General features: G+C 42.2%; 8 protein-coding genes, 1 long non-coding RNA gene and 1 pseudogene across 21 annotated transcripts in view; 9 read left to right on the top strand and 1 right to left on the bottom strand.

Annotated features, from left to right (window-relative positions):
• The first annotated feature begins 19,455 nt into the window (after positions 1–19,455).
• On the top strand, positions 19,456–37,314 carry LOC129811718 (mitochondrial outer membrane protein SLC25A46-like). Its single transcript, XM_055863257.1, has 8 exons — positions 19,456–19,964; positions 23,157–23,199; positions 29,397–29,454; positions 29,700–29,777; positions 29,928–30,028; positions 32,561–32,617; positions 32,877–32,934; positions 33,317–37,314. Exons 1-8 carry the CDS (start codon positions 19,715–19,717, stop codon positions 33,890–33,892), a joined length of 1,221 nt encoding a protein of 406 aa, XP_055719232.1. The 5' UTR covers positions 19,456–19,714; the 3' UTR covers positions 33,893–37,314.
• Positions 37,315–41,798: 4,484 nt separating this feature from the next.
• LOC129811724 (uncharacterized) lies at positions 41,799–43,875 on the top strand. Its single transcript, XR_008752934.1, has 3 exons — positions 41,799–43,141; positions 43,262–43,309; positions 43,420–43,875. It is a non-coding gene; the product is annotated as an uncharacterized LOC129811724 (long non-coding RNA).
• Positions 43,876–58,781: 14,906 nt separating this feature from the next.
• Positions 58,782–75,815, top strand: LOC129833576 (WD repeat-containing protein 36-like; annotated as a pseudogene).
• Positions 75,816–76,104: 289 nt separating this feature from the next.
• Positions 76,105–118,709, top strand: LOC129811707 (calcium/calmodulin-dependent protein kinase type IV-like). 2 transcript variants are annotated; one of them, XM_055863237.1, is made up of 12 exons: positions 76,105–76,514; positions 102,062–102,136; positions 106,710–106,788; positions 106,894–106,956; positions 107,061–107,143; positions 108,849–108,921; positions 111,996–112,086; positions 112,362–112,436; positions 112,807–112,882; positions 113,496–113,622; positions 115,000–115,152; positions 116,773–118,709. In XM_055863237.1, exons 1-12 carry the CDS (start codon positions 76,393–76,395, stop codon positions 116,941–116,943), a joined length of 1,188 nt encoding a protein of 395 aa, XP_055719212.1. In that variant the 5' UTR covers positions 76,105–76,392; the 3' UTR covers positions 116,944–118,709. The 2 variants fall into 2 exon arrangements, with proteins under 2 accessions (XP_055719212.1, XP_055719220.1); XM_055863245.1 differs by lacking the exon at positions 102,062–102,136 and having other exon boundaries at positions 76,106–76,514.
• A 5,852-nt stretch (positions 118,710–124,561) lies between these two features.
• On the top strand, positions 124,562–135,054 carry LOC129811661 (E3 ubiquitin-protein ligase KCMF1-like). The gene is made up of 7 exons (XM_055863145.1): positions 124,562–124,766; positions 127,342–127,509; positions 128,049–128,188; positions 128,498–128,599; positions 128,786–128,963; positions 129,314–129,602; positions 133,404–135,054. Exons 1-7 carry the CDS (start codon positions 124,751–124,753, stop codon positions 133,690–133,692), a joined length of 1,182 nt encoding a protein of 393 aa, XP_055719120.1. The 5' UTR covers positions 124,562–124,750; the 3' UTR covers positions 133,693–135,054.
• A 3,197-nt stretch (positions 135,055–138,251) lies between these two features.
• On the bottom strand, positions 138,252–173,461 carry LOC129811701 (BDNF/NT-3 growth factors receptor-like). Its single transcript, XM_055863224.1, has 18 exons — positions 173,194–173,461; positions 170,025–170,099; positions 168,253–168,324; positions 165,388–165,456; positions 165,097–165,257; positions 159,849–159,985; positions 159,310–159,442; positions 158,592–158,906; positions 158,075–158,092; positions 157,846–157,854; positions 157,610–157,644; positions 157,397–157,496; positions 156,965–157,156; positions 155,962–156,092; positions 155,504–155,676; positions 149,589–149,829; positions 147,775–147,933; positions 138,252–145,891 (listed from the first exon to the last, which is right to left on the bottom strand). Exons 1-18 carry the CDS (start codon positions 173,397–173,399, stop codon positions 145,706–145,708), a joined length of 2,412 nt encoding a protein of 803 aa, XP_055719199.1. The 5' UTR covers positions 173,400–173,461; the 3' UTR covers positions 138,252–145,705.
• Positions 173,462–182,558: 9,097 nt separating this feature from the next.
• On the top strand, positions 182,559–194,737 carry LOC129811609 (heterogeneous nuclear ribonucleoprotein K-like). Of its 8 annotated transcripts, none has more exons than XM_055863086.1 (16): positions 182,559–182,741; positions 184,064–184,173; positions 184,885–184,982; positions 185,227–185,283; positions 186,520–186,563; positions 187,685–187,757; positions 187,882–187,989; positions 188,269–188,397; positions 189,898–190,202; positions 190,411–190,464; positions 190,919–190,961; positions 192,765–192,780; positions 192,977–193,009; positions 193,124–193,191; positions 193,461–193,708; positions 193,825–194,737. In XM_055863086.1, exons 2-15 carry the CDS (start codon positions 184,113–184,115, stop codon positions 193,662–193,664), a joined length of 1,293 nt encoding a protein of 430 aa, XP_055719061.1. In that variant the 5' UTR covers positions 182,559–182,741; positions 184,064–184,112; the 3' UTR covers positions 193,665–193,708; positions 193,825–194,737. The 8 variants fall into 8 exon arrangements, with proteins under 8 accessions (XP_055719061.1, XP_055719077.1, XP_055719037.1 ...); XM_055863062.1 differs by having other exon boundaries at positions 182,560–182,741; positions 184,067–184,173; positions 187,876–187,989; XM_055863077.1 differs by having other exon boundaries at positions 182,560–182,741; positions 187,876–187,989; positions 190,922–190,961.
• Positions 194,738–197,057: 2,320 nt separating this feature from the next.
• On the top strand, positions 197,058–218,007 carry LOC129811651 (guanine nucleotide-binding protein G(q) subunit alpha-like). Of its 3 annotated transcripts, none has more exons than XM_055863133.1 (8): positions 197,058–197,333; positions 197,707–197,884; positions 198,873–199,057; positions 199,795–199,949; positions 200,275–200,403; positions 200,668–200,797; positions 211,034–211,085; positions 211,240–211,485. In XM_055863133.1, the coding sequence occupies exons 1-7, from the start codon at positions 197,271–197,273 to the stop codon at positions 211,058–211,060; spliced, it is 867 nt and encodes a 288-aa protein (XP_055719108.1). In that variant the 5' UTR covers positions 197,058–197,270; the 3' UTR covers positions 211,061–211,085; positions 211,240–211,485. The 3 variants fall into 3 exon arrangements, with proteins under 3 accessions (XP_055719108.1, XP_055719099.1, XP_055719097.1); XM_055863122.1 differs by lacking the exons at positions 211,034–211,085; positions 211,240–211,485 and adding exons at positions 211,492–211,645; positions 215,969–218,007 and having other exon boundaries at positions 197,059–197,333; XM_055863124.1 differs by having other exon boundaries at positions 211,034–211,485.
• Positions 218,008–219,356: 1,349 nt separating this feature from the next.
• LOC129811667 (guanine nucleotide-binding protein subunit alpha-14-like) lies at positions 219,357–238,054 on the top strand. The gene is made up of 7 exons (XM_055863158.1): positions 219,357–219,662; positions 234,112–234,296; positions 234,435–234,589; positions 234,809–234,937; positions 235,300–235,429; positions 235,684–235,837; positions 236,164–238,054. The coding sequence occupies exons 1-7, from the start codon at positions 219,542–219,544 to the stop codon at positions 236,355–236,357; spliced, it is 1,068 nt and encodes a 355-aa protein (XP_055719133.1). The 5' UTR covers positions 219,357–219,541; the 3' UTR covers positions 236,358–238,054.
• Positions 238,055–238,781: 727 nt separating this feature from the next.
• LOC129811678 (protein prune homolog 2-like) overlaps positions 238,782–240,043 on the top strand; it is a 15,716-nt gene continuing 14,454 nt past the window's right edge. The window contains exon 1 of one of the 3 annotated variants that reach the window (XM_055863190.1): positions 238,782–238,871. The gene's annotated coding sequence lies outside the window, so the exon portion shown is untranslated. Of the gene's footprint in view, positions 238,872–239,618; positions 239,873–240,043 lie in introns of those variants that run through there. The other 2 variants (XM_055863201.1, XM_055863181.1) reach the window with 2 other exon arrangements.

The following is a 240,043-nucleotide window of genomic DNA, read 5'->3' as shown; positions in this document are numbered from 1 at the left end:
TGGTAACGTCAAAAAAAATTGGCGTAAAATCCGACTTGAATAAAGTACACACTGGAACACAAATCCAGACTGTGGAAAACCCCAACATAACATGAACAACCTCATACAAAACAGAGAGACAAGCCCGCACAAACAGAAACGGGCTAAACGAACTTAAATAACACCACCCTAACAACCAAACAATAAACAGGTGAAATCAATTAGTCAAAACCAAACGAAAAGGAAAAAGGGATCGGTGGCAGCTAGTAGACCGGCGACGACAACCGCCGAGCGCCACTCGAACAGGAAGGAGAGCCACCTTCGGTAATACTCGTTACAGTATGTAAACCTTCGACTTCAACTGTACTATGTAAACACATCGCTCTGGATGCATCATTGTTCCTAAATGTATTCATGTTTATTTTATACCAGTTTCAAGTTATAAAGACTTACTTAGTCATCCAAATCAACGTGATTTGTTTTAAATCAATGAGTTTTTTAATTAATGTATTTAATTTTAAATATCTATTTTAAATTCGGGGTGGACTGTACTGTAGGACTAATGGTTCTGCTTCTGCAAAGTCTTGCTTGCTGTGCCTTCAGATGTTTATGAGTCTCTGCATCAACCCAAAGACAGAGCAGGATGGGATTCTAGATATACTGTATTATGGGCTGGTTACCCAGACCAAGATTAAGCATAGTTCTGGACTGAAAATCACTTTCACTGGAGATTCTAAATTGAGCATGTTTTTGTAGTTTAGGCTTCATTTGGGCGTGTCAAAAACTGGCCCATAAATAATCTACACAATAAATTAACTTGTGTCTCTCTCTCTTTTCATTTATTTCATTATCACTAAAAGTATGTCATCCTCTTTTCCAAGAAGGGATGCATCAGAGGGGTTGTTGGCCATGGCAAATGGCAATCCATGTAAATCATGGAGAAAAAGGAGTGGGAAACCAAGCAAACATTGAAATGAGCAAAAATATAACCACATCTATTTCCGTTTTGGTAATTCCTTTTTCAACATCTTTAGATATTAGGCCTATATGACTCTACATTGCAGACATTGCAGTTTAAAGTAAGAGTATATTCCAATGAAACAGCTTGGGTTATCCATTATATTTACACTAAAAGTCTAATCTAAAGCAGTAATTCCCTATCCTGGTCTGCAGTTTGTCAGGGTTTTCACTGAGTTTGGTGTCATCTGTTCATTCGCTAGCTGGCACCGGCACCTGGCAGCTGCGCTACAGTGCTGTTCAGGCTTTGGTGTAAGTATGCTGAGGGCTCAGCGGAGCCGTGTTGCAGAAGGGGCTGAGGAATGTGGCCTGGATCGCTCTGCAGGAACACCTGAGCCAAGAAACAGACCAGAGAGTCAGAGACGCCCCCCAGGGTTCTAGAGGTACTAAATTGTACATACTGAGTGTGTGTTGTCTAAGGTTTTCCTGGTCATGTCACATGGTCAAGAATTACTCTGGGCCTTATCTCAAATGTCAACTTACTCTCAAAGAAAAGAGATGTCTGACTTTTCATATCCAACCGCTGTGTCGTCACAACAACTGCCTTTCCCTTTACAAAGCATTGGCTAAAGCACAAACACATCTGGTCACCAGATTAGAGCTGAATCAAGTCATTAGGAAAGTCATAATTTGTCACAGTCTGTAGTACGGCAGATTCTGGAAACAAATATATAGCCTACATTGTCATGGTGTTGCACTAATAAAAAGTTTAAATATTGAGGAACAAGATTACAATAGACAGCTCAAACCAACCAGTTGTCTTTTTGCAGCTCGTCTCTCAGCAGGAAGAGGTGGTGTTACACCTGGGACTGCTGGCTGACATTGTTTTATACGCAGTACCAACTGGGAAGACAATGCCAGAGCCCCTGGTACATGTCATACTCCTGACAGTCTGCCTGAGCCTACAGTACACAACAGATTACATGTTGAAAGCATCAGGATGTAACTACGGGATATTCAAACATTAAACACCTGCCCAGATGGCATGATGCCCTTATATTAGTCTCCTCGATAAGCAATGTGTTATGGCATAGTGCAATGCTACAGATGTGAACTTCAGTGAACTTGAATACACTTTGCTGATGTTAAGGTTAAACTAATCGTAAACCAAATGCATTTTTGGGATAGAATTCATATTATTCCACTTAGCAGACACCTATCCAAAGCAACTGACAGTCCAGTTAGTGTATACCTTTTTTGTATGTATGTGAATCCATGACCTTGGCGCATTCGTGCAAACGGATCAACACATGACCGAAATAAATAGTTTAGGTTTGTTAGAATTGTCATGGAACTCTTACTGGTGCTGAATCATCTTGAAAAGGTCCCAGTCCACAAATAACCTACTCTGGATGTAACATGAAGTGCACTGAGACCAGTATGTTAGGATACGGTTGTTAGCATGACTCACACTGAGACAAAGCTAAAAGAGAAACAGAAGTTTACAGACGTTATTCATGTTTTTCAACAACAACACAGTTTACACCCATTAGTTGCATGTACGTGCACACACACACCCAAGAACACATGTATTTTTCTTCAATCCGGTTTGAAATTGAGGTCAGTTTCTTTGAGTAGAAAAAACAATTAGTCATGTTAAAAATATAATAAATGGCTATGTTTATTTTTTACATATAGTACAATGCCTTTAAAAGAATCATGAAGATTGGATTTGCTTCTTTGGTATCCACTCATGTTTCCAGAGATGTGAAATAAGAAGAAATAACGCAGCCAAAAGATCCCAATACTGTATGCTATTTAGAAGATGCTTTTATCCAAAACGACCTACAGTCATGCATGCATTCGGTTTACGTATCGGCGGCTCCCAGAATTGAACCCACAACCCTGGTGGTGTAAGGGCCATGCTCTACCAACTGAGCCTTACAGGATCACTATGAAGTTGCAAAGGTGAACGACACATAATACAATTCAAGTTCTTGCCGTTTTACAAGTAGGCTAATCTGTAAACTTGGTACATAGGTTATTTTTACACACACATTGATATGTACTAAAAAAGGAACCAAGATCTGTCCCCTCTGATTCAGAGGGGTCAAGTTAAATGTGGAAGACACATTTTGGTTGAATGCTTTTCAGTTGTGCAACTGACTAGGTATCCTCTTCCCAGTCTACCTTGAGTATCTTCAAATTGGGCTTCGGAGACGTATCAGTACAGACCCAGTACAATACTGACTCTCCCAGGTAAAAGAGGGCAGGAATCTGTTCTGTGTATACCGGAGCATTGTCCAATGACATCAGAAGGGAATCCAGGGAATCTAAAGAGAAAACACAGTGTTTGTCTTTATTTACTCAAAAACAATATATGTTAAGAGCTAAGACATATTATTCATAATCATTATAATTACCAAGGCCCTAAATCTTTCTTGACCATGTAAATAACTCAGGGCTTGGCCCAATCATTACAGTACAAACGGCACTCTCTTTCCAAGTTGACAAAAATAACAGCTAGGCCCATTAGGGTTTATAATAGGCACTATTAAGGCCTCATTAATAACCCACCATTTAGAATTTTGCCATGGCACAAACCAAGCAAGAGCAGCTCTGTACAGGCCAGAGGAAGCTCAATGTGGTCTCCCTCTCCCATGCATTTCAGTTCAGCTCTGTGCTGTTGAGGGAACATCTGAATACTTGAGGTGTACAGCAGGGTTGGGGTCAATTCCGTTTCAATTCCAGAGAATTGGAGAATTGGAATTTCAGTGTATACACTGAAATTCCAATTCTCCAATTCTCTGGAATTAATACACTGAAATTCCAATTCTCCAATTCTCTGGAATTGTGAATTGACTGCACTTTAAATGAAATTGACCCCAAACCTAGCGTCCAGTGAAATAGCCACACATATTAGATGTTGTCACCATCTGCTGGGCATTCTGTGAACTGTAACAGAAAACGGTTGGGGATGGAAAGCGGGACATTGACAGCAGAATTATGATCATATGGGCACGTTTTAAAATGTTTTGCAACGGGAAATGAACATATGAGCTAGTGGTGCGCAGGTCAGCTGTTTGTTCACCCGCAACCGCCGCAATTGCTAACAACCCATCCGCAACCACCGACTATAGCCAATGAGATAACGTGAAAATCTGAGCCCGCACCCAACCCTAACCATCTTCAGGCTACAGTAAGAGACAGCATAACTCGTTTTTGGTAGAGGGTGCAGTATTTTTTTGTTGTTGCCTTAATTTAAATATGTTTTGTTTATAATTTCTAACATTTTGGTAGGTTATTTCGAGAGTTTGGGACTATAAGGTTCTATCTGCATTTTTGTCAAAAATGAATTATTGACATAGCCTTGTTCTGTTCAATGGTTTCTACCAATATAGTACTCTAAATAACCCAATCCATGTTGATAAGTTCAAAAGAATACAATATAAAAATTGCTGACACCATTCAAACCAAAGATTGTTCAGGACTTTAAAGCCAATTATCTCAGAATCATATTTTTGCAGAGAACCTTATAACCCCAAGCTCTCGATTTGTTAGTCAACTGTGTGTAATTAGATACATGTAGCTTCTCTTCTGTCATCATATGTTGCCCTAGAATACCAAATAAATCCTTGCTCACCAGAATGTCATAAATCAATAGAATTAATACACTATATATATAAACTATGTGGACACTCCTTCAAATTAGTGGATTTGGCAATTTCAGCCACAACCATTGCTGACAAAATGGAGCACACAGCCATGCAATCTCCATAGACAAACATTGACAGTAGAACGGCCTTACCGAAGAGCTCAGTGACTATCAACGTGGATAGGATGCCACCTTTCCAACAAGTCAATTTGTCAAATTTCTGACAAGCTAGAGCTGCCCAGTCAACTGTAAGTGCTGTTATTGTGAAGTGGAAACGTCTAGGAGCAACAAAGGCTCAGCCGCAAAGTGGTAAGTCACACAAGCTCACAGAATGGGACTTCACAGAACGGGACCGTCAAGTGCTGAAGTGCACAGCAAGTAAAAATTGTCTGTCCTCAGTTGCAACACTCACTACCAAGTTCCAAACTGCCTCTGGAAGCAACTTCAGCACAAGAACGGTTCATCAGGTGCTTCATGAAATGGTTTTCCATAGCCGAGCAGCAGCACACAAGCCTAAGTTCACCATGTGCAATGTCAAGCGTCAGCTGAAGTGGTGTAAAGCTTGCCACCATTGGACTCTGGAGCAGTGGAAACATGTTCTGTGGAGTGATGAATCATGCTTCACCATCTGGCAGTCTGATGGACAAATCTGGGTTTGGCAGATGCCAGGAGAACGCTACCATAGTGCTAACTGTAAAGTTTGGTGTAGGATGAATAAGGGTCTGGGGCTGTTTTTCATGGTTCAGGCTAGGCCCCTTTGTTCCAGTGAAGGAAAATCTTAACACTACAGCATAAAATGACATTTTAGACGTTTCTGTGGTTCCAACTTTTTGGCAAAAGTTTGGGGAAGGCCCTTTCCTGTTTCAGCATGACAATGCCCCTGTGCACAAAGCGAGGTCCATACAGAAATCGTTTGTCGAGAATGGTGTGGAAGAACTTTATTGGCCTGCAGAGCCCTGACTTCTACCCCATCAAACACCTTTGGGATTAATTGGAACGCCAACTGTGAGCCAGGCCTAATATCAGTGCCCGACCACACTAATGCTCTTTTGGCTGAATGGAAGCAAGTCCCCGTAGCAAAGTCCCCGCAGCAATGTTACAACTTCTAGTGGAAAACCTTCCCATCCTTCCTGGCTGTTACAGCAGCAAAGGGGGGAACAACTTCATATTAATGCCCATGATTTTGGAATGAGGTGTTCGATGAGCAGGTGTCCACATACTTTTGGTCATATAGTGTACTTCAATCTAGTTGACATTGTAAAGATGTATCTGTCATCTCTACTTCTTTTGCAACACCAGTGAGAAAATACAATACAAAAAGAAGAAAAATCAGGGGAAAGATTATTTTCAGTTTGACCGGTTGTAAGGAAAGAGAGCTGTGAAAATGACCCAACATGTTCCTTATAGTATTTCAGCTAGGCTTGGATGCATATTTTATGTGTTTGAAATATCAGCTTTTATGAGGCTGACAAACATTTTTTTGTTTAACTAGGCAAGTCAGTTAAGAACAAATTCTTGTTTTACAATGACGGCCAACAAACATAACAATGACAAAAACAGAACAACATACAATAAACGTAAGTACCTGATGATAGACACAAGAAAGCACATTAGCACATGTTAATGTCTGTATATTCTTGATTCATCTGTTAGCATGGAAATAAGTGGGCATTACTGTGACCGTTACAATTAGAGCGTGCGAGCTAATTCACTCCCTCTTACAGCAATAACACAAAAGCACATCCTAGTTTGCCCCCAATATATAACAGGTACCGTACACACATATACAGTGCATTCGGAAAGTATTCAGACCCCTTGACTTTTCCCACATTTTGTTAGCCTTGTTCTAAAATTGATTATTAAAAAACAATCTTCATCTAAAATCCTCCTCAATCCACACACAATATCCCATTTTGACAAAGCAAAAATAGTTATTCTTTTTGCAAATGTATAAAAAAAAAATAACTACAGAAATATCACATTTACATAAGTATTTAGACTCTTTACTCAGTACTTGTTGAAGCACCTTTGGCAGCGATTACAGCCTCAAGTTTTCTTGGGTAATTTCCAAGCTTGGCACACTTATTTGGGGAGCTTCTCCCATTCTTCTATGCAGATCCTCTCAAGGTCTGTCAGGTTGGATGGGGAGCGTTGCTGCACAGCTATTTTCAGGTCTCTCCAAAAATGTTCGATTGGGTTCAAGTCTGGGCTCTGTCTCGGCCACTCAAGGACATTCAGAGTTTGTCCTGAAGCGACTACTGAGTTTTCTGTGAACCTTCGTCCCAGTCTGAGGTACTGAGAGCTCTGGAGCAGGTTTTCATCAAGGTTTCTCTCTGTACTTTGCTCCGTTCATCTTTCCCTCGATCCTGACTAGTCTCCCAGTCCTGGCCGCTGAAAAACATCCCCACAGCACGATGTTGCCACCATCTTGCTTCACCGTAGGGATGGTGCCAGGTTTCCTCCAGACGTGACACTTGGCATTCAGGCCAGATTTAAATCATGGTTTCATCAGACCAGAAAATCTTGTTTCTCATGGTCTGAGAGTCCTTTAGGTGCCTTTTGGCAAACTCCAAGCGGGTTGTCCTATGCCTTTTACTGAGGAGTGGCTTCCATTTGGCCACTCTACCATAAAGGACTGATTGGTGGAGTCCTGCTAAGATGGTTGGCCTTCTGGAAGGTTCTCCCATCTCCACAGAGGAACTCTGGAGCTCCCTGACCAAGGCCCTTCTCCCCCGATTTCTCAGTTTGTCTGGGAGGCCACCTCTAGGAAGAGCCTTGGTGGTTCCAAACTTCTTCCATTTAAGAATGAGTGAGGCCACTATGTTCTTGGGGACCTTCAATGCTGCATACATTTTTTAGAACCCTTCCCCAGATCTGTGCCTTGACACAATCCTGTCTCGGAGCTCTACAGACAATTCCTTCGACCTCAAGGCTTGATTTTTGCTCTGACATGCACTGTCAACTGTGGGATCTTATATAGACAGCTGTGTGCCTTTCCAAATCATGTTCAATCAATTGAATTTACCACAGGTGGACTCCAATCAAGTTGTAGAAACATCTCAAGGATGATCAATGGAAACAGGATGCACCTGAGCTCAATTTCCAGTCTCATAGCAAAGGGTCTGAATTCTTATGTAAATAAGGTATTTCTGTTTTTTAGTTTTAATCCATTTGTAAAATAAAATGTCTTTGTCATTATGGGGTATTGTGTGTAGATTGATGAGGAAAAAAATGTAATTGTCACGCCCTGGCCTTAGTATTATTTGTTTTATTTATTATTTTAGTTAGGTCAGGGTGTGACATGGGGTATGTTTGTATTTTGGGGTATTATATGGTAGAGGGGGTGTTTGTTGTAGTTTATGGTTTTGTGTTGAGTGTATGTGTCTAGCTGTGTCTATGTTGGGTGTAGTTCTAGGAAAGTCTATGGTGGCCGGAATGGGTTCTCAATTAGAGACAGCTGATTTCGGTTGTCTCTAATTGGGAGCCATATTTAAGGCTGCCATAGGCTTTAGCTGTTTGTGGGTCATTGTTTGTGTATATGTATAAGTCGACGTAAGTAGTTTGTGTGTGCACTTACGTTTGAAGTTTTTCACGATCGTTTGTTGTTTTCGTTAGTGTTGTATAAGTGTGTCGCGTTCATCTTCGTCGTTGTTATTAAAAGAAGATGTATTCAAATCATGTTGCGCCTTGGTCCTCTCGTTCATGTCAACGCGATCGTGACAGTAATTCAATCAATTTTAGAATAAGGCTGTAACATAACAAAATGTGGAAAAAGTCAAGGGGTAGGAATACTTTCCAAAGGCACTGAACAAAAATATGAACGCAACATGCAACAATTTAAAAGATTTTACTGACTCCCAGTTCATGTAAGGAAATTAGTCAATTAAAATAAATAAATTAGACCCTAATCTATGGATTTCACATGACAGGGAAGGGGTGCAGTCATGGGTGGGCCTTGGAGGGAATAGGCCCACCCACTGGGAGCCAGGCCCAGCCAATTAGAATTAATTTTGCCCCACAAAGGTATTTATTACAGAAAGAAATACTCATGAGAGAAAAAAACTTTGTGTGCTTATGTAACATTTCTGGGATTTTGTATTTCAGCTCATGAAACATGGGACCAACACTTTACGTGCTGCGTTTATATTTTGTTCAGTGTAGTATATAGAGTACCAGTCAAAAGTTTGGACACATCTACAGTACTCATTTCAGGGTTTTTCTATATTTTTACTATTTTCTACATTGTAGAATTAATAGTGAAGACATCAAAACTATGAAATAACACATATGGAATCATGTATTAACCAAAAAAAGAGTTAAACAAATCAAAATATACTTTATATTTGACATTCTTCAAAGTTCCCACATTTGCTGAGCACTTGTTGGCTGCTTTTCCTTCACTCAGCGGTCCAACTCATTCCAAACCATCTCAATTGGGTTGATGTCGGCTCATCTGATGCAACACTCCATCACTTTCATTCTTGGTTAAATAGCCCTTACACAGCCTGGAGGTGTGTTTTGGGTCATTGTTCTGTTGAAAAACAAATGATAGTCCCACTAAGTGCAAACCAGATGGGATGGCGTATCGCTGCAGAATGCTGTGGTAGCCATGCTGGTTAAGTGTGGCTGGAATTCTAAATAAACCACAGACAGTGTCACCAGCAAAGCACCCCCATACCATCACACCCCCTACTCCATACTTCACGGTAGGAACCACACATGCAGAGATAATCCATTCACCTACTCTGCGTCTCACAAAGACACAGAGTTTGGAACCAAAAAAGTTGACAGATTTTCACCAGTCTAATGTCCATTGCTTGTGTTTCTTGGCCCAAGCAAGTCTCTTCTTCTTATTGGTGTCCTTTAGTAGTGGTTTCTTTGCAATAATTCAACCATGAAGGCCTGATTCACGTAGTCTCCTCTGAACAGTTGATGTTGAGATGTGTCTGTTACCTGAACTCCGTGAGGTGCGACCTGAGGTGCAGTTAATTGCGACTTCTGAGGCTTGTAACTCTAATGAACTTATCTTCTGCAGCAGAGGTAACGCTGGGTCTTCATTTCCTGTGGCGGGCCTCATGAGAGCCAGTTTCATCATAGTGCTTGATGGTATTTGCGACTGGACTTTTTCTGGATTGACTGACCTTCATGTCTTAAAGTAATGATGAACTGTTGTTTCTCTTTGCTCATTTGAGCTGTTCTTACCATAATATGGACTTGGTCTTTTACCAAATAGGGCTACCTTCTGTTTACCACCCCTACCTTGTCACAACGCAACTGATTGGCTCAAACGCATTAAGAAGGAAAGAAATTCCACAAATTAACTTTTAACAAGGCACACCTGTTAATTGAAATGCATTCCAGGTGACTACCTCATGAAGCTGGTTGAGAGAATGCCAAGAGTGTGCAAAGCTGTCATCAAGGCAAAGGGTGGCTACTTTGAAGAATCTCAAATATATTTTGATTTGTTTTGCACTTTTTTGGTTACTACATGATTCCATATGTGTTGTTTCTTTGTTTTGATGTCTTCACTATTATTCTAAAATGTAGAAAATAGTAAAAATATAGAAAAACCCTTGAATGAGTAGGTGTGTCCAAACTTTTTACTGGTACTGTACATCAGGGACATGTACATAGTGAACTTGTCCACATTGTAAATATGAAAATAGAATATAGTGTGTGATGGAAATGTTTATGTTCGTGCTTTTCTATTAACTAATTTCTGTGTTCTCTTTTTGCTTTTCTATAAACCAATTTCTGTGTTCATGCAAGTGACTGATTGAACAAATCCTCACAATCAGTGTCTGCGATTTGGCAGTATACCCAGAACCTTGTTTAGAGAAAGGATAACTCAGTTTCAAGGTCACAGCTTAGAGAGAAGAAGCCTCGTGAGGTATTGGTCTGTCACATGCATGACCCAGTAGTGGTCGGTCACATGAATGAAGCAAACGTTAATGATGAATTAATTATGAATGAACAAGCTATATAACTGCAAGTATAACTTGTCTGTATATAAGGGAACTAACAGGACTGCCCCGATAGAGCTCCTGACATATGTTCACTATGGTGCATCAAGTTTGTTGGAACCTCTCTAGCAAGCTGATAATAAACAATTATTAATTTAAGATTGACTTCGAGTGTCCATGTGTTGTATTTCCACAACAAGTGTTTAAGAACGTGACCTACCGTCAATATCAAACTGAGAAGAATTTACATTCACGATCTCCCCCTATCTGCAAGTGCAACCAATGGCATAACACCTTGATATGTAAATTCAACCAGCCAATAGGAATACAGAAACATTGAATACATATCTCTGCAGTGGCAAATGGAAACATAACCAATCCTGTTACATATAGATATAAATTGCACAATAATTATACATTTATTTTTTATGTATTGTTTTCTCTTTATTCAACCCACCAACCACACACCCTCCCTTCATCCACATACTATTTTATGACCCTAAACCCTGATTTTGTGTAGGGATAATGTTCTACACAATGATCTTTACAGGAAACCTACTGATCGTAACAGTTTGTTGAGGGCTGATAGATGTCACCCGCTTCCCTTGAAAAACAGTTTGCCCTACAGCTAATTCTGTCGAATCAAAATAATTTGCAAAAAACAATCAGGTTTCAACAGAAATATGGCTGAGACGCAAAGAAAATTCAAGAAGAGGGGGTACAAAATTGGTCAAATTAATACTGCAACTGAGAAAATACAAAACAAATCGAGACATGATCTCTTTCAAGGACAGTCTCGCAAAAAAGCATTCTTGCGTTCTTACTACCCGATTTTCAAAGTGCTCTGAACAAATTAAGGGAATCATTCACAAACATAGGCACATTCTAATTCTGATGACAGTATAGGTAATGTGTTTTCGGACACTCCCTTTGTCGTATTCTCGTGGGGCAGAAATCTCAGAAATTAATTGGTAACCTATGATTTACCTTCTATTTGCGCCTCTACTGGATGGAAACTACTAGTGTAATAGCTGTGCTCAATGCAATGGCACTTATAAATGTAGATCCTTCAAACACCCCCAAACAGGGAAACAGATCCCAATCAAAGGCGTTATCACGTGCTCCACTAAGGCAGTTATTTATCTTATATCTTGTCCTTGTGGTAGAAATTATGTGGGTAAAACGAACCGCAAATTAAAAGTAGGAATCTCGGAGCATCATAGCACCATTAGGTGCAAAAACTCCACGTACCCAGTTTTGGCCCATGTTTTAGAAGCGAACCACTCGATTCCGTCCCTACAGTTATATTTGCATCAAACACGTCACCCTCCCTTCTGTCTAAAAGTAGACTTTGATCTGAAGCCATTGTTGTGATTATTGTGATTTTGCCAATCCTGGTAAATGTTTGTAGCCAAACATTGTATCTATGAACTTATGCTATGAAGAAATTTGGCTTGTCACCTAAAACCGTCACAAACTTTTACAGATGCACAATTGAGAGCATCCTGTCGGGCTGTATCACCGCCTGGTACGGCAACTGCACTGCCATCAACCGCAAGGCTCTCCAGTGGGTAGTGCGGTCTGCACAACACATCACTGGGGGCAAACTATGTGTACTCCACGACAGCTACAGGACCCGATGTCACAGGAAGGCCAAAAAGATCATCAAGGACAACAACTACCCGAGCCACTGCCTGTTCACCCTGCTACCATCAAGAAGGCGAGATCAGTACAGGTGCATCAAAGCTGGGACCGAGAGACCGAAAAACAGCTTCTATCTCAAGGCTATCAGACTGTTAAACAGCCATCACTAACACATAGAGGCTACTGCCTACATACAGACTCAATCATTGGCCACTTTAATAAATGGATCACTAGTCACTTTAATAATGCCACTTTAATAATGTTTAGATATCTTACATTACTCATATCATATGTATATACTGTATTTTATACCATCTATTGCATCTTGCCTTTGCCGCTCGGCCATCGCTCATCCATATATTTACATGTACATATTCTTATTCCATCCCTTTACATTGTGTGTATAAGAGAGTTGTTGTGAAATTGTTAGATTACTTGTTAGATATTACTGCACTGTCGGAACTAGAAGCACAAGCATTTCGCTACACTCGCATTAACATCTGCGAACCATGTGTATGTGACCAATAAAATGTGATTTGATTTATCCATTTATGTTTTTAATATGGTCTATTTTATATGTTCTCTATATATCTGTAAATTAACCAATGATATCAAGCCACACCCCACCATGATTACAGACACCTGTGTGTGTCCTTTGACACTATTTAAACTTGTGACCCGTAGTGTTTGTCATTATACCCTGATGAAGACACCTTGTCTGTCCAAACTTTGATTATTAGGTTATTCAATTATTGCATCTGAGCTTCTAGAGTGTGCAGCTCTCCTTTTTCAAGTGTTCTACTCTGCTAGCCAGAACCTCTTCTAAACAGGTGTTCTACTCTGCTAGCCAGCACCTTGCCTTAACAGGTGTTCTACTCTGCTAGCCAGCACCTAAACTCAGCAAAAAAAGAAATGTCCCTTTTTCAGGACCCAGTCTTTCAAAGATAATTTGTAAAAATCCAAATAATTTCACAGATCTTCATTGTAAAGGGTTTAAAAACTGTTTCCCATGCTTGTTCAATGAACCATAAACAATTAATGAACATGCACATGTGGAACGGTCGTTAAGACACTAACAGCTTACAGACGGTAGGCAATTAAGGTCACAGTTCTGAAAACTTAGGACTGAGGGCTTGTAGGGCTGTTGTAAGGCAGGACCTCACCAGACATCACCGACAACAATGTCGCCTATGGGCACAAACCCACCGTCGCTGGACCAGACAGGACTGGCAAAAAGTGCTCATCACAGACAAGTCACAGTTTTATCTCATTCGTCGAAGGAATGAGCGTTATACCAAGGCCTGTACTCTGGAGCGGTATCAATTTGGAGGTGGAGGGTCCATCATGGTCTGGGGCGGTGTGTCACAGCATCATCGGACTGAGCTTGTTGTCATTGCAGGCAATCTCAATGCTGTGAGTTACAGGGAAGACATCCTCCTCCATCATGTGGTACCCTTCCTGCAAGCTCATCCTGACATGACCCTCTAGTATGACAATGCCACCGGCCATACTGCTCTTTCTGTGTGTGATTTCCTGCAAGACAGGAATGTCAGTGTTCTGCCATGGCCAGCGACGTGCCCGGATCTCAATCCCATTGAGCACGTCTGGGACCTGTTGGATCGGAGGGTGAGGGCTAGCGCCATTCCCCCCAGAAATGTCCGGGAACTTGCAGGTGCCTTGGTGGAAGAGTGGGGTAACATCTCACAGCAAGAACTGGCCAATCTGGTGCAGTCTATGAGGAGGACATGCACTGCAGTACTTAATGCAGCTGGTGGCCACACCAGATACTGACTGTTACTTTTGATTTTGACCTCCCCCTTTGTTCTGGGACACATTGTTCCATTTTTGTTAGTCACATAGCTGTGGAACTTGTTCAGTTTATGTCTGTTGTTGAATCTTGTTATGTTCATACAAATATTTACACATGTTAAATTTGCTGAGAATAAACGCAGTTGACAGTGAGATGATGTTTATTTTAATGCTGAGTGTATTGTCACGTTCCTGACCTATTTCTGTTAGTTTGTTATGTGTGTTAGTTGGTCATGACGTGAGGTTGGGTGGGCATTCTATGTTTTCTGTTTCTATGTTGGTTTATGGGTTGCCTGGTATGGCTCTTAATTAGAGGCAGGTGTTTGGCGTTCCTCTAATTAAGAGTCATATTTAGGTAGGCGTTTTCACAGTGTTCGTTGTGGGTGATTGTCTTCCGTGTCTGTGTCTGTACACCACGCGGGACTGTTTTCGGTTTGTTTGTTCCTCGTTCATTTGTGTAGCCTATGTTTCCTATTCGTGCGTTCTTCTTGTGTTATGTAAGTTCGTCGTCTAGGTCTGTCTACACCGTTTGTTGTTTTTGTTAGTTTAGTCAAGTTCGTGTTTCATTACAATAAATTATGTCATTTCACTACGCTGCGCCTTGGTTCCCTCAATACTCCTCCTCATCGGATGAAGAGGAGGAGGACCGCCGTTACAGAATCACCCACCAAATCTCCAGAACCAAGCAGCGGAAACGGAGTAAGGGACAGAAAAAGAAGGAGGAATGGACTTGGGACGATGTATTGGACGGAAAAGGTTGCTACACATGGGAGGAGATCCTGGCTGGTAGGGATCGCCTCCCATGGGAACAGCTGGAGGCACTGAGGAGAGCAGAGGCAACCGGATAAGGGAACCGGAGTTATGAGGGGACGCATCTTGCACAGAAGCCCAAAAAGCCCGTGAGTAACACCCAAAAATTTCTTGGGGGGGGGGTTAAGAGGTAGTGGGCCAAGGGCAGGTAGGAGACCTGCGCCCACTTCCCAGGCTTACCTGGAGAGCGGGAGTACGGGCAGGCGCCGTGTTACGCAGTAGAGCGCATGGTGTCTCCTGTACGAGTGCATAGCCCAGTGCGGGTTATTCCACCTCCCCGCACTGGTAGGGCTAGATTGGGCATTGAGCCAGGTGTCATGAGGCCGGCTCAACGCGTCTGGTCTCCAGTGCGTCTCCTCGGGCCGGCATACATGGCACCTGCCTTACGCATGGTTTCCCCGGTTCGCCTACATAGCCCGGTGCGGGTTATTCCACCTCCCCGCACTGGTCGGGCGACCGGGAGCATTCAACCAGGTAAGGTTGGGCAGGCTCAATGCTCAAGAGAGCCAGTATGCCTGCACGGTCCGGTATTTCCGGCGCCACCTCCCCGCCCCAGCCTAGTACCTACAGTGCATACACTACGCACTAGGCTACCAGTGCGTTTCCAGAGCCCTGTTCCTCCTCCATGCACTCTCCCTGTAGTGCGTGTATCCAGTTCGGTGCCTCCAGTTCCGGCACCACGCACTAAGCCACATGTGCGTCTCCAGAGCCCTGTACACACTGTTTCTTCTCCCCCTACTAATCCTGATGTGCTTGCCCTCAGCCCGGTGCCACCAGTGCCGGTACCACGCACCAGGTATAGAGTAGGCTTTGAGAGTCCAGTGTGCCCTGTCCCTGCTCCCCGCACTAGCATGAAGGTGCGTGTCCTTAGGCCGGTGCCTCCAGTTCCGGCACCACGCACCAGGTCTACAGTGCGCCTTATCCGGCCAGAGCCATCCGTCTCCCCAGCGCCATCTGAGCCATCCCCAGCGCCATCTGAGCCATCCGTCTCCCCAGCGCCATCTGAGCCATCCGTCTCCACAGCGCCATCTGAGCCATCCGTCTCCCCAGCGCCGTCTGAGCCATCCGTCTGCAATGAGCCTGCAAAGCCGCCCGTCTGCCATGAGCCTGCAAAGCCGCCCGTCTGCCATGAGCCTACAGAGCCGTCCGCCAGACAGGAGCCGCTAGAGCCGCCCGCCAGACAGGAGCCGCTAGAGCCGCCCGCCAGACAGGATCTGCCAGAGCCGCCCGCCAGACAGGATCTGCCAGAGCCGTCCGTCAGACAGGATCTGCCAGAGCCGCCAACCAGACAGGATCTGCCAGAGCCGCCAACCAGACAGGATCTGCCAGAGCCGCCAACCAGACAGGATCTGCCAGAGCCGCCAACCAGACAGGATCTGCCAGAGCCGCCAGCCAGACAGGATCTACCAGAGCCGTCAGTGAGCCATGAGCGTCCAGAGCCTTCAGCCAGCCATGAGCGTCCAGAGCCTTCAGCCAGCCATGAGCGTCGAGAGCCGTCAGCCAGCCATGAGCGTCGAGAGCCGTCAGTGAGCCATGAGCGTCCAGAGCCTTCAGCCAGCCATGAGCGTCGAGAGCCGTCAGCCAGCCATGAGCGTCGAGAGCCGTCAGCCTGCCATGAGCGTCCAGATCCGTCAGTCAGCCATGAGCTGCCCTTCAGCCAGAAACGGCTATATACCCAGAACTGCCCCTCAGTCCAGAGCTGTCTCTCTGTCCGGAGCTGCCTTTCAGTCTGGAGTTGCCCCTCTATCCTGATCTCCCTCTCTATCCTGAGCTACCTCTATATTCTGATCTATCCCTCTGTCTTGTGCTATCCCTCTGTCTTGATCTATCTCTCTGTCCCGGTGCTGTCCCTGCCATTGATGTTACTAAGAGGATTTTGTGGGGGTAAAATGAGGGTGGACATTCTTAGGGGGAGATGGAGGCTAGGATTGATTATGGTGGGGTGGGGACCTCGCCCGGAGCCTGAGCCACCACCGTGGTCAGATGCCCACCCAGACCCTCCCCTAGACTTTGTGCTGGTGCGCCCGGAGTTCGCACCTTATGGGGGGGGTTATGTCACGTTCCTGACCTATTTCTGTTAGTTTGTTATGTGTGTTAGTTGGCCAGGATGTGAGGTTGGGTGGGCATTCTATGTTTTCTGTTTCTATGTTGGTTTATGGGTTGCCTGGTATGGCTCTTAATTAGAGGCAGGTGTTTGGCGTTCCTCTAATTAAGAGTCATATTTAGGTAGGCGTTTTCACAGTGTTCGTTGTGGGTGATTGTCTTCCGTGTCTGTGTCTGTACACCACGCGGGACTGTTTTCGGTTTGTTTGTTCCTCGTTCATTTGTGTAGCCTATGTTTCCTATTCGTGCGTTCTTCTTGTGTTATGTAAGTTCGTCGTCTAGGTCTGTCTACACCGTTTGTTGTTTTTGTTAGTTTAGTCAAGTTCGTGTTTCATTACAATAAATTATGTCATTTCACTACGCTGCGCCTTGGTTCCCTCAATACTCCTCCTCATCGGATGAAGAGGAGGAGGACCGCCGTTACATGTATATACAGTATTTATATTAAAATTACATACATTTTAAAGGAGAATAATTAAAATGCGATACAAAAATCCGTCTTAAAAATGTAACACAAAACATAAAACAAAAAGACATTTAAGGGTTTTACTAAATGAAAAGCTTCATAGCATCAATAGATTGCATAGCCTTCTTACAGCCCACTGGGCACACACTGGTTGAATCAACACTGTTTCCACGTTTTTCAACGAAATTACATCAAACCACGTAGAAAAGACATTGAATGAATGACTGTGCTCAGCGGGAGAGCATATTTTAATGTGTCAATAGCCTAACTTGAGTTCCCTGAGTCTATCTTATTTGCAATGTTGCACACCACTGATCCAATAGTCTAGCAATCGATGAGAAACAGACAGAACAGATATTGAACCAGCAACCCTGACGTTATTGGGCAAGAGCACTACCACCTGTACCATGAAGGTCCAGATCTCTACACACATATAGGTTATACTTTACTTGAATGTACTAGATTAAAAAGAAGGGACAGTGCAGCGAACTCAGTCCTTACCAGGTAGCATTTGAATGGATTGAGATAGTTATTTCTTGATCTTTTTTTGCAAATCCTCTTTGTGTGAGTGTGAAATTATACCCACAATATGGACAACTGGAACTTTAATTATAGGCATCTTGCACAGCTTTGTAAATATAAAATTATCACATTGGCAGCTTTCATAATTGTATAGACACCTGTTTCCCTCGCCTCCATTTAACATCTATGGATTGTTCACCCTCATTTCTTGCACACCAGTCTCGTTTGTTTGCTGTTCCCATGGACGCACGGCGGCTAGTTCATATAAGTACATCAAGAAACAACATGTCCCACAATGCAGTTTGGATGCGGAAAAGAAGGAAACAACTTCCAGTTGATCGGCATTAGCGTCACGGCAGCAGCGTTAGTGTCCCGGGAGCAACATTAAGACTTCCGGTTATCTGATTGTGCCTTCAAAATATAAGTAAAACGCCATGTCAATGAGACAAAAAATGTTTTTTTGCAGCTTTGCATAGGGCATAATGTTAAAATAATGTTACAAAATTATAACTACATCGGGGAAATATCTAAACTATAGATAATTACTACTTTTAATTACTAACTAAAGATAATTACAACTATAAGATACATTATATTATAAGGTGGAGCACATTGAGAAATGGCTTGAGCTTAAGTAAATGAATATAAAGAAAATAATATTCTACAGACCTTACTGATCTTGCATTGGAATCTATATATGGTGTTATTTCTTGGATGACTGTGGTCTACACAGTAGCCCTTTCTACTCCACCCATTCCATTGGTCCCAATGCAGGGCTCCTGAGTGGTGCAGCATTCTAAGTCACTGTAACTCAGTGCAAGAGGCATCACTACAGTCCCTGGTTCAATTCCAGGCTGAATCACATCTGGCTGTGAATGTGAGACCCATAGGGAACCACATAACTGCCCTAGCATCGTCCGGGGTAGGCCATCATTGTAAATAAGAATTTGTTCTTAACTGACTTGCCTAGTTAAATAAAATGTAAAGATTGCACTGTAGACCTATAAATTACATATTGTCTTATATAGAAAAAACGTTTCTATGTGCCGATGTAAAAGTGTTGTTGGGAATACTAGTAGGGTTTGTAGAATCTATATGTGGTGTCATTTCATGGGGCTTTGAATAATGCAGAGTGTTGCTGGCCTTTTACTCCATCCATTCCATTGGCCACAATATTAATCACTGTATATGAAATACTCTGTATTATTGAGAGCCCCATGAAATGACACCATATATACATTCTACAAACCCTACTGAGTATTCCCTACAACACCTTTACTGTGGCACCCAGAATAGTTTTTGCTGTATAAGCCAATATGTATCCCATATACAGTGATTCGCGTTGTGGCCATTCATTTGACCTTGGAACATGTTTTAAAACCGACATTTAATGCAAATGTCACTTAAATATGAATAAATAAGATACATTGTTAATGTTTAGCTAATTATATTTCATATATCATGAATAAATACAGGTTATTGACACGGTTCTACTATTACGTGGGGAACTTTTATTTTGACAAACTTCAAAATTCCATGACCAGGATGTACCTTTTTAGTGTTTCTGAGGAGCCGAATGATCGGCTAACAGTTCATTCGTGTTGTTATTTTGCTCGTTATCTAGCGTATCTAACGAAGTAATTTAGGGTGGCTAGCTTGCTAGCGGTCTAAATTGGTGTTATACTGTGGTTCATTTAAATTTTCAATGTGTTTCTCGTAGATTTAAAAAGTGGTATAGTTACACATTTTTATTTGACTAGTCGTGATATCAAAGGAGCTGTCACTCCTATTTAGCTCTCGTGCAGGATGACTTCTCGGCGACCGGACAATTTTGATGGTTTAGGTTACAGAGGTATTGAGGATCCTGCTTACAGTGGAGGCTACAGTGGAAGGTCATTTAATAATTCCTCTAGTGTGGACCTGCAGAATTGGGTAACAACACCGCCAGATATTCCAGGTAGCCGAAATTTACATTTTGGTGAACGCACGCCCCAATTTGAGGCGCCCCCTGGGGCACCTGGTGCTGAAGATACTCTGCCCACGGCTCCTCCATCCGGTAGGGGACATCATTTCAACAACGCTGACCATTTTCATTCACAACAATGACGACGACACGAAATCGTCACTGTGTCATGAGTGTTTGAATGTGAAATCACTCAACTTTCAACTAGCTAGCTAGCTAGGCCTGAGAATAGAGTCAGTGTCAACAATTTGGACTTTACATTACTGACAGTAACTTATGCGACATACTTAAACTTTAGCGTAACGTTACGTGTCTTGGTACCACAAAAATACGTTTAACTTTCTTTGACTTCGCCCTGAAGTCCACGTTTACGATCAATTACCATTCATATAAATGATTCCTGTGCAGGATAGCTATTCAATGACATTAACTTAAAGTACAAAAACACTGAAGAGAGCACAAACTGCTGTAGGCCTAGCCTAGATCTCTGTCTTTAAACTGTTTTATGAGGCACTGTTCTTGATTGCATGTACTATTGCGCTGATATAATTCAACCAACTCATATCCAAACAAGTACAGAATTACCTACACGAAGTAAAAATAAAATATTGACATGACTGCCTTTCAAAGCATCAATGATGAAATAACACATAAACAGAAACATGGCATTTCAACAGACTGACCACCATTTATGGGTTCAGACAATACCCTACAGAGAGAGAGGGAGTGTAGTGTAGACCTACAGTAGGCACATTTCTCTAGTAGGCGGTTGAGTAATACTGTATATTATAAAGTAGCTTTCCTGGTTATTTGCGCTTTTAGGTGCATTTGTGAACATTGATTGATGTCAATCACACTACAGGGTAAATCCACTTGAATTAAATCCCTTTTCGACAGCATTCCTTTTTTGATTCAAAACTTTCCATTGATGTTTGCCCATGGAAGAAGTGGTCAGAAAGTGACTTTTTGGACATGAATGCCAAAACATTAAGGAGATAAACGTGCTGAAAATTGACCTATTTTGCATACCATACCATGAGACATCCATGTCTTCTTCAATGGAAAATATAAACAGTTGAGTTTGATGTCATTTGAAAGCTTACAAACAGTTTTGTCAAAAACCTTAAACCGTTAACATCAATTATCTAACAACGTGTAAACTAAAAACATTTTCATGTTCACATATCTTGTAGCTTAGACCCTATTTCACATCATGAGATTTTTCTGTTGTGCCCACCATCGGTTGAGACACAAGATGCTCTTCCAGTGATGAAGACATGGATGGATTACCAACAACGATGGTGTTGTTGGGAGGAGGAAAATAACCTGTCCCTCAAAAAAACAAAAGAGTTGATTGTGGACTACAGGAGACAGCAGAGAGAGCATCAACAAGTCTGCAGTGGATTGGGTCAACGTCAACAGTGAAGAGGCAACTCCGGGATGCTGGCCTTTTAGGCAGAGTTCCTCTTTCCAATGTCTGTGTTCTTTTGCCCATCTTAATCTTTTTTTTTTTCATCCCTTTTTCATGGTATCCTATTGGTAGTAGTTACAGTCTTGTCTCTTCGCTTCAACTCCCGTACGGACTCGGGAGAGGCAAAGATCGAGAGCCATGCGTCCTCCGTAACGCAACCCAACCAAGCCGCACTGCTTCTTGACACAATGCCCATCCAACCCGGAAGCCAGCCGCACCAACGTGTCGGAGGAAACACCGTACACCTGGCGACCTGGTCAGCGTGCAATGCGCCCGGCCTGCCACAGGAGTCGCTAGTGCGCGATGAGACAAGGATATCCCTGCCGGCCAAACCCTCCCTAACCCGGACAACTCTGGGCCAATTGTGCGCCACCCCACGGGCGTCCTGGACGCGACCGGCTGCGACAGAGCCTGGGTACGAACCCAGAATCTCTAGTGGCACAGCTAGCACTGCAATGCAGTGCCTTAGACCACTGCGCCACTCGGGAGGCCTTAATCTTTTCATTTCTTTTTATTGGCCAGTCTGAGATATGGCTTTTTCTTTGCACCTCTGCCTAGAAGAGTCGCCTCTTCACTGTTGACGTTGAGACTGTTGTTTTGCAGGTACTATTTAATTAAGCTGCCAGTTGAGGAATTGTGAGGCGTCTGTTTCTCAAACTAGACACTCTAATGTACTTGTCCTCTTGCTCAGTTGTGCACCGGGGCCTCCCACTCCTCTTTCTATTCTGGTTAGAGCCAGTTTGCTGTGTTCTGTGAAGGGAGTAGTACACAGCGCTGTACCAGATCTTCAGTTTCTTGTCAATTTCTCGCATGGAATAGCCTTAATTTCTCAGAAGAAGAATAGACTGACGAGTTTCAGAAGAAAGGCCTTTGTTTCTGGCCATGTTGAACCTGTAATCGAATCCTGACGAGTTAAAGAAGAAAGGTCTTTGTTCCTGGCCATTTTGAGCCTGTAATCGAACCACAAATGCTGATGCTCCAGATACTCAACTAGTCTAAAGAAGGCCAGTTCTATTGCTTCTTTAATCAGAACAACAGTTTTCAGCTGTGCTAATATAATTGCAGAACGGTTTTCTAATAATCAGTTAGCCTTTTAAAATGATAAACTTGGATTAGCTAACACAACGTGCCATTGGAACACAGGAGTGATGGTTGCTGATAATGGGCCTATGGTATTATTATTATATTATATTATATTACATAAAAAAATCTGCCGATTCCTGCTACAATAGTCATTTACAACATTAACAATGTCTACACTGTATTTATGATCAATTTGATGTTATTTTATTGGACCAAAAAAGTGCAAAAAGTGAACCCAAACTTTTGAACGGTAGTATGTGTATATTTATACTTTTGAACGGTAGTATGTGTATATTTATATATTCCAGTCTCTAACATTGCTCGTTCTGATATTTCCGATAATTTTGTGTGTATTGTTTTTTATTTTATTGCTAAGTATTACTGCACTGTTGGAACTAGAAACACAAGCATTTCGCTGCACCTGCAAATGTGTGTACACGACTAATAACATTTGAGGGGGGTTTGCGTGTTTTGGTGACTTTACACCTCCGACTAATACGTGTGCTTCCCCCAGTGAGGCTGTGACCCTTGCAGGATACTTGATGCTCTGCTTGTTTGTTAACAATAAGCACAATTCGAAGAGTCTATTTCTCAGCTACTTAGCCTATGATGCTCAAAATATTGAGTGACTTGCATGACTATGACTTATTAATGTATAACAATAAATAAGGTTTTCCATTAAATGTTGCTGTTAGATATTCATTCACATGTATATGTTCTTTCTCTTTCAGAGCAGTTGAACAGATTTGCTGGATTTGGTATCGGGCTTGCAAGGTAATTCGATGTTTCAGTAATACAGTGGTAGTTCAGTAGTAAAGAGATGACTATGATCCATCTTGACTTCTAAAGGAAAGTAAACATTTACATTAAACATTTCCGTCATTAAACATTATATATACAGTCAAAGTGTTTGGGAAAAGGAAAGCAGTAAGCCAATACAGTGCATTCGGAAAGTATTCAGACCCCTTGACTTTTTCCACATTTTGTTACGTTACAGGCTTATTCTAAAATAGATTTTTTTTTAAATCCCTCTCATCAATCTACACACAATACCCCATAATGACAAAGAAAATTAAGAAATGTTTGCTAATAAAAAAAAATGAAAAAAAAATGAAATAGCACATTTGCATAAGTATTCAGACCCTTTACTCAGCACTTTGTTGAAGCACCTTTGGCATGGATTACAGCCTCAATTCTTCTTGTGTATGACGCTACAAGCTTGGCACACCTGTATTTGGGGAGTTTCTCGCATTCTTCTCTGCAGATCCTCTCAAGCTCTGCCAGGTTGGATGTGGTGTGTCGCTGCACAGATATTTTCAGGTCTCTCCAGAGATGTTCGATGGGGTTCAAGTCCGGGCTCTGGCTCGGCCACTCAAGGACATTAGGATGCTTGTCCCGAAGCCACTTCTGCGTTGTCTTGGCTGTGTGCTTAGGGTCGTTGTCCTGTTGGAAGGTGAACCCAGTCTGAGGTCACCCCAGTCTGAGGTCCTGAGCACTCTGGAGCATGTTTTCATCAAGGATCTCTCTACTTTGCTCCATTCATCTTTCCCTCGATCCCATTCCCTGCTGCTGAAAAACATCCCCACAGCATGAGGCTGCCACCACCATGCTTCACCGTAGGGATGGTGCCAGGTTTCCTTCAGATGTGACGCTTGGAATTCAGGCCAGAGAATCTTGTTTCTCATGGTCTGAGAGTCCTTTAGTTGCCTTTTGGCAAACTCCAAGCAGGTTGTCCTGTGCCTTTTACTGAGGAGTGGTTTCCGTCTGGCCACTCTACCATAATGGCCTGATTGGTGGAGTGCTGCACAGATGGTTGTCCCTCTGAAAGGTTATCCCATCTCCACAGAGGAACTCTGGAGCTCCCTGACCAAGGCCCTTCTCCCCCGATTTCTCAGTTTGGCCTGGCGGCCAGCTCTAGGAAGAGTCTTGGTGGTGCCAAACTTATTCCATTTAAGAATTATTGAGGCCACTTTGTCCTTGGGACCTTCAATGCTGCAGACATGTTGTGGTAACCTTCGCCAGATCTGTGCTTCGACACAATCCTGTCTCGGAGCTCTACGGACAATTATTTTGACCTGATGGCTTGGTTTTTGCTCTGACAGGTGTGTGCCTTTTCAAATCATGTCCAATCAATTGAATTTACCACAGGTGGACTCCAATCAGGTTGTACAAATATCTCAAAGAGGATCAATTGAAACAAGATGCACCTGAGCTCAATTTTGAGTCTAATAACAAAGGGTCTGAATACTTGTGTCAATAATTATTTTCTGTTTTTTTTATTTTTATTATTATTATTATTTTTCTTCCTAAATAATCTATAAACCTGTTTTCGCTTTGTCATTATGGGATATTGTGTGTAGATTGATGAGCTTCTTTTTATTTAATCAATTTTCGAATAAGGCTGTGATGTAACAAAATGTGCAACAAGTCAAGGAGTCTTAATACTTTCCGAATGCACCGTATGTACAGTGCATGGTTGGCTGAGAGAAATTGATGATAAAATTATTGTGGGGGCTGTCTTGTTAGACTTCAGTGCTGCTTTTGACATTATCGATCGTAGTCTGCTGCTGGAAAAACTTATGTGTTATGGCTTTACACCCCCTGCTCTATTGTGGATAAAGAGTTACTTGTCTAACAGAACACAGAGGCTGTTCTTTAATGGAAGCCTCTCAAATATAATCCAGTTAGAATCAGGAATTCCCCAGGGTAGTTGTTTAGGCCACTTGCTTTTTTCAATTTTTACTAATGACATGCCACTGACTTTGAGTAAAGCCAGAGTGTCTTTGTATGCGGATGACTCAACGCTATACATGTTAGCTACTACAGCGACTGAAATGACTGCAACACTCAACAAAGAGCTGCAGTTAGTTTCAAAGTGGGTGGCAAGGAATAAGTTAGCCCTAAATATTTCTAAAACTAAAAGCATTGTATTTGGAACAAAACACTCACTTAACCCTAAACCTCAACTAAATCTTGTAATAAATAATGTGAAAATTGAGATGACTAAACTGCTTGGAGAAACCCTAGATTGTAAACTGTCATGGTCAAAACATATTGATGCACTAGTAGCTAAGATGGGGAGAAGTCTGTCTATAATAAAGCGATGCTCTGCCTTCTTAACAACACTATCACAAGGCAGGTTCTACAGGCCCTAGTTTTGTCGCACCTTGACTACTGTTCAGTCATGTGATCAGGTGCCACAAAAAAGGAAAATTGCAATTGGCTCAGAACAAGGCAGCACGGCTGGCCCTTGGATCTACACAGAGCTAATATTAATCATATGCATGTCAATCTCTCCTGGCTGAAAGTGAAAGGAGAGATTGACTTCATTACTACTTGTATTTATGAGAAGTATTGACATGTTGAATGCACCGAGCTGTCTGTCTAAACTACTGGCACACAGCTCGGACACCCATGCATACCCCACAAGACATGCCACAAGAGGTCTCTTCACAGTCCCCAAGTCCAGAACAGACTATGGGAGAGGCACAGTACTACATAGAGCCATGACTACATGGAACTCCATTCCACATCAAGTAACTGACGCAAGCAGTAAAATTAGATTTAAAAAACAGATAATAAAAAAACACTTTATGGAACAGCGGGGACTGTGAAGCAACACAAACATTGGCACAGACACATGCATACACACACACACACACACACACACACACACACACACACACACACACACGATAACATACACACTATACATACACATGGATTTAGTACTATAGATATGTAGTAGTGGTGGAGTAGGGGCCTGGGGGCACACAGTGTGTTGTGAAATCTGTGAATGTATTGTAATGTTTTTAAAATTGTATAAACTGCCTTAATTTTGCTGGACCCCAGGAAGAGTAGATGCTGCTTTGGCAGCAGCTAATGGGGATCCATAATAAATACAAATACAAATGTACAGTGCCTTCAGAAAGTATTCATAACCCTCAACTTATTCCACAATTTGTTTTGTTACAGCCTGAATTCAAAATGGATGTGAAAACAATCGGATTTAATCCATCTACACACATTATGCCATAATGACGAAGTAAAAACATGTTTTTAGAAATGTTTGCTAATTTATTGAAAATCAAATACAGAAATATCACGTTTACAAAGTGAAAAGAAGAGAACCTGTACAGAACAAAAATATTTCAAAACATGAATGTTTGCACAAGGCACTACAGTAATACTACAAAAAGGAATTCACTTTTTGTGCTGAAAACAAAGTGTTATGATTGAGGTAAATCCAATACGACACATTACTGAGTACCATTCTCTATATTTTCAAACATACTGTTGGCTGCATCATGTTATGGGAATGCTTGTAATCGTTAAGGACTAGGGATTTTTTCAGTTTAAAAATATTAACAGACTGGAGCTAAGCACAGGCAAAATCTTAGAGGAAAACCTGGTTCAATCTGCTTTCCACTAGACACTGGGAGATGAATTCACCTTTCAGCAGGACAATAACCTGAAACACAAGGCCAAATCTACACTGGAATTGCTTAGCAAGAAGACAGTGAATATTCCCGAGTTACAGTTTTGACTTTAACCTCTAACGAGCCTCTACCCCGGATCCGGGAGCACCCCCCACCCCACACTGATTAGCATCGCTAGCATAGCGTCACAATTAAATAGTAGCATCTAAATATCATTAAATCACAAGTCCAAGACACCTAATGAAAGATACAGATCTTGTGAATAAAGCCACCATTTCAGATTTTTAAAATGTTTTACAGGGAAGACACAATATGTAAATCTATTAGCTAAACACGTTAGCAAAAATCACCATTTTTCTTTGTCCACCATTTTCTCTCAACACCAGTAGCTATCACCAATTCGGCTAAACTAAGATATTGATAGCCACTAACCAAGAAAAAACCTCATCAGATGACAGTCTGATAACATATTTATGGTATAGGATAGGTTTTGTTAGAAAAATGTGCATATTTCAGGTATAAATCATAGTTTGCCATTGCAGCCAGCATCACAAATCTCACCAAAGCTCCTAGAATTACTACAGACAGCAACGTGTATTACCAATTTACTCATCATAAAACATTTCTTAAAAATACACAGCACATAGCAATGGACAGACACAGATCTTGTGAATTCAGACAACATTTCAGATTTTCTAAGTGTTTTACGGCGAAAACACAATAAATCGTTATATTAGCATACCACATACGCAAACGTTACCCGAGCACTGATTCTAGCCAAAGAGAGCGATATCGTATCATCGCCAAAATATATTAATTTTTTCACTAACCTTCTCAGAATTCTTCAGATGACACTCCTGTAACACCATATTACAACATACATATACAGTTTGTTCGAAAATGTGCATATTTAGCCACCAAAATCATGGTTAGACAATGACAAAAGTAGCTCAGCTGGTCAGAAAATGTCGTGCACCATATTAGACAGTGATCTAGTCTTATACATAAATACTCATAAACTTGACTAAAAAATACAGGGTGGACAGCGATTGATAGACAATTTAATTCTTAATACAATCGCGGAATTACATTTTTTAAATTATCCTTACTTTTCAATACAGGTTGCGCCAAGTGAAGCTATAGCAAACAAGATGGCGGCATAAACGTTTAACATTTATCGACAGAAACACGATTTATCATCATAAATTGTTCTTACTATGAGCTGTTCTCCCATCAGAATCTTGGACAATGAATCCTTTCTTGGGTCTAATCTTCTTTTGGTCGAAAGATGTCCACTTGTCCGTCGAAATGCCCACTAACGTACGACCGGGACCCCGAAACGTGCCCGGAGCTTCAAAGTCTATTACAAAGCAATGCCTCAAAATCGCACTAAACGGATATAAATTGCTATAAAACGGTTTAAATTAACTACATTATGATGTTTCTAACACCTATAACAAGTAAAAAGATGACCGACGCTATATTACTGGCTAAACCAATGCTTGGAAAAAGGCCAGTCAGATATCCTTCTCGCGTTGAGCGCAGTGTCCAAAGGAAGGCTTACTTCCGGTATTTTGTCATTTATAGAGCCAATGATTGCGCAATCGACTCCATTCAAATTGTCACCACTTACTGACATCTAGAGGAAGGCGTGGGCAGTGTTTGTATCTCATAGGATTAACAGAGACTTTAAAAACTGATCTGGAACCAGAGGCCAAGATGTCTAAATCTCACACACTGGGAGGAAAAGTGCTGTAGAATGAGTTCTGTTTCACTCAGAGACATAATTCAAACGACTATAGAAACTAGAGAGTGTTTTCTATCCAATAATAACAATAATATGCATATTGTACGAGCAAGAATTGAGTACTAGGCAGTTTAATCTGTAGAGACAATTATGCTAATTTGAAACAGCACCCCCTATAGTTGCAAGAAGTTAATCTACTTGCAAATCTATGCAAGACCTGAAAATGTTTTTGTCTAGCAATGATCAACAACCAATTTAACAGAGCTTGAAGAATTTTGAAAATAATAATGGGAAAATGTTGCACAATCCAGGTGTGGAAAGCTCTTAAGAGACTTACCCTGAAAGACTCACAGCTATAAAAGCTGCAGAACGTGCTGTGCTTCTACAAAATATTGTGTCAGGTGTGAATACTTATGTCAAATAGTTATATTGTGGAGTAACTACAATGTTGTTGATCTATCCTCAATTTTTTCCTGTCATAGCCATTAAACTCTGTGACTGTTTTAAAGTCACCATTGTCCTCATGGTGAAATTCCTGAGCGGTTTCCTTCCTCTCTGGCAACTGAGTTAGATACGCCTGTATCTTTGTATTGACGGGGTGTTTTGATACACCATCCAAAGTGTTTTTAATAAATTCACCATGTTCAAAGGGATATTCAATGTCTGTTGAATCTCAATTTAATCAATTTTAAAATCAGGTCGTAACACAACAAAATGTGGAAAAATACAAAGGGTGTGAATACTTTCTGAAGGCACTGTGTTCACTCCATGTCTTCTTCTTCCAGTCTCTTTACTGAAAATGTCCTAGCTCACCCTTGCATTGTGTTTCGTCGTCAGTGCCAGGTAAGCCTACGGTCAGCCATGCAGTATATTCCACAATTCACATGTTCAGAGTCTGCATGTGTACCATCCTTAGGCTTTCGTGTACTCTGTTGACTCAAATCTTTCTACAATACAGTAAATAAATCTTCATGGGTGTATCACAGTTGCCCATTATAATGCTACTTAAGGTTTTACTTCAAGTGTGCTTGAAGTAAGTAGTAATAATAAATAAATAATTCCTAATTCTGTTTGTTTGTGGCTTCCAGGTCAATTATCACGCCAGCTGCTATCATCTGTCCCCATTGACTGCTGTCCGTGTGATGTATAATGTCACCAAGAGTCAGGTAATAAATGCTTTTCACAAACCCAAAACCCAACATTCACAAATAGGCCTAACAAATATCACAACAAAAAATGTTCAAAAGATGTTGAAATGTGAATTTGGGCTAACATGTTTTAATGCCGGTATATTGTTGTGAATTGTCTGCTTGCAGGGTCCTAAGGCGTTATGGAAAGGAATGGGCAGCACCTTTGTGGTACAGGGAGTCACATTGGGAACAGAAGGCATCATAAGTGAATGCACTCCACTAACACGGTATGCGTTTACTGTTGGAGGAAGAAAACTAGCCAATGGGAATATTGCCTATATTAGTCATTGCCTTTTGTCATCGCCTGATCGCCCACCATATCTTTGACAAGACTTCAACAAACAAAAATAAAATGTATTGCTGTTGATAAAAATCGAGCACAACATCAATAGCGAGTCATCCTTTTGAATGGCGTTAGGTGTCAAACTTACACTCACAATGTGGCCTCTAGCCACTACCAGGACATGATGGAGGTGGGTGATTATACTCAGAGAGGCCATATCTACCAGGACATGATGGAGGTGGGTGATTATACTCAGAGAGGCCATATCTATCAGAACATGCTGGAGGTGGGTGATTATACTCAGAGGCCATATCTACCAGGACCTGATGGAGGTGGGTGATTATACTCAGAGGCCATATCTACCAGGACCTGATGGAGGTGGGTGATTATACTCAGAGGCCATATCTACCAGGACCTGATGGAGGTGGGTGATTATACTCAGAGGCCATATCTACCAGGACCTGATGGAGGTGGGTGATTATACTCAGAGGCCATATCTACCAGGACATGATGGAGGTGGGTGATTATACTCAGAGGCCATATCTACCAGGACATGATGGAGGTGGGTGATTATACTCAGAGGCCATATCTACCAGGACCTGATGGAGGTGGGTGATTATACTCAGAGGCCATATCTACCAGGACCTGATGGAGGTGGGTGATTATACTCAGAGGCCATATCTACCAGGACATGATGGAGGTGGGTGATTATACTCAGAGGCCATATCTACCAGGACATGATGGAGGTGGGTGATTATACTCAGAGGCCATATCTACCAGGACATGATGGAGGTGGGTGATTATACTCAGAGAGGCCATATCTACCAGGACCTGATGGAGGTGGGTGATTATACTCAGAGGCCATATCTACCAGGACATGATGGAGGTGGGTGATTATACTCAGAGGCCATATCTACCAGGACATGATGGAGGTGGGTGATTATACTCAGAGGCCATATCTACCAGGACATGATGGAGGTGGGTGATTATACTCAGAGGCCATATCTACCAGGACATGATGGAGGTGGGTGATTATACTCAGAGGCCATATCTACCAGGACATGCTGGAGGTGGGTGATTATACTCAGAGGCCATATCTACCAGGACATGATGGAGGTGGGTGATTATACTCAGAGGCCATATCTACCAGGACATGATGGAGGTGGGTGATTATACTCAGAGGCCATATCTACCAGGACCTGATGGAGGTGGGTGATTATACTCAGAGGCCATATCTATCAGAACATGCTGGAGGTGGGTGATTATACTCAGAGGCCATATCTACCAGGACATGATGGAGGTGGGTGATTATACTCAGAGGCCATATCTACCAGGACCTGATGGAGGTGGGTGATTATACTCAGAGGCCATATCTACCAGGACATGATGGAGGTGGGTGATTATACTCAGAGGCCATATCTACCAGGACCTGATGGAGGTGGGTGATTATACTCAGAGGCCATATCTACCAGGACATGATGGAGGTGGGTGATTATACTCAGAGAGGCCATATCTACCAGGACCTGATGGAGGTGGGTGATTATACTCAGAGGCCATATCTACCAGGACATGATGGAGGTGGGTGATTATACTCAGAGAGGCCATATCTACCAGGACATGATGGAGGTGGGTGATTATACTCAGAGGCCATATCTACCAGGACATGATGGAGGTGGGTGATTATACTCAGAGGCCATATCTACCAGGACATGATGGAGGTGGGTGATTATACTCAGAGGCCATATCTACCAGGACATGATGGAGGTGGGTGATTATACTCAGAGGCCATATCTACCAGGACCTGATGGAGGTGGGTGATTATACTCAGAGGCCATATCTACCAGGACATGATGGAGGTGGGTGATTATACTCAGAGGCCATATCTACCAGGACCTGATGGAGGTGGGTGATTATACTCAGAGGCCATATCTACCAGGACATGATGGAGGTGGGTGATTATACTCAGAGGCCATATCGTTCAGAACATGCTGGAGGTGGGTGATTATACTCAGAGAGGCCATATCGTTCAGAACATGATGGAGGTGGGTGATTATACTCAGAGAGGCCATATCTATCAGAACATGCTGGAGGTGGGTGATTATACTCAGAGAGGCCATATCTATCAGAACATGCTGGAGGTGGGTGATTATACTCAGAGAGGCCATATCTATCAGCTCCCAAGGGTTCCAGTGAGATGATCACAACGTTCCAGTAGCAAAATCAAAGACCACTAACAGCTTTAAATGAATGGGGAAAAACAGCATGAGTATACTTCTATAGAGTATAAAAAATATAGAGTATACTTCAACAATATGTGTTCAAACAAGACAATAACTAGTTTAAACCAGCCATTTTTTATTCTTAAAAATCAGAATCATGTTAAATCACCTTGTTTGAACATATTAAATAAATGAACACTGTTACTTACCTGGTACCTTGGATAGAGGACTGACTATGCTTGTTTGTTTGTTCTCAGAGAACTCTCCCACAAATGGAACCCCAAGCAAGTTATTGGGCATTTGGTTCTGAAAGGGTAATAACATTTATTTTCTTTCCTGAATAATGAATGGTTTTTATACTGTAAAAAGTAGTGACTTACAAGTATCAGTATGGTAAGTGATAATTTAATTGCATAACTATTGAGTGCATATTCATATGTATAACAAAGTGCAGGGTAATAGAGAAGGGACTTTACATTTAGTAGATGCTGTTATCAGATGGTGCTGATATCTTTATTTCATTAGAATGCTTTGATCTTATGACCAGTCATTGTGTATCTCTCCTTTTTACAGTTTGACCTGTGTGGTTGCCATGCCATTTTACTCAGCAAGCCTTATTGAAACTGTGCAGGTGAGTGTGTCCACACTTCATACTTACTGTATATGGATGATGATCCCTTTCTGGTCTGTTGTATTTTGGCTGTCCTTATCTTGTTCATCTTCTATAAATCCCCTTCACTTTCTAACTGACTTTGGGTGAGTTTCCCAACAACATAAAGATCATCTTGAGTGTGAAGATCATCGTTCGTCCATTGTCTAATAAAGATAAATATGACTTCATGTTTTTACGAAACTCAACCTTTAACAGTATCAAAGAATCAGTAAATGTATCCATTCCTTCACAGAGCTGGTCTTTTCAATCCAAACACACATGCAGAGATAATTTCAGATGATTCTGTATTAACCATGAAATATGCGCCACACTCATAGTGTCCCTTTTTGTGTGTCCCCAGAGTGAGATCATCCGGGACAACCCTGGCATCCTGGACTGTGTGAAGGAGGGTGTGGGCCGGGTCATGGGAATGGGCGTCCCCAACAGCAAGCGCCTGCTGCCCCTGTGGGGGCTCATGCTCCCCACCGTGCTCCACGGGGTCCTCCACTATGTGGTGAGCTCCACCGTGCAGAGGCTGGTTCTCTTCCTCCTGCGCCGGAAGAGTCCGGCCAAGCAGCCCGTGGACGGCTCGGAGACGGTCCAGACCATGCTGGATGCTTACTTCCCAGAACTCATGGCTAGTTTTGTGGCCAGTCTGTGTGCCGATGTCCTCCTCTATCCGCTGGAGACGGTGATGCACAGGCTCCACATCCAGGGCACGCGCACCATCATCGACAACACAGACCTGGGCTTTGAGGTCCTGCCCATCAACACGCAGTATGAAGGCATCCGGGACTGTGTAAATGTGATCCGGCGAGAGGAGGGAGCCCTGGGATTCTACAAAGGCTTCGGCTTCATCATGGTGCAGTACTCTCTACACGCCGCCGTGCTGCAGATCACCAAGGTGATCTATTCCACCTTGCTGCAAAACGCTTAAAGAAAAACAATGCAAAATATTACTAAATGTTAGTTTGACTTGGTGGTTGCCCCTTTGAAACCCTGTTTTTCATGCCAGTCTGGGTTGTGCTCATTCTGGAAAATGTTGTCATTTTCGAAAAACTAAAATACCAAAAGATGGCTTGATTATTTTTTCTGTACAGAAGCACATTTCGAGTGTTTTGCCGAGAATGGTGTCCCTAATTTTCAGCACTTCCACTGTGTCACAAAGCACTGAATAATAATATGTACTATGACGCATGGAATCAATAAATATCCCCAATGGTCATAGAAGGAAATACACTTAACTTGCATCTGTCAAACTAACTCATCCTGGCATCATTTATGTGAATTATCAGTCAGTAGTCTTCTCTGCAAATCACACGTTTTTTCTAGTGTATCTCATCTGAAAAGATCTCATTTCTACATGGTATGAATGTGACAATTTGTTGCTTTTGTGTTTGTGTTAGCACTAGCAGAGGATGGGCTGTGCCAATTTATCCAGAAATGTATGTACAGAAAGTCTTTCAATTATTATTTGCTTTACGAGTGATAATATATGTGTGTAGGTAGCGGTGTGTGGGTAAAATCACTGGAGAAGCCAGAACAAAATCCATATTACAACCTATGTGTTGCTATGTAACCTGTTAGTTCATATGCCTTGCGACAGTGATATATAGGCCTAAAGGCCGAGACAAGAAGAAGACCGAGTGGCAGAATAAATTCAACCACACCTTTTTTTTCATCACAACCGGAGAGCACCATTCACAGTTGAGCTTGCTCAGTTTAGCTCAACGCTGATTGGCTATTATTTTATACTTTTCTTTTATCAAGGGAGGCCAAATGCTTGTTGGCTTCCCTTGCATTCAATGTTAAGGGCGGCAACAATGTCATACTCTTTTGGACTAGACAGCATCAGATAGATGGCCTACACATACAGAGACAGAGGGGTGCTGTTTCGTTCGCTCGGTTTGCATTGAGATACTTTTGTATAGTGGATGTGGACACACCTTCAAATTAGTGAATTCGGCTATTTCAGCCACACCCATTACTGACAGGTATATACAATCGAGCACACTGCCATGCAATCTCCATAGACAAACATTGACAGTAGAATGGCCTTACTGAAGAGCTCAGTGACTTCCAACGTGGCACCGTCATAGGATGCCACCTTTCCAACAAGTCAGTTAGTCAAATATCTGCCCTGCTAGAGCTGCTCTGGTCAACTGTAAGTGTTGTTATTGTGAAGTGGAAACGTCTAGGGGCAACAACGGCTCAGCAGCAAAGTGGTAGCCCACACAAGCTCACAGAACGGGACCGCCGAGTGCTGAAGCACATAGCACGTAGAAATTGTCTGTCCTCGGTTGCATCTCTCACTACCAAGTTCAAAACTGCCTCTGGAAGCACAAGAACTGTTTGTGGGGAGCTTCATGAAATGGGTTTCCATGGCCGAGCAGCCGCACAAAAGCGTAAGTTCACCATGTGCAATACCAAGCGTCGGCTGGAGTGGTGTAAAGCTCGCCGCCATTGGACTTTTGAGCAGTGGAAATGCATTCTCTGGAGTGATAATCACACTTCACCATCTGGCAGTCCGACGGACAAATCTGGGTTTGGCAAATGCCAGCAGAACACTACCTGCCCCAATGCATATTGCCAACTAAAGTTTGGTGGGGGAGGAATAATGGTCTGGGGCTGTTTTTCATGGTTTGGGCTAGGCCCCTTGGTTCCAGTGAATGGAAATCTTAATGTTACAGCATACACTGACATTCTAGATGATTCTGTGCCTCCAACTTTGTGGCAACATTTTGAGGAAGGCCCTTTCCTGTTTCAGCATGACAATACCCCCGTGCACAAAGCGAGGTCCATACAGAAATGGTTTGTCGAGATCGGTGTGGAAGAACTTGACTGGCCTGCACAGAGCCCTGACCTCAACCCCATCGAACACCTTTGGGATGAATTGTAACGCTGACTGCGAGCCATGCCTAATCGTCCAACATCAGTGCCCGACCTCACTAATGGTTTTGTGGCTGAATGGAAGCAAGTCCCTGCAGCAGAGTCCCCGCAGCAATGTCCAACATCTATGTGGAAAGCCTTCCCAGAAGTGGAGGCTGTTATAGCAGCAAAGGGGGGACCAACTCCATATTAATGCCTATGATTTTGGAATGAGATGTTCAACAAGCATGTGTCCACATACTTTTGGTCATGTGTGCATTCAACCTCTTGCGAATTAAAAAGAGCATTATGAAACACAGACCAAAGAAAAAAGACACCAAAGAAAAAAATCTATTTTTTTGGGAAGCCTGGCTTACTTTGGCATCCATCAATACACGCCACTGATAGGTATGTAGTATCAAGTTGTTCACATGTTGGTATCCACAGAGTACATTACATTACAAATGAACAGTACATTTATGAACAATTCAAAGGTATGTAGTGCGAGAGTAGGAACATTAACAGATTTATGAGAATGGGTGATTGAGTTTAGGGTTTATAAAATATTGTACTGCCTCTTGTAAATGTTTTAGGACCTTACGGAGCTCAGAGTAGGGAAATGTATAAGATAATTTGTTAATCGCTTGAGAACCTTGCTGAAGATAAATGTCGGACATATTCTTTGCTTTTGTGTATTTGAACAATGAGTTCTCCAATGCAAAGGATGGCGGCAGCGAGAAGTAGCCGGTTTCCAACTGAACCCCAAATTCAGTGGGAAACCAATCACCATTCAGATAATTTACAGTGTCTTCAGAAAGTATTCATACCCCTTGACTTATTCCACATTGTATGTGTTACAGCCTTAATTCAACATTTACTAAATATATTTTGTTTCACCCATCCACACCTAATACCCCATAATGACAAAGTGAAAACATATTTTTAGAAATACAGAAATATCTCATTTACATAAGTATTCACAGCCCTGGGTCAATCAATACATGTTAGAATCACCTTTTGGCGGTGATTACAGATGTGAGTCTTCCTGGGCAAGTCTCTAAGAGCTTTGCACACCTGTATTGCACAATATTTTAAGCTCTGTCAAGTTGGTTGTTGATCATTGCTGCTGTAGACAACCATTTTCAAGTTTTGCCATAGATTTTCAAGCCGAATTAAGTCCAATCTAAATAGGCCACTTGGGTATATTTGGCCTTGTGTTTTAGGTTATTGTCCTGCTGAAAGATTAATTTGTCTGTTGGAAAGCAGACTGAACTAGGTTTTCCTCTAGGATTTTGCCTGTGCTTAGCTCTATTCCATTTCTTTTTAGCCTAAAATACTCCATAGTCTTTGCCGATGACAAGCATACTCATAACATGATGCAACCACCACCTTTGAAAATATGAAGAGTTGATACTCAGTGATGTGTTGTGTTGGATTTGTCCCAAACATAACTTTTTGTATTCAGGACATAAAGATAATTTCTTTGCCACATTTTTGCAGTTTTACTTTAGTGCCTTATTGCAAACAGGATGCATGTTTTGGAATATTTTTATTCTGTACAGGCTTGCTTCTCTTCACTCTGTCATTTAGGTTAGTATTGTGGAGTAACTACACCATTGTTTTTTTTTTTTTTTTTTTTTTTATCCCATTTTCTCCCCAATTTTCGTGGTATCCAATCGCTAGTAATTACTACCTTGTCTCATCGCTACAACTCCCGTACGGGCTCGGGAGAGACGAAGGTCGAAAGCCATGCGTCCTCCGAAGCACAACCCAACCAGCCGTACTGCTTCTTAACACAGCGCGCCTCCAACCCGGAAGCCAGCCGCACCAATGTGTCGGAGGAAACGCCGTGTACCTGGCCCCCTTGGTTGGCGCGCACTGCGCCCGGCCCGCCACAGGAGTCGCTGGAGCGCGATGAGACAAGGATATCCCTACCGGCCAAACCCTCCCTACCCCGGACGACGCTATGCCAATTGTGCGTCGCCCCACGGACCTCCCGGTCGCGGCCGGCTGCGACAGAGCCTGGGCGCGAACCCAGAGACTCTGGTGGCGCAGTTAGCACTGCGATGCAGTGCCCTAGACCACTGCGCCACCCGGGAGGCCTAACTACACCATTGTTGATCCATCCTCAGTTTTCTACTATCACAGCCATTAAACTCTGTAACTGTTTTAGTCAACATTGGCCTCATGGTGAAATTCCTGAGCGGTTTCCTTCCTCTCAGGCAACTGAGTTAGTAAAAGAAGCCTGCATCTTTGTAGTGACTGGGTGTTTTGATACACCATCCAAAGTGTAATTAATAACTTCACCATGTTCAAAGGGATATTCAATGTCTGCTTTTTTATAAAAATTATTTTATTTACCAATAGGTGCCCTTCTTTGTGAGGCATTGGAAAACCTCCCTGGTCTTTGTGGCTGAATCTGTGTTTGAAATTCACTGCTCGCCTGAGGGACCTTACAGATCATTTGTATGTGCATGGAACAGAGATGAGGTAGTCATTCAAAAATCATGTTAAACACTTATTGTCCATGCAACTTATTAAGTGACTTGCTAAGCACATTTTTACTCCCTAACTTTAGGCTTGCCGTAGCAAAGGGGTTGAATACTTATTGACTTAAGACATTTTAGCTTTTCATTTTTAATTCATTTGTAAACATTTCTAAAAACATAATTCCACTTTGACATTATGGGGTATTGCGTGTAGGCCAGTGACACGAAGTCTCAATTTAATCAATTTTAAATTCAGGCTGTAACACAACAAAATGTGAAAAAAGTCAAAAGGTTTGAATACTTTCTGAATGCACTGTACCTCAGAGCCATACAGTGCATTCGGAAAGTATTCAGAACCCTTCACTTTTTCCATATTTTGTTATGTTACAGCCTGTAACGCTCGGACGAGGAGGAGGAGTAAGGGTCGGTCCAAAATGCAGCGTTGTATGCAGACGTAACGATATTTATTTAAACAAGACGAAACACGAAGAACACTTGAAATGATTACAAAACAACAAAACGACGTAGACAGACGTGAACATGTGAACTTACATAAACCACGAAGAGCGCACGAACAGGAACAGACTACATACACGAACGACAACGAAACAGTCCCGTGTGGTGCGACAGACACGGAAGACAATCACCCACAAACAAACAGTGTGAACAGCCTACCTTTATATGGTTCTCAATCAGAGAAACCGTCAAACACCTGTCCCTGATTGAGAACCATATAAAGCTAATACCAATGAACCTAAACATAGAAACACATAACATAGAATGCCCACCCCAACTCACGCCCTGACCAACTAAACACATACAAAAACAACAGAAAACAGGTCAGGAACGTGACACAGCCTTATTCTAAAATTGATTAAATTGTTTATTTCCCATATCAATCTCTCTTTGACTTCCCTATTTAAATAAATGTTAAATAACAATAAATAAATACAAATCAATCTACACACAATACCCCATAATGACAAAGCACAAACAGATTTTTTGGAATGTTTGCAAATGTATAAAAAAATAATGAACTGAAATAGCACATTTACATAAGTATTCAGACCCTTTACTCAGTACTTTGGCAGGGATTACAGCCTCGACTCTTCTTGGCTATGACGCTACAAGCTTGGCGCACCTGTATTTGGGGAGTTTCACGCATTCTTCTCTGCAAATCCTCTCAATCTCTGTCAGGTTGAATGGGGACCGTCACTGCATAGCTATTTTCAGGTCTCTACAGAGATGTTCGATTGGGTTCAAGCCTGGGCTCTGGCTGGGCCACTCAAGGACATTCAGAGACTTATCCTGAAGCCACTCCTGCGTTGTTTTGGCTGTATGCTTAGGGTCGTTGTCCAGTTGGAAGGTGAACCTTTGCCCCAGTCTGAGGTCCTGAGCGCTCTGGAGCAGGTTTTCATCAAGGATCTCTCTGTACTTTACTCCGGTCATCTTTCCCTCAATCTTGACTAGTCTCCCAGTCCCTGCCGCTGAAAAACATTTCCACAGCATGATGCTGCCATGCTTCACCGTAGGGATGGTATTGGCCAGGTGATGAGTGGTGCCTGGTTTCCTCCAGAGGTGACACTTAGCACTCGGGCCAAAGAGTTTAATCTTCGTTTCATCAGACCAGAGAGTCTTGTTTCTCATGGTCCGAGAGTCCTTTAGGAGCCTTTTGGCAAACTCCCAAGTGGACTGTCATGTGCCTTTTACTGAGGAGTGGCTTCTGTCTGGCCACTCTACCATAAAGGCCTGATTGGTGGAGTGCTGCAAGGATGGTTGTCCTTCTGGAAGGTTCTCCCATCTCCACAGAGGAACTCTAGAGCTCTGTCAGAGTGACCATCGGGTTTTTGGTCACCCCCCTGACCAAGGCCCTTCTCCCCCGACTGGTAAGTTTGGCCGGGCAACCAGCTCTAGGAAGAGTCTTGGTGGTTCCAAACTTCTTCCATTTAAGAATGATGGAGGCCACTGTGTTCTTGGGTACCTTCAATGCTGCAGATATGTTTTGGTACCATTCCCCAGATCTGTGCCTCGACACAATCCTGTCTCGGAGCTCTACGGATAATTCCTTCGACCTCATGCCTTGGTTTTTGCTCTTTAAAAAAATATATATATTACACCTTTATTTAACCAGGTAGACCAGTTGAGAACAAGTTCTCATTTACAACTGTGACCTGGCCAAAATAAAGCAAAGCAGTGCGACAAAAACAACAACACAGAGTTACACATGGGATAAACAAACGTACAGTCACAATAGAAAACTCTGTATACAGTGTGTGCAAATTAAGTAAAGTGGTAATGCAATAAATAGGCCAATAGTGGCGAAGTAATTACAATTTAGCAATTTACACTGGAGTGATATATGTGCAGATGAGGATGTGCAAGTAGAAATACTGGTGTGCAAAAGAGCAGAAAAACAAGCAAATATGGGGATGAGGTAGGTAGTTGGTTGGATATTTACAGATGGGCTGTGTACAGCTGCAGCGATCGGTAAGCTGCTCTGACAGCTGATGCTTAAAGTTAGTGAGCGAGATATAAGCTTGGGGGCGCCAGGGTGCCCTGCATCACGCACTCCTATCATCCATTACGCTCACCTGCCTTCCCTCATCACGCGCATCAGCGATATTGGACTCACCTGGACTCACTCATCACCAGTTATTACCTCCCCTATTTTTGTCAGTTACCCAGCTCTGTTCCCCGCTTCTGCATTGATTGTCTTTTGTTTGTGTTACCTGTTTGCTGACGCTGTTCCTGTCTCATTCCATGTTTGTCATTTATTAAATGTTTTACTTCCCCGTACCTGCTTCGTCTCTCCAGCGTCATTCCATGTGACAATAAGTCTCCAGCTTCAGTGATTTTCGCAATTCGTTCCAGTCATTGGCAGCAGAGAACTGGAATGAAAGGTGGCCAAAGGAGGTGTTGGCTTTGGGGATGACCAGTGAAATATACCTGCTGGAGCGCGTGCTATGGGTGGGTGTTGCTATGGTGACCAGTGAGCTGTGATAAGGCGGAGCTTTAGCTAGCAAAGACTTATAGATGACCTGGAGCCAGTGGGTTTGATGACGAATATGTAGCGAGGACCAGCCAACGAGAGCATACAGGTTGCTGTGGTGGGTAGTATATGGGGCTTTGGTGACAAAACGGATGGCACTGTGATAGACTGCATCCAATTTGCTGAGTAGAGTGTTGGAGGCTATTTGGTAAATGACATCACCGAAGTCAAGGATCGGTAGGATAGTCAGTTTTACAAGGGTATGCTTGGCAGCATGAGTGAAGGAGGCTTTGTTGCGAAATAGGAAGCTGATTCTAGATTTCATTTTGGATTGTAGATGCTTAATTTGAGTCTGGAAGGAGAGTTTACAGTCTAGCCAGACACCTAGGTATTTATAGGTGTCCACATATTCTAAGTCAGAACCGTCCAGAGTAGTGATGCTAGTCGGGCGGGCGGGTGCGGGCAGCGATCGGTTGAAGAGCATGCATTTAGTTTTACTAGCGTTTCAGAGCAGTTGGGGGCCACGGAATGAGTGTTGTATGGCGTTGAAGCTCGATTTGGAGGTTTTTTAACAGTGTCCGAAGGAAGGCCAGATGTATACAGAATGCGTAGAGGTGGATCAAAGAATCACCTGCAGCAAGAGCGACATCATTGATATATACAGAGAAAATAGTCGGTCTGAGAATTGAACCCTGTGGCACACCCATAGAGACTGCCAGAGGTCCGGACATCAGGCACTCCGATTTGACAGACTGAACTCTATCTGAGAGGTAGCACATTAAGAAAAAATGTGCTATCTAGAAATTAAAAGGGTTCGTCAGCTGTCCTCATAGGAGAACCCTTTGAAGAACCTTTGTTGGTTCCACGTAGAACCCTTTTTCTAAGGGAGCCATGAAGTATAGTGTGCTCTAGATACCAAGGGATTTACCTGGGGCAGCTAGATGTCAGGTGAGCCGAAGAGCAGCTCTCTCTCCAGGGGCGGCTAGATGAGAGAGGACTGTATGCTGGTCAAAGAGATGTTAGGGGTGCTTCAGGCTTCATGTGTTAGTCTGCCCAGTGCAGAATATGGCCAGATACACTAGACAGATCTCTTCATTGAGATAAAGTGATTTGGCTAAACTTATTAATAAGAAGGAAACCCTCAAATGTCATTAATGAGCACAGTGTAGGCACTGCATTTTTTGGAAAAGTGAAATAATCTATTAGATTTGATCAGTTTGTATGATAATGCTTCGGTCTGATTTCCGTCAGAGCTGTAACACTTGGCCACAGAGCACTCTACACTTGAATCACCAATGTGGACAGTGCAGACTTTAAATAAAATGAGTAGGTCATGTGGTTACTCTGAGATTCCATGAAATGGGGTGAATGGGCTAAGAGATTTCTTCTTTGTTCGATGTAGTCTACTATGTTAGATGAAGTTACGATTAGTTTACAGTATATGCAACTGTGATTCATACTGTGAGTCAGAGTTTATTTTGTTAATGTATAATTCCCTTTTTTGTGATTTGACATTAAGGGTATCTTAGAGAGTATAAAAGAAGCCTGATCACCGAAAGGTTCAAAGGCCCCAAATTAACACAAAGATGAGCAAGGCACATTTGATTGGTAACTTGATTCAATTTTACAATTGATTGGTGACTGATCTGATTTGACAATTGATTGGTAACTGATCAAGTTTTAGATATTGGTCTGTGTATTGATTTCCTTCTTTGCAGGTTCTGTCACATTGGCTTTTGCGGTACACCTTGTTCAGAGCATTTCAGCAAGGGATAAGGGATGTCTCTTAAAGATGCAGGATGTGGCATGGAATGATATCAGACCAAAATATGGCATGGATGTAAGTCAGATTTCTAAAATAATATTTTTCGATTTTATTCATTATCTTGTTGATACTGTATATGGTCTGCACTCTGCATGCACCCTGAGGTTTGAAACACCTAAGTGCTCTCTTTCACAGGCAATGTGGGCAACTCACTGTAGTTGGAAACCGATGCAAAATAACAAGGTAAGCACTTAATACATTCTATTTGACTTGATTTAGACTAAAACATGTTGTTTGTTCAATGATAAACAGCACCATATTATACATTTCATTTCACTCTGCAACGAATCCAGACTGAGTGCATTTTCAAATTCCTGAAATGGTCTCGTTGCCCGAGCGATGAAAAAGATGTTATGGAGGAATTGAGGGGAAACGTTACGGAGAAATTGAGGATGATACAATGTAGATTGGCATATTCTGCAAAGGCAAGTATTTTGATATTCTATCTGTCATATTTTCCACATGTGTCTATCATTGTTGTTATTGTGACAGACAGTAATAGTAAGGTGTTTGCTGTCAATTGAAGTGTTGTTTGATTGTGTGCTTGATTTTCACAGGTTCCAGAGTGTGAACATCTGGAGGACAATCAGAGGCAGCCAGTTCAAAATGGCAGATATCTGTGCAAGTTCTTGCAATGCTGGCAAATTTTTATATCTGCAAACCTAATTGATTGATTTTTTATGGCCATATTTAAAACCAACTACAGAAGAGCTGTTTGGTATTGTTTTTAAATAAAATATGAATGAACACTCTAATAGTTTATCATGCATTTTCTGTAAAATTACTTGTCAGAATACTTCAATTTCACCAAAGAAGGCTATGTGATTGCTTATTTTCAGATTCAATTTTTCAGATTCCATTTGTGCTTTTAAATGTCTTATTTATGTTTTTTTAAACACTTTATTAATACACTTGCATTTGAGAAACACTGCAATACAGTCTTTTGATTTAGCTACACAAGAAAATATGGGGTGGGGGGATTTATTAATTCATTCATGTATTCCCAATTGACACACAAGGCCATATTTTGTACTATACCAATCATTTAAAAGACATTTTTCAATATTTTGTTGATTCATTTCTTTGCAATATAATAGAGACTGAGAGGGGTAACTATATTGAGAGAAGTACTGTAATTATCTCAGGGAACTGTAATCCCACGGAACAAACAATTCCCTTATATCCGGTCTATCGGACATATTGCAGTGTAACAATATGCGTTCATGCTTTGAAAACATTGAAGAATTACTACAGGAATACTCGGCTTCTCGTTTCAAATTCAGTCTACGATAAGGGTATCTACATTTTATAGAAAGCATTACTTGATGTACGCCATAGTCTAAAACATGCCTGTGGGTAGTAAAAAGGGAAGCGTTATATTTTCAGGTTGTAGAGCATTGGGACTGAATTCGAATCACATCCCACACGTGTTTCGGTAAGAAACACCGAGAACTCTACGCTGTGAAATTGTTTCCACACTTACAATGTAAGTGCCTATTATGTTGGTAAATGTAAAGCTAAAGCTAGCTATTTATTTGTCACATATACTTCACGTCAGTGGCACTCATAATACATTTCCTTTGCATGATGCAGGTTCGGCGTTATGGATGGGCCCGGTCCGTCCTACCACACCAGCTTCTTGCCCTTTCAAATAAAATATTGATAATTTATTTGACCGAGAAGCGCGCCGACAGACAGACGCATCAATCTCAGTTAAAGCTTCAGTGCGAGCGAAATAGCGTCCCTCTTGTCTCAGTAAGACCATGCATTTGATGCTGCCTGGACCAAAATAGTATTGAATGTCATACTATTTCTGGCCAGACAGCATCAGCTCCTTGGCATACAAATCAAACTTTATTTGTCACCTGCGCTGAATGTGTGGACCTTACCGTGAAATGCTTACTTACAAGCCCTTAACCAACAGTGCAGTTCAAGAAAGTTAAGAGAATATTTACCAAATAAACTAAAGTAAAAACGAATAAAATGAAACACAATAAAGTACCAATACAGGGCATGTTTCGTGTTTAGCCACGCAGTCGTGGGAGAACAGGGAATACAAGAGGGGACTAAGCACACACCCCTGAGTGGCCCCAGTAGTGAGGATCAGTGTAGCCGACGTGTTGTTGCCTACCCTTACCACCATGCTGTTGTGAGCCATGACCAGCCTTTCAAAGCACTTCATCGCTACCGACGTGAGTGCTAGGGGGGTAATCATTTTTTTATTTATTTTACCGTTATTTTACCAGGTAAGTTGACTGAGAACACGTTCTCATTTGCAGCAACGACCTGGGGAATAGTTACAGGGGAAAGGAGGGGGATGAATTAGCCAATTGTAAACTGGGGATTTAGGCAGGTTACCTTCACTTCCTTGGGCACAGGGACTATCATGGTCTGCTTGAAACATGTAGGTATTACAGACTCGGTCAGGGACAGGTTGAAAATGTCAGTGAAGATACTTGCCAGTTGGTCGCACATGCTTTGAGTACACGTCTTGGTAATCCGTCTGGCCCTGCGGCTTTGTGAATGTTGATCTTGCTCACATTGGCTACCCGAAAATGTTATCACATGGTCATCCAGAACAGCTGGTGCTCTCATGCATGTGCCAGTGTTGCTTGCCTCGAAGCGAGCATAGATGGCATTTAGCTCACCTGGTAGGCTCCCGTCACTCGGCAACTCGCGGCTGGGTTTTGCTTTGTAGTCCGTAATAGTTTAAGCCCTAACCCATCCGACGAGCGCCAGAGCCGGTGTAGTAGGATTCAATCTTAATCCTGTATTGACTCTTTGCTTGTTTGATGGTTCGTCTGAGGGCATAGTGGGATTTCTTATAAGTGTCTGAATTAGTGTCTCGCTCCTTGAAAGCGGCAGCTTCAGCCTTTAGCTCGATGCAGATGTAGCCTGATGTAACCAGATGTAACTAGTCCTTGTGCACTCCACAAGGAGACTGCTTGTTACGCGAATGCAGTAAGCCAAGGTAAGTTGCTAGCTAGCATTAAACTTATAAAAAACAATCAATCATAATCACTAGTTAACTACACATGGTTGATGATATTACTAGATATTATCTAGCGTGTCCTGCGTTGCATATAATCTGACTGAGCATAACAGTATTTAAGTATCTGACTGAAAGGTGGTAGGCAGAAGCAGGCACGTAAACATTCATTCAAACAGCACTTTCGTGCGTTTTGCCAGCAGCTCTTCGTGTGCATCAAGCATTGCGCTGTTTTTGACTTCAAGCCTATCAACTCCCGAGATGAGGCTGGTGTCACCGAAGTGAAATGGCTAGCTAGTTAGCGCGCGCTAATAGCGTTTCAAACGTCACTCGCTCTGAGCCTTGGAGTGGTTGTTCCCCTTGCTCTGCATGGGTAACGCTGCTTCGAGGGTGGCTGTTGTCGTTGTGTTCCTGGTTCGAGCCCAGGGAGGAGCGAGGAGAGGGACGGAAGCTATACTGTTACACTGGCAATACTAAAGTGCCTATAAGAACATCCAATAGTCAAAGGTTAATGAAATACAAATGGTATAGAGAGAAATAGTCCTATAATTTCTATAATAACTACAACCTAAAACTTCTTACCTGGGAATATTGAAGACTCATGTTAAAAGGAACAACCAGCTTTCATATGTTCTCATGTTCTGAGCAAGGAACTTAAACGTTAGCTTTCTTACATGGCACATATTGCACTTTTACTTTCTTCTCCAACACTTTGTTTTTGCATTATTTAAACCAAATTGAACATGTTTCATTATTTACTTGACACTAAATTGATGTTATTGATGTATTATATTAAGTTAAAATAAGTGTTCATTCAGTATTGTTGTAATTGTCATTATTACAAATAAATAAATAAAAATCAACCGATTAATCGGTATCTGCTTTTTTGGTCCGCCAATAATCGGTATCTGCTTTTTTGGTCGGCGTTGAAAAGTCTTAATCGGTCGACCTCTAGTGTGCACAGTGGATGCTGAATTCAGTATTCATCTAAAGTAAATTGTTTCGCCAAAATTATGTAATTACACCTGTCTAAATAAAAATAATTCTAAATACTTCACCAGGGAGCATGACTTAGCCACAGAGGATCATTAATAGCTGTGATTTTAAACAATCCACAAGTGTGGAGGCCTATGCCTCTTTGGGAAGCATAGGGTTTAGTTTTGGGAAGCATAGGGGTTTAGTTGACTGAGTTGCGGCTGTCAGTAATAAGCATCTAAAATATGTGTGAAGATAATGTGTCTTGAGTATAAAATGTTGCAACTTTAGTGGGAAGGGTGTGTGACAAAGATATGGCGCTTATCTCTCCAGAAAGCATGAACTCAGCGCTCAAGAATGCACTCCATGTCTCCTGCCAATTGTTGTGCATTGGTTGTTTTATTGTGTGAATTGTTTGCCTTTTTTACACATTTGCAAAAAATTCTAAACCTGTTTTTGCTTTGTCATTATGGGGTATTGTGTGTAGATTGATGAGGGAAAAAACAATTTAATTTTAGAATAAGGCTGTAACGTAACATAATGTGGAAATAGTCAAGTGGTGTGAATACTTTCCTAATGCACTGTATAGACACACCGATGTGTTTTAATCAAATCAACTATATGCACTGAGCTTGTCTGATGCTTTAAGCGCACTATTTGATTATATACAGTTGATGTCGGAAGTTTACATACACTTAGGTTGGAGTCATTAAAACTCGTTTTTCAACCACTCCACAAATTTCTTGTTAACAAACTATAGTTTTGGCAAGTCGGTTAGGACATCTACTTTGTGCATGACATAAGTAATTTTTCCAACAATTGTTTACAGACAGATTATTTCACTTATAATTCACTGTATCAGTGGGTCAGAAGTTTACATACACTAAATTGACTGTGCCTTTGTTAAACAGCTTGGGAAATTCCAGAAAATGATGTCATGGCTTTAGAAGCTTCTGATTTGAGTCAATTGGAGGTGTACCTGTGGATGTATTTCAAGGCCTACCTTCAAACTCAGTGCCTCTTTGCTTGACATCAAGGGAAAATCAAAAGAAATCAGCCAAGACTTCAGAAAAAAATTGTGGACCTCCACAAGTCTGGTTCATCCTTGGGAGCTATTTCCTAACGCCTGCAGATACCGCGTTCATCTGTACAAACAATAGTACACAAGTATAAACACCATGGGACCACGCAGCCGTCATACCGCTCAGGAAAAAGATACATTCTGTCAGTGTAGGAGTACAACACTGAAACAGGAGCAGATGAACAGCAAAGATATGCCTTCATTCAGATGACTTGTTTTGTTGGTTTAGAAAAGCTTGAAGGTTTATTTGAGTTTCATTCAATCGGTATAACTTCTACAGTTGTAGTTACATAGTCATATTGTTGAGTAGCATTAATAATATTAATCTCTTTTGGGGGTTTACGCCCTGTTTGCTGTAATGCACTTTACGACAAATTAATTTTGTTCAAGCTCTACATGAGTTAAATTCAAATAACTATGATTGAAAAGAACCAGTCGTTTTTTAAATTGAAGTTAATTTGTTGTTTTCATTCATACTGTGTAAAGCCACATGACAGGCACTAATCCTGTACAGTCCTGGTGAGGACGACAACCATCAGTTGTGTAAAATATTAATGAGACATTTATTTTAAACAATGGGCATCTGAAATAAGGTTGTCTATCTTAAGTTGTGAGTGACATTTGCAGTCATCATATTCCACTTGTCCGACATTTGTCTCACTTCATAATGGTGATATAAATGGGAGTGGATTCTGCATGTCACTTATTAATTGAAGAGGGTGAGGTCAGTGTGGTTTCCAGGGGGATCGTATTATGCCATTCAGATTGCAGATGCTTTATTATTATTATCCTAATGCGTAGGTAACAAAAGGTTAAATAAAATAAATAAATGACAATCCTCTTGTCTGTGTCATCCTCTTCATAGACAGTTCTTATCTTAACTCATCTCATTTGTACCATATTAAGATTTTTGTAGAGAATTAAATGAAGATGCTTTAAAATAAAGGAGTATGACAAACATTCACATTTCAAACAATTGAGCCCACTTTTATTTAGTCTCCCTTGGCATACTTGTTGCCTCCCACAATGTATCAATGTCACTGCTTTTGCCTAGGGTCAGGTTTTCTTTTATTCCCTCCTAAATGCAATATTGTCCCACCTAAAGTACTGTTGCATTTTGAGTTCATGGGATTAGCAATTGGAGCTTGTTGATGGGATTAGCTATATAAACTTGTTTATGGGATTAGCTATATGACTTTATGGGATTAGCTATTTGAGCTTGTTTATGGGATTTGCAATATAAATTTGTTTATGGGATTAGCTATTTGAGCTTGTTTATGGGATATGCTATATACATTTGTTTATGGGATTAGCTATTTGAGCTTGTTTATGGGATTTGGTATATACATTTGTTTATGGGATTAGCTATTTGAGCTTGTTTATGGGATTTGCTATATACATTTGTTTATGGGATTAGCTATTTCCGCTTGTTTATCAGAGATGCTTTATAAATTTGTTTATGGGATTAGCTATTTGAGTTTGTTAATGGGATTTGCTATATACATTTGTTTATGGGATTAGCTATTTGTGTTTGTTTATGGGATTAGCTATATGAGTTTGTCTTGTTCATTGCTACTAAATGTCCTACTTTCAGTGTGACTTACTTTTGCAGATTTCCCCCCAATAAACCCATTCTGATGTTATCTTGGTGCTGTAGATGGAAATGGCCATTCCAGAATGATGAATATGATCCATTAGTCGATTACTGGAACTCATCACTGATGATCTGGAGCGCTCTGGCCTTGATGTAGAAGAACAATCTGACAGTTACAGTTGAAGTCGGAAGTTTACATACACTTAGGTTGGAGTCATTAAAACTTGTTTTTCAACCACTCCACAAATGTCTTGTTAACAAACTATAGTTTTGGCAAGTCGGTTAGGACATCTACTTTGTGCATGACACAAGTAATTTTTCCAACTGTTGTTTACAGACAGATTACTTCACGTTTAAGTCACTGTATCACAATTCCAGTAGGTCAGAAGTTTACATACACTAAGTTGACTGTGCCTTTAAACAGCTTGGAAAATTCCAGAAAATGATGTCATGGCTTTAGAAGCTTCTGATAGGCTTTTCAAGGCCTAAATTCAAACTCGGTGCCTCTTTGCTTGACATCATGGTAAAATCAAAAGAAATCAGCCAAGACCTCAGAAAAATGTGTAGACCTCCACAAGTCTGGTTCATCCTTGGGAGCAATTTCCAAACGTATGAACGTACCACGTACATCTGTACAAATAATAGTATGCAAGTGTAAACACCATGGGACCACGCAGCCGTTATACCGCTCAGGAAGGAGACGCGTTCTGTCTCCTAGATATGAACGTACTTTGGTGCGAAAAGTGCAAATCAATCCCAGAACAACAGCAAAGGACCTTGTGAAGATGCTGGAGGAAACAGGTACAAAAGTATCTAAATCCACAGTAAAACGATTCCTATATCGTCATAACCTGAAAGGCCGCTCAGCAAGAAAGAAGCCACTGCTCCAAAACCGGCATAAAAAAAGCCAGACTACGGTTTGCAACGGCACATGGGGACAAATATCGCACTTTTTGGAGAAATGTCCTCTAGTCTGATGAAACAAAAATAGAACTGTTTGGTTATAATAACCATCGTCATGTTTGGAGGAAAAAGGTGGAGGCTTGCAAGCCGAAGAACACCATCCCAACTGTGAAGCACGGGGGGGGGGGGGGGGGGCAGCATCATGTTGTGGGGGTGCTTTGCTGCAGGAGGGACTGGTGCACTTCACAAAATAGATGGCATCATGAGGGAGGAAAATTAGGGAGACATATTGGAGCAACATCTCAAGGCATCAGTGAGGAAGTTAAAGCTTGGTTGCAAATGGGTTTTCCAAAGTTGTGGCAAAATGGCTTAAGGACGACAAAGTCAAGGTATTGGAGTGGCCATCACAAGGCCCTGACGTCAATCCTGTAGAAAATGTGTGGGCAGAACTGAAAAGGCGTGTGCGAGCAAGGAGGCCTACAAACCTGACTCAGTTACACCAGCTCTGTCAGGGGGAATGGGCCAACATTCACCCAACTTATTGTGGGAAGCTTGTGGAAGGCTACCCAAAATGTTTGACCCAAGTTAAACAATTTAAAGGCAATGCTACCAAATACTAATTGAGTGTATGTAAACTTCTAACCCACTGGGAATGTGATGAAATAAATACAAGCTGAAATAAATAATTCTCTCTACTATTATTCTGACATTTTACATTCTTAAAATAAAGTGGTGATCCTAACTGACTTAAGACGGAATTTTTACTAGGATTAAATGTCAGGAATTGTGAAAACTGAGTTTAAATGTATTTGGCTATGGTGTATGTAAACTTCCGACTTGAACTGTAATTAGGACACACACATGACTAGATGCAGTCTGACCACAATTGATTTGATTGTGGCAGCCTCAGACTTGCTGTGTTTAAAATGAAATAAAATAATAATAATTGACAGCGAGTCACTATGACTAGCACCCGCTTTCTTTCTCTCCTCCGTGCTGCAGCGACCACCACGGAACATTAAGTGTTTTATGCGCTGTCCGTGATGCTGATGCTGCAACATAAAATATATAAAAAAGTGGTCAGATGGTCAGTTGAAGCAGATGCTAAACTACAGGACTGTTTTGCTATCACAGACTTGAACATGTTCCGGGATTCTTCCGATGGCATTGAGGAGTACACCACATCAGTCACTGGCTTTATCAATAAGTGCATCGAGGATGTCATCCCCACAGTGACTGTACGTACATACCGCAACCAGAAGCCATGGATTACAGGCAACATTTGCACTGAGCTAAATGGCAGAGCTGCCGCTTTCAAGGTGCGGGACTCTAACCCGGAAGCTTCCAAGAAATCCTGCTATACCCTGCGATGAACCATCAAACAGGCAAAGTGCCAATACAGGGCTAAGATTCAATCATACTACACTGGCTCCGACACTCGTCTTATGTGGCAGGGCTTGCAAACTATTACAGACTACAAAGGGAAGCACAGCCACGAGGTGCCCAGTGACACAAGCCTACCAGACGAGCAAAATCACTTCTATGCTCGCTTTGAGGCAAGCAACACTGAGGCATGCATGAGAGCATCAGCTGTTTCGGATGACTGTGTGATCACGCTCTCCGTAGCCGACGTGAGTAAGACCTTTAAACAGGTCAACATACACAAGGCTGCAGGGCCAGACAGATTACCAGGACGTGTGCTCCGGGCATGTGATGACCAACTGTCAGGTGTCTTCACTGACATTTTCAACATGTCCCTAATTGAATCTGTAATACCAACATGTTTCAAGCAGACCACCATAGACCCTGTGCCCAAGAACACAAAGGCAACCTGCCTAAATGACTACAGACCCGTAGCACTCACGTCCGTAGCCATGAAGTGCATTGAAAGGCTGGTAATGGCTCACACCATTATTCCAGAAACCCTAGACCCACTCCAATTTGCATACCGCCCAAACAGATCCACAGATGATGCAATCTCTATTGCGCTCCACACTGCCCTTTCCCACCTGGACAAAAGGAAGACTTATGTGAGAATGCTGTTCATTGACTACAGCTCAGCGTTCAGACACCATAGAACCCTCAAAGCTCATCACTAAGCTAAGGATCCTGGGACTAAACACCTCCCTCCACAACTGGATGCTGGACTTCGTGACGGACCGCCCCCAGGTGGTGAGGGTAGGTAGCAACACATCTGCCACGCTGATCCTCAACACTGGAGACCCCCAGGGGTGCGTGCTCAGTCCCCTCCTGTACTCCCTGTTCACCTACAACTGCATGGCCAGGCACGACTCCAACACCATCAATAAGTTTGCAGACGACACAACAGTGGTAGGCCTGATCACAGACAACGACGAGACAGCCTATAGGGAGGAGGTCAGAGAGCTGGCCGGGTGGTGCCAGAACAACAACCTATCCCTCAACGTAACCAAGATTAAGCAGATGATTGTGGACTACAGGAAAAGGAGGACCGAGCACGCCCCCATTCTCATCGACGGGGCTGTAGTGGAGCAGGTTGAGAGCTTCAAGTTACTTGGTGTCCACATCACCAACAAACTAGAATGGTCCAAACACACCAAGACAGTTGTGAAGAGGGCACGACAAAGCCTATTCCCACTCAGGAAACTAAAAATATTTGGCATGGGTCTTGAGCTCCTCAAACGGTTCTACAGCTGCAACATCGAGAGCATCCTGATTGGTTGCATCCCTGCCTGGTACGGCAATTGCTCGTCCTCCGACCACAAGGCATTGCAGAGGGTAGTGCGTACTGCCCAGTACATCACTGGGGCCAAGCTGCCTGCCATCCAGGACCTCTACACCATGCGGTGTCAGAGGAAGGCACTAAAAATTGTCAAAGACCCCAGCCACCCCAGTCATAGACTGTTCTCTCTACTACCACATGGCAAGCGGTACCGGAGATCCAAGTTTAGGACAAAAAGGCTTCTCAACAGTTTTTATCCCCAAGCCATAAGACTCCTGAACAGGTAATCAAATGGCTACCCGGGCTATTTGCATTCTGTGCCTCCCCCAACTCCTCTTTTTACGCTGCTGCTACTCTCTGTGTATCATATATGCACAGTCACTTTATTGATTTGACATAATTACAGCCATTTCTGTCTGAAAAGTTTTGTTTCCGAAATCCCTCATTTGTTTAGGGACAATATTCCCTCAACCCTTGCTCTCTTTACGTGACACATGTATGCATTGCATGCGCGTGACCAATAGGGCCAGACCTATATCATATCATAATGTTTACTGGATGCTCAGGAGGTTAAGGGGCAATTTTGAATACATTTGACAAGTTGTGGAAAATACTGGAGATCCAGAAAAAGAAGGTAAGGAGAAATGCATGCATATTATGTGTGCCAAACAGGTACTGTTAGATTACAACAGGGGTGCAACTTTGGTTTTAGAAGTGGGGGACAATTATTATTATTTTTAATATTCAGTTGGATAACAGCCTACCCGATAGCTCGGAGGCGTCCGCATAGTCCTAAAGCACACCCCTGACCAGACAAATTTGTGAAATTGTTTATCTGACATTGTCACGTTTGTCCTCCTCTTCAACCGAAAAGGAGGAGTAGTGATTGAACCAAGGCGCAGCGGGTTGTGAATACATAATTTAATAAAGACACGACAAAACAATGAAGACAGAAAACGACCTATACTTGAATAAACTACAAAATAACAAAACCGAAATGTATAGACAGACCTGAACAAATACGAACTTACAAATAACGCGAAGAACGCACAAACAGGGAAAATAGACTACACAAAAGAACGATGAACAAACAAACCAAACAGTCCCGTATGGTGCGACAAACACTGACACAGGAGACAACCACCCACAACGAACACTGTGAAACAACCTACCTAAATATGACTCTCAATTAGAGGAAAACGCAAAACACCTGCCTCTAATTAAGAGCCATACCAGGCAACCCTTAAACCATCATAGAAACAGAAAACATAGAATGCCCACCCAACCTCACGTCCTGACCAACTAACACATACAACAGACTAACAGAAATAGGCCAGGAACGTGACAGACATGTTGTGGTTGTGTGAGGCTTGGTGCTCACGGAATCAGTAGGCTATTAAACAAACACTCAAACAGACATCAGAAGCAGGATCTGAATTGCAATTTGTACAATATGTTACAAATTACAATTTGTTGTAGCTAATGTTAGGAACTAAGGGGTTAGGGATTAAGGTTAGGGGATGGGGATGGGTTTGCTAACGTGCTAAGTAGTTGCAAAGTAGCTAAAAAGTACTAAGTAGTTGCTATAATGCTAAAGTTGTATGTAATGAGATTTGAAAATGCATCCTTTAGGTTGCTAGAAGTTTTTTTGTATTTTGCCTTATTATATGTAACCATACCAAACTTAACATATCATATTCATTTGAGTGTCCCGGATTTACTTTTACTATGTCAGGTCTGAGACCAGTCTGCTAATTCTAATCTCTAAATCAAAGTGGTTATTTAGTGGTCCTAGTGGTGATCATCATTGTGCCTTGTTATCAGTAACCATAGAAATGACTAAAAAGAGTAAGTTATCAGTTCACCTTTTTGCACAATACATTGGCCATTGTTTTGTTTGGTGACGTCCATTGTTTTGTTTGGTGATGTCCATTCAATTGTTTTGTTTAGTGATGTTGTCAACTATTTGTCATATTGCAAGTCAAGAAACTTGGAATCGTTGCTGTCAGTAAGTAGGACGCACGCACATTTCGTGATTTGACATTACCATTCACAGCAGGACTTCCTGCCTACAGAAATCTACAACATAATACATAGCTATCTCACAAATCTGCCACTGTTTGCTCTTCCCAATGTGGACATGTGTCAAGGAAGGGCATACATCAGAAAGATTTGATTCGGTTGATGTATGTCAGAAGGTTTCCCCACTGTGTATGATGTCATGTCACTGAGTCAAGCTACCTTTTTATTAATTCAGCATTTTTACAATTTCTAATATATAGCTATCAATGTTACCATTTGACAATAGATTTACGGAATGTGTGATATTTTCTAAAGGTAATGCACTTCCAGAGGACATATCATGCCTAGCAGCTGATCGCATACTGGTCTATGTTGCAAATAAGAGAAAAGTAACAGCATTTGCTAGGAACAAAGAGATAAAGTAGCCATTCCTTCACTTATGATGAATAAACACTACATGTCCAAAAGTTTGTGGACACCTGCTCGTCGAACATCTCATTACAAAATCATGGGCATTAATATGGACGGTGCCATGTTGAAAGTCACTGAGCTCTTTAGTAAGGCCATTCTACTGCCAATGTTTGTCTATGGAGATTGCATGGCGGTGTGCTCGACGTTATACACCTTTCAGCAACGGGTGTGGCTGAAATAGCCGAATCCACTAATTTGAGGGGGTGTCCACATACCTTTGTGTGTATAAATATTATATTGAATAGTTTATTTTACTGAAAATTATATTTGAAACTGGTCACTTTTTGCCCTGCTGGAGGTCATTTTGCAGGGCTCTGGCAGTGCACCTCCTTGCACAAAGGCGGAGGTACCGGTCCTGCTGCTTGGTTGTTGCCCTCCTACGGCCTCCTCCACGTCTCCTGATGTACCGGCCTGTCTCCTGGTAGCGCCTGCATGCTCTGGACACTACGCTGACAGACACAGCAAACCTTTTTGCCACAGTTCGCATTGATGTGCCATCCTGGATGAACTGCACTACCTGAGCCACTTGTGTGGGTTGTAGACTCCGTCTCATGCTACCACTAGAGTGAGAGCACCGCCAGCATTCAAAAGTGACCAAAACATCAGCCAGGAAGCATAGGAACTGAGAAGTGGTCTGTGGTCACCACCTGCAGAATCACTCCTGTTTTGGGGGGTGTCTTGCTAATTGCCTATAATTTCCACCTTTTGTCTATTCCATTTGCACAACAGCATGTGAAATTTATTGTCAATCAGTGTTGCTTCCTAAGTGGACAGTTTGATTTCACAGAAGTGTGATTGACTTGGAGTTACATTGTGTTGTTTAAGTGTTCCCTTTATTTTTTTGAGCAGTGTATTTGAAACCCTACTATGCTTAATCCACTAAAATATGTCACATTCAACGTAAAAGTTCTTAACAGCCCGATTAAAAGGAAGAGAGTCTATACATACCTTAAGAAATTAAAGGCTGACATTGTGTTTTTACAAGAACACATCTTACAGCCAGTGAACACAAGAACTTGAAGAGGGAATGGGTAGGACAAGTTTTTGCGTCCTCTTTTAACTCCAAAGCAAGAGGAACTGCCATTTTGATAAGTAGACACATCCCCTTCTGCGTCAGCAACACCATCTCTGATCCCTCTGGCAGGTTTGTTTTGGTGCAGGGGCATATGTTTTCAGAGTCTTGGACCCTATTGAATATCTATGCTCCTAACTTCGATGACCATATGTTTATTCAGAATGTCTTCCTTCAGGTCGCTCAAGCACCACCAGGATGGTTACTGGTTGGAGGAGATTTTAATTTTTGTTTAGATACAGTTCTTGATAGGTCCTCTGATAAACCCTCACTTCTTACCAAAGCCAGCAAGCTCACCATGTCATTCATGAAAGATCTCAATTTACTAGACATCTGGAGACAGTTGCACCCACAGGATAGGGACTACTCTTTTTATTCACACCCACACAAGACACACACACGCATAGATAACTTTTTACTGTCGACACAACTGTTTCATAGAGTGTTAGATGTCGAGTATCTTCCCAGATTGCTTAGTGACCATTCTCCCCTGGTATTATCAATCTCCATTCCTACCAAGGTAAATGGAGCATATAGATGGAGACTAAATTCTACACTCCTAAAGCAACCTGAATTTTGTGCATTCATCAAAGAGCAGATCAATATTTTCACTTTGACAAACAAACCCTCCGCTCCTGACAGTTTCATTCTTTGGGACACATTGAAGGCCTATCTGAGGGGACAGATCATTTCCTATACTAAAGGGCTGAAGAGAAAACACGGTGCGAAACTGAGTGCCCTTGAATCTGAAATCTCAGAGCTAGAGAAAACCTACCAAAGAGGCCCAACTAAAGATCTAAACAGGCTTTTGGTAAATAAAAAACTGAAATATAATATTCGGAACACATATCAAGCTGAGAGGGCCATCACTAAATCAAAACAGCGTTATTACGAGCTTGGAGAGAAAGCACACAAAGTATTGGCATGGCAACTGAAAGCAGAGGAAAGTAAGAGGACAATGAATGCTATAGAAACTCTTACTAATGAGATATCTTTCGACCCTACTGAAATTAATAATACTTTTAAGAAATACTATGAAGACCTCTACACTTCCCAATCAAGCGATGATCTATCAGAGATCGACTCCTTTCTCTCCTCTCTCAACCTCCCATGCCTGTCAGGGGAAGACAGCGAGCGCCTGAGTGAACACTTCTCAGTTCCTGAATTGTTGGAGGCCATTAAATCATTACCTTCTAATAAATCTCCTGGGGAGGATGGCTTCCCTCCAGAGTTCTATAAAGAATTTAGGGAGCTGTTGGTCCCCTACCTTATGGAGGTACTTAAAAAAGCCAGGGAAGACAACTGCTTTCCAGAGTCTTTCTCTCAAGCAGTGATTACTGTAATCCACAAGAAAGGGAAAAATCCACTAAAGTGCGCCTCATATAGACCAATCTCTCTCCTTAACACAGATTGTAAACTGGTCACCAAGATGCTATCTAAGAGACTGGAGTCATGTCTTCCCCTGTTGGTCAACCCAGATCAGACTGGCTTCATAATTAATAGATTGTCCTCCAATAATCTCAGAAGGTTCTTTGATATAATTCACCTTGCTAACAAAAACAAAATACCTAGTGTCGCAGTCTCCCTCGAAGCTGAAAAGGCCTTTGATAGGGTTGAATGGCCATACCTCTTTCGCGTCTTGGAAAAGTTTGGTTTAGGTACCGGGATTGTAAATTTGATAAAATCACTCTACAAATCTCCTAAAGCTAGTATTGCTACCAACGGGATTACTTCCTCCTCTTTCCCTCTCTATAGGGGGAACAGACAAGGTTGCCCAATTAGCCCCCACCTCTTTGCCCTCGCCATCGAACCGTTGGCTGAGGCTATTAGAACGTGCCCTGACATACATGGCTTTGAGGTGGGCCCCCATACCCATAAGTTATCACTCTTTGTGGACGACCTTATCTTATTTCTAACAAACCCAGAACACTCCCTCTCTCACTTGCAGATCCTACTACAGTGTTATAGTTCTTTCTTTGGATATAAGGTCAATTTAGATAAAAGCGAAATCTTACCGTTGTCTGTCTTTGACCATCATACCATCAAGCACAAGTTTCCTTTTAGATGGTCGCCTATGGGCTTCACATATTTGGGCATAATGGTGGATGGTAACCTGAACAACCTCTATAAACTCAATCTGGCCAATTTGTTGCAAAAGGTGGAGGGTGACCTTTGTAAATGGATGGACTTACCTCTCACTCTACTGGGTAGAATCAATGTAATTAAAATGAATGTCCTGCCCAGATTTCTATATCTGTTTCAATCTCTCCCTATCCCTGTTCCCGCAGCATTCTTTTCCTCTCTCGACAAGATGACCAGACGGTTTATCTGGCACAGCAAAACCCCTAGGGTTGGCCTGGATAAACTGACCCTGGATTACAGTCAAGGGGGCTTAAACCTCCCCAATTTTAGAATGTACTACTGGGCAGCACAGTCTAGGTTTCTGGCTCAGAGGTTTGACAAGGGTCCCTCTCCCTCATGGTTGAACATTGAAAAGCTTGAGGTAAATGATGACACTGGGGCAGAATTGTTTTACAAATGGGACAGAAAATCTATAAAAACCATCACAGACAACCCTTTAATCATACATTCTGTCCTGGCATGGTGCAAACTGCATGAGCTGTTCGGACGAGGGGGATTCCTTTCCCCTAAAACCCATTTATGGAACAATAGATTGATTCCTATGTTTTTCCAGAATAGTAACTTTAGACCATGGTCTGATAAGGGGATCACTCTTCTGGAACATTGTTACGAGGAGGGAGTTCTTATGTCTTTTGATCAGCTGAAACAGAAATACTACTTGCCTAACAGGGACTTCTTTAGCTACCTACAACTACAAAACTTTTTTAGGGTGTCTCTCAAGGGACAATGGAACCTACCTAAGATGTCACCTATTGAACAACTCTGCCACGCAGACCAACCACTGTTCAAGACCATTTCCCGTGTTTACGATGCTCTTATGTCAGGACTAACACTGCCTGGGCTAGATAAACCCCGACTTAGATGGGAAAAAGATCTGGGTATTGATCTTGATGAGGGTCTATGGAGTGACCTATGCAGGGATGGTATTACATCCACATTGAACTCCAGATACAGACTGATCCAGTTTAATTTCCTCCATCAGCTCTATATCACCCCATCTAGACTGCACAAGTTCAACCCTGATATCGCCTCCCTATGTTTTAGATGTGGCTCAGATGAAGGAACATTCCTCCATTCCACTTGGCAGTGTTCCAAACTACACGGTTTCTGGCAGGGGGTATGCGATACCATATCCTCAATTCATGGGGTTGCATTCCCTCTAGACCCGGAGGTCTGTCTACTGGGCAACTTTACTAACACCAATCTTAGGCAAAGCCATACTATAAAGCTAACAGAAATATTGCTAGCGATTGCCAAGAAATGTATCGCCTTGAAATGGAAAATGGATTCCCCCCTGCCAGTTGCAATGTGGCTATCAGAAGTTAATAGTTGTATCCCACTGGAGAAAATTACTTACCGCTTGAGGAATAAGTTAAATACATTTTACAGAATTTGGCAACCTTTTATTGACTATATGGAGAATCTCCCCCCACATCACATTGAATGAATCTCTATATTATCCTTATATAATGTTTCACACGTAACGTATAATATGTAGCCTACGGCAGTGTCTCATTATAATTTTTTTTTTATTGTATGTCTGTATATATAATTATAATGTTTTCTTTTTTCTTTCTTTGTTATGCTCATCTGTTATTGTCACTCTGTCATATTGTTGTCTAATATCTTTTCACGTTTGTCTTGAATGTTGTTAATTGGAAAATGCAAAAATAAAATTAAAATTTAAAAAAAGAACCGTGCTCTCAACGTCCACGCTACGGTAGCTAAATACATTACTGGTCATGTACAGTTTGTTTTGGTGTAAAATTAACCCAAATCATTTGGTAAAGATCGTTTATTACACAGAAACAAACATAATATACATGCTAGTTATGTTGTTAAAAGCTGTGTTTTCTCCCCTCAGTCAGTAGGTATCACATCATATGGTAACTTTGTAGTGGTAGGACTCTCATCTGGACACATTGACGTTTACAACATGCAGTCCGGCATGCATAGAGGTCAATATGGAGAGGACAAGGGTAATTACCCCCGTAAAGACAATTGCTTGTGTATATTTAGCTCATGATTTCTGATATAGATTCAGCTTAATTTGTCCTATCTCTGACTCTGTAGCTCACAAGGGGCCGGTGCGCGGCGTTTCCGTGGATGGACTTAATCAGCTGATCGTCAGTGCCGGGGCTGACAAACTGGTCAAGATCTGGAAGTTCAAATCTAGGAAGCTGGTCCACTCCATTGACCTTGGCACCTCGCCCGCCTCCACACACCTGCACCGGTACAGGTAATGGTCAGATAACACCACAGGAGAAAAATAGCACTTATTTGACTGCATTGCTTCCAACTTCAAGGGATAGTGTAGGATTTGGCAGTCAAGCCCATTTTCTAATTTCCCAGAGTCAGACGAACCCATGGAGACCTTCTTTAACCTGGTAACCTACCTAAATGATTACCGCCCCGTGGCACTCACGTCGGTAGCCATGAAGTGCTTTGAAATGCTGGTCATGGCTCACATCAACAGCATCCTCCCGGACACCCTAGACCCACTCCAATTCGCATACCACCCCAACAGATTCACAGATGACGCCATCTCAATCGCACTCCACACTGCCCTTTCTCACCAGGACAAAAGGAGCACCTTTGTGAGAATACAGCTCAGCGTTCAACACCATAGCTTAGTGATGAGCTTCGAGGACACTAAGGACTCTGGGACTAAACACCTACCTCTGCAACTGGATCCTGCACCTTCTGACGGGCTGCCCCCAGGTGGTAAGAGGAGAAGGCAACAACACGTCTGCCACGCTGATCCTTAACACTGGGGCCCCTCAGGGGTGTGTACTTAGTCCCCTCCTGTATTCCCTGTTCACCCACGACTGCATGGCCAAACACGACTCCAACACAATCATTAAGTTTGCTGACGACACAACAGTGGTAGGCCTGATCACTGACAACGTGTGGTGCCAGAACTGTCAGTGTGGTGCCAGGACAACAACCTCTCCCTCAATATGAGCAAGACAAAGGAGCTGATCGTGGACTATGGGAAAAGGTGGGCCGAACAGGCCCCCATTAATATCGACAGGGCTGTAGTGGAGCGTGTCGAGAGTTTCAAGTTCCTTGGTGTCCACATCATCAACAAACTACTATGGTCCAAACACACCAAGACAGTCGTGAAGAGGGCACGACAAAACCTTTTCCCCCTCAGGAGACTGAAAAGATTTGGCATGGCGCATGTGAACATTTTTATTTGATTTATGTCTGTGTGTCCAGTATGAAGGAAGCTAGCGGTAGTTTTGCAAGCCTTTTCTAACTAGTGTTAGCGCATGACTTCTGGTTAGCGTTGGCTCACGAAACTACATCGAACTTCCTTCATAATGGACTCAGAGACAGAAAAATTGTATTAATCTGTTGCTGGGGAAGGAGATAAAGGGATTAATTGACAGCACTATTCCTTTAACTTTATACACTGATTTGTTTCACTTGGTTATCACATAGCAGTAGACTAGTGTCTGATTGCAGTCTTTCCTTGCCCTGGTATAGTAGTATGCTGGCCATCGCTCTGGATGACTTCACGCTGAATGTTCTGGACGTGGAGACCAAGAGGATTGTTCGCAAGCACCCTGGCCATCGAGGACAGGTCAATGACATGGTGAGTCCTTATCTCCATCTCTTTTGAGGGTAGCGGGTAGAGGGTTGAGGGTAGCGGGTTGAGGGTAGCGGGTTGAGGGTAGGGGGTTGAGGGTAGGGGGTTGAGGGTAGCGGGTTGAGGGTAGGGGGTTGAGGGTAGCGGGTTGAGGGTAGGGGGTTGAGGGTAGCGGGTTGAGGGTAGCGGGTTGAGGGTAGCGGGTTGAGGGTAGGGGGTTGAGGGTAGGGGGTTGAGGGTAGAGGGTTGAGGGTAGCGGGTTGAGGGTAGCGGGTTGAGGGTAGCGGGTTGAGGGTAGCGGGTTGAGGGTAGGGGGTTGAGGGTAGTTGAGGGTAGAGGGTTGAGGGTAGCGGGTTGAGGGTAGCGGGTTGAGGGTAGGGGGTTGAGGGTAGCGGGTTGAGGATAGAGGGTTGAGGATAGAGGGTTGAGGATAGAGGGTTAAGGGTAGGGAATAGGGTTTGTTTCTGGTCCGGGCCCTTACACTTTACTGATGTAAAGTGATGTCACCAGCCCTGCTTTGTCATTTCCTCTCCCCACAAACTGAGATCGATGAGATGACCTTTGTCCAAAGATTTCTCAGGCCATCTTCGTTTCACTTTATCATAAATTGAGTGTATCAATTAATGTAATCGCTTTCAAGTGCTTTCCAGTGGAAACTCCCTCTCAGCCTTCAGTCATTGACTTGATTTCTCTTCTTTTTCTTAGCCTGGTGGACTGCTTCTTGGTAGACTCGGCTGCAGTCAGTCTCACCATGTCACCAACTGGGGACTTTCTGTCCTCCTCCCATGTCGACAGCTTGAGGATATACTTATGGTAAGAGTCACCGCCACATCAAGGAAAGATGGGGTGTGGGAGTCAAAATCATTCTCAGGTTATGTCATTATTAGGGAACGGGCAGATTTAATGTTCACACTCATATAGGCACTCATCTTATCACATCTCGACTTATTTAAACTGCAAACAAGAATTAGCTGATACAGGAAAAATCTTGATTAGCAAAGTCTTTTGAACAAATGTGACTCAGCAAATTAGTGTTAATATTGTCAATTTGATATCTCAAAAGATATGTGTTGGAGTACATGCTGTAGCAGTATGAGAAGTTATTGGTAGTATTCAGTAGTACAATTCAGTGTTATGAAAATCAAGTAGGTTAGTAATATTTACTATTATTCTTGAGTATTCTATGTTGTGTGTTTCCAGGTCCAACAACACGCTGTGCAGTATGGTATCACTGCGCCCTCTGCCTTCAGACTACGAGCCCACTGTGATCATGCTGTCAGGAACCTGTCCCAACCAAGGTAACTACTGAACAGCCACTGTGAGCCCATGGAGCACTTACTCTGTACCCAGCACAGGGGCCAGAAAGCCCCCACACCATCTGGACTGGCACATGTAACAGTGGTATCAGCCAATTATTCAAGCATTGATAATGAAAGATATTCAATATGGAGGAAGTGTGTCCTTGATTTTATAGGTACTTGTAACGGTCCTTTTGACTAGATATTGTGGTAGCAGTATTACAAGAGGATGTTATATTTACGCACCAAATGGTTGTTTTATTTAATAGAGTAAGGTTCTTAGGACTCTCTTCTTTCTGAGCTAACTGAGAGAAGTCTTTATGGAGCTTGGGTTGGCAACTGATTAAGCGATGGCTTGGTGATAAAAAAAAACTACAGCTGGCGTTCCATAGATCAGATGTGGTGGGTGTCACCGAGATAGCATGGAGGAACAGAACAAAGGCCACAGTATTCCTAATTATCCTGTCATCTGGGAGACAACAGCAGAGGCAGATGACCAGACGATGAACCCAAAGTGGCTTATGGTGCACCCAATCTATATGGGTCGGGGGGTTGAACCAGCTATGACTGAGCAATCTTGGTATCAGGTATATAAGGAACAGTATGGTCTGTAAAAGGGTAGGCTCTCGGCCCAACAGTCAAGACAGTTGAATCGATATTGAATAAAGATGATTGTTTGAAGAAATGACCAAGTCTCTCTCACTTGAATAGAATGTTCCACCACAATATTTATGGAGGAAAACAATACTGTGCCATAATCAGTGTGCCAAAGTACATTCAAACACAATTTTTGAAATGACCTCTCAAGAACTTGAACAATATTTCATGGCATTTGATGGTATCAGGTTGTATTTTTAGGTTGCGTTTTGTTTTTCTGCAGATGGAGAGGAAGATGATGATCTCAACTCTGAGGTGATACAGAGCAACTGGACCAGCAGCTGGTCACTCTCTCTCTGCTGCCCGACTCTCTCTGGAAGAACCTGTACCACCTCGACATCATCAAGATGAGCATGCCACTTGTGGTTGTCTGTGGAGAAAAACGTGTCACTGACTGGGTATTAAGTCCTGTTTGTCTGTGGAGAAAAATGTGTCACTGACTGGGTATTAAGTCCTGTTTGTCTGTGGAGAAAAACGTGTCACTGACTGGGTATTAAGTCCTGTTTGTCTGTGGAGAAAAACGTGTCACTGACTGGGTATTAAGTCCTGTTTGTCTGTGGAGAAAAATGTATCACTGACTGGGTATTAAGTCCTGTTTGTCTGTGGAGAAAAACGTGTCACTGACTGGGTATTAAGTCCTGTTTGTCTGTGCGACTCACGGCTGTCTTAGCTTTCTGAGCTAAATCCAAGGCATCGTCTCCTTACACATGCACAATGACAGACGACACGTCTTCATAACCACTCTACTCGTCTTTTCTTTATTTTTTTGGACTAAAATTAGATTGTTGTTTTCCCTGTTCTTATATAGAAAAGGAACAAACCCAATGAGCCCCCCAAGGTTCTGAAGGCTGCCCCCTTCTTCATGCACACCATTCCAGGATTGATACCACAGTTTGCCCCTTCTGAAGGCTCCAAACAGCAAGAACAGGTGAGAGATGTTGGCTACTGATAATTAACAGAACTCTATGAAAAGACCCTAAAATCACAATACTGTGTATGGAAATAAAATATTATAACACTGTATAAGTTAAGAAAGATTGTTTGCTCTTCATATTACTGTATGTTTAAAAAAAAAATCATTGAATATTCGAAACATACAATATACTTGCAGTGAAGCCACTCAACAACTACATCATACCAGTCATCCAACAGATTCCCATTCAGAGCGACACACAGAAGCATCCAGGGTCAATGCCCTGCTCAAGGGCATGTTGACCGATCTACCACCAGGCCAAAAAACGTGAACCCGAACCCTCCAAGAAGCCCCCCGAGCCCCCCACCCCGACACACACAGTTCCCCAATAGCTGTCCCTGAACCATTCGAGACCCCTCCCACAGTCCCCCCCAGGAAGAAAAATTTAAAATACAATTAATTCCATACCCACCCCCAAGAACCCCCCCCCAATGCACCAACAACCAAGAGAATGAACTAAAGAGATAAAAGACAGAAGAAAACAGCAAACAACAATGCAAACATTTTTTTGAAAAATAATAATACATTTAAAACAAAGGACATGCAATGTATGCCCTAGGACCATACGTCAGTACTACCGGGCATGTTGACTCCTTGCTGTCCCCAGTCCACCTGGCCTTGCTGCTATTCCAGTTTCAACTGTTCTGCCTGCGGTTATGGAACCGCCACCTGTCCCAGACCTGCTGTTTTCAACTCTTAATGATCGGCTATGAAAAGCCAACTGAAAATTATTCATGATTATTATTTGACCATGCTTGTCACTTGTGAACATTTTGAACATCTTGGCATTGTTCTGTTATAATCTCCACCTGGCACAGCCAGAAGAGGACTGGCCACCCCTCATAGCCTGGTTCCTCCCTAGGTTTCTTCCTAGGTTTTGGCCTTTCTATGGAGTTTTTCCTAGCCACCGTGCTTCTACACCTGCATTGCTTGCTGTTTGGGGGTTTAGGCTGGGTTTCTGTACAGCACTTCGAGATATTAGCTGATGTACGAAGGGCTATATAAAATAAACTTGATTGATTGATTGATTGACATCAAGGACAACTAAAATCCTAACAGCAATGCCAACTGTATATGTTTGTGTGCATGTCTGGCACTATTACATATATTTGTGTGTTCTTGTATGTGTTTATTTGAATGAGAGTGTGTGTATATGCGTGTACAAACACCTGCACGGCATCAGCCTCAGGCAAACCGGCATTAGTTGTAAAAACACTGCCACTTAGTGACATTCAAATGTACTTTTTAATGTTTTTTAAAAACTTTTTTTTTGTTAACCTATCTTTGACCATCATTCTATCTCTCACACAGCAACTCCACTCTCACTTGTCTCCAATTCCACATCCCAACCCTCAGCTTACCTCAGCCCATCCCATCTATCTCTGCTGGCCACCCTCAGCTTCCCTCAGCCCATCCCATCTATCTCTGCTGGCCACCCACTTCGTGTTTCTACGCAACACATATCTTTCAACTATGCTGTGATGTTTAACGTACAATTTCAATCTATCTAATTCAATAGAATCCACAGATTGCGAGTTGAAGATAAATTATTTTACTAAGACTATTAGTAATTGACTGACCGTGCTTCTACACCTGCATTGCTTGCTGTTTGGGGTTTTAGGCTGGGTTTCTGTACAGCACTTCGAGATATTAGCTGATGTACGAAGGGCTATATAAAATAAACTTGATTGATTGACCCGATCTCTCCAGATCTCCTAACAGTACTATTTCTAGGGTCAATTTTAGATCAATGCTATGCATTTTCAGCCATTCCTGAACCTGAGAGCAGAAACAGGCTACCTGAGGGCAATACCAAAATAAATGGTCTATTGATTCTGTATCCTCACAACAAAATCTGCAGCTTCGATGATTTTATGCCCCAAATATTCAACATTTCAACATTTTGTTGGTGGCAAGAATTCTATATAATAATTTTAGCTGAAAAGCACGAAGTCTTGAATCTTGCGTTGTTTTATATGTCAACTCATACCATGGAATCAGTACATAAAATCTCTAACCAACTATTTTGCAATCTGTATGGCACAGCTGTCAACATCCTGGTCCTCAAATGAAACTGGTATACTTTCCTATTTATGCCATTTTTATTCCTCTGACAGTTTAGATCCTTTATATTGGGCAGACAGACCAGTTCCCTACCTCCTCCCGCTGCCACCCGCCTCCTCCATTTTCGGGGCAATGCTGTAATCAATTGGTTGTACTCTTGGATTGAGCAGGCCTTTCCGTACAATTCTGATAACTCCATGAAGGACATAACTCTACCATGCCAATTTACAATATAATTTAAGAACAAAATACCCGTTTCAAACATCTTTCCCATAAATACAGGTATTTTATCAACCAGCACATTTGAGTTCAGCCATAATATTTGTTCTAATATTTGTTCTATCTTTTCAGGGGGATGAAATTGAAATTGTAGCTCTGCAATGCTTGTTTGAAAAAGAGAGATACTTTTTTCAAAGTATCATTTTCAATTAATCGAAAATGAGACATGGCAATCTGCACAAAGGCAAGAAGGCCATTTTTAAACAATGGATGAGCTTTTCTTAGTAATCTACTTGCGAACCATTTAGGGTTCAAATAAAACTTTTGAATGAGTGAAGCTTTTAGAGGTTTAGTACTTTTATATTTAATAATTTCAACCCACCCAATTCATATTCATTATAGAGATAGGCACGTTTTATTTTGTCTGGTTTAGCGTGCCGGATAAAGCGAGATATTTTTTGCTCATATGATTTGAAAAACGAATCATCAGGAGTAGGCAGCGCCATAAGTAAGTGAGTAAACTTGAGATATGACCAAGGAGTTAATCAGGGCATATACAGTGAGGAGAACAAGTATTTGATACACTGCCGATTTTGCAGGTTTTCCTACTTACGAAGCATGTAGAGGTCTGTAATTTTTATCATAGGTACACTTCAAATGTGAGAGACGGAATCTAAAACAAAATCCAGAAAATCAAATTGTATGATTTTTAAGTAATTTATTTGCATTTTATTGCATGACATAAGTATTTGATACATCCGAAAAGCAGAACTTAATATTTGGTACAGAAACCTTTGTTTGGAATTACAGAGATCATACGTTTCCGGTAGTTCTTGACCAGGTTTGCACACACTGCAGCAGGGATTTTGGCCCACTCCTCCATACAGACCTTCTCCAGATCCTTCAGGTTTCGGGGCTGTCGCTGGGCAATACGGACTTTCAGCTCCCTCCAAAGATTTTCTATTGGGTTCAGGTCTGGAGACTGGCTAGGCCACGCCAGGACCTTGAGATGCTTCTTACGGAGCCACTCCTTAGTTTCCCTGGCTGTGTGTTTCGGGTCGTTGTCATGCTGGAAGACTCAGCCACGACCCATCTTCAATGCTCTTACTGAGGGAAGGAGGTTGTTGGCCAAGATCTCGCGATACATGGCCCCATCCATCCTCTCCTCAATACTGTGCAGTCATCCTGTCCCCTTTGCAGAAAAGCATCCCCAAAGAATGATGTTTCCACCTCCATGCTTCACGGTTGGGATGGTGTTCTTGGGGTTGTACTCATCCTTCTTCTTCCTCCAAACACGGCGAGTGGAGTTTAGACCAAAAAGCTCTATTTTTGTCTCATCAGACCACATGACCTTCTCCCATTCCTCCTCTGGATCATCCAGATGGTCATTGGCAAACTTCAGACGGGCCTGGTCATGGCTTGAGCAGGGGGACCTTGCGTGCGCTGCAGGATTTTAATCCTTGACGGCGTAGTGTGTTACTAATGGTTTTCTTTGAGACTGTGGTCCCAGCTCTCTTCAGGTCATTGACCAGGTCCTGTCGTGTAGTTCTGGGCTGATCCCTCACCTTCCTCATGATAATTTATGCCCCACGAGGTGAGATCTTGCATGGAGCCCCAGACCGAGGGTGATTGACCGTGATCTTGAACTTCTTCCATTTTCTAATAATTGCGCCAACAGTTGTTGCCTTCTCACCAAGCTGCTTGCCTATTGTTCTGTAGCCCATCCCAGCCTTGTGCAGGTCTACAATTTTATCCCTGATGTCCTTACACAGCTCTCTGGTCTTGGCCATTGTGGAGAGGTTGGAGTCTGTTTGATTGAGTGTGTGGACAGGTGTCTTTTATACAGGTAACGAGTTCAAACAGGTGCAGTTAATACAGGTAATGAGTGGAAAACAGGAGGGCTTCTAAAAGAAAAACTAACAGGTCTGTGAGAGCCGGAATTGTTACTGGTTGGTAGGTGATCAAATACTTATGTCATGCAATAAAATGCAAATTAATTACTTAAAAATTATACAATGTGATTTTCTGGATGTTTCTTTTAGATTCCGTCTCTCACAGTTGAAGCGTACCTATGATAAAAAATTACAGACCTCTACATGCTTTGTAAGTAGGAAAACCTGCAAACCGGCAGTGTATCAAATACTTGTTCTCCCCACTGTACCTCTACTGGTATGCCATCAAACCTTGGGGTTTTTCCAGACTGAAAGGATTTAATAGCCTTAAAAAGTTCTTCCTCTGTAATTTAGCCTTCGCACTGATCTTTCTGTACATTTGTTAATTTTCAATTTTTTTATATTATTTGGAAAGAATTCCTTATCATAAATCTTCATTCAGTGGGAATGAATGAGACGGAAAAGAGAACATCTGCCTAAAAATAATTAGCTTCCTCTTTTAAAATATAATTTGGAGAATCATAGATGACTCCGTCTTCAGTAACGAGTTTCTGCAAATTATTTTTGTTAGTGTTCCTATATTGGAGATTCAGGAAGAATTTTTGTGCATTTTTCTCCATATTCCATCCAGTTTGCTTTATTTTTGTAATAGATTGCATTAGATTGTTCTTGAATAAGTTCCTCAAGTTCTTTTTGTTTTTCCTCTAACTTATTTTGTATCTCTGTAGTATCGATTTTATTGCTATCTACCAGTACTATTAGTTCATGGATTTCCCTTGTTAGTCTTCTCTTTAGCCAGAAACTGCTTTTTAATTATTGATGAATATTGAATTGAATGACCACTGAAGGTACATTTAAAGGTATCCCAAACAGTAAGGGGATTTACTGAACCTATATTATACTGGAAAAATTCAGTTATAAATTATTTTGTCTTAGTTAAAAATAAGTTGTCCTCCGGTAAACTTTGATTAAATTTCCAATATCCCCGTCCACGTGGAAAATCTATAAAAGAGTTATGTGAAAGCCAATTAGATGATGATCCGATCGCATTCTGTCTCCTATTAAAACTTTTTTAACCTTTGATGCAAGAGAGACAAGAAAGTAGTCAAGACGACTAGCTTGATTAAGTCTCCTCCATGTATATCTCACTAGGTTGGGGTTTTTTAGTCTTGAAATATCCACTATTTCTAATGTGTCCATAATATTTGTGATTTCCTTAAGGGCATGGTGATGATAGTTTGTAGAGTGATTACCTTTATGGCCCATTGAGGTACTTAACACTGTGTTGTAGTCTCCTACCATAGTGATTAGATCATGTGTTGCCTGTAAGTTCAATAAATTGGTATAAATGTTTTCGAAGAAGTGTGGATCAGCCTGATTTGGACCATATAGATTAATGAGCCAAATCTCTTTTTCGTTCGCTTTCATTTTCAAAAGGATCCACCTTCCTTGCGAATCCTTCCTGACTATTTGCACCTTCAGATCAACATTTTTGTTAATTAATATCATCACACCCTTTGAGTTCCTTTGTCCATGACAGAATATTATTTCACCACCCCATTCCTTTTTCCACACAACTTCATCTAAGGATGTAGAGTGAGATTCCTGTAAAAAGTATATGTTATTCCCTTTCTCTTAGCCATGTAAAGACTGGTCTTCTTTTTTTATAATCTGCTAAACCGTTACAATTATAAGTGGCTGTACTTATTTCATCCCTTACCATAACTAGATACTATTCTCAGTCTAAATTGACCATAATTAGTGCTTGTAAAGTTACTGACATCAGAGCTATAATGACGGTCAAAATTAGAGCTTTCAAATGTCTGATATTTAGAATTCAAGAAATAGGTTCTAGCGATATTTGTTTTATTCCCTTGCCTGTTTGCCTGTGAGCCAATGTCACAGATGTTAGAAAATTGAGACAAGATATTATGTGTGTAGCAAATCTGAGTACTGTATGTTATTTGGGTTCAATAATGTGTATTTTGTTTACTTTTTGCACAGTCAAAGATTGTGAATTTTGGAGTCCTGGCACAGAAGTCTGCTTTCTACCAACAGCTAGAATCTGCCACACTCTGCAACAAATGTACGTTTGAATCTCACTTAGCTAGCAATTACTCACAGTAGTTGTATATGTATTTATGTAAAAAAAAAGAAATAGGGACCACAATGGAAATAAGTCCCCGACTTTATTGTGCAATCCTGGTCACGTTTTAGAAAATCTTTATTCAGTGTCTATATATGTATTTATTTATTTTGTGTTGACAAAATCAATCAAACGTCTTGCAAGTCTGAATATCACTTTGTGAAGATTTATTCACAGCACCTCTTGCAAGCATAGAAATTCCTCTCACCCCAAATCACTTCTAAGGCCATAAAAACTGAAGAATGTCTTTTAGAATCTCAATACTTGAACCTACTGCTAAATCCGATGTCAAGTTATTAGCATGTGTAGTAACTAGAGGATGTTTTGGCACACTTTTACTCTGCTGATACCTCAGGTCAATACAAATACAACGAGTCATAATCCATCCTCATTGTTTCTTCCAGATGATGGCCCTGTGGGGATGCTGAAAGAGATGGGTCCGTCTGGTATTGATGCTGAGCTCCGAGGTCTGGACCCTGATGAAGTCGGATGTCTCCAACTTTCTGAAGATGGTGGCCAGCATGCTGAACTCCAAGAGGGACTTTGATCTGGCACAGGCCTACCTGGCACTCTTCCTGAAGGTAACCATATCAATATTCTAGTCACCAACACTGTAGCTATGTTAATAAGCTGCTGTTATCTGTGTTATAACACTGTTATTATTGATTTAATTGACATGTTGAGCTTTTATTGTTACACATGAGTTCAATGATGTTATTACTCTAGTAATTATAGCGTCACTACACAGGAATAATAGCAGCTTAATGTTAAATGATATCAACGATGTCACTAGAGGAAGAGGGAAATCTATTTTCTGTTGCATTGACTGTCACCAACTTACATCTGCAACCAGCAGATGGAGTCAGAACATTGGAAATAAATTAAATAAAAAAATTGTGATACACAATTCAATCAAAACCAATGACCACATTTCTAGAAGTCAAATAAAAAGTAAATGTTTTATTAAGAAAACATGTTTGACTTGATATGTAGTTCTGTTTCACTCTTAAACTGAGCTCAGTTTTGTTGAGTACCTGAATTCAAATTGTATCTTTACAGAACATGAACAATGTGTTTTTGACTTCACAGCACCACAGACACACTTTGTTTCAAAGGTTCATAACGTGTTTGTCTATGTAGGTATGTGTATGTATATATGTGTATATGTATGCATACGTGAATGGATATATATATTTACCCCAAAAAATATGGGGGATTGGAAATGATGCAGACAATTACATTGGAAGCAACATTCTTTCCGCAATATTAAGCTGATCCACCCCCCCAAGAAAAAAAAAAGAAAAGAAAAAGAAAAAAAAGGTTCATAACGTGTGTATTTCCTGTATGGTTTGTCTTACTTCTGAGTTTCCTTCACCAACTCCGTATAGTTTCTCTCTCGCTCTCTCTCTAGCTGCATCTCAGACTGATCACCCAGGAACCAGAGCTCACGGAGGAGGCATCTAGAGTATCTGAGAAACTGGAGGAGATGTGGACATCCATGCAGACACTTTTCAATCAGAGCCTGTGTTTGCTGTCATACACCAAGAGTGCACTGCTTTGAAGTGTGCCTCTCCCAACCAACCCTCTTTCATTTTTCTTTTATTTATGTCGTTTTTCACACCGATCTATGTATAGATCTCTATACAGCATTGTGGACTATAGTTTCACTCTTGATGCAAGAGAAGTTGGCCACATTTTATATGATATATTATGTGCTCTAATGCTTTTGTAATGGTCTAGAATATGATGTTCAATGAAATCGTGATTGACCAAAACCTGATGTAACTACCTTTTTTAAAATAGACATGATTGTTATCATTGTATTACTCCAGATTGTTTTCACTTTACGTTATTACCCTAATACAATTTGATGTTCATTGGTTCAGCATGAGTTACAACATTTTAAGATGTTCCCTGCTGTCTCGATGGTACACAGCATAGTAATGAGGATTATACAGAGGACAAAATAGATGTGTACATGTACTGTACTCCATAGACAAATCGGATACATCAATATATTTTCACAGTCCTGTTGGGGATTATAGTTTTTATCTCACAACGACAGAGCAGGTAGTGGATCAGATGGTGTCTGTGAGTCCCCGTCTGTAGCTAGGCTTTGCTGGAGTCCTAGAGGATGACCAGCTATGCCGGGTTTGGGCTTGGGACAGAGGGTTAGACAAGCCCTTCATTTGAATGTGTTTCGATGGTAAGGAAGATAAAACAGTTAACTATTTTATGTATTACATTACATTTTCAACATTTTGTTTTGTTACAGCCTGAACATTGTGTCTCTGCCCTACACACAATACCCCATAATGTGGAATTATGTTTTTAGACGTTTTTACAAATTAATAAAAAATGAAAAGCTGAAATGTCTTGAGTCAATAAGTGTTCAACCCCTTTGTTATGGCAAGCCTAAATATGTTCAGGAGTAAAAATGTAATTAACAAGTCACAAGTTGCATCGATTTCTCTGTGTGCAATAATGGTACTTTTTGAATCACTACCTAATTTCTATACCACACACACAATTATCTGAAAGGTCCCTCATTTGAGCAGTGAATTTTAAACACCGGTTCAACCACAAAGACCAGCAAGGTTTTCCAATGCCTTGCAAGGAAGGGCACCTATTGGCAGATGGGTAAAAATGAAGAAAGCATTCATTAATAATGGCCGGAACAGAGCAAATGGAATGTCATCAAACACCTGGGAACTGTGTTTGATGTATTTGATACCATTCCGCTCCACTCATTACCACGAGCCCATTCTCCCCAATTAAGGTACCACCAACCTCCTGTGGTATCAATACACCCATTCACTACAAAGATGGGTGTCCTTCCTAACTCAGTTCCCGAAGAGGAAGGAAACAGCTCAGGAATTTCACGAAGACGCCAATGATGACTTTAAAACAGTTAGAGTTGAATTGCTGTGATATGAGAAAACAGGATGGATCAGCAACTTTGTAGTTACTCCACAATACTAACCAAAATGACAGAGTGAAAATAAGTAAGCCTGTACAAAATATCAATATTCCAAAACATGCATCCTGTTTGCAGTTAGGCACTAAGTAAAACTGCAAAGAAATTTACTTTATGTCCTTGAATACAAAACCTTCTATTTGTGGCAAATCCAACATCACTGATTACCAGTCTTAATTTTTTTCAAGCGTGGTGGTGGCTGCATCATGTTATGGGTATGCTTGCTATCGGCAAGGACTACAGAGTTTTTTTAGGATAAAAATAAACAATGGAGCTAAGCACAGGCAAAATCCTATAAAACTTGGTTCTGTTTGCTTTCCAAAAGACAGACAAATTCACCTTTCAGCAGGACAATAACCTAAAACACAAGGCGAAATAGTAGCTTGCCAAGACTACATTAAATGTTCCTGAGTGGCCTAGTTAGTTTGGACTTAAATCAGCTTGAAAATCTATGGCAAGACTCGAAAATGGCTATCTAGCAACGATCAACAACCAACTTGACAGAGATTGAAGAATTGTAGAAGAATAATGTGAACATGTTGTACAAACCAGATGTGCAAAGCTCTTAGAGACTTACCCAGAAAGACTCACAGTTGTAGGTGATTCTAACATGTATTGAATCGGGTGTGAATACTTATGTAAATTAGATATATTTAATTTTCAATAAATATGCAAACATTTCAAAAACATGTTTTCACTTTTCCATTATGAGGTATTGTGTGTAGATGAGTGAGATGTTTTTATTTGTATTAATCTATTTTAAATTCAGGCTGTAACATGTGGAATAAGTCTAGGTGTATGAATACTTTCTGAAGGCACTGTACCTACATCTTACTCAGATGTCTTGCATCTTCAACAAATATGAAAGTGATATCATTGAAAGATAAGAATGTTATTTACTGAGCATCAATTGCATTCCTGTTATTTGTCAGTATTAATTCTTTTAAAAAGACAAATAAAAATATTTCCTGTTTATTGTAGGGCTGGAAAATCTGTATTTGATTTTTTTTATTTGGCCCTCAATATACAAATTTTTGTGGAAATAATTACGGTATAATTAAATAATTCAAATAGTATTTATGTGTCATAAAAAGCACCACAATGATTATGGTAACAAACATTACGTACTTGATTGTGACCTCAGGTAAAGATAACTACAATGTTTTCGGATGTTACCGCGGCGGCAGTAAGACCCGGTGGAAACTTCTAACGCAGACTCCTCTGTATACTTGCCTTTCCAATACACTTGCATTATGGTAGCGAAGCGGACTGGCGGCTTTGAATAATATGCATTTAGGACCAATTTCATTCACTACGTTACCCAGTCCTTCAAATAGTATTGTAACTGATGTTTATATTCTTCCATGTTTATATTCTTCCGTTCGTTTTGGAAGGTTTCAAACTCGCTTTTCTTCACACCACTGTGAGTCAAGCCTTGAATCGCAGCAGGGGAGAAGAGCTGTCAAGATACTTGAATCCGTCTGGCTAGCTGGTGATGCGTAAAGTCACTATACCCTCGTCCAGAGCAGGGGCATCCCCAGCTCCAGACTACTGGATAGATGGATCGAAGAAGGAGACCCTGGCTGACTACTATGAGTTGGAGTCCGAATTGGGACGGTGAGCATATCTCTGTACGGGTACTGTACTCAGGGTTCTCATGTTTTGACTGCTAGTGTTTTATGGTCTAATCTATAGTTCTAAAAATGTATTGAGCTACTTAGTAAACGTGATGGAAGGATACAGTAAATGGTATTGCATCTAATGAATTACCTCTATTTTGTTGTTTTCAATGGAAATATCATCTACACACTGACTCTCTCCCTCTCTCTCACATACACACACACATAGACATACGCACCGGAGAACGAGAGTGCAGTGGGTTACCACAATTTCCTGCTTATCCCCTGATGCTTTGGCTAAATGAAACTATTATTCTACAGCAACAATCTAGCAATGCATGCAATTGTCATATAAATAATGGATTGACAAATAGTTGTCAAAGTTATTAAAGGTACAGTTGAAGTTGGAAGTTTACATACACCTTAGCCAAATACATTTAAACTCAGTTTTTCACAATTTCTGACATTTAATCATAGTACAAATTCTGTCTTAGGTCAGTTAGGATCACCACTTTATTTTAAGAATGTGAAATGTCAGAATAATAGTAGAGAGAATGATTTATTTCAGCTTTCATTTCTTTCATCACTTTCCCAGTGGGTCAGAAGTTTACATACACTCAATTAGTATTTGGTAGCATTGCCTTTAAATTGTTTAACTTGGGTCAAACGTTTCGGGTAGCTCTCCACAAGCTTCCCACAATAAGTTGGGTGAATTGTGGCCCATTCCTCCTGACAGCTGGTGTAACTGAGTCAGGTTTGTAGGCCTCCTTGCTCGCACAGGCTTTTTCAGTTCTGCCCACAAATTTTCTACAGGATTGAGGTCAGGGCCTTGTGATGGCCACTCCCAATACCTTGACTTTGTTGTCCTTAAGCCATTTTGCCACAACTTTGGAAGACCCATTTGCGACCAAGCTTTAACTTCCTGACTGATGTCTTGAGTTGTTGCTTCAATATATCTACATAATTTTGCTCCTTCATGATGCCATCTATTTTGTGAAGTGCACCAGTCCCTCCTGCAGCAAAGGACCCCAACAACATGATGCTTCCACCCCCATGCTTCACGGTTGGGATGGTGTTCTTCGGCTTGCAAGCCTCCACCCTTTTCCTCCAAACATAACGATGGTCATTATGGCATAACAGTTCTATTTTTGTTTCATCAGACCAGAGGACATTTCTCCAAAAAGTATGATCTTTGTCCCCATGTGCAGTTGCAAACCGTAGTCTGGCTTTTTTATGGCGTTTTGGAGCAGTGGCTTCTTCCTTGCTGATCGGCCTTTCAGGTTCTATTGATATTGGACGTTTTACTGTTGATATAGATACTTTTGTACCTGTTTCCTCCAGCATCTTCACAAGGTCCTTTGCTGTTGTTGTGGGATTGATTTGCACTTTTCGCACCAAAGTACATTAATCTCTAGGAGACAGAACTTCCTGAGCAGTATGACGGCTGCGTGGTCCCATGGTGTTTATATTTGCATACTATTGTTTGTACAGATGAACGCGGTACCTTCAGGCATTTGGAAATTGCTCCCAATGATGAACCAGACTTGTGGAGGTCTGCAATTTTTTTCTGAGGTCTTGGCTGATTTGTTTTGATTTTCCCATGATGTCAAGCAAAGAGGCACTGAGTTTGAAGGTAGGCCTTGAAATACATCCACAGGTACACCTCCAATTGACTCAAATGATGTCAATTAGCCTATCAGAAGCTTCTAAAGCCATGCCATTATTTTCTGGAATCTCCCAAGCTGTTTAAAGCCACACTCAACTTAGTGTATGTACACCTCTGACCCACTGGAATTGTGATACAGTGAATTATAAGTGAAATAATCTGTCTGTAAACAATTGCTGGAAAAATTACTTGTGTCATGCCAAAACTAGACTTGCCAAAACTATAACAAGAAATTTGTGGAGTGGTTGAAAAACTAGTTTTAATGACTCCAACCTAAGTGTATGTAAACTTCCGACTTCAACTGTATGTAATGTTTATACAGTGTCTTCAGAAAGTATGCACACACCTTGACTTTTCCCAGATGTTATTGTGTTAGTGGGAATTTAAAACGTATTACCCCATAATGTCAACATGGAATTATGATTTTAGACATTTGTACAAATTCATTAAAAATTAGAAGAGAGTGAATAAGTATTCAACCCCTTTGTTATAGTGCCGTCTTTCGGATGGGACGTTAAACGGGTGTCCTGACTCTCTGAGCTCATTAAAGATCCCATGGCACTTATCGTAAGAGTAGGGGTGTTAATCCCGGTGTCCTGGCTAAATTCCCAATCTGGCCCTCAAACCATCATGGTCACCTAATAATCCCCAGTTTACAATTGGCTCATTCATCCCCCTCCTCTCCCCTGTAACTACTCCCCAGGTCGTTGCTGCAAATGAGAACGTGTTCTCAGTCAACTTACCTGGTAAAATAACGGTAAAATAAAAAAATAAAAAAATAGCAAGCCTAAATCCGTTCAAGAGTAAAAATGTGCTTAACAGGTCATATAAGTTGCATGGACTCACTCTGTGTGCAATAATAGTGTTTAAAAATATTTTTTAATGACCACCTCGTCTCTGTACACCACACATACAATGATCTGTAAGGTCCCTCAGTCGAGCAGTGAATTTCAAACACAGATTTAACCACAATGACATGGGAGGTTTTCCAATGCCTCACAAAGAAGGGCACCTACTGGTAGATGATTTTAAAAAGAAGACATTGACTATCCCTTTGAACTTAATAAAGTTATTAATTACACTATGGATGGTGTATCAATACACCCAGTCACTACAAAGACACAGGCGTCCTTTTTATCTCCGTTGCCGGAGAGGAAGGAAACCGGTCAGGGATTTCACCATTAGGCTGCTGGTGACAGAGTGAAAAGAATGAAGCCTGTACAGAATAACAATATTCCAAAACTTGCATCCTGTTTGCAATAAGGCACTAAAGTAAAAATATGCAAAATATGGCAAAGAAATTAACTTTATGTACTGATTACAAATAGTTATGTTTGAGGCAAATCCAACACATCAGTAAGTACCACTCTTCATATTTTCAAGCATAGTGGTGGCTGCATCATGTTATGGGTATTATTGTCATTTGCGAGGACTCGGGTGTTCTTTAGGATAAAAATAAATGGAAAAGAGCTATGCACAGGCAAAATCCCAGAGGAAAACTTGGTTCTGTCTGCTTTCCAACAGACACTGTGAGACAATAACCAAATTCACCTTTCAGCAGGATGAGGGAGAGCTCGGTTTGTTGTTTTGGAAAGTTTTGAAAGTTTCTTGAAAAGTTTCTTAGTTGCTAGTTACCTTATGAGTTTGGATCCCGCGATGCGCTTGGCATCCGTTTCTGGGACTGCTACTATCTGTCCAGTGATCCTGCCAATCAAGGCCAGGTCTGAGGAGTTGTTTGGCGTAGCAGCTAGCCTAGTTGCTAGCTAGCAGCCTATCAAGCTAGCAGGGTTTTCTTCAGGGCAACGCAGCCTGCAAACAGGTTAGCCTTTGTAGCTGGGACCGCGGATTGTCCGGGGCTTGTGGCTGTCTAGACCCCTGCTGTTTGTTGTTGTATGGAACTGCGAAGGGTAACAGAGTAACCTACATTGCTAACATGACAAAGACTAAAGCCGGTGGGAGTACCGTTGAGGACAGTGTTGTCTGTTGTCGTGTTTTTGGCTATGCCGGATTAAGTGATATGACATGCTATTCTATAAAATCCTTTCTCTGTAATTAATATTACCTGATTTATCTAATCATGTAAATGTAATTAACTAGGAAGTCGGGGCACCACAAAATAATATTTATAGAGCAGTTATCTTCCGAATAAACTCTTAAAGACCTAGTAATATTTTACATCAATAGCAGTCAATATTGATCGTCACCTTATTTCAGTCTCATCTGAAAGTTGTAAATTCTTGGTTCTTCAGGAACCCTGGCTAACATAAACCTTACGCACAGGCCAACGTCATGACACTGTCTATCACAAGTGAAGGATATTTTAAGCTAACCTGAAGAACAGTTTGCAGTTCTCACAGGGTCAGCTCGATGAGTTTAAACAGTGACAATGACAGAGAAATCTGATTATCTCGAGGGACAATCAAGGCGAAAAAACATGGTTGTGGACGGAATTGCAGAGTCTCCACATGAGACCTGGATTGAGTCTGAGGACAAAGTGAGGGAAATGATCTCGGACAAACTGAAGATGGATCACAGGAAGATTGTGATGGAGTGCGTCCTCAGAACTGGAAAACCCACCACCGGCCCAGGTGACAGGCCCAGGTTGATAGTGGTCAAGTTCCTGAAGTTCAAGGACAAGGTAGCTGTTCTGGAAAGAGCAAAGAACTGGAGAGGAATGTATATCTTCCTCAATGAGGACTATCCTGAAGCTGTGCGCCAGAACAGGAAATAACTTATCCCAGCCATGAACGCTGCCAGAGCGTGTTGGGACATTGCTTACATCCACTATGACAGGCTCATTGTCCACCCTCCCTCCCAAAAGCCTGGAAGGGATGAGAGAGCCAAGCTTATGGGTTTGTAGCTTCAACCCCGCAGCACACAAACACACCAACTGATTAATGGACTTCTGAATGTATAAATTTTTTTCTTGCTTTGTTTTCTCTTTTCCATATTATGTCTATCTCTGATAAGCTACCCAGGAACGGGTAGCCCATATTAATATATGTAGCCTTAAAAATAAGGTTCACACAGTCAATAACTTGCTAACATCAGATAACATTCACGTATGATCAATTTCTGAGACTCACTTAGATAATTCATTTGATCTGACTGGCTGACTTACTGCAAATGGAGAAATTATGTGATTAAACTCAACAAAAAGAAGAATAAACTGTATTATGAAGCCAAGATCAATGATATTTGTGTGCAGTCTTTGATATTATTGACCATAACCTGTTGTTGAGAAAACGTATGTGTTATAGCTTTTCAACCTCTGCCATATTGTGGGTTCAGGCTATCTATCTAATAGAACGTAGAGGGTTTTCTTTAATGGAAGCTTCTCTAATGTCAAGCATGTAAATTGTGGTGTACCGCAGGGCTGCTCTCTAGGCCCACTACTCTTTTCTATTTTTACCAATGACCTGCAATTGACATTAAACAAAGCATGTGTGTCCATAAATGCTAATGATTCAACCATATACACATCAGCAACCACAGCTAATGAAGTCACTGAAACCCTTAACAAAGAGTAGCAGTCTGTTTTGGAATGGGTGGCCAGTAATAAACTAAAACTAAGAGCATTGTATTTGGTACAAATCATTCCCTAAGTTCTAGACCTCAGATGAATCTGGTAATGAATGGTGTTGCTGTTGAACAAGTTGAGGAGACTAAATTACTTGGTGTTACCTTAGATTGTAAATTATCATGGTCGAAACATATAGATTCAATGGTTTTAAAGATAGGGAGAGGTCTGTCTGTAATAAAGAGATGCTCTGCTTTTTTGACATCACATTCCAGAAAGCAAGTTCTGCAGGCTATAGTTTTGTCTTATCTGATTATTGTCCAGTCGTGTGGTCGAGTGCTGCAAGGAAAGACCTAGTTAACCTGTCTAGCCCCGGGGTGCCGCTAGCGGCACATACCCCCCACACCCCCACTGAAAAGGCAGAGCCGCGAAATTCAAAAAAAATATATTTTTTAAATATTTAACTTTCACACATTAAAGTCCAATACAGCTAATGAAAGACACAGATCTTGTGAATCCAGCCAACATGTCCGATTTTTAAAATGTTTTACAGGGAAGACACAATATGTAAAGATGTAAATCTATTAGCTAAATACATTAGCATAATCCACCATCTTTTCTTTGTCCACCAACACCAGTAGCTATCACCAATTCGGCTAAACTAAGATATTGATAGCCACCAACCAAGAAAAAACCTCCTCAGATGACAGTCTGATAACATATTTATGGTATAGGATAGGTTTTGTTAGAAAAATGTGCATATTTCAGGTAGATGTCATAGTTTACAATTGCACCCACCGTCACAAATGGACTAGAATAATTACAATGAGCAACGTGTTTACCTAACTACTAATCATCAAACATTTCGTAAAAATACACAGCATACACTAATCGAAAGACACAGATCCTGTGAATACAGACAATATTTCAGATTTTCTAAGTGTCTTACAGCGAAAACACAATAAATCGTTATATTAGCATAGCACATGTGCAAACATTACCCCAGCATTGATTTTAGCCAAAGAGAGCGATAACGTAAACATCGCCGAAATATATGAATTTTTTCACTAACCTTCTCAGAATTCTTCAGATGACACTCCTGTAACATCACATTACAACATACATATACAGTTTGTTCGAAAATGTGCATATTTAGCCACCAAAATCATGGTTAGACAATGAGAAAAGTAGCCCAGCTGGTCAGAAAATGTTTGTGCGCCATATTAGACAGTGATCTAGTCGTATACATAAATACTCATAAACGTGACTAAAAAATATAGGGTGGACAGCGATTGATAGACAATTTCATTCTTAATACAATCGCGGAATTACATTTTTTAAATTATCCTTACTTTTCAATACAGTTTGCGCCAAGCGAAGCTACGTCAAAAAGATGGCGTCCTAAGCCACTAACATTTTTCGACAGAAACACGATTTATCATAATAAAAATGTCCTACTTTGAGCTGTTCTTCCATCAGAATCTTGGTCAAAGAATCCTTTCTTGGGTCTAATCGTCTTTTGGTCGAAAGCTGTCCTCTTGCCATGCAGAAATGCACATTGCGTTCGGCATGAACTGGAACGGTGCCCAGAGATTCACAGTGGCTCAGAAATAAATGTCCCAAAATCGCACTAAACGGATATAAATTGCTATAAAACGCTTTAAATTAACTACCTTATGATGTTTTTAACTCCTATAACGAGTAAAAATATGACCGGAGAAATATAACTGGCTACACTAATGCTTGGAAAAACAGTAGGTCGGTGTCCTCCGCGCGCCTGACGCACCTAGAAAAGAGTTCCTACCTACAGGATTTTTTCATTTATAGTGGCTGTGATTGGGCAATCGATACCATTCAAAGCGTCATCACGTAAAGGCATCCAGGGGAAGACGTAAGCAGTGTCCGTATACTCATAGGAATAACAGTGGCCTTAAAACTGACTCCAGAACAGGGGCCAAAATGTGTGAAATCTGACTCCATGTCAGGGAAATTGCTGTAGAATGAGTTCTGTTCCACTTAGAGACAAAATTTCAACGGCTATAGAAACTATAGACTGTTTTCTATCCAATAATAATAATACTATGCATATTGTACGATCAAGAATTTTGTAGGAAGCCGTTTCAAAAATTACACGATTTCCATAAATAGTGACAACAGCACCCCCTAGCCTTAAGCTGCAGCTGGCCCAGAACAAAGCGACACGTCTTGCTCTTCATTGTAATTAGAGGGCTGATATAAATACTATGCATGGCAGTCTCTCTTGGCTAAGAGGTGAGGAGAGACTGACTGCATCACTTATTTTTATAAGAAACATTAATGTGTTGAAAATCCCAATTTCTTTGCATAGTCAATTTACACAGAGCTCTGACACACACACCCACCAGACATGCCACCAGAGGTCTTTTCACAGTCCCCAAATCCAGAACAAATTCAGGAAAGTGTACAGTATTATATAGAGCCATTATTGCATGAAACTCCCTTCCATCTCATATTGCTCAAATGAACAGCAAACCTGGTTAAAAAAAAGGACATAAAGCAACACCTCACGGCACAACGCCACTCCCCTATTTGACCTAGATAGTTTGTGTGTATGCATTGATATGTAGGCTACGTGTGCCTTTTTTAAATTGATGTAGAGCTGTCCTTGAGCTGTTCTTGTCTATACAGTGGGGCAAAAAAAGTATTTAGTCAGCCACCAATTGTGCAAGTTCTCCCACTTAAAAAGATGAGAGAGGCCTGTAATTTTCATCATAGGTACACTTCAACTATGACAGACAAAATGAGAAAAAAAATCCAGAAAATCACATTGTAGGATTTTTAATGAATTTATTTGCAAATTATGGTGGAAAATAAGTATTTGGTCACCTACAAACAAGCAAGATTTCTGGCTCTCACAGACCTGTAACTTCTTCTTTAAGAGGCTCCTCCTCCACTCGTTACCTGTATTAATGGCAACTGTTTGAACTTGTTATCAGTATAAAAGACACCTGTCCACAACCTCAAACAGTCACACTCCAAACTCCATTATGGCCAAGACTAAAGAGCTGTCAAAGGACACCAGAAACAACATTGTAGAACTGCACCAGGCTGGGAAGACTGATTCTGCAATAGGTAAGCAGCTTGGTTTGAAGAAATCAACTGTGGGAGCAATTATTAGGAAATGGAAGACATACAAGACCACTGATAATCTCCCTCGATCTGGGGCTCCACGCAAGATCTTACCCCGTGGGGTCAAAATGATCACAAGAACGGTGAGCAAAAATCCCAGAACCACACGGGGGGACCTAGTGAATGACCTGCAGAGAGCTGGGACCAAAGTAACAAAGCCTACCATCAGTAACACACTACGCCACCAGGGACTCAAATCCTGCAGTGCCAGACGTGTCCCCCTGCTTAAGCCAGTACATGTCCAGGCCCGTCTGAAGTTTGCTAGAGAGCATTTGGATGATCCAGAAGAAGATTGGGAGAATGTCATATGGTCAGATGAAACCAAAATATAACTTTTTGGTAAAAACTCAACTCGTCGTGTTTGGAGGACAAAGAATGCTGAGTTGCATCCAAAGAACACCATACCTACTGTGAAGCATGGGGGTGGAAACATCATGCTTTGGGGCTGTTTTTCTGCAAAGGGACCAGGACGACTGATCCGTGTAAAGGAAAGAATGAATGGGGCCAAGTATCGTGAGATTTTGAGTGAAAACCTCCTTCCATCAGCAAGGGCATTGAAGATGAAACGTGGCTGGGTCTTTCAGCATGACAATGATCCCAAACACACCGCCCGGGCAACGAAGGAGTGGCTTCGTAAGAAGCATTTCAAGGTCCTGGAGTGGCCTAGCCAGTCTCCAGATCTCAACCCCATAGAAAATCTTTGGAGGGAGTTGAAAGTCCGTGTTGCCGAGCAACAGCCCCAAAACATCCCTGCTCTAGAGGAGATCTGCATGGAGGAATGGGCCAAAATACCAGCAACAGTGTGTGAAAACTTGTGAAGACTTACAGAAAACGTTTGACCTCTGTCATTGCCAACAAAGGGTATATAACAAAGTATTGAGATAAACTTTTGTTATTGACCAAATAAATACTTATTTTCCACCATAATTTGCAAATACATTCATTAAAAATCCTACAATGTGATTTTCTGGAGAAAAAAAATCTCATTTTGTCTGTCATAGTTGAAGTGTACCTATGATGAAAATTACAGGCCTCTCTCATCTTTTTAAGTGGGAGAACTTGCACAATTGGTGGCTGACTAAATACTTTTTTGCCCCACTGTACATGTTCTGTATTATGTCATATTTAATGTTTTGTGTGGACCCCAAGAAGAGTAGCTTCTGCTTTCGCAACAGCTAATGGGGATCCTAATAAAATACCAAATACCAAACCTAAAACACAAGGCCAAATACACACTGGAGTTGCTTACCAAGACGACATTAAATGTTCCTGGGCCTAGTGTCAGCTTTGACTTAAATCGGCTTGGCAAACGATGGAAAGACTTGCAAATGGCTGTCTAGCAATGATCAATAACTGACAGAGCTTGAAGAATTTTTTAAAGAATAATGTGGAAATATTGTACAATCCAGGTGTGTAAAACGCTTTGAGATTTGAAAGAGACCCAGCTGTAATAGCTGCCAAAGGTGATTCTAACACATATTGACTCACGGGGTTGAATACTTATGTAATCAAGATATGTTTTATTTTTCTTAAATGTTTTACAAATGTTATAATTTTCCTTCCACTTTGACATTAGAGTATTTTGTGTAGATCGTTGACAAAAAAATGTATTTTTATCCCACTTTGTAATGTAGAAAGGTGTGTGAAGGCACTGTATATATACTGTCCATTTCCATTTTTATTATACCGATAATTGTTATTTATGACCGTGGTCCATTTGGAAAATGTTTAACTTCATAGCACTTTGCTGTAGAACTGTCAACACTTTCAAAGCAATAGAACAATAGATACAAATAATTCCCTCATCACTTTTGCTCGTGAGTCATAGCGGCAAAATTAACATATTGTCCTCATTTGAGATACTCTGTGGATTTCATAAGAGCAATGTGGATGTCACCTACTACCGAAACAGTCTCTAGACTATGACACTGTGAGACACCAGCAGCAGCACATGTTTATGATTTCATAGCAGATTATAACAGATACATTTTGGTGGTCTGGTGACAGCATATATTGAGAGTATGTGGATTGGTGCATGTGTTATTTTATTTGCTTTTGTTTACCCCTAACTTTCGGAGAGAGGGTGAGATATAGAAACATACAATAGGGTAGGCTGTGTTTCAATGAAGTATATTCAATATTATCATATAGTATCGTAATATGAGGTGTGCTGCTTGAGGTTTAGGACTACAGTCTAAACCAAAGGTGCATTATTGACCGTTCAGCTGCACTGCTTTATATGTCTCAGTCTCTGCTGCAGGATCTATAAGAGCCCCATTCCGTATTCATAATGAATTGTAATATACAAGGCAGTCTGATAGCATCGGGATAACAGCTGTGCTTAAGGATCTGCCACTGAGCCCTAATCAGGGATTTGGAATAGAGAGAGAGGGGATCTAATGCATAGGATCAGGGGAAATTAGAGCCATCTACAGAAGACCCATATGGAGCTGCTGCTGCTTCCCATGCTGTCGAAATGGGATGAAGCTGTCTGCTGTCTGTTGTGAGCAGAGAGATGGTGCCCTGTGGAGTTAGAATTCATTAAAGTTGGTAATTAATTTAGCTGACAGGAAATAGGGGATATAGGGCTATATTTTAACAAAACTAACGCAATGGTAAATTTAAGCGCTGGCAGTAGCGCTATAGATTCGGGGAGTGTATTTTTTGCTAAATATTTTTTGCTATTTTCACAATCAGAATTATCGGCGCAGTTGCTGGCAGCGGGAAAGGGCTGAGCTTTGACGAATAAACAAGTTGTTGGTGTGTTGAGGCTTGGCTCCTCACTGGCCAATCAGAAAGTGCTCCATGGCTAAATATGTGGTTCCTTACCGTCTTTTATGCATGGCCTTGGAATCAACTCCATTTCCAATGTTAGTCCTTTATAGTTTGTTAAACAGCTTACAGAAACAAAATAACACAATGTAGACTATCTTTGCTAAATATGTTAATTTGAACCATCTGCAGTCCACATTGTGGCTTCAATAGCATTCACACTGATATAGGGGCTAGGTCTTGTCATGTTCCTGACCTTGTTTTCCTTTTGTATAGTTGTGTTTAGTGGGTCAGGATGTGAGCTGGGTGGGAAGTCTGTGTTGTTTGTTCTATGTTAAGTGTCAGTGTTAATTGACCTTGTATGGCTCTCAGAGGCAGGTGGTTTACGTTTTCCTCTGATTGAGAACCATATATAGGTAAGTTGTTTCACATTGTTTGTTGTGGGTGGTTGTCTTCCATGTCTGTGTATGTTGCACCACACGGGACTGTTTCGGTTTGTTCGTTCATTTATGTAGTCTGTACCTGTTTCATGCGTTCTTCGTGTTTATGTAAGTTCGTTTGTTCAGGTCTGTTGACTTCGTTTGTTATTTTGTAGTTTGTTGAAGTGTTTGTGTCTTCGTCTTTTTCTTTAATAAACGTTATTATGGATTCAACATATGCTGCGCTTTGGTCCAATCCCTACTCCTCCTCTTCGGACAAAGAGGAGGAGGACAACCGTTACAGGTCTACTGTAAATTACATTATGGCTGAGCATGGACATGACAAACGTTGTCAATAAGCAAGATTTCATTCATTATTGATGAAGGCCTAAAAAGAGAGCAAATAATTTTAATCAAATTCTTAAAACAACTTATTTTAAATAGGCTGTCTAAATACACTTTCAGGCACCATTTCTTCCTGTGGGCATATACAATTAAATATGTTTTACAGACATCCAAACTTTTCACAGTAGCTGAACAAAGATCCAATATAAAGAGAAAGGGAGAATGTCCACTCACTGTTATACTCAAATATGAATATATGTGGAACCGTCTTACAGATCGTATTCACACTTCTCCAGAAGTTGCATTGTATGCGTGCCACAGACATTCTCACCATAAAACCAGGACAGTGAAAGATTATAATAAGTTTGGTTTTAATCAAATTAAACAAAAAACAAGCTGTTTGTTTTTTCAACAACAATAAATACATGTAAAAGGTAATGACAAAATCGGCAGCATAAAAAAAGACACATGCATTGCTGTTAATGTCACGATCGTCCATGGGTGAGAGAGAGGACCAAGGCGCAGCGTGTGGAAAATACATCTTCTTTTATTTGGAAGAGAGAAAACACGAAACTAACACTATACATAAACTGAAAACAAAACAACAAACGTTAGTGCACACACAAGCTACAAATGTTCAACATAGACAATTACCCACAAACACCTAAAGCCTATGGCTGCCTTAAATATGGCTCCCAATCAGAGACAACAATAAACAGCTGTCTCTGATTGAGAACCAAATCAGGCAACCATAGACTTTCCTAAACACCTACACTGAACACTACCCCATACCTACTACAAAACCCCCTAAACAATACACACACCCTAAACTAGACAAAACCCACAAACATTCCCCATGTCACACCCTGACCTAACTAAAATAATAAAGAAAAATAAAGAATACTAAGGCCAAGGTGTGACAGTACCCCCCCCCCCCCCCCCCCAAAGGTGCGGACTCCGACCGCACAACCTGACATAGAAGGGGAGGATCCGGGGTGGGCCCTATTATGGCGGCGGCTCGGGTGCGGGACGTGGCCCCCACTCCACCATTGTCAATACCCACTTTGGTGGCGCCTCTGGAGCGGCGACCCTTGTAGCAAGTCCCGGACTGAAAACCTTCCCAGATGGCGCCACCGGACGGATGGGTAGCTCCGGACTGAGGGGTAGCTCCGGACTGAGGGACGGCAGCTCCGGACTGAGGGACGGCAGCTCCGGACTGAGGGACGGCAGCTCCGGACTGAGGGGTAGCTCCGGACAAAGGGACGGCAGCTCATGGCTGGCTGACGGATCTGGCTGCTCATGGCTGGCTGGCGGATCTGGCTGCTCGTGGCTGGCTGGCGGATCTGGCTGCTCGTGGCTGGCTGGCGGATCTGGCTGCTCGTGGCTGGCTGGCGGATCTGGCTGCTCGTGGCTGGCTGGCGGATCTGGCTGCTCGTGGCTATCTGGCGGCTCTGGCTGCTCGTGGCTGGCTGGCGGCTCTGGCTGCTCGTGGCTGGCTGGCGGCTCTGGCTGCTCATGGCTGGCTTCCGGCTCTGGCTGCTCATGGCTGACTGGCGGCTCTGGCTGCTCATGGCTGACTGGCGGCTCTGGCTGCTCATGGCTGACTGGCGGCTCTGGCAGATCCTGGCTGGCTGGCGGCTCTGGCAGATCCTGGCTCGCTGACGGCTCTGGCAGGTCCTGGCTCGCTGACGGCTCTGGCTGGTCCTGGCTCGCTGACGGCTCTGGCTGGTCCTGTCTGGCGGAAGGCTCTGGCTGATCCTGTCTGGCGGAAGGCTCTGGCTGATCCTGTCTGGCGGAAGGCTCTGGCTGATCCTGTCTGGCGGAAGGCTCTGGCTGATCCTGTCTGGCGGAAGGCTCTGGCTGATCCTGTCTGGCGGAAGGCTCTGGCTGATCCTGTCTGGCGGAAGGCTCTGGCTGATCCTGTCTGGCGGAAGGCCCTGGCTGATCCTGTCTGGTGGAAGGCTTTGGCGGCTCCTGTCTGGCGCAAGGCTCTGGCGGCTCCTGTCTGGCGGACGGCCCTGAAGGCTCATGGCAGACGGGCGGCTTTGCAGGCTCAGTACAGACGGGCGGCTTTGCAGGCTCAGTACAGACGGGCAGTTCATGCGGCGCTTGGTAGACGGACAGTTCAGACGGCGTTGGGCAGACGGGCAGTTCAGGCGCCGTTGGGCAGACGGGCAGTTCAGACGGTGCTTGGCAGTCGGGCAGCTCAGACGGTGCTTGGCAGACGGGCAGCTCAGACGGTGCTTGGCAGACGGGCAGCTCAGACGGTGCTTGGCAGACGGGCAGCTCAGACGGTGCTTGGCAGATGGGCAGTTCAGACGGTGCTTGGCAGACGGGCAGTTCAGACGGTGCTTGGCAGACGGGCAGTTCAGGCGCCGTAGGGCAGACGGGCAGTTCAGGCGCCGCTGGGCAGACGGCAGACTCTGGCCGGCTGAGACACACTGTAGGCCTAGTGCGTGGTGCCGGAACTGGAGGTACCGGGCTAATGACACGCACCATCAGGCTAGTGCGGGGAACAACAACAGGGCACACTGGACTCTCAAAGCGTACTATAGGCCTGGTGCGTGGTACCGGCACTGGTGGTACCGGGCTGAGGGCACGCACATCAGGGCGAGTACGGGGAGAAGGAACAGTGCGTGCAGGGCTCTGGAGACGCACAGGAGGCTTTATGCGTGGTGCCTTAAATGGAGGCACTGGGCTGGAGACACGCACCACAGGGAGAGTGCGTGGAGGAAGAACAGGGCTCTGAAGACGCACAGGAGGCTTTGTGCGTGGTGTAGGCACTGTTTCAACCAGACGGCTAGCACGCACCTCAGGACGAGTATGGAGAGCTGCTCCAGGTGACATTAACTCACCAACACGTTCAATCGGACGAATGCCGTGCCTCATGCACCAAACCAGTACATCCCTCATAACTCTCTCCTCCAATTTCTCCATTAACTCCTTTACTGTCTCTGCCTCACTCACCTCCAAATCCGCCCTCACCAGCTCCTTACGGTAAGCAGGAGGAGTTGGCTCACGTCTCCTGACTGACCCAACTACACTACCCGAGAGCCCCAAGAAATTTTTGGGTTTGACTTACGGGTTTCCAGCCTTGTTTCCGTGCTGCCTCCTCATATCGCCGCCTCTCAGCTTTTGCTGCCTCCAGCTCTTCACGAGGAAGGTGATATTCTCCCGGTTGTGCCCAAGGTCTCTTTCCATCCAATATCTCCTCCCATGTCCATGAATCCTTTATGCGCTGCTCCCGTTGTTGTTTTTCACGCCGCTTGGTCCGATTCTGGTGGGTAATTCTGTCTGGATCGTCCATGGGTGAGAGAGAGGACCAAGGCACAGCGTGTGGAAAATACATCTTCTTTTATTTAGAAGAGAGAAAACACGAAACGAGCACTATACATAAACTGAAAACAAAACAACAAACGACCGTGAAGCTACAAACGTTAGTGCACACACAAGCTACAAACGTTCAACATAGACAATTACCCACAAACACCTAAAGCCGATGGCTGCCTTAAATATGGCTCCCAATCAGAGACAACAATAAACAGCTGTCTCTGATTGAGAACCAAATCAGGCAACCATAGACTTTCCTAAACACCTACAATGAACACTACCCCATACCTACTACAAAACCCCCTAAACAATACACACACCCTAAACTAGACAAAACCCACAAACATTCCCCATGTCACACCTTGACCTAACTAAAATAATAAAGAAAAATAAAGAATACTAAGGCCAGGGTGTGACAGTTGAACCAGCCTTCGGTATTGTAGGCCTAGGGTAAGGGTAGCCTACGGAGGGCTTGGTTTAAAAAAATATGGAAAACTGTTACAGGAAAATAACTTCTAAATACAAGGTTCACCGATATTCACCGAGGTTCTCATCTTTCCTTTCATGGTGGCATTAACACATGTAGGGGGTTTTAAGCACCTCCAACGCATTGTAATGAACACCAGGGGAGACAGAGAGCTGGTTTCAAGCGCAGGGTGCAGCAGGTGTTTATTTGCAAAGGACCACAGGGGCAGGCACAAGGTCATACACAGGGGTCCAAAAGGGCAACAGTACAGGCAGGGAAAAGGCTAGTAACGTCGTCTGGGAGATCAGGCAATAGTTAGATAACAGGAAACCGATAGGCCAAAGTACAGGCAGGGAATAGACAAAAGGCGTCGTTAGTGAGGCAAGCAAAAACTATCATACACGGGAGGAGTAATTCACGGGAAACCCAGCGCTCTGAAAGCCATGTGTCACAAACAAACAATACCACACAGTGATGCGGTGCAAAAAACTCAAAAAACCCTCTACGTGATAATGACATACAGGTGTGTGAACAGGTGATTAGAATTCAGATGATTGGGATCTGGAGAGTGAGTTGCATTCAGTGGATCTACATGTTTGAGGGTGTGAGTTGGAAGCAGATGTTACAAGCATTGCTAAAATAGTGTAGGTCTGCCTACAATACATAGAGTAGATAAAAATGGAATGTCAGCTCACGATTTTAATCCTCTCAAACTTGATATTTTAATAATGCTTTGGTGATTAAGATTTATTTCCAAGTGGTCTCAGGAGCCAAACCCTTTATTGACGGTCTTGACTAGCCTACTTGATTATATTGGGCAGGACAAAAAGAAAACAGACTTAATTGAGAGTAGGGGAGGCTATGCTTGGTTTTTAATCAAATAAAATGAAATGGGAAAGAAGCATGAGTGTTTGATGTTTATAAATTCGAAGTATACAGGCCCCATATCACATATTGTTCCATGTGCATATGGGCAGTGTGCGTCACGGCTGAATAGGCTGTGTTTCCACTGTCAAAATTCATGCCATAACCAACTATGTTACCGCTAAAACTAGCTTTTGGTTGGTCTTAAATATCCCTACAAGCGCTGCCTGAAAATAGCACTTTGGATCATGTTTTTAAGGGCACGCCTCAAATATTTCCACACTGTAAATTGTAAATTGCCAGTTTTTTATTTTTATTTTATTTTATTTAACCTTTATTTAACTAGGTAAGTCAGTTAAGAACAAATTCTTATTTACAATGACGGCCTACCAAAAGGCAAAAGGCCTCCTGTGGGGACAGAGGCTAGGATTAAAAATAAAAATAATAAAAATATAGGACAAAACACACATCACGACAAGAGACAACACTATATAAAGAGAGACCTAAGACCACAACATAGCATGACAGCAACAACACAGCATGGTAGCAACACAAAATGGCAGCAGCACAACATGGTAGCAGCATAAAACATGGTACAAACATTATTGGGCACAGACAACAGCACAAAGGGCAAGAAGGGAGAGACAACAATACATCACGCAAAGCAGCCACAACTGTCAGTAACAGTGTTCATGGTTGAGTCTTTGAATGAAGAGATTGAGATAAAACTGTCCAGTTTGAGTGTTTGTTACAGCTCGTTCCAGTCGCTAGATGCAGCGAACTGAAAATATGAGCGACCCAGGGATGTGTGTGCTTTGGGGACCTTTAACAGAATGTGACTGGCAGAACGGGTGTTGTATGTGGAGGATGAGGCCTGCAGCTATCTCAGATAGGCCTCACTACCCTCTAAGAGGGTTTTATAAATAATCATCAACCAGTGGGTCTTGCAACGGGTATACAGAGATGACCAGTTTACAGCAGAGTATAGAGTGCAGTGATGTGTCCTATAAGGAGCATTGGTGGCAAATCTGATGGCCGAATGGTAAAGAACATCTAGCCACTCGAGAGCACCCTTACCTGCCGATCTATAAATTACGTTGCCGTAATCTTTCATGGGTAGGATGGTCATCTGAATCAAGGTTAGTTTGGCTGCTGGAGTGAAAGAGGAGCGATTACGATAGAGGAAACCAAGTCTAGATTTAACTTTAGCCTGCAGCTTTGCTATGTGTTGAGAGACGGACGGTGCGTACCGTTTTGCCATACTCCCAAGTACTTGTATGAGGTGACTACCTCAAGCTCTAAACCATCAGAGGTAGTAATCACACCTGTGTGAAGAGGGGCATTCTTCTTACCAAACCACATGACCTTTGTTTTGGAGGTCATGTGGTTTGGTAGGAAGAATGCCCCTCTCCCCACAGGTGAGACGAAATTTCAAAGTAACGTGCGTGTGACACTAGTGCCTCCTTAACGCCAGCCGAAAAAAGAGCCCATTGCATTATACTTAAAGTTGAATATAGGCTATCCATGTTGGCTCAGATGGGTTTAGCCTACAGGAGTTAACAGTACCAAAAACCGGATTGTTACTATAGGGGGTCTTATACTTTGTAAGGTGAGGCCGATGTGTTAATGTCGGGTGTATGATCAGACTAACTATATGCCTGCAAGCTTGACAAGTGACAAAATATCTCTTAGCGCTGGCGAGTTCAATGTTGAACATATACAGTTGAAGTCGGAAGTTTACATACACTTAGGTTGAAGTCATTAAAACTAGTTTTTCAACCACTCCACAAATTTCTTGTTAACAAACTATAGTTTTGGCAAGTCGGTTAGGACATCTACTTTGTGCATGACACAAGTAATTTTCCAACAATTGTTTACAGACAGATTATTTCACTTATAATTCATTGTATCACAATTCCAGTGGGTCAGAAGTTTACATACACTAAGTTGTCTGTGCCTTTAAACAGCTTGGGAAATTCCAGAAAATTATGTCATGGCTTTAGAAGCTTCTGATAGGCTAATTTACATCCTTTGAGTCAATTGGAGGTGTACCTGTGGATGTATTTCAAGGCCTACCTTCAACTCAGTTTCCCTTTGCTTGACATCATGGGAAAATCAAAAGAAATCAGCCAAGACCTCAGAAAAAAATTTGTAGACCTCCACAAGTCTGGTTTATCCTTGGGAGCAATTTCCAAATGCCTGAAGGTACCACGTTCATCTGTACAAACAATAGCACGCAAGCATAAACACCATGGGACCACGCAGCCGTCATACCGCTCAGGAAGGAGACGCGTTCTGTCTCCTAGAGATGAATGTACTTTGGTGTGAAAAGTGCAAATTAATCCCAGAACAACAGCAAAGGACCTTGTGAAGCTGTTGGAGGAAACAGGTACGAAAGTATCTATATCAACAGTAAAACGAATCCTATATCGACATAACCTGAAAGGCCGCTCAGCTCCAAAACCGCCATAAAAAAGCCAGACTACGGTTTGTAACTGCATATGGGGACAAAGATCGTACTTTTTGAAGAAATGTCCTCTGGTCTAATGAAACAAAAATAGAACTGTTTGGCCATAATGACCACCGTTATGTTTGGAGGAAAAAGGGGGATGCTTGCAAGCCTAAGAACACCATCCCAACCGTGAAGCACGGGGGTGACAGCATCATGTTGTGGGGGTGCTTTGCTGTAGGAGAGACTGGTTCACTTAACAAAATAGATTGCATCATGAGGATGGAAAATTATGTAGATATATTGAAGAAACATCTCAAGACATCAGTCAGGAAGTTAAAGCTTGGTGGCAAATGGGTCTTCCAAATGGACAATGACCCCAAGCATACTTCCAAAGTCGTGGCAAAATGGCTTAAGGACAACAAAGTCAAATTATTGGAGTGGCCATTGTATGTAAACTTCCGACTTCAATTGTAGCTTGACATGTCTCTGGGTAGAGCACTTATACCAACACTAGGGCCAGGTGTTTACTCTGATCAGGAATCATTATGGGCTACCTACCTAGGGCTCAAGTTTTTCCATGCTCAAATCACGTGGTCTGGAATAATTCCTAGCCCCAGTTATACCATCACACAAGGTTAAAGTTTTGGACTTTGAGCATTCTGAATCGGAGTCCAGAGGGAAGCTATTTGGCTCTGTGTCTGAGCAGACAAGCAGTGGCCCCAGCTGAATGCATGAATGTAGCTCGTCTTGCTCCTGAGAGGAGCAGCAGCATCTCTTCTGTCTGGGATTACATAATGCTGTGTGAGTACAACACTGAAACAGGAGCAGCTTGTGTTATTTAAAGGCAGACAGCAATGAGCTGCAACAGCAAAGATATGCCTTCATTCAGATTACTTGTTTTGTTGGTTTAGAAAAGCTTGAGGGTTTATTTGAGTTTCATTCAATCGGTATAACTTCTACAGTTGTAGTTACATAGTCATATTGTTGAGTAGCATTAATAATATTAATCTCTTTTTGGGGGGTTTAGGCCCTGTTTGCTGTAATGCACTTTACGACATATTAATTTTATTAAAGCTCTACATGTGTTAAATTCAAATAACTATGATTGAAAAGAACCAGTCGTTTTTTAAATTGAAGTTAATTTGTTATTTTCATTCATGCTGTGTAAAGCCACATGACAGGCACTAATCCTGTACAGTCCTGGTGAGGACGACAACCATCAATTGTGTAAAAGATTAATGAGACATTTATTTTAAACAATGGGCATCTGAAATAAGGTTGTCTATCTTAAGTTGTGAGTGACATTTGCAGTCATCATATTCCACTTGTCCGACATTTGTCTCACTTCATAATGGTGATATAAATGGGAGTGGATTCTGCATGTCACTTATTAATTGAAGAGGGTGAGATCAGTGTGGTTTCCAGGGGGATCGTATTATGCCATTCAGATTGCAGATGCTTTATTATTATTATCCTAATGCGTAGGTAACTAAAGGTTAAATAAAATAAATAAATAACAATCCTCTTGTCTGTGTCATCCTCTTCATAGACAGTTCTTATCTTAACTCATCTAATTTGTACCATATTAAGATTTTTGTAGAGAATTAAATGAAGATGCTTTAAAATAAAGGAGTATGACAAACGTTCACATTTCAAACAATTGAGCCCACTTTTATTTAGTCTCCCTTGGCATACTTGTTGCCTCCCACAATGTATCAATGTCACTGCTTTTGCCTAGGGTCGGGTTTTCTTTTATTCCCTCCTAAATGCAATATTGTCCCACCTAAAGTACTGTTGCATTTTGAGTTCATGGGATTAGCAATTGGAGTTTGTTGATGGGATTAGCTATATAAACTTGTTTATGGGATTAGCTATATTACTTTGTTTATGGGATTAGTTTAAGGACCTTGTTTATGGGATTTGCTATATAAATTTGTTTATGTGATTAGCTATATGAGTTTGTCTTGTTCATTGCTACTAAATGTCCTACTTTCAGTGTGACTTACTTTTGCAGATTTCCCCCCAATAAACCCATTCTGATGTTATCTTGGTGCTGTAGATGGATATGGCCATTCCAGAATGATGAATATGATCCATTAGTCGATTACTGGAACTCATCACTGATGATCTGGGATGGAGCGCTCTGGCCTTGATGTAGAAGAACAATCTGATAGTTACAGTTGAAGTCGGAAGTTTACATACACTTAGGTTGGAGTCATTAACTTGTTTTTCAACCACTCCACAAATGTCTTGTTAACAAACTATAGTTTTGGCAAGTCGGTTAGGACATCTACTTTGTGCATGACACAAGTAATTTTTCAAACTGTTGTTTACTGACAGATTATTTCACCTATAAGTCACTGTATACAATTCCAGTGGGTCAGAAGTTTACATACACTGAGGTGACTGTGCCTTTAAACAGCTTGGAAAATTCCAGAAAATAATGTCATGGCTTTAGAAGCTTCTGATAGGCTAATTTACATAATTTGAGTCAATTGGAGGTGTACATGTGGATGTATTTCAAGGCCTACCTTCAAACTCAGTGCCTCTTTGCTTGACATCATGGGAAAATCAAGACAAATCAGCCAAGACCTCAGAAAAAAATGTGTAGACCTCCGCAAGTCTGGTTCATCCTTGGGAGAAATTTCCAAATGCCTGAAGGAACCACATTCATCTGTACAAACAATAGTACACAAGTATAAACACCATGGGACAACGCAGCCGTCATACCGCTCAGGAAAAATATACATTCTGTCTCCTAGAGATGAACGTACTTTGGTGCGAAAAGTGCAAATCAATCCCAGAACAACAGCAAAGGCCCTTGTGAAGATGCTGGAGGAAACAGGTACAAATGTATCTATATCCACAGTAAAACGAGTCTTATATCGACATAACCTGAGCAAGGAAGAAGCCACCGCTCCAAAACCGCCATAAAAAAAGCCAGACTACGGTTTGCAACTGCACATGGGGACAAAGATCGTACTTTTTGAAGAAATGTCCTCTGGTCTAATGAAACAAAAATAGAACTGTTTGGCCATAATGACCACCGTTATGTTTGGAGGAAAAAGGGGGATGCTTGCAAGCCTAAGAACACCATCCCAACCGTGAAGCACGGGGGCGGCAGCATCATGTTGTGGGGGTGCTTTGCTGCAGGAGAGACTGGTGCACTTAGCAAAATAGATGGCATCATGAGGATGGAAAATTATGTAGATATATTGAAGAAACATCTCAAGACATCAGTCAGGAAGTTAAAGCTTGGTCACAAATGGGTCTTCCAAATGGACAATGACCCCAAGCATACTTCCAAAGTTGTGGAAAAATGGCTTAAGGACAACAAAGTCAAGGTATTGGAGTGGCCATAACAAAGCCCTGACCTCAATCCCATAGAAAAATTGCTGGCAGAACTGAAAAAGCGTGTGCGAGCAAGGAGGCCTACAAACCTGACTCAGTTACACCAGCTCTGTCAGGAGGAATGGGCCACAATTCACCCAACTTATTGTGGGAAGCTTGTGGAAGGCTAATCAAAACGTTTGACCAAAGTTAAACAATTTAAAAGGCAATGCTACCAAATACTAATTGAGTGTATGTAAACTTCTGACCCACTGGGAATGTGATGAAAAATTACAAGCTGAAATAAATCATTCTCTCTACTATTACTCTTACATTTCACGTTCTTAAAATAAAGTGGTGATCCTAGCTAAACTAAGAAAGAGAATTTTTACTAGGATTAAATGTCAGGAATTGTGAAAAACTGAGTTTAAATGTATTTGGCTAAGGTGTATGTATGTATATTGAATCCCTTATCAGATAAAAGCATTTCTGAATCTGATGATAGCAGAAGCTAATTTCTCTGTGTGAGTGTGCGTGTTCCTGCATGGATGTGTAGATCTCTGTTCAGTTTAGTGGATATGTAGATCTCTGTTCAGTTTAGTGGATGTGTAGATCTCTGTTCAGTTTAGTTGATATGTAGATCTCTGTCCAGTTTAGTGGATATGTAGATCTCTGTTCAGTTTAGTGGATATGTAGATCTCTGTTCAGTTTAGTGGATATGTAGATCTCTGTTCAGTTTAGTGGATGTGTAGATCTCTGTTCAGTTTAGTGGATATGTAGATCTCTGTTCAGTTTAGTGGATATGTAGATCTCTGTTCAGTTTAGTGGATATGTAGATCTCTGTTCAGTTTAGTGGATGTGTAGATCTCTGTTCAGTTTAGTTGATATGTAGATCTCTGTCCAGTTTAGTGGATATGTAGATCTCTGTTCAGTTTAGTGGATATGTAGATCTCTGTTCAGTTTAGTGGATATGTAGATCTCTGTTCAGTTTAGTGGATGTGTAGATCTCTGTTCAGTTTAGTGGATATGTAGATCTCTGTTCAGTTTAGTGGATATGTAGATCTCTGTTCAGTTTAGTGGATGTGTAGATCTCTGTTCAGTTTAGTGGATATGTAGATCTCTGTCCAGTTTAGTGGATATGTAGATCTCTGTTCAGTTTAGTGGATATGTAGATCTCTGTTCAGTTTAGTGGATGTGTAGATCTCTGTTCAGTTTAGTGGATATGTAGATCTCTGTTCAGTTTAGTGGATATGTAGATCTCTGTTCAGTTTAGTGGATGTGTAGATCTCTGTTCAGTTTAGTGGATATGTAGATCTCTGTCCAGTTTAGTGGATATGTAGATCTCTGTTCAGTTTAGTGGATATGTAGATCTCTGTTCAGTTTAGTGGATGTGTAGATCTCTGTTCAGTTTAGTGGATATGTAGATCTCTGTTCAGTTTAGTGGATGTGTAGATCTCTGTTCAGTTTAGTGGATGTGTAGATCTCTGTCCAGTTTAGTGGATATGTAGATCTCTGTTCAGTTTAGTGGATATGTAGATCTCTGTCCAGTTTAGTGGATATGTAGATCTCTGTTCAGTTTAGTGGATATGTAGATCTCTGTTCAGTTTAGTGGATATGTAGATCTCTGTCCAGTTTAGTGGATGTGTAGATCTCTGTTCAGTTTAGTGGATATGTAGATCTCTGTTCAGTTTAGTTGATATGTAGATCTCTGTTCAGTTTAGTGGATATGTAGATCTCTGTTCAGTTTAGTGGATATGTAGATCTCTGTTCAGTTTAGTGGATGTGAAGATCTCTGTCCAGTTTAGTGGATATGTAGATCTCTGTCCAGTTTAGTGGATATGTAGATCTCTGTTCAGTTTAGTGGATGTGTAGATCTCTGTCCAGTTTAGTGGATGTGCAGATCTCTGTCCAGTTTAGTGGATGTGCAGATCTCTGTTCAGTTTAGTGGATATGTAGATCTCTGTCCAGTTTAGTGGATATGTAGATCTCTGTTCAGTTTAGTGGATGTGTAGATCTCTGTCCAGTTTAGTGGATATTTAGATCTCTGTTCAGTTTAGTGGATATGTAGATCTCTGTTCAGTTTAGTGGATATGTAGATCTCTGTCCAGTTTAGTGGATATGTAGATCTCTGTTCATTTTAGTGGATGTGTAGATCTCTGTCCAGTTTAGTGGATATGTAGATCTCTGTTCATTTTAGTGGATGTGTAGATCTCTGTCCAGTTTAGTGGATATGTAGATCTCTGTTCATTTTAGTGGATGTGTAGATCTCTGTTGCCAGTCTGTACAGTTTAGCACTAGAACTGACAGCAACAATAAGCTTCATTCTCAGGGTGTCATCTTTCCAAGCGAAATGAACCAGCATCTTCACTCATCTGCTGTCTGTACAATGACTTCAGGATGAAATAATGCTTATCTCTGCTAAGGTTGAGAGGTTCAACACAATGTTAAATAATTTATGAAAATCATGGAATAAGGATGACAGAAACAATCCTTGAAGAAGTTGAATTAGGAGGTGGATTTATAAAGTGGATTAAGGCATGCATCGATTAAAATGAATGAGTAAATTAATGGAATAAATGGGTTGTTTATTCAAGAACTGACTCAGACATTTAGACATATTTTGTCGGATGATAACATAAGGAAAATGGAGGATATGATAATACAAGACGTCCCTTTGTTCAGGTCAAATCAGCTTTCAATGTTCTTTTTTTTTGGAAGGAGTGTGTACACAGGCCTAGACTGCACTAAGTGTTGATTGATATTACCTCTTCACTTCTTCATTGTTTATTTCAAACTCTTACTCCTTTGCCAATGAAAGGTCTTTTCAACGTCGTGCAGAAAAGTGGTCTCATACAAGCAGGGTAAAACCATGAATATAGATCCCTCTGTTCTGTACGACATTAACATTTCATGATTTAACAAAATGAGGCATTGTAGACGTTACAGGGAGGGATCCTAGGAGGGAGGAGGGTGCGCTAGGATGAGGTCATCTAGTCAGCCTGATGACAATTTGATGATGTTTTGCAATGATTGTTTATTTGATTTGCGTCATCTGCTCAGACAGGCCTAGCTTTTGCCCCTGAGCTCCATTACACAATGATAGAGTACAGTCCAAGTCTAGCTTTCCTCCTCAGACTCTTGTATGTTGTTGTGCTTGAATTGAAGCTGTGATCTGGCTGTCATGCCTGCCTTATGTCTGTTCACATGGACCAGCCGTGATGGTATTCCCCACTGGCCGAGAGAGAGAAGAGAAGAGAAGAGAGAGAGCGAGACAGAGAGAGAGAGAAGGTGTGGAACAATACCCCATAATGACAAAGCAAAAGCTGGTTTTTCGAAAATGTAGCAAATTTATTTTAAATTAAAAAATATATATATCACATTTACATAAGTATTCAGATCCTACACTCAGTACTTTGTTGAAGCACCTTTGGCAGCGATTACAGCCTTGAGTCTTCTTGGGTATGACGCTACAAACTTGGCACAACTGTATTTGGGGAGTTTCTGTCACGTTCTGACCATAGTTCTTGTGTGTTTTGCTTGTTTTAGTGTTGGTCAGGACGTGAGCTGGGTGGGCATTCTATGTTGTGTGTCTTGTTTGTCCGTTTCTATGTTTGGCCTAATATGGTTCTCGATCAGAGGCAGATGTTTTGAGTTGTCTCTGATTGGGAATCATATATAGGTGGCTTGTTTTGTGTTGGGGATTGTGGGTGGTTGTTTCCTGTCTCTGTGTTTTCTAAGCACCAGATAGGGCTGTTTCGGTTTGCCACGTTTTGCTATTTTGTAATTGTTGTAAGTGTTCACAGTTTTGTTTGTAATTAAACATGTTGAACACGAGCTACGCTGCGTCTTGGTCCGATCCCTGTTTATTCAGACGAAGAGGAGGAAGGCTGCCGTTACAGTTTCTTCCATTCTTCTCTGCAGATCCTCTCAAGCTCTGTCAGGTGGGATGGGGAGCATTGCTGCACAGCTATTTTCAGGTCTCTCAGAGATGTTCGATCGGGTTCAAGTCCGAGCTCTGGCTGGGCCACTCAAGGACATTCAGAAACTTGTCGTGAAGCCACTCCTGCGTTGTCTTGGCTGTGTGCTTAGGGTTGTTGTCCTGTTGGAATGTGAACCTTCACCCCAGTCTGAGGTCCTGAGGGCTATGGAGCAGGTTTTCATAAAGGATCTCTCTGTACTTTGCTCCGTTCATCTTTTCCTCGATCCTGACTCGTATCTCAGTCCCTGCCACTAAATAACATACCCACAGCATGATTCTGCCACCACCATGCTTCACTGTAGGGATGGTTGCAGGTTTCCTCCAGATGTGACGCTTGGCATTTAGGCCAAACAGTTCAATCTTGGTTTCATCTGACCAGAGAATCTTGTTTCTCATGGTCTGAGAGTCCTTTAGGTGCCTTTTGGCAAACTCCATGCGGGCTGTCATGTGCCGTTTACTGAGGAGTGGCTTCCGTCTGGCCACACTACCATAAAGGCCTGATTGGTGGAGTGCTGCAGAGATGGTTGTCCTTCTGGAAGGAAGGACCACCATTTAAGAATGATGGAGGCTTCTTTCATTTAAGAATGGAGGCCACTGTGTTCTTGGGGACCTTCAATGCTGCAGAAATGTTTTGGTACCCTTTCCCAGATCTGTACCTCGACACAATCCTGTCTTGGGGCTCTACAGACAATTCCTTCGACCTCATGGCTTTGTTTTTGCTCTGACATGCACTGTCAACTGTGGGACCTTATATAGACAGGTGTGTGCCTTTCCAAATCATGTCTAATCAATTGAATTTACTATAGGTGGACTCCAATCAAGTTGTAGAAACATCTCAAGGATGATCAATGGAAACAGGATGTATCTGAGCTCAATTTCCATTCTCATAGCAAAGGATCTGAATTCTTATGTAAATAAGGTATTTCAGTTTTTTATTTTTAATACTTTTTTAAACATTTCCAAAAACCCGTTTTCGCTTTGTCATTATGGTGTGTAGATTTTCTTTAATCTATTTTAGAATAAGGCTGTAACGTAACAAAATGTGGAAAAAGGGCAGAGGTCTGAATACTTTCCGAATGCACTGTATATTGAAATAGAGAGAGAATGTGTGGGAGAGAGGCAGGAGAAGGAGAGAGAGTGAATGTGTGGGAGAGGGAGAGAAAGAGAGAGGCAGAGTGGAGGTGTGTGGGAGTAAGAGAGGGGGAGAGAGAGAAAGAGAGGGGGAGAGAGAGTGTTCTGTAGTAATGGTGAATATTGGGGTCTGGACACCTGAGAGCCCAGATGCTTTCCTCTGAACACAAAAGCTGCCTATCTCTCACTTTCTCGCTTTCTGCCTCTTCCCTCTTCCTGTTAATTGTAAGCTGTGCAGCCAAATTAGATGTATTTGCACATTGGAATTTAGCCTACCTTTTTATATACATCCATACTGCAGCACAGTGTGTATTCCTCTTGCATTCTTGGACCCATTAAAGTAATCTTCTCTTTAAACTCTCATTATCAACTCCTCTGACACTAGCAGGATCAGGTTGTACCTGTAAAAGATGATATGTGCAAAGTGGAATTATATTCAGAATTAACAGTACTACTTGTTATGTTTGAATACATTTAAAGTAGATCTTAGTTAGCTTTGTCTTAGGGTAGGAGTGCTGATATAGGATCAAGTCCTCCCTGTCCATATAATCGATAAAAGACATTACTGTGCAGCCGTCTTCATCGACCTGGCCAAGGCTTTCGACTCTGTCAATCACCATATTCTTATCGGCAGACTCAGTAGCCTCGGTTTTTCTAATGACTGCCTTGCCTGGTTCACCAACTACTTTACCGACAGAGTTCAGTGTGTCAAATCGGAGGGCATGTTGTTCGGTCCTCTGGTAGTCTCTATGGGGGTACCACAGGGTTCAATTCTCGGGCCGACTCTTTTCTCTGTATATATCAATGATGTTGCTCTTGCTGCGGGCGATTCCCTGATCCACCTCTACGCAGACGACACCATTCTGTATACTTCTTGCCCTTCCTTGGACACTGTGCTGTCTAACCTCCAAACAAGCTTCAATGCCATACAACACTCCTTCCGTGGCCTCAAACTGCTCTTAAACGCTAGTAAAACCAAATGCATGCTTTTCAACCGTTCGCTGCCTGCACCCGCACGCCCGACTAGCATCACCACCCTGGACGGTTCCGACCTAGAATATGTGGACATCTATAAGTACCTAGGTGTCTGGCTAGACTGCAAACTCTCCTTCCAGACTCATATCAAACATCTCCAATCCAAAATCAAATCTAGAGTCGGCTTTCTATTTCGCAACAAAGCCTCCTTCACTCACGCCGCCAAACTTACCCTAGTAAAACTGACTATCCTACCGATCCTGGACTTCGGCGATGTCATCTACAAAATAGCTTCCAATACTCTACTCAGCAAACTGGATGCAGTTTATCACAGTGCCATCCGTTTTGTTACTAAAGCACCTTATACGACCCACCACTGCGACCTGTATGCCCTAGTCGGCTGGCCCTCGCTACATGTTCGTCGTCAGTCCCACTGGCTCCAGGTCATCTACAAGGCTATGCTAGGTAAAGTGCCGCCTTATCTCAGTTCACTGGTCACGATGGCTACACCCACCCGTAGCACGCGCTCCAGCAGGTGTATCTCACTGATCATCCCTAAAGCCAAAACCTCATTTGGACGCCTTTCCTTACAGTTCTCTGCTGCCTGCGACTGGAACGAATTGCAAAAAATCTCTGAAGTTGGAGACTTTTATCTCCCTCAACAACTTTAAACATCTGCTATCCGAGCAGCTAACCGATCGCTGCAGCTGTACATATGATCGCTGCAGCTGTACATAGTCCATCGGTGTGTATATAGCCCACCCAATTTATCTACCTCACCCCCCATACTGCTTTTATTTATTTACTTTTCCGCTCTTTTGCACACCAGTATCTCTACTTGCACATGATCATCTGATGATTTATCACTCCAGTGTTAATCTGCTAAATTGTAATTATTCGATTTATTGCCTACCTCCTCATGCCTTTTGCACACATTGTATATAGATTCTCTTTTTTCTACCATGTTATTGACTTGTCTATTGTTTACTCCATGTGTAACTCTGTGTTGTTGTCTGTTCACACTGCTATGCTTTATCTTGGCCAGGTCGCAGTTGCAAATGAGAACTTGTTCTCAACTAGCCTACCTGGTTAAATAAAGGTGAAATAAAAAATTAAAAAATAAAAATCATATTCATTATGATCTAAAAGGCCAAACAGATCCTAGATCAGCACTCCTACTCTGAGAGGCCCAGGGATTTTCATTTCCCAGAGCTAGTGGCTCAGGTGAACGAACTGCTGACCCATTTCAACTGAACACATGGCAATGTTTAAACCTGAAGGAATATAGGCCTAATCTCCATGTCTGCCTACTACTGTTGTACTGCATAGGTCTATGGAATTTGCCTAGTTTATTTTGGAGAATTGTACTAACCAGCCATCATGGAAGTACAATTCAAACAACCTAAAAAAAAATTTGGGCTGTCCATAGGATAACCCTTTGAATAACTCTTTTTGGTTCCAGGTACAACCCTTTTCAGTTCCACGTGGAACCCTTTCCACAGAGAGTTCTACATGGAACCCAAAAGGGTTCTACCTTGAACCTAAAAGGGTTCTCCTATGGGGACAGCCAAAGAACCCTTTTGGAACTCTTTTTTTTCTAAGATTGTAGCCACTGTAGGCTACCCAGCCATAATGGAAGTACAGAAGAACTACATCAAAGCCTATTCACCATTTTCAAGGAGTTAGTATCTTGGGTGTTGTGCACAATGTGTTGCTACTCCCTACCCACTTGACAGTTGTTCTTGTAGCTTAACTGTGTATTCCCTCTGCATTTAGGGGAGCGACGTCGGTGGTGTGCAGATGTCGACAGAAGGGAACACTGAAGCCGTACGCAGTGAAAACACTAAAGAAAACAGTGAGTTCTCACTGGATGTTCATCATATTCTTAGTGTAATATTTTTACCCAGGGTACAACAGGTACATGTTTCTTCCTTAACCCAGTTCTGTTTTGTTTCTGCAGGTGGATAAGAAGATAGTAAGGACAGAGATAGGTGTTCTACTTCGACTCTCTCACCCAAACATTGTAAGGGTTCTACACACTTTTGTGCTGTCCTTGCATAGAATTAACGATTGGTATTATGTTTTTTATTGATACTGAATTTGTTTGTTTTGTTTTATTTCTCTCAGATCAAACTAAAAGAGATCTTCGAGACCCCTTCAGAGATCAGTCTGGTCTTGGAGCTTGTGACTGGAGGAGAGCTATTTGAAAGGTTAGTTATCTGCCTTAATGGTCACAGGCACCCACACACCCACACACCCACACACCCACACACCCACACACCCACACACCCACGCACCCACACACCCACACACACACACACCCACACACCCACACACCCACACACCCACACACCCACACACCCACACACCCACGCACCCACGCACCCACACACCCACACACCCACACACCCACGCACCCACACACCCACGCACCCACGCACCCACGCACCCACGCACCCACACACCCACACACCCACGCACCCACGCACCCACGCACCCACACACACACACACACACCCACACACCCACACACCCACACACCCACGCACCCACGCACCCACACACCCACACACACACACACCCACACACCCACACACCCACACACCCACGCACCCACGCACCCACGCACCCACACACCCACACACCCACACACCCACACACACACACACCCACACACCCACACACCCACGCACCCACGCACCCACGCACCCACGCACCCACGCACCCACACACCCACACACACACACACCCACACACCCACACACCCACGCACCCACGCACCCACGCACCCACGCACCCACACACCCACACACACACACACCCACACACCCACACACCCACACACCCACGCACCCACGCACCCACGCACCCACACACACACACACCCACACACCCACACACACACACACCCACGCACCCACACACCCACGCACCCACGCACCCACGCACCCACACACCCACACACCCACACACCCACACACACACACACCCACACACCCACACACCCACGCACCCACGCACCCACACACCCACACACCCACACACACACACACCCACACACCCACGCACCCACGCACCCACGCACCCACGCACCCACACACACACACACCCACACACCCACGCACCCACGCACCCACGCACCCACGCACCCACACACACCCACACACCCACACACCCACACACACACACACCCACGCACCCACACACCCACACACCCACGCACCCACACACCCACACACCCACACACACACACACCCACACACCCACGCACCCACGCACCCACGCACCCACACACCCACACACCCACGCACCCACGCACCCACGCACCCACACACCCACGCACCCACGCACCCACACACCCACACACCCACACACCCACACACCCACACACCCACGCACCCACACACCCACACACCCACACACCCACACACCCACACACCCACACACCCACACACCCACACACCCACACACCCACACACACACACACCCACGCACCCACGCACCCACGCACCCACGCACCCACACACACACACACCCACACACCCACACACCCACGCACCCACGCACCCACACACACCCACACACCCACACACCCACACACACACGCACCCACGCACCCACGCACCCACGCACACACACACCCACACACCCACGCACCCACGCACCCACGCACCCACGCACCCACACACCCACACACCCACGCACCCACGCACCCACGCACCCACACACCCACACACCCACGCACCCACACACCCACACACCCACACACCCACACACCCACACACCCACACACCCACACACACACACACCCACACACCCACACACCCACACACCCACACACCCACACACACACACACCCACACACACACTGTACCATTCCTTTGTTACAACAATCACAACATGTTTTTCTCTCAGGGTTGTGGAGAAGGGCTTCTACACTGAGCGGGATGCTGCTGATGCTGTCATACAAGTATTAGAAGCTGTTGCAGTAAGTTGACTTCCTTCCTCTGACACCTGTCAGAAAGTAGGCTAATAAATGTCTAGCAAACTCTTGACATACTGTAATGCTTTTGACCTGCATAGCTGGGGGACACCATCACACATTCACTCAGCCTGTCCCCTTATCTATACATTGTAAAGAACAAAATGGCACCAATAGAAAACTTTTTCCATAATCAAATCCTAAATGTACTATCATTTGAACCAGCATTGTTGGACCAACAGTTTAAATGGATCAAGTATGCTGGATTTCATTGAGTCATCACATAACCATGTGTCTGTCTCTCACTGCGCTATCTTTGACATCTCATCAACATGGACCAAGGCATATGTCTGTCTTCCTCATGTTAGGAGTCCTCACCCAAACATTGTAAGGGTTCTACTGTTGAACAGGCATTCCCATGTTAGTGTATTCCATGATCCTTTGTTAGATTGCTGTTGCTAAGGAGATTAAATAGTTAAACAACGATTTTTTTAACACATAGATCCTTTTCCTTTGGGCGTTAGGTAGACTAGTGGTTAGAGAGTTGGGCTAGTAACCAAAAGGTTACTGGATTGAATCCCTGAGCTGACAAGGTAAAAATCTGTCGTTCCGCCACTGAACAAGGCAGTTAACCCACTGTTCCCCGGAAGGCTGTCATTGTAAATAAGAATTTGTTCTTAACCTACTTGTCTAGTTAAATAAAGGTACAATTTTCCAGTACGCAACACAATGATGTCACGCACACATGCGCGCGGCAGTAAGAAAGCCATCGCCAACTGCGCCCATTCCAACATAGCCTAGATGTATTTTTATTACTTCTAAACAGAATACATGTTTTGGGTTCTCATAGGCTTACAATTATGTTTTGATTCTTGCTTGAACAGTCACTAAGATTATATTTGGTTGTGATCTTTGCAAAATAACTATTTTGGATGCAGCAGTTGTTAGCTAGAATGCTAACACTCATTGATATTGGCTAGCCAAAGAGCCATTTTACTGGTTGAAGTGTTTTTTAAGTATAATGCAGTTGATTTGCGATGATGACACAAACATTATATTAAGCAGGACATTCATACGAGCCTTAAAATCCAATTATAATCCAAAAGTAGTGTAAGCAACATGTAAACAAATGATTTCTATAAGAACTCCCCCTTGTTCAGTCACCAACAAAAAAACGGGATTTCTGAAGCCTCCAGATATGTTTTAAGTTTCCTTGTGTTGTCGAGGAAGTCTCTGTTCCATGTTGATTGGGAGTGATGTATTTACAGTGCACACGGCCACTTCGGAAACGGCGGAGAGGTTCTGCAGTCTGTCTGTTACATGATCAAAGCCATCTGGATATCTAGCTAACGTCCCAGTGGAGCATCTTGGTAGCCTCATGTCCGGCCAATCTCACTGGCACGTCTACACTCAAATCCCCACTCTGTTAGTGACAGATTTGAGTCCTTTATTATAGGCATCTCATTTGGTGTTATCTTAGTATCCCAATGTGTCTTAGTATCCTTAGTATCCCAATGTGTTTATTATTTTGGACACGGAGAATCTGGAACCACGTTTTAGATCCGTTAAGTTGTTTACTGTAAAAGGTGATATTAGGCTAGGTAAGGTTCTTGATGTTGAGACTTAAGATTGAGAGGTAATATTTTCCTCATTGGCCAAATACATCGCCTCGCCCACCTCTCATGTACTTCTCTTTCTCTGGCAGAAGAGAACTACTGTCAATGAGAACACAGAGCTGTGTCGTTGGCCTATTGGCCAGAAAATCTTATTTTGAGTGGTGCTATGGCAGCCGTGGGAGACCTGAGATATCTGTGGTGGTATGTGTGGTTGGGGCTACTGTATTCCCTCCTGCCTTCTCTTCATTCCTCCATCCCACACTATACTTGTCAGATGAGAGAGGACACCTTATCTGTGTCAGCTCCATAGAGCTTTGTGCAGGAGAGGAGAATTCCCCTCTGACATCACAGAGCCATTACACCGAGGGGTTGTCACAATACATAGTGTAGGGAGAAAATGATGCCTTCATTCACTGTGAACGAGGTCTATTCAACCTAGCCATTCCCAATGAGAAAATATTAGTTTTGTTGCATAATAAGGATAGCTCATTCAGTACTAACCTTGATGCTTAGCATTTTCATTCCAGTGGAATGGAATGTGGTTCTTTAACAGCTTAATGTTACATAAGAAACTAGGGATTTGCATAACCACTAACCCACCCACAGTGTACAGAAGATAAGTTATACAATAGGTTGCTTTACAAACAGATGTCATTATAAAGACAGTGAGCTGTAGAGTAGGTCTATACTCTATACCTTATCCAGCTTATCAATGTAGCTGCTTATCAAGGTAGCTGCTTATCAAGGTAGCTGCTTATCAAGGTAGCTGCCTTGTGCTGCTGTTTTCTGTAACTGGGTAGACTTCTATGTCCCACAGTAACTGTTTGATGAGTTACTGTGTTAACACTGGTGAAAGTACTCGCTAAACCCAAGAATAGTTTAAAACATACTTTAAATCATGTGTACGTCCAGTACACAGTATCATAGCACAGTGTACAGGAAACTGCCAAAATAAAGGAAACGCCAACATAAAGTGTGTTAATAGGGTGTTGAGCTGCCAGAACAGCTTCAATGCCCCTTGGTATAGATTCTACATGTCTCTGGAACTCTATTGGAGGGAGGTGACTTTATTCTTCCACCAAAACAAATTGTTGGTGGTGGAAAACGCTTACTCAGGTGTCACTCCAGCAGTGTTCAATTGGGTTGGCATCTGGTGACTGATACACACACACACACACACACAGTGTAATACACAGCTCAGAATAGGCAATGATAAGATAATTCAACTTTGCATTTTGTTTATCCATAGACCATTTTCAACAGTGCACTATAAAGCAGGAATGTTATGGTTCTCTGTAGAAAATGAATTGTGGGAGCGGGCACCGATTCATTCGGCGGTGCTAAATCCCCAAACAGTCCAGCTCCATACACACCAGCAGACAAATCAATAGCACAAGACGTGTGTAGGAGTCATACAGCCACCTGGGTGCTATGGTGTTGCCTTGTGTCTTTGTCTTTATCCAGTACCTGCATGAGAACGGCGTGGTGCACCGGGACCTGAAACCTGAGAACCTCCTATACGCTACCGCAGCACCAGATGCTCCCCTCAAAATAGGTTGGTGGGGTTACTCAATACACTGTGGGATTCACTACGATTATCAAAGACACAAGAACATCCATTGACTCTGTTGTGCTATCAGAGACAGAACTGACTTGATCAGACATAATTAGGAAATCAATGCCAACGATTATATTCTATTGGAATGATCTATTACTATTTTCTATTCTACTGGTATTCTATTCTACTATTTTATTCTAAATACCAGATATTAGGACTTCCATAAAGAGGCATACTTTTTAATATAGCTCTGTCTCTCTTTCATTTTGCAGCTGATTTTGGTTTGTCGAAGGTCATCGATGATCAGGTCACAATGAAGACTGTTTGTGGTACACCAGGATACTGTGGTAAGTTGTAACCCATTATTGTGATGCTTTTTCATTCACTTGCAACATAATATTTGCTAGCTACAGGACTAGAGATTGCCATTTCAGACCAAGAAGATTTTTCTTGTTTTGGTTGCATGCTTAACTTGCCAAGATTTGAGCAGAGAAGGTTACCATGAGGACAGGGTGTATATTGTAATGTTTATCCACATACTACATAGTACATTTTTCCTTGGATAAATAATTACTGAGTAAGATTTCCCTACTCTGTTTTCACCACTGTCTCTCTCCTTCCCCCTTGTGCTGCCTCTCCCTCCCTCCCGCCCTCCATCCTGCTCTTCTCTTTTTCATCTCCCCCTCCCCCCATCTATCCTTCCTCCCCTCCCTCCAGCCCCAGAGATTCTGCGAGGAAGTGCTTATGGACCTGAGGTTGACGTGTGGTCGGTGGGAGTTATCACGTATATCTTGTAAGAGATACCAGCCCCTCAAAAGTTTACTTGAACCCTGAATCACATCATTCAAAGACATTGGTTATTTTGACACTCAACAGTTTTGTTAATTTGTTAGCAGCAAAAAAAAATACATCAAGAATTTGTGTGTTCTTTCTTTGAGGAATTACAGACCCTTTTTAGTTGTATTTTTCGGCCATTTTGGTTTCTGAACCAAGGGTGTTGGTGCATTCTGTTGTATAGCTTCTGAGTGATTTTGTTTCTTTCACATACTGATTGGTATACATATTTGATTTGATTCAGTATGTGGTTGTGAGTTCCCCATTATACAGCAAGCCAGGAAACGGTAGTGCAACTGCTAGCAACAGCATTCAGAAGAATCGCTGGTATACAGACTCACTACTAGTTAATGAATATTCAACTGTAAAAATAACATATTTTGAAGGCACATCAATCTGGGAGAATAAGAGTGACTAGAAAGTCTTAGTGCAAGGAGGATTGCACCTCTAATAGAGTTGTAGCTTAGGCCCCTGCGGCTATCAGATCCTGTCAGACTGTAGCCAGCTATTGAATCAATAGACAGGAGCTGTCTGTGGTTGATGTATGCCTCGTATTTCATCCTCCCTGAAAGGCTATGTGGCTTTGAACCGTTCTTCGATGAAAGAGGAGACCAGTACATGTTCAAGAGGATCCTCAACTGTGAATATGAGTTTGTCTCCCCCTGGTGGGACAATGTGTCTTTCAACGCCAAGGACCTGGTGAGTTTTATTGACTTTCACCAGGCGTGTATTCATGATGCCAATTCAGTCGCACAACGTTTTGTCTGTTGCAAAATGTTATTCAATGAAAACTAGAGTTTCTATTGGACAAATTCAGGCTGGTCCCATCCCGTTTTGTTCCGCTTGCTTCCGTTTGTTTCTGTTTGGTTCTTAGTTAAGACACTTCTGGGGTCCTGAGGTTACCCTGGGGTTACCACAGTCACGCTGGCAAAAATGTTCCCCTGGTACTTAGGAGTAATTGATAAATCCGTAATTGGTGAAGAATGAAAACCTAGTTCCGTGGGAGACCTGCTGGCTGCATTGTAGAAGAGAGGAAGTGGCAAGCGAGAGGCATAACTGGACCCACAATCTGTCTTCTCCAGCAAGTGGTGCTTTTCGGGGTTTTTTGCTCACCAAGAGATGAGTTTTGTATGGAGGTTAATGAGAGTGTTGAATTTAAATCTATTTGTTTTTTTAAAATGTTACCTTTATTTAACTAGGCAAGTCAAAGTCTTATTTACAATGACTGCCTAGCCCGGCCAAACCCTAACCCGGACGACCCTGGGCCAATTGTGCGCCACCCTATGGGACTCCCAATCACTGCCGGTTGTGATACAGCCTGGATTCGAACCAGGGTGTCTGTAGTGACGCCTCAAGCACAGAGATGCAGTGCCTTATTTGATCGAATAGAAGTTTCGTAATGCTTAGGTTTTTACGAGTTTACTGATATAAATAGGACATGTGACATCCCGGCAACTTTGGGAAAAAAACACTTTCTATCAGAGTTGTGCCATTGGCTAGAATGGTCCCACCTGATCTTGCCTCCTTCTGACTGCCTTCCATTTTTGCAGACGTTTCTTTTCATTGTTAGAGCGGTCAATATAATGGATCATCTGTAATTGTACCATTGGGTCAGGTGAAATGTTTCCCAGGTGAAATGTGAGTGTGTCCATGTTGGGGGCGGCAGGTAGACTAGTAGTTAGAGCGTTGGACTAGTAAACAAAAGGTTGCAAGATCGAATCCCCAAGCTGACAAGGTAAAAATATGTCGTTCTGCTCCTGAACAAGGCAGTTAACCCACTGTTCCTAGGCTGTCATTGTAAATAAGAATTTGTTCTTAACTGACTTGCCTAGTTAAATAAAATAAATATTGGTGTGTCTGATTATCAAAGAATGTAAAAAAGGAGGGTAACTAGAAATGCAGGGCAAACAGACTACATCCATCTCTTACTGTACATTCTGAATTTTATCTCCACATTATGAACTGGGCCGACTTGTTATGTGGACAGAAACCTGCATAAACAGCATCCAAGAAAATAATAAATTCAGTCTCAGTGACCCAGTTACTAACCATATATTATGTACTGCTGTCCTGTAGGTGAGAAAGCTAATTGTCCAGGATCCAAATAAACGGCTGACGACCTTGCAAGCGCTGGAACACCCCTGGGTGACTGGGAAGGCAGTTAACTCAGCCCATATGGACACTGCTCAGAAGAAACTGCAGGAGTTCAATGCACGCCGAAAACTCAAGGTAGATGCAAAACAATGTTTCTCAATAGGATTTTGTACAGTGATTGAGGGCAAGTAGTACCTTGTCTAATTTATTGGTGTCATGATTGTGTAGTTGTGTCAAGATCCTTTGAATGTATTTTGAATGCAAGCATAGACAAACATAAACTCAGCAAAAAAAGAACCGTCCTCTCACTGTCAACTGTGTTTATTTTCAGCAAACTTAACGTGTAAATATTTGTATGAACATAACATGTTTCAACAACTGAAACATAAACTGAACAAGTTCCACAGACATGGAATAACGCGTCCCTGATCAAAGGGGGGGGGGGGGGTCAAAATCAAAAGTAACAGTCAGTATCTGGTGTGGCCACCAGCTGCATTAAGTACTGCAGTGCATTTCCTCCTCATGGACTGCACCAGATTTGCCAGTTCTTGCTGTGAGATGTTACCCCACTCTTCCACCAAGGCACCTGCAAGTTCCCGGACATTTCTGGGGGGAATGGCCCTAGCCCTCACCCTCCGATCCAACAGGTCCCAGACGTGCTCAATGGGATTGAGATCCGGGCTCTTCGCTGGCCATGGCAGAACACTGACATTCCTGTCTTGCAGGAAATCACGCACAGAACGAGCAGTATGGCTGGTGGCATTGTCATGCTGGAGGGTCATGTCAGGATGAGCTTGCAGGAATGGTACCACATGAGGGAGGAGGATGTCTTCCCTGTAACGCACAGCGTTGAGATTGCCTGCAATGACAACAAGCTCAGTCCGATGATGCTGTGACAATGCCCCAGACCATGATGGACCCTCCACCTCCATCACCCCTGGTGAGACAAAACCGCGACTCGTCAGTAAAGAGCACTTTTTGCCAGTCCGGTCTGGTCCAGTGACGGTGGGTTTGTGCCCATAGGCGACGTTGTTGCCGGTGATGTCTGGTGAGGACCTGCCTTACAACACGCCTAAATTTACAAGCCCTCAGTCCAGCCTCTCTCAGCCTATTGTGGACAGTCTGAGCACTGTTGGAGGGATTGCGCGTTCCTGGTGTAACTCGGGCAGTTGTTGTTGCCATCCTGTATCTATCCCGCAGGTGTGATGTTCAGATGTACCGATCCTGTGCAGGTGTTGTTACACAAGGTCTGCCACTGCGAGGACGATCAGCTGTCCGCTCCCTGTAGCGCTGTCTTAAGGGTCTCACAGTATGGACATTGCAATTTATTGCTCTGGCCACATCTGCAGTCCTCATGCCTCCTTGCAGCATGCCTAAGGCACGTTCACGCAGATGAGCAGGGACCCTGGGCATCTTTCTTTTGTTTTTTTCCAGAGTCAGTAGAAAGGCCTCATTAGTGTCCTAGGTTTTCATAACTGTGACCTTAATTGCCTACAATCAGTAAACTGTTAGTATCTTAGCAACTGTTCCACAGGTGCAGTGTTTAAACCCTTTACAATGAAGATCTGTGAAGTTATTTGGATTTTTACAAATTATCTTTGAAAGACAGGGTCCTGAAAAAGGGACGTTTCTTTTTTTGCTGAGTTTACATGATCGCTATAATACCTAGATTCATCAGCATAGTCAGTGGGCCTACATATGAATCCTAAACTGTGTCAATGAATGATATACTGTGTACTGTGTGTTCGTTGACAGGCTGCAGTAAAGGCCGTGGTGGCTTCGTCACGATTGGGCAGCGCTGGCAGTCACGGCAATGCTGACAACAGCAAGAACAGCAACTGCAACAACTCCGCCAATCAGAATGAGGCACAAGAGGAGCAGCCACGCAACGACCAATCACAGTCAAAGATCCAGGAAGGATCCTAACTGTGAATCTCCTCTGTCGTTGTGACCCTGTGCAGGCATTCTACCCTCCTGTTGGACTGTGAAATTGCTGAGAGGAGCTATGTGGTCTCACCTTCTGTACTGGAGATACTCTGCCTGGCTTTATTGCATGTGACTGATTTATTAAACGATGTACAACCATATTGACTCGGTACATTGGAACAACATGCCTACAAGTATTTAAAGTACATGTAAAATCAGAGTTTACTACTGCACATTCCCATTTCATAACTCACACAAGTAGCTTCATTGGATGGTTCATCTCTTCCATTATACCATGTTATAACTGCAAAATGGCCTCCAAGTGTTCCCAGTATTCATTTGCCAGTTTGTAAATGAATTCATAACAATTGGCTGATTAAGGATAGTAGGTCATTATGTGTTCTGGTAATCATCATGCTGCTTTGGTGGCAGAATATAGACTGAAGAATTGATCTAGGTTGATTTTCAGTACTGGTTGAGTAAGTCTACAGTATCTGGAGAACGGGTTGGACACATTTTCCAGGCGGTCATAAATGTAACCTTTATTATAACTTCTAAGGAGAATGCCTTATTGTATCTTATTAACTGGATTTTACACTCCCTTTGTAAGAAATATTTCATATCTTAAGAAATAGAAACAATGAAATAGAAACATGTTAAAATCAATCAATTGCACAATAATTGTATTCAAATTGACTTTCAAGGAACATAAGGTTATTTCATAGTGTAGAGTTGTTTTAGCATAAGAACTTTTCACTCTTGTATACCAAAATATGTTGTGTACAACTGAAAAGGCACCCCAGTTTTTATTGCCAAATACACCATTTGCAGGGATATGGATAAGTAGATAACATTTGATTTGATTTAGCTATTCAGTGCCAAAATTGGTTGAGGCTGCTGCTTTATTTGATAAAAATATCCCACCTCTGTCATATACAATTGAAGAGGCCGTAATCTTAGTGCAAATATTTATCTCTCATTATAAACTGGGTGGTTCGAGCCCTGAATGCTGATTGGCTGACATCAGTGGTATATCAGACCGTATACCACGGGTATGACAAAACATTATTTTTACTGCTCTAATTACATTGGTAACCAGTTTATAACAGCAATAAGGAACATTGGGGGTTTGTGGTATATGGCCAATATGCCACGGCTAAGGTCTGTATCCAGGCACCGCGTTGTGTAAGAACAGCCCTCAGACGTGGTATATTGGCCATATACCACACCTCCTCGTGCCTTATTGCTTAATTAACCCATTAACTGACATGCCGTGTTATGGAATGATTTTTTAAATCTACATAGAAAAAGCTGTATATTGAATTTTAGCATGCTTTTGCCTTCAGTATAAAGGAATGATGTGGATAATAATGCATGTAGGAATGTGGAATTGAACTGCTGCGGTTGTCTAGAAATGCACTATAGTTGGCTGACATCACATGACGGACGTAATCTGGCATAGCGTCGTCCGGGTTAGGGAGGGTTTGGCCGGTAGGGATATCCTTGTCTCAGTATGTAAAAATGTAATAAAATGTATGCACTCTACTGTAAGTCGCTCTGGATAAGAGCGTCTGCTAAATGACTAAAATGTAAATGTAAATGTTAAACAATGAAGTATTAGAGGGCTCTAAGACATTAACTTGATATTCCTTTTATATCCTCAAGGAAACATTAAATAATTCAATGTTGTCTTAAAATGGTTACCATTAACATTGATTTGGTAAGGACTGCAGGATTTAAAAAAAATAATAAACCATATGAAGTTACATATGTTTGGGCAGTTTTGTATATCAGACGGCTTATGTACTTTTTGAACTTGTATACAAATGTTTTTAATTATTTTAGTGACCTACCATTTCCAGTGTTTCCGCTACATTGTAGATGAATTAGGTGGGGTGGTCTCCATCGCTGAGTACTGGAAGATGCCCCTTTACTGACCAATGTCTATGGAATAATGTATGTAACAGGTCAGCGTGGAGAGAGAGTGAAATGTAAGGGGCATCTATGGATCCTGTGGTGCAAAGGTGAGAGCACTACCCTGGGCATAGGCAGTAGTATTCTCACATACACTATGTTACAGAATTACCCCTCTCTCTCAAACTATATACACTGCTCAAAAAAATAAAGGGAACACTTAAACAACACAATGTAACTCCAAGTCAATCACACTTCTGTGAAATCAAATTGTCCATTTAGGAAGCAACACTGATTGACAAAACATTTCACATGATGTGGTGCAAATGGAATAGACAAAAGGTGGAAATTATAGGCAATTAGCAAGACACCCCCAATAAAGGAATGGTTTGCAGGTGGTGACCACAGACCACTTCTCAGTTCCTATGCTTCCTGGCTGATGTTTTGGTCACTTTTGAATGCTGGCGGTGCTTTCACTCTAGTGGTAGCATGAGACGGAGTCTACAACCCACACAAGTGGCTCAGGTAGTGCAGCTCATCCAGGATGGCACATCAATGCAAGCTGTGGCAAGAAGGTGTGATGTGTCTGTCAGCGTAGTGTCCAGAGCATGGAGGCGCTACCAGGAGACAGGCCAGTACATCAGGAGATGTGGAGGAGGCCATAGGAGGGCAACAACCCAGCAGCAGGACCGCTACCTCCGCCTTTGTGCAAGGAGGAGCACTGCCAGAGCCCTGCAAAATGACCTCCAGCAGGCCACAAATGTGCATGTGTCCGCATATGGTCTCATAAGGGGTCTGAGGATCTCATCTCGGTACCTAATGGCAGTCAGGCTACCTCTGGCGAGCACATGGAGGGCTGTGCGGCCCCACAAAGAAATGCCACCCCACACCATGACTGACCCACCGCCAAACCGGTCATGCTGGAGGATGTTGCAGGCAGCAGAACGTTCTCCACGGCGTCTCCAGACTCTGCCACGTCTGTCACATGTGCTCATGTGCTCAGTGTGAACCTGCTTTCATCTGTGAAGAGTACAGGGCGCCAGTGGCGAATTTGCCAATCTTGGTGTTCTCTGGCAAATGCCAAACGTCCTGCACGGTGTTGGGCTGTAAGCACAACCCCCACCTGTGGACGTCGGGCCCTCATACCACCCTCATGGAGTCTGTTTCTGACCGTTTGAGCAGACACATGCACATTTGTGGCCTGCTGGAGGTCATTTTATGCCAGCAGCATACCACCCTGCATACCACTGCTGGCTTGCTTCTGAAGCTAAGCAGGGTTGGTCCTGGTCAGACCCTGGATGGGAGACCAGATGCTGCTGGAAGTGGTGTTGGAGGGCCAGTAGGAGGCACTCTTTCCTCTGGTCTAAAAAATATCCCAATGCCCCAGGGCAGTGATTGGGGACACTGTCCTGTATAGGGTGCCGTCTTTCGGATGGGACGTTAAACGGGTGTCCTGACTCTCTGAGGTCATTAAAGGTCCCATGGCACTTATCGTAAGAGTAGGGGTGTTAACCCCGGTGTCCTGGATAAATTCCCAATCTGGCCCTCAAACCATCATGGTCACCTAATAATCCCCAGTTTACAATTGGCTCATTCACCCCCCTCCTCTCCCCTGTAACTATTCCCCAGGTCGTTGCTGCAAATGAGAACGTGTTCTCAGTCAACTTACCTGGTAAAATAACGGTTAAATAAAATAAATAAAATAAAAATTTTGCAGGGCTCTGGCAGTGCTCCTCCTTGCACAAAGGCGGAGGTAGCGGTCCTGCTGCTGGGGGTGTCTTGCTAATTGCCTATAATTTCCACCTTTTGTCTATTCCATTTGCACCACATCATGTGAAATTGTTGTTGCTTCCTAAGTGGACAGTTTGATTTCACAGAAGTGTGATTGACTTGGAGTTACATTGTGTTGTTTAAGTGTTCCCTTTATTTTTTTGAGCAGTGTATTTATATGTAGTACATACATAGATGGCGGCAGGTAGCCTAGTGTCATTGCCTGCTCCCGCTCTTCCTCCCGCTGGCGCTCGGATACCCAGCATTACGCACTCAAGCCACCATCAATACGCACACCTGCCTTCCCCCCATCACACGCATTAGCGATCATTGGTCTCACTTGGACTCAATTACTATCTGTCTGTTCCCTGCTTCTGGATTGTCATGTGTCCGTGTTACCCGTGTTCTGACGCTGTTCCTGTCTTGTTCTATGTCTGTTCCCTATTAAATGTTTGACTCCCCGTATCTGCTCCACTTCTTATGTAACCGATGTTACACCTAGAGGTTAAGCACGTTGGGCCAGTAAACGAAAGGTCGCTGATTTGAATCCCTGAGCCGACTAGGTGACAAATCTGCCAATGTGCCCGCTTACCCTAATTGCATCTGCAAGTTGCTCTGGATAAGAGCATCTGCTAAATGATGTGAATATATATACTACCTCAATCAACCTGACTAACCGGTGTCTGTATGTAGCCTTGCTACTTTTATAGCCTCGCTACTGTATATAGCCTCGCTACTGTTTTTCACTGTCTTTTTACTGTTGTTTTTATTTCTTTACTTACCTATTGTTCACCTAATACCTTTTTTTGCACTATTGGTTAGAGGCTGTAAGTAAGCATTTCACTGTAAGGTCTACTACACCTGTTGTTTTCGGCGCACGTGACAAATAAACTTTGATTTGATGGTAGAGAAATTAACATTACATTTTTTGGCAACAACTCTGGTGGATTTTCCTGCTTTCAGCATGCCAATTGCACGCTCCTTCAAAACGTGAAGCATCTGTGGTATTGTGTTGTGTGACAAAACTGTACATTTTAGAGTGGCCTTTTATTGTCTCCAGCATAAAGTGCACTTGTGTAATGATCATGCTGTTTAATCAACTGTCAGGTGGATGGATTATCTTGGCAAAGGAGAAATGCTCACTAACAGGGATGTCCATGCCTTTGTAAAATATGTTAGTGTAACGGATGTGAAATGGCTAGCTAGTTAGCGGTGGTGCGTGCTAGCAGCCTTTCAGTCGGTTACGTCACTTGCTCTGAAACCTAGAAGTAGTGGTTCCCCTTGCTCTGAAAGGGCCGTGGCTTTTGTGGAGCGATGGGTAACGACGCTTCGTGGGTGACTGTTGTTGATGTGTGCAGAGGGTCCCTGGTTCACTGGTTGCTGCGGAAAAGGAGGAGGTCGAAAGGGGGGTGAGTGTAACGGATGTGAAATGGCTAGCTAGTTAGCGGTGGTGCGCGCTAGCAGCCTTTCAGTCGGTTACGTTACTTGCTCTGAAACCTAGAAGTAGTGGTTCCCCTTGCTCTGCAAGAGCCGCGGTCTTTGTGGAGCGATGGGTAACGACGCTTCGTGGGTGACTGTTGTTGATGTGTGCAGAGGGTCCCTGGTTCACGTCGGGGCGAGGGGACGGTCTAAAGTTATACTGTTACATTAGGTTACACCCTTATTCTAAAATTGATTAAATAGTTTTTCCCTCATCAATCTACACCCAATACCCCATAATGACAAAGCAAAAACAGGTTTTTAGAAAAAACTGAAATTTCACATTTACATAAGTATTCAGACCCTGCACTCAGTACTTTGTTGAAGAACATTTTACAGCGATTACAGCCTCGAGTCTTCTTGGGTATGATGCTACAAGCTTGGCACAACTGTATTTGGGGAGTTTCTCCCATTCTTCTCTGCAGATCCTCTCAAGTTCTGTCAGGTTGGATGGGGAGCGTTGCTACACAGCTATTTTCAGGTCTCTCCAGAGATGTTCGATGGGGTTCAAGTCATGGCTCTGGCTGGGCCACTCAAGGACATTCGGAGACTGGTCCCAAAGCCACTCCTGAGTTGTCTTGGCTGTGTGCTTAGGGTCGTTGTTCTGTTGGAAGGTGAACCCTTGCCCCAGTCAGGTCTACATTGTAGAATAATAGTGAAGACATCAAAACTATGTAATAACACATATGGAATCATGTAGTAGCCAAAAAAGTGTTTATTTGAGATTCTTCAAAGTAGCCACCCTTTGCCTTGATGACAGCTTTGCGCACTCTTGGCATTCTCTCAACCAGATTCATGAGGTTGTCACCTGGAATGCATTTCAATTACCAGGTGTGCCTTGTTAAAAGTTAATTTGTGGAATTTCTTTACTTCTTAATGCGTTTGAGCCAATCAGTTGTGTTGTGACAAAGTAGGGGTGGTATACAGAAGATGGTTCTATTTGGTATAAGGTAGCTGTTGTGAATTTGTTAGAATACTTGTTAGATTTTACTGCAGGAACTAGAAGCACAAGCATTTCGCTACACTCGCATTAACATCTGCTAACCATGCGTATGTGACCATTACAATTTGATTTGATTTGAAATAAGCAAAGAGAAACGACAGTCTGTCATTACTTTAAGACATGAAGGTCAGTCAATCCGGAACGTTTCAAGAACTTTGAAAGTTTCTTCAAGTGCAGTCGCAAAAACCATCAAGCGCTATGACGAAACTGGCTCCCATGAGGACCACCACAGGAAAGGAAGACCCAGAGTTACCTCTGCTGCACAGGATAAGTTCATTAGAGTTAACTGCACCTCAGATTCCAGCCCAAATAATTTTTTTACAGAGTTCAAGTAACAGACAGATCTCAATATCAACTGTTCAGAGGAGACTGCGTGAATCAGACCTTTTTTTAAATGTAACCTTTATTTAACTAGGCAAGTCAGTTAAGAACAAATTCTTATTTACAATAATGGCCTACCCCGGCCAAACCCGGACGACGCTGGGCCAATTGTGCGCCGCCCTATGGGACTCCCAATAATTTCCTTATGGTCGAATTGCAGCAAAGAACCACTGCTAAAGGACACCAATAAGAAGAAGAGACTTGCTTGGGCCAAGAAACACGACCAATGGTCATTAGACCGGTGGAAATCTGTCCTTTGGTCTGATGAGTCCAAATTTGACCGGCGTGTCTTTGTGAGACGCAGAGTAGGAGTAAGGATGATCTACGCACCCATGGTTCCCACCTTGAACTATGTAGGAGGAGATGTCAGATGTGATGGTGTGGGGATGCTGTGCTCGTGACATTGTCTGTAATTTATTTACAATTCAAGGCACACTTCACCAGTATGGCTACCACAGCATTCTGCAGAGATATGCCATCCCATCTGGTTTGTGCCTAGTGGGACTATCATTTGTTTTTCAACAGGATAATGACCCAAAACACACCTCCAGGCTGTGTAAGGGCTATTTGACCAAGAAGGAGAGTGATGGAGTGCTGCCTCAGATGACCTGGCCTCTACAATCACCTGACCTCAACCCAATTGAGATGGTTTGGGATGAGTTGGATAGCAGATTGAGGGAAAAGCAGCCAAACAAGTGCTCAGTATATGTGGGAACTCCTTCAAGACTGTTGGAAAAGCATTCCAGGCGAAGCTGGTTGAGAGAATGCCAAGATTGTGCAATGCTGTCATCAAGGCAAAGGGGGGCTACTTTGATGTCTTCAAAATAGAAAAAATCCCTTAAATGAGTAGGTGTGTCCAAACTTTTGACTGGTACTGTATGTATTATTATTTTTTACATCAAACTAGTCAGGGATTGCATCGAGAAAATAGCTTTCTTGTCTCACATTCAGTGGCTGAATCATAAAATGGATTCTATTTCTATAGGCTGATATATTTTTTTTTACCCTCTTCAGTTGAACAACCACATTATTGTGAAGGGCACCCCCTAGTGTTTCTTCAGCAGACTGCGAATTCCCTGTCTCAGTACTTCTTCGTGACAGCCAGGGAGGGGGAAGCACAGAACTGTAAGCTCAGGATCCATCTTAAAGAGAAAATACGGAATAGAAATCGCGTCCCAGGTTTATCTCTTAAAAGCTGTATATTTTCCGCGTGATCCGTGCTAGGGAGGCCGAGAAGGGGGCTGTGTCATCGTCTGTAGGATGTCCCGACATGAGGGTAAGTGAAAAATAGACGTCCATAGCTAACATTAGCTTCCTGGGGTTGGTCCAGTGGGTTGCCATGTTTTGTATTGCAATGCATTGGACAGGGCTCATGATGGCGGCCACCATGAATTTTCTCAACCTCCTGATTGCTGAGTAGATTGCTGAGTAGAACCAGGCTGATTCTTGATAACGACAGTCTCCGTATTTATGAACAGTCATGTTTCAAAGAAGTAATACTTCTAGTGAGCGGCCGTTTCTTATTCAAGCGAATTAGCTAATGCTAGGTAGCTTGCTAACTAACGTAGCTAAAGTGATGGTCCGACAGTCAGTTGCTATAGCTAGGACGTTGGCTAGCTATCTTTCTTCAATGACAACGTCGTTAGCCAAGTAGTTAAGTTTCCAGACTGGCCTTTTTTAGGAAGGGTGAATGCGTGGTGTGTGTTGGTATGGCCACATTGTTTTCGTAGGTAGTTTGAATAAGTGCTGAAATACTCCATGCCACCCAAGAAGGGTTTGGTCACTGAATGCACTGTCATCAAGGTAGTTTGAGGCCTCAATCACAGTGGCCCAAACCGAACCAGGCAGCAGGCTAGCTGCTACCTAGTTTACAAACTAGTTCGCCTGTCTTCTACCTTCACTTAATTAACGTTATCTAGCTACTGGTGTTATGGTTAAATTCTTTAGCTAATTAGTTAACTTATTGGATCAGTAGAGTATGCTAGCTAACTGCAAACAGAGTGAATAGACTAACTAATATAAGCAAGAATCAAAGTGCTGAAACTGAAAAAGGTTAGGCTATGCTGCTGTTCATTGCTCACATTTAGGGTACGTTTGTAAATTCACTCTGGAGTGCCAGAGTAAACTCAGAGTGCGCTCTGGGCGTTCGTAAATTCAGAGAGTTGTCATATTGTCCAGTTTGTAAATTCAGAGCGGGTGGCTCTTGGAGCACACACTGGATGCTCTGGCTGAGGAATAGGGTTGATCCGAGTGTTCTGACCTAAGAACGGCAGTCAAGCACCAAAGCTAACTTGCTAAAGTTGGCTAGCTTGCCAGCTACTTCCAGACACAAATGAGAGAACACCTCACTGACAATTTTACTCGCCCCAGTTAGGCTGTTTTCATGTCATCTAGAGCAAGGGTTCCTCCAGACGAGAGCGCTCTGAAATCAGAGTAGGGATCCCGAGTGGTGCAGCGGTCTAAGGCACTGCATCTCAGTGCTAGAGGCGTTACTACAGACCCTGGTTCGATTCCAGGTTGCATTACAACCGGCCGTGATTGGGACTCCCGTCAATGTAACTAAGAATTTGTTCTTAACTGACTTGCCTTGTTAAATAAAGGTTAAATAAAATAAAAAATAGCCAGAATTAATTAACGAACGCAGACATTTCGGAGAACTTATGTACTGATATATCATTAAATTGTCTGGATTCTCCAAATAGAGAATTTGCCCTTGCTCTGATGACAACAGCCCTTGACTTCCCATCCTTGATGACAATAAAGCACTCATGTGAAAAAATGACACCAAATCAATTAGTTACACCCCTTGCTACACTACTCAAATGGTTTTCAGAGGCCTGGTGTCTGTCACACCTATGGGTGTCTATGCAATGCTTGTCTGGACTCTGGATAAAGGTGTGCTGCTTAGGAAAACATCCTATTTGGAACTGTATGTCATTTTGATATAGCTATGGAGGGACAGAGACTGAGAACACTTTCACCATACACTGACAGGCCTTCCTTCATAAGTGCACAGATCCTTAGTTGGCTAACGTTATAGGAGAGAAAGAAATCCAGACCTGGCTATTCATCCAGACCTAATATGACGTAGTCCAACAAGTGTAGCAAGCCAGACAGATGTCTAAGTAGCTATCAAGTAGGTTGAGGCCGGGTGTTCTCCAAAACCGTGCTCTAACAGGTTCAATTTAGCAAACTAACTTTGTCAGTTACCTAAGGAGGGACATGTGTCAAATGCCTTGGCTTTATGACAGCGGTGAAATGGTCTCATTTCAGCAGCAGTAACAAAGTGGAGGTGGTGGTTATAGCAGTTTACATAGTGCCTGTTGGAAGGAGGAAACTACAGTATGTGCATCAGTACAGTATCACAGCAATCACCATGGGATATGATAGAGAAAAACCACAAAGGGACAGCTAGATGACAGTTTGGTGTCTTGTGTTTCTTTTAATTTTCACTCTGTCTATACACTCTGTTTCTTTTCTCCTGATCATCTCTTGTCTGTCCATCTGCAGTTTAGGCCTGCTTAATTTACTGCATTGTGATATAAAGGCCTGTTTTGCATTTGCAACAACAAATGCAAAAGAATACGTACAAATGCATGAGAACCGGACAAGACGGTTCCCTATTATTCTGTTCTAGCCAGGTACACACACACACTGGCATTCATTAATGACCTGCTATTGATGTTCGGTGGATTTGAAAAATTCCTCTCCATTCACATTTGAGGGTTAGTGCCAGTGCCAATGTCATCCAGCCTCTCTTTCTGACTGTCTGCACACAGTGTCCTACTGCACCACGTTAATGGGCTATTAGCCTGTACATTTTGACATTGAATCCCTCCCTTGTTTTGCAGGTGTGAGCTGTGACGCGTGTTTAAAAGGGAACTTCAGAGGGCGCCGGTACAAGTGTTTAATTTGCTACGACTACGACCTGTGCGCATCGTGCTACGAGAGCGGAGCTACAACAACGAGACACACGTCGGAGCACGCCATGCAGTGTATATTAACCAGGGTAGACTTTGGTAAGGACATTTGCAGTGTAGATTAAACATGTTACATTATGAGAAGGGACAGGAGTTTTTTTTTCTGCCCACGTGACCAAGCAGGACTATCTTGTAGTTCTTCCTGGTCAGGTGACCCAGCAGGGCTATCTTGTAGTTCTTCCTGGTCAGGTGGCCCAGCAGGGCTATCTTGTAGTTCTTCCTGGTCAGGTGGCCCAGCAGGGCTATCTTGTAGTTCTTCCTGGTCAGGTGGCCCAGCAGGGCTATCTTGTAGTTCTTCCTGGTCAGGTGGCCCAGTAGGGCTATCTTGTATTTCTTCCTGGTCAGGTCATGTGGTCTGGAAAACTCTTCGCCCTTAATGTTATTATTAATTTGATTTTTGTTGATACTTCTGCTTTCAGTGAATTTTAAATGTATTTTTGTCTTTGTTTTCTACCTTATGCGCGTTGAGCATGTGAAATGTGCACAAGAAATTCAATATGATTATTATTTGATATGAGGTTTGTTGTATTATGGTGATTATTAATGTGACTCTAAAGATGGATGGTTTTGCTTTTTAGACCTGTATTACGGCGGCGAGGCGTTCTCAGTAGAGCAGCCCCAGAGCTTTTCCTGTCCTTACTGTGGTAAAATGGGCTACACAGAGACATCCCTACAGGAGCATGTCACCTCAGACCATGCAGAGACTTCCACAGAGGTGGTAAGTGGGGGATATCATCTTAGTGTATCATCTAGCATCACTAAGACAGGACAGACTGGTCCCTCAGTCTAGCTCTGTTGCTCTTCTGCCTGAAAAAATGTGGCCTCCATTTCTTTCAATAGAATGCTTTGGTGTTTACCACCTCTAAAAATCTAGGAGAAACATTGCATCCAATGACATCTCATACATCCAAATTGGATTCCAGGGCTCATGGAAGCATTAACACAATTCTCAAATAATTATTTGACAACTGATGCTTGTGAATGGTCAGTTGAATATATCCAGAGGGTGCTTAATGCTTCATTTCAGATCTGTCCAATATGTGCTGCGTTGCCGGGCGGGGACCCCAATCACGTGACTGACGACTTTGCTGCTCATCTCACACTTGAACACAGAGCACCTAGAGACTTAATATCCTTTTACGCAGCTCGACTCTGTCTGTGTGTGTCGGTCTGTCTGCACGTGTGTGTGTGCACGGTCTGCTTGTGTGTGCCTACCTACCTTTATGGATGTGACTACTATACACGTCTGTGGATGTGACTATTCCAGTTACTTGCGAGCCCCTTGGTCTGTACTCCTTAACCCACTGTGTTTTACGATGAGTCCAGTGGTGTCCGGCACGTGCGTCGGATGTTCCACCACGGTCGTGGGCTGGGCGGTCCTAGGGCACGCAGGACCAACATGCACTTTACTAGCAGCTCCACTGGGGGGCTCTCTTCCTCACAGAGTTCCTCTTACTCCCCCAGTAACAGGGAAGCCATGGACCCTATAGCAGGTGAGCAGTGCACCTAGTCTGACCAGTCTGTCTGTCAGTATAACTGCAAACAGGGTCTTCCTCATAGAAATGGATAGAGATGCTATAGTTTCTCCCCTCTTGTGGCTCCTATGTACTTGGTTACTCATGGAGTCATTTGCCGTAAAATTATCTTTCCATGAGACTGAATGGCTCCTGTCTCCAATGAAGTATAACCAGTACAACCACAGTGTAATGTCTCTTGTCCAAAGCACTGTGACACCCCTACAGTAGCGTGGTGTCTCCCAACAACGTGTCTATACTGGAGAATGTTCATTTGACTGTCACCAAAATGAACTCAAAATAAATCTCTTCATCTCCTCTCCCCACAGAGCTATTGTCTCAGCTGTCGGGCGTGCGGCGCTCGGCGGGAGGCCAGCTCAACTCGTCGGGCCCATCTGCGTCTCAGCTGCAGCAGCTACAGATGCAGCTGCAGCTGGAGCGCCAGCAGGCCCAGGCGGCCCGCCAGCAGCTGGAGACGGCCAGGAACGCCACACGACGCTCTAACCCTGGCGGCAACATCAGTGCCACCATCCCACCTCCCAGTGCCGTCGCCAACTCGGCCGGCGTGGCCGAGAGCAATCTAATGGCCTCCCACAGCTCCCAGTTCTTGCTCACACGGTGAGTTGTCTACTCGTGGACAGAGCCTTCTACTTAGTGTTTTAAAAACTGGATCAATGCTCTGCAGACTTGACATCTGAGGCCCTTCTACCACATTGTTACAGCTCCCAGGACCCTAGTTGTTCCTATCAACTCCCTGTGGCATGGTCTCACTTATCCTCCTATTTGTCCCCCTACGCAGTGTCGTAGGGGGTCACCCCCCACCCCGCGGTGTCGTGTCTTTGTTATGCCAGATTAAGTGATATGACATGATATTTTATAAAATAATTTCTCTGTAATTAATATTACCTGATTAAACTAATCATGCAAATGTAATTAACTAGGAAGTCGGGGCACCACGGAATAATGTTTAAAGAGCTGTTGTCTTCCGAATAAACTCTTAAAGACCTGATCATCTTTTATATCAATAGCAGTCACATCTGAACATCGTAAAATTCTTGGTTATCTTCATAAACCCTGGCTAACAAGTTGAATCAGCAGTACAAAATTGTTTAATTACTTATTTACTAAATACCTAAATAATCACACAGAATTACATATACACAGGATGGATCATACATTGATACCTAATTATGTCATACAAGAAATCGTCCCTGGCGGACGGAACCGATATGACGGCTGGTTACACAAAGAAAAGGGGGTTGGGTTTGAATGAAAGCGCGGGAAGACTGAGGAACCAACGGATTGGGTCTATCGGACCTCATGAAGCTATGCTATCGTAAATACAGAATCTAATGCATTCTAAATATCCGCCCATTTGCAAAAGGAAAATGGAAGAAATATTTACTCTGAGCTGCGCTTCGATAGATTGGTTGTAGTTGGAAGGCTGGGTTACCCAGCAGAGATCTCGCTTGTCCTTTGAAGAAAATGTATTGTGGTAGAACGGATACGCTGTAGTACCCTGTCTTTCTGAAGAGATTGTCTGTCCTTTCCTAGCCCACGTTTACAGCTGCTGCTGCTAACTCAACATCTAGGATGTATCACGTCTTTAGTGAATAAGAGTTCAAAGTTCAAACCAAGTTGCCATACTATAAGTTCATGCTATATTCTGGCTGGTATAGTCACATTCATCCTTCCAGCGTGTCGATCGTAACCTCCACATCTAAATTCACTCTTCTAAACTTATGGACATCAGTTTTCACGTAATCGGGAACACAATGTTAATTTCGTTAGGTAGTAAGTGGTTCAACCATTCGCAACCAGAGCTCACGCTGAGGTTGGCTTAGTTCTGTAGTTGATATTAGTCCTTTTAAATGTATGGACAGCAGTCCTCACGTCATCGGGAACACCAGGTTGACTTTCGTCAATGGGCTTTTGTAGTGGTGGAGAGAAGGGCGTGTTTCATAGTTCACAACCAATGTCTGTTCAATTGGGCGTGGCCATTGAGTGAGCAGAGTTTACTTATGAAAACAATTCTCTAATTTAGAAGCTAAGATTGCATTTAATATTTTCACAAATAGTTTCATATTTAAACATTTAAATTGCACAACAATTCCATGTGACTCCGATAACTAGAATGTGTAGACTTTCCAAGGTACAGTTTTTATGTCGTCCTATCATCAGTAATAATGTCTCAGACAACAACTGATCTGACATCATATTCTTTGGATTACTGAAATATGGTTCCGTTCACAACCGTTGGATGTTACCAGACTCTCTCTCTATGTTAACAAAGGGCTTTCCAAGAGTCAAATCTGTGGAGAGAGAAAAGGGGGAAAGGTATTTATGGGGGTCATAAACCTCACCAACAGGACGTCATGACAGCGGTGTCGTCTCCCAACCCTCTTACGCGGTGTCGTCTCCCAACACCCTTACCTCAACTAGAGGTCGACTGATTATGATTTTTCAATGCCGATCCTGATTTATTGGAGGACCAAAAATACCAATTAATCGGACAGGGTGTGTGTGTGTAATAATGACAATTACAACAATACATCAATGAACACTTATTTTAACTTAATATAATACATAAATAAAATCTATTTAGTCTCAAATAAATAATAAAACATGCTCAATTTGGTTTAAATAATGCAAAAACACAGTGTTGGAGAAGAAAGTAAAAGTGCAATATGTGCCAAGTAAAAAAGCTAACGTTTAAGTTCCTTGCTCAGAACATGAGAACATATGAAAGCTGGTGGTTCAATATTCCCAGTTAAGAAGTTTTAGGTTGTAGTTATTATGACGCGTTGACTATTTCTCTCTATACCATTTGTATTTCATATATCTTTGACTATTGGATGTTCTAATAGGCACTTTAGTATTGCCAGCCTAATCTCAGGAGGTGATAGGCTTGAAGCGCTGTGAAGCTGGCATTGCTAAGAGCTGCTGGCAAACGCAGTAAAGTTTGAATGAATGCTTACGAGCCTGCTGCCGCCTACCACCACAGTCAGACTGCTCTATCAAATCATAGACTTAATTATAATAAACACAGAAATACGAGCCGTTGGTCATTAATAAGGTCAAATCCGGAAACTATCATTTAGAAAACAAAACGTTTATTCTTTCAGTGAAATACGGAACCGTTCCATGTTTTATCGAACGGGCTGCAACCCTAAGTCGAAATTATTGCTGTTATATTGCACAACCTTTAATGTTATGTCATAATTATGTAAAATTCTGGCAAATTAGTTCGCAACGAGCCAGGCGGCCCAAACTGTTGCATATACCCTGACTCTGCGTGCAATGAACGTAAGAGAAGTGACACAATTCCCCTAGTTAATATTGCCTGCTAACATGAATTTCTTTTAACTAAATATGCAGGTTAAAAAATATATACTTGTGTGTATTGATTTTAAGGAAGGCGTTGATGTTTATGGTTAGGTACATTTGTGCAACGATAGTGATTTTTTTTCTCGAATGCGCTTTCGTTAAATCATCCCCTGTTTGCCAAAATGGGCTGTGATTCGATAATAAAGTAACAGGCACCGCATTGATTATATGCAACGCAGGACAAGCTAGTTAACCTGGTAATATCATCAACCATGTGTAGTTAACTAGTGATTATGTGAAGATTGTTTTTTATAAGATAAGTTTAATGCTAGCTAGCAACTTACCATGGCTCCTTGCTGCACTCGCGTAACAGGTGGTCAGCCTGCCATGCAGTTTCCTCGTGGAATGCAATCTAATCGGCATCCAAAAATACCGATTACCGATTTATGAAAACTTGATATCGCCTCTACTCCCAACCCCCTTACATGGTGTCTCCCACAACCCCTTTACATGGTGTCTCCCAACCCCGTTACATGGTGTCTCCCACAACCCCTTTACATGGTATATCCCACAACCCCTTTACATGGTGTCTCCCACAACCCCTTTACATGGTATCTGCCACAACCCCTTTACATGGTATCTCCCACAACCCCTTTACATGGTGTCTCCCACAACCCCTTTACATGGTGTCTCCCACAACCCCTTTACATGGTGTCTCCCACAACCCCTTTACATGGTATCTCCCACAACCCCTTTACATGGTGTCTCCCACAACCCCTTTACATGGTGTCTCCCACAACCCCTTTACATGGTGTTTCCCACAACCCCTTTACATGGTGTCTCCCACAACCCCTTTACATGGTGTCTCCCACAACCCCTTTACATGGTGTCTCCCACAACCCCTTTACATGGTGTCACCCACAACCCCTTTACATGGTGTCACCCACAACCCCTTTACATGGTGTCTCCCACCTCAGTCTGTTCTCAGCATCCACAGGCCTACCCAGGTCTTTTCTCCCACTACCTTGAACCGTCTCTCCCATTTCCTTTGGTTTGTGTTAACCGGGTATCCTCCTCTCTGTCCTCCTACAGTTTGAATGAGCCCAAGATGTCGGAGGCGGAGCGGCAGGCGCTGGAGGGTGAGCGCGCTGACCGCAGCCTGTTTGTCCAGGAGCTGCTGTTGAGCACGCTGATGCGCGAGGAGAGCTCCTCTTCGGACGAGGACGAGCGGCGAGACTTTGCCAGCTTTGGGGCCATGGGCTGCGTGGATATCATGCCTTTAGACGTGGCCCTGGAGAACCTCAACCTCAGGGAGAGCGGTACAGGCGGTTACAACATCAGCTCTAGGAGCTCTAAGGAACCTCCACCGCCTCCTCTTTGATGATATCCCAGCACCACGCAGACTTTGTCCTCTGTGCTGCCACTGCCAGTGACGGGCATGCAGCAGGATCTTTTGGGGTTTGTTTTTTGGTGATTGTAATTTCAGGTCTGTCACCTTTGTTACATTTGTGTACAACCATAAAAAAGGAGAGCGGGAGCGATTGGGGAAAGTGCAAGTGGATGAGTGCGCAGCGCTGAGCGAGCGAGAGATTGAGAGAATATATATATATATATCTCAAATGTTGATAATCAGTTCTACACAACAAATTTTTTCCTTTAGCAGGCATTAGGTAGATGTGGCCGATCTCTCTTCCTGTTCTCATGCAAAATGATCTCCTTATAAATACTCCACATTCAGAACCTGAAGAGGAACCAGACACCCTATGGTGAAGCTGCTGTGTATTTATGACTTAACAAATAAAAAGTGCTTGGATGGTTAACCATAAACTACTGCATGAGGTTCTTTGCATCGTGCATGACTTTTAATGACCTCATCATTAAAAAGGGAGAGAGAAAATATTCCGACGCTTTCTCTCGCCAACCATTTTAAACGGTTACTTGAAACATGATTGAGTTTTTCCGCAAAATGTGATATCGCAAAAAAAACTGACATGCTGAATAATTTAGGAACTTTTTCAAACTTTTTTGTTTGAAATAGAAAAACACAACATATTGGAATCTGCAGTAGCTTTAAAAAGAAAACAATGCAATGTGTTTATCTCTCAGCTCCGGTTGGTCCTTCCCTCCTTTGTGACATCTTCTGAATATAACAACAACTTGCTGCACTAACAGCAAAACTCAAGAGAAACTCGAGACGTCTGCATTCACTTAGCAGATAAAATAATACAATACTAGGAGCAGAAGAACAGATCTTGTCTCTGACATTTTTCCTAGCTGTTGATTGTTTTAGTGATAAGCTGTGTGTAACCACCAGATGTAGTTTCTAATTTATGCACCTGTACAGAAGAACTAGTCTCACATTCTTATCGCACTCTACTCTTCTCCATCTCTCTGCTTCTGTAGGCCCAGACTCCCTAAGTTCATTTGTATTATTTTCTTTGAGGAAGGGGAGTGCGAGACTTTCCACATTGCAGGCATTGTTTTTGTTCGACTGAAGACTTTTATTTTCTTCTCAGCTAAGGATAGCACCTTCTATTTATTATTTTAGTTTCTCTGATTCTGTTAAGCCTTGTAATGAATCATACCACCTCCATGCCTATACTCTTATCCTCTGTAAAATACAATGAGATGTATATTGAATTTGTGCGTTAACTTTCATAATGGTTCTAGGATATGGGCAGACTTTTTTTTTTAATGTAAATTTAGAATACAATAAACTGCACACAGCTTTTGATGAAACCAAGCCCCTCCCTCTTGATCTTTGTGGTGTCTTATTCAGCTACTGTTATAGGGCTCTTCACACTACTGAGCTGAGCTGGCCTGGTTACTCATCCACCATAGTTGCTGGACAGGACAATGTGAGAAGAAAATATACAACCCTTATCCAGTACAGTTTTGGTTTGGATCTGCTAGTGTGAAAAGGGTATATGTGTCACCATGTGCTAGGCTATAAAGGGATACTGTGAGATTCTGGGAATAAAGCCATTTTCTAGTTCCCCCGTGTCAGGTGAACTTGTGGATACCATTTTTGTCTTTGCGTGCAGTATGAAGAAAGTTAGAGGTAGTTTTGTGAGCCAATGCTAACTAGAGTTAAGCAATGACTGGATGTCTTCAGGTACAGTAGCATACTCAACAGGCCCAATGATTGTATTTACGATTTCATCTGACTCTGGGTAAGTAGAACAATTTCTTAATTGCCAGAATCTCGCAGTATCCCTTTAAGGAGTTATTCTATTTAACTGGGTGTGTACCAAACAAGGTTACAAAAGCAAGGCTCAACAAAATACTATTGTGCAGCACCAACTTCCCTGGTTGTAAAGACCAATGGACCATGTGTACTTTGACCTCTCACTACCTATGCACATCAATGCCTGCACCTTTTTACTACTAGTATGACTGAGGAGTGAGCAACACACTGCACTCACTATGGAAACAAGTAGGACCTAGTGCCTATAAACACAGCCTCACCCTTGTCCTACAAAAAATGCTGTGCCTGTAGACAGCTGTTTCCCTGGACCTGCAAACTACACTCAAACACAGTAGCTAGCTACATACTAACCATACTCAACTCTACCTGCATGACAGAGTGGATTTGGAAAGTATTCAGACCTCTTGACTTTTCCCACATTTTGTTACGTTAGTCTTATTCTAAAATTGATGAAATAAAAACTCATCAATCTACACAAAATACCCCATAATGACAAAGCAAAAACCTTTTTTGGGGGGGTGCAAATTGATTAAACAGAAATACCTTATTTACATAAGTATTCAGACACTTTACTATGAGAATTGAAATTGAGCTCAGGTGCATCCTGTTTCCATTGATCACCCTTGAGACGTTTCTACAACCTGATTGGAGTCCACCTGTGGTAAATTCAATTGATTTTACATGATTTGGAAAGGCACACACCTGTCTATATAAAGGTGCCACAGTTGACAGTGCATGTCAGAGCAAAAACCAAGCCATGAGGTTGAAGGAATTAGCTGTAGAACACCAAGACAGGATTGTGCACAGTTCTGGGGAAGGGTACCAAAACATGTCTGCAGCATTGAAGGTCCCCAAGAATACAGTGGCCTCCATCCTTATAGAATGAAGTTTGGAACCACCAATACGCTTTTTCTGCGCGGTTGTGTTGGTGGTGTAACCGTGTCAAATCTGTGAGCTCTTGTGGTCATTGTCACAAACCACAGAAGTTCAGAACGAGAAATTGTAAGCTATATGGAAATGACACATTGTAATTCATTTTAAAGAAATAATAGGTTAAAATCAGTGTACGAACTTGTAACACAGCTGCATGGGATTTCTACTCGTGCATCCAATGCAGGAGCCGCTTGTTGATTTGACAGCTCTCACAGTTCACCCTCCTACACGCTTTAAACATTTTTTTAAAAAGCAATGAAAAACTATTTGTCAGCTTATGCAGGTTACCGCTGATCTGATTGAATCCTGGCCTAAATGACTGCAACAAAGGTTATGCTCATTAGGACACACTGTAGCAAAATGTTTTGCAACGGAAAATGAGTTTCAATTTTTTTAATTGGGTAAGTTCAGATAGAGAACCCCTCCGTTTTGTGCCTAATGAAATCGACCAAGCACTAGGAGAGGAATTTGCTGTCCCCAAATCATAACCTAGTTAAGCTGCAGCTGGCCCAGAACAAAGCGGCACGTTTTGCTCTTCATTGTAATCAGAGGGCTGATATAAATACTATGCATGCCAGTCTCTCTTGGCTAAGAGTTGAGGAGAAACTGACTGCATCACTTCTTTTTATAAGAAACATTGTGTTGAAAATCGCAAATTGTTTACATAGTCAATTTACACACAGCTCTGACACACACACCAGACATGCCACCAGGGGTCTTTTCATAGACCCCAAATTCAGAACAAATTCAAGAAAATGTACAGTATTATATAGAGCCCTTATTGCATGGCGCTTCCTTCCATCTCATATTGCTCAAATGATAAAGCAAACCGGCACAACGACGCTCCCCTATTTGACCTAGATAGTTTGTGTGTATGCATTGATATGTAGGCTACATGTGCCTTTTTTTAAATGTATGTAGTTCTATTCTTGTCTGATGATGTTCTGTATTATGTCATTCTTTATTATGTTTCATGTTTTGTGTGGACCCCAGGAATCCTAATAAAATACCAAATAACCAGTTTGGGAGGAAATGTAAGAACTGTCCTAGGGACCACTTCATCCTGCGCAGGGAACACTGCTAGTTTTGATTTGACTGTGTATCAGGACCTTTGCTACGGGCCAGCTGCCGTTGTCACCTAACTGGGTTTGTTAGATCCCAACTTTGACCTTGGAATTCCTTTCAAAAAACTGCGAGGGCTGGTTCTTTTAAAATAGCCACCAGATGCAATGGCGGGTGCACGTATCAAGTATCAATCAACACTGCTTAGATACTCTGCCTGTCTATCAGACAGAATAGAGAGTTGGGTCGTATTCAGTAGGCACAAAATGTAAGAAAGTACCTCCCTGGAAAGAACAGCTATCTGAACAAGTAACTCCTTTTCCTTTTCTGTTGCAGAAACATTTTGCTACGGTGTGCCCTGATGGTGGAGCAGGAGCAGTAAATCAATGTGATTTATGAGATGCATGGATCTGGTGAGGCTACTGGGGTACAATGACTGAAATGACCTCTGCCAGCAATTCCATGATAGATTGGGAGCGTGCTATGGAATTCTGCTGCAGGTCGTAGCCTACTTGCAATATATCATGTGAATTGATTTGATGAGTTATTATTGGCATATCCGGTTTACAATTTCACATAACTTGCTAACAATTGAACAGTTGCACAAAGATGCCCATATCTCAGATAATTCAATCAGCTTTGTGTTCTATAAATTATTTAGATGTACACAACCTCACGGAACATAATGCATGAGATTGGTTTTGTAAATTATAACTGACATTCTGAAAGAAGACAACTTATTGTAAGACATACCACCTTTATTAAATGCACAGTGTTACAAGGAACAATTCCATTAACTGCAGAGAAGTTACTCGCATGATGCACAAAGATTTGATTGATAGAATTGAATGTTACGTAAGCAGTGACACTGAATCTGCTGGGGGGAAAAAACACACACACCGCAGCTCAGGGGCATCATACTCACAAACGTATGAACGCATACACTGACTCTCACTCGATATCATTCAGCCAGCAAGTAAAACATATCTGCACAGGGATAAGAAAAACAATTAAATGATGCTTTTTCATATTTACAAAATAACCAGTGGCAATCCCCCCCATCCCAAGAGATTACATTCAAAAAAAGGTCCCATCCCGAGTGATTACATTCAAAATAACATACTATTATTCATGATACAAAGTCACAGTTATTCATCTGAAAGAAGACCAATAGGCCAGAAATAGACGAGTGGTTGGGTGGGGAAATGATGGCCTCTGTCCCCATTGGTTCACCTGGTCGCTGGATTTGGTCCTTCGACGTTCCAGGTGACCAAGACGTTATGGCCTTCTCACAGACAGACGGCACTCAGTCAGTCATAACCTCTATGGTCCTTCCACCAGATAGGAAAGAAGGGTGAGCTGGGATATAGCACTGAATCAGTTCCTTCTTCATAGAGAAAATACAATTTTAAAGGAATCTCTTCTCGAGTTCCAAAGTTCCACCAAAAAATGTGATAGTATTCTCACTGATATGAACAAGCACAAATAAATTATATTTGTTTTTTTAGCACTAATATATTTGTATTTACATATTGCCAGTGGCCCATAACACATTTTTGTCACACGTTTTTTGATAAAGTACCTGTTTGAAACAGAATATACTATTGAACATACTATTAATTTAGACAAATATACGAACTGTACAGAATGGAATGCAGATTACAGGCGATTCAGAATATTCAGAGCAGACACACATGACTATAATAGAGAATGGCCTAAAATGCTGGAACTGGTCAAGAAAGAACCAACCATTGACGGATCATGGTCGCCAAACAAATATGTACGCTTTTTCAGTGTTATGTTGCAGACAGTCCAACATAGCTGAGGGCAGGTTTTTGTGGTGTTTAGCAAAGAATGGAACAGGGATGATGGTGATAATACAACAATTGAATTGACAGTGGCTCAAAGCATAGGAGTTTGGGTGTGCACTTCTGACTCACTAAAGAGCATTATGAAGTTAATCTATTGCCACAGCAAACATTAATGCACTGGATAATCTCCATATCAAAAGCCAAAGGTTATGGGAACTGGGATCTTATGTAGTATCACTGATAAAACAGTAGTGTAGAGATCACGTTTATGAGTAAGAGTTCGGCCAAGATTCTATCCGATAGCCCCTTTTCGGCTATGCCTGTTAGCGTCGCCGTGGAGATCGTGTTCAAAGTAAACACTGCAGATGTCGGCTCAATTGGAAATGACCGTTAAATGCAAACTGCGCTACAACGTGGATCTTTCGCAGTCCGGATTGAATCGTGGCCTTAGCCTACTCCAGTAAAGACAGCATAGAGATAGAGAATGTGGAAAGATTTTACATTGATATCACTGCAGAAACAATCTGATTTAAAATGCCTTACATACAGACACTTAGCAGATCCCTGTGACATGAATGGTCCTATTCCATATTGACCAGTCATAATAGGGAATGCATGATCACCATGAAGATTCAGTCAAAAGCAGGGGAAATGGTGGTTGATAGGAAGTTGTTTAGGTAATCATATAGTGGTACATACTGCCTCAACTCTGTCAGAGTTACCTAGTCATCACATCCTTGATAGGACCTGTTCAGGAGGCCTCACATCTCTACTGTACAACATGGGGGATCAGACTTAAGGTACTCTCACAACCGATCCTAACCACTGCAATAGCTTATAGGTCAAAGATCATCAACTACACTGAACAAAAATATAAACGCAACATGTAAAATGTTGGTCCCGTGTTTCATGAGCTGAAATAAAAGATCCCAGAAATTGTCCATACACACAAAAAGCTCATTTTGCTCAAATTTTGTGCACAAATTTCTTTACATCCCTGTTAGTGAGCATTTATCCTTTGCCAAGATAATCTATCCACCTGGCAAGTGTGGCATGATCATTACACAGATTAACCTTGTGCTGAGGACAACAAAAGGCCACTCTCAAATGTGAAGTTTTGTCACAACACAATGTCACAGATGTCTCAAGTTTTGAGGGACTGTGCAATTTGTATGCTGACTGCAGGAATGTCCACCAGAGTTGTTGCCAGATAATTTAATATTAATTTCTACCGTAAGCCACCTCCTGCCAAATTCTCTAAAATGATGTTGTACATCCAACCGGCCTCACAACCGCACACCACGTGTAACCACGGCAGCCCAGAACCTCCACATCCGGCTTCTTCACCTGTGGGATCGTCTGAGACCAGCCACCCTGACAGCTGCTGAAACTGAGGAGTATTTCTGTTGGTAATAAAACCCTTTTGTGGAGAACTCAGATGGCTGATTCAGATATAGCTGGCTTTAGATACTTACAATAGTCTATCCACTCAGAAATCGACTGTTTGGAATGATGAATTTAAGATTTATTTTTGTTGTTATTTTTGTTGGCCGGGCCTGGATCCCCAGTGGGTGGGCCTGGCTCCCAAATTGGTGGGCCCATCATGTGAAATTCATAGATTAGGTCCTAATTGATTTATTTAAATTGACTGATTTCCTTATATAAACTGTAACTCAATAAAATCATTGAAATTGTTGCATGTTTCGTTTATATTTTTGTTCAGTATAGATTCAGCTGCGGGCCGATGTCTTCATTGAGCGGATGCTCAGGGGGCCGGAATATAGTTATAAATCATTTGTAGACTACAAATAGACCGCATGAAGTCCAGACCTTGCTTACGTTTGTATACGGTCACATACAGTTGAAGTCGGAAGTTTAAATACACGTATATGCATAGTCACTTTAACTATACATTCATGTACATACTACCTTATTGGGCCGACCAACCAGTGCTCCCGCACATTGGCTAACCGGGCTATCTGCATTGTGTCCCACCCACCACCCGCCAACCCCTCTTTTACGCTACTGCTACTCTCTGTTCATCATATATGCATTGTCACTTTAACCATATCTACATGTACATACTACCTCAATCAGCCTGACTAACTGGTGTCTGTATGTAGCCTCGCTACTGTATATAGCCTGTCTTTTTACTGTTGTTTTATTTCTTTACCTACCTATTGTTCACCTAATACCTTTTTTGCACTATTGGTTAGAGCCTGTAAGTAAGCATTTCACTGTAAGGTCTACACCTGTTTGTATTTGGCGCACGTAACAAATAAACATTGATTTGATTTGACTTAGGTTGGAGTCATTAAAAATCATTTTCATCCATCCCACAAATTTCTTGTTAACAAACTATAGTTTTGGCAAGTTGTTTAGAACATCTACTTTGTGCATGATTTAAAAAAAAAAAATTCCAACAATTGTTTACAAACAGATTATTTCACTTATAATTCACTATATCACAATTCCAGTGGGTCAGAAGTTTACATACTGTACACTAAGTTGACTGTGCCTTTAAACAGCTTGGAAAATTCCAGAAAATGATGTCATGGCTTTAGAAGCTTCCTATAGGCTAATTGACATCATTTGAGTCAATTGGAGGTGTACCTGTGGATGTATTTCAAGGCCTACCTTCAAACTCAGTCCCTCTTTGCTCATGGGAAAATCAAAAGAAATCAGCCAAGACTTCCGAAAAAAATTGTAGACCTCCACAAGTCTGGTTCATCCTTGGGAGAAATTTCCAAACGCCTGAAGGTACCACGTTCATCTGTACAAACAATAGTACGCAAGTATAAATACCATGGGACCACGCAGCCGTTATACCGCTCAGGAAGGAGACGGGTTCTGTCTCCTAGAGATTAACTTACTTTGGTGCGAAAAGTGCAAATCAATCCCAGAACAACAGCAAAGGACCTTGTGAAGATGCTGGAGGAAACAGGTACAAAAATATCTATTGCCACAGTAAAACGAGTCCTATATCAACATAACCTTAAAGGCCACTCAGCAAGGAAGAAGCCACTGCTCCAAAACCGCCATAAAAAAAGCCAGACTACGGTTTGCAACTGCACATGGGGACAAAGATCGTACTTTTTGGAGAAATGTCCTCGGGTCTGAAGAAACAAAAATATAACTGACCAAAATGACCATCGTTATGTTTGGAGGAAAAAGGGGGAGCCTTGCAAGCCGAAGAACACCATCCCAACCGTGAAGCACGGGGGTGGCAGCATCATGTTGTGGGGGTGCTTTGCTGCAGGAGAGACTGGTGCACTTCACAAAATAGATGGCATCATGAGAAAGGAAAGTTATGTGGATATATTGAGGCAACATCAATCATGAAGTTAAAGCTTGGTCACAAATGGGTCTTCCAAATGGACAATGACCCCAAGCTTATTTCCAAACTTATGGCAAAATGGCTTAAGGACAACAAAGTCAAGGTATTGGAGTGGCCATCACAAAGCCCTGACCTCAATCCTATAGACAATTGTGGGCAGAACTGAAAAGGCATATGCGAGCAAGGAGGCCTACAAACCTGACTCAGTTACACTAGCTCTGTCAGGAGGAATTGGCCAAAATTCACCCAACTTATTGTGGGAAGCTTGTGGAAGGCTACCTGAGATGTTTGACCCAAGTTAAACAATTTAATGGCAATGCTACCAAATACTAATTGAGTGTATGTAAACCTCTGACCCACTGGGAATGTGATGAAAGAAATCAAAGCTGAAATAAATTATTCTCTCTACTATTATTCTGACATTTCACATTCTTAAAATAAAGTGGTGATACTAACTGACCTAAGGCAGGGCATTTTACTAGGATTAAATGTCAGGAATTGTGAAAAACTGAGTTTAAATGTATTTGGCTAAAGTGTATGTAAACTTCCGACTTCAACTGTATATCTCTAATATGCGTGGTAATACTTTGGAACATATAACCAAAATTAAAATCAATTGGGGCTGCTTTTCTGGTGTTTTTACATTCTTATGTCCAAAAATAAAAATATATAATTATTTTTTTATCAGAAAACTTGGGGGGCAAATAAAATCCCCCAGGGGCCGAATTTGGCCGCCAGGTGGGGAATCCTGTTATAGGATATGATATATACTGTATATCAATCAATGTAAGATCACAGAATCACACCCTGGTTGCAATAATATGCTATACAAAATGGAATCAAGTAAATTAGTAATTTAAGTGCATAAATAGCTGAATAGGGGTATTCTACCAGAAAACCTTTTCTAACTCAAGGCTCATACTAAGAGCAGCGCCCATACTCTGTCGATTCCCCACAAGTACAGCTGAAATAAATCAAATATCCTCAAAGGCAAAATCCATAATTTCCTATCAGCTTCAATATACTGTAACATTTTATCAATGTCGACAACAACCTCAACAACATTTGTAAAGCTGCCTTTGAAAATGCAAAACAAACAGTGTAGTAGAGTTCTGGGCCACCAAAATAATCATACGCTGGAGGATAAAGGGGATTCTCTATCTAAAGGGGTGGCTCTATCACCAGCCATTGCTGGTGAATGTGCTCTTCACAAACGACAAAACAAAAGGACAATGTTTTGCTATGCTCAACTTCCATACTGCTGTGATTTGAGTTGAGGCAACTCAAAGTTCCTCCCTGTTCCAACTTTATACTTTTTCACTGTGCTTTAGTTATGCAGTTAAGACTGACATGTGTAGTGCATTCTAACCACATTCAAAACACCAACACCTTCTACATGGACAATGGACAATGTCAGTAGCTAGCAAAATATATTCAGATAGAAATTACCACTGATAATGAACCACAACCAGAAAACATCCATAAAAAAAAATATTAAAAAAAAATAAAGAATTATAAATATGGCATAGAGATGCCATTGTCTTTTAAAAGGTAAACGCTTATTTGAATAAGATTAAAGTGTTTTGGTAATATGCACATATGGATATTAACACTCAGGGGATTAACGGTGTTGGTTGTGTGGCTCTCATTCTCTCTGGACTGAGGGTACCTACATAGAGACTTAACATAACATTCATAACCCTACATACTGCAGTACATTAGCATTTCATAAATACACGGGGAAAAACATTCATGACATGCTTACATATTGCTTATGAATGTGTTATGAAGTCATAAGTTCTAAGAGGTACCCTTCAAGTGTCAACATATCAAGTCCACAGCTCTGGTTGGCCATGACGACAACAGAGTCCAGTCACAAATCAAATGTAAAGACATGACTTAACATGACGACAACAGAGTCCAGTCACAAATCAAATGTAAAGACATGATTTAACATGACGACAACAGAGTCCAGTCACAAATCAAAATGTAAAGACATGACTTAACATGACGACAACAGAGTCCAGTCACAAATCAAAATGTAAAGACATGATTTAACATGACGACAACAGAGTCCAGTCACAAATCAAAATGTAAAGACATGATTTAACATGAAAACAACAGAGTCCAGAGCCCTTGACATCAATTAGAAAGTTCTCACATCATAAAAATAGTCCATGACATCTATATAAGCGGTAAGCCTTACTTCATTGCAATGGGTTTAGTTTTCTTTGCACGTCTCGACTTTATATGTCGCTCCACACGAGATGTTCCTCCTCATGTTAGGAGGAACAAGGAAATGCTGTATCCATGTTGGCACGTGTCCATGATGATTTTGACACGCAGTCATTTTCCCTTGGTTTATCACCAGCAATCACAGTACAATAAAAAAAAAGTACATTAAGGATCTGTTTCGCTGACCCAGATTTAGCCTACTCCTTGACTAAATTACAATTTAATAAAGATTACTGATCATTTGGTTTCATGGACATTATTAAGTTATTCTTTGACTATTATTTAAAAAGTCCCCGTCAAAGTCCAGGAGTATGTAATTCAAGGTTAACTGATGTTTATGAAATCCTATTTTTTGCTCTTGATTAACTAAACCAGAATTGGGCCTACTCCGGGATTCTTTTAATCTGGGTTTGAGAAAAGGGTCCTAAGAGTATTTTCAAATGGACAAGGAAAGGAAATTGCAATCAAATGTAAGGCTTTTGTCTATGTGATGAGGAGGCAGAAGCACAGTCAGCACACAGAAACACATACAGTATGCTCACACACACCTCCACCCTCATCCTACCCATATACACACATACAGTATGCTCACACACACACCTCCACCCTCATCCTACCCATATACACACATACAGTATGCTCACACACACCTCCACCCTCATCCTACCCATATACACACATACAGTATGCTCACACGCACAAACTCCACCCTTATTCACATCCATACAAACAGTATGCTCGCTCGCTCGCACGCACACAACTCCACACTCATTCCCACCCATACACAAACCCAGCCAACCAGACTCACTCAGCCCAGAATATCCAGGTAGACAGGCGAGGCCTTGGACAGATTCTGGAGCAGGCTGTGGATCTCTTTGATGTTCAGTCTCATGTAGGGTTCTCTCTGCCAGCAGCCCAGCATCAGGTCGTACACCTCCTTTGGACAAGAACGCGGCCGCTGCAGCACGCGCCCCTGGGTGATGCATTCAATCACCTGTAGGGGGAGCACCATGGGTCACTACCACTGCTCAGTACTTTTTCAATTTAATTCAAATGAAATGCATTTATCCCCACAGGGTCAATCAAGGAAGCCATTGCTCACATGATAACAGCATCTAAACAAATGTGAGGTTCACCAAGGTGATATGTTTTTTAGACTGGTTTATTTAATAGATTGCTGGGAAATGTACAGTAGTTAATTTTATTGTTATTATTTAACCTTTATTTAACTAGGCAAGTCAATTAAGAACAAATTATTATATACAATGACGGCCTACCCCAGTCAAAACCTACACAGCCTGGAGGTGTGTTTTGGGTCACTGTCCTGTTAAAAAACGAATCATAGTCCCACTAGACGCAAACCAGATGGGATGGCGTATCGCTGCAGAATGCTGTGGTAGCCATGCTGGTTAAGTGTGCCTTGAATTCTAAATAAATCACAGACAGTGTCACCAGCAAAGCATCCCCACACCATCACACCTCCTCCTCCATGCTTCATGGTGGGAACCACACATGCGCAGATCATCTGTTCACCTACTCTGGGTCTCACAAAGACACGGTGGTTGGAACTAAAAATCTCAAATTCAGACCAAAGGACAGATTTACAATGGTCTAATGTCCATTGGTCATGTTTCTTGGCCTAAGCAAGTCTCTTCTTATTGGTGTCCTTTAGTAGTGGTTTCTTTGAAGCAATTTGACCATGAAGGCCTGATTCACACAGTCTTCTCTGAACAGTTGATGTTGAGATGTGTCTGTTACTTGAACTCTGTGAAGCATTTATTTGGGTTGCAATTTCAGAGGCTATTAACTAATGAACTTATCCTCTGCAGCAGAGATAACTCTGGGTCTTACTTTCCTGTGGCGGTCCTCATAAGCCAGTTTCATCATAGCGCTTGGTGGTTTTTGAGACTGCGCTTGAAGAAACTTTCAAAGTTCTTGAAATGTTCCGGATTTCCTGACCTTCATGTCTTAAAGTAATGATGGACTGTCATTTCTCTTTGCTTATTTGAGCTGTTCTTGCCATAATATGGACTTGGTCTTCTATCAAATAGGGCTATTTTCTGTATACCACCCCTACCTTGTCACAACACAACTGAATGGCTCAAACGCATTGAGAACTTCCACAAATGAACTTTTAACAAGGCACACCTGTTAATTGAAATACATTCCAGGTGACTACCTAATGAAGATGGTTGAGAGAATGCCAAGAGTGTGCAAAGCTCTCATCAAGGCAAAGGGTGGCTACTTTGAAGAATCTCAAATATAAAATATATTTTGATTTGTTTAACAATTTTTGGGTTACTACATGATTCCATAAATATTATTTTATAGTTTTAATGTCTTCGTTATTATTCTACAATGTAGAACATAGTATAAGACAAACCCAGGAATGAGTAGGTGTGTCCAAACTTTTGACTGGTACTGTATATTCATAATACATTTCAAATCTATGTGGACAATACGAATGTGACCTACTGTAACTAAGATTAGAAAAAGAGACAACAGCAGAGTGATGTATTGGAGATAAATCTCATCATTGGAGGTCAGGTGCTATGGTTAGGGACCTGTGTTTTGGGCTATCATGTCACATGACCTCAATTTGAACCTTTATTTTAAGTATTTTCCAAAATTACACCACAAATTAAAGCAATTGTCTGAGGATGGTGCCGGACTATCTGACATAAAAATAAAAGGGGACAGTTTGTTGAAAAAGCTTTAAATAAGAGTTTAAAATCCAAAACACAAGGCCCTAACTATGCTACCAGTGTAGTCAATCTACTTTGGGAAAGGTTTGAGCTTCCGTCTCTGACCTTGTCATCACAGAACCCAGAACCAAATCCCATTGAGTGCTGCTGTCTGTCATAAGAGACTACTGACCTCATTGTTGGAGAGCTGGTACCAGGGCTGCTTCCCATAGGTGAAGATCTCCCAGAGGACCACGCCCAGACTCCAGACGTCGCTCTCCGTGGTGAACCTCCGGTACATGATGCTCTCAGGAGGCATCCACCGGATGGGCAGCATGGTGTGACCCCCCACCTGGAAACAGACAAAGGATCCATCAGGAACAATCCAGGTAAACCACAGAGAAGGTCAAATTAAGGAGATGAAGGTTGGAACAAACTGTAGTGAAGAAAAGAAGCTACCCCCCGAAAAGGGGTTAAATGGATAGGTGTTGAGTCACTTTGCTCCACAAGCAGCTGAAAGGACTAAGTCAGTCAGGGCAGTAACCAACCTACACGATAAGGCCTTTGGTTAACATCACATGTACACAAATGTATATTGTGTGTGAGCCTAGAGTTCTCGTGGAATGCAATGTCATGATGTGATATATTTTTTAAAAAATGTATTTAAACCCAACTTGCACAATTCATTTTTTGCCTGTAATGGTATTAACAATCTTCTACCATGGCTAATATTGACATCACAATTGTCGGTTTACAATAACTGGCTAATTATTCCATGTGTTGAGCCAAGTGCTGTTCAGCTGCATTCTTGGTCTTCCTATCTGTGTATTAGTGAGTGGGCCTATTCATATGCTGCTATCTGATTGGGGGATGATGGGTCTCAGTTACATTCATCTGTTTTGTATTGATTCTCCCCAGGGAGGGCCAGTCAGCAGCAGAGGGTACTGTTGTCTACATAGACCCTAGGACGGTGGCTGACTGGGAGACAACACATGTTTGGAACTAACAAATCATATTACTGGCTTAAGATTACTATCTGTAATGACTGTAAAGACTGAAGCCTGTAGCGTTGTCTATACTATTATTTTTTATTATACATTTTTTTGTGTTACTTTTACCCATTTTTCTCCACAATTTCGTGGTATTCAATTGGTAGTTACAGTCCTGTCTCATCGCTGCAACTCCAGTACGGACTCAGGAGAGGCGAAGGTTGAGAGCCGTGCGTCCTCCGAACCACAACCCAACCAAGCCGCACTGCTTCTTGACACAATGCCCACTTAATCCGATAGCCAGCCGCACCAATGTGTCGGAGGAAACACCGTGCACCTTCTGGCCGTGTCAGCGTGCACTGCTCCCGGCCCACCACAGGAGTCGCTAGTGCGCGATGGGACAAGGACAACCCTGCCGGCCAAACACTCCCCTAACCCGGACAACGCTGGGCCAATTGTGCGCCGCCCCATGGCATGGGTCTTCCGGTTGCGACAGATTCTGGACTCGAACCCAGAATCTCTAGTGCCTGTTTATACTATTCTAGTGTAGACTAGATAGTAACAGCTAGCCTGGTCACCCAATCGGTTTGTGCTTTAATTAGCCAATCCCAGTGCAACATTACAACAACAATGAAGTTGGATAAAGCAGAAACAGTTTGGGCTAGCCGCTATGGTAGATTATTTTTTCCTCACATTATGTGAAATGGGTTAGATACTGGAGAGGAGTTTTCATGAAATCTTGGTATTTTAAGAACATGGAAATAGCATGTATATGCAGATTATAGAATTTGCATTTAAATGGCATTAAAAATAGATTTTTTAAAAATTGTTAAAATAACTATTGCTGTAACTGCATGGCTGTTACAAAACAAAACCAGACAAAATTAAAATGATACATTTGAGAGTATTCCTGTCCTGCTTGTATGTATGTATGTATGTATGTATGTATGTATGTATGTATGTATGTATGTATGTATGTATGTATGTATGTATGTATGTATGTATGTATGTGACTCACTCTGTAGTAGTCGGTGCTGTACACGTCCCTGGACATGCCAAAGTCCCCAATCTTGACCAGCAGGTTCTCTCCCACCAGACAGTTGCGTGTGGCCAGGTCTCTGTGGACAAAGTGCTGGGAGGCCAGGTAGACCATGCCTGCAGCGATCTGCTGGGCGATGAGCAGCATCTGGGACTGGGTCAGCTCCACCATCAGGCTGTGCTGCCCATCAGCCATCAGCACCATGTCAGGACCATGGGACCTGCACCACAACACAGGTGGGTCAGACACAATGCAAACTATAGTTACCTACAGCTGACTACAGCGAAGGATAAGTGCAAACTCATACGCTTGCATTGCAATGCAGTTATACAGTTTTAATTCAAATACAGTATCACCATCAAACTAACATGCAATACCAGTCAAAGGTTTAGACACACCTACTCATTCAAGGATATTTCTTTATTTTTACTATTTTCCACATTGTAAAATAACAGTGAAGACATGAAAGTATGAAATAACACATATGGAATCATGTAGTAACCAAAAAAAGTGTTAAACAAATGGTATACAGAAGATAGCCCTATTTGGGCTTTGAAGTACTTTGAAAGTTTATTTAAGTGCAGTCGCAAAAACCATCAAGAGCTATGATGAAATTGGCTCTCATGAGGACCGCCACGGGAAAGAAAGACCCAGAATTACCTCTGCTGCAGAGGACAAGTTAATTACAGTTACTAGCCTCAGAAATGTCAGCCCAAATAAATGCTTCAGAGTTCAAGTAACAAACACATCTCAACATCAACTATTCAGAGGAGACTGCGTGAATCAGGCCTTCATGGTTGTATTGCTGCAAAGAAACTACTACTAAACTGCTACAGAGCTATATCTATCCTACCCTGCCTTTCTAAGGTCTTCGTAAGCCAAGTTAACAAACAGATCACGACCATTTCGATTCCCACCGTACCTTATCCGCTATGCAATCTGGTTTCCGAGCTGGTCATGGGTTCACCTCAGCCACGCTCACGGTCCTAACTGTCATGACGTGGCCCTCTTTGGATATAGCAAGCACCAACTCTCTCTCACCACCTCTCTCTTCCCCTTACACCCAGGCTCTGTTATCTCAGGTCGTAAATTCCTGGAGGAGACTCCCCCCCCCCCCGGCCATGCAGTATAGAGAGAGGGTTCATAGTAGAACAAAGGAACTTCTACCTCACAGAACTTGACAACTGAACAATATCCATGTTTTGGAGAATGTGTAAACGGTCGGTGGAGAATCCAGCTACGACCGGTCCATTTTGTCTAATGTTTGTGACCTCATGAGAGACAATACAGCCACATTACCATAACTCTGTTTATACAATAGTCTCTGTTATGACATTTGCATCTAATTATTGTATAAAATGAATGAGCAAAGATGAAACTATTTGTGAAATTATGTAATGTGATTTTAAACTGTTTAATGAAAGAGAACCCAATTCCCTTTAAAATTTAACTAAGTCATTGGCGCGCCCCATGAGCACAGACACTGTTCTGGCGTCACGGGACAGCCCTCTTCTGCTGTTCCGTATATAAACCCCACCTGGAGAAGCCTACTTCAGACCAAGCGTACCTCGATTACAGAGAGGGCTAAGGTTTGAGTAGAGACCATGCATTCCTCGGTTGTTGAATTCCTAACCAAACCACGTGGAGCATTGGCTACACTGGTGGAAATGGTTAAACTCTGAGACTATCGATACCGACAGAAGAGCAAATCTTCGATACTAATTACTAGTCTGCAGTTAGAATTTATGTCAACTGAACGCGAAGACCGACAACTGCCGAAACATCTATTCTATAAGAAGATTTCTGAATGGGACTCTGAAGTATCCATCCATTCCATTCCAGTATCCACTCCAGGGACGCAAAGAGAAGTTCAGATAAACTTTCCAACAGAAAGACGGACGATTCCTACAGAGATCATGATGACACACTGAGCGTAAATATATAAATTGATTGCAATTATTCCCGAATAAGTGAGCGTTCATCTGCAAAGGATTAGCATTTCAATTATCAACTGTGTAGTGTCACTTGTCTTTCCCGGCCTTCTCAGTCCATACCCACTTCCCTTATCATTTCCTTGTAACCATATATATTGTTGTTTGTTATGCATCTCTGTGATTTAGTTAGTTAGTAAATAAATGATGAAGACAATTGATGTATGGATGATTCATATTGAAGGCTGGGTTCGTGCAGATAACCAACAACTTACGACCTTTGGAATGAGACTAACGTGAGGTAAAGAATAATTCATTAATTAGAAGACTAATTGATCAGATATTAAAATATCTGAAAAGTTATATTAGAAAAATTATAACTTTGTAATCTGAAGATATTCCTTGGTGCCCCGACTTCCTAGTTAACAGTGTCCAAAGAAGGGCCAGAAGTATACAGAATGGTGTCGTCTGCGTAGAGGTGGGTCAGAGAATCACCAGCAGCAAGAGCGACATCATTGAGGTATACAGAGAAAAGTGTCAGCCCGAGGCTTGAACCCTGTGGAACCCCCATAGAGACTGCAAGAGGCCCGGACAACAGGCCCTCCGATTTGACACACTGAGCTCTGTCTGAGAAGTAGTTGGTGAACCAGGCGAGGCAGTCATTTGAGAAACCAAGGCTGTTGAGTCTGCCAATAAGAATGTGGGGATTGACAGAGTCGAAAGCCTTGGCCAGGACGATGAATACAGCTGCACAGTAATGTCTCTTATTGATGGCGGTTATGATATCGTATATGTCGTGTCTTTGGGATCATTAAAGTGAAGACTGTTATTTTATCAAATCAATTCTCTGTAATTATTATGACCTGGTTAAACTGATCATGTAAATGTAATTAAAACTTCTTAAGGCTAGGGGGCAGTATTTTGACGTCCGGATGGAAAGCGTGCCCAAAGTAAACTGCCTGTTACTTAGGCCCAGAAGCTAGGATATGCATATAATTGGTAGATTTAGATAGAAACTTTAGAGTGTTTTCTAAAACTGTTAAAATAATGTCTGAGTATAACAGAACTGATTTGGCAGGCAAAACCCCAAGGACAAGCCATCCAGGGGTAAAAAAATTGAGGTCATAGAATTTCCCAATGGTTTTCTATGGGAAGCCCTATTTATGAGGAACCTGGTTGCAGTTCCTATGGCTTCCACTAGATGTCAACAGTCTTTAGAAATTGTTCGTTGTTTTTCTTTTGAGAAATTAAGAAGTAGGGCTATTCATTCCATGTGTCACTCTGAAGGTCCCTACTATTTTGGTGCGCGTGAACAGGAACGCGCTTCATGTTGTTTTTATCCGGTATTAGAAACAGTTTATTCCATATTAAATTTTATCGATTATTTACATTTTAGAATACCAGAGGTTGGATTAGGAACGTTGTTTGAAATGTTTGGACCAAGTTTACAGGTAACTTATTAGATACTTTGTAGTCATGTTGGGGGAGTTGGAACCGGTGTATTTCTGAATCAAACGCGCCAAATAAATGGACATTTTGGGGATATAAAGAAGGAATTTATCGAACAAAACGACCATTCATTGTGTCACTGAGACATTTGGGATTGCAAAAAGAAGATCTTCAAAGGTAAGGCATTTATAATATGGCTATTTCTGACTTTTGTGTCGCACCTGCCTGTGTTGAAATTTTTTTTTCATGTGTTTGTATGCGGGCGCTTTCCTCAGATAATCGCATGGTCTGCTTTCGCCATAAAGCCTTTTTGAAATCTGACACAGTGGCTGGATTAACAAGAAGTTAAGCTTTATTTTGATGTATTACACATATATTTTCATGAATGTTGAATATTGATATTCCTGTAGTTTGAATTTGGCGCTCTACAATTTCACTGGATGTTGTCAAATCAATCCCGCTAAAGGGATTGGCGCGTGAAGGGATCCATAAGAGGTTTAACTAACCTCCAGACGAGCTTCAAAGCCATACAACTCTCCTTCCGTGGCCTCAAACTGCTCTTAAATGCAAGTAAAACTAACTGCATGCTCTTCAACCGATTGCTGGCCACACCTGCCCGCCCGTCCAGCATCACTACTCTGGACAGTTCTGACTTAGAATATGTGGACAACTACAAATACCTAGGTGTATGGTTAGACTGTAAACTCTCCTTCCAGACTCACATTAAGCATCTCCAATCCAAAATGAAATCTAGAATCTATTTCGCAACAAAGCATCCTTCACTGATGCTGCAAAACATACCCTCGTAAAACTGACCATCCTACCGATCCTTGACTTTGGCTATGTAATTTACAAAATAGCCTCCAACACTCTACTCAGCAAATTGGATGCAGTCTATCACAGTGCCATCAGTTTTGTCACCAAAGCCCCATATCTCGTTGGCTGGCCCTCGCTTCATATTCATCGCCAAAGGCCGGGCTATACCCTGCTAGGTATAGCCCGGCCTTATCTCAGCTCACTGGTCAACATAGCAGCACCCACCTGTAGCACACGCTCCACCAAGTATATTTCACTGGTCCCCCCCAAAGCGAATTCCTCCTTCGGCCGCCTTTCCTTCCAGTTCTCTGCTGCCAATGACTGGAACGAACTGCAAAATCACTGAAGCTGGAGACTCATATCTCCCTCACTAGCTTTAAGCACTAGCTGTCAGAGCAGCTCACAAATCACTGTGCCTGTACATAGCCGATCTGTAAATAGACCATCCAACAACCTCATCCTCATACTGTTATTTATTTATTTTGCTCCTTTGCACCCCAGTATCTCTACTTGCACACTCATCTTCTGCACATCTATCACTTCAGTGTTTAATTGCGATATTGTAATTATTTCACCACTATGGCCTATTTATTGCCTTACCTCCCTTATGCTACCTCATTTGCACACACTGTATATATACTTTTTTTCTATTGTATTATTGACTGTACGTTTGTTTATTCCATGTGTAACTTTGTGTTGTTGTTTGTGTCGTACTGCTTTGCTTTATCTTGGCCAGGTCGCAGTTGTAAATGAGAACTTGTTCTCAACAAGCCTACCTGGTTAAATAAAGGTGAAAAATAAAAATAAAAAATAAAATAAAAGGACACCAATAATAAGAAGAGACTTGCTTGGGCCAAGAAACACAAGCATTGGACATTAGACCGTTGGAAATCTGTTCTTTGGTCTGATGATTCCAAATTTGAGATTTTTGGTTCCAACCGCCGTGACTTTGTGAGATGCAGAGTATGTGAACGGATGATCTCCGCATGTGTAGTTCCCACCGTGAAGCATGGAGGAGGATGTGTGATGGTGCTTTGCTGGTGACGCTGTCAATTATTTATCTAGAATTCAATACACATTTAACCAGCATGGCTACCACAGCATTCTGCAGCGATACGCCATCCCATTTGGTTTGCTCTTAGTGGGACTATCATTTGTTTTTCAACAGAACAATGACCCAACACACCTCCAGGCTGTGTAAGGGCTATTTGACCAAGAAGGTGAGTGATGGAGTGCTGCATCAGATGACCTGGCCTCCACAATCACCCAACCTCTACCCAATTGAGATGGTTTGGGTTGAGTTGGATCGCAGAGTGAAGGAAAAGCAGCCAACAAGTGCTCAGCATATGTAGGAAAAGCATTCCAGGTGGAGCTGGTTGAGAGAATGCCAAGAGTGTGCAAAACTGTCATCAAGCCAAAGGGTGGCTACTTTGAAAAATCTCAAATATATTTTGATTTGTTTAACTCTTTTTTTGGTTACTACCTGATTCCGTATGTGTTATTTAATCGTTTTGATGTCTTCACCATTATTCTACAATGTAGAATATAGTCCAAATAAAGAAAAACCCTTGAATGAGTAGGTGTGTCAAAACTTTTGACTGGTACACTTTGTGCCAAAATTCCACGTCTTATTTCTTTCTATTCAATACAGACACAGGAAGAATGGACAAAGGTAGACATCGGGACACAGGACGGTACCTGAGGAAGTTGTTGAGGTCGCCGTGCTTCATGTACTCGAACACCATGATGAGCGGGTCGCTGTCCACACATACGCCGTAGAAGGTGACGATGTGCTCGTGCTGCAGGTTGGTCAGTAGCTCCGCCTCCCGGTGGAAGTCAGCACGGCCGCTCTCGCTGGCCTCTTTCAACGTCTGAGGAGGACAGGGATGTGCGTGCATGGGTACGCATGCACACATAATTATCATAATTGATTGCTGGGATTGTTGATTTTTTCAAAGTCTCCTTCCTACAAAGTTCAATTAAATCCAAAGAGATATTAGTTTGTGGTGCTATTATCCAAAACAATGCACAATGAAAAGCACATACACAATTTTTTATATCAAAGCCAAAACAAAAGACCTCATTGTTCCATTATTTGACCTTTGTAAAGTGTATGTTGATAGTTTGAAATAACTGCGTGGAAGGCCGTACTTTACCTTGACAGCCACCAGGATCTTGTCCTGATCTGGGGTCAGGTTGTAGCACTCAGCCAGAAACACCTTCCCAAAGGCCCCCTCTCCCAGCTCACGCTTCAGCACAATGTTGTGTCTCTTGATGTGCTGGACAACTGGGATGTAAAGAGAGACACAGAATGATGTTTTGTCACATACACCGGATAGGTGCAGTGAAATGTTTTGTTTTACAGGGTAAGCCATAGTATTTCGGCGCCCCTGGAGCAAATAAGGGTTAAGTGCCTTGCTCAAGAGCACATTTTAATATTTTTCTTCTTGTCGGCTCGGTTACTGGCCCAATGCTCTAGGCTACCTGCCGCCCAAGGCCCATTACTAAAGGTGAACTGACCAGGAAAACCTCTGGGCCATAGTTATAATTATTCAGGTCAAGAGGTCAGGAAAACCTCCTGGCCCTACTCATTACATACACTGAAGCTATAGCAACAGCCCTAGTCTACTGCTGTATAGAGGATATCCACAGACGAAAATAGAATGATGTACTGTTCGCTTGTCAGACCAGTTTGGGAGCCATTATGGTAGGCGTTATGGTAGTCATTAACAGAACTGCATTTCTCACAGGGAAACAAGTGCAAAAGTCAGATGTGTTTGTCTGGGTTTACCAAAGCTATCTATGGCCAGAATGTCTGTCCAGTGATAGCAGGGGAGGCTCATAATAATGGCTGGAATAGAGTCAATGGAATGGTATCACATGTGGTTGATGCCATTCCATTGACTCCATTCCAGCCATTGTTATGAGCCGTCCTCCCCTCAGCAGCCTCCACTGAGTGACAGCCTCTCTACCGTACAGTCTGATACTACAGCATTAACTGCAGGTCACACGGCAAGAGGTCAACCAAAGTCATCGCCATGGTAACATCAGACAGGAAGTGGATGGAAAAGACAGTCCAGTCGCAGTGTCCCTGTCATGGAATTATCAGAAAAAGACAAGGTTACGCCACCAGCAGACCTTGGCGCCACGGTAACTCACATGTGTCCGATTTCAGCATGCTGCCAGATTGGCGGAAATACTGCGGGTTCTCGATGACAGGGATCTTTGTCATTCCAATGATCACCGCATCGTGGCTCATCTCCGAGGACGACGGGGTGTTGTTGCCATTGGAGACGTGATGAAGAGGACTGGCGGAGTCATCGTCGTTACTGATGACCGAGGAGGAGGAGCCTGAGGAGGAGGCGGAGGAGCCCAGTGGGAGGAAATATAATTATGACTGGAGTGAGAGGTCTTTCATGTTTGACTTCTGTATGTTGTTATGTGGCAAAACTTAAGCTGGAATGTGGTGGGGCTAAATATACTGTAGAAATGTGCACAATGTTCATTATCATTTAAAATGGGAATCCAACGGAGTCCTGCAAGTCTTAATACAGGTCTGGAAAACGACTGAGATTAAAGAGAAAAGCGTACCCTTCATCCCAAACTTAGAGTTTCTTCCGTATTTCAGAATGATCACCATCAGAACACATACAATGAATGCCACGCCAGCGATTCCCACCACTACGTACACCTGGGAAAACACCATTCCACAACATAAAACACCTGCCAATATCAGTGCACTACATTATAGTACTGTATATAAATAACCATGCATGACAAATGATGGTGTGTATGTTAACTTACTGCAACACTGTCGTCTATTGGGGGTAGTGGTGAGTCTGAGAGAAAAAGACAAGTCATATTTAATACAGAATGAAAACAGCAGTAAGCATACAAACATTTACATTGAAGTACATAATCTAATCTAATTTCCTCTCAAACGCTGAAAATACTGTCTGGTTGGGATATGTACAGTATTAAAGATGTGTTAGCTATGTCATGTAATGTTGACCACAGGATTTCAAAGTTCAAGCACTTACCAGTGGTGTCTAAGGACCAGCATGGTGACGATATCCCACAGCACAGGACGAGCAGTGGATAGAGGACATTGAAATGATGACAAGGTAGGAATCGTCAATCTGTCATTATCCCTAAACTCTTAAACTTAATGTCATGTCAAGAGAAAAACGCATACATACATGTCTCTGTAACAGCAAATTTTAGAATGATAATTCTTAGCAAAATTGCAACGTCTTAAGAAATACTTACAAGGGTAATATGGCTGTTCTGAAAAAAGTGAAAAGGGGAGTTGACGTGTTATTCATACACATCCGTTACATATACTATGCTATACAGAAAACAGTATATTCTCAGAAAAGGCGTGCCATGCAGAACCATTTGTCCCCGTAGGAGACTTCAGTTCGTATAGAACCATTTGTCCCCGTAGGAGACTTCAGTTCATATAGAACCATTTGTCCCCGTAGGAGACTTCAGTTCGTATAGAACCATTTGTCCCCGTAGGAGACTTCAGGTCATATAGAACCATTTTGGTTCCACATAGAATATCAGGTTCCAAATAAAACCCTTGAAAGGATGCTATTTGTAACCAAAAAGGGTTTTATCTGACCTGAAAGGGTTCTATCTGGAAATGTTTTTCAGGTCCTACGGGGACAGATCGTTCCACATAGCACTCTTTTCTTCTGAGAGTGTATAAAACAGCTTATATATCGATTATATAACATCTTATACAGAATTGCAGTAACTATAAATGAAACAGGAGTGAGACCTGAGGGATAGTCGCCCTCGTCTGGCGGGAGCAGGAAGTGGGCGTCAATTACTTTCTGGTCCTCCCCGAACTCGTTCCTGGCCACCAGTGTGTACTGCCCGTTGTGGATGTGAGTCGGGTTGGCAAGCTGCAGGCAGCCGTGGTGAACGCTTCCAAGGCTCTTGTGTATCTCAGTCTTGATATACTCTTGTTCGTGGAGCTCCTGGTCCTGGTGGTACCACTGCAGCTTGGGCTTGGGGTTCCCGGTCACACTGAAAGGGATACACCAGTGGTGGAGTCTCAATGGCTCCAGCAGCTCCAGGATAGTGGGGCAAACTGACAGAGACAACAGGAACAGGAAAGGAAGAATAGTCACAGGATACTGGGAGTGGGTGCTAGACACGAGAAAGGAGGTATGGTAAGGCATTGAGGGCAACCAGGAGCTGAACAGGAGGAGAAGAGTATGGCAAGGTGACAGGAAGACATGTCAATCAGATTGTTGAGGGATAGTGGACAGTACTAAAGGAGAAGTGAGAAACATTATTTTCAGTAAGGACACAGAGTCACCAGAGGAAGTCTTTTAGAATGTAGACCACAAATATAAGGATGCTATAGATCCAGGAATAAACACTGTAGAATCATCTGTGAAAATGACATTTTACATTTTGCAACCACAGTGCCAGAATAAAATGTAAATAAAAAAGAGACATGTACTCAACACAACAGAACACGTCCTTACAGAGGATGTTGAGTTGGAGGTAAGCCTCAGTTTGGCCAACTACGTTCTCCACATTGCAAGTGATCACTCTGCCGTTGTCCGAAGGCGAGAGACCTGACAGTGTCAGATTGCTTTCCAGCCCCAAGACATTGACCTGTAAATACATGTATCATTATTAGCACAAGAATTAGTGGTATTATTAATAGTTACATATAATACATGGTAGATACAGTTAATAACATATCATTGTGATCATAGTGAAAAATCTGGAGTTAAAATCTTAAATGCTGTAAGTTCTAAAACACCTTATAAAAGTATGGAATAATGCACTGTTATTATTATAATACAATTAGATATTGCTTTTCATAATATATGTATTGAAATGTAAAAACTTGTGACAAGTTTCATGTAAAATAAGGAATAAAATGTAGTGTTATGTGGTTCAGTTACATATAAAGCCAGGAGTTATTCCATGCCAACATGGCCTCATCATCCTAGCTCTAGTAATAGTCAGAGGGTAGTGCCTTCATAATATACTAAAACAAACAACATCATCTCACCTCATGGCTGGTGAAGAGGGTGTCCAAATTCCACGAGATCTCAGGGGCAGGAGACCCTGTTGCACTGCACACTGCTGTGACATCACTTCCCTCCGTCTTTGTGACGATAGAGGGACTGACCTCCACTGCGGGAGCCTCTGTGAGACAAACGTAAACAGAACTTTTAACAACGTTGTTTTACTGTACAAATCAAATTTTATTAGTCACATGCCCGAATACAACAGGTGTACAACAGTGAAATGCTTACTTACAAGCCCCTAACCAATGCAATTTTAAAAAATACAGATAAGAATAAGAAATAAAAGTAACAAGTAATTAAATTAAATTAAAGGGAGAGGTGGGCCGACAGTGGTTGAGTAGCCACAAGCACCTGTTGCTGAGGAACAAGTTATCCGTGTTGAGGGCACGGAGTTGCAACTTGTATTAGAGGGAAATGTTATGCAGCAGAAAAATATTGTTGTAGAAGGTAAGGATGGATCTGAAGAGCCAGTTCCTCAGACTGGTGAGGAGATACCCACTATGAGTAATGGGGTACAGGAGGGGGTTCATGTGGAGCTAGGCTCCCAGGTAGTGGAGGAGATTCCCACTACGAGTAATGGGGTACATGAGGGGGTTCATGTGGAGCTAGGGTCCCAGGTAGTGGAGGAGATGCCCACTACTAGTAATGGAGTACAGGAGGGGGTTCATGTGGAGCTAGGCTCCCAGGTAGTGGAGGAGATGCCCACTACGAGTAATGGGGTTCAGGTGGGGCTAGTCTCCCAGGTAGTGAAGGAGATGCCTGGTACGAGTGATGGGGTGCAAGTGGGGAGTGTTGAAAGGGATGTGGTAGAGGGGAGTCAGTGGTCTGTGGCCTCAGCTGAGGAGGATCAGGAGAAGGATATGGATATCTCTTTTGATATGATAGCAGCTGATGAGGACTCAATTTACGATCTAGAGGAGGTAAATGGGTTTCTGGATCAGACTTTGGGGAAATCTGTCAAATTGGCAGAATATTTTGATGTTGATAAGTTTGTGAGGTCAGCTGTGATGTTACAGAAGACGGTGGGGTTAGACCAGTTGAGTGAGAAGAAGCGGTTTCGCTTGAGGAAATTTGTTACTGCTGTTGCAGCAGCAAAAGGTGGTGGGAAACGTGGTCAGGTTAATAAGAGAAAGTTTAAATAATGATGATGATCATGCTTCATATGGTGTCTTTTTTCTCTTGGGTTTCTCTGTGGTATCTTCTGCTTTTCTTTTCTCTTTTCTATATGGGGTACTAAGGGTAGGTTCTCTCAATATTAATGGAGGAAGGGACAGGAATAAGAGGGCTTTGGTATTAGAAGTAATAAAACAGAAAAGGCTTAATGTAGTTTTCCTACAGGAGACACATAGTGATGAGGAAATGAGGTTGACTGGGGTATGTGGTGGGAGGAGCAGCATATACTCAGTCATGGTACTAATTTCAGTGCTGGGGTGGCAATCTTGTTTTCCTCGGGCTTCGGGGCGACTGTGGTATCTACAACAGAGATTGTCAAGGGTCGGGTTTTATTGGTCAATGTGGATGTTATGTTTTTTTTTATTTGAATTTTTTTATGTTTATGCTCCTAATGAGGGTACAGAGCGTATTGTTGTGTTTGATCAAATAAAGGAAACCTGAAGACAGTGTGACCAAGAGGGGTGTGTGGTTTTAGAGGGGGACTGGAACTGTACAGTGGATTTTACTGTTGATCGCACCGCTGAAGGACCTCACCTGCGGTCAGCCACTTGCCTGTCTTGTCTATTAACTGAGTTTAAGCTTTCTGATGTGTGGATAGTAAGGAATGCAAAAGTTAGGCAGTACACATGGCTAAAAGTTAATGAAGGTGGTGTCAGTGCAGCAAGGTTAGACAGGTTGTATGTATCTGATCACTACTGTAGTAGTTAATGAAGGTGGTGTCAGTGCAGCAAGGTTAGACAGGTTGTATGTATCTGAGCAATACTGTAGTAGGGTTGGAAGGTGTGCCATTACTCCTGTGGGTTTCTCTGATCATCATATTGTTACTGTTGATATTCACTTGTCCTGTCCACGAAGGTCATCACCTTACAGGTATTTTAATGTTAAATTGTTACATGATGTCATGTTTTGTGAAAGGTTTTTGTTGTTTTGGGAAAAATGGAGGGTTACAAAAGAGAATTTTGAGTCCTTGAGACAATGGTGGGAGGTTGGGAAGGCCCAAATACGATTATTTTGTCAACAGTACACTGCTCTGTCTCAAATTGAAGTTAAAGAGACTATCAAGGCCCTTGAACAGGACATAAAATCTACTGAATTGAAGCTGCTCACTCAGAACGACCCTGGACTAGTCATGAACTTACAGGACAAGAGAGATGAACTGAGGTCGTTTCTGCATGAAAGAGTGAAGGGTGCCTTGATTAGGTCTCGTTTCGCTTCCCTCAAGGATATGGATGCTCCTAGCGCTTTAAAAAAAACCTAGGACAGTCGACATTGCAACATAAACAGATGGTCTGCCTTCGTCTCCCTGATGGGAAGGTGACCACGGATGACCGTGAAATGCGTCAAAATGCCGTGGATTTCTACTCTGCCCTCTATAAGGCGGAGGATTGTGATTCTCTGTGTACTGAACAGTTGTTACACGGTCTTCCTCAATTGGGACCTGAGCAGAGAGTCGCATTGGACCCTGACATTACACTGCAAGAGCTGTCTACAGCAGTTATGCAGCTCTCAACAGGCCGAGCCCCTGGCATTGATGGTTTACCATCTGAGTTTTATAAGCACTTTTAGGGGTCTATTGGGGAGGATTTTTATGAAGTGGTGTGTGAATCTTTTCATGAGGGTTCTCTTCCTGTATCCTGTCAACGTGCGGTGCTTTCACTGTTGCCAAAAAAGGGGGATTTGGAGACCTGTTGCTTTGCTGTGTGCAGAATACAAAATTGTTTCTAAATGTCTCTCAAACAGGTTGAAAGAGTATCTGCGATTGTTGGTCCACAAGGACCAGTCCTACTGTGTACCTGATCGCTCTATTGTTGCCAAATTGTTTCTAATAAGAGATGTTTTAGACATTTGTAAACTGTCTGATGTAAATGTGGGTTTACTTTCTTTGGATCAGGAGAAGGCTTTTGATCGTGTGGACCACCAGTACTTGTTTAAAACAATGAAAGCCTTTGTGTTTGGGGATGTTTTTTTGTCTTGGATGAATTTACTGTATGCTGGGCCTCGTGTATGGTGAAGGTGGGGGGTGGTTTGAGTTACCCCATCCCTGTCCAAAGGGGCATCAGGCAGGGATGCCCAATTTCAGGGCAGTTATATAGTCAAACCAATGCTTTGTTTTTTAAGAGCGAAGCTTACTGGTTTCTCTGTGCCACGAGTAATGAAGGGTCCCACGATAGCACTGTCTGCGTATGCAGATGACCTGACAGTTTTTATTACAGGGGGTGAAGATGTTAAGGTTCTCTCAAACGCTTTAAAGGTGTATGAGGGGGCCTCCTCAGCTAGAGTCAATTGGGGAAAGAGTGAAGCGCTGTGGGCAGGTCAGCTTCAGATGGGGTCCACTCCACGGTTACCAGGCGGGCTTCAGTGGGGCAGAGATGGGATGAAGACTTTGGGGGGGTTTCTAGGCTCTGATGTCTTTCAGAAAAAGAACTGGGAGGGTGTAGTGGAGAAAGTGTGTGCCAGACTGTCAAGATGGAAATGGGTGCTGCCCCAGCTGTCTTGTAGGGGAAGGGTACTGGTAGCTAATAATCTTGCTGCCTCTACCCTGTGGCACAGACTAATGATTTTGCAGCCACCAAAGGGTCTGATACAAGAGCTTCAGAGGACCCTTGTCAATTTATTCTGGTCTGGATAACACTGTATTAAAGCTGCAGCCCTGTACCTGCCACTGCACGAGGGTGGGCAAGGCCTGGTGGACATTTCCTCTAGGATCATGGCTTTCCGGCTTCAAGCAGCCCAGAGACTGTTGTACAGTGACGGTTATAGCTGGGTCGACACAGCCTACACATTGATGAGGAGAGTGGGCTGTTTGGGCTTAGATAAGCACCTTTTCCTCTTAAAGCTGGAGGGGTGTGAGTTGCCTGGCCTGACTCCATTTTATGAGTCTGTTATGCAGGCTTGGAGAGGTCTTGTGAATTCCCTTAAGGCCTGCACGCCACCAGGGATGTGGCTTTTTGAAGAGCCTCTTTTTTACAACACTGCCATCCAGTCCCGTGCTCTGGGTTCAGCCAGCCTACGTTCATGCCTGTTAGGCGTGGGGTGTACCAAGCTGGGTCATCTGATGCGGAGCAGGAGCAGATCGTTGGAGGAGCTGGGAGAAAGAGCAGGGATCCGATCATCTCGCCTACTGAGGAAGGTCATCGCTGAGGTCTGTAACTCCTTGCCAGTGCTTCATCTCCAGTATGTGACTGACACTTCCAATTCTGATCGGTGGAAGGAGGGTCTGGATTATATGTTCCCTGCACTGATTGTTAGTGCTGCGGTGAGGACATTCAAGGAGGTGGGAAAGAAGGCCATGTACAGAATATGTGTAAAGGTGTCCCATGCCTCTTCCCTGGAAGGGGTAAAATCAACGAGGTGGGCGTGTGTTCTTCGTCCAGGTGCCTCCCCAAAAGGCTGTTGGCGATCATTATACAAGCTGCCTATTGATAAGAGGACAGCTGACCTCCAATGGAGGATAATAAATGGAGCCATAGCCACCAACATGCATCTGGTACACCTGGATCCTACTGTTGGGGAAGGGTGTCCATTCTGTGCTGAGTCTGAAACTCTGGCACATCTGTTTTTACAGTGTCCCAGGTTGGTCGGGATGATTGACCTGATCACTAATTGGTTCTCAGCGTTGGGAGAGGTTTTCTCTTCCCAACTGTATATATTTGGGCCAAAGTACAGGTTTTGTCAAAAGGGTGTAGTTGTGTTGCTTAATTTTGTGTTAGGGGCAGCAAAATTAGCAATATGGAAGACCCGAAAGAATAGTATTTGGGAACAGGGGTCTGTGGATGTGGTGGGAATGCTGGAGGGAATGTTGGCAGCGAGACTAAGGGTTGAGTTTGCCTATTATAAACTTGTCAACAATATTGATCTGTTTATGAGTATATGGGGTATTCAGAGGCTGTTGTGTTTAGTTACTGTGGAGGAGGAATTGGAGTTGTGTTTTTAATTGATGTATAACTATGGTTTTGTATGAGTATTTATTGTGTGGTGGGCTCCCAGACCCAATAAAGATTATTTAAAACTCTCTCTCTCTCACTCTCTCTCGCGCTCTCTCTCACTCTCTCTCACCACAATCAGGGAAGATTAATCTGGTGATGGCCCTCCTCACTCCAAGGTCATCTATGCATTTCAGTTCTTGACTCTCTGAACTGTCAATGTCCTCTTGCAACCTCAGTTTGATCCACATGTTCTCACATACACACTCCAGAGGGTTACCAGACAGGAGAGGACTAGAGGGGGAAAAAACTGAGCATTAACACACACACACACAGTACGCTCAGATACTTCCTATCACATATTTATTGGCATTTTATCTATAACATAAGTCCCATAACATAGTAAATAGAGATAGGTACTTACAAAGATGTCATGTTTAAGTTTATGAATGTCCTCCAGGACAGTGTTGACAAGTTATTGTCTCTCAGATTCCTACAAGTCAAAGTAATACATCATAAAGGTTACAATGAAGCAACTCATGTAGGACAGACATAAATAATACAATCAATGTATATAACTAGTGTGTCGTTACAACAAAACAGTATGTGATGTTGGAACGCTTGCTCTATTTGCTCTATCACCTTTCAAATGTTGTACCTTGTACAGTTTAACTATGCATTGAAAAAAGTACAGTTTCGATAGATGACTCCAGCCATTATCTTTGCAGTGTGCGGACAGGACTACTTCCTCTCTTACGCCTCTCCTACTGATTAGAATCATTCCCTTGTGTGGCAGTAACATAGATTTAGGAATTAGAATACTAGAATGGGCTTGAACCTTCTTATGATGGGATAAAGGTCAGCCATTTTGGTCAGGGAGTTGGTCAACCGTGGTTTCCCAGTGATTTGATAAGATATTGTGTAAGGGGTAGTAACCAAAACTATTTTCCAATCGTTTCGTTCTGAACAGAACCATTCTTTTTTTGTTCCATTCCACTGTTCCAGGGGGGTGGGGGGCTTTAAGTGCTGGGCATCTTGGTATGACATGCATTATCTGAATTTAGGGCCACAGTATTATACCTATGAAGGAGTGACTTCTTTAGAGGAACATTGAATGTCTTTGAACCTCTGAGAGTTGGACCAGTGCTAGCTAGCTAGCGAACATGCTTGTGTGTGCAGAGCAGCACCAGAATTAAAAACAAGTCTTACCTTTTTGTAGTTAATAAATCCAATGTGAAATGTGAATACTATAGTATACGTAACTAGCACTGAAAAGGTTCATCCATTCTTCTCCAATTAAAAATCCCTCTCTAATTTCTTAATCACGCTTGTAACGTCATCAGTAGGCTACAATAGCCTATACTTCGGAGGGAGAGGGGTACGTTGTCTACACACACACATATAGGCAAAGATTTACAGCTGGCAGGCAGACACTGGAATAAGTTTGTGTGACGGAGTGAGGGCTTTGGCATAGGTGCCTTGTTGCATTATTTGTTGGACTGAAAAAAAAATATGCCCGGAACATAAAATAAAGTTATTAACTGGTTCCCATGCTTTTCATATGACGGTTCTGTTCCGGAACAGTATAGAGCACTTTCGTTCCCTTTTCTGATTCTGTTCCTTCTTTTATCTTCAGGTTTTTTCTTCTGTTCCCTGAACCGGTTCCAACCCCTGTGTAAAATAATGAATTTGAAGAATTTATCCACACTGTAGCTAGCTAGCCAGATAGTTTTAGAGGAATTAAAAAATATACATATATTTAACCAGGCAAGTCAGTTAAAAACAAATTCTTATTTACAATAACGGCCTACCCTGGTCAAACCCGGAAAACGCTGGGCAAATTGTGCGCCGCTGTCACGTTTGTCTTCCTCCTCGTCTGAGGAGGAGTAGTTGGAAGGATCGGAGGACCAAAATGCAGCGTGGTATGTTTTCATCATGAATTTAATAAACAGAGAACACTGAACAAACTATACAAAACAATAAACGAACAACGAACGTGAAGCTATATAAGAAATGTGCTGACACAAGCAACTAACATAGACAATCACCCACAATCCACAATGACAAAACAGGCTACCTAAATATGGTTCCCAATCAGAGACAACGACCAACACCTGCCTCTGATTGAGAACCATATCAGGCCAAACACAGAAACAGACAAACTAGACATACAACATAGAATGCCCACTCAGATCACACCCTGACCAAACAAAACATTGAAACATACAAAGCAAACTATGGTCAGGGCGTGACAGCCGCCCTATGGGACTCCCAATCACGGCCTGATGTGATACAGCCTGGATTCGGACCAAGGACTGTAGGGATGCCTCTTACACTGAGATGCAGTGCCTTAGACCGCTGCACCACTCGGGAGCCCAATGACTCCATACATTTTAAAGAATTAACTGCCAATACGCCAACATTCCAATCAAACAATGCAGTCAATCCACAGTCATACACGGGCTGAATTCTGTTGATGGTAGGATTTAGACAAGTTGTAAATGCAACAAGTACTGATATTGCATCATATAATAGCACTCAGCTTTCCAAGAAAACAAAAATGTAGACATTTATGGTCTGTTTACATATTTTTTTAGAGGCTATCTATATAGAAAATTGGTATATAACCCATATAAACTGCATTTATAATTAAATCCTTAAATAATTTAATTTAATTTATAATTAAGCACTTTTAGGTTGACAATAATTATATTACACCATTTCTTATAATATCATTATTATTATTTTCCTTTCCTGCATAAGTAAAATCAGGATTATGCCTCTACTGCCATTCATTCCAAATAGACTGGTTTGGATTTCTTCCTGACAAATATGGCTGCCATTTTCACCCTATTCTGGAACTCTTTTGGTTTTATGACATAGCTCCTCTAGTAATTTAATAGGATCTCTATTGGCAGTGATCACACTGCTCAATTAAACACAATGTTCCTCACTGTTTGCTGAGCGTGTCGTCCTGTTACCCAGCCATGAGCCTTACCATGTCCTGGTCCCAGATCATAATGTGCTTGAGCCAACTCCTTCGACTATACATCATCATGCCAATCCATGCAGATTTGGACCAGAATTACCACACAACTAGAAGTCATGACTTCAGTGTGAGGTAAAGAGTAAAAATCTACTTCCCTATAATATGAACTTGGCTTAATTGTTTTTGACTGGCTTGTGGCCCCTAGATTTGCTCTTTAAGAGTACATTAACTAAATCTGTGAGGAGAAGGATGAGAAGAAAAACACCAAACAGAGGATCAATCAAAGACTACAGTACTTACAGATATTGAAGTCCTGTATTGTTTAAAAAGGCTTCTGATGAGATAGAAGTCAGTCCCGTATTTGTCACAGTTCTGGTTCAGAGGGGGAGATTTAGAAAGAGAGAACTTTTTTAAAGTCACAGTTACATATTAACAAAGTTCAGCATAACCTACTCTACAGTCGTGGCCAAAAGTTTTGAGAATGACACAAATATTAATTTTCAAAGTCTGCTGCCTCCGTTTGTATGATGGCAATTTGCATATACTCCAGAATGTTACGAAGAGTGATCAGATGAATTGCAGTTAATTGCAAAGTCCCTCTTTGCCATGCAAATGAACTGAATCCCCAAAAAACATTTCCACTGCATTTCAGCCCTGCCACAAAAGGACCAGCTGACATCATGTCAGTGATTCTCTCGTTAACACAGGTGTGAGTGTTGACGAGGACAAGGCTGGAGATCACTCTGTCATGCTGATTGAATTCGAATAACAGACTGGAAGCTTCAAAGGGAGGGTGGTGCTTGGAATCATTGTTCTTCCTCTGTCAGGCATGGTTACCTGCAAGGAAACACGTGACGTCATCATTGCTTTGCACAAAAAGGGCTTCACGGGCAAGGATATTGTAAGATTGCACCTAAATCAACCATTTATCGGATCATCAAGAACTTCAAGGAGAGCGGTTCAATTGTTGTGAAGAAGGCTTCAGGGCGCCCAAGAAAGTCCAGCAAGTGCCAGGACCGTCTCCTAAAGTTGATTCAGCTGTGGGATCGGGGCACCACCAGTACAGAGCTTGCTCAGGAATGGCAGCAGGCAGGTGTGAGTGCATCTGCACGCACAGTGAGGCGAAGACTTTTGGAGGATGGCCTGGTGTCAACAAGGGCAGCAAAGAAGCCACTTCTCTCCAGGAAAAACATCAGGGACAGACTGATATTCTGCAAAAGGTACAGGTATTGGACTGCTGAGAACTAGGGTAAAGTAATTTCCTCTGATGAATCCCCTTTCCGATTGTTTGGGGCATCCGGAAAAAAGCTTGTCCGGAGAAGACAAGGTGAGCGCTACCATCAGTCCTGTGTCATGCCAACAGTAAAGCATCCTGAGACCATTCATGTGTGGGGTTGCTTCTCAGCCAAGGGAGTGGGTTCACTCACAATTTTGCGTAAGAACACAGCCATGAATAAAGAATGGTACCAACACATCCTTCGAGAGCAACTTCTCCCAACCATGGTGACGAACAATGCCTTTTCCAGCATGATGGAGCACCTTGCCATCAGGCAAAAGTGATAACTAAGTGGCTCGGGGAACAAAACATCGATATTTTGGGTCCATGGCCAGGAAACTCCCCAGACCTTAATCCCATTGAGAACTTGTGGTCAATCCTCAAGATGCAGGTGGACAAACGAAAACCCACAAATTCTGACAAACTCCAAGCATTGATTATGCAAGAATGGGCTGCCATCAGTCAGGATGTGGCCCAGAAGTTAATTGACAGCATGCCAGGGCAGATTGCAGAGTTCTTGAAAAAGAAGGGTCAACACTGCAATACTGACTCTTTGCATCAACTTAATGTAATTGTCAATAAAAGCCTTTGACACTCATGAAATGCTTGTAATTATACTTCAGTATTCCATAGTAAAATCTGACAAAAATATCTAAAGACACTGAAGCAGAAAACTTTGTGGAAATTAATATTTGTGTCATTCTCAAAACTTTTGGCCACGACTGTATACATATTCCATAACATGCTACAATAGTCTGGGTAATGACCTTAACATTTGAGTAGTACTAATACTTACAGATTTCTGAGATTCGAGTAGTACTTCAAGCTGTTATCATTGATGTCAAATAGTCGATTTTGATTTGCAATGTATCTGTAAAATTTAAATACAACATTTACAAATTATTATTATTACAAATAAAGTACATTCACGTGTTCTTGTCCCTAAATTAGTATTTTAAATAGCACTCCCTTTCAAAATTATTCATAAAAAAACACACTGACATTCTTGTATGGTCCACAATGTATCGTAAACCAACGTGTTGGTCAATAGACCTTCACCAAGGTTTAAAAAGTACTTCTCAAGCCATGTCTAGGCATTTAGTGTCTGATGATATACAGGGACAATAGATGGATAGTATTTTCAAACATATGGAAATATCTGAGTATTTGGCCATCATGCCCATGTTGGGCAGCTTTATAGGATTCTGAACTGTTTTGGTAGTGGTAGAAACTGGTGTCTCTTCAGACACTCCCCCAAATACTTTATCTACTGACTAGAACATCTAAGATGATAGATACATCTTTATGCTAGAGTACACAACTCCTGGATGGGTGATGGTGGTTTAGAATTGACTAAATGTTAAATATTCAATATTTAATGAAAATGCCTTGTATGCCAAGGTGACATGCCAGTAGACCATCATCATAGAAGGTTTACCTGATTAAAGTAAGGAAGGTGGACAAGGTCTCGGACAAGACACAGTTAAATACAACACCAGCCCGTCTAGATGTTTGGCACCTGCACGCTGGTGCTGATAGTTTGCTCACCATCTGGATTTGTTTAGGAGCCATGTACGTGACAGGCACACTAATCTACAGTACTCTACACTAGGCTACATCTTACTCTGAGAATGATCTGAGCATGAATATACATGTATTGTTTAGACATACTGTACTGAAATATGGTAAATCTACATGCTGCAATAACAAGCCTGATACAATTCACTATCACCAACAACTTTCAGTGGTAAGGCCTATAGACTCTCTTCTCAACACAGACCTCACCCCGTGCACCTCTGGCAATTCAAAAATGGTGGCCTAAGCCTAATAAATGGCAAGCAAACTGTCTTATACACATACCACTGTGACCTTGAGCTACATACACTGCCATCAGAAAGTATTCAGACCCCTTGAAATTTTTCCTCGTCAATCTACACACAACACCCCATAATGAAAATGCAAAAACAGGTTTTTATAAATGTTTCCTAATTTATCAAAAATAAAAAAAAACTGAAATATCACAATTACTTAAGTATTCAGACCATTTACTCTGTACTTTGTTGAAGCACTGTTGCCAACAATTACAGCCTTGAGTCTTCTTGGGTATGACGCTACAAGCATGGCACACCTGTATTTGGGGAGTTTCTCCCATTCTTCTCTGCAGATCCTCTCAAGCTCTGTCAGGTTGGATGGGGAGCCTTGCTGCACAACTATTTTCAGGTCTCTCCAGAGATGTTCGATCGGGTTCAATGCCGGTCTATGGCTGGGCCACTCTAGGACATTCAGAGACTTGTCCCGAAGCCCGTCCTGCGTTGTCTTGGCTGTGTGCATTGGGTCGTTGTCCTGTTGGAAGGGGAATCTTTGCCCCAGTTGGAGGTCCTGAGCACTCTGGAGCAGGTCTCTCTGTACTTTGCTCCGTTCATCTTTGCTTCGATCCTGACTAATCTCCTAGTTCCTGCCGCTGAAAAACATCCCACAGCATGATGCTGCCACCATCATGCTTCACGTAGGGATGGTGCTAGGTTTCCTCCAGACATGACGCTTGGAATTCAGGCCAAAGAGTTCAATCTTGGTTTCATCAGAGCTGAGAATCTTGTTTCTCATGGTCTGAAAGTCTTTAGGTGCCTTTTGGCAAACTGTATGCAGTCTGTCACGTGCCTTTTACTGATGAGTGGCTTTTGTCTGGCCACTACCATAAAGGCCTGATTGGTGGAGTGCTGCAGAGATGGTTGACCTTCTGGAAGGTTCTCCCATCTCCACAGAGGAACTCTAGAGCTCTGTGACCATTGGGTTCTTGGTCACCTCCCTGACCAAGGCCCTTCTCCCCCGATTGCTCAGTTTGCCAGACAGCCAGCTCTAGGAAGAGTCTTGGTGGTTCCAAATTTCTTCCATTTGAGAATGATGAGGCCACTGTTCTTGGGGACCTTCAATGCTGCAGACATTGTTAGGTGTCCTTCCCCAGATCTGTGCCTCGACACAATCCTGTCTCAGCGCCCTGTGGACAATTCCTTCGACCTCATGGCTTGGTTTTTTGCTCTGACATGCACTGTCAAATGTGGGACCTTATATAGACAGGTGTGTGCCTTTCCAAATCACGTCCAATCAATTGCATTTACTACAGGTGGACTCCAATCAAGTTTCATAGCAAAGGGTCGGAATAATTAAGGTATTTCTTTCTATTTTCATTTTTAATAAATGTGTAAACATTTCTAAAAACCTGTTTTTTCTTTGTCATTATGGGGTATTGTGTGTAGATTGCTGAGGAAAAACATGTATTTAATTAATTTTCAAAGAAGGCTGTAACGTAACAAAATGTGGAAAAAGTCAAGGGGTCTGAATACTTTCTGAAGGCACTGTACCTGTTTGATATTGGCAGGAACCACTCCATAGTCCATTGCTACGTTGGGTATTTTGTTGGGGCGACATAGATTCGAGTCCATAATATTATCTGACATTTTTCCGTCGTGTTTTTTTCGTGCTTCCCACAGTCCCTGTATTTTGGGGCCACGGCAGACATCGTGCCATAATATAATTTCCACTATCACTGCATGGGCCTGGTTTCTAGAGGAAGATGCCTTAATACTATCACTGCATGGCCCTGATTTCTAGAGGAAAATACCCGAATTCAAATATTCCAAACAGCGCGCACCCACACCACCCGACACGCAAGCTCACACACACAGTCACACACACTCAGTCACAAGCACAAAACTCTCCTTAGCATGATAATTATCCCACACTATTATCTTTGCTTGTTGTTGCTTGTTGTCTCCATACAAAACTGAGAAACATGAGAGTTTAACAGCCTGCATTGTAGTCTATGGCATAGTAGACACCCCTTTTTGTATGTATTTGTTTTAGCAATCTGACATTTGTGTGCTTAAAAACATGAACCTTTATACAATTGTGCTGTTGGTTGTAGGCTTTACCATGTCAACAATGGTGTAGCCATTCATTTTACTTACATATCGGTGATGTTGATGTCCATTTCCATGTCATCTAACGTAAGGATAGGGAAATCCTCGATCCCTGGGTCAGGATCGATACAAACAAGCCTTGAGATGCTGCAAGTGCAGGATGCAGGGCAAGCAGAGCTAAACCTCCACAACCCCATCAACACGATAAAGATTCCCGAGCGAGCCATTCCATATCCCCCTACGTTGGAGCCCATCGCAGGTCCAACGATATCCCACAGTACGGTAGGCTATTGATCAAATCTGGATATTATGAATCCCCCGCCCCCCACCCCCCACCCCCACCCCTATAGCCAAATTAATCAGTTTGGCACCACGAATGAGACTACAGTTGATCACGAATGCGCAATCCCTGTCTCCGCAGAATTGGTATCACACTACTGCATATCGATGCCGTGAAGCAAGGTGTCAAGTGCTCGGTCCTGGTGCTGCCTCTCTCGTCTCTTTCTTAGGGGCAGAACGACTGTCTCTGCATGGTCAAACGTTGTGCTCCAGATGTTTTGAGGAGCAAACCGTTGTCGTGGTGATTCTTCTTCATATGTAGTACTGATGGAGATCGAAATAAGAGAGACAGCACCGTGGAGTCAGAATGCGTGGCGATGTAGCGACACAGCCTGTTCTCATAAACTAGACGTAACATAGTGAACGTAAATCCGGGACTCTCGAATAAATATAATGTTATGTTTTGTGTGGTTTTAAATAAGACATTTACTTAAAACGAAAGGAGGGTAGTTGGTTGGGGTGGCTGGGTGGTCATATAGTGCAAACGTCTAGCAACCCAAAGGATACGCCTTCGAATCTCATCATGAACAACTGAATATTTTTAGCAATTTTGCAACTACTTACTACTTGTTTGCTACTTTGCAACTACTTAGCATGTTAGTTAATCCTTCCCATAACCGTAACCCTTTAACCTTACTCCTAACCCGAACATTAAGCTAACCCTACCCCCTAGCCTAGCTAACATTAGCCACAACAAATTGAAATTCACAACATAACATACGAATTGCAAATTCGTAACATATCAGATGAATTTCAATTCGTAACATACCATACGAATTTTAATTCTTAACCTATACGAAATGGATGGTGGACATTCACAAATGAATAAAACTCGGATTTACGTACAGAATAATACTAAATGCCCTGAGACCAGGTTGAGCGACAGAGTGCTTGTGCATGGAGGCAGGGTACCTGCATTCGTCTATTGATTATGGCTGTGTACGAGCGCATCTCTGCCAGCCATCACTGGAATTGCTTTTAAAAGGAGATGGTTAAGACGCTCGAGACAGTGATATGTATTGATGACAGTTTATCAACATTTATCAGTTTTAGGACTATTTAATTCAACAGCTTTCAATTTGCATGCTTATCATGTACACATATTCTGAAAAGTAGGTGGGAATAGGCTACTCACTATAGCACTACATCACCCTCATATTTAAGTTATAATAGGGTGTCGAATTTTTTAATAAAATGTAATTACATTACCTATATTTGTAATATTTGATGTGCCAATATTATTCTGAATACCCACAAATTCGTTCCATAGGCCTAGACAGTGCTTCTTCCACAACAATACCACAGCTCCATGGATGGCCATTACCAGTGTGACGTGCAGTTTGACGCACAAGTAGGGCTGCATCTATGAAAAATAATTACTAAACAAAATATGACTGTGTGTGCTTCAAATGAGTCTTCCATCCCAGTCGAGGAAGACAGACAGTGGAGGAATAGCTACTATCGAAATATTCATTGTAATTTGTCAAAGCAAAAATAGCCTAACCTAGCATATGGTTTTAAAATGAAATGTTTGTGGACACATGTTATTTGGGGGTCATGAGATGAAATATGTCAGCTATCTATTCATTTAAAAAAGAGTGATTGTGAAGTTAGCATATTGAAGCATATTGAATAGCCAGTGAAATACAACAGAGTGATAGAGATTATTAAAAAATATGTAATATGCTCATTTCAACTTTTTACATCTGGGAACTTTTCCACTTGAGCAAAAGTAAATCAACTACCCCTGGTAGTGTCACTTGACACAGTTCTTCTCATTCTGGGTGGTCAACAACACACACAGCTGCTGTGATGTTGTGTGACCATTGTATCTCTGTGGGATAATGGCTATCATTTTGACAAGGTATTTTAGTGATCACAGAAATAGCACAATGTGCAAGTGAAGGACATTTCAGACATCAATGGTTATTGAACTGAGATCAACAATAAAGTCAGCTGGATAAAACATTGCAACCATGTGCATACGTTTTCTGACCCTGTACCTTAGCTTAATCACATGGCACTTATGAAGAATAGAAATAGAAACAGGTATCCAGTTGTGATTTACCCAATGTATAAGATAGAACAGAGTAGTGTGGGATTGGTACTATAGAGTGATTCTATGAGGTCATGTTTTGTTCACATTTGTTCATTAGGATCAGATTAGTTTGAATGGATTACTCAGTAGAGGATTACTCAGTAGAGGACCCAGAGTCATGTATGGGGGGGGGGGGGGGGGGGGGGGGCGTGATGGAATGAGTGAATGTGAGGTGCCTTAGTGCTTAAAACCTCTTGACCAGACACTATTGGACATGATCTGAGGTATTCTGTGCCTAAACTCATCACTCTGATCCACACACACACACATACACACACACACCCTGGATGGATAGTGTCGCTATGGATACTTAGGGCTTTCCAAATAGCATGGACAATGTCAAGTGTCGCTATGGATGCAGATGCAAATATGTAAGCAGGCTTTTCTATGAGAAATGTCAAGTACGGAATGATATCTGTCTCCATGGTAACCGGCTCAGACTTTGAGAGAAGGATGAGAGCTCTTTATTTTGCTTATAGTTGACACTTGCCTATCTCAATAGGCCTGGCAAATCAGGGAGAAATGGCATTTTACATAACCAAGATAAAGGACATCATATTTTACTGATGAGTGGCTTCCGTCTGGCCACTACCATAAAGGCCATGATTGGTGGAGTGCTGCAGAGATGGTTGACCTTCTGGAAGGTTCTCCCATCTCCACAGGGGAACTCTGTAGCTCTGTCAGAGTGACCATCAGGTTCTTGGTCACCTCCCTGACCAAGGCCCTTCTCCCCCGCTTTCTCAGTTTGGCTGGGCGACAAGCTCTAGGAAGAGTCTCGGTGGTTCCAAACTTCTGCCATTTAAGAATGATGCAGAACTTTATATGTACCCTTCCCCAGATCTGTGCCTCGACATAATCCTGTCTCTGAGCTCTACGGACAATTCCTTCGACATCATGACTTGGTTTTTGCTCTGATATGCACTGTCAACTGGGGAACCTTATACAGACAGGTGTGTGCCTTTCCAAATCATGTCCAATCAATTGAATTTACCACAGGTGGACTCCAATCAAGTTGCAGAAACATCTAAAGGATGATCAATGGAAACAGGACATACCTGAGCTCAATTTCAAGCCTCATAGCAAAGAGTCTGAATAGTTATGTAAATAAGGTATTTCTGTTTTTTATTTTTAATACATTTGCCCAATTTTTTATTTATTTTTAATCCATTTTAGAATAAGGCTGTAGCGTAGCAAATGTGGAAAAAGTAAAGTGGTCTGAATACTTTCCGATTGCACTGTAAGAGAACGGAGTTCATCAGCTACTTCTTATCAAGTCATTTCTAAGATTGGTGCCCCACCGCCTTTCAATTCTGCAGGGGCCCCAACTGTCTCTACAAGGAGGTCCAGAGGGCATTCCTATTCGGATGAATGAAAAGACTCATGGTTGAGCAGTGTATCCAATAGTAATTGTTACATTGTAATAAAACCAATGTATATCGATGCATGACTGAACAATTAGTTTGGGCTACATTTTGAAAAAAGATGTTAGGCTACTTAGTTTTTTATGAATCATTGCAATGATGACCACCTACTATAACGTAGGAAACTTGGTAACATGTAAACCTTTTCATCCGTTCACGACGTAACATATCTTACCTGTGTCAACCTCATTCCCCTTTACACATTTCATGTTTTGTCAATAGTTCAGTCACGCACTCCATGCACAGATGTATTGCAAAATATACTGAACAAAAATATAAACGCAAAATGCAACAATTTCAAAGATTTTACTGAGTTACAGTTCATATAAGGAAATTAGTCAACTGAAATAAATCGATTAGGCCCTAATCTATGGATTTCACATGACTGGGAATCCAGATATGCATCTGTTGGTCACAGATACCTTAAAACCTGTTAAGGATAGGGGGTGCTGTTGTCACTATTTATGGAAATCGTGTAATTTTTGAAACGGCTTCCTACAAAATTTTTGATCGTACAATATGCATATTATTATTATTATTGGATAGAAAACAGTCTATAGTTTCTATAGGCGTTGGAATTTTGTCTCTAAGTGGAACAGAACTCATTCTACAGCAATTTCTCTGACGTGGAGTCAGATTTCACACATTTTGGCCCCTGTTCTGGAGTCAGTTTTAAGGCCACTGTTATTCCTATGAGTATACGGACACTGCTTACGTCTTCCCCTGGATGCCTTTACGTGATGACGATTTGAATGGTATCGATTGCCCAATCACAGCCACTATAAATGAATAAACCCTGTAGGTAGGAACTCTTTTCTTGGTGCGTCATGCGCGCGGAGGATACCGAACTACTGTTTTTCCAAGCATTAGTGTAGCCAGTTATATTTCTCCGGTCATATTTTTACTCGTTATAGGAGTTAAAAACATCATAAGGTAGTTAATTTAAAGCGTTTTATAGCAATTTATATCCGTTTAGTGCGATTTTGGAACATTTATTTCTGAGCCACTGTGAATCTCTGGGCACCGTTCCAGTTCATGCCGAACGCAATGTGCATTTCTGCATGGCAAGAGGACAGCTTTCGACCAAAAGACGATTAGACCCAAGAAAGGATTCTTTGACCAAGATTCTGATGGAAGAACAGCTCAAAGTAGGAACAATTTATTATGATAAATCGTGTTTCTGTCGAAAAATGTTAGTGGCTTAGGACGCCATCTTTTTGACGTAGCTTCGCTTGGCGCAAACTGTATTGAAAAGTAAGGATAATTTAAAAAATGTAATTCCGCGATTGTATTAAGAATTAAATTGTCTATCAATCGCTGTCCACCCTATATTTTTTAGTCACGTTTATGAGTATTTATGTATACGACTAGATCACTGTCTAATATGGCGCACGAACATTTTCTGACCAGCTGGGCTACTTTTCTCATTGTCTAACCATGATTTTGGTGGCTAAATATGCACATTTTCGAACAAACTGTATATGTATGTTGTAATGTGATGTTACAGGAGTGTCATCTGAAGAATTCTGAGAAGGTTAGTGAAAAAATTTATATATTTTGGCGATGTTTACGTTATCGCTCTCTTTGGCTAGAATCAATGCTGGGGTAATGTTTGCACATGTGCTATGCTAATATAACGATTTATTGTGTTTTCGCTGTAAGACACTTAGAAAATCTGAAATATTGTCTGTATTCACAGAATCGGTGTCTTTCGATTAGTGTATGCTGTGTATTTTTACGAAATGTTTGATGATTAGTAGTTAGGTTAACACGTTGCTCATTGTAATTATTCTAGTCCATTTGTGACGGTGGGTGCAATTGTAAACTATGACATCTACCTGAAATATGCACATTTTTCTAACAAAACCTATCCTATACCATAAATATGTTATCAGACTGTCATCTGAGGAGGTTTTTTCTTGGTTGGTGGCTATCAATATCTTAGTTTAGCCGAATTGGTGATAGCTACTGGTGTTGGTGGACAAAGAAAAAATGGTGGATTATGCTAATGTGTTTAGCTAATAGATTTACATCTTTACATATTGTGTCTTCCCTGTAAAACATTTTAAAAATCGGACATGTTGGCTGGATTCACAAGATCTGTGTCTTTCATTAGCTGTATTGGACTTTAATGTGTGAAAGTTAAATATTTAAAAAAATATTTTTTTTTTTAATTTCGCGGCTCTGCCTTTTCAGTGGGGGTGGGGGGGATGTGCCGCTAGCGGCACCCCGGGGCTAGACAGGTTAAAAAAAATGGGCCTCACAATGGGCCTCAGGATCTCGTCATGGTATTTCTGTGCATTCAAATAGCCATTGATAAAATGCAATTGTGTTCATTGTCTTTAGCTTATGCATGCCCATACCATAACCCCACCGCCATAATGGGGCATTCTGTTCACAACGTTAACATCAGCAAATCACTCGCTCACAGGACGCCATACACGTACATGGTCTGCGGTTGTGAGACCGGTTGGACATACTGTCAAATTCTCTAAAACAGTGTTGGAGGTGGCTTATGGAAGAGAAATTAACACTAATTTCTCTGGCAACTGGTCTGGTGGACATTCCTGTAGTCAGCATGCCAATTGCAAGCTCCCTAAAAACTTGAGACATCTGTGGTATTGTGTTGTGTGACCAAACGGCACATTTTAGATTGGCATTTTATTGTCCCCGGCACAAGGTGCACCTGTGTAATGATCATGCTGTTTAATCAACTTCTTCATATGCCACATTTGTCAGGTGGATGTATTATTTTGACAAAGGAGAAATGCTCACTAACAGGGATGTATACAAATTTGAGAGAAATATGTTTCTTGTGCGTATGGAACATTTCTGGGATCTTTTATTTCAGCTCATGAAACACTTTACATGTTTCATTTTTATTTTTGTTCAGTGTACACAGTAGCGATTTTATCATGTAAATCTTGGTGGAGCAAAAAAATAAATGTGGGGTGCATGCCAGTGAAGTCACTACATAACACAACACTAAACAATACATTAATTGCACTGTAACGGTGACAAACGGTGCCCACAAACTGTTAGGGCCTACATAAAGCTGTCCAACAGCAGAGTCCCAACAGCAGTCCCAACACCTTACCACTGCTACACCTGGCTTTCAGCTGAGCCTTGTCTGGCAGCGAAACAGTTAATTCAGCCTCATTTACTGCCTTTTAAAAAACATAGCTGATATGGCTGACTTGCTTAAACAAATGTGGTTTCTACTGACAATTGAGATGTACAAACTATGGCATAAGAGGATGACAAGCGGATAAGAGGCAATCCCTAATTTCGATCAAGACATTAATGAGCGAGCAACGACGGACGTAGTCAATATAACTATTTGTTCAGCACTTTTTGTACAGTGACAGAATTGAGAACATGGGCCATTCTTACAGTGTACTCCCTGTACATCAAGTCAGAACCGTAGGATAATGTTGATAAAACGTTTACTGGAGACAGGAGAACAAGAGGAGACAATAGGACGAGGTGGATAATTTTATAATAAGGCCGTTTAATCACATGTAAAGACATCTTAGTAAAATCTTGCAGCAAGGCTCTTTCTGTCTGACTCGTATGGAATCGTCCGGAAAGAGGTAGTTTAAGCAGTTGTACAGTTTTATATAGACAACAAGCAAAGTAGGTTGATCTGGAAGTCTGGCCTTCCGATTGGTCGATCTGGGTGTTGGGTAGTCCTGAACAGGCCTGGTGTCAACGTTCCATTGGTTCCTGAGATAGTTCTTTGTTTTGAGCTCCAACCTTGAGTTGTGTGTGTCTGTGGTTATCATGGGGGAGGGGAATTGTGTGTGTCTGTAGTTGGTGTCTTAATAAGTCCAGCATATGTCCAAGAGAAATGAGGAGTATGTGTATTTTGTATAAAAGATGGCTTATGTTGAAATGTTGTTATTACTAGTTTCCAGTATCTATTACAATTTCTTACAATAAATAAAAGGGGCGCATAAACAGACAATGAAAGTTCTTACAATATTCGATGATTACATTTCTCTAAAACAGGTTATAGGCTATATGTGCACCACCAAGTTAGAACAGTAGGCGAATGAAGAGGTGAAAATATACCAAATTATTAGCGTGAGGCACATTGAACGCGTTTGTGTCTTTGCTTGTCAAAAAGATACACGTCATATAACACTATTTGACACATTACATAAGCTTTTAATTTGACATGTCAAATAACACAATTCTATTATAGAATGTTGTGTGTGCTGAATTTGCACGTGCAAGCCAAGCGCCACCACTACTATCAGTAGCACTGTCAAAGCTGTACAAAACAAGCACACATCGGCCACGAACGATGTGTGTACAATATCGCGTTGGTGAAAATAGACCAAATTATTAGGGTGAGGCACATGGGCTACTAACAGCTTACTACACAACATACACTTAGTATTACTTTCTTAGCTACAGTATACACATCTCCCTTGCATATTACATCATTTATACAGCAGCATACAATACATTTTTGGACTAACCTTGTGCAGTCCTTTGTGGGCACATTTTGTCATCAAACTTTGTCATCAAAATCTGTCATTCTCTGGATTTATGTTGGGTACTCAGAAGAAAAAACACAGCCACTCCATTGAATAGCAGGCTAACGTTCGTGGATGATTTGCAATGGTTGCAGTTTGCCACTGATTCCTTCCAAACCACTCATTGTTGAATTTGCGATTTCCACCTTGTTGTGTAATCTTTGTCCAATGGCCGATGAGCACCGAGCACCGTTTTATCTATAATTTCTCTTCATTATTTCACTTCATATGATAAGGATTAAAAAGGATTTGCCAGTAGATTGTTGACTAGATTCATGATGATGACTGCTAGCTTACTTTGAAAGTAAGATGTTGACATGATCAGTCCAATCAAAGCTACTGTACGTATAACATGTTTGACGTCATTTTATCTGTGACCAGTGACCTTGAACCTTATTGGAAAGGCACTTGTAATATAATTCTATGACAGGATCTAAAGGGCTGAAATGTTGGATGTCTACTCTTACTAAGGACTTAAACTTGGTGGTGACGTCCTGTCTCCATGAGTGACGGAACACTGAGCCAATCACGGCGCAATGCTCCCATTTTCTGCTGGTTCGCCCAATCACCACAGAAAGCACTGGGCTAGGCTGAAACACCTGCATTTTGGAGCTGCTTTACTCAAGAAAACAAAAAAGAGACCATGTGTGTATGCAGCTTTATTAACTGAATTATATATATATATATATATATTTTTTACATTGTTTGCAAACTGATTTATGCAAAAAATAAATAAATAAATAAATAAATAACATGCAAACAGGCAAGCCCCCCTCACTGATTTAGTTTTTTACATTTGTTTGGTTGTTTTTTTTTGTTGCTAAAAATGTGGAGTCTCACTTGTCCTGAATGAAGGGTCGCCACTGAGTGGTAGGTACTGATAGGCACGGTCTATGGGGCTCGGGACTTGTAAGTCCCGCCCAGTTGCAAAAACGACTCACATAGCTCTGCATGATTGGTAAATCAAAGGTTCGTGCCTGGCGTCAGCTAATTTGTCGACCTCTTACATTTCTTTGAAGACGTGTTGACTTTGAGAGACAACGGATATACCCAATCTCGAACCTGACCTCTCAAATCAGTGAAAGAAGACAGTAGACTGACTCCCTATTTTGCTGTTTCACTGTATTCGGAAGGTTTTGGTTGCTGACAATTTCAGGACAAGAAATTGCTGTGGAGAACGCGGTTTGGCTGGAGGTTTGTTAAATATTTTGTTTACGTTTTTTAGGTTTGTGGTTTAAGTTAAATTATAAAGAGGTTGTTTGTTAGTTCATTTGCATTGTAATCGGTCAATGAGAATTAAATCACTTTTAGGCTCAGTTGGGGATAAGCCTCGTGAACTCTATCGCTAATATTAGCTACGCTAACTAACGGTAGCTAGCTATGTAGCTAACGTTAGCAATCTAGCCTAGCTAATTTAGCTAGCTAACGGCATCTAGCTAGCTAGATAACATCTAGTTTGTTTTCCCCTTTTGAGAACTGATGTTAGCGGACGTTAAGTATTACAATTATTTGGACTCTATGTGCTGCAAGTTAACTTATTCAGCCAATCGTTAAACGACACTAGGCCGTTTACATACACTAACGTTACACTATAATCTACAGCGCATGTATGTTAACTAACAACTCATATGTACAAGTAGGTATCTAGCTAACGTTAGCTGCTGGTGGCAGGTTGTTAGCCAATGTGATAATAACTAACGTTACCTGGCTAACGTTTCGCGTTAGTTAATACAGGTTAAGACGGCTCGTTAACGTTAGTCAGACAACTAACGTTAAACCAACATAGCTAACAGCTGACTAAAACATATATAGTTAACGTTAGCCGTTAACTAACGTTAATCTATATGCGTTTGTGCAGAAGTAAGTTAACGTTAACTAGTTAAGCCTTCAATGTAGCAACACCGGAAATAATATAGCTACTCTATGTAGCAAACGTTAATTTGGCTAGATTAATTAGTGTTTCCATGTATAACATTAGCATGTTGTCTACTTCACTAGTTAACAGCTGCTAGTAGTAACATCTGCGTCAGTAGTCAACGAACGTTGGCTAAGTATCTAACTAATGTCATCATCCAGTTCTTTGTTAATGGACCTCATTGGCTTGCAGGCATCCAGAAAGAGTTTTTCATAATATTTGAGGCAGAGCATACTACACCCACATCATAACTACCTAGCTAGCGGTTCACAATGACTCAAACAACCTCCTACAATTTGTTGGCGCGGGGGGAAAGGGTGGGGGGGGTACTATTTTCATTTTAGCCCAGTTATCATGATTATGTCAAGTGGTAACCACTCAAGTGCATTGTATTATAGTAGAGAATACTTGTGTATCCTGTGGCCAAGAATTAATAGGAATTAAAATTGTAAATAGGGGCAAGGCAACAACAGGTTTGATTAGTGACAAGATTGGATTGGTGAGGCTTTTATCATGAGGTGAGTTTCCCTCGGTCTTGTCTGATGCAGCCTCAGTGTCCTCAAAAGGCATAGCATAATTTTTCATTGCTGCCTTCACACAGCAGATCCACAGTGAGGAGTCTGTTCGCATTTCACCGCTGGTGCAAGACAATGGAGACAGAAATCGAGCAGCAGGAAGAAGAGACCACTTTCAGCAACACTGACACTAACGGTAGGCTATTTTGGCAGTGCCTCATCAAAGCTGTGTGTAAGCCATGTATTTGCCTTGATTAGACTAGACATATAACACTGCTTTTCTCGAATAGCTGATATCAGTCAGAAGGGACTACAGGGATTGACATTAAGGGATGCCTTATTTTCCTTGGGCAAGTGAACCAAACAATCCAACATTTTTTTAAGAATTCCAGTAGCCTAAAACTGATTGTTCTGGTTCCTCTCCATTATTTGTGTAAAATACAGACAATTTATGACACAGGCAAGTTAAGCTTTTTTTTTTTTAATAACAACCAAATTACTAATAATTCCATTTACTGTTTTTCCTGGTTCCTCCCCTATGTGTAGGTGGCAATGTAGGTGGCCATTTACACTTCTGGGTGTAAATGGCTAATTACAATTTTTGGTCAAGTGATCCTAGGGGCAAACAAAAAATACTGCTGACCTGCCTGATGGGCAGGTACTTTTCAGACTTTAATGTAAATCCCTGGACTACTGGTATAGCTACATGCTGGCACCATTTGTGCATGTCAGATGGCCATGTGTTTCTCTTGTCCAGGTCACTGCTGTTTCGGGAGCAGTTCCGCCTAATTTTAATCCAGGAAGTGGACTGGTAAGGGTTGGGTGGATGCTGTCGCCTGGCTTTTGGCTGGAACCCGTATTGGGAAGAACATAGCATTAGGCTAACTTTCCTGGTTTCTCCCTCCAGGTAAACGCCCTGCCGAGGATATGGAGGAGGAGCAGGCCTTCAAGCGCTCTCGCAACACTGATGAGATGGTGGAGCTGCGTGTACTGCTGCAGAGCAAAGTAAGCCCTGCAACAGAAATGGGATTTTAGGCCTATTGCTTTTAAATCAGGAATTCCCTAGATTGTTTGTTTGTGTAAAATCCGCAACGCTTTTTCTTACATCTGTATGTCTTCCTGGATAGGTAGGTGTTTTTTCTGGTGTTGAGTTTTGCTAATCACATCCCATCTTCCAAGTTTCATATCATTCAGCGGACTCTCAGACCCATTACTCTGTTCCTAAGGAAACACTCTTGTTTCTCCTCAGAATGCTGGAGCTGTTATCGGAAAGGGTGGCAAGAATATAAAAGCCTTACGCACAGACGTGAGTACAGTTGGCATTTTCAAATTCTTTCCTCCACTGGGGGATCTGCTGTAAAGCTATATTTAGTCATTCTGACAGTCATTCTGACAGTCATTCTGTTATCTGAATGTTGTTTGACTTGATTGGGTCAATTCCACATTAACAGAATGATGCAGAGACTTAGATGTTTTACTTTAAAATGTATGTCAAACAAAAACCAATGATTTGGAAAGTTAAACAAACCATAGAACTCTATGCACATGGACTACTTTCAACAATTTCCACTGAACATTTAACAAAAAAACACATTTACTTGAACAGTGCAGCTGCAAAGTTTAACAGAATGAAGGTTTGTGCCATCATTCTGTTACCAAATTTTGCATTTGCAAATTGTTGGACAAGTTGTATGTTTTTTGTTGCATTCATTTTTTTGTTTTTTGTTTGACATTTTAGAATTAGAAATCGGAGTCTCTGCATCATTCTGTTACTGTGGAATTGGTCAAATGTTGCATGTCTGTGAACACTTGGAGGGATATTTGCGGTGTTTTTGTACAGTAGTCAGATTCTCTTTCCCAAATGACACATCTATAGGTTGGCTCATGTGAACAGACATGGTTTGGCTTGATTGGATCAGATTTGGGGTAGAGTGTGGGTGGGGGCATTTTTCTTGTGTTTCCAATAAAAGGGAACTATCCTTTACTAGGCTCTGAATGTGATTTCTAATGCCCCTTACATCCCTGAAGCAATACCGGACTGTGGCAATGCCATAAAACCCCCTTTAAACAGGTGTCTCAAAGCCTGAGCGGACCTATAGTATATTACAGCCTCTGTAGTATCTATGCAGTCCATTTAGCTAAGTGTCTTTGTTAGAGCTGGCTTAGTCCAGCTGCCCCTTTTCTTGTGCACGCAACATCTTTCTTTTTTTTGTGTTTTTTTTTGGGAAGCTATATAGTGATGGAGTATAGCGTGTATTCAATTAAAATGTATTCCTTCTCCCCCTCTTCCCTCTCCTTTACTTTGTTATTTTTGGCCACCTTCCTCCGTTGCCCATGTACTGGATCGACATGCCCCTCCTGCGTTGCCCATCTTGACGTTGGCCCAACCTTCGCCCCTGAACGCCCGCCCACCTGACACCCCGGTTGGCCCTGCCCCGCCCCGCCGCCCGCCCACAAACGTGCCCCTCCCTAAACGGGCACCTTACTTGACATCTTGTGATTGAATGCCCTTGCCCAATGCCAACCTCCACGGCCAATGCAGTACAATGCCAGTGTATCTGTCCCTGACAGCAGTGGCCCAGAGCGGTATGTCCCACCAGTTATTGCCTCACTGCCTGATTAGAACAGAGAAAAACACATGTCTTTGATAGCCTGCCTTCTGTTTCATTTGAACATTTTCTACATATAGAACCCCCCCTCCCTCTCCCTTTATCAAGAGACGTGTATTGTTCCATTTGAATTGTTCTGTCTTCTCCCCCCCTCTACCCTTCTTCCCCCACATTCAAGTATTTCCATTTAATTTGGACCTTTTTGTCACTAGAAATAAAATCAATGAACCCACTTTCAGTAGATCATATTAAATGGGAGGAGCCCAGCTGTTGGCTGCTGTTACCTTTCTGTGGTATTTTTAATTGTGATTTGTGGAAAGGCAATGATCTTTCCCGCTCTGTCCTTGTGGCCCACCTTGCTACTCCCTGCCCCACCCCTCCCACACCCCACTGTTCTCAACATCACTACTGTTCATGATCTGAGTGCTCAAGCTCCGCCCACTCTGTAACTCATCACTGTTCTCTTTTTTTCCCCCTTGTGCTACATCTCCCCGTTGGGTTTCTCTATCCTCCGTTAGGTTTCTCCCCTCTTGTTTTTCTCTCAGTCCCCCCCATCAGTCCAGACTGCCTGCCAAACCTTTCATTCCACCCTCTATCCTGTCCACCACCTAGTGGTTACCACTCACATCCCCCCCTGCTTTCTTTATTTTGTTTCTCTTCTACCTTCCGACTCCCTGGCACTGAGAGTGTGCTGGTGGCACGATTGTGATGGCAGTTTTTTTTAAGTAACTTTTTTTCTTCCTTCCCCTTCAAGTGCTGGTGGTGATGGTTAAAAGGCCCCCCTCCCTCCAGACAGAGCCCCCCCCCCCCTCCAGACAGAGCCCCCCCCCTCCCTCCAGACAGTGGTCAGCCTTGTGCTTCATGTTGTAATCCTAAAGCCTCTCTCTCGTTGGATGTGAGACAAACGAGCGCACGTCAAGTTGCTCACATTTCAGTCCAGTGTTGGAAAGTCTTCGTTTTTTGTTTTTAAACATTTTTTTTTTTAGCTCTGTGGTTCATAGGAATGTTAATCTTGAAGTAAGTTTTTCTTTATTTTTTGCTTTTTGTCCTCCCTCTGTTTTGCCTTGTTGCCTTTGGCCACATGCTGTTCCTTACCAGGATCCTGAGTGTGAGTGCAGATATTGAGACTATCGGAGAGATTCTGCTGAAGATTATCCCTACTCTGGAAGAGGTGAGTGCCCCGCGGCCTCCAGAGATATACACGTATAGGTTTATCTTTTTCCTAATCCTCAAAGTCAAGAGCTAAAGGCTTTCTTTCACCTGACTGATCTGTACCTGTTTTTTCCTAGTACCAGCATTATAACGGGATTGATTTTGACTGCGAGCTGCGTTTGCTGATCCATCAGAGTTTGGCTGGAGGCATCATTGGGGTGAAGGGTACCAAGATAAAGGAGTTAAGAGAGGTCAGATGGGATCCCACTGATTTCAAATGCTGACTTGACTCAGTCCATACTCATTTACAAGAATAAGCTGAAGTGCATAGATTGCATGTGCTTGATCTGCCCTAACAGGTTTTCTTTGTTTCCCACTTGTCCACAAATGGTTATAGGGAATGTATTGAAGATCTCATTTAATGCTCAAAGCTTAAGACTGGTCAAACCCATTTTGAACATATGGCATTGTGCTGCATCTTCCTGTTGTGTTATGGGTCTATTTCATGCTGGGCTTCCTGTCTCCATCAGAACACCCAGACTACCATCAAGCTATTCCAGGAGTGCTGTCCTCACTCCACTGACCGAGTGGTTCTGGTTGGAGGAAAGCCAGACCGTGTCGTCGATTGCATCAAAGTTATCCTGGAGTTGGTATCTGAGGTGGGTGAGTTAGGTCTGTGATGGTCATGGAATTTTGGATGACTTATTGGTCAGCTAAATGACACGGTCTCCTTTTATAGTAGTTTTAATAGCGTGCGGATACATTTTAACACGTCCTGACTGCATGTGCTGTGCTTCTGTAGACAGAGGGCTGTTGCCTAGGCCAGGGTTTCCCAAACGCTGACCTGGGGCCCCCCCTGTGTGCATGTTTTGGTGTTTGCCCTAGCACTACACAGCTGATTCAAATGGCCAACTCAAGCAACCAAAGACTAATTTGCTACAACACCGTGCTTGTTTCAGCAAGGAGCAACAAAGTTTCATTGTGTTGTAAAGGGTCCTTGTTACCGTGGAAACTGACTCAACTGCACAAATGCCTGACCACCCAGTGTTTAGTCAACTGTTCGTTCCACAATTTATTTGATTTTTAAACCCCCTGCTGTAAGTCTTCTATAATTGTCGATGAAAGGATTATACGGTAATTGTGAGTTCAGTTCTGAGCCAGTGACCGCGACACACTTCATCACCAGTGTCTAAACATGGAAACTCAATGAGTCAGTTTAACTAGAATTGTACTTGTTTAATAACAGCAGATGCTTTTTTTTTCTTTTTTTATATTCCATTTACAACAGTTGTTGACATTGTAGTCGTTCCAGAGCAAAACTAATTTATATAGGTAACTTGCAAAATAAAGGAAACACCACGAGAAATTACATCATTTGGTTGTGGAAAACTCTCAGGTGCTGCTCCAGAATCTCCCATAATTGTTCAATTAATTTGAAATCTGGTGACTGACAACACACACGCCCTTTAGACCCCTATGCTCCTTTGAGACCCCTCTTTCAAACTCACTGTGATCTATTCTAGCCATGGTAGCAAAAATAATGGGCAACTGGACATTTTTATACATGACCCTAAGCATGATGGTATGTTCATTTCTTAATTAACTCAGGAACTACACCTGTGTGGAAGCACCTGCTTTCAATATACTTTGTAGCCCTCATTTCCTTTTATTTTGGCAGTTATATGTAGCATCTCAACAATGGTCTCATGGGCCTCCCGGGTGGCGAAGTGGTCTACACCAGAGACTGGGTTTGAGCCCAGGCTCTGTCGCAGCTGGCTGCGACCGGGAGGTCCATGGGGCGACGCACAATTGGCCTAGGGTCGGGGGGGTTTGGCCGGTAGGGATATCCTTGTCTCATCGCGCACTAGCGACTCCTGTGGCGGGCCGGGCGCAGTGCGTGCTAACCAGGTCCCTAGGTGTACGGTGTTTCCTCCGACACATTGGTGCGGCTGGCTTCCGGGTTGGATGCGCGCTGTGTTAAGAAGCAGTTGGGTTGTGTTTCGGATGACGCGTGGCTCTCGACCTTCGTCTCTCCCGAGCCCGTACGGGAGTTGTAGTGAGACAAGACAGTAACTACTAACAATTGGATACCACGAAATTGGGGAGAAAAGGGGGTAAAAAATTTAATAAAATGGTCTCATAGTATTATCTATCTTCAGGCTCCTATCAAAGGGCGCGCCCAGCCTTACGACCCCAACTTCTACGACGAGACATACGACTACGGCGGCTTCACCATGATGTTCGAGGAGCGGGGCCGGCGGCCTATGGGGGGGTTCTCCGTACGGGGCCGGGGTGGCTTTGAGCGCATGCCCCCCGGCCGAGGCGGCCGACCCATGCCCCCCTCCAGACGGGACTATGACGACTTGAGCCCTCGCCGGGGACCGCCCCCTCCCCTGCCAACCAGAGGGCGTGGAGGGAGCCGAGCTCGAAACCTGCCCCTCCCCCTACCACCACCCCCAAGAGGGTAAGGAGCTTTACTTCCTTTCAATTGTTGTTTATGGCTACCTCTTATCACCTCATCAGTCACTTAGTGACGTTTATAACCATGTGCCTTCGCTGTGCCTGAGTACATAGAACTAGAATGAACATGAACCTACTTTGTTGGACTAATCCTAAAGGAAACTTTTCTGACATTTCCACTGAGTCATGTTGACCCTGTCGTGTGGTTGCAGAGGGGACCGGTTCTCTCATCAGAGCTATCATGGCAACATGGACGACAGACCAAAGTAAGTAATTTGTGTAAAACAAAGGCAGCACCTGCAGAGTGGTTAGGGTGGAACTCCTTCACCTCTCCAAATCGAGTTAGTCATTTGGAGAATGGCTCGCTCAGATGTGGAGATTACTATCTCTGTCAAATGTTGGGTTGAATCCTTTTCTGTTGATTTAATGACCGTCAATACGGTTCTACCCATGACACAGTAGTTATTTTGTAAACATGACCGCTCATCCCATGAGTAGATGACTATAAGAACACAATGTCAGTGTCTTATCAACACTGATTTAAAAAAAAAAAAAAAAAAACTTGCCTCTTTACACTTTCAGGAGGACTGGTATCGCACTTGTATAGTACAGACTTAGCACCCCCCAAACCAATGGGCTGACATCTGTCCATCAGAGGTGGTGAACTGATCCCTTTCTTGTCATGTTAACCCCGACACCTTCCCTCCCCTCTTATCTAAGCAGCGACAGGAGAGGAAGACCAGGAGACCGCTACGACAGCATGGTGAGTGACCTGAGCATTTTAAGTGTTTTAGATGAGGGTTTAGCATGGAAGAGTGACAGCTTCAGTCTGTTGCCTGGTGTTTTAATAGTAGGCAAGTCGAACACGCATTTTAATGGTTTTAGTTACAGTGCATTCAGAAAGTATTCAGCCCCCTTGACTTCTTCCACATTTTATGTTACAGCCTTATTCTAAAATTGATTAAATAGTTTTTTCCCCCCATCAATCTACACACACTACCTCATAATAACATTGCAAACAAAGGTTTTTATAAATGTTTGTATTTATGGAAGAAAAAAAAACATTTACATAAGTATTCAAACGCTTTACTCAGTACTTTGTTGAAGCAGGGATTACAGCCTCAAGTCTTCTTGGGTATGACGCTACATGCTTGGGACACCTGTATTTGGGGAGTTTCTCCCATTCTTCTCTGCAGATCCTCTCAAGCTCTGTCAGGTTGGATGGTGAGCGTCGCTGCACAGCTATTTTCAGGGCTCTCCAGAGATGTTCATCGGGTTCAAGTCCGGGCTCTGCCTGGGCCACTCAAGGACATTCAGAGACTTGTCCCGAAGCCACTCCTGCGTGGTCTTGGCTGTGTGCCTAGGGTTGTTGTCCTGTTGGAAGGTGAACCTTCGCCCCAGTCTGAGGTCCTGAGCGCACAGGAGCAGGTTTTAATCAAGGATCTCTCTGAACTGTATGCAGTCTGTCATGTGCCTTTTACTGAGGAGTGGCTTCTGTCTGGCCACTACCATAAAGTCCTGATTGGTGGAGTGCTGTAGAGATGGTTGTCCTTATTGGAAGTTTATTCCATCTCCACAGAGGAGCTCTGTGACCATCGGGTTCTTGTTCACCTCCCTGACCAAGGCTCTTCTCCCCCGAATGCTCAGTTTGGCCGGGAGGCCAGCTCTAGGAAGAGTCTTGATGTTTCCAAACTTCCAATAGAAGAATGATGAAGGGCACTGTGTTCTTGGGGACCTTCAATGCGGCAGAAATGTTTTTGTACTCTTCCCCAGATCTGTGCCTCGGCACAATCCTTCGACCTCATGGCTTGGATTTTGCTCTGACATGCACATGCACCTTATATAGACAGGTGTGTGTTTCCAAATTATGTCCAATCAATTGAATTTACTACAGGTGGACTCCCAAGTTGTAGAAACATCTCAAGGATGATCAAGGAGACAGGATGCACCTGAGCTCAATTGAGTCTCATAGCAAATGATCTGAATACTTATGTAAATAAGGTATTTCTGTTTTATTTTTAATACATTTGCAACAATTTCTAAACCTGTTTTTGCTTTGTCATTGTGGGGTATTGTGTGTAGATTGAGGAAGAAAAGTAATTTCATAAATTTTATAGTAAGGCTGTAACATAACAAAATGTTGCAAAGGGGAAGGGATCTGAATACTTTCCAAATGCACTGTACGTGTGTAAATGGATTGGGATTATTATCCTGCCCTTGTGAAATATGGTGGTTTGGACACTGGCGCTGCTCTTCACCAAGCGAACACACTGGTTAGGCCTCTTGTAGCCTGGCAACAGTTGTCTCCTTGGTTACCAAGGAGCAGCTGAATAGTAATCTGGAGCCGCCAAACTAACAAATGAACTTCAGGTGAAACCATTGCGATTCACGGACTGGTTTGGTCGGGTCGTACCAATAGCATGCATAGTAGAAAATTAGTAAAGCAGCTAAGATTCATATGCTCAATATCAAACACATTTAAACCAGTATTTTACGTAATGAATGTTTCAGTCTTGTAATAAGTCTCTCAATTTGTCTTTCTCTCCCTATGTTCTGTTGAATACAGAGTGGTGGATACGGTGGTGAGTCTTTAAGTTTCTTCTTTTCATGGTTGTCTACACTCTTGTTTGAATGTCTCTTTGGTCAGAGTATAGTTCTTTCTGTCTAGTAAGCACCACCAGCTCTCCCCACTGTCCTTTGTTGGTCTGTCTATGTGGTCTGCCAGCCACGGTGTGATGTATTGTTATCCTTCCTTTTCCTCCCTTCATATTTTCAAAGACAACACTTCCTCGTGGGAGCCCTTTCAGTCTGGTGAGTGCAAATGAATCACATTTGTATCAATGTCTCATTTTGTTGCTTCTGTATTTGTTTTTGTGTCGTTTTGAGGACTTTCCACACGAGGATAAATTCTGAGTCTCTCTCCAGGTGGCCGAGGATCATACAGTGACATAGGGGGTCCCGTCATTACGACACAAGTTACCATCCCCAAGGATGTGAGTAAAGGTTTAATCCGCACAGTCCCAAACGTAATAACACCCCTTACCACAGATCGACACAGACATCCCTGTAATATATTCATGAGAAGAACCGAGATGAGATTCTAACCAATTGATCAAAAAATTCCCACATCAGCCTTTTCATATGTGATTGATATTCACCCCCCCCCCCCCCAAAAAAAAAAACCTGTGCCCCCTTTACCTGGTTGTCATTGTGTCGATCACATTGTTGGGGAGACGTAACCCTGGCTCCTCACTTGTCGTAGCTGGCCGGCTCCATCATTGGGAAGGGCGGACAGCGGATTAAGCAGATCCGTCATGAGTCGGGAGCGTCCATCAAGATCGACGAGCCACTAGAGGGCTCCGAGGACCGCATCATCACCATCAATGGAACACAGGACCAGATCCAGAACGCCCAATATCTACTGCAGAACAGGCACGTGCTAGCACCCTTTCCTCGTCTCCGCTGAAAGCAGTATGGTGGAAACCTATTCATCCCTGTCCCCTATTCGTGGTAATCAAGGAAGGAAATTAGTTGTTCATGACTAACAAATGAAATTGAAGATAAAGTAGTTCTAGAAATGACTCCTGGGGTCCCTTTATTCACTTGTCCACTGTGTTTTGTTGCAGTGTGAAGCAGTACTCTGGCCGGTTCTTCTAAAGAGGGAAGAGGAGCAAATCTGCCATGCCCGTTCGCTCCCTCTATTCAGAGCCAACATTCCTCTGCTTTGGGTAGTTATGTGCCCCCCACCCGTCATCTAACACCTTTTAATAAGAAGTTTGGAAGTTCTCTCAAAGCTGTCGGATGAGTGTATCTCAGTATTTTTGTATTTTTTTTGCCTTGTTTTTTGGGGGTTTTCTTTCTGGATTATTTTGCTGTTCTGTACTTGGAGTAAACTAACCTGTCTGTGTTCACTCTTGGCCTCCCCTGAGACGCTCCTCCTCCCAGTCAGTACAGCATGCAGAATGTAATCTTGTTTTGTAAGAAACATTTTATGATTTAAAAAAAAAAAGACATTTAGTTTATTTTTGCTTATTTTTTCCCCCCGCTGAAAGATAAGGGGCTGTATAAAAATGTACAGTAATCGTGTCATAGGATGAATAAGAGTGCTAGGATTGTTTCATTTTGTTGGGAGACTGATAGGGCTAAAAATAAAGTATTGTTAATTTTAAGTTTTCTACATGATTTCAGCTGGTTAACGGGGAGGGACTTGATATAATTCCTTTAATACATAATCATTGACATTTGGATCCATTTAGACTGGCTAAAGCATGAATTTTTTAAACGTCGGTTTGTAAGCATTTTTAACATTTTAGATGGGATCTTTGTAGACACCAGTCAGTTTGGGATGGGAATGCAGCCTTTCTTTCCATATGAGTGGCATGTCACCCCTGTTAATCTCTACCTGTCTGTGGGGTGTAGTATCTGCTGCAAGTCTGAGTAATAAAGTCTGTGCCACCTTTTACTAAACATGTGGGGGGAGGTTTTGTGTTATTTTTCCATATTTCCTAGGTGCGATAAATAAAATGGCATTTTCTACAAGTAATGCATCATGAGTATTAAGTAATACATAGTTGACTAGTAAGGCTATGATTCATGTGCCAGATAATGACATCTGAGTTCTGTATTAGCATACGCCGAGTATACAAAACATTAAGCACACTTGTTCTTTCCATGACAGACTGATCAGATGAATCCAGGTGAATGCTATGATCCCTTATTGATGTCACCTGTTAAATCCATTTCAATCAGTGTAGATCAAGACTGTCAAACTTATTCCATTGTGGGCCTAGTGTCTGCTGGTTTTTCCTTTCCAGTGGTGTAAAAAATGCATAAGTAGTTTTTTGGGGTATCTGTGCTTTACTGAACAAAAATATATGCAACAATTTCAAAGATTTTTACTGAGTTCGTATAAGGAAATCAGTCAATTGAAATACATTCATTAGGCCCTAGTCTATGAATTTCACATGATGATTGGGGCACAGCCATGGGTGGGCCTGGGAGCGCATAAGTCCACCCACTTGGGAGCCAGGCCCAGCCAATCAGAATGAGTTTGGACGATCCCGCAGCTGTAGAAGCCAGATGTGTAGGTTCTTGGCTGGCATGGTTACACGTGGTCTGCGGTTGTGTGGCTGTTTGGAGTTACTGCCAAATTCTCAAACATTGTTGGAGGGGGCTTCTGGTAGAGAAATGAACATTAAATTATCTGGCAACAGGGCTCCAGAGTGGCGCAGCGGTCTAAGGCACTGCATCTCTGTGCTATAGCTGTCACTACGGACCCTGGTTTGATTCCAGGCTGTATCACCACCGGCTGTGATTGGGAGTGCCATAGGGCGATTGTCCCAGCGTCGTTAGGGTTTGGCCGGGGTAGGTCGCCATTGTAAATTTGTTCTTAACTGACTTGCCTTGTTAAATAAATATAAACAGCTCTGGTGGACATTCCTGCAGTCAGCCTGCCAATTGCACGCTCCCTCAACTTGAGACATCTGTGACATCGTGTTGTGTGACAAAACTGCACATTTTAGTGTCCTTTTATTGTCCCTAGCACAAGGTGCACCTGTGTAATTATCATGCTATTTAATCAGTTTCTTGATATGCCACACCTGTCAGGTGGATGGAATATCTTGGTAAAGGAGAAATTCTTACTAACAGGGATGTAAACAAATTTGTGCACAAAATTGGAGAGAAATAAGCTTTTTTGTGCTTATGGATAATTTCAGAGACCTTTTATTTCAGCTAATGAAACATGGGACCAACACTTTACATGTCGCGTTTATATCTTTGACAACATTCACTCTACTACATTCCCAACGAAAATAAGTACTTTTTACACCCAAACATTTTCCTGACACCCAAAGGTGCTTGCTACATTTCAAATGCTTAGCAGGACAGGAAAATGTCAGATTCAGTCACTTATCAAGAGGTGATCTGAGGACTCACTAAAGAAAAATGCTTTGTTTGTAAAGGATGTGTTGGAGTGTGCCCCTAGCTAACTAAAGTGTTATTTTATATCATGCTGTCTGGTTTCATATAAGGAATTTTAAATTATGTATTGCATTTCCTTTTACTTTTGATACTTAAGTATATTTAAAACCAAATAATTGTTTTGACTGAGGTAGTGTTTTACTGTGTTACTTTAAGTTTTGAGTAATTTTCTATTAAGGTATATTTACTTTTACTCAAGTATGACAATTGTGTACTTTCTCCACCACTGTTCCTTTAAATTAAGACTGAGACAATCAGGTTAGTGGAGTTCCTTAGTAATTAGTGACCTTAATTTATCAATGAAGTACAGGGGAGGAGCGAAAACCTCAGACACTCGGCCCTCCGTGGTGTTCCTAATTTTTGGTATACTGTAGTCAATAACATGTAATAACACATTTAAAATTTGTGAAATTAGCCTCTATATTCTTCAATTCAAGATATGTTAAGTGTTTATTTAAGTAGTGAACTGCCCACCCTTTTTATGTGCCACCGGACAGTTGTTTCATTACAATGTAACATATTGAGCGACATGCCTTCATGATCCTTTCCCATCTAAACACACCCTCTCCTAACGTCACATGGTTCGGGGCTTGAGTTACGCCAGCACAACACGACAGCAGCTGGCAGCAATAATGGCTAGAATTGTGTGAAAATAAGAGTCCTCAACATCGAGAGACACTGTCCGACACACCCCATTCATGGGCCCACACTTTTTATGTTGGTGAAAATTATTAAGATGTTGAATAATGATGAAGAGAAAAACGTAAATAAAGGCAAGGATGAGTGATGTTGAAGAAGCATGACAAAAGGGTGGATGAATATGAAGAAAATGTTTTACTGTGTAGAGCACTTTTATTTTTATGGCTCCTTGCCTTTTTACTGCTAGGGTAACATAGGGTCCAGTCAGAGTACACTGTATTCTGTACCTAATGAAATTACAGATGGGACAAGCAAAGGGGACAATAGAAAAAATATAACAACGTTAAGCAAAGCATCTTCAATGAAGACAAATTCAAAACGAACATATTGTGGTATGGGACTATTTTTTGTAACTCCTGTGGAATAATGGAATTTCGTTTTTTATAAATTTATGGTGATATGGAGTAAAAGTCCGCCATATTCACTCACCACACCCGGAGTTCAACTATTGGAGGTAAAGATTTGCTTTTCTGTTTACATGTTGGTATTTCATTATTCATTCTCCCAACGGATTGGCTCCTATTGCATTTCGTAATGGGACCGTAGTTTACATAAATATAAAATAACAAGTGGTCTATTTATGTTTCTGCCAAAGGTTCAATCAGTTTCTGGGAATTGTATTCGCATTATTACGCTTGGCTTTTACTGTGGACTCTAGAGTGTAGGCTATGCATTGCACTGTAGATAGAGAATTCAGTCAGTGCTGAGGGAGGACATTTATTTTAGTTAAATATAACCATTTATTTAACAAAGTGACAATGTTTTTCACCATAACAATTTTTTTAATTTTTTTAATTTTATTTATTTTTTTTCACTTTGGAATATAGGCCTACCTCCTCGACCCAAAAGTAAGTGTTATCAAGAGAGTCATGACTTTGGGCTCCGTAGGGGCCTGTTGCCTCAGCGAAGAGGGAAAGGAGGCTCGACGGATCAACGACGAGATCGAAAGACAGCTTCGCCGAGACAAGAAAGACTCGCGTCGCGAGTTTAAGCTGTTGCTTCTCGGTAAACCAACGATCACAGTTCTAATTACCACTCAAAGCACTAATATGACATTGTATCATTATTTGAAACATGTTCATTATAATACTGACTCTATCAGTGTACATTGTATCTGTTATTTCAATGCACATGCCTATTAAAAAAAACATATTGCCTGGCAATTTGAATTTATTTGAGATATTGCCAAGAAAACAATGTTTCAGAGGCTTGTGGGAGGAGCTGTAGGAGGAGGGGTTCATTGTAATGGCTGGAATGGAATATTTGGAAAGTTATCAAACACATCAGACATATGGAAACCACATGTTTGACTCATTTCCATCTATTCCATTCCAGCCATTACAATGAGCCTGTCCTCATGTAGCTCCTCCCACCAGGCTAATCTGTTATGTTTATTGTAGTGTAATGTCTTTGGTACTCTGTGATGTTTATATAACTTAAATATGTAGAATCATTTCTTAAGTTCACACATCCAGCTCACAACTGTCACCCTGCTGGGAGCAAAATAAGTTATAACTCAAGGAAAGAATTTTGACAGCAATCAGACTCGTGTAGTTTGTTAGGTGACTAAGGAAGGGTTACCATTGCTACTATAAACGTTAGGTTGTTTAATTGCATAGGGGCCACATTTCTTAGAAATCAATCAATTCTTGTCATGGATCACTGTCCATTTAGGTTCGGAGATCAGAAATATTTTCCTGTGACAGATACAACACACAATAGACCACACCCCTGAAACTGTTGTATCAACATTCCATGGCCAAAACAAAGTGCTACTCTTCAGTAGCAGGTGAAAAATTGTATTTCAATCAAAATGTTTGGGTAACTCAGCAATAGTTTAATCTACATTTCATGTGTTCATCAAATTGACAATATAAAAATGACACTCTATTATAAGCCTAAAATGTGCATTGGCTTTCATCAGCAGTGGCAGGCTACTGTGTGGGTAATTTAAAAGTCAAACAGAGTTCATCTCTGAGCTTTTTCTCCCCAGGGACTGGTGAGAGTGGGAAGAGTACCTTCATCAAGCAGATGAGGATCATCCATGGGACGGGCTACTCCGAGGAGGACAAGCGAGGCTTCACCAAGCTGGTGTACCAGAACATCTTCACTGCCATGCAGTCCATGATCCACGCTATGGAGACCCTTCAGATCCCTTATAAGTGTGAAGACAACCAGGTGACCCTTCTGTTGTTCCATTTATACCCACTTTGCCTGTTTTTTTGCCAACATTTTGTGTTGGCACACACACATTTATTTTTTTTGCACCATAATTTGTTTTATATACTTGAGTTTTTCCAGGCCTTGACACCACTCTGGAAAAACTCTGGGCTTTAGCCTCTGGGCTCTAGCCTCTAGGCTAGAAGCTTTTCATTGTCAGAAAAACCTCCGGACCTGGCTACGCCCATGTTTGTACAGATCTTTTATTTGTTTCTACAGTCTCTGAGGCTCAGTGAGGATTGTAGTAAAGGATCAGGTGATGTCGTTATGATATCTGTAACTTTGTTTACTTTCTGCCTATTTGATGATGACATTAGTTACTGAGCAGGATGACAGACTGAAGGTCTTGTAAAAGGTACACATGTGGTTGACAGTTGGCACACATGTAAAGTAGGGCAACTCCTGGGACCAATATGCCACAAGAGAGACAAAATGACGTTGCTTAATCACATAGCTCTCTATCCCTTACCTTAAAGCCACCATATGGGGCCTAGTAATCATACAAATTCACTACCTCACAGCTATGTGCTAACTGCTACGCACTAACACACATTTAAATTCTAGATAGGTCTGATGCCAAGCTAACACAATCCTTTGGCTTCCATTTACAATAAACATGATCACTCAGACAAATGCCTCTATAGGTCTCTTATGTAATGATCTCTTTCCCCTTCTCTTTCTCTCTCCTATTTCAGGGTCATGCAAATATTGTCATTGAAGTGGACGTAGAGAAGGTCACAATGTTTACAAATCCGTACGTTGACGCCATTAAGAGTCTATGGAATGACTCAGGGATCCAGGAATGCTACGATAGGAAGAGGGAATACCAGCTCTCAGACTCTGCCAAATAGTGAGTAAACCAATACCAAACCTCTAGTTTAGACTGCCAAATAGTGAGTGGACACAGACCAGTGACTACTCCCCACACTCTTCCCAAATAGTTTCCACTGTGTCCAATGCCAGTTACATCTCAGGCATAAAAGGCTGTGCAGATTCAGGTAAACAATAACGCGATCCAATGGCCAGATTGATTGCTATTGTGATGGTCGGGGGAAAGATCTGTATCTTATGATTTCTGTGTTTTTCTGAGAAGTGATCTAATGAGTAACAGAACTGTTAACACGATGATAATAATAATAATAATAAATAACCCCATTTCTCTCATGCCCTTTCAGCTACTTGAATGCACTGGACCGTATAGCTGAGTCATCTTATGTGCCGACCCAGCAAGATGTGCTCAGGGTCAGGGTCCCTACCACAGGCATCATAGAGTACCCCTTTGACCTCCAGAGTGTGGTCTTCAGGTAAACATCCACATAGCCTACTATTCCATCCCTGTCTGCTGAACACAATTGATCAGATGATCCTAGAAAAGTAAATGGTATTAAAAGACTCCATTTTGAATTATTTAAATACAAATTGATGTTTCTCCATCTCCATGCTTTTCGGTACAGTACATATTGATGTTAATGTAATAACTCATCATAACCCATTAGAACTCTGTGTTCTCTATACCTGCCTGTTGAGAGTTGCCCTCAAACCTCATGGTGCTGTGCTGGTGTTCTCAGGATGGTGGATGTAGGTGGCCAGAGGTCCGAGAGGCGGAAATGGATCCACTGCTTTGAGAATGTCACCTCCATCATGTTCCTGGTGGCTCTCAGTGAATATGACCAGGTCCTGGTAGAATCTGACAATGAGGTGAGTTTGGCCATTGCGCTTTCAACAGTCCAAAGCATGATGGTGCTCTTAGAGGACATGGTGCTCTTAAAATCCACAGCAGCCATGTTGGCGCCTCCTGGACAATACTGACCAATGACAATCCGCTGAATATTGACAATTCTAAACCGAGCTACCTAACTGAGCTGCTTGAACTTATGAATGGATTGATTGAATGCTAGAGGCAGAGATACATGGCATTGTACTAGAAAGTTGGCCAAACTCTCTCCCTCTTGCTATCTCTGTATGACTGGATCTCTGCTAGTGGAGTAGAGGATCCACAAGAGAGATAATCACCTAGTCAATCCGAACACAGAGGCACATTGTTCCAGCGCTAAATGTTGAATCAGCCCAAACCAGTTATGTGAAGATGACCCAGATTTTCCCGGAGCCCAACGCCTGTCTGCCTCAGCTGATATCCATTCACACTCCGTCATAGGGTTGGAGTTAGACTTCGCCTGCGCCCAGATCTGTACTTTAGCCAAACCCTCTGATTATTGTTGTATGACAACTCCTATACTCATAGGAGTTGGCTAAATGCACGTACAGATCTGGGACCAGGCTACGTGTTCTCAGAGAAAAATAAGGAGAATACCCCACACACTGTTTGAATGCTCCCAAAGTTTTAATAGGAACACTCACATTTGTTTTGTAACGCACATGCTACATTTGAACTGGACTTTGACCAGCTCAGGGGTTGTGCTTAGTGTTCACCTGCAGGGGGAGCCCTTCAGTCACTGTAATGATTCTTGGAACAAACACAAGGGCTGTTTTTTCTACAGTATTTGCATCATGCACAATCACTGCAAAGTAATCGTCCACACTGACTGTGTAGAACACTGGGTCCAGCAGCACAACGACAGTCACCAACACTCTGGGTAACATGAAAACAGCCTAACCAGCTCTGCTAGGGCGAGTAAATGGTCAGAGTGAGGTGTTCTCTCATTTGTGTCTGGAAGTAGCTAGTAAGCTAGCCAACATTAGCCAGTTAGCTTGGATGCTTGACTGCTGTTGTGAGGTCAGAATATGGAGACAGATATTTGCCAAAAGGTTGAACGTATGTTTCGTTAGGATCATAAGAAAAGCCATGCGTGAAAAAGGAAACATAAACTTTAAAATAGATCTGTAAACGTGTTACGACTGTGATTTAACATTTACACGTTCAAATTTTACTTTACGTCTCCCTTTACTCAGTTACAAATATTTTTTATGGGTACAAACTTTTGTCAGTAATGTGGCATCAGCAAAGGACATGAACCGAATGTAGCTAGTCAATCAAGCAACTTTAGCCCAGACGTTAGGGTTTGCAGCTTCCGGTTTCATTTCCAAAATAAAAGTCTAGAGCTTGTTTTAGAACTGCATTCAATAACAACGTTATATCAGTAGATGGCGTAGTATAGGCTTGGGCCTTCAGCAAATGACTTGTGATAAAGACACAGAAGAGCCTTGTCTAGAATAACCGCCTGAGATGCAAAATAGAAAGTATATATGATTTATGCTAGGCCTATTCCACTATATAAATATGCCATGCTGTTCTGTGTTATTTAATAGCCATATAATTGCATAATTTATTTTTATAGCCTCGTGGGGATATTGTGGTGATCATGTAACCTAATGAATCACACTTTTTCCAGTATTTGGCAGCACGGACTGTAGGCCTTATATTAGGCATTTTGAGTGTTGTATTTGTGAATTCCACTCTGCATGTAGGCTTGTTATAGCCATTTGCATTGCACAACCCCATCACACAGAGGTTATATCCATATCAATAAATAAAGTCTTTGCTATAACCTGTCCAGAGCGAAATAGCCAAGGAGTCCCAAATGGTCAAGACTATCTATATGTAACGGGGGAACGGGAGAATTGAGATAATTTTGAATACACATGGATTTCAATAAACAAACGGAAAAGACTGTTCTATTCTCTTTGATTTAGTTCCTATTGCAACTCAGACAAATTACTGAATGGATGAAATACTGACTGACTGAAATGAATGAAGGATGAATTAAATGTTCAAATATGTTGGAATGACGAGTGCTACCCATCATGCATGCTCTGTAATTTATTTGGCTAGTAGGCATATAGGCCTACATTAGGGTATAATGACTCTATGGCTGAATGCCTCCAGAAGGGCATCTTCTGAGGTTTAGCGGTGCTTTTCTGAAGGTGCGTGGTGCTGCATGGAGATCACAAGCTCTTCAACTGGGCAGCAGTGTTGTGATGGAGGGAATAGACTATAAGGAGACTACCTAAAACCATTGCAACAGAGTTATTGTAAAGTGTAGGAAAAAGCTTATGCCAGACTTAGCCTACGTTTAACCTCTCCCTTGTTCATTTCAAAGTACATACAGTGCAGTCGGGAAGTATTCAGACCTCTTCACTTTTTCCACATTTTGTTACGTTACAGCCTTATTCTAAAATGGCCAATACCATCCCTACGTAAATTATGGTGCTGGCAGCATCATGCTGTGGGGATGTTTTTCAGTGGCAGGGACTGGGAGACTAGTCAGGATCGAGGGAAAGAAGAACGGAGCAAAGTACAGAGAGATTCTTGATGAAAACCTGCTCCAGAGCGCTCAGGACCTCAGACTTGGGTGAAGGTTCACCTTCCAACAGGACAATGACCCTAAGCACATAGCCAAGACAACGCAGGAGTGGCTTTGGGACAAGTCTCTGAATGTCCTTGAGTGGCCCAGCCAGAGCCCGGACTTGAACTCGATCGAACATCTCTGGAGAGATGTGAAAATAGCTGTGCAGCGACGCTCCCCATCCAACCTGACAGAGCTTGAGAGGATCTGCAGAGAAGAATGGGAGAAACTCCCCAAATAAAAGCATATGCCAAGCTTGTAGCGTCATACCCAAGAAGACTTGAGGCTGTAATCGCTGCCAAAGATGTTTCAACAAAGTACTAGTTAAAAGGGTCTGAATACTTATGTAAATGTGATATTTCATTTTTATGGCATTGCAAAAATGGCTAAAAACCTGATTCTGCTTTGTCTTTATAGTGTATTGTGTTGAGATTGATGAAGGAGGAAAACGAGTTAATCCATTTTAGAATAAGGCTGTAACGTGGAAAAAATTAAGGGGTCTGAATACTTTCCGAGTGAACTGTATGTTCATGACCCGATTCATATAAATCATGTCCAATTATTTTAAATGTATATTAAACCCTTCTACAGAATATGCTTTAGCAAGATTTTGAGTGGCAAAAACTCCAGTGGTCATACATAATTCATAGATTCACCAAGCATCTATTCTTGTTCTACGTTTCATTATTCCTGGTAGATACTACTGGTTATGATTCATTATTCCTGGTAGATACTACTGGTTATGATTGCAGACAGAGTCCAGAGAATGGGATGGTGCAATATTGAATTAGTCATACTTTGATAAGGTGTATGCATGGGGATGTCCACGTCACCCAGAGATATGCCCATGCTGTACAGATACACCTGGCGGACTGAAACGTCACTGTTGTAGGCATAATACAGCTAGTATTATCTAGACTCACGCTGGCAAACAAATCCATTACATTAGCTACCTAAATGGGAAGTAAACTCAACTGAGGTGTAATAGAGAATGGAGACTTTTAACTTGAAGACGTGCAGGATACGTCTTTCCGGTCTCCCTGACTGCCGTTGTTTTTATACTGTGTTATGCTTGTTTGTGTAGCACTCCTCACAGGCTGTTTGGTGTACGTTTTTGTTTTTGGTGAGATGAAATTGCCAAAACTCTGAAAGGTATTATTGTATGTCAGAATTGCAAAACAAGATCTGTTCAAAAAATGTTTTTTAGAGGGTAGATCAGCTTCAATATTTGTATTTGTATTTATTATGGATTCCCATTAGCTGCTGCCAAGGCAGCTCTTCCTTGGGTCCAGCAAAATTAAGGCAGTTTATACGATTTTATAAACATTACAATACATTCACAGACTGTGTGCTCTCAGTCCCCTACTTACATTTACATTTACATTTTAGTCATTTAGCAGACGCTCTTATCCAGAGCGACTTACAGTAGAGTGCATACATTTTATTACATTTTTTTACATTTCATTACATTTTACATACTGAGACAAGGATATCCCTACCGGCCAAACCCTCCCTAACCCGGACGACGCTATGCCAATTGTGCGTCGCCCCACGGACCTCCCGGTTGCGGCCGGCTGCGACAGAGCCTGGGCGCGAACCCAGAGACTCTGGTGGCGCAGCTAGCACTGCGATGCAGTGCCCTAGACCACTGCGCCACCCGGGAGGCACATACTTCACCACTACCACATATATACAGTACCAAATCCATGTGTACGTGTGTGTATAGTAAGTATGTTATCGTGTGTGTGTGTGTGCATGTGCATGTTCCATCAGGTGTTTTTTTAATCAGTTTTTTAAATCTAATTTTACTGCTTGAATGAGTTACTTGATATGGAATAGAGTTCCATGTAGTCAGCTTAATGTGGTACTGTGCGCCTTCCATAGTCTGTTCTGGACTTGGGGACTGTGAAGAGACCTCTTGTGGCATGTATTGTGGGATATGCATGGGTGTCTGAGCTGTGCCCCAGTAGTTCAAAAAGACAGTATGTGCATTCAACATGTCAACACTTCTCATAAATACAAGCAGTGATGAAGTCAATCTCTCCTCCACTTTGAGCCAGATGATATTGACATGCATATAATTAATATTAGCTCTGTGTGTAGATCCAAGGGCCAGCCGTGCTGCCTTGTTCTGAGCCAATTGTAATTTTCCTAAGTCTCTGTTTGTGGCACCTGACCACACGATTGAACAGTAGTCCAGGCGCAACAAAACTAGGGCCTGTAGGACCTGCCTTGTTGACAGTGCTGTCAAGAAGGTAGAGCAGCGCCTTATCATGGACATACTTCTCCCCATTGATACTGTTGTATCAATATGTTTTCACCATGATAGTTTACAATCCAGGGTAACTCCAAGCAGTTTAGTCACTTCAACTTGCTCAATTGCCACATTATTTATTACAAGATTTAGTTAAGGTTTAGGGTTTAGTGAATGATTTTGTCCCAAATACAATACTTTTAGTTCATAAATATTTAGGACTAACTTATTCCTTGCCACCCACTCTGAAACTAACTGCAACACTTTGTTAAGTGTGCCTAGACAGCTGCCTTGGTGAATTCCTGATTCTACCTGGATTATGTCGGAGAGGCTTCCATTAAAGAACACCGTCTGTGTTCTGTTAGACAGGTCATTCTTTATCCACAATGTAGCATGGGGTGTAAAGCCATAACACAAGTCTTGCCAGCAGCAGACTATGATTGATAATGTCAAAATCCGCAGTGAAGTCTAACAAAACAGCCTCCACAATGTTTTTATCATAAATTTCTCTCAGCCAATCATAAGTAATTTGTGTAAGTGCTGTGCTTGTTGAATGTCCTTCTCTAAAAGCATGCTGAAAGTTTGTTGTCAATTTGTTTACTGTAAAATAGCATTGTATCTAGTCAAACACATTTTTTTCCAAAAGTTTACTACGGGTTGGTAACAGGCTGATTGGTCGACTATTTGAGCCAGTAAAGGGGGCTTTAATGTTCTTAGGTAGCGGAATGACTTTTGCTTCCCTCCAAGCCTGGGGGTACACACCTTCTAGTAGGTTTAAATTGAAAATATAGCAAATAGGAGTGGAAATATCGTCCGCTATTATCCTCAGTAATTTTCCATCCAAGTTGTCAGACCCGGGTGGACTGTCATTGTTGATAGACAACAATAATTTTTTCACCTCTTCCACACTAACTTTACGGAATTTAAAATTACAATGCTTGTCTTTCATTATTTGGTCAGAAATACTTGGATGTGTAGTGTCAGCATTTGTTGTTGGCATGTCATGCTAATCTTGCCAATCTTGCCAATGAAAAAATAATTAAAGTAGTTGGCAATATCAGTGAGTTTTGTTATGAATGAGCCATCTGATTCAATGAATGATGGAGCAGAGTCTGCCTTGTTTCCCAGATTTTAATTTAAGGCGCTCCAAAGCTTTTTACTATCATTCATCTTTGTTTCATAGTGTAGTTTCTTCTTATTTTTATTCAGTTTAGTCACATGATTTCTCAATTTTCAATAAATTTACCAATCGGTTGTGCAGCCAGACTTATTTGCCATTCCTTTTGCCTCATCCCTCTCAGCCATAACTTTTTAAATTCCTCATCAATCCACCGGGATTTAACAGTTTTTACAATCATTTTCTTAAAGGGTGCATGCTTATTAGCAACTGGAATAAGCAATTTCATAAATGTGTCAAGTGGAGTGTCTGTTTGCTCCTCATTACACACCACAGACCAACATATATTCTTTACATCAATAACATAGGAATCACTACAAAACTTATTGTATGACCTCTTATACACTATATTAGGCCCATCCTTTGGAACTTTTTTTTTATATTGTAATCACCACATCTGATGGATCTGGATACTGCTTTCAAGCTAATTCCTGCAGCATTAGTAAAGATCTGATCAATACATGTTGATGATTTCATTCCTATGCTGTTTTTAACTACCCTGGTAAGTTGACTGATAACCTAAATCAGTTTTAAGCTTTTTCTTGAGTGGGCAGCTTGATGAAAGATGGTCAATATATGAATCACCCAGAAAATATACCTCTCTGTTAATTTCACATACAGTGGCAAGAAAAGGTATGTGAACCCTTAGGAATTACCTGGATTTCTGCATAAGTTTGTCATGAACAATAGACAAACACAGTCTGCTTAAAGTAATAACACACAAACAAGTATACGTTTCCTATCTTTATTGAACACACCGTGTAAACATTCACAGTACAGGGTGGGAAAACTGTGAACCCTTGGATTTAATAACTGGTTGACCCTCCTTTGGCTGCAATAACCTCAACCAAACGTTTTCTGTAGTTGCGGATCAGACCTGTACAACAGTCAGGAGGAATTTTGGACCATTCCTCTTTTACAAAACTGTTTCAGTTCATCAATATTCTTGGGATATCTGGTGTGAACCGCTCTCGAGGTCATGCCACAGCATCTCAATCGGGTTGAGATCAGGACTGACTGGGCTGCTCTAACCAACATCTCGAATCTCGTCTCATTGATTGGACTCCAGGTTAGCTGACATCTGACTTCAATTATCTTTTGGAGAAGTCATTAGCCTAGGGGTTCACATACTTTTTCCAACCTACACTGTGAGTGTTTAAATTATGTATTCAATATAGACAGGGAAAATACAATAATTTGTGTGTTATTAGTTAAAGCACACTGTGTTTGTCTATTGTTGTGACTTAGAGGAAGATCAGTTCACATGTTTTTACCAATTTATGTGGAAATCCAAGTAATTCCAAAGGGTTCACATACTTTTTCTTGCAACTGTACATTATCAAGCATTTCACACATGCTATCCAGATACTGACTGTTAGCACTTGGTGGTTTATAGCAGCGTCCCACAAGAATGGGCTTTAGGTGAGGCAGATGAACCTGTAGCCATATTACTTCCAATTGTATTTTACATGATATCCTCTTTAAGCTTTACAGGAATGTGGTTCTGAATAAAACCGCATCACCTCCACCACTGGCATTTGTCTTTTCTGTAAATATTATAATCTTGTATTGCTTCCACTGTATCAAAGGTATTATCTACAGTTGAAGTCGGAAGTTTACATATACCTTAGCCAAATACATTTAAGCTTAGTTCTTCACAATTCCTGACATTTAATCCCAGTAAAAATTCCCTGTCTTAGGTCACCACTTTATTTTAAGAATGTGAAATATCAGAGTAATAGTAGAGAGAATGATTTATTTCAGCTTTTATTTCTTTCATCACATTCCCAGTGGGTCAGAAGTTTACATACACTCAATTAGTATTTGGTAGCATTGCCTTTAAATTGTTTAACTTGGGTCAAATGTTTCGGGTAGCCTTCCACAAGCTTCCCACAATATGTTGGGTGAATTTTGGCCCATTCCTCCTGACAGAGCTGGTGTAACTGAGTTAGGTTTGTAGGCCTCCTTGCTCGGACACACTTTTTCAGTTCTGCCCACACATTTTCTATGGGATTGAAGTCAGGGCTTTGTGATGGCCACTCCAATACCTTGACTTTGTTGTCCTTAAGCCATTTTGCCACAACTTTGGAAGTATGCTTGTGGTCATTGTCCATTTGGAAGACCCATTTGCGACCAAGCTTTAACTTCCTGACTGATGTCTTGAGATGTTGCTTCAATATATCCACATCATTTTCCTTTCTCATGATGCCATCTATTTTCTGAAGTGCACCAATCCCTCCTGCAGCAAAACACCCCCACAACATGATGCTGCCACCCCCGTGCTTCACGATTGGGATGGTGTTTTTCGGCTTGCAAGCGTCACCCTCTTTCCTCCAAACATAACGATGGTCATTTTGGCCAAACAGTTATATTTTTGTTTGATCAGACCAGAGGACATTTCTCTAAAAAGTACGATCTTTGTCCCCATGTGCAGTTGCAAACCGTAGTCTGTCTTTTTTATGGCGGTTTTGGAGCTGTGGCTTCTTCCTTGCTGAGCGGCCTTTCAGGTTATGTTTTGTACCTGTTTCCTCCAGCATCTTCACAAGGTCCTTTGCTGTTCTGGGATTGATTTCCACTTTTCGCACCAAAGTACGTTCCACAGGTACACCTCCAATTGACTCAAATGATGTGAATTAGCCTATCAGAAGCTTCTAAAGCCATGACATCATTTTCTGGAATTTTCCAAGCTGTTGTTAAAAGCACAGTCAATTTAGTGTATGTAAACTTCTGACTCACTGGAATTGTGATACAGTGAATTATAAGTGAAATAATCTGTCTGTAAACAATTGTTGGAAATATTACTTGTGTCATGCACAAAGTAGATGTCCTAACCGACTTGCCAAAACTATAGTATGTTAACAAGAAATTTGTGGAGTGGTTGAAAAACGTGTTTTAATGACTCCACACTAAGTCTATATATATATATATAATTGGAAGTGATGCAGACAATTACATTGATGGAAGCTACAATCCATATGCAATATTAAAACGAATCTACCCCTAAAAATAAATACAACATTTACCTCTGTCCAGTGTCTGTGTTCAAACTAGACACTCTAATATATTATATTACACTTGATCTTTGTTGAATAAGTTCCTCCATATCTTTTTGTTTTTCCTCTAACTTATTCTGAGCCTCTATGGTACAGTTTTTATTGCTATCTGTTCTGTTAGATCTTCTATTTCCTTTGTTAGTATGGACACCTTTGACCAAAATTGCTTTTTAGAGATGAGTACTGAATTGCGTGGCCTCTAAAGGAACATTTAAAAGTGTCCTATACAAAAATCATATTTGCTGTACCTATGTTATGTCAAACAAATGCAGTTATAAATTCCTCTGTCCTATTTAAAAACAAGTTATCATCAAATAGGCTTTGATTAAATTTCCAATATCCTCGCCTACGTGGAAATTCAGTAAGAGTAATGTATAAGCCAATTATCTGATGATCCGACTGCATTCTATCCCCTTTCAACACTTTTCTTATGTCTCCACTCAACCCCTCCCTTATATTTCTTTACTATTTGCCATATATTTTTAAACTGCTGTTTCACAAAAGTTTTCCATAGTTTCTACAGATTGTAAATTAAATATTTTTTGTTGTTGCTAAAAGTATTATTATATTATTGATCGATTGACTATGACTTTTCAGATCACCCAGTAGTGCACCCAGTAGTTCTAAAATAGTGCAGTAGTGCAAAACCTAAAATGTTAGTCCGTAATCGTAACATGGTTTTTGAATGTTCACAGTGTTGGATTCGGGCTAAACTTTGACCATTGAGATATTAAAGACATGATAGATCAGACGCATAGTATATAAAGGAGTGAGATCTGGAGAAAGACAGTGGCTGTGGAATGTGCTGGGTGGACGGGAGAGAGTCACGGGAATGCAATAGGTGATACAAGAGGACATCTGTGGATTAGGCGAAGGAGGGGTTGAGGTCAGGATGTCAGGTCAGATCCCCTGAAGGGAGAAATAATAGTTTTAGTATCCTGTTACCCTCTTCCTGTCGAACCATAAGATGTAAGGATTTGAGAGAAAGAGGGGTGTCTAAAGTGGAGTATATATACGAGTGTGTGTATATATATATATATATATATATATATATATATATATATATATATATATATATATATATATATATAAATATATATATATATAAATGTGATGGTGAGAAATGTTTTTTTTGTCTGAAAACAGCTGTGTCGACCCTTTGGGAAGAATTAAACTTGGTCAAGCTTCTCAAGTGTCTGTGAGTTATTTACTCTGAAAAATAAGAACCTAACAACAGATTAAATTTCACGCTTACGTTCATGTTTCAAGCATAGCTTTTCTTACGATCCTAACAATTTACGTATTGGATTTTCTTAGGATCCTAACGATACGTACGTTTAACCTTTTGGTAGGAATCTGGATCCATATCAGAGCGGTTGGATCAACCCTACTCCTCAGCCAGAGCGGACTCCCCAAGAGCGAAACTCTGTGAATTTACGAATGGACAATGACAACGACAACGCTCTGAATTTACGAACGCCCAGAGCGCATTCTGAGCGCACTCTGGCACTCCAGATTGAATTTACGAACATGGAGTTAGAAAAAAAAGAAGGGCAAATACAGTTTGTCTCTTTAACATTGTGTGTTTTTTTTACTTTCCACAGAATCGAATGGAGGAAAGCAAAGCATTGTTCAGGACAATAATAACCTACCCGTGGTTTAAAGATTCCTCAATCATTCTATTCTTGAATAAGATTGACTTAATGCAAGAGAAAATTTTGTTCTCACATCTGGTGGATTACTTCCCTGAATATGATGGTAAGAACTCCTTTTTTTCATGGATTTAATGAAAAAAAGACAAGCTCAATTTACATGGACCAGCTAAATGTGATCATAAACTACCCATGCAAAATGGATTAGCATTCAGTTATCGTGTCAGAGCCGGCATTATGGGCAGGCCTTAGTTGGCCAGTCCAAATAACATATTGATATACTGATCATTTATTTGGCCGAGATGCACGCCGAAAGACGCATCAATCTCAGCAAAAAAAAATACAGTTTTGTTTTAATTTCACCTTTATTTAACCAGGTAGGCTAGTTGAGAACAAGTTCTCATTTACAACTGCGACCTGGCTAAGATAAAGCACAGCAGTTCGACACATACAACAACACAGAGTTACACATGGAATAAACAAACATACAGTCAATAATACAGTAGAAAAAAAAAATCTATATACAGTGAGTGCAAATGAGGTAAGGTAAGGCAATAAATAGGCTATGGTAGCGAAGTAATTACAATATAGCAATTAGACACTGGAATGGTAGATGTGCAGAAGATTAATGTGCAAGTAGAGATACTGGGGTGCAAAGGAGCAAGATAAATAAATAAATACAGTATGGGGATGAGGTAGTTGGATGGGCTGTTTACAGATGGGCTATGTACAGGTGCAGTGATCTGTGAGCTGCTCTGACAGCTGGTGCTTAAAGCTAGTGAAGGAGATATGGGTCTCCAGCTTCAGTGATTTTTGCAGTTCATTCCAGTCATTGGCAGCAGAGAACTGGAAGGAAAGGCGGCAAAATAGCACCCCTCTGTCTCAGTATGTGAAGCCTAGTGGTTAAGAGCGTTTGGCCAGAAACCAAAATGTTGCTGGTTCAAATCCCTGAACTGACTAAGTGACAAATCTGCCGATGTGCAGATGAGCAAGACACTTAACCCTAATTGCATATTTACAGAAGGGGCTTTTCTGTCTACGATACAATGTGGTGCACACTGACAGGGACATAGGCCTATAGGATATGTGAGTGTCAGCTGCAGCTGGATACTATTGGCACCAAAAGAGACCAGGGTTGGTGCTATCATAGTGACACTTCCCTGTAGACTTCATAGGTCAGAATCATACTAGGCTAGGCTACTCCTTTTATGAGAACATTTAGATAAAAAAGTACAATATATGTATATGTACAGTGGGGAGAACAAGTATTTGATACACTGCCGATTTTGCAGGTTTTCCTGCTTACAAAGCATGTAGAGGTCTGTAATTTTTATCAGATGTACACTTCAACTGTGAGAGACGGAATCTAAAACAAAATTCCAGAAAATCACATTTTATGATTTTTAAGTAATTAATTTGCATTTTATTGCATGACATAAGTATTTGAAACACCTACCAACCAGTAAGAATTCCGGCTCTCACAGACCTGTTTGTTTTTCTTTAAGAAGCCCCCCTGTTCTCCACTCATTACCTGTATTAACTGCACCTGTTTGAACTCGTTACTTGTATAAAAGACACCTGTCCACACACTCAATCAAACAGACTCCAACCTCTCCACAATGGCCAAGACCAGAGAGCTGTGTAAGGACATCAGGGATAAAATTGTAGACCTGCACAAGGCTGGGATGGGCTACAGGAGAATAGGCAAGCAGCTTGGTGAGAAGGCAACAACTGTTGGCGCAATTATTAGAAAATGGAAGAAGTTTAAGATGACGGTCAATCACCCTCGGTCTGGGGCTCCATGCAAGATCTCACCTCGTGGGGCATCAATGATCATGAGGGAGGTGAGGGATCAGCCCAGAACTACACGGCAGGACCTGGTCAATGACCTGAAGAGAGCTGGGACCACAGTCTCAAAGAAAACCATTAGTAACACACTACGCCGTCATGGATTAAAATCCTGCAGCGCACGCAAGGTCCCCCTGCTCAAGCCAGCGCATGTCCAGGCCCATCTGAAGTTTGCCAAAAGTTTGCCAAAACTAAACCGCTTAAAAAGGAAAATCAAAACTAATAAATAAAAACAACAAAAACTGATCCCAAATGATCATCCTCTGGATGATCCAGAGGAGGAATGGGAGAAGGTCATGTGGTCTGATGAGACAAAAATAGAGCTTTTTGGTCTAAACTCCACTCGCCGTGTTTGGAGGAAGAAGAAGGATGAGTACAACCCCAAGAACACCATCCCAACTGTGAAGCATGGAGGTGGAAACATCATTCTTTGGGGATGCTTTTTTGCAAAGGGGACAGAACGACTGCCCCGTATTGAGGGGAGGATGGATGGGGCCATGTATCGCGAGATCTTGGCCAACAACCTCCTTCCCTCAGTAAGAGCATTGAAGATGGGTCGTGGCTGGGTCTTCCAGCATGATAACGACCCGAAACACACAGCCAGGGCAACTAAGGAGTGGCTCCGTAAGAAGCATCTCAAGGTCCTGGAGTGGCCTAGCCAGTCTCCAGACCTGAACCCAATAGAAAATCTTTGGAGGGAGCTGAAAGTCTGTATTGCCCAGCGACAGCCCCGAAACCTGAAGGATCTGGAGAAGGTCTGTATGGAGGAGTGGGCCAAAATCCCTGCTGCAGTGTGTGCAAACCTGGTCAAGAACTACAGGAAACGTATGATCTCTGTAATTGCAAACAAAGGTTTCTGTACCAAATATTAAGTTCTGCTTTTCTGACGTATCAAATACTTATGTCATGCAATAAAATGCAAATTAATTACTTAAAAATCATACAATGTGATTTTCTGGATTTTTGTTTTAGATTCCGTCTCTCACAGTTGAAGTGTACCTATGATAAAAATTACAGACCTCTACATGCTTTGTAAGCAGGAAAACCTGCAAAATCGGCAGTGTATCAAATACTTGTTCTCCCTACTGTATATACAGTGCATTCGGAAAGTCTTCAGACCCCTTGATTTTTCCACATTTTGTTACATTACAGCCTTCTTCTAAGCTGTATTAAATACACATTTTCCCTCGTCAATCTACACACAATAACACGTTATAATGACAAAGAGAAAACAGGTTTTCTGAATTTTTTGAAAATGTATTAAAAATAAAAAACAGAAATACCTTATTTACTTAAGTATTCAGACCCTTTGCTATGAGACTCGAAATTGAGCTCAGGTGCATCCTGTTTCCATTGATCATCCTTGAGATGTTCCAAAAATGTATTGGAGTCCACCTGTGGTAAATTCAATTGATTGGACATGATTTGGGGACTCCCGAGTGACGCAGCGGTCTAAGGCACTGCATCTCAGTGCTAGAGGCGTCACTACAGACACCCTGGTTTGAATCTAGGCTGTATTACAACCGGACGTTATTGGGAGTCACATAGGGCTGCGCACAATTGGCCCAGCATCGTCCGGGTTTGGCCGGTGTAGGCCGTCATTGTAAATAAGAATTTGTTCTCAATTGACTTGTCTAGTTACATTTTTTTAAATCAGACTCATTACTTTTTATAATGTTTTACTTTCGTTTATTTGGTAAATATTTTCTTAACTCTTTCTTGAACTGCATTGTTGATCAAGGGGTCTGTGTACTTTCTGAATGCACAGTAACAAATGAACCAGCACTTGCACTTGACCCCCCCCCCCCATGAAGGAGTAGCATCTCATACTTTATTGGGGGTCAGACAACGCCAGATACAGTACATTGGCTACATCTAGTAAGACAGAGGTGGGCTGTTTCGCTTAGATGCTGTTTTGCTCACTCAGATGCTTTCTCCAGTGAGAGAGTTTCAGCCACTTGAGAAAGTTGGCGGGTGAACTGTTCAGATGCTGGAATTATTTGACAAAAGTGTGAAGGTTACCTACTTTTTTAAAGTGATTTGTTTGGCAATCAGATGAAAACATCATGACTGGTTGTGTTCATGCCACATTACACGTTAATATATTTTTACAGTTAAATTACATGTCTTTACTATAAAACCCATTTAAAAACTGTGCTTGTGCTGGTATCATATTACCAGTATACTTTATAGATAAAAACATCCTAAATAAACCATATAAATACAATGCACATCATAAATAAACTATTGTATGTATGTATATGATGCAGCCGTCTAACACCATTTACAAGACCTTGACCCTTATGGCCTGTAATTGATCCTTGGCGGTGCAATTTGTAACCTCTTGGTCCCTGTGGCCACCAAAGGCGATTCACAAACAATCAATGTTCAAACCACAAAGACACACAGTTCCAGTTAAGACAAACACCCTCCCTCTCAGTCCTGCTGGGTCACTATATTGTTCATTTAACCAGAAATGAAACAATATTTAATATATTAGTTTAAATTGATATAGGAGTTAAATTAAATGATGTGCCATTATTTCATGAATCATACAACTAATCATATCTCCTCCTCGCAGGGCCCCAGCGGGACCCACAGGCAGGAAGAGAATTCATCTTGAAGATGTTTGTGGACCTGAATCCAGATTGCGATAAAATCTACTCGCACTTCACCTGTGCCACTGACACGGAGAACATTCGATTTGTCTTTGCCGCCGTCAAGGACTTCATTCTGCAACTGAATCTGAAGGAGTACAACCTGGTTTAAAGGCTCCAGCTGAATCTGAAGTAGTACAACCTGGTTTAAAGGCTCCAGCTGAATCTGAAGTAGTACAACCTGGATTAAAGAATCCAGCTGAATTTTACGGAGTACAACCTGGTTTAAAGACTCCAGCCGACCGCAGTTACAGACTCTTTAATGCAATGTGAAGGAGTACAACCTGGTTTAAAGACTCCAGCCGACCGCAGTTACAGACTCTTTAATGCAATCTACTCCAAAAGCTGCAGAGACCAGGGCCTGGAGCCATAGTACAGATAGACTACTTCAGTATGTCTGGTTGTCTTTCACTACGGTGAAACCCTACAGAGAATTTACATACATGACTGTATTATTTCAACTGTTCACCACTGCATTATTTTTTTGTTTATGGGTATCTTTGATTTTGTTCACGAGGTGCATCGTGATAATGAATATTACTGTGCCTTTTTGAGGAGAGAGGATTCTGGTGTACATTGAGAGTTATTGATAACTCTTTGTAAATCGTTTAAAACACATTATAACAGTGTAAACACACATTTCATCAGATGAGAGTTAAAAAGTGCTTTGATGTGCCTGGTGTCTCTCTGAGGACTGTTGACCGACGGCTCTCTTGTCAAAGAAAGTCTGGTGGACATTTAGATAACTGCTATGAATCACCTCACCTTACATCCTCCAGTGGGTCATAGTCACACTAGTGTTACCCCTATATGCATTTAGCAGGGGTGCACCGCCACTACAAAAAAACTAAAAAATGTAGATGTATAGATGTAGAATAGATGTATGCCCTCCCCACCTCCCGCAGAAGGACCCCATGAAGGCCCCAAACACGGCACAGTCTATAATGTGTTTTTTGTATTGAGACGTGGTTTAAATACATTGTTTACGTATTTAAAATGAGTAGTGATTCTCTGGGTCAGAGGATAGAAGAAACAGTCATAATCATCACCTAGAACACGTAAACTAGCAAACAGGTATTATTTGCACAATTGACACATTTTGTTGTTTTTTCTATTGGTGTATAGCTAAGTGTTGCCAAATTAATATTACCTCTATTGACTGAACACCCTCTACAGAAGGGTGAAATCTGACACTGTACCATCAAATTTCAGCCAAAACGCATTTGACTATCAACACTTTTCAGTTGTGATACTGTACATGTCAACTACCAGTGTTATAAAATAAGCATATTAGCTCCCACTAAACGGTGCATCTTGATACTGTTCCTCATCCAATGAGGGAATGTTATCACATTTACACAAGGTCTATCATTGATCCATAACATCTGCCTTTTGACAGTCCTTTGTATTCTCAGTGGAGATGTACTGTATTGCTTTGGCACAGTTTCAGTTTAGGGAATTTAAACTTTAATGAGTATTATCGAATCAATCTCTGCTTTCAAGATTATTTGTGATAAGGGCTGAAAATGATTCCCCATATGTAGTATATGCCTCCTTGCACTTTGTAAATAAAAACTATACAGTAATTTTCTGTTTTAAGGTCCTGTAAAATGAAAAGTGTTGCAATTGTTACCTGCTGAATGAGAATGTTGGGTCCAATGACCTGCTTTGAACACAGGCATTCATTTCTTGAACTAATTTTTTGAATCATAAATATATGTAATTTGAGAGTAAAAATAAGTACTTACATTTTTATATAAATTAAAGAACTAATCAGAAGGTTTTCTGCACAAGGTTTTCGATTTGTGTCAATCGTCACACACCCTGACGTTATGTGCCATTTTAAAGTCTTGATTGAAAATAAAGCATATATATTTCACATTTATGTCAAATTATCTTCAGAGCAATTTTGTCCATGTTTTCAAATTAGGAGTGACGGAATAAATCATTCCAATTCATGCAACATCCTTCTCCGCACTTTTTTCAGCTACTGTGTATATTTGTGTGGCGATTACCATTACAATCTAAGGCATAGAGTACACCGTAGATGGTGTTGGAAGATTACGCTGCCACTCATTGTTTGTCATGGCATTTAATGTCTGTCTGTCTTTTCCTAGCTGTGAGAGTTTAGCCTCTCAAATCATTTCAGTGATATCCATCTAGTCAAAGACAGACAGCATTGCTGCAGGGATGGATGTCCTGCTGCTGATTTAGAGAATTTTTTTACAGAAGGGGCTTTTCTGTCATGGATACAATGTGATGCACACTGACAGGGACATAGGCCTATAGGATGTGTGGGTGTCAGCTGCAGCTGGATACTATTGGCACCAAAAGAGACCAAGGTGGGTGCTATCATAGTGACACTTTCCTTTAGGCTTCATAGGGCAAGAATCATACTAAGCTAGGCTACTCCTTTATGAGGACATTTAGATAAAAATATCTACTTTATTGAGGATAAATATACTTTCTATACCTGTAATATGTGATTGTCCCACCTAGCTATCTTAAGATGAATGCACTAACTGAGTCACCCTGGATAAGAGTGTGCTAAATGACTAAAATGTAAAATGTAATGAGGTCATTGTTGCACTGTTCAACTGGCAGGCACACTCCTATAAACCCAGTGGGTTTACAATATCAACAGAACAGCCCAGTTTGTATGGTGAAAAGCCTAACCGACTTGGTGACAGTTACCTTACCTGTAAAATGGAAAATAATTACAACCAAACTTGTGTATGTGTGGGGGGGGGGTTGTTTACACAATACCCCAGGTTTCAGTTGTTTCCAAACCCAAACTATATAATAGAGAAGAGAACTACAGTAGTTTACATCAGGGTTTCCCCCAAACACGGTCCTGCCCCCCTCCCTGGGTAGAGATGTTGGTTTTTGCCCTAACAATGCATGGCCGATTCAAATCAAAATCAGACCTTACCGTGAAATGCTTACTTACAAGCCCTTAACCAACAATGTAGTTTAAGATAATATTTACTAAATAAACTAAAGTAAAAAATGTAATAAAAAGTCACACAAAATAACAATAAAGAGGCTATATACAGGGGGTACCGAGTCAATCTGTGGTGTACAGGTTAGTCAAGGTAATTTGTACATGTAGGTAGGGTTAAAGTGACTATGCATAGAAAATAAACAGTGAGTAGCAGCAATGTAAATATTTCAGGTGGCCATTTGATTAATAATTCAAAACAATTCAAATAATCGAAGCTTGATGATGACTTGGTTATTTGAATCAGCTAGGGCAAAAAACAACACGTGCACCCAGGGGGTCCTCAGGACCGAGTTTGGGAAACCCTGGTTTACATCACCTGCTTCTGTTTTAAATGCATGTTAGGAATGCGACCCGGTTCCTACACGTAAGCATGACTTATGAATTCCGACAGGGAGGGAGGACGTTATCTTGACCCGCATCCCCCTGGTTGGAATTAAAAATCATTATCCATCTACCTCACCTTACCTACGGACGGCTACAACACGGCACCAATATGGGTGAATGCTGTATGTCGGCTGAAGAATTGGAGAGAAATAAGATACATCAGGAGATTGAAAGACAGCTTCGCCGGGACAAGAGAGAATCTCACCGGGAGATAAAGTTGTTGCTTTTAGGTGAGTCATGGCGTATGCTATGTATAATTGTTTATTCGGCAACTTTATGCGCGAGGTATAGTTAACTACGCTACTCCAAGTTGATTTTATGTCATTAAAAAATTGTTAGAGGAATAGGCATAGTCTAGATAGCGTTTCGACAATTATTTTGATCTTGCAAATGAACATTTGACTTTCCTCAAATGGTTCCCATCCTCTGCGGTTTAGTTTAAACTCGTAACTCGACTTGTCTTTACTCTGCTATAGATCAGTGCCATTTAAAGACCCAGTGCAGTCAAAAACTAGATTCCCTGGGTTTTAAATATATGTCCACACTATGAGGTTGGAATAATACTGTGGAATGAGGTTGGAATAATAGTGTGGGATGGTGAAAACAATGATAATCCCTTTTTAGTGTAAACTGTTTGAAAAGACTGCCTGATATGTCAGCCTGTTTTGGTGGTATGGAGTTTTGGCGGTAAATTAGTTAATAGACCAATAAGAAATAGGTGACCGACTGGCTCAAATCCGTATTAGGTAGCAAAATTTGAAATTGTGTTTTTTGCATTGCATACAAGTAGAGACTCAGAGCTACAAAATTGTATATCATGCACTGCGTTTGAGGAACAATGGGGAAAGTAATTCTGCTTTGAAAGTTGACAAACTTGTAAACTCACTTTCTCTTCTACTGGAGAGCTCTCCGTTGTCTACACCCATTCAGCATTGTTCACACCCTCTTAAACCAGCCCCACCCATCTCTTTAAGGATTCACACGGGAGGTCATGTGCAAAACAGTGAGTAGTGTAGTAAAGATTAAGACTAACAGTGGCAAAAGTAGTCACCTACAATAAGGAAAAATTCCAGGCAAACAGAAAGTGTCCAGATAAAAATATTTTATAAATATTAGATGACGCTTACCCAGACAGACTAAATTGCTGGGTCATGTGAAAGAAATGCAATAAATCAAATCAAATCAAAACAAATCAAATTGTATTAGTCACTTGCGGCGAATACAACAGGTGTAGACCTTACAGTGAAATGCTTACTTACAAGCCCCTAACCAACAATGCATTAAAAAAAATATGAATAAGAAATAAAAGGAACAAGTAATTAAAAAGCAGCAGTAAAATAACAAGAGCGAGACTATATACAGGGGTTACTGGTACAGAGTCAATGTGCGGGGGCACCGGTTAGTCGAGGTAATTGAGGTAATATGTACATTTAAGTAGAGTTATTAAAGTGACTATGTATAAATAATAACAGAGTAGCAGCGGTGTAAATGAGGGGATGGGTGGGCAATGTAAAAAATTGTCTGGGTTGCCATTTGATTAGATGTTCAGGAGTGTTACGGCTTGGGGGTAGAAGCTGTTTAAAAGCCTCTTGGACCTAGACTTGGAGCTCCGGTACCGCTTGCCGAGCGGTAGTAGAGAAACAGTCCATGACTAAGGTGGCTGGAGTCTTTGACAATTTTTAGGGCCTTCCTCTGACACCGCCTGGTATAGAGGTCCTGGATGGCAGGAAGCTTGGCCCCAGTGATGTACTGGGCCGTACGCACTACCCTCTGTCGTGCCTTGAAGTCGGTGGCCGAGCTGTTGCCATACCCGGCAGTAATGCAACCAGTCAGGATGTTCTCGATGGTGTAGCTTTAGAACATTTTGACGATCTGGGGACCCATGCCAAATCTTTTCAGTCTCCCGAGGGGGAATAGGTTTTGTCGTACCCTCTTCACGACTGTCTTGGTGTGCTTGGACCATGTTAGTTTGTTGGTGATGTGGACACCAAGGAACTTGAAGCTCTCAACCTGCTCCACTACAGCCCCGTCGATGAGAATGGAGGCATGCTCGGTCCTCTTTCCTGTAGTTCACAATCATCTCCTTTGTCTTGATCACATTGAGGGAGAGGTTGTTGTCCTGGCACCACATGGCCAGGTCTCTGACCTCCTCCCCATAGGCTGTCTCGTCATTGTCTGTGATCAGGCCTACCACTGTTGTGTCATCGGCAAACTTAATGATGGTGTTGGAGTCGTGCCTGGCCGTGCAGTCATGAGTGAACAGGGAGTACAGGAGGGGACTGAGCACGCACCCCTGAGGGGCCCCTGTGTTTAGGATCAGCGTGGCGGATGTGTTGCTACCTACCTTTACCACCTTGGGGCGGCCCGTCAGTAAGTCCAGGATCCAGTTGCAGAGGGAGGTGTTTGGTCCCAGGGTCTTTAGCTTATTGATGAGTTTGAGGGCACTATGGTGTTGAACGCTGAGCTGTAGTCAATTAATAGCATTCTCACATAGGTGTTCCTTTTGTCCAGGTGGGAAAGGGCAGTGTGGAGTGCAACAGAGATCCCATTATCTGTTGATCTGTTGGTGCGGTATGGAAATTTTAGTGGGTCTAGGGTTTCTGGGATAATGGTGTTGATGTGAGCCATGACCAGCCTTTCAAATCACTTCATGGCTACAGACGTGAGTGCTACGGGTCGGTAGTAATTTAGGCAGGTTACCTTAGTGTTCTTGGGCACAGGGACTACGGTGGTCTGCTTAAAACATGTTGGTATTTCAGACTCAGACAGGGAGAGGTTGAAAATGTCAGTGAAGACATTTGCCAGTTGGTCAGCGCATGCTCGCAGTACACATTCTGGTAATCCGTCTGGCCCTGCGGCCTTGTGAATGTTGACCTGATTAAAGGTCTTACTCAAAATCGGCTGCGGAGAGCGTGATCATACAGTCGTCCGGAACAGCTGGTGCTCTCATGCATGTTTCAGTGTTATTTGCCTCAAAGCGAGCATAGAAGTATTTAGTGTGGTCTACAGCTTATCATGAGATACTCTACCTCAGGTGAGCAAAACCTTGAGATTTCCTTAGATATCGTGCACCAGCTGTTGTTTACAAATATACACAGTCTGACCCTTGTCTTACCAGACGCCGCTGTTCTATCCTGCCGATACAGCGTATAACCAGCAACTGTATGTTGATAATGTCGTTGTTCAGCCAGGTCTCTGTGAAGCATAAGATATTACAATTTTTAATGTCCCGTTGGTAGTTTAATGTTCCTCGTAGGTCGCCGATTTTATTTTCCAATGATTGAATGTTAGCTAGTAGAACGGAAGGAAGTGGGGGTTTATTTGATCGCCTAAGAATTCTCAGAAGGCAGCCCGACCTCCGTCCTCTTTTTCTCCGTCTTCTCTTCACGCAAATGATGGGGATTTGGGCCTGTTCCCGGGAAAGCAGTATGTCCTTCACTTCGAGTTTGTCGAACTCGTTAAAGAAAAAAAAAGCTTTTGCCAGTTCGTGGTGAGTAATCACTGTTCTGATGTCCAGAAGTTATTTTCGGTCTCATAAGAGACGGTAGTAGCAACATTATGTACAGAATAAGTTTTTTTTTAAAGTTACAAACAACTAAAAAAAAACTAGCAAAAAAACTATTGGTTAGGAGCATGTAAAATGTCAGCCATCTTCTCCGGCACCATGATACATGATACCACCAGCCACATATTTCGAAGTGGATGGGTGTCTACAGAAGGTGTAAACGGTACAGCCAAATGGTTACTTGCATAGTACCAATATCAGAAATAGATAGTGTCAATATAAATAAAATAATATACAAGAACAATATCAGTGATAGATGGGGTAGTTATATGCATACAATCAGGGATAAAGTGGCTGAGCAGCAGGATAAAAAATTATAATTGTAGCATCAACATATGGCGTGTGTGTTAGGAGAGAGTCATTAGAATAGAGGCACTGTAGATAGTGCTGATGACTGGGCCGTCCGAACCACGCATGAACAAGGGGATCTGAGAGCCTGTTTCTCTCCTGCTCTTGACTTTGGTGTAGGGCATGTGATGTCCATAGCCTCTTTGGCAAAAAACTCCCTGATCTTCTCAAAAACATATGTTTGTCTAGCTGTGTCCAGTCCAGGTTGTGCTTGTACAGGCAGACCATCTATCGGAGGAAGGGTGTTAGCGTTGCGCAGCAGCTGAAACCTGGTCCTGACTGAGTCCGAACAATCCTTGGTGACAACAACACCAAGCTCCAGAGCATCGAAACTCTAAAACAGGAAATAACAACAACAAAATAAGAAATTACAACCTTGCACAACATCAATTCATCTTCCAAGTTTAGATAAGAAGAATAATATTCAGCTGAAGTGCTGGTAATGCTTGAACTGTGGCAGCGGAGTACAGAGTCACGTGTTGTTGCCAGCCATACAGTATTTTTCCACCAGCACCGTGCCATCCTCCAGTCCAACCAGCTGTGGGATGTTGACCCCTGTCACAGTGCTGTCCTTCACAACACCAGCAATCTCAGACAAAGTGTTCACTCTGGTCTTTCTGAAGCGCTGCTTTGGTGAGGCCGAAGCACCAGTCGAGGGCAAACTTGGTGTGGCCTGTGATCAGGAAGTGAAGGTCCAGACTGTGGTGGAGCTTGTGCATGGTCCACCAGACACAATACCAGAGCACAAACGTGTTCTTGTTTTGGCCACTGCAGTTATCACAAATTAGGTACACATGTTTTCCCCCAACTCCGTAGTTGGTGAAGAAATGAGGCTTGTAGTTGACTGCGCTGATGCCTTTGCTGGATGTTATGCCTTCATCAATCAAGTAGTTGACTTGTTGTGGTCTCCTTCACAGCAGACACCAAACAAGCCACACTTGCGAGGAGTTAAAAAGTAGATGGTACCTGGCTGCGTAGGGTCCAGAATGATAGTGCACCTGCAAACAACAAAAGAACATTAAGTTAATGAAAAGAAAATGTAACGTAAAACGAAAGATAATGTTTAAATGCATCATTATCAGGTAAGTCTCACTTACCTACAAATGTGCAGAGCAGCAGCACTGTATACAGAAACATAATCTTGGAAAGTGGAAATTAAAATGATAACACACAGCCCGACTACACGTACCTCTAGAAAATACAGAAATATTGTTAGATCAATAAAAGTAGTGCCAATCTTGTTTGAGGTCAATTAAATAATCCAAACGTTTTGCTTATGCTTTACATACCAAGTGTTGTCATCAATTCCTTGTAGAGACTCCACACTGCTGCTTTTTTCACATGGAATGGCAGCAGCTTTCCACCAAAGTGTTTGTGTCCTGGGTGGCGTCCTGGTAACACTATTGCATTATCCTCTGCGTAGTTGTTGATGAAGTTCACCACCCACTGCAAGTCCTCATGCTTCAGGTGTCACCTGTGCTTGCTTGGGCCAGCTCTTATTTTGATGGGAGGCATTAGACCATTCTCCTTGTATGACTGGTGGAGGAGAGTCAGGCGTGTTCTACTGATGCTGAAAGACAAATTCCAGATACAAATATTTTGGCATTATTATACAATAGATAGCTGTAATCACCGTCAGACATACTTGGCTAACTTGATGGATCAAGTAATCATCTGGCAAAGTGGAGTCTTTTGTTTAGACATACTAGCTAAACATTGAACCATAATCCTAATCCATAGAGTACTAGCAATACAAACCGATTGTCATAACTAGCTAAAGTTAACCAAATAGGTTCAATGTTAGCTAGTTAGCTAGCTAACATCAGGCTATAACATTGCGAAATGGCATTCTGAGATAACATTACTACACACAGATCATAAACGCAATGTTAGCAAGCAAGCCTAGCTAGCTAACAGTATGCTTTAGCAACTTTCTGACAAAATTAGAAACGTATAATATCTGAAACTGTTGCTAGACTCTTACCCGTATACATGGATGAATGTATAAGACGTCCTGTGTCGTTTCCATTGCTTGGCCCGTTGTTGTGTCAAGTCATTCTGGTTCACACTGACCGTGTGCAATGCTATAAGAATCATCTTAAGCTTTAGCCCCCACCCAAACTCTGACACCCTAGCAGAGCTGGCTACGCTGTTTTCATGTTAACCAGAGTGTTGGTAACTGTAGCTGTGCTCCTGGCAACAATTTAACTACGCTTTTTTGCCGACTTACTGACACCGGCCATATTCAACCAGTGTTGAGCGTTCGTAAATTCATCAGTTATTCGCACAATCAGACGAGAGTAATCTGAACAGTAGTTGCAGTGAAGTTCTAATAAAATGGATACTTAACTTTGTTAAGTTTTAATACGCAATTCTTTAAAAAAAAGCTGCTTTTGACAGGATTACCTACTGACCAGCTCAAATAGACAGAAGCACGCTATATGGCAGACCAATCCAAATTCATCTCTCAGCACTCATTATCTCTGCCAATCATGGCTAGCGAGAAGGTTGCTCACTTTTTCTGTGGCCTAACCAACTAGGCTTATAATTCAAAAGTTTTATTCGTATTTACATACAAGTTTGTTATTAAGGCACATGAAAGTTAATGTGTTCGAGAAGGCATTTCTGCCCCAAAAACTACACTGCTCAAAAAAATAAAGGGAACACTTTAACAACACAATGTAACTCCAGTCAATCACACTTCTGTGAAATCAAACTGTCCACTTAGGAAGCAACACTGATTGACAATAAATTTCACATGCTGTTGTGCAAATGGAATAGACAAAAGGTGGAAATTATAGGCAATTAGTAAGACACCCCCAAAAAAGGAATGGTTCTGCAGGGGGTGACCACAGACCACTTCTCAGTTCCTATGCTTCCTGGCTGATGTTTTGGTCTCTTTTGAATGCGGGCGGTGCTTTCACTCTAGTGGTAGCATGAGACGGAGTCTACAACCCACACAAGTGGCTCAGGTAGTGCAGTTCATCCAGGATGGCACATCAATGCGAGCTGTGGCAAAAAGGTTTGCTGTGTCTGTCAGCGTAGTGTCCAGAGCATGGAGGCGCTACCAGGAGACAGGCCAGTACATCAGGAGACGTGGAGGAGGCCGTAGGAGGGCAACAACCCAGCAGCAGGACCGCTACCTCCGCCTTTGTGCAAGGAGGTGCACTGCCAGAGCCCTGCAAAATGACCTCCAGCAGGGGGGGGGGGGGGGGGTAGGCTTTCAGTTAGAAGTAAATTGAAGCTGTGGAAGTTCAGAATAATCCACCATATACATGTTTAATAATTAAAATAAGATAGGCTTATATTTATTTTAAAACAATGTAGCCTATAAACTTGCTTTCTTTAGACATCAAATCATCAAATCAAATCACATCAAATTTTATTTGTCACATGCGCTGAATACAACCTTACTGTGAAATGCTTACTTACAAGCCCTTAACCAACAATGCAGTTTTAAGAAAATAAGAGTTAAGAAAATATTTACAAAAAAATGTATAATAAAAGTAACACAATAACAAGGCTATATCACAGGAGGTTGATGGCACCTTAATTAGGGAGGACGGGCTCGTGGTAATGGCTGGAGCGGAATCTGTGGAATGATAACAAATACATCAAACACATGGTTTGATGCTATTCCATTTGCTCCTTTCCAGTCTTTATTATGAGCCATCCTCCCCTCAGCAGCCACTGGGCTATATACAGGGGGTCTGATATCCAGAAGCTATTTTCAGTCATAAGAGAAATTAGAAGAAACATTATGTACAAAATTTGTTACAAACCATGCAAAAAAAGATTATAATAGCACAATTGGTTAGGACCCGTAAAACAGCAGCCATCCCCTCCTGCACCATGAGATGAACATCTAGTCTATATATCACTTCTATGGAATAGTCGGCTGCATCTTCCCTGACAGGACAAGTTTTATTTTCATAGTTGTTCTCCAGAGAAGCCCTGGGCAGTTGAGTAGGTATGAGTCACTCCAAACCCCATTCTCCACATAGAAACCTGTTAAACCAGGAGATAGTTGAGCAGACACTCAGAACAAGGCTACACTTTTTGTCTTGGTGATTTTCAGCCCTGAAAAAGGTTAGTATTACTGGCAGAGTAATTACAGTCAGGTCGAATAACAGTAGGCTACATTTTTTAAATGACTGTCTGTACCTCTGCATGACATCGTTTAAATGTACTGTACAAAGTGTGACTGAATGTGTAGTCTAGGGGCGACTGATGGTGAGTGGGCATTATCATTCATAGAACAGTCCTTCAAAACTACTTGGAGAGGGACCAAGAAGCACTTGCTGAAAGCCTCTATCCTACCGTCACACTTATGTAAATAAACGGAGTCACCTGCATCTCTCTTCTGTCCAAACTGTCATCTAGCACATTTTAACTCTCTGATCAGCAGTTATGGCTATGTGTGGTATGTGGACAAGTGGCAGTAGTTGATCCTGGCTTGCATTTTAATGCAACAGTCATGTGAGGCCAACTACAATGCAATTTAATGTCAGAATTTCTCATAGTGAAATGATTACTAGCCACACCGTACTATTGTAATAGCTACATGAAGGACTACTGCACTATTGCAACATTTTCACACGGTGCATTTTACTTCTTACTATCAAAACATGGATTGTTCTTAGGTTATTTTTGTTATGCTGATGAAGGAGGACCCAAAAGCGACGTAATAGAAACAGAGTCTTTATTCCAGTCTTAGACAAAAACGATACTCCTGATATATCTAAGGTAAAAACAAAACAGGAAAACTGAAATCCTCTCGTCAGTAGAGATGAACGACTGGAGACGCGACCACTAGACACCTGCTCACATGCAGCATCTGATGAAGGCAAAAACACGACAGGGCGGAACAAGGACACTGAACAGCAAACATCAAACAAGAATCCGACAAGGACTGAAGCGGAAAACAGAGGAAGAAATAGGAACTCTAATGAGGGCAAAAATAGGGGACAGGTGTGAAAGAGTAAATGAGGTCGTTAGGAGAATGAGAAACAGCTGGGAGCAGGAACGGAACGATAGAGAGAGAGCGGGAGAGGGAGAAAGGGAGGAGGAGAGAGAAGGATAGAAAAGAGGGAAAGAACCTAATAAGACCAGCAGAGGGAAGCACAGGGACAAGACATGATGATCAAAAACATGACAGTACCCCCCCACTCACCGAGCGCCTCCTGGCGCACTCGAGGAGGAACCCTGGCGGCAACGAAGGAAATCATCAATCAACGAACGGTCCAGCACATCCCGAGATGGAACCCAACTCCTCTCCTCAGGACCGTAACCCTCCCAATCCACTAAATACTGGTGACCACGTCCCCGAGAACGCATGTCCATGATCTTCCGTACCTTGTAAATAGGTGCGCCCTCGACAAGGACGGGAGGGGGGGAGGGAAGACGAACGGGAGCGCGAAGAAAAGGCTTGACACAAGAGACATGGAAGACAGGGTGGACGCGACGAAGATGTCGCGGAAGAAGCAGTCGCACAGCGACAGGATTGACGACCTGAGAGACACGGAACGGACCAATGAACCGCGGAGTCAACTTGCGAGAAGCTGTCGTAAGGGGAAGGTTACGAGTGGAAAGCCACACTCTCTGACCGCGACAATACCTAGGGCTCTTAATCCTACGTTTATTGGCGGCTCTCACAGTCTGCGCCCTGTAACGGCAAAGTGCAGACCTGACCCTCCTCCAAGTGCGCTCACAACGTTGGACAAAAGCCTGAGCGGAGGGAACGCTGGACTCGGCGAGCTGGGACGAGAACAGAGGAGGCTGGTAACCAAGACTACTCTGAAACGGAGATAGCCCGGTAGCAGACGAAGGAAGCGAGTTGTGAGCGTACTCAGCCCAGGGGAGCTGTTCTGCCCAAGATGCAGGGTTTCGAAACGAAAGGCTGCGTAAAATGCGACCAATCGACTGATTGGCCCTTTCTGCTTGACCGTTAGACTGGGGATGAAATCCGGAAGAGAGACTGACGGAAGCACCAATCAAACGACAGAACTCCCTCCAAAACTGTGACGTGAATTGCGGACCTCTGTCTGAAACGGCGTCTAACGGGAGGCCATGAATTCTGAACACATTCTCAATGATGATTTGTGCCGTCTCCTTAGCGGAAGGAAGCTTAGCGAGGGGAATGAAATGTGCCGCCTTAGAGAACCTATCGATAACCGTAAGAATCACAGTCTTCCCCGCAGACGAAGGCAGACCGGTAATAAAGTCTAAGGCGATGTGAGACCATGGTCGAGAAGGAATGGGAAGCGGTCTGAGACGACCGGCAGGAGGAGAGTTACCTGACTTAGTCTGCGCGCAGTCCGAACAAGCAGCCACGAAACGGCGCGTGTCCCGCTCCTGAGTAGGCCACCAAAACCGCTGGCGAATAGAAGCAAGCGTACCCCGAACGCCGGGGTGGCCAGCTAACTTGGCAGAATGAGCCCACTGAAGAACAGCCAGACGAGTAGAGACAGGAACAAACAGAAGGTTACTAGGACAAGCGCGCGGCGACGCAGTGTGAGTGAGTGCTTGCTTTACCTGTCTCTCAATTCCCCAGACAGTCAACCCGACAACACGCCCTTCAGGAAGAATCCCCTCGGGGTCGGTAGAAACCACAGAAGAACTAAAGAGACGGGATAAGGCATCAGGCTTGGTGTTCTTATTCCCCGGGCGATAGGAAATCACGAACTCGAAACGAGCGAAAAACAACGCCCAACGAGCTTGACGTGCATTAAGTCGTTTGGCAGAACGGATGTACTCAAGGTTCTTATGGTCAGTCCAAACGACAAAAGGAACGGTCGCCCCCTCCAACCAGTGTCGCCATTCGCCTATGGCTAAGCGGATAGCGAGCAGTTCGCGGTTACCCACATCATAGTTGCGTTCCGATGGCGACAGGCGATGAGAAAAGTAAGCGCAAGGATGAACCTTATCGTCAGACTGGAAGCGCTGGGACAGAATGGCTCCCACGCCCACCTCTGAAGCGTCAACCTCGACAATGAATTGTTTAGTGACGTCAGGAGTAACAAGGATAGGGGCGGATGTAAAACGCTTCTTGAGGAGATCAAAAGCTCCCTGGGCGGAACCGGACCACTTAAAGCAAGTCTTGACAGAAGTCAGAGCTGTGAGAGGGGCAGCCACTTGACCGAAATTACGAATGAAACGCCGATAGAAATTAGCGAAACCGAGAAAGCGCTGCAACTCGACACGTGACTTAGGAACAGGCCAATCGCTGACAGCCTGGACCTTAGCGGGATCCATCTGAATGCCTTCAGCGGAAATAACAGAACCGAGAAAAGTGACAGAGGAGACATGAAAGGCGCACTTCTCAGCCTTCACGTAGAGACAATTCTCTAAAAGGCGCTGGAGTACACGTCGAACGTGCTGAACATGAATCTCGAGTGACGGTGAAAAAATCAGGATATCGTCAAGGTAAACGAAAACAAAGATGTTCAGCATGTCTCTCAGTACATCATTAACTAATGCCTGAAAGACAGCTGGAGCATTAGAGAGACCGAACGGCAGAACCCGGTATTCAAAATGCCCTAACGGAGTGTTAAACGCCGTTTTCCACTCGTCCCCCTCTCTGATGCGTACGAGATAGTAAGCGTTACGAAGGTCCAACTTAGTAAAGAACCTGGCTCCCTGCAGCATCTCGAAGGCTGACGACATAAGGGGAAGCGGATAACGATTCTTAACCGTTATGTCATTCAGCCCTCGATAATCCACGCAGGGGCGCAGAGTACCGTCCTTCTTCTTAACAAAGAAAAACCCCGCTCCGGCGGGAGAGGAAGAAGGCACCACAGTACCGGCGTCGAGAGAAACAGACAGATAATCCTCGAGAGCCTTACGTTCGGGAGCCGACAGAGAGAATAGTCTACCCCGAGGAGGAGTGGTCCCCGGAAGGAGATCAATACAACAATCATACGACCGGTGAGGAGGAAGAGAGCTGGCTCTGGACCGACTGAAGACCGTGCGTAGATCATGATATTCCTCCGGCACTCCTGTCAAATCACCAGGTTCCTCCTGAGTAGAGGGGACAGAAGAAACAGGAGGTATAGCAGACATTAAACACTTCACATGACAAGAAACATTCCAGGATAGGATAGAATTACTAGACCAATTAATAGAAGGATTATGACATACTAGCCAGGGATGACCCAAAACAACAGGTGTAAAAGGTGAACGAAAAATCAAAAAGGAAATGGTCTCACTGTGGTTACCAGATACTGTGAGGGTTAAAGGTAGTGTCTCACATCTGATACTGGGGAGAGAACTACCATCTAAGGCGAACATGGGCGTGGGCCTCCCTAACTGTCTGAGAGGAATCTCATGTTTCCGAGCCCATGCTTCGTCCATAAAACAACCCTCAGCCCCAGAGTCTATCAAGGCACTGCAGGAAGCAGCCGAACCGGTCCAGCGTAGATGGACCGACAAGGTAGTACAGGATCTTGATGGAGAGACCTGAGTAGTAGCGCTCACCAGTAGCCCTCCGCTTACTGATGAGCTCTGGCTTTTACTGGACATGATATGACAAAATGTCCAGCAGAACCGCAATAGAGACAAAGGCGGTTGGTGATTCTCCGTTCCCTCTCCTTAGTCGAGATGCGAATACCTCCCAGCTGCATGGGCTCAGTCTCTGAGCTGATGGGAGAAGATGGTTGAGATGCGGAGAGGGGAAACACCGTTAACGCGAGCTCTCTTCCACGAGCTCGGTGACGAAGATCTACCCGTCGTTCTATGCGGATGGCGAGTGCAATCAAAGAGTCCACGCTGGAAGGAACCTCCCGGGAGAGAATCTCATCCTTAACCTCAGCGTGAAGTCCCTCCAAAAAACGAGCGAGCAACGCCGGCTCGTTCCAGTCACTGGATGCAGCAAGAGTGCGAAACTCTATAGAGTATTCCGTTATGGATCGATCACCTTGACATAGGGAAGCCAGGACCCTGGAAGCCTCCTTCCCAAAAACAGAACGATCAAAAACGCGTATCATCTCCTCCTTAAAGTTCTGATAAACGTTAGAACACTCAGCCCTTGCCTCCCAGATAGCTGTGCCCCACTCCCGAGCCCGACCAGTCAGGAGCGATATGACGTAAGCGATCCGAGCTCTCTCTCCTGAGTATGTGTTGGGCTGGAGAGAGAACACAATATCACACTGGGTGAGAAAGGAGCGACACTCAGTGGGCTGCCCAGAGTAACAAGGTGGGTTATTAACCCTAGGTTCCGGAGACTTGGAAGACCAGGAAGTAGCTGGTGGCACGAGACGAAGACTCTGAAACTGTCCTGAGAGATCGGAGACATGAGCGGCCAGGGTCTCAACGGCATGACGAGCAGCAGACAATTCCTGCTCGTGTCTACCGAGCATTTCTCCCTGGATCTCGATGGCAGTCTTGCGAGAATCCGTAGTCGCTGGGTCCATTCTTGGTCGGATTCTTCTGTTATGCTGATGAAGGAGGACCCAAAAGCGACGTAATAGAAACAGAGTCTTTATTCCAGTCTTAGACAAAAACGATACTCCTGATATATCTAAGGTAAAAACAAAACAGGAAAACTGAAATCCTCTCGTCAGTAGAGATGAACGACTGGAGACGCGACCACTAGACACCTGCTCACATGCAGCATCTGATGAAGGCAAAAACACGACAGGGCGGAACAAGGACACTGAACAGCAAACATCAAACAAGAATCCGACAAGGACTGAAGCGGAAAACAGAGGAAGAAATAGGAACTCTAATGAGGGCAAAAATAGGGGACAGGTGTGAAAGAGTAAATGAGGTCGTTAGGAGAATGAGAAACAGCTGGGAGCAGGAACGGAACGATAGAGAGAGAGCGGGAGAGGGAGAAAGGGAGGAGGAGAGAGAAGGATAGAAAAGAGGGAAAGAACCTAATAAGACCAGCAGAGGGAAGCACAGGGACAAGACATGATGATCAAAAACATGACAATTTTAGGAATGCGCTAAGCATTATAGGACATTGAAGAAAGGTCAAACCAATCTTATCCTTCAGAATTAGTTAACAAACTTCTCAATGTATTCCTGCTGTAAAGGTCATATTATTGGCAAATAAGCCAAAGTATACAATACGTGTGGATGAAGTGGTGCCTTTATGTAACACACACCCACATGTAACACACACATCCTCGTACACACACACACACACAAGTTTGTTTTACTATCCTTGTCTGGACCAAACAATTGACTCCCATTCAAAAATCAAAAATAAGCATAAATACCCGTTTTCCTTGTGGGGACCGGCAAAATATTTTCCTTGTTTTACTATACTTGTGAGGACTTCTGGTCCCCACAAAGATAGTAAAACGAAACACACATACACTCAGGGTTGTGCTCAATTCACAATTTTGGAATTGACTCCAATAGACCTCGACAGTTTATAGTCCCATAAACAGGAAATTAGTAGAATATTTGCATAAATGTTTGTTTTCGTTGATCATTCCTTCTAAGATTGTCCTGAAAATCTATTGTTTCATCAATATTTGATATGCGTGTGTATAACAACATGTTTGATGTTTTATGTACAATATGTTTATTTGTATAGACTACACCTCATTTAGAAGAGGCACTTTGAGTTTCATAGGAAATAGAATTGAATTTTGTGAAATTCTTTAATTCAAATTTGAATTGAAATTCTTTATCCTGTTTACTACTTAAATTCAAGAATTTAATTGGGATTTGTGAGGCACTCTCAATTCAATTCTAAATTGAGCCCAATCCTGACACACACTGACATTCACAGACTCATGTCTCTCCTTTCCCAGGGACTGGTGAGAGTGGGAAGAGCACCTTCATCAAGCAGATGAGGATCATCCATGGGACGGGCTACTCCGAGGAGGACAAGCGAGGCTTCACCAAGCTGGTGTACCAGAACATCGTCATTGCTGTTCAGAAAATGATCCAAGCCATGAAGACCCTACGGATTGATTTCAAAGATCACCAGAACATTGCAAGCAGCTTGTCAGAAGATTCAATATCATATGATTGTGTTTTTCTAAAGGGGCTTGCTGGTTCATAAGTTTAAGTATCAATCTCTGGCAACATCTACTACTTGCCATATCTAAAACGACATCTCTGTGTGTTCCAGAGCCATGCAGACAAGTTGAGCAGGGTGGAGGCAGACATATTGACCAACCTGGAACCATGGCAGGTAGATGGCATCAGAAGACTGTGGAGTGACCAGGGCATGCAGAAGTGCTATGAGCGCAGGAGGGAGTACCAGCTCTCTGACTCTACCAAATAGTGAGATTTGTCTTTTACCCACTCACTCAGTCCAAGCTAAGGTATACATGCATGTACACTCAACAAGTCCCAGCTCCTTGATTCTGCCAAATTTGTGATTTTTATCCATAGATAGATAGATATGACTATGCACTCCATAATAAGTCAGGTATCTAGTGTTAGGGTATTTAGCAAAGTATGTGCCACTGCCAATGCATTTTCTTGTTATTTTCATGACAGTTACCTGAGTGACCTGGACAGAATTGCTGTGCCCTCATACCTCCCCACTCTGCAGGATATCCTCAGGGTCAGGGTCCCTACCACTGGCATCATAGAGTACCCCTTTGACCTCAAGACTGTCATCTTCAGGTCAGTGACCTCTCTATTGGAGTAATGGCGTCAGAGCCTTGTTGTCCACTGAGGCTATGGTTCTGTTTATATACTTCTACTATACTTTTTCCCACCTATCCTTCCTTCCTTCCTTCATTCCTTCTTTCCTTGTAGTAATCTCTGATATAACTTGTTTGGATCTTTGAAAGCTATGTACTGTAGTTGAGTTCTTGCCTCCACTTATTTAGTAATGTTAGACCAGTGATTACTTCAAGGAAGAGTGGAGGGAATGAGGGAAGGAAGTATTCCCCAAGTCAGAATTTTAAATGACACCCTAAAGGTAATGCCCTATAGCTGGAATAGAGTGTGATTTGAGATGTGTTCCGTGTTGTTTTTACCAGGATGGTGGATGTTGGAGGTCAAAGGTCAGAGAGGAGGAAGTGGATCCACTGTTTTGAGAGGGTCACCTCCATCATCTTCCTGGTGGCTCTCAGCGAGTACGACCAGGTCCTCTATGAGAGCGCCAATGTGGTGAGTTGTTTCTCCCGTGGTCACATAAAGTCAAATAAATGATTTGGGGTACTGTAAAATGTACTACCACTACCAGCCAGGTAGACTCCCTTCATTGTGTATGTGCGCAGTAGTGTATAATCAAAGATTATGGAGGGTTCAATGTGGAGGGTTCAATTTAATTCCAAGCCTAAGTGTTTTTAGACGTATATTATTCTACCAATAACAAATTTGAACATGATCTGAATCTTCCTATGTGTTTATGTTCCTTGCAGAATCGATTAGAGGAGAGCAAAGCCTTGTTTACAACCATCGTCACCTATCCCTGGTTCCAGGAGTCCTCCATCATCCTCTTCCTCAACAAAACAGACCTCCTAGCGGAAAAGATCTTACACTCCAACCTAGCAGACTACTTCTCAGCGTTCACTGGTTAGTACTCTAGACTAGTACACTGGTAGTCATGCATTTAGTTGTATATTCATGCTATACTCCAACCTTGCTGAGTACTTTACTAAGTACACTGGATAGTTATGCCTTGATATGTGTGTGTCAATATATTTTACATATCCATGTTTGGGGTCAATTCCACCTAAATTCCAATGAATTAGAGTTCATTCCTATATATAAAAACCAGAGTCCATATCCAATTCAAGTGACAGGAACTGGAATTGACCCCAACTCTGATCGTATTATGCATGAAGCGATTCCCAGTATATTTTACGTACATTCTTTTTCTTACATTTATTTTTTTAAAGGTCCACAGAGAGATGCAGAGTCTGCTAAGATGTTCATCCTGAATATGTACAAAGAGCAGCACATAGGGCGTCACAAATCTCTGTACAACCACTTCACCTGTGCTACCGATACGGAGAACATCAGAGTTGTCTCCAAAGCTGTCAGGGACACAGTCTTCCAAGAAAACCTGGATCGGTTCGGGTTAGGGGTTTAGGACTAGCGTGGTCACGGATCTGTATATGCTACAAACGTGTTATTTTAGTTTGGGGTTACAGTTTTGCTACAGAGTAACTGTGGTCTTGAATAACACACTTTCTTAATATAGCAGGACTTCAGAAACATTTAGATTTACACTGCCGTTCAAAAGTTTGGGGTCACATAGAAATGTCCTTGTTTTTTAAAGAAAAGCACATTTTTTGTCCATTAAAATAACATCAAATTATTGTGAATCTAATGTACTTGTCCTCTTGCTCAGAGTTGACGTTGAGAACTCTCCATAGAGACTGGTGTTTTGCGGGTCAACAGTGAAACGGCGACTCTGGGATGCTGTTCTTCTAGGCAGAGTTGCAAAGTAAAAGCCATATCTCAGACTGGCCAATAAACATTTTAAATTAAGATGGGCAAAAGAACACAGACATTGGAAGAGGAACTCTGCCTAGAAGGCCAGTATCCCGGAGGCGCCTCTTCACTGTTGACGTTGAGACTGGTGTTTTGCAGGTACTATCTAATGAAGCTGCCAGTTGAGGACTTGTGAGGCATCTGTTTCTCAAACTAGACATTGTAATGTACTTGTCCTCTTGCTCAGTTGTGCACCGGGGCCTCCCACTCCTCTTCCTATTCTGGTTAGAGCCAGTTTGCGCTCTTCTGTGAAGGGAGTAGTACACTGCGTTGCACGAGATCTTCAGTTTCTTGGCAATTTCTCGCATGGAATAGCCTTCATTTCTCAGAACAAGAATAGACTGACGAGTTTCAGAAGAAAGTCTTTGTTTCTGGCCATTTTGAGCCTGTAATCGAACCCACAAATGCTCCAGATACTCAACTAGTCTCAAGAAGGCCAGTTGTATTGCTTCTTTAATCAGCATAACAGTTTTCAGCTGTGGTAACATAATTGCAAAAGGGTTTTCTAATGATCAATTAGCATTTTAAAATGATAAACTTGGATTAGCTAACACAATGTGCCATTGGAACACAGGAGTGATGGTTGCTGATAATGGACCTCTGTACGCCTATGTAGATATTCCATAAAAAAATCTGCCGTTTATAACATTATCAATGTCTACACTGTATTTCTGATCAATTTGATGTTATTTTAATGGACAAAACATTTGCTTTTCTTTCAAAAACAAGGACATTTCTATGTGACCCCAAACTTTTGAACGGTTGTGTGTATTTTTTTTACATCAGCAGTTGTCGCAGTGCTATACAGATACTCAGCCTAAAACCCCAAAGAACAACCATGGAGTTTTTCCTGGACACTGTGCTTCTGCATTGCTTGCTCTTTTGTGTTTTAGGCTGGGTATCTGTAAAGCACTTTGTGACAACTGCTGATGTAAAAGGGCTTAATAAAATACATTTGATTGAATTTGATTGTAAAAAGTATGAATTGTAAGAACTAACAGACAGTCTCCTGAACATCTACCATATTATGAGATGGGGTATCAATAGGCTATTCCATCTGTATGACATGGTTGATGAGAAAAATACCCTGGGAAGAATGTTGCCGATCCTGCCTGCACAGTACTGCAAGTTAAGAGGAAGTAAAGGGAAAATATGCCTACAGAGTCAAAGTTCCTTAGTTTACATTTGTGTTGTAATAGGTGCGTTTCACATTGTGTATGTTTTATAATTTACACTTTCCTCTTTTTTTTCCTCCTATAAAACTTCAAATAAATGATCAACACATTCAAAGGATTCTGGAATGGTCACTGGTTTGTTAATTGCTAAGAATTACCCTTCAGTGCATGTCTGTGGTGCTGCTTGTGTGCCAGTGTGAGTGGGAGGTTGCCCGAGGAGTAAGAGAGAACCACATTTCAGCAGCAGGTATCAAATAATGACAGACTAACTAGATAGCTATAGGTATGTTTTGAATTGGCTAAGCATTACTTTCGTTGTTGCCTTTCCACCAGCACTGCATAGCCTAAATAAATCTTCACTGTTAGAAAACTGGGATTCCCCTCTATTAAACAGAAGCAATATAACTGCGAACATCATTACAAATATTCTAAGAATAGCCTAATTGACAAATAACTTTCTGTGCATAGATCTCCACGAAACATGAATAATTTTATAAAGACAAATGTATTTAGTTGTAATGTTGAAAAAGCCAAGCCTGCACACCCAGGAGCTCTCCAGATGGAGGGTTGACCACATGTTGACAACGTGACTAACAGTGCAGTTCTATGTGGGGGGCTAAGTGCCTTGATCAAGGGCACAATGGCAGGAGGTGGTAGGTCTACATGGGATTGGACACAGCAGCTTTCCAGTGTCAATAATGCTTACCTTTTCATGTAAGCTATATATAATATGAATGAAAATGTAGTTAAATGTCATGGAGAAGTCAAGGAACACACACACACACACACACACACACACACACACACACAGGTATGACGGTGGCAGGACATCGTGGCAACGACCTTTGTACCAAACAGGCAGCAGTCATGTGTGCTGTACTTTCAGGCTCCTATCTCTTCCTGTTTAACTGGTGAGACCGAGACCAAGAACAGAGGTGAGTGACTAAACAAACAAACATGCGCCCGTCCAAAGAGGATCTCCTAAGAGGAAAGGTCTTTCAACTATGTAGAATTAAGTTTTGTGGTTTAACAACCAGCGTTTGCAACTATTTACTGTATACTTGAAATCCCTGCTCATAATGTAAAGTTCCACATCTCTCTTGTGTAGTAGGAGACACTGGCTATTGTTCGATCTTCCTGTTATTATTTTTTTTAATTCTTGATTGCATTAGGTGAGGAGATGCTCTATTCCTTTTCTATTGTTTGATTGAAATATCAAGTGCTTGTTATCCTTGGGTAGTGCATTATATTTTATATATGTATATATATTATAATGAAGACAATAAGGCAGATACTGTACATGGAGAAATATGGGAGATGAATGAGACTGGAGGTAGGTGTGTTTATTTAGGAGACACTGAAGCAATTTAAGGTGAAGAGGACATGATGTAGTTATAACTGAACATGTATAGTGGGTGGAACTAGAAAATGGTCGTAAAATTAGAACATTAGTCAAGGTGGTAGTCATACAGTTTAATGCTCATCATAAAGCACTGCTCCGTATTTCCAATATTTTCTGATTGATTTATTTCGATTAATCAAAGAACATGGAATGGCTTCTAAAATACATCGATTGTCTTAGATAGTGAAAGCAAGGGATTAATTTTAATTCTACTGCTTCCTTTCAACTCATTGTTTCTCCTTTAGCCCTGAGGGATAATAAAAACCTCTTTTAGCTGCGCAGTCAGGCTTACAACTCCTCTCAGTTGGCCTCTAATAATAACACACACGCACGCACAACTGGAGAAGCAGGGGACTGCCCTTATTTGGTGCCAGCCTGTGTCATGTGACCACAAAATGGTGGAAGCTGTGAGCAGTTTGTAAGCTGAGCATCTCTACCAAGAGCCTGGGAGAAAAATAAAGACAAAAAGGGAGATACAGCTGAAATCCATGCTCTGAGACAGAGAAGGACAGAGATTCCCGTGCCCCAGTAGTGGTGAGTGGTTGGGTTAAATGTGATGCAGAATAAAGAAAAAGGGAGAAGAGAGATGTATTTATTTTCTAGAGACAGGAAGAGAGGGAGAGAGAGGGAGGGGCTGCTGTCATCAGCACTGTGTTGCTGTGCTGCGGTGTGTGTATTAGGCGGTTCATCGCCGTCCATGGAGCA

The sequence above is a fragment of the Salvelinus fontinalis genome, chromosome 2 (genome assembly GCF_029448725.1).
Source record: "Salvelinus fontinalis isolate EN_2023a chromosome 2, ASM2944872v1, whole genome shotgun sequence".
NCBI classification, from domain to species: domain Eukaryota; kingdom Metazoa; phylum Chordata; class Actinopteri; order Salmoniformes; family Salmonidae; genus Salvelinus; species Salvelinus fontinalis.
Note: the sequence above shows the minus strand (reverse complement) of the source record. Positions and strands in the feature narration are given on the sequence as shown.

What these genes read in the sequence shown, in the direction of transcription:
- LOC129811718 (XM_055863257.1), top strand. Translation starts at nt 19,715, where the DNA reads ATGACTTCTCGGCGACCGGACAATTTTGATGGTTTAGGTTACAGAGGT. An exon ending in GGGCATTTGGTTCTGAAAGG is followed by an intron (nt 32,618 to 32,876) that starts GTAATAACATTT and finishes TCCTTTTTACAG; the next exon opens with TTTGACCTGTGTGGTTGCCA. An exon ending in GCCTTATTGAAACTGTGCAG is followed by an intron (nt 32,935 to 33,316) that starts GTGAGTGTGTCC and finishes GTGTGTCCCCAG; the next exon opens with AGTGAGATCATCCGGGACAA.
- LOC129811707 (XM_055863237.1), top strand. Translation starts at nt 76,393, where the DNA reads ATGCGTAAAGTCACTATACCCTCGTCCAGAGCAGGGGCATCCCCAGCT. An exon ending in GGAGTTATCACGTATATCTT is followed by an intron (nt 112,883 to 113,495) that starts GTAAGAGATACC and finishes CCTCCCTGAAAG; the next exon opens with GCTATGTGGCTTTGAACCGT. An exon ending in ATGCACGCCGAAAACTCAAG is followed by an intron (nt 115,153 to 116,772) that starts GTAGATGCAAAA and finishes GTTCGTTGACAG; the next exon opens with GCTGCAGTAAAGGCCGTGGT.
- LOC129811661 (XM_055863145.1), top strand. An exon ending in CAGAGACTTCCACAGAGGTG is followed by an intron (nt 128,189 to 128,497) that starts GTAAGTGGGGGA and finishes GCTTCATTTCAG; the next exon opens with ATCTGTCCAATATGTGCTGC. An exon ending in ACAGAGCACCTAGAGACTTA is followed by an intron (nt 128,600 to 128,785) that starts ATATCCTTTTAC and finishes ACTGTGTTTTAC; the next exon opens with GATGAGTCCAGTGGTGTCCG.
- LOC129811701 (XM_055863224.1), bottom strand. Translation starts at nt 173,399, where the DNA reads ATGGGCTCCAACGTAGGGGGATATGGAATGGCTCGCTCGGGAATCTTT. An exon ending in CATGCTGAAATCGGACACAT is followed by an intron (nt 156,093 to 156,964) that starts GTGAGTTACCGT and finishes TTTACATCCCAG; the next exon opens with TTGTCCAGCACATCAAGAGA. An exon ending in GACCTCAACAACTTCCTCAG is followed by an intron (nt 149,830 to 155,503) that starts GTACCGTCCTGT and finishes GTTGTGGTGCAG; the next exon opens with GTCCCATGGTCCTGACATGG.
- LOC129811609 (XM_055863062.1), top strand. Translation starts at nt 184,113, where the DNA reads ATGGAGACAGAAATCGAGCAGCAGGAAGAAGAGACCACTTTCAGCAAC. An exon ending in AGATAAAGGAGTTAAGAGAG is followed by an intron (nt 187,990 to 188,268) that starts GTCAGATGGGAT and finishes TGTCTCCATCAG; the next exon opens with AACACCCAGACTACCATCAA. An exon ending in AACATGGACGACAGACCAAA is followed by an intron (nt 190,465 to 190,918) that starts GTAAGTAATTTG and finishes CTCTTATCTAAG; the next exon opens with CAGCGACAGGAGAGGAAGAC.
- LOC129811651 (XM_055863122.1), top strand. Translation starts at nt 197,271, where the DNA reads ATGGTGATATGGAGTAAAAGTCCGCCATATTCACTCACCACACCCGGA. An exon ending in GTTTAAGCTGTTGCTTCTCG is followed by an intron (nt 197,885 to 198,872) that starts GTAAACCAACGA and finishes TTTTCTCCCCAG; the next exon opens with GGACTGGTGAGAGTGGGAAG. An exon ending in ATAAGTGTGAAGACAACCAG is followed by an intron (nt 199,058 to 199,794) that starts GTGACCCTTCTG and finishes CTCCTATTTCAG; the next exon opens with GGTCATGCAAATATTGTCAT.
- LOC129811667 (XM_055863158.1), top strand. Translation starts at nt 219,542, where the DNA reads ATGGGTGAATGCTGTATGTCGGCTGAAGAATTGGAGAGAAATAAGATA. An exon ending in TCAAAGATCACCAGAACATT is followed by an intron (nt 234,297 to 234,434) that starts GCAAGCAGCTTG and finishes TGTGTGTTCCAG; the next exon opens with AGCCATGCAGACAAGTTGAG. An exon ending in TCTATGAGAGCGCCAATGTG is followed by an intron (nt 235,430 to 235,683) that starts GTGAGTTGTTTC and finishes TGTTCCTTGCAG; the next exon opens with AATCGATTAGAGGAGAGCAA.